At 43.8% G+C, this 285,024-nt stretch overlaps 12 protein-coding genes across 24 annotated transcripts; 4 read left to right on the top strand and 8 right to left on the bottom strand.

Annotated features, from left to right (window-relative positions):
• Positions 1 to 17,699: 17,699 nt before the first annotated feature.
• On the bottom strand, positions 17,700 to 38,823 carry HNRNPR (heterogeneous nuclear ribonucleoprotein R). Of its 4 annotated transcripts, none has more exons than XM_082231647.1 (11): positions 38,698 to 38,818; positions 31,138 to 31,303; positions 29,053 to 29,171; positions 28,463 to 28,570; positions 26,785 to 26,898; positions 25,416 to 25,592; positions 23,724 to 23,859; positions 22,062 to 22,267; positions 21,108 to 21,257; positions 19,147 to 19,268; positions 17,700 to 18,981 (listed from the first exon to the last, which is right to left on the bottom strand). In XM_082231647.1, the coding sequence occupies exons 2-11, from the start codon at positions 31,292 to 31,294 to the stop codon at positions 18,372 to 18,374; spliced, it is 1,899 nt and encodes a 632-aa protein (XP_082087773.1). In that variant the 5' UTR covers positions 31,295 to 31,303; positions 38,698 to 38,818; the 3' UTR covers positions 17,700 to 18,371. The 4 variants fall into 4 exon arrangements, with proteins under 4 accessions (XP_082087773.1, XP_082087774.1, XP_082087775.1 ...); XM_082231648.1 differs by having other exon boundaries at positions 31,138 to 31,306; positions 38,698 to 38,798; XM_082231649.1 differs by lacking the exon at positions 38,698 to 38,818 and adding an exon at positions 31,886 to 32,028.
• A 2,750-nt stretch (positions 38,824 to 41,573) lies between these two features.
• Positions 41,574 to 47,158, bottom strand: ATP5IF1 (ATP synthase inhibitory factor subunit 1). The gene is made up of 4 exons (XM_082233172.1): positions 47,067 to 47,158; positions 44,069 to 44,228; positions 43,819 to 43,931; positions 41,574 to 41,827 (listed from the first exon to the last, which is right to left on the bottom strand). The coding sequence occupies exons 1-4, from the start codon at positions 47,141 to 47,143 to the stop codon at positions 41,686 to 41,688; spliced, it is 492 nt and encodes a 163-aa protein (XP_082089298.1). The 5' UTR covers positions 47,144 to 47,158; the 3' UTR covers positions 41,574 to 41,685.
• Positions 47,159 to 47,361: 203 nt separating this feature from the next.
• Positions 47,362 to 60,470, top strand: DNAJC8 (DnaJ heat shock protein family (Hsp40) member C8). Its single transcript, XM_082233171.1, has 9 exons — positions 47,362 to 47,509; positions 49,557 to 49,658; positions 51,405 to 51,461; positions 52,955 to 53,021; positions 53,249 to 53,343; positions 54,929 to 55,000; positions 56,390 to 56,481; positions 58,586 to 58,661; positions 59,690 to 60,470. Exons 1-9 carry the CDS (start codon positions 47,441 to 47,443, stop codon positions 59,810 to 59,812), a joined length of 753 nt encoding a protein of 250 aa, XP_082089297.1. The 5' UTR covers positions 47,362 to 47,440; the 3' UTR covers positions 59,813 to 60,470.
• A 6,611-nt stretch (positions 60,471 to 67,081) lies between these two features.
• Positions 67,082 to 82,572, top strand: PTAFR (platelet activating factor receptor). Of its 2 annotated transcripts, none has more exons than XM_082231890.1 (3): positions 67,082 to 67,403; positions 71,464 to 71,629; positions 79,419 to 82,572. In XM_082231890.1, the coding sequence occupies exon 3, from the start codon at positions 79,468 to 79,470 to the stop codon at positions 80,527 to 80,529; it is 1,062 nt and encodes a 353-aa protein (XP_082088016.1). In that variant the 5' UTR covers positions 67,082 to 67,403; positions 71,464 to 71,629; positions 79,419 to 79,467; the 3' UTR covers positions 80,530 to 82,572. The 2 variants fall into 2 exon arrangements, with proteins under 2 accessions (XP_082088016.1, XP_082088017.1); XM_082231891.1 differs by lacking the exon at positions 67,082 to 67,403 and adding an exon at positions 70,910 to 71,331.
• A 3,845-nt stretch (positions 82,573 to 86,417) lies between these two features.
• On the top strand, positions 86,418 to 135,947 carry EYA3 (EYA transcriptional coactivator and phosphatase 3). 4 transcript variants are annotated; one of them, XM_082231673.1, is made up of 18 exons: positions 86,418 to 86,575; positions 104,508 to 104,602; positions 107,792 to 107,835; positions 109,775 to 109,854; positions 112,086 to 112,152; positions 113,683 to 113,825; positions 117,658 to 117,795; positions 121,774 to 121,859; positions 122,048 to 122,231; positions 123,742 to 123,881; positions 125,705 to 125,788; positions 126,874 to 126,963; positions 127,271 to 127,329; positions 128,269 to 128,426; positions 130,415 to 130,529; positions 131,514 to 131,635; positions 132,682 to 132,782; positions 133,644 to 135,947. In XM_082231673.1, the coding sequence occupies exons 2-18, from the start codon at positions 104,570 to 104,572 to the stop codon at positions 133,722 to 133,724; spliced, it is 1,725 nt and encodes a 574-aa protein (XP_082087799.1). In that variant the 5' UTR covers positions 86,418 to 86,575; positions 104,508 to 104,569; the 3' UTR covers positions 133,725 to 135,947. The 4 variants fall into 4 exon arrangements, with proteins under 4 accessions (XP_082087799.1, XP_082087802.1, XP_082087801.1 ...); XM_082231675.1 differs by lacking the exon at positions 86,418 to 86,575 and adding an exon at positions 86,776 to 87,067; XM_082231674.1 differs by lacking the exon at positions 86,418 to 86,575 and adding an exon at positions 90,016 to 90,033.
• Positions 135,948 to 140,601: 4,654 nt separating this feature from the next.
• On the bottom strand, positions 140,602 to 147,854 carry XKR8 (XK related 8). The gene is made up of 3 exons (XM_082231793.1): positions 146,660 to 147,854; positions 145,499 to 145,689; positions 140,602 to 143,540 (listed from the first exon to the last, which is right to left on the bottom strand). The coding sequence occupies exons 1-3, from the start codon at positions 146,980 to 146,982 to the stop codon at positions 142,768 to 142,770; spliced, it is 1,287 nt and encodes a 428-aa protein (XP_082087919.1). The 5' UTR covers positions 146,983 to 147,854; the 3' UTR covers positions 140,602 to 142,767.
• A 2,406-nt stretch (positions 147,855 to 150,260) lies between these two features.
• On the bottom strand, positions 150,261 to 166,750 carry SMPDL3B (sphingomyelin phosphodiesterase acid like 3B). Of its 3 annotated transcripts, none has more exons than XM_082231734.1 (9): positions 166,429 to 166,750; positions 163,346 to 163,566; positions 161,731 to 161,947; positions 160,896 to 160,993; positions 159,217 to 159,360; positions 157,630 to 157,802; positions 155,343 to 155,523; positions 153,071 to 153,204; positions 150,261 to 151,872 (listed from the first exon to the last, which is right to left on the bottom strand). In XM_082231734.1, exons 2-9 carry the CDS (start codon positions 163,479 to 163,481, stop codon positions 151,501 to 151,503), a joined length of 1,455 nt encoding a protein of 484 aa, XP_082087860.1. In that variant the 5' UTR covers positions 163,482 to 163,566; positions 166,429 to 166,750; the 3' UTR covers positions 150,261 to 151,500. The 3 variants fall into 3 exon arrangements, with proteins under 3 accessions (XP_082087860.1, XP_082087859.1, XP_082087861.1); XM_082231733.1 differs by lacking the exon at positions 166,429 to 166,750 and adding an exon at positions 164,104 to 164,890 and having other exon boundaries at positions 163,346 to 163,957; XM_082231735.1 differs by lacking the exon at positions 166,429 to 166,750 and adding an exon at positions 164,104 to 164,886 and having other exon boundaries at positions 161,731 to 161,944; positions 163,346 to 163,957.
• A 133-nt stretch (positions 166,751 to 166,883) lies between these two features.
• Positions 166,884 to 175,039, top strand: RPA2 (replication protein A2). Its single transcript, XM_082232036.1, has 9 exons — positions 166,884 to 167,038; positions 169,155 to 169,246; positions 170,517 to 170,618; positions 170,943 to 171,056; positions 171,635 to 171,709; positions 172,504 to 172,617; positions 172,908 to 173,021; positions 174,199 to 174,293; positions 174,394 to 175,039. Exons 1-9 carry the CDS (start codon positions 167,020 to 167,022, stop codon positions 174,476 to 174,478), a joined length of 810 nt encoding a protein of 269 aa, XP_082088162.1. The 5' UTR covers positions 166,884 to 167,019; the 3' UTR covers positions 174,479 to 175,039.
• A 219-nt stretch (positions 175,040 to 175,258) lies between these two features.
• On the bottom strand, positions 175,259 to 198,928 carry THEMIS2 (thymocyte selection associated family member 2). The gene is made up of 6 exons (XM_082231657.1): positions 198,772 to 198,928; positions 191,346 to 191,486; positions 187,826 to 188,056; positions 182,378 to 183,408; positions 179,176 to 179,347; positions 175,259 to 176,635 (listed from the first exon to the last, which is right to left on the bottom strand). The coding sequence occupies exons 1-6, from the start codon at positions 198,863 to 198,865 to the stop codon at positions 176,538 to 176,540; spliced, it is 1,767 nt and encodes a 588-aa protein (XP_082087783.1). The 5' UTR covers positions 198,866 to 198,928; the 3' UTR covers positions 175,259 to 176,537.
• A 6,633-nt stretch (positions 198,929 to 205,561) lies between these two features.
• PPP1R8 (protein phosphatase 1 regulatory subunit 8) lies at positions 205,562 to 218,191 on the bottom strand. 3 transcript variants are annotated; one of them, XR_014221814.1, is made up of 8 exons: positions 218,053 to 218,191; positions 213,738 to 213,798; positions 212,400 to 212,553; positions 210,196 to 210,416; positions 209,568 to 209,712; positions 209,304 to 209,368; positions 207,425 to 208,060; positions 205,562 to 207,379 (listed from the first exon to the last, which is right to left on the bottom strand). XR_014221814.1 is itself a non-coding variant. In XM_082231881.1 (7 exons), the coding sequence occupies exons 1-7, from the start codon at positions 218,139 to 218,141 to the stop codon at positions 207,707 to 207,709; spliced, it is 1,089 nt and encodes a 362-aa protein (XP_082088007.1). In that variant the 5' UTR covers positions 218,142 to 218,191; the 3' UTR covers positions 205,562 to 207,706. The 3 variants fall into 3 exon arrangements, 2 of the variants coding, with proteins under 2 accessions (XP_082088007.1, XP_082088008.1); XM_082231881.1 differs by having other exon boundaries at positions 205,562 to 208,060; XM_082231882.1 differs by lacking the exon at positions 218,053 to 218,191 and adding an exon at positions 215,958 to 218,021 and having other exon boundaries at positions 205,562 to 208,060.
• A 1,330-nt stretch (positions 218,192 to 219,521) lies between these two features.
• STX12 (syntaxin 12) lies at positions 219,522 to 238,118 on the bottom strand. Its single transcript, XM_082232002.1, has 9 exons — positions 237,855 to 238,118; positions 233,435 to 233,504; positions 232,625 to 232,724; positions 230,723 to 230,860; positions 229,529 to 229,572; positions 228,411 to 228,516; positions 227,095 to 227,167; positions 221,993 to 222,075; positions 219,522 to 220,552 (listed from the first exon to the last, which is right to left on the bottom strand). The coding sequence occupies exons 1-9, from the start codon at positions 237,961 to 237,963 to the stop codon at positions 220,460 to 220,462; spliced, it is 816 nt and encodes a 271-aa protein (XP_082088128.1). The 5' UTR covers positions 237,964 to 238,118; the 3' UTR covers positions 219,522 to 220,459.
• Positions 238,119 to 270,427: 32,309 nt separating this feature from the next.
• On the bottom strand, positions 270,428 to 276,263 carry CITED4 (Cbp/p300 interacting transactivator with Glu/Asp rich carboxy-terminal domain 4). 2 transcript variants are annotated; one of them, XM_082232115.1, is made up of 2 exons: positions 276,005 to 276,263; positions 270,428 to 272,523 (listed from the first exon to the last, which is right to left on the bottom strand). In XM_082232115.1, exon 2 carries the CDS (start codon positions 272,508 to 272,510, stop codon positions 271,830 to 271,832), a length of 681 nt encoding a protein of 226 aa, XP_082088241.1. In that variant the 5' UTR covers positions 272,511 to 272,523; positions 276,005 to 276,263; the 3' UTR covers positions 270,428 to 271,829. The 2 variants fall into 2 exon arrangements, with proteins under 2 accessions (XP_082088241.1, XP_082088240.1); XM_082232114.1 differs by having other exon boundaries at positions 275,942 to 276,261.
• Between the last annotated feature and the right edge of the window lie 8,761 nt (positions 276,264 to 285,024).

The following is a 285,024-nucleotide window of genomic DNA, read 5'->3' on the forward strand; positions in this document are numbered from 1 at the left end:
ACTAAATGATCCTTAGGGTCCCTTCCAACTCTACAATTCCACGATGGAGACTCTATGATGAAGTACACCTTTGCCTTTACCCCATTCCCTTTCTGAGCAGCTATTATTTAGGGAACAGTTTGACAAGTAGCACGTAGAAGCTTAACAGCCATGTTAGCTGCCATCTTTTAAGTACAAAGGACAACTTTATCAACAATGGTAGAATGCTCATCTTTAAACAGCCAATGGCTTTTCCGCAACAAATGCTCCAATCCATGAACTGCAGGAATGCAGCTGAATGGCTGAAAAGGTAGCAAATCAATGATGTGAATCGATGTTACGAAAAGCCAAACTTACCTTCAGGAGACTAAGCGGCATTTAACTAGAACTGTGGCGCCATCTAGTGGGCCAAAGGGATTCTGCAGCCGAATTGCTTAGCAAATTCCCACCCCCTTTTAACTAATTCAGCTGGCCCAGCCGATTCCCTTTGCACTTTAAACCAGCTTCGGTTTTCTCTCTTCTGTTACTACGTTTGACGCACTCCCGCATATATCTTGTTATCTGTTTGTGTTTAAAGTTGGGTAGCTGGTTACAGCACAGTAAAGCAGGAAGTCCAGTCTGCCATCAATTGTACCAAGGAAACATTTCCCAACAATATAAACAGAAATGTGCTGTACAACCAGAGAGACCAATAATAAGCTGATTACGACATCCTTCATATGCACCCTAAGTGTGTACATGCAGGCCTTACTGTTGAAGCAGCGTCAACATAACCTTCCCTGGCCTGTATGTGGAACTAAGAAAAGCCCCCAGCCACTCTCTGCTCCAAGTATGGAGGAGAAATAGGGACAGTTTGAATTTTCCACTCATTGTGACTTCCTATTATTCACCCGTTGACTAAAAACTACAGCAGTTGCCACTTTTGGCAACCTGCACAAAGCGTACAAGAAGACTGCAGCTGCAATGTTCAATTGTTGTTTGTTGTGTTTGTTTATTCCATACTTTTTATCCTTTATTTATGAATAATCAGAAATTTAAAACAAAAACAACCTGCAGCAGAGTTCCAGGACAACCTGCAGCAAATTCTAAGTCCTTATTCTCTACTGCACTTTTTGTCGCTCCACATCTCAGGGAAATACAAGTTTGGAACTTAAAAGGAGACCAACAGGTAATTTTGCTGTGCGCTTGGTGTAAATTGTGTTAACTGAAAATTTGTTTCACTTACCCATAGCCTTGTGAACAAGTTAGTATTCAATCCTCTACCAAAAGTGTTGTTGAAGGTATTTCTTCCAAACAAGCTCTCCTTTAAAAAACAAACAAACCTCTTCCTCTCCAGTATTTTATACCATTAACCAGCCTTTAAACACACTGTTTAAACACACTCTATTGCCCTACTCTTACAATAACCAAATCCATTCCCATTTAGCACTTCCACTTTAAATGAAAACAAATCAATTCATTCCCCTCTGAGGTTTTTAGTGTTTGGTTATAGGTTTATAAAAATGCCAGCCATGTAAGAAACAGTATTTCAATAACCTTTCTTTGAAGGGGACTCCAATTTAAAAAAAGAATCACCAGCATTGCAAAAAGAAAAAAGAAAAAGAAAAATCTTTAACAGAAGATTGGAAATAATGCATCCTGTTTCTCTGCAGTGCAGTGCCGACAAATATACCTCAGAGGAAAAGCAAATTTAATTCCAATCTACCTTGAGCAAAATGGTACTGTTTTCATTTACCTTATTGGAAATTAAACTGTTTGGATAAGGGCTGCCACTCAAGTAGACATTAAACTGAATGAGCTACCATTTCCATATACCTCTCCCTGTATGTGGAAAGAGACAGAAAGCTGACCCACTCAAGTTTCTTGTGACACAAGTGTGTAATTTATTATGCTTATTCATTCAAAGCTCTTGAAGTACTCTCTATGAAAATGAAAAAGGAAAGGGGAATCAAACTAGCTGCACACCTAATGCAGTATCTTGTGGACAAGCGGTTATGATAAAACACATGCAAAGCAATTGATGTATTAATTAAACCAATGTGCATCAACTTGTTAAAAAAACACTGTTTAAATAGACACTTTAAGCACACACGGCTGCTTTGCATCACTTTTGAGCCTCAGCTTTTATACAGAGCCTTAAGAAGCCTTTGTCCACTTTTGGGATACCAAGTTGAGTCAATGATGAAACTAAACCCAAAATGTTAAGACCCACATCCTGAGCATCTGCCTGAAGCACTTTTATTTTCCTTTGTGTGTGTGGGGGGGGGGGGCTTCCGATGGCATTAACAACATAGCACCCCTTGCCTCCTCTCCTACACATCAGAGCATATCTCTGAGCAGATGTCCTTGCATCTACCAGCCAGCCCCAAAAATGCAAGCAGAATTTTCTATCCTCCCCTTGGTTAATAAGGGAATACCAACAACAGAAAGTGTGACATGCATTTCACTTCTATCCCGTTCTTCCTCCAAGGGCTGAGTGTTTTATGTGCACCTTTTCCCAGTCTCCCATACCAAACTTAATGATCTCCAGCGACAGAACTGCATCATGTATCTTTGTAAAGTTCTCTGAGCAGGAACAAGCAGACTCTCGGAAAAGACCACAACACACTCACTTCGGAAAAGTGTTTATTTAAGGAAAACAAGCCATTTACATAAAGTTAGGCAGGCAAATGAAACACAGCATAGAGATTTCTTTCCCCCAGTTACTTCTTACTTCTTTGCTGGAGATACTATACCCATCTTGCAGTAACTCCACAACCCAATTGGAAGATGTCGTATCTTTCAAGGCAATCTGTCCTATGTAAATTTGTTTTTTGCACCACCCATCCTTGTATTAAAATACCCTGTATTCTTCAAAAATATATAACAAGATGCCTGCTTTCACCTCTTAAGCAAGTGAGCCTAACGGCCTATGTTTAAAAGGGTGGTTAATACTCAGCAATGCCCAATTTTGAAGTGATTCAGAAATGGATACTTTTATTCCAACCAATTCTTATTTTCACAGAAGCCTTACTCAGGCATTGCTACCAACATGATTACCATTGCAGTAGGAAGAGCAGGCCTTCATTCACCCAGCCGCCCACCTCTTAGGTGTAACACCTCCCTCCACAGCACAGGATTGGGGGAAAGGGGGAGCAGGGTAAACCGGGAGCACCAACCCACCTACTTGGTCCATGTACGGTAACTGGGAGACTAAGAACACCTGAACTGGGCTAATGATGTACAACCTTCTCCAACTGTTCTAGGATGCACACCTCATTTTTCTCATGTGCGCCTTCAGAAAAATAGCATAGAATTTGTCTTTTGGGAGATTGAGGGTGGGTAGAAATTCATTATTACAATGCTGCCTATGAAACATGAGCAAGTCAGGGAGAGAATCCTAGCCTAAGCTACACAGAGGCCCCCAATATTCACATCCAGGGACTCCCAGGATCACATCCATGATGCTAGGCACCACTCAGTTGTGGGTTAATGATGTGATGCGTAAATTGCATTTGTACAATGTGTGCATGTGAGCAGAGGCAGCCGCTCCTCCTCCTTGCTCTTGTCATTACTCACTTGGGGGAGCTGGCAGTGGGCCCCTGCCAAGCCTTGGCCAATACCCTATAATGCCTAACCTTGACATCAGATGTGTACTCAACAGCCAAGAATCAGGGTTCTCCCAGTTATGCATTTTGCGTTGGTTCTTTGGGGTCCTGCCAACACTTACTTCGCCTATTTGGGATGGGTGGTCTTCCACCCACCGAGAAGTCAACCCAGTAGCTAACTCACCCCTTTTGTCTTCCCAGGTCTGGGTGGTGTCATCGTTCCAGAATCACAGGAATCATAGCAGCATAGTGTCCCCAAAGGGACCTTTCTGTCTTCCTCATTTGACACTTCTGAAATTTCAGGGTTTCACAGCATAAGCAAGACATTTTCATTATAGCTGCAATTATACAAACAAACCTGATCTGTGGTCTTTATTCAACTATACATGCCACTTTAAGGATAGTTAACTACTTTTGTTACTTTAATTCTACTAGTTATTTGCTGATTAAATTCTAGCTGTTTTCCAGACAGGCTAGGAAAGTTGAAAACAGAACGTTCATAATTTGTGTCCACATAAGAAATGGTGGCAATGGTGGAGGAATCCCGAAAGAAAAGAATATTAAAACCAGCTTCATAGTGGGCCAACTTCAGTGTATAAAATATGGGATTTTCCAAGTAATATCTTTAATGCCTCGCCATTTAAAAAATATTAGTAGTACTTTAAACAACAATTTTGCAATGGAATGTTGCACTTTCTTTTCACATTAGTATGGCGTCAGTGAACTTAATTCCAAAGATCCTTCAGATGCTCAGGAAAACCTGAAATGTCTAACAAGGTTTGTTTTCCATATAGCCTCTACTTAAAGTAAGTATGAAGTGCTATATAACACAATTACTGTTTTTTGTTTTGTTTTTAGAGGGGGGGGGCTCTCTCTAAGCCATACAAGCTGCCTGTGTTTCACGCATGTCTGATCAGACAACATATAAAGCTATAAATGCTTGTTCTCTAGTATCTATCATGCCTATCTGATTACAAAAGATCATAGAAACTAATTTTAGAAATGTGATGGTCTTGCTTTTCCCTATACAGTGGTAGCTCTAGTTACAAACTTTAATCGTTCCGGAGGTCCGTTCTTAAACTGAAACTGTTCTGGTACATGATTTCCATTCTCATCCTGGGGCAAAGTTCTCAACTCGAGGTAACTCTTCCAGGTTAGCGGAGCTTGTAACCTGAAGCGTTTGTAACCTGAGGCGTTTGTAACTCGAGGTACCACTGTAATGGAGCCAGTTGATTAGAGATTAGTTGCTACGGATATCACAAGCAAGTCTCTCAGGTGAGGTTTAAAAAAGTTAGTTGGAAGAGGTTAAGTGGGTATGCCATGTAGGGGAATAGGAACCAATAGCAGACAATGCAGTCTCTGGCTTCTTTAAAGATAAATAAATCACAACCTTCAACTAGTTAAGCTTCCGTGTTAGGTTTGCTCTTACTTTACTGATGAACTCTTTGGCCATTGTTCAGCACTGGACCATAAAGGTAAATGAAACAAGACACAGTAAGCTATGCTGTGGATTAAAAAACTGGGTCAATCACTAAAATTTAAGGAAGCACTTGAATCCCAATTTGACAAAGCAGTTATACGAAAGGCACCTGGCACGTCTGGGAAAATGTCCATAGGCAAAAAGAAAATGTAACCATTTAAAGTAGAACTCTTTTGATCAAGCTGTGCCTATTATTGTCTTTAAATCTGCAGCAAATGTTTATAATTTAGATGGACTAGAAACAGACTCCAGGATATTCATCTTTCTTCTGGTACAACTATTCCCCCCCCCCCAAATATTGGATGCTTTGTACAGTTTCATCTTGCTCCAGTTTAAGTGGACAGCCAGCCAGCATACGGCAGAATGCTCAATAATAGTTATTTATATGACCTGCTACCAGTTGTTTTGGGTTTTTTTGCTCAGTACAAGAACAGTCTGTAATAAGCATGGAATAGGCTCACTAGTCATGTTGTAAGCTGCCTTGAGAATCTTCTGAATTATAAAGGCATGCGTATGTTTTTAAATAAGCAAAAGCAGCTCTTCTGATTGGCTCTAAAGCACATGGGTTGTGATGCCACCAAATCCATCCATTTCAGAACCCATTCAAAAGCATATATATGTGCCAAGTCCTGGGGCCCTGGGTGCCCAAGCACCCACAAAATTCCCCATGAAGGGGCCGGGTACCCTCAAATTTTGGTGCCAGGGCCATGCACACTGCATGGTACCCACGGCCCCAGGGCCAGGTTGACACTCCTGCAAGCGTATCTCTGGTTGCCTTTTGTTCTTTGGTTTTACATACCTTTCTGCCACACTGAAAGCTGGTTAGCTGACTCCTGATTTTCTGCCTTAGGGAGTCAGTTTCAGCCCTTGAGCAAGTGAGAGAAGTCTGTTGGCTCCAACAGAGCAGCCTCTGGTAAAGTCTCCGAGTTCTTCCTTCCTTTATAAGCAACTAACATCTCATGGTAGCAAGTTACGAAATTATGCAGTATGTGAAAGAATGCCTTCTTTTGTCAGTCCTGAGGCTACTGCCAATCAACTTCATTGAATGAGCCTCGAGTTCTTATATTGAAAACTTATCTCATAATTGTATAGCTTCTTATTGTACCTGTCATTCCCCCCCCCCAACCAAAAAAATCTGTAAATGAAGTTTGCCTTTTCTCATAGCGAAAGTGATCAGAACCCTTAGGCTGCAATTCTGTACCAATTTATCTGTGAGCAATCCCCGTTGAACTAGCGTGACTTACTCCCAAGTCGCCTACTCTTACCTCTGCCTGTTTTGCAAGATTAAATGTGTACGCCTGGGCTTTCTATTCCAAGTATAGCCTCACCACATATTTACACAGCAACATCATACTTGTCATGTTATTTCCAACCCCCTTCCAAACACAAGGATGGTTCTGAGCGAGTTCTCCATCACAACCTCAAGATCTCCCTTCTTGATAGTCACAGCCACTTTCATTTATATTCAGAGCTACTGAGGATTTTTAAAATCGAATATGCAACACTTTGCACTTACCTGCGGTTTGGTTGCCCATACAACCACTGGAAGAGAGAGCTATTTACAGCATGTATGGGAAACCTGTGGCCTTCCAGATGTTGTTGGACTACAACTCCCATCATCCTTGACCATTGGCTACACTGGCTGGGGCTGATGGGCATTTCAGCAATATCTGGAGGGCCACATGTTCCTTACCCCTGCTTTAAAGGTTGCTTGAGTTGAAATACTTCCAGGGAGAAGGGCATGAACCTCTTTTAAAGGAACGATTCATTCATGCTAAGTGAAAGCTTGCTACTGAATGTGGGAATCTGAAGTAGTTTGAGCCAGTGACCACAGCACTAGTTCAGGATCAGCCATTGAGGTGCCCTCCAGATGTTGTTGGGACTCCCATCTTGCATCAGCCCCAGTCAACATAGCCAGTTGGCACAGAGTTGAAAGCCACATCTGCAGGGCCCTGCATTGGGTACCTGTTATATTCTGATTGTTTATTTCTCCTTATCCTGGTGCTATTCTCATGTGCTTATTCTTCCAGGATTGAGATGCTCATTGTAATTTTTTATTTAGAACTTAAGCTGCTTGCTGAATTTTGTGTTCTTAATACTTAACGACGAATATATAAATTTCATTAATAATGTAAGCTGCCTGTGCCATCTTCATATGTGGGCTTCAGCTGTTTTTGTGGAGAGTACAAAAATAGGGATTTTGCATTCACCCCTTCTCTCCCCCTTTCCAGTAATACAGATGGCAGAATAAGTATATTATTATTAAGGGAGGGAGAACAGCTCTTACCTTAGAGGCTCAGGAGGACAGACATTCTAGGACGCTGGTTTAGATTAAATGGAAGGGAAATCTGAGAGGGTACTTACTTTTGCATTGGGGGGGGGATCTTAGTTGCACCTTTAAATCAATGACAAGACCTGGAATTAAATGCAGATGCACCAGCATTTGCTAGTATGTTGAGGTCTTTGTCCTTAATTTTTTTTAATAATCTAAGTCCTGAACACAGGGCACCTCACGTGCAAAAAATATTACTAGCCCATTTTTTATTTTCCACAACACTGTAACTACTAATAAGAGCTAAGAGTGGATTACTTTGGCCAGACTCCAATAAGCAGTAAAGCCAGTGGCCTAAGCTGAAAAGGTTCCAATTTTCCTCAAACAGCAGCTTTCCATGCCTTGTGGCAAACTGCTTTTGAAACTTACTGAAGAAAGATATTAAAAAATCCCACCAGAATACTGCAAGCACACTGCATGAGCCAAACTCTTTAAATTGCAGTCAGAGTTTTAACGGTACTAACAGAATAGCCCTGCTGTAAAATGTAGCTCTTCCAGATGTCAAATATTTGGGGGAAATATACCTAATGGAGAAACAGGAAGCAATAATGATTATTTATTTCAACCATTAACCATAAAATGCTCATAAATTCCAGGCTGATGCTTGAACATATGAAGAGCACATGAAGTCACCTTCTACAATGTTAAGACCACTGCGCTAGCTAGCTCAGCAGTTTACAGGGAACCTTTGGCTCTCAGCTGTTGGTGGACTACAACTCCCATCATCCCGGACTCCTGGCTATGTTGGCTGGGCTGATGGGAGATGTAATCCCAAGAGCATCTGGGCAGAGAGGGCAAACTTTTCCCACTACTGACTGGCTGAGTCACAGGTGTGTGCATGCGTGAGTGCACTTTTCAGTCTCACAGATCCTTCTGGCTAGGGATAAGAACACGAGAACAGCCTGCTGGATCAAGCCACTGGCACAACTAGTCCAGTGTCCTGTTCTCATAGCGGCCAACCAGATGTCTGTGGGAAGCCCACAAGGAGGACCTGATCACAAGAACACTCTCCCCTCCTGCGGTTTCCAGCAACTACTCCTGTGACCTCCAGATAAAAGGGATTAGAGAACTTCTTCGTGGAAAACAAGTGCTCTACCACAAAGACACCGGGACTTTGTGGCACAAATTGGGAATTTTTTTCCAGCCAGCATCATGACTTAAGATTAGTTCTGCTAGCTACTGAACGACAAGAAAGTGGATTTCACTTAGCAGTAGGTTCACCAGAGGCAAGTCATTGAGAATACTTGTCAATCTAGCATATATTTAGCAAAAAGTATTGATTCATTTGGTGTCTGAATAACTGGCTCTTTTCTTCTTTTTAACTGGATTGTAATTTGGTAATGTGGATTTATTGTATTGAAAATTAATGAAAACTATTATACAAACAAAAAGTATTCCATTGGTATTTCAAAACATTAGAATCCAAAAGGCCTCAGTGTAGTTCTTGACAGCTGGGCAAAGTGTATGATGTGCATTCATTAAATGCTTTTGCATCCTGGAAAAAAAGCTATCTCTATCTAGAACAGTGTTTCCCAACCGGTGTTCCGCGGCACACTACTGTGCCGTGAGACACTGGCTGGTGTGCCGTGGGAGGGAGGCGGGCGGTGAGAGGCGGCGGCGGCGAGGATCCGCGTCGAGCCGGGGGCGGCTCCGCGGTGGTGGTGCCGAGCGGCGGGGCAGCGCGTGCAAAAGGGAGGAGCGCGAGACAGCGGACGAGGAGGAGGCCGGCATGTCCGGGCAGCAGCAGCAACAGCAGCAGCAGCAGCAACTCCCGGCGACGGCTCCTCAAGCCCCGCCGCCGCCCCCTCCTCCGCCCGCTATCGCCGCCACCACCACAACAGCCGCCGCCGCCTCAGTTGCCGCCGTCCCTCAGTCCCTCGCTCTGCTGCCTCCTCCCACCCCCAAAGCTTGGAGGTTCCCCGGCAAGGGGGAGGGAAAAAACTTTCACTTTTGTGCGTCCCTCCCGGCGTGACGCTGCGCGCTGACGTCACGGGGCTGTGCCGCGGTGGTGTGCCGCGAGATTTTTTTCCTTAAACAGGTGTGCCGTTGCCCAAAAAAGTTTGGGAAACACTGATCTAGAACACATGACCCTGGGGCAGTGGGAGTATAACCCCTTGTTGTTCCAGGAGGCTTTCTGCACATCAACCGGGGAATAGACAGTACTGGGCTAAATGGACCAAAGGACTGACTGTGCAAAGTAACTTCATACTCTCTTACTTTGAATACCAGCCTTGTGTTATGAAAAGACTGCAAGGAAGAGAAGTTTGCCATCTAGCCAGAACTAGGCTAACATTCCCAAAAGGATTCCTTCAAACAAAGTCCAGCCAAAGTTAAATCTGCCTGGGTTCTGTTGACAGAATATTTGTCCCCAGAGCTCATCCACTTGTCTCACCACTTCCCTCCAGGAATACTCATTCTTTAGAACTGATTTGATGTTTGCTCCGATTTAGTACTAGAGAGCCGGCTTCCCTTGGGAAAGTGGTGGGACAAACAGAAAACCGCTTGGACTCGTGGTTTCTAGGCACGGGGAGCATGCAAAAGTGTGGATAAGCCCTCAGTTTAAAAGGTTCGGTCCAAGGAAAATGGTACATTTATATGTACAGCAATTCTCCCCATTTAAACCCATGTTCCAATTCAGTACGAAGCTTTTATGGTGGCTTTTTATTTAATTTTTTACCTTTTGATTTCCAGTACACACACGCCTTTGCTCTGTGATCTCTTCCTCTTGAAAACTGACAGCACCTTTGACCAGCTGGACACCAGGAGTTACGATGTTCTCTGCAAGTTCTTCAGCAGCTGAAACTTGTTCTACAAACACATCTCAATTGACAAAAACTAGTTGTTACTAGAAAGCGTTCCATGTAATGTAGCTATACCAGTGGAATTCAACATGTGATGGACGGATCAGCTCCCGCAAGGTTAGATTTAACAAGGAGGAAGTGACTTGTCACTGGATATTAAAAAATAAAATGTGATGGCAATAATCTAAACAACCCTATAAAATTAGCAAGGTTTTGTCAAGAAAATTGGCTCAAATAATTCTACTAAAAGTTGACATGCTGTGCAATTAGGAATACAAGCCAACCAGAGCTTTTGCATATTTTTATGGAAGCAGGGCCTTTTCCAAAAAGATCTGCTGCAGTCCACTGCAAAGGTGTTCCTCTTCTCTCAGCTAACCAAACCTCCACTCTGCTCCTGTATTCAGGACACTACTTCCTAACACAGCTCATGCCCCTTTAAATGCAGTTACCCACATCAGAATCTTTATGAAGATCTTACTCCCCTCCCCTGCCCCTTTTATTTCATTCATATTTCGCTGTTTTATTAACTGTTTAGAAATGAGGAGCTATCTATATGCAATTTATACATAAATACACACAACATTTACCAGAACACACATTTTCAGCCACTTATTTCCACTGAAAGAGTTTATGATTTCAGTTAAAACCTTTTTTCCCCCTTGTTAAAGCTTAAGGAGAAATGTTACAAAATACCATTCAACGGTTTCTTACCCCACCTGATTAAATGGACTATATATAAAGAAAGACAGAGAGAGAGAGAGGGAGGAATTGTAGTATGTGGTGGAGATCTTTCTGGCAGCTCCTCATGATCTACTGTTTGTTATGCTTGGTTATAAGATTAGTACTGGAATATCATCATTAAAACAGAATGCTTTAATTACTGCAAAAATACTGGTGTCAAGCAAACAATGTACGGAACCCACCTGCTCTGAAGCACTGGTTAGCTAAGATATTGTAAAACTACAGAAGTGGCAAAGATAAGTAGTTACATTTGAGAGAAAGTGAGGGGGGGATAAGAAGACTGAAGCATTCCAAAGAGCAAAGTCACCCTGCAATTTTAGGAGAAATTTGGATAATACTTGTATAGAACTTTTGGATTTGACTGATAGGCATCCCCCCACTTACAAGTGATTTTCTCACGCACAACCACGTACATGCACAGCACCAGGAAATAATTCATTAATTCAATTCATACCTGGAAATGGCGGGAGTGATAAGAGTCCTCGTGGTTTGCAAGGAGACCCACTCTGAAGCCCAAAGAGGATGTCAGTGAAGGCGGAGGAAGACCCAAAGAGACCGGAGGTGCAGCAGGGCTTTGTTTAGGCTGCTCAGCCTCCCCACCTAGCAGCTGACACATGAGGTAGCGCAGCAGCCCTATTACCGCACGTCCTCCAGCCTCCTGCCGGCCCCGGAGCTTCTATTCTAGTTGTAGATATTTTTGGATACAGTATTTTGGGATGGATTGAAGAGAGAGTGGCAGACAGGGAGTTTAGAGGGCACTCCCCACTTTACGTAATTTCACTTATGCACGCAGGGGGCCTGGAACATAACCCCCGTGTAAGTCACCTGTACTTGCATATTTGTTTCCATGAAAAACAACAACTTTTGTTCAGGATGAGAGCTAGTCTTAGTCCAGACCTCTCCAATGAGATCCCCTTCAGTCAGCTGGGTTCAAATTCCCACCAACCTAAGCCAGCATGGCAAACAGCCACAGGTGATGGGAGTTGTAGTCCAAGAATAAATGGAGAGTGCCACTTTGGTAAATCCTGCCTTGGTCTAAAGTCTGTGGGAACTCTTAGAATCATAGAATTGTAGAGCTGGAAGGGACCACGACGATCATCTAGTCTAACCCTCTGCAATGCAGAAATCTCAACTAAATAATATATGCAGGTGGCCATCCAACCTCTGCTTAAAAACCTCCAAGGAAGGAGAGTCCACCACCTCTCATTGGAATATATGCCACTGTTGAATGAGAATTTGTAGTAGTTCTGAAGGGCCCTTGAAGAATCCCAGGAAGAATGTGGTACAAGACATTTAAGGAGAGAGAAACTTGGTTCGGCTATATCCTAAGCAATTTTCTTAGCAGAAAAACTGGATCCTTTCTGTCCAAGTTAGAAGTTCTTTGCCGATGACTAGAAAGAAGGTATTTCGTTTATGCACACTCCTCTAAAATTTAGTACAGCTGGAGGAACCCAGGAACTCCAGTATTAAGCAGAAATCTAGGTAAAATAACTTTACATTGAGAAATCGCAAACATGTAGTAGAAATTAGGCAACCTAGGAAGGCAAGGATGAAATAGGCTCAAGCTGGTAGGGAGAGAAAAAGTTAACTGTGCCAAAACAAAGGAACGCAAAGAAAATTTATTGGCATGTTTAGATAATTCATTTAAGGTTTGTGAAGTAAGCTAAAATGAAGTAGTCAAGAGAATATGTGATTGTTAAACACTCTACAGCAAAGCTTCAGTTTATCTGAATTCAAAAACAGCTTGTTAATGTGGAGGTTGCTTCTCTTTTTAAGCCGACCTGTGTCATGTTCAAAACACAGCTCCTTGAAAGCATGAGTATATGAACTCCGGTATAAAACTACTCTCTTTGCATCCAACCCTCTGGGAAACATCCTGTTCCCCATTCCTGGTTGCTAGAAATCTGGCCATTTCCGCCCCAAACTGGATTAGCATTCTAGATTTAACTGTGGCAGCCTTCCCTCATTTAGCATCCTCCATATGTTTTGGGACTACAACTCCCATCATCCCCACAAAGCACAACCATAACTATAGTCCAAAACAACTGGAGGGTACCAGATTGGGGAAGGCTGAACTACAGCAATGCTGTAAGGGTCAAGTTTCTACTAAAGTCTGGTGATGAAACCACAATTCTTCTTAGGGAACCGAGAGATCGTTCTTCTTAACCAAAAACTTGGCTCCAAAAGGTTTGTCACGCTTGTTACCTTGAAATCAGATTATATTTTCATCAAACCAATCAAAAGAGCTAGTTGAGAGTTTCCAGGGACTTGTGTGTACCCAGATATTATTTATTTATTTTTAAGAGCACACTACCATGCCATATCACAAACTGCTTTTGAAATTTCCCCATTTTTCAAAAAAAGAAAGAAAGATGGTTTGCCAGTTTCATTCCCAAACAGGAAATTATGGGAGGTACTGCCTACTCAAAATTAATAAAATGTTAAAATGAAATGTGTCAAAAACCTTGAACATGTTTCCATCAGATAAGCAAAGTATCATGTGCAGAGACTTTATTTTGCACTCTTTAGCAGCAGAAAGAACAGCCACCCAGAAAGGCCCATCAAATTCTAGTACAGTCATGTGGTTTAAACATCTCTGGAGTCACTTAAATGAGGAGAACTCATTTCGTAAGAACCAAATATAAGACTGCTGGGTTTGTTAAAAGTGTTTTTATTGGACTGATACGTCTGGGTTCTGGAAGTTAATTTTCTCATTTAATTTTTAATGTAACTATACAAGTAACAAAATGGAGGGGGGAAATGCGCCCTTTTTTTTTTTGAGGGGGGGACATTTGCCACGTAGCACAATGGACTACAATTCAAGAAACAAAGCTCCAAACCTCCTTTGTTCAAGTAACTCTATGCTTTGGCTCCAAAGAACTGTGAGCAGAAGGAAAATACCCAATAGTGCTTGCAGGAGTTCATGCACTGTTACAGCAGGTAGGTCCAATAGCAGTTCTGAAATTAATGGCCCTAACTTAGTAATGTTCATTAATTTCAATGGGCCTACTCTAAGCAAGACTTGCACTGGATACATCCTAATGTATCTGGAAATTGTTTCACTTTCCTCACCAAACTGCTCTAGTGTGAGATGCAGAACTGTCCCGACACAAGCAGAAGGCACTTTTGGGTCTATGACTCTTATGAACTGCTTTTCTAACCATGTTTTTTACACCTTCAACAATCTTCTTCCCATATAATTCAAACCTATGAACTCCAGAAAACCTACAGGGTCTCGTTCATACTCACCTCCCACAGACAGTCAACTCCTCTACTAGAATGAAGGGCTTTTTTGAACAAGAAACCCAAAACAATTAATAGTTTAGTAAGAGAGAGAGAAGGCAAATAGCACAATCCTCCCGCCACCCAGAAGAAAGCCAGCCGTTTCATGTTATTTCGAGAAAAATGAGAAAGGAAATTCTCTTACCGATAACTCCAATGGTTACTGTCCCCTGCGAACCCCACCTAGCAAGTCGACATCGTGACATGTCAGGTCAGGGCAGCCTCAACCACGCTTCCCTGATAGTCAGGTAATAAAAGGAAGGAGTTAAAATAGAAGTTACGTTTGCAGATTTCTGGATAACATCAGAAAATGTAATGCAATACATTCCGAACTGTCATTCAGAGCTTCTGGTAACCGCCTTACAAGGTGTTAAAAATATATTTCTCCAGAAGAAAATTAAACAGAAACAAAAATAGTTTTTTAGCAGTTTCTAACCAATACCCAGATACTTATCATGATATAACTTCATTGTGTAATGAAGATCAGAGGCATTAATTGCCTATTTCTACTGAGGGTTTTCCCCCCCTATTCCAACAGCTGCAAAAGTTAAACATGTGCACCTTGGTGAGCAAGTTTGTACTTTGTAGGATTTTGTTATCAAATTCATCAAGCAAAGCAGTTTTTATTTTAGCCCTAAGTTAACAGAAGCTCCCATTTTCAGAGAAATGGGAAATACAGTCCAGAGTTCTCATCTTATAAAGCCCACAGATCTTTAGTGGCTTCAAGCTTTGATTTTTAACCACAGAAAATCTATTTGTGCCCACTTTCAGTATTTCACGAAATACTCGTTCACACAAATATTTCAATCTAAACCAAAGGATTTATGTGCAAGATTTGAAAAATCTGGCTCGTATATGAGGAGTTGCAAGAACCCAATTCATGCTTTGGCCAGGCAAAAAAAGCCCTACTGAAGTTCCAAGATTTGCTTGCATAAGGACTCCAAGAATCCCCTTGGACTCCTTTTATCAAAATATTTTCATACATTTCTTTGCTTTGCTCATAATAGCCTTATTACAAGCATGTTATTTAATGTTCAAAATGCAAATGAGGTTCAAATAATGGCATACAAATGCAGACAAGGTGAAAATATAATCAGGCTTTGATAAATGATGGTCATTCATATAGCCGATTATTAAGCTTAATACCTCCAATACGTTTGGATTTTAACAGAAAAAAATGCTTTAAAACAGTTAAAACAATTGAAGATTGCTATCTTCAGCTAGAAAAAACAAACCTTACTGAATGAACTGTAAACCTAGAACAATTACTATACCTCTAGAAGTTTTAGACATTTTCCTTCATAAATGGGAATGGTTCTGTTAAGTGGGTAACTCTGAAGTATAATCTGGCTTGCAATGCAATGCTAGATCTATGTAATTAGGAATTTGTAGAAATCTTTTGATATAGGTTTCCGAAGTACCAAAACTCTGGCATCATTTTTTTTTCAAAGTCACCTTTGTATCAATAGAGACATTGAAGCAACTGCTATAAATGAGTGATCAAATATTGAATTCCATTTCATGATTCCGTCCCCACCTTGAAGAACAAAGGATTGATATTCTTCTGTGACAGGGTTTTTGTCCCTCTGAATTGCTTTGCTGAATAAAAGGTCAAGGCACAGATGAAGCAAAATATATTTTGGAGTGCGTTTTTTATATTTAATTTTTTTTTGTGAAGCAAAGTTTCTTAAAGCCATGAATGTCTAATTAGATTGTGTTCTGTATTTAATTTGAAACACAATTGTCCTCTTCATAGTGTATACATACCACTAAGATATCTGGACAATACTGCTGTCTTTAAAGATGGAATTTAAAACAGAAGTTTGCGGACAGGCAGGACTGCTAATTTTGTATGCAGAATTTGCTACTTGAAAGAACTTCCAGAATTTAGTTGCATTTTGGATATAAGAATTTTACAGACTTGACGTTTGGGCAAGATTAACAAACACATCACAAGATTCCTCATTATGCACAAGCACATGTGTGTGTTACATTTCCAAATCTTTCTAGATTCTGACAGACATTTTCACATCAATACAAAACTGCTTTTTACCTCTCTTGGCAGTCCTTGTGTATGCTCCATCATAAAGGATAACTTTAAAGCCCTTTAGGACATGGGCAAGTGTTTTAAATTGGAACAAATTTGGTTTCACCAAATACTGTTAAGCTGTGGAGTTGATTGTCAAGCACTTGGATGAGTGTGTGTGTGTGTATGATTTAGGTATTAGAAAGCCAGCCATTTCTACTAGACCTAAAAGCCAGATAAGCTTCACAAGACAAATCCTGCAGCTTTACTCAGACAAAACAAAGACATATTATATGACCAAGAGCTACAGGATTTTTTCATTTATCAGAACCATGGTCAGTTACTGTTACCATAGTACCCCAAATATCTGGCTGGACTGAAAAGCCATTTTTACAAGGTTTTCCTTCCTCAATGAGTCAAGAGCTACAAACCCACGAAAATTATCTTCCTGACTCACAGCATACAAAATTGTAGGAAGAATGAACACTGTTCGCACAACAATGTAATTCTGTCAAACAGATAATACTAATGGAGGTTCAGACAAGCAGCTTGTTCTCTCCCAATGACTTGTTATTTTTCACTATGTTCTAATCAAAGGCAAACTCATAAATTAGGGGCTAATTATTTATTATGGATGTTCAAGTTGGCCAATCTGATCTGTAAATTTAAGACCTATGAATTTATTTCCTATAATGCAAATGTACTTCACTGCAGTTTAGCAGAGTGCAAAAGATGCAAACAGGTAAAACATCATAAATTGAGTCTCAAATGAATATTAAAAATATGGCAAAAATAGAGCTTGTACAAAACGTTCTTTAGACTCTGAAGATATCTCAAATCAATGGGAATTTGAGCTTTAAATCATTCATTCAGAAGGGTGTAAAATCTAATATTATAATCAAATTAGCAATTCTATTATCTAGAGCATAAAATATTTATTTACATTTTCACTGTACTTCGTAAGAATTTACAACCATTCTCATATCTTTGTTCAAAGCAAACAAAAACAACATTAAAATTGAGCACATAATTGTCTGTTTTTATGTTTGCACACTATCAAATTGAGTTGAAGTCATTAGATGTTATCCATATTAGTAGCATAAAAACAGGATAAGTTTATTGACTGCCTTCCTACATGAAACTTCTCATATATCCAGACAGTGGGACTTAAAATCATATGACTAAAAACAATTTGCACAAGTTTACAAATGTACTTGAAGCTGTTAAGAAAGCAACCAATTGAAAGTTAAATGAAACTAGATTAGATTAACAATTATGAAATTTCAATTTGATGCTATGATTAGACCTAGCTCTGACTCATATGCCACAAGTGCCAGATGTTGGAAATTGCAAGAAATTTGCATGAATTTGATCACTCACATAGGCAGTTTTTTTATATCTAAAAAAAGATGTTTCTTGCAAGAATTACCAATAAAATGTTTTAGGACACAATTGAATTTGAAATAGGTAATGTTTTGAATAGATTTTTGAGTTTTATTGAAATCTTACATGAACAAGAAGAAATTGGAAATACAATCACATCAAGGAACAAATTGCCACGGATTTGACGTTTAGGCCAAACAAATTTTGTAGGGCAGATTTTCAAAAAGGTGTGAAGTTATAACAATTTAAAAACACAGTTAACCTACTTCTAGGAATGCAAAACATACAGTCATGTTATTTTCAATACAAGAAAACTTAATTTTGTTTTAATTTCTTAAAACTACGGAGACAAAGTACTAGCTTTACTTTATGTACAGCATATGCCTATGTAGTCTATCCCAAATCCAAAAAAGAAAAAGGAAAAAATGAAACTGTCCAAAAACAGAAGGTCTGCAAAATCATGATTTAACAGTGTCGCCCATCCTGCTGATAAACTGCTAAAATGAAGCCTAAAACGATAAAAAGCACTGTCTCCCAAAACTGTGTTTGGGAATTCTGCAAGCTCAGTAATGTCCAAGTGCATTTATGAGAAAAGAAAATAATAATAAAAGACTTGAGTATATACACAAGAGAGTGATTCTTCAGCCCAATACAAATGGCAGCCAATCACTACTGAAGGATGAAACATTAATTTTTGGAAGGATGTAGAGCTATAGCCAAATTCTATCTTTCCAATATTCCCACGCCCTCCTTATTTGTCTTACTTCCACTGTTGCCCATACGTATCCTGATAAAATTCCTGGTTGTCATTATTGTAACCATAGTTACCGGCATAGTCACCACCTTGCTGAAGCGGCTGCTGAGCGATGGGTTGGGAGCCCCAGTTCTGCTGGTTGTTGGTCTGGCGGCGCTTGGAATCCGGTTGGTTGTACCCATCAGCCTTTCTCTTGCCTCCCACGTTGCCCCCACGGTTGCCCCTGGCTCCACGAGCACCACGTCCTCTCTGCTGCTGGGCAGGACCCCCTCTCCCACCCCTGGCTCCTCTTGGTGGTCCCATTGGTGCCCCCCTCTGGGAATAGCCAGCTCTACCTCTTGGTGGTGGTGCTCCCCGCCCCCTAGGTGGTGGAGGTGCGCCTCGCCCACCCCTTCCTCCTCCTCTTCCTCTTATAGCATAGCCATCATCATAGCCGTAGTAAGGATCTTCATAGCCACCACGGTAGTCATGATAGTCATAGCCATAGTAATCATCATAATAATCTTCATAGCCATAGTAATCTGGGGGATAGCCATAGCCGCCTCTCCCTCCACGCCCTCGGCCTCTAATTGGAGGTGGCATACGAGGTGGAGGATAGTAATAATAATCTTCGTACCTAGTGAGCAGGAAAAAAGCATTAGCATTAGTTCATGCTGCTTTCTCAATTTAAAAGTTCAAGCGGAGTTCAGCATGCCAGATTAAAGTAGATTTTTATTATGTTGCTATCAGACAAAAACTCCCGTCTTTGAGCTACGGTACAGTTAATGAAGTTAACACTCACGCAGTACTTCTGGAGGCTTGTCTGGCAGCCTGGCGTTCTTTCCTTTTCTTATCTGGAGGCTTAGCTAATACTATTTCAATTTCTTCCCCCTCTATCTCTTTTCCATTCATTTCGTTCATGGCCTGTTTGGAAGGGGAAAGAAGTTTAAATTCCATTCTACAGAGAAGAATCCTTCAGGATTTCCCACCTTTCCACTCTTCTAAGTCCTGATATTCTCACGTCCACAGTAATTTCATTTCAACACTATGCATATTTATATACTGAATGTTTTAGGAGGTGAATTGCTTTAAATTTGCCTGAGACAAGCACAGAACACCTGTGTGCCTACTCTGGTGTAGGAGAGACTTCTGTAACAATGAAGAGCTACTATTAGCTCTTTGTTTTAAAGCAGGGCATTGGACTGAAGGCTGATCACCCTTTCTGGAAGGAAGACAAGACAGTCTCCATTAGTGCTTCACAGTGAGAAACACTTTTTCTTGCTTGAGCTGCTTTTAAAGATGGAGAAGACTGGAAAGCAAATACAGTGGTACCTTGGTTCTCAAACACCTTGGTACTCAAACAACTTGGAACCCAAACACTGCAAACTCGGAAGTAAGTGTTCTGGTTTGCGAACTTATTTCAGAAGTCAAACATGCTCTGTTTTGAGTGCCACACTTCTGTTCTGAGTGTTACGCTGAGGTCTGTCAGTTTTTGCTCTTTATTTTGCATTTTTGTTTTTGTAGCTCTTTGATTTTGTGACTGTGTGGAACCCAGTTCAGCTACTGATTGGTTGGTTGGTTGATTGATTGATTGTTTGTGTGACTGCAGTAAATTCTTTATTGCTTTCATTTTATGGATCAATGGTCTCATTAGATAGTAAAAATCATGTTAATTTGATGTTTTACGGGTTGTTTTTAAAAGTCTGGAACAGATTAATCCATTTTGCAATACTTTCTATGGGAAAGCATGCCTTGGTTTTAGAACAGACTTCCTGAATGGATTAAGTCTGAGAACCAAGGTACCACTGTAGGTAAAGCGGAAGGAAAAGTTGGGGGTCTTTGGGGGGGGGAGATTATTTTCCCCTAGAACTTTGTTAATACAGTGGTACCTCGGGTTAAGTACTTAATTTGTTCCAGAGGTCCGTTCTTAACCTGAAACTGTTCTTAACCTAAAGCACCACTTTAGCTAATGGGGCCTCCTGCTGCCGCCGCACCGCCAGAGCACGATTTCTGTTCTCATCCTGAAACAAAGTTCCTAAGCCGAGGTAATATTTCTGGGTTAGCGGAGTCTGTAACCTGAAGCGTATGTAACTTGAAGTGTATGTAACCCGAGGTACCACTGTACAAGGCAGCATATGCTATTTAACATATGCAATGTGAATAATGCACTGGTAAACCCTTTCCAACGTACTGGGGGTGAGGGAGAGCAAGAAGATTTAAATGGAAAGTACCAGACTAGATGAACCAGTTACAATATTCAGCATTTATAGAGCATTTTTAGGGGGTTCAAAGCATATACATTGGATTGCATCCAATTCCATGCTTGCATGCGTTCCTGCCATAGAGTCTGCAGTATGCCCTGGAGGTTAGGAAAGAGGCTCAAGAAAGGCATGAGATGTGGGGCACAGGCTGTAGCGGGAGGGAGAAGTCAGGTAGAGGCTGACTGCAAAAGCTGACTGCAGCTACCATCTTGCTGAATAATGTAGGTCTGTATGCATCACCACGACATCAGATGAAGAGTTTTCCTTTGCCCGTGCAGTTTGAAATCAAGCTGCACAGGGAAAGGAACAGCAAATGCCAGTTTTGGCTGGGAGCTTTGTTTTCATCTACAGTGCACTTAACGTTATATATGACCTCATGTGTCGGGCTGGTGGGCGTGGCTTGGGGGAAACAACCCGACAGGCCGAAATAGGATTCTTGCCAGGCATAATCAGGGACTGTTCCCCACCCACTGGCCTAGATAATGAAATTGTGCATACCTACCTTGACCGCTGCCCCCCTATCTTCAAAATGAACAAAAGCATAGTCTTTTAATTTCTTCACTCTTTCCAGCTTTCCAAACTCTGAAAAGGATTTCTCCAGTATTTCTTCCGTCACTGTAGTGGCCAGGTTTCTCACAAATAAAACTTTCACCTGTTAAAAAAAGGGGTGGGATTTTGACATCAGCTTCAGAACTCCAGTAACTCTTACAATACATGCTTGCTCAGATGCAAGAGTGCACTAAATAACCATCCAGGAAAAGATGGCTTTATCTCTGTATCACAAGAGGCATTAATTTTATCACTAAAACTGAAACAGCAACTAAAAACACGGACCACTGACAGCATGTTTCAGTGTTGGCTTCTGGAGAAATGATTAGGCCTCCATCAACTTTTACTTTCAAGATTTCATTTAAGAGATACAGGCACACTTCCATGTTGCTTATTTTTTGTAACAGATTCCCAGGGAACAGATGGCATTGACCAGCATCAGTACATTAACCCTACTGCCAGGTTGAGGAAAAGCATGGATGTACCTGGAATTGTATACTTCAGTAATTCTTACTCCCCAGGGAGGGGAAAAGGCTAAGTATCATCGCAGACATGGCCACCCTACTGTAATGGCAAACTACTTTTGGCTCAAAGGGCTGCATGTTCATTCTTGGCCAAACCCTCTGGGGTGTCCAGGTCAGTGGTGGGTGTGGTCCCCCACACCTCAGTTGCTGCATGCCAATCAGCTTGGGGGGGTGTTATTGGCCCCTCTGGACTCATCAAATGATTGATCCGACGACAGGGGAGAAGGCAATTTGTGTCCCCATCAGGGTGCTGGGGTCACCCAAGCATAGTGTCTTCTTTTAATTCGTTTCCCCCCCCCCCAAATTTGTGAGATCTTGGGGGATGGGATCTGTGTCCCAATCTGGGGTTAGTCACTTCAGCAGTACAGCCTTTGCTCTATTACCTTTGCCATGACTTCTGGATCTGGTTCCTCTACAGGGTCAGCCCATTCCACAGTAACGACGTTTCCCCAGACTTTTACTTTCCCACTCATCAGCCGACGCCGAGCTTGAGCGGCTGACTTGTGATCCTCGTATTCCAGGAAGCAGAATCCCCGATTCTTCTTTTTATCATCAGGTTGGTGATACAAGATTACATCCACTAAACCCTCTGTAAGAACAAGACACCCGGATGTAACACAGAAGCCTATTTCTAGCTTGAAATGCGAACTGGAATGCAGAAGCTTCAGCATCAGCAGATCAAGTCTTCAGCACACTCAAATGATGCAGTACCAGAATACACACACAAATAAAGTTCTCCCTTCTCTAGGCCCTGGCTCCATCAAACTTACTTCTAGCACGAGGAGATGGTAGAAATAATGTTTCTTTGCCCAGCACTCAAAATCTGATCCAGGGCTGCCATTCCTCTTCTTTTATCTGGCCTCCCAGGTTGCGAGGTCTGCATCATAAAGGGGACACCACCTACCAAATCTAACACCACCTGGGTGGAGGGAGATTCCTCCAATGAAATGGCAGCGCTCCAAATGGTCAGGGCCGACTTACCCATAGGCGCTAGGGGTGTGGGGCAGCCGGGCTCTCAGGGGCGCCCGGCTGAGAGTCTGGGGAAGAGCCCGCCCATCGGTCAGAGTGCCACAGCTGGCTCTTCTGCTGCAGCGGCTCTGAACCACAAGTTTGGGGGGCGACCAAGCCAGGGAGACGCTGAGGTGGCCGGCTGGCTCCGCCCTCCTGCACGCCTGGGACTGGGCAACCTGGGGGGTGGGAGTGCCAGGCAGATCTTTGAATCCCGGCATCGCATATGCTTAAGACAGCCCTGCAAATGGTACTGACATTCTCATTTTGCTGCCACTGGGAGACTCATTTTTACCATAGATGACCTCAACATGCATCCAAGGGATCACCAGTTCTGACTGGATTTGAACTTGGCTGTTCAATATCGTACCACCCCACTCCTTGCACACTCTCACCCCTCTTCTGATACTTGGAAGCTTCCCCACCTCATCAAAACCACTTCTGGGCCATTACAGGGAGGCAAAGAAGCACCTGGTACAGCACATCACTTCCTCTAAGTGGGAAAGCATTGGTACCCAAATGTATAGATTCTCCCCATGCCACCTTTTCCCTTCCCAGTTATTTTAAGCCAATGGAAGAGGAAAGGAGGGGGGAAGCAAACTTGTTTTAAATAAGTACCAGTGGTCCTAGGGTTAAGAGAGAGAGAATCAAGACCAGCCTGCAACCCTCTCAAAGAGCTCAATTTTCATTAGACTTCAAACACCCTGAAATTCCCAAGTCCAAATGAGTGCCTGCGACTCCTACAAAATGTCTGCTGGAAGTTCAAGTAAAATGCAAATTAACTGCACAGCCACTTCAAGCTGGATACCATTCAGGCCCTATGAAAAGGAACTGGGTGGTGTTTCATAGGTTAATATTGTTTGATGTGTGCATTTTAAGTGGTGCCTTAGAAGGGTTTATATTCTGAAAGATAGAGGATATAACTGTACTAAATAAATTCAGAGTCTTAACAGGCATGTTTATTATCAACACTAGTCTGCTTGTTTTGTGAGTGAAATGTTAATGCCTTACAACACGTCATATGCTCAACTCCTTACCTGTAACTTTGCTGAACTCTTCTAGTATGTTTTCCTTGGTCTTGTTTTTTGGAATTGATCCAACAAACAGCCTGTTGTTTGCCACAGAGATGCATACGCCAAGGTGTTTACCAGGACGGATTTCATAGTTGTCACACTGAAAAGAACGTTAAGCTGAACACTCATCTTAAAGTTCCAATTTAATGGTGCACAGATCAACAAACTCTCCACCTGCTCCAATGGGGAAGATCTCAAAATAAAATGCTATCTTCTACAAAAAAGCTTCATACCTGCATCCCACTTGAGAAAGATTTAAGGTTTCCCAAGAATAGGCGTTTGCCAGCTCAAAATACACTGTCTAAGGAGACTTCTCAGGTTTAGAAGCTCACATGCACAAATCTCCTGTTTCATCCCAGTACCTGGTACTCAGGGGTACACTGATTCTGAACATGGAGGTTAGATTCTTAGCTATCATTGTCATTGTTGTTCATAAATGTCTCTATTAAAGAACTGTGTACATTAGTACAATTCACTGTAATGTAGCTCTGAAGGCTATCTTCAAAAGGAAGATGCTCCATTCCTAAGCGCATCATCTACTGTTACTTCACTATCAATAAAACATCCTTTTTCAGATCAAGCAGCCTGGACTCAGGAAATTTTTATGACAGTGAACACCCCATAACTTATATAAAGTCATCACTATTATACTTCCACTTTATTTTCAATCCATTTCCCAAGTGTGAATTTTCCTTTTATCGCTGCTGGTACACACTAACATTTTCAGTAAGCTTTCTCCTTAAGGAGGGTTTTTTTAGGCTGTTACCAACAATTTACAATCCATTAGTGTATCAGCGAAGTTAGTATTCCCATTTACCCACTCAGTACATCACTCAAGATGCTCTTGCATAGCATTTCAGCTTCTGCTCTGTTTGAAGAGAGCTTTTTATGAAACAATCCAATTGGTACTTACTTGAGAGTAGGTCCTACTGAGAGTAAGTCCTACTGAACTCAAAGGAACTTACTTCTGAGTAGACTAGTTTAGGATTGTGTTAGTGCCCGATTGGTAAAATCCTAATTTGCTATTATCTGCACACTTAGCTAACTCACCAATTAACTGTGCCTCCAGTTCATTTATGAAAGATAAATACCATCAATTACAGATCAATTACAGATCCTTGGGGACCCTTCTCTGTACTTGGAAAACTTCTCTGTACTCAGAAAACTATCAGTTAATTTTCCCTTGCCCCTTTTTAGCCAGTTTTATCCATCATTTTGTCCCTTTTCTATCAAACTTTAGGAGCTTCAGTGAGGAACCAACCATCCTTACCTACAACTGCAAATAATTCAAAAAATGTTAACCAAGCCTTTGCAGATGCCTTGCTATTTCATGTTTTCAACTAAAATTTACCTGGGCTGAAAAACAGCTATCAAGGAGGTCTCAATAATAACTCTGTGTCCAAGGTCCAAAAGGAGAACTCAAGTCAATTTTCCTTATTAACATCAAATGGCATGGTTAAATTGAGAAGTGCCTTAAGTAGCAGCAATTAATGACTAGTTGTTTATAACTAGCTAACTGCTAATTTATAGCTCATTACTGAGTGATCTAGACTACTATGGTAGCCCACTTGCAAAGAAAGTATCTATGAGTTACAGGATCTGACCACAGCAAAGTCATTCCATCCTCCAACATATATAGCATGGCATAACACTTACCAATTTAACTGCTTCTTGTGCTGCATCTTTACTACAGAAAGTGATGAAAGCGTAGCCTCTGTTCTGGCCAGAGAGGGGATCCATCATGAGCCGCAGGTCCCAAATTGGGCCTGCCTTCTCGAATAGTGGTACCAATTCATCTTCATACAAATCCCTAGGAATTTTACCAACAAAAACCTGACGAGGAAAAAAATATATTTTGTTAGAAAATGACATTTTTTTAAAAAATTCTTAATTCATTTAATAAAAACAATTAAGGTGATATTTCAAAATGGTTGATCTTTTCAAACACTCTGAACAGAGAAGCTCTCGCTCTAAGCACATGGGCCTAGCACCTAGAGCTACTTTAGGAATACCCTTTCTTTAATCACTGCACACAGTACAAATACTGGCTCAGTTCAGATGTAACAGGGAACAATGGTTTCCCACTACACAACCTTGGGCTTATGCACTTCCCCTCCTTCCCACCCAAAAGGACAGCAAAAGCTTCTGTTTTCAATTTTAAACTAGCCGCAGTTCCCTGTGATGGCGAATTTGTGGAACTCTGGTCATTTAACCCAGCGGTGGGAACCATTTTCAGCCAGAGGGTCACATTCCTTTCTGAGCAACCTTTTCAAGTGGGTGAGGCCAGGAGCCAATAGGGGCAGTCCAACTGATGGGACTCTTACCTTCACAATAGACTACATTCCAGTCAGGTAAAAGTCAGAGGTTTCTACACACACATTTCTCCATTCCCATCCAGGGAAACAAGAGGAATTATCATAGTTCAAGGACTCATTCCAGCTAGGCAAAAACACTTGGGAGGGCATGGAACACGGTCAGGGAGAGGTGTGGCCTGAGGAGAGTCCTATGGGCTGGAAAAAGAGAGGCAAATGACCGCATTTGTTCCCCACCTGCTTTGTGAACAAATCAGGATTTGAAACCTAATTTGATCCTGACTTGCTGTCACTAACCCTAGTTTAAACAAACCACAGTTCCAGGTTGGGCTGTCACGGGGCACCAAGGCTAGTTTAAAAATGAAAGCAGAAGTTTCAATCTCCTATTTGCAGGGGGGTGCGATGAAGAGTATGTGAGCTCATCGCTTACCGTAGCTCAAAGCTGCAGTGAGTAAACCACTGTTTTCTATTACACCTGGAGGGCCACAAGTTAGCCAAATGAACAACAGCTCTGAATATTACTGCAGTTAAAAGACAGGCTTTCAAAGTGTTTCCTGTCAAAATTTGGTTGGAAAACTCAGCTTAACAATTATTTTCATTATAGCTAAAACTAAATAATTAGTTTTTAAGTCTTATTAGATGAAATAGGCAACCATTGTAAGGACAATCTTTATGTATCTGCAATTTATGTGCAGCAGTATGTACATGCAAACCTCTGTGCCGATGCCAGGCTGGGATCCTGAGTAGACCGTATCTGGAGGGGGGCCACCATACTTCCGCTGGCCTGTAGTCACGTCCAAAGTATAACCAGTCCTCTCTAGCAAAGCCTGAATAAAGAATGAAGAATTAGAAGTAGATGTTTTCATCGCACAAGTGGCATTCAACAACACATTCTTTACCAAGACAAATTCTTTACCAAGACACATTCTTTACCAAGACAGAAAAACAAACCAGAAAGAGCCCCATCCACAGAACCTCTTGCATATTTTATCTATCTATGTATGTATCTATCCTATACACCACCCTATACCCCGAGGTCTCAGGGCAGTTCACAACAAGACCACAACATATAAAATCAAACCAAAAGCAGTAACCCAATAACCCCCCACAAAAAGGCCACATTCTAAAAGGGTGTTGGATGTCAATAAGATCAACCAAAGAAGAGTCTGGATTTGATATCCTTGCTTTATCACTACCTGAAGGAGTCTCAAAGTGGCTAACAATCTTCTTTCCCTTCTTCCCCAACAACAAACACTCTGTGAGGTGAGTGAGGCTGAGAGACTTCAGAGAAGTGTGACTAGCCCAAGGTCACCCAACAACTGCATGTGGAGGAGCAGGGAAGTGAACCCGGTTCACCAGATTACAAGTCTACTGCTCTTAACCACCACACCATGCTGGCTCTCAGGCCTGGTTAAAAAGGAACATTTTTGCCTGACACCTAAAGGTGTATAATGAAGGCGCCAGGCGATCTTCCCTGGGGAGAGCATTCCATAGACGGGGAACCACTGCAGAGAAGAACCATTCTTGTGTCGCCACGCGAACAACTCGGTGCTGCACCCAGCTAAATGAAGTGCTCTTCCTCTTGCTGCTTATTGGGACCACAGACTAGGCGTTGTATCCAACTAAGTACTACTCAGAGTAGGCTTACTGAAATTAATGACTAGGGCTGGGTAATACCTGCTTGCCATCGTCGTAATACACCGACAGCTAAACATTGTGATATGGTGGTATATTACGATGTTGGAAAGAAGGTGGGGAGGAGGAAGGCAGTTGCCGGACACAGAGACAATTAGTGTCACTGTGCACAGTTTCTGCCTCTTCCAAAACCGCAGCCACCTCTTCCAGTGCATGGTGCATGGAGGAAGGAACCCAACCATGCAAGGAACAGGGCGAAGTCGCCTCCTCCTCCAGCTCCCACCCATTCTAAGGCAACTGAGGAAGGCTCACAAATGCTCCGTCCGTGCGCCTGCATCAGCCGCTGCCGCCTTTGCATGGACGGGTGGGGGAGGGCTGCCTCTTTCTCCCAGGAGAAAGAGGTAGCTTGCACATGCTAAAGTGATTGAGGAAAGAAGCGGCCATCGAGTCCCTGTCAGGGAAAAGGGCGGGGTATAAATTAATAAATATATAATAATTATAATAATGGAGGCACGTTTCTCTCCTATATATAGATAGGGCTCTTTTGCTATTACGCATTTGCAACACTCGTGATTTTAACTATTTATTTCATGTCATACAAACCCTCCCCCCTCAATACAATTCTTTCCTCCAGTACAAGTCATTAAAGCAACACCAGAACAATGCAATTAATTACTTAAATACAGAAATATCTACATAGAAGTTCAGAAGAACCTTTATCTGTTCCCCTGTACAGTCAGCATATGTATACATTACCTTAATCTTTGCTTCATCTGGCCCCTTTGTTGATTCTTGTACTTTGCTTCCTTGTTTCTCTCTCTGTCTGTAAGTCTTCATAACTCCACATAAAAATGCACTTTTGTTCTGCAGATACAATTTATGACATCATTCAAGAGGAAGGCATAAAAAGAAACCTGAAGCCATTGAACCTTGCATAACACTCAACTGCTGCAACTTTTGACAGAACTAAGTAGAGTGCTTCAAAAAAAATCACTTTGTACAATTTATTTAACACAAACAACCACTCCATTGAACACCACATCAGGCCAAGGACTCTGAATATGAGTCTTTTTACACGCATGCAACTCTAGACTTTAACAGTGCAGCCCTATACATGTCTACTCAGCAGTAAGCCCCACAGAGTTGAATGGGATTTCCTTCCACTAAGGAAACATAGGATTCCAGCCTAAATGCAGTGTTTGAGGGGTAAGGTTGTCAAAAAGACACAGTGCAGAAGAGTTCAGAAAAAAGTATGACAACCTTTGTTGGTGCTTGTTATAGTCATGTTAGAAAGAATGCTACATTTGTGAACCTATTTCTTCACACCACAGGAGCTCTTACCTTACCTGTACATGCGACAGGTCACTTTCCTTAAACTGCTGTAATACAGAGAGGGCTCCTTCTTCGTTAAATTCTCTAAGAGCATCTATTGCTCTCTCATCAAGATCAACATAAGCTACCAATCCTAAAAAATTAAAAATAGAAAAAAGTTACAGATTCCCATTTAATTATACAGAGACAATTTCATTCAAAAACACTATTTTATTTTGCTAAATTTGAAGTAATTTGAGCTCAGTACATCAAGGTAACTACGGCAAACTAAAAAGTTATATCCAGAAACAGGAACTGTGTGGATATTCTGCTGCACAAAGCAACACTACATATCAGGGTTTGAAACAATGACCTCTGGCTCACATTCCCTTTTAGGATATTTCTTTAAGATGGAGCCATTACAAACGATGCATAAACACTACATAATCTAACAACAGTTGTGCTACAGCAGCTATTTGAGCAACCTATAAAACCAACTTCTCCCCTTCAAAAAAAACTAAAGTGAAAAATTATCCCCATTTCTATAAAAAGGAGATTATAATGAATGTTTTTTACTACAGATAAATACCGTTTTGCCACAACTTTCCAGCCAGTGACATTATTTCAAGCCCTGTTATGTACATCAAGTACACTAATATTAAGCTTACAGGTGCAGACCCACATACAGTAGGACCAGTTCTGAAGCATAAAGTACTTTCGTTTACATTAAAGTTAATATAAGTTTATGAAAAATGTAGAAAATTTCTAATTCCATCAGTATTAAATGGTAAGGTGCTGAGATATTTGTACCAACTTCCAATAACTATCCAGAGTGTTTTGAATACTTCGGGATTTTAAAGAGCACTGAAAACATCTTTCTTCTCTAGCACACAGAATAGCAGTGCACAAAGACTGCATTTCAGAATTGATCCTGCATATTGGAAGGCATATTTTGTACTGGGACAAAACTCAGCAGAGGTTTTAAAAGTAATGAAGTTCAGCCCCAAGTTTAATTATAAAATTAGTTGTAGCGAACACTACTAACGGACACCAGTGGGGCAAGTTTAACCATGAAGATACTTGTACAAATATTGTTGAATACTAGGTAGTAAAAAGTTTTAACATTAATGCACTTTCAAGTTTAGATAAATGTCAAACTCCTCATGACACAACCTCAGTTGCAACACATTCTAAAATCCTGTACATGCATTTCTCAGACACCTAGACTCAAGCCACTAAGTGTACATCATCATATAGCACCGCCTTAGAGAAGTGTCTCTCTAAGGAAATAAAAGCTATCTGGCAGGCACTCATTGGGATTGTCATTCAAGACAGATCAGCCACATGAGTCAAAATATCAACATAAAGAAGACAGATATGGTATTGTTTTGAACTGCCTTAAACTTGCATAACTTTTGGAGTATTTTAGGGGGGAAAGATAAAGCAGATCTTGCCACTGAAATATTTGAGATAAGGGCATGAAGCAGTTCCATTTATATTTCTAAATATATTCACAACACGCATACTAAAGAGGAAGAGGAAGTTTCTATTTCACACCCCAAAAAATATGTGTTTCCTAAGCAGAACATGTGTTCTCTCTCTCTCTTTAGAATACACAATAAGCCACTTGCTCCATGCAAGATAAACGTAATTCAAATAATAATTATTAATCTGAACACATCAGTGTAATTACTGATATGGACTGAAATATTCACTAGGAGCTGGACAAACATGAAATTCACTTACAGACTGGAATTCAAACGTAGCCCTAAGTCAAGCAAGCAAGCTATTTCCCTCAATAAGCCAAGCACCTATTGAAATATTAAGTGTTTAACACAGTAACTATAAATTGGTGATTATTTTATAGAGGAAACTTACAATTCAGTAAGCTGGAATGTCCACTTTTACTTGTGTCTATGAAACAGTTAAGTGCCCTGATGACCTAAGATACTGTCAACATGTCAAACCCAATTTGACCTCAAAGAAGTGAAAGCAGCTGTACATTCAAAGCTACACAGTACAAAACACAAGTAAATTTTTTCAACTTTAAAACCTAAAAATTTGAAAATCGTTTGCCTTCACTTTCATAACCAATCAGAAACAAGAAATGCATATTATACCTGTCTGAAATATTTCATCAAGTCTCTCTGCCACCTTCTGTGGGAGGCCTGCCTCTATCAGTGTCTTGTAGTGTTCTGTGTGAGTTACACTGGAAGTATCCATTGGTTCTTCCTCTTCTTTTAACTGTACCGCATTACCATTCACCTGATTAGCCATTTTATTATGCTGCTGGAAAAAATTCAGGAGCTATATTACATAAAGCCAGAAATAACTAATTTGTAGGACAATGCATTTATCTAAACTAATTTGTAAACATGCTGCAAGTGACTTGAATTAAACCTATTATTTAAAGCCTTTAGAATGCAGCTCACCTACATTAAATAAGTACAGTTCTAAATACTGTGGAACATGTACATGGAATAGCGCACAATTTTAAGCACTTCATGTACATCAGATCTAATTTTGATTTTGGCATTAATTTCTGTGATCTTAGTGGTGGGGAGTATACTGAAATGCATGAACATCTGCCATTATTACCCTGGTCTCAAAAAGATTTTAAGTCAATGTGCTTAATACAGAGGCCTACAGGGCAGCTTAATATGCAAATGTCAATACTTGCTTTCCATCTTTCCCATAGTTTTCTGGCTTATTTCCATACCTTCCTTCAAATCCTGTTACATAAGAGAAGCCATGCTGCTTTAATGTACACTAGTTGCCAGAACACTTTTTAAAAAAAATAAAAAACAACATGCCACATTAGGTTTTGCACAAGTGGAACAATCGATAAACGAATTGCATGTCACATACCAGCAAGATGAACTTGTATTAAATTCTGCATATCATAGCACAGCATGTTATTCCAGATATTAGAGTTTAAATGAAAGGTTTAAACGAAAGGCAGCACCTTCAATTTTCCATATCAGTGAGAAAGACTTGATGCGAAAGTCAATAAGAAGACTGCAGAGATATGAATAAAAAAAAAGTAGCACTATCTTCTCAAACAAATACTGAGGTATTTTGCCAACTTATTTTATGTGTCTGATTACAAACTGGTGCTTAATATCCAGGCATGACAGCACAGGTGATATAAACAACTACTTAAAGAAGAGGGCTGGTTGACAGTGCCATATTAGCAGAGAGGCAAAGCAATCTTGATTTCACCAGAAAACTCAGTAAGACATATGAAACAAATATTTTTTAAAAAACGTTTTAAGTGCAGAACACTAAAACTAGTCCTTCAAATACTAGATACAACTTTAAGATAATCATCCAATTAAAAGCATGCAATACAATTAATGTATCAAAAGCAAGACAAAAGAAGATGTCCCACTCCAGAAAAGTTTTGCCATCAAAACATTTTAGTTCAAGGTCAATGAGTACTTTAATGGGCTATGACCATACTGCAGCTTGTGCAGAATAACTGGTACACTATTCCATTTTTGTAGCAGATGCCACCACACTCCTTTCTACTACAGACTGTACAAAATCCCTGAAATTATTGCTACTTCATGTTTCTGAGCACATGTCCTACTTTTAAGACCAAAAGAACAAAATGCTTTCAAGCTGAACAAAACTGTTTTGGTGATCCACAAAACCGGGGCCTCTAGTTTATTGAGGTTGCTTCTTAATACCTCTGCACTTACACGAAAAGCAGCAGTGGTGCATTAAGAGACAAAACCCCACAAAGAATTAAGACCAGTTGCTTCTTAGCAAATACTGCACCCTGAACACGGGATTATGATGCTACAAGTTTTTCCCCAAAGAATTTCTCAGTGGTTAGTCTGGTTATATTAAACCTCATTTTTCCCCCTTCCACACTACATTTTATGGGTTCCAGTTCTGCTTTGTCACCTGTTACTTCCTTTGCGGGGAACACAACAACCAAAAAAAGTAGGTCCGCCACACACAAAGCCATTTTTCTAGTGCAAATTGTATCCAAGCAAAGGCTAGTGGGACAAATGTAACCCACTTTGGGAGATTCATTGTTTCTAGATACCTCATCTGCACTATACAGTGAACTCTTAGGTTACGTACCTCTCTGGATATGTAATCTTCGGGTTGCAAAAGCGGCAAACCTGGAAGTATTTTTCTGGGTTTCGCCACTCGCGCATACGCGGAAGCACTCTATCATGCTGTGCCCATGCGCAGAAGCAGTGCCTCTGGTTACGGATTTTTTGGGGTGTGCACAGACCCCCGGAACAAATTAAATCTGTATCCAGAGGGTCCACTATATATTTAAAACATCATCAGACCACTAAAAACAGCATCTTCACCCTAAGACTCCTAGTTTATTAAGGGTGCTGAGAGTATTTAGGAGACCCCCTGGTACTATCACTGAGCTCCAAACTCCAGTCATCCTCTCGACTTTAAATAGAAAGTGCAGATGGGACCCTTCGCCTGATCACAGGAACTTGGGCTTGATTATCTCCAACAATGAAATGCCAACACTACCAAAGCAAAGACAACTTGAGGGATATGGGGATATGTAGCACCCAAACAAAAAATAACACCACCTTTACTTCTTATTCTAAATACTATTGTTTCAAAGCATTCTCCTCCAAGAGAATGTTCATATAGCTGACATTTATAAAGATTCTCAATGCACTTCAGTGCATCTCTTAAGGGCTTGAAAAAGAATACAGAAGAAACAAGCATGTCTATCAATGTTTTAGTGATAAAAAGATGATTGGTTGATTAAGATATTTACAGATAAGTTTAGTTACCCTACGTACATAGAATTCCTAGAAAATACTTCAAGGCCATTCTAATTTCTCTTCAGAGGTGGTAGCACAATGAAAAAGAAACTTGGCCCTTGTGGGTAGAGCTTCGCCTTTCTGCAGACAGTTGTGGATTCCACAAGGAATCAGAGTCTAGAGTGTTTATGGGGAGGTTCATATTTTATAGAACTTAGTTATTAGCATTATTAGAAATATGCTAATACAGCTTTATGAGCAAAGCAGTAACCTTGATGAAGCTAAACAAGTCTGGGTTGGCTCAGTGGATAGATGAGGGACTCCATGGGAATCCTATGTATGCTGACTTTTAAGTGTCACAAGAGAAGGAAGGTAAGTGTATTAAATAAACTATTAAAAAACAACAATATATCAATCCCAAGGAAATGACACCTTCACCACAGTTCAGTTTGTTACACAAATTACTTAAATATTCATGTATGAAAATTATATACAGTATAAGCAGAATGTCAGAACAAGCAATACTCAAGATTTGTCTCAATATTTTACTGTTCTATTCTGCATGCAGCTGTGAAAGAACTGCATACAAGCTTTGACATGAAGTAAGCTTTTGGGGCCAGGGAAATCCTTTCTGGAGGAAATGTGATTGTACCCCCTCCCCCGGCCATGCTGATAACATTCAGGCACCAAACTGAAAACATTTATGTCTAGGCTTTTGGAATACAGTTGGTATGGAGCCTAAATCTATACTGCACAGTACTGTTTATTTTTCACTACATGGCATTATAGTTCTTCATATAAATAGCTGATGGTTTAAATTGCTTTATCGTGTTTGTTTTTTATAGTTGCTGTTAAGACACTCTGACCTTCTGTAGAAAGATGGGAAGAACAAAAAATAAACTAACAGTCACTGTGCAATCGAAACCCATCAACAAATTCACATGATCCAGTACTACTATTGTTTTTGAGTTTTACCTTCACAACTCACTATAATGGACTCATTTGCACTGAATTTACAAATGCAGATAAAAAACATTCAATAACACAGTTTATGATCCAATACAATTAGTTAAGAATTTTCCTCACACATTTATCAAGCTTCTGTTCTGCCTTTCCATAAAGATGTTCAAGAGGATTCTCTTTTCTTCTGAATATACCAAACTATGACAAACTTAAAAACTAAACAAACTCGTTACACAAATAATTACAGAAACTGGGTATTTACCAGGCTATTCTTCTCAGCCTTCTGCTCTAATATTACTACTACCACCACCAAGCACAGGTTGCGGCAAATACAGCAATGCATATAACTAAAAGCCTGATGCTATGCTCAGAGGTCCACAGATTCACTCATCGCGGTTACCATGGCAACCACCCCTCTTCCCTAGACTCTGACTTCACATTGCGCTTTCGAGTCACTAAACTTCCAAAGCAAGATAAAGAGACTTACCCTACCTCCCGCTGCCCCAAGTCTGGAACTCAGGCTAAAGGCACTCAGAATGCCTCTAAGGCACAGTGTGAAATCAAGGGTGAGACCCTCCCACCTATTAACCTTATTCCAAGCTCAGTCTCTTACACTGCATGACACTCACTGTGTAGTGTCAGAGATGGAGCACACACATATAGACACTCTGTGCAGAGGGGTAGGGGGTGGGGCCAGGGTTGGAGGTGACCATAAATAATGGCTGGCTACCAAAGCCCCACATTTGCGGGCTCCTTCCCAAACACCACTTTTTTGCTTTCACCTGTGCAAAATAACCTGCATCTTATGCTCCAGTCATCACTCCATGCAAGAGCAGGGACAGGGGTGGCACTGTGGCCTAAATCACTGAGTCCAGGCTTGGTTGTAAAGTGGGGTGAGGTCCTGCTGCTTTGTCCCAGCTCCTGCCAACCTGGCAGCTCAAAAGCATATCAGTGTGAGTAGGTACTGCTGTGGCAGAAAGGCAAACGGCGTTTCCATGCACTCTTGCACTTGTCATGGTGTTCTGTGCACGGTGCACCAGAAGCAGTTTTGTCATTCTGGCCACATGACCTGTAAAAGCTGTCTGCGGACAAACACCAGCTCCCTTGGCCTGAAAGCAGAGGTGAGTGCCACACCTCATAGTGAAATTTGACTGGACAACCATCCAGGGGTACTTTACCCTTTTACCATGCAAGATTCCTTTGCACTAGTACTTGGCTGATATTCTGTCAATGCACCTGTGGCTTTTGTAATGCCCCTGTGAGATATATTTGCTACCCTATTCTATGTTCTAGCAACCTGCTCCAGTATGTTAGACCAAATATTTGTGGAATGACAGCAGGACAGGGCAGCTGTATGAGATATACTAAAGAATCTTGTTTTGACCATGAATGTTGTAAGTTCTTATGTGCAGAATGGAGTATATGCGCTGCTTATCCTATGGGCCCCTGCACTTGGATATTAGTCTTATGCATTTAGTTATCATTCATGTTTCAAAAGTATAGCCTTGAACTAGTGCCAGTTAGGGTCCCAATTCCAGCATCCTATGCAGGAGGGCCAACTAATTTTATGCCTCCTATACACACTGTTATGCACTTGGAACTGCTGCAAAGCTTTATAGTTCTATGTGTTGAACTGGGCTGCCCAAGTTCACTGCACTAATGTAGGAACAGGGCTTACAGACACACTAATGCAGGGCATATCCCAAAACAATCCTAAGTTTGTTTACACTCAAGTCCCACTGTATTCACCATAGGTTGCTTCCTTAATTGAGACCCTAATCAGCTCAGTTGCTTCCTGACATGACTATGACTCAAGAAATAAACTTATTCTAAGATTATAGAATAACTTTTTACACTAGAGTAATGTGAGGTTTATTCTATTTTAGTGTTTCTATTTTTATACCAAGCAAAAATCTTAATACAGTAAGTTTGATCAAAAGTTAAAATCAATTAAAATAGGCACACAACCAACAGACAACATTGTTCTTACACTGGAATTTTATATCCTACTTCAAGAGAAGGCAAATAAGCAAAATAGATTTATTGTTACCTGAGTAGCCCACTACACTCTACTGAAATTTGAGAAATGAGAGACATGTATAGTGCAATCCTATAAAGAAGCAAGTCCCATTGAGTTTAATGGGGCTTATTCCCAGGAAAGTGAGTCAGTACAGAGTTGCAGGATTGTAGCCACAGATAATGATCTATAATAGAAGCTAAATTATAACTTAAACCACTGCAGTACTACTGACACCCTTATACAACTTCTGAAAGAGGATATAGGTATGACAAAATGCTATGACAAAAATATAACGGACTACTGTTTAGCAAACTACATTAAAATTATTTGTGTATATTTTTTTGTAACTGAAAAGTTATTCAGCAAGTTTCCCCACTCCATAGCAAGTTACTATGTTTTTACAAGCTAACAACACAGCCCAGCTGCAATCTTTGTATGTGGAGTTTTTAAATCCCTTCTAACTCACATCAAGATTTCAGTGAGAGCTTCAGAAATAACCTGAACTTAAAAATGAAAGCCACAGCTCTCAAATGATTCTATATGTCACAATAAACTCTACACTGTCTCTGCATATGTAAAATAGGTATATATGCCTACAATTACAAGTCACCTGGCAGAGTAAACCAAGTATTATCACACACACTCAGGATGGACCATATACCTAATATACCTAAACAGAACATTGAAGTAATTCCTGAAAATAGCACATGCTGCATAAAGAACTTAGCTAGCCTACAGGTCCCATGGATCAGTTACAAATACAGTAACTTCACAAGTGTAGTACTGTTACAGTTAAAACATTCCACCCCATTTCCTCTACCATCAAAGTTAAACAAGTATCAGCAGCTGTCAACAGCTCCTATGGTATTCTCACCAACCAGAATTCCCAATTAATCACTGTCTATCACAAGGAACAAAGAACCCTTACCACAACCAAATCTGATTCTGACAGTGCCACGAAAAAGCACTGCGATTAAGTTTCAAATCAAATGGTACTTGGGGGCGGGGCAGGGATATGCTCCATTTGCCAAAATAAAAAATGGGGATGAATCCAGGCTCCCCCTAGGAAAAGGAACATTTGGCAGATGGGTTTTTTTGTTTTGTTTTGTTTTTTAAGGGCAGTAACTCAAGGCACATTTGCTCGGAAGCGAAAACCGTGCTGTGTTCCCGCAGGCCAGCGATGCACAGGAATGCAGCCCTGCAGCTCGATCCCCGAGTTACAGCTTCGCCCGCAACTTTAAAAAGCCCTGCCGGCTTCCAATGGGACTCATTCCCCGATTTCAAGGTGCCTAAGGCTTATCCGAGAGAAATATTATGCCCGCCGGCCTCAACTCTCCAAGCAAACACCCCTTAGGGACCACAACATTCAAGGCGGCAATTCGCAAACCGGAGGAGGAGAGGCAGGAATAATACTACTACTAATAATTTCCATTTCTACAGGAATGGAAACCCCCTACAAACACGCCACGCGCTCAAAAAGGCAACCCGAAAGGAATCGCCGCATTGGTTTTAATTCCAACTCTATGATTCTATGATTCTATGATTCCTTCCTCCCCATCCCAGGTCATGCTAGCGGGGTTAGGCCTCCTTCCTTTCCCATTCTCCCTCTCCCGGAATGCGGCGGATCAGGGCCCTCCGCACTCAGCTGAGGAGGCCCCTCTAGAAGGGGGGGGTCGCACGCAGCCGGGCCTACCTTCCCCGCCCCCACGTCGACGGCGCGGGGCCTGCACCGCCCAGACGCATCCCGCCAGGCGCGCCGCGGCCACAAAAGGCGCCTCGGAGAGCGCAGGCCTGGGCATCTCTCTCTCTCCTCCTCCCCCCCCCCCGCGCGCGCCGCCGCCAACTACGAGAGCGCGCGCTCCTCTGTCCCACCCCGCCAACATCCCTTCTTTCCCCCCGGTTACCGGTTCCTCGGCCAGGCGGGCCTTGGCGGGCAGACTCACCGGAGCGGGACCTGCGCGGCGCGGCTTGGAGGCAGCGGCTGCAAATGGCGCGCGCTCCTCCTCTTCCCTCCCCTCATGGACGGCGGGAGCGACCCCGGCAACGCGAGGGGTTTCCCGGAACTGTTTCCAGGGACTGCTCCCCGGCGTCCAATCCGGGGGAGGCGTTTCGGAGAGGCAGGACGGAGACTCTATCGGCGCCAGGAGGCGGGAGCAGACAGAGGGCCCCCGCGGCCAATCAGAGCCCGAGGAGAGCCCAGGCCAATCCGCACGGCTGGGAAAGCCATGGCGCGCCGGTAGGGTTAGGCGGGGGAGGGGGTGGGGAGAGAGGGAAGGAATCCAGCGCTTAAAAAAAGAGCGGACGGTTCCCGCTTTTTGTAGTTCTTTTGTAGACAAAGGAGGCTCGCTGGTCGCCTCGCACTTTCAGCCTTGCGAAGGCCTCTCTGTTGAAGTATCTGGCGGTACTTCAGCCTGGACGTCTTAGAAGGCTCCCTCTTGAAAAACACCCAAAATAAATCCATTCACAAGTAAAAACCAAAAACAAAGCTAGTTTCGCAAGAGGTTTAGTACAGATTCTCTCTTCCTGACACGCTCCTCTTCTAGATTTAGGGATTTATCCTTATCATTTTATGGCGGCGCAGGTGTATTTCTGCAGCAGAGGCACCTTTTCGGACCTTTTCGGTTGTAGCCTCTATATCACGTCCTTTCTTCCCAAAGACGTCTGTGTACTAGGACCCTTTCTTAATTCCCTTTAATAAATGGATTGAAACCTTTCTATTCGAAAGAAAAGAATAAGATAGGGCATTAGCGTTTTATATTACGGTGGCTTTTTTCCTTTAATTTTAAATATATATATATTGCAGTGCGTTATTTTGTTGATTTTGTGTTGGACTGGATTTAGGTTTCAACCCCCTATTTAACTCAGTGGAATTTATTTCTGTGTAGATATGTATAGCGCTGCACAATATGTTGACAGTATGTTTGTGGATTTTCAATTTTCTATACTATATGATATGATACACTATATTATATATTATGTATAACATAAATTATAAACAATTGTGGGCTGCTTGGTCCTTATACTGCTTATTTAATTTTAATGTATTAGAAGTTATTTTGAGTTTTAAACATTTAAACACTTGTAAAGACTAGAGGCATGTGCTTTATTTGTGTTTAACCTGTTGACTGTATATTTCTTGATCCATTTTTATTTAATTTTGAATTGTAATGACCTTAGGCTATTAAGTTATAATTTGTGATGTAACATATCCAGTTACATTTTGTGGTTGTCATCTTCCTCCAGTGCCATTTTTAATGAAAGGAATATAAATGTTTCAGTTAATTAGTGAAACCACAGCTGAACTACATGTCACAACGGATGCAACTTTAGCTGTGTACACATAATACATTTAAAGCATGATCTCCCACAAAACCAAATTCTGTAGTTTACCTCCTCACAGAACTACAATTCCCAGTACCCTTAACAAACTACAGTTCCCAGGATTCACGGACTGGACCACACTTTGAATGTCTTTTAAATGCATGGTGTACATGCAGCCTAAGAGGTGTTTATCATTTCAGTAAGAAGGAAACAAAATGGGAAATAACCCACGATGAATCCAGTTGGAAGGTGCTTGGTTGTCATTTCAAAGCCTATTTTGTGTCAGTAATGGTGACAAAGTTATTCTTAGTGGCCCACTTGTGTTTAGAAATACAGGAAGCTGCCTTGTACTGAATCAGACCATCGATTCATTAAGCTGAGCATCATCTGCAGTGCATTGACTAGACTTTCAGAAAGTATTTTTCCCAGCTCCATCTGGAATTGCCAAAGTTTGGACTTGGAAACTTTGAATGCAAAGCATGCCCTCTTTCAACAAACCCTTCTCTTCTTTGCACTGTGTAAGGCTATATTACATCCTGTCTGAAATGTGGTTGGTAGGCATACTTGCCATGCTGATATAATTCTGTAGGGTTTGTTTGCATCTGTTCAGACTTGGATGTTACTGATAAATCAGAAACAGTAGCGGAAGTGTCCCGATCTTTCATTCTCTTTGATTTCATTGAATTTATTCCAGTTGTTTATTCACACTCAATTTAGCAATTTGGTGTTGCCTGTGCTTGTTCCATGCCCATCGTGGCTACTGATCACTGGTGGGCAGTCACTAACATATCAAGCAGCGGACACTACACTTTGAAGCCCCAACTATTAGGACTATAATGAGCAGCACCTCCATGCTGCTCTTTGATCCTACAAAAACTAGAGGTTCTGAGGCAAAACCTCTTCTTTTTTAAGGGAGCCTATATCAGACATCTAGCAGGGTTCTAAGGCAACTGTCCAAGGATACCAGGTTCTGATGCTGGTCCTGCTTTACTGGGCAAAATGCTTCTGTTGGGAATAATCATTTGGGCTTGATGAGAAATACTGGATTCTGATATAAAAGTGGTTTCTCTTAGCTATAATTTCACTAGTGTTCACAGTCCACATTCATTCTATGGCACTAATTGTGTTGCTGGATGTCAGCTCACACCATTCTGGCCACACAGGCTGGAAGTAAAGGGAGTTTCAAGTCCAACAGCATTTGGAGAGGTACATGTTTCCCACTCCTGATGTAGTAGCAAGTGACCAGTTATTACTACTACCCGACTAATGCAAAGGGAGTGTTATATTTGCCAACAGTTACAAGAAAAAGGTGCACAAAACAGTAAGAAAAATGGTTTGGTAATGCAATCATTACATCCCAAATTGCTCCTCAATGTGAGACTTTGCTAGCAATCTTTAATGCAACCCCCTGCCATCTCACCCTGGGGGAGGGGGAAGATTCAGTAGACATAATTATGGCTAGATATGCTGCTAAGTAAGAAAAAAAACTGAGCAGGAAGAGAGTGAGTTGTTTATTTCACACTGTGATAAGAGCAAGACCTTGGATGTCGGCAGACACCATTTTTAAAGCAATGCCAGATACATCTTGCACCAATAAGGACGGAATTTACTTAATCATCATCAGTAAGCTTCTTGAGCTTGTACTTATGGCGCTCAATTTCCTTCTGCAGGCGCTCTATTTCTTTCTTCTGATGTTGTATTTCATCTTCATGATGTTTTTTCAATTCTGCCAATTGTTCTCTCTCTTTCTCCCTGCAATAGTATGATATGAATTAATAATGAAGATTACCACAGCTAATCATTCAAGTTTCAGCTAAAGACAATGCACAAAAGATAGGGCAATACAGTGTACCCCCATCTACATATGCAACCTTAGCAAGCCTATTAGATGTGTACAATTGTAGGTGCAGCCTCACCATTTCACACTTTCACCCATATTCAGCAGATACTTGTTGACATCTGTCTATCTTAAGAGAAAATGGATTGTGCTGCATTAGCAACACCAACGTGATTTCTCTGGGGCGGAAGCCTGAGCTGTGTGTATGGAGAACCTGGGCTGCCCAGACAACAAAACCTCCCTCTTGGTCTTGCTGATGTGCTCTAAACGTCTTGTGTGCCCTATCTGCCAGAGCCTGTCTACGCATGCAGGGGAAGTCCGTAACCCACTGAGGGTTTGAGACCCATTGGCTACCCTCACCTGGTTTAGCTGGACAGTTGAAGCTGTTTCCAGGACCGTAGGTGCTGTCGCATGCTGACAGTTTATAGGAGCCACAGATAATTGAGCGCAGGGTGGGGACCAAAGATGGACAACATACCCCAGAAGGAGCAGTGTGTCACCCACTAGAGGTACTACCCCTCCTCTAACACCCCATATACCCCAGTCAGCAGATACAGCAATATGATAAAAATAGTCCAGCTCATTCAGAGGGCACAAAACAAACCATAAGGTAGCCAGTAAAAGCAACTGCTATTTTCCAAGGTTTGCCACGGAGTTTGATTCCTGTAATATTTACTATTACTACATTAATATTCTGCCTTTCCTTCAAGGAGCTCAAGCCACTATGTATGGTTCTTTCCCATCACAATCTAACACCTTAGGTTGAGAAATTATAGTGTTGGGTCTTCCTAGTCCAATTCTCTAGTGTAACAAGTATACTGTACTGGCTTTTGGTTAACTAAAAGATACTATCTAAGATAGTACCTGTCATTAAGTATCTTCAATGGAGTAAACAGACTAAGCATTCCTTCCACATTTACTTCTAAACAAGTTCCACTGAGTTAAGTAGGCCTCTAAGGATGCTTGCAACTACTACAGCCACATGCCAAGCTACATATTACAATAAATTGTCTGTTATAAAAGCCCTGAAATGATGACTATTTTGTGAGGTCAAAAAAATTAGAATGGCTCAATCTTCCCCCTTCTGCTATTTTTCTACATCAAATCACATTTCCACCGCAGCCCATCTCCTTAAAGACTGGGGCAGGGGAAGAAGAGAAAGATGAACCACCATGATTTATGTTTCAATTTAACTCTAAGAAGAAAAGAACAAACACTAAAAGAAAAAAATAGTACAATAACCAAATTTGTTTATTGTGGTATAAGCTTTTATAATCTATATCCAACATCAGATGAGTGAAGTGCTATTCTTAATAGAGGGGCAGGTAGCTCATTCACACAAACAGAGCAAAAATGTGATCTAATGGGGCTAAATGTCCATACAATTCAGGGACTGGAGCCTATGGCATTTCTGTGCAGAGTTCAAAATGTACATAAAGCAAAGTCACTGTTTTGTGTGTGTGTAAAAAAAAAAAAAGCCCATTACTTTGCTTCCACCACCAAGTCACCAAAAGTAGGGGAGAAAGAAAGGGACAGTTATTTCCTTTAATAAATGTATGTCCTGCATTTTAAGTGGCAAAAACATGGTAAGAAAAAAAATCAACACAAAACACTCTGGTAAATAACACAATCGACTAAAATAATAATCCACGAACCTAAAATAATTCGCCAGTTTATTTTTGCACACAATGCCAAAGGAGAGAGAGAGAGAGAGGAGCTGAACAAATCCTACAAACGCCTCCTCTCCCAAAAACTATATCCAAAAATCCCAAAGTATAAGTTGCAGATCCGTTTTTTAGTAGCCACTACGTAGTTACGACCCAGAACTAGGCGTGACGCTTCCACCAGCACATTTAGGCAGCAGATAGGATGGCGGGGGTGGAGGGAGGAAAGAAGAAGAACGTACCTGAAGTAGCGCTCCTCCATGGCGGCTTCCCGCTTCCCAAAGGCCCCGCCAGCTTCACGGACGGAGCCGCCTCCGCCGCCGCCCTTCCCAGCACCTTTGCCCAGCTCGCCCAGCTGAGGGAGGGAAGAGGGGGAACAAGGGGAGCAAAGGAGGATCAGGCTCCAGGTGTGCTTCCCTCTTCCAACCGCGCCTGCCGAGGCCTTTCGCGGCCCCGAAGCCCTCCGCAGCCCACCTCACCCCAGCCCAGTACCTGGTCGGCGCCAGAGCTCCAGGCCCGCTGCTGCTGGGGCAACGCCAGGGCTCCTCGAAAACCGCACCTCAGTACGGAACCCACCGCAGCCATCTCAAGTCTGCCCTTGTCGAGGGGCGTGGAACCAGCCCCAGCAAAATCTGATGATGCGCCTTCCTGTCTGGGAACCGGAAATGAGGGGGGAAAGTAAAGCAAGGGCCAATCAGGGCGAAGGAGCGAGACAAAGCGGACCAATCGACGTTTCGCCCTGAAGGTCATGCGGAAGTGGAAAGGGAGGAAGGCGAAATCATAGAGCTATGAAAGGTAGAGGGGAAGAAAGGCGACAGACGCTCACATTCTGAACTTCCGGCATCATGGAAGGCTCGTGTGTGGGTTTTTTTGTGTCTTGGTGGTAAGCTATTCTGGGCCAGTTCGCCGAAGGAGGAATGTATTGATAGGAGAGACTCTTCAGGCTACAGTTCTGCGCACGTTTATTTGGAAGTAACACTCAGTAGGCATTCGTTCTGAATAGGGTTGCACATTGCTTTTTTTCTTAAAAAATGTTTAAGAAAATAGGGTTGCACATTGCTTTTTTTCTTAAAAAATGGGACACACTCATTTTCCTACTCATATTGAAATGCTGTCCCTCAATGAGGCCAAACTTAGATTCACAAAATGTTTAGGGGTATGCGTACCCCCAGAAAAAAGTACTAGGGCTACATAGACATAATGCCATCCCCAACACACGTGCCTTGAACTCAGTAATACTAGGCATCCTTGGTAATCACTAGTAGCCGAGTAAGATTGCCTTCCATAAATGCAGTTTTAGCAGCGTGTCCCTACATGACTGTGGAGGCCAATTCTGGATCCACACATCCTTCCACAGTGGGGACATAGGTTTCCAGGTGGGAATTGATCACAGTGAGGATTTGCCAGACGTCCTCTTTGCTCATTTCTCCCTTTCATCCAATATTTGTGCTTCAAAATCCATGATGCCTTGGGTAGGAGCTATTCTGCAATTGGAGTGCTCACAGGCCGGTGTTTCCCAATTTTCAGTGCTTATACTGCTTTTCTTTTGCCTTGAGAGTGGCTTTAAACCTCTTTTGTTGTCCACCAGTATTTTGCTTTCCATTCTTGAGCTAGGAATAGAGTAGGCCTCAATGGAATTTACTTATGAGTACAGTGGTACCTCGGGTTAAGAACTTAATTCATTCCGGAGGTCCGTTCTTAACCTGAAACCGTTCTTAATCTGAGGTACCACTTTAGCTAATGGGACCCCTCACTGCTGCCGCACGATCTCTGTTCTCATCCTGAAGCAAAATTCTTAACCTGATGCACTATTTCTGGGTTAGCGGAGTCTGTAACCTGAAGCATCTATAACCCAAGGTACCACTGCAGACATATAAAATGCAGGTTGCAAGCCAATTCATAAAAAGAGCTAGACTGCATTAGTCCATAGACCAAAGCAGAGTAAAAACAGAAACATAAAAGCCAATTAAATCTGTAGGTAGTACATCCTACATGACTAGAAGGCACAGATGACATTAACTGGTTTACACCTCTTTTCAAGCTGTTCAAATTGGAAACCATCACCACTTCTCATGGAAGCAAACTCCATCATTTAAAAACATACCGTGTGAAAAAGTACATCATTTTGTCTGTCCTGAATCTTCCACCATTCAACTTCATTGGATAGCCCCAGGTTCTAGGTTATGAAAGAGTGAGAAAAACGTCTATCTACTTTCTCCATGCCATACATAATTTTATAAACCTCTCTCATATACTCCCCTTACTTGTCTTTTTCCCAACTAAAAAATCCCAAATGTAACTTTTTTCTCATAAGGGAGTGGCTCTGTCCTACCAATCATTCTGGTTGCCTTTTCTTCGCTTTTTCCAACAGTGCAATATCCTTTTGGAGATACAATGACCAGAACTGTGCATAATATTTCATCTTATTTATAAGGCTTCACAAAAGCACCCACCTTTCCTAGTTTCTCTAACAGACACTCAACCCAAGCCATATTGCATATTGCATACTGCCTCTGCTCTGCACCCTTCTCAGGAACGTTTGCTTGGCTGAATGTATCATTGAACTACAATAATGCCTCTTGGTTTTTCTTAGCAAGAAATCCACTTTTTCACAGCAGCTGCATACTGCATTGACATTTTCATTTGAGCTATCCAAATGTCCCCAATATCTTTTCCAGATATTGGGGTTATCTTTTACCAGCCCATGTGTATGTGAAGTTAGAATGCTTGCACTCGTGTGCTCAATATTTTATTCTTACTTAAATTGAACCACAGTAGTACCATAAACTAAGTTGTCTTGCCAGGCTTATCTATGTCACTTCCCTTTAGTTTGGTGGGAGCAAATAGGCAAATTAAGCATTTGTGTTGTCTCCCCCCTTAGTCTACCCAAGAAACTCAGTGTGTGAAGAACTTTGAGCTGGTTTGCTCCAGCTCAGCCACATTGCTCTCACCAGCCATTCTTGTGTTCCTATACCAATAATTTAGAAACTTTCACTACTTTGTAACAAAAAAAAAAGGTTTTACAGTGGTACCTCGGGTTAAGTACTTAATTCGTTCCAGAGGCCCGTTCTTAACCTGAAACTGTTCTTAACCTGAGGTACCACTTTAGCTAATGGGACCCCTCACTGCTGCCGCACAATTTCTGTTCTCACCCTGAAGCAAAGTTCTTAACCCAAGGTACTATTTCTGGGTTAGCAGAGTCTGTAACCTGAAGTGTATGTAACCCGAGGTACCACTGTACTGCTTCTGACTGATGTATGGAAAACCACATGAACCAGACCTTCGAAGGGTTTGGTGGTAAGTAAAGCAATTTGTAACTTGTTTTTCCTGCGTGGGGGAAGAGGGACATTTTACAACTCACTTGGAAGGGCTAACAGCCTATATTTCCACAGCCTATATTGCCTATTTTGTGACTTTCTCTGCTGGAATTCTCTCACCCAGGAGTACTTACCCCAAACTTGGAGTGTGTGTGTGCACCATTAGCATTGACCTGATAAGGATTTGGATGGAACCCACCTCACAGGGCTGTTGTGAGGCAGGCGGAAGGAGAGAGGGAGAACTGACCATAAGCTCAAAAGGGCAGGCTAACAACGTCCCTTGTGGAGGGGGCGGGGGAAAGCTGCCATGTCGCTTAGCCCCGTTGTTTGCTACAGCATACCTGCTGCCGCTGGCAAGAGACCTGCAACATAAGACGCGCTGACAGCCGCTGCAACCGCGCACTGGCCCTTTAAGAGCCCCTCCCGTCCCCTCCGGGGCAAGGCGAGCAGCTGCCGGTCACGTGCCGGCGGCTTCAGCCGAGGAGGGAGGAGAAAGGGGGTCCGTATCACGTGGGAAGGTCGAGCGGAGGGTCACGTGGCGCGAGAGATGGCGACCCCGGCGGAGCGAGAGGCGGGCCGCGGCGCCGAGGAGGCGTTTCTCACTTTCTACACGGAGGTGCGGAGTCCCTGGGCCCCTTCCCCCCCCTTGCGCTTCGAGCCCCCCGCTTTCCCTCGCCCTCCTCGGGCCTTGGCGCTGGCTAGGCCGCGGGGGGGATCAACAAGGCGCTCCCTCCCCTCCTGGCCTCTTCCTTTGGGACCGGCCGAGGGCCTTTCCCGCTGTCGTTCCCCCCTCCCCCCGCTTCCTGGGGCGGAGGGGCCCATTTATCGGGTGTTACTCCGGGGTGCATGACTAGAGCATCGGCTGCTCCTCAGAGCCGCTCTTGAACCCCCCCCCTCCTCGACTGTCCTGGCTATGGCTGCCTGGGGTTGCCAATGTGGTGTTTTTGCGGGGGCCCGGGGAGGATCTTTGATGGTGAAGGAGGGGGCAGAGGGACCCATTCCTCATCTGGTGTGCATGCAGGGCCGGATTTAGGTTTGATGAGCTCCTGAGCTACTGGAGGTAATAGGGCCCTTTATATGTCCAGCTGTCCTTTGTCAACAACATATGGTCGCTGTTTTTTATGTTGAATATATGCTATATGGTAATTTATGGACCTAATAGGTATCTAAAGCCATTTGCACATGTTGCCATGAAACCAGTCCATGCAGAATGTAAAGGTAAAGGGACCCCTGACCATAAGGTCCAGTCGTGACCGAATCTGGGGTTGCGGCGCTCATCTCGCTTTATTGGCCGAGGGAGCTGGCGTACAGCTTCCGCGTCATGTGGCCAGGATGACTAAGCCGCTTCTGGTGAACCAGAGCAGCACACGGAAACGCCGTTTACCTTCCCACCAGAGCAGTACCTATTTATCTACTTGCACTTTGACGTGCTTTCGAACTGCTAGGTTGGCAGGAGATGCAGAATGTAGTCACCCTATATATAGAAATGAGCACCCAGTGATATATTAGGGAGCAGGCTAGCAGGCGGGGCCCATTACTTGCATCATAGGAGCCTACACAACACAAAAGACTGTTGCTGTATGTAGGTTTTATTTGTTTTTTATCATGTATTTTGGAAATGTACGTCCAGTTTTTTTCCTTTACAATTTTTGGGGTCCCCAAGAGAGTGGGGTCCTAAGCTGTATGGCTTGTTTAGCTTATACGTAAATCGGCGCTGTGTGCATGGCGTTGTTATTATTATTCATAATAAACAGTTGGAGGGCTGAAGGTTGGGGATGCCTGGTTTAATGTATCCATCCTGTGTAAAGTCTTCTAAGTGACTAACAGTTGTCGGTGCACACCTGGAGTAATTAATGCAGCTGCAGTTGTGTGCCCTCTGGAATTTGATACCTCACAGTCCGATCCACATGTTTGAGTACTGGCACTTACTTGGTGCAGGATTGTACCATATGATTGCAATGTGCAAATGCAGAAACTGGTATCAGGCACAGAAATCGTCATTCAGAGAATATCAGCCTTCATTATAATAAATGTCTATACCATGGTTCAGTTAGTCATTTGGCAGCACCTGATGCTGTAACATTGTAGAAGCCAAGCAGGTGTGGTAGACCTGGTTAACTCCTTTAATGGGAGACCTCTTGGAACCCCATGTAAGAGCAGGAGGAAATAATGATAATAATATATACACTGAAAAGAAAGCCTATACTATATCACTGAATTCACAAACCAGTATTCATCTCCTTTATTTTGAAACCTGTTGCACTACAAATATGGCTCTGGCATGCACTATATATTATTCACACATCTGCAAAATATTTTTTTACAGCAATGTAATTTGTTTTGAGGAAGGGACAGGGAAGACAGTTTGTACCAGTTTCCCCTGAAGTACCCCATACTGCCTCTCATGTTGCTGCAAAGGTCTCCTGACCCTCCAGGACAGCTCTTCAGGCGGCAGGGGCTTGCTGGAGGAGGAGGGATCAGTCAAAATTGCTTTCCACTCCTCCCAGCATGAGCAGCACCTCTCTGAGTGCATCTCTGAATCCAACCCATAATGATGCTTTGCTCTTGGGCTCTGAAGATAACCTTTATTTACAGGTGTTCCTTTCAACATATGTTTTAATAATGTACAGTTCTAATAATTGATGGCTGTTTAATTTCTGCAGGTGAAACAAATAGAAAAGCGGGACTCTGTTCTAACGTCAAAAAACCAGATTGAGAGGCTTACTAGACCTGGGTCATCCTATTTCAACCTGAATCCGTTTGAGGTAAGTCCAAGCACATTTTCATTAATACGATTTTTTTTTACAGCTGTTAATTTGTTTATTGTTTGATTGACAGTCATGCTCAGTTCATAGCTAGCACTTTCTTTAAGGCAGATGGAAACTGCAATGTCATGCTTGTCTCTTCAGTTTGCACCTGCAAAGGGTACCTGCAACAAAGTGTTGCAGTGTAGAGTGCTCTTGTTCAGATGTTTTATTTCTGATTTTCAGATATACACATTTCAATAGTTTTACAATCATTTTAACATTTCAAAACTCGACTTACTCCTCTTTCTGTCCTAAATTTGCAAATTTCTTTTAATATCTTCCCAGGTTTTTACATAATTATCTTTATGCAGATTTATATTATTTGCTGTTAACCATACACCTAGATACTTAACCTTTCTTTCAATCTTTAGATCTGACACATCTTGTAATTTATTTTAACTCTCATCATTCATATTTTTTACCATGAGTTTGGTTTTGTCTTTATTAATCTTAAGACTTGCTACATCTCCAGTTTTTTAAATCTCTTGTAATACTTTTGGGATTGACTCTATTGGTTCTACAGATATCACGTCATCTGCAAATGCTTTTAATTTAATACTGTCTCCCACTCTTATACCTTTTTTTTTTTTATTACAACTTATTCTTTGCGCCTGCCAGCCATCCTGTTTTCCAGGATACTCCATTCCATTCTCCGCTCTGCCCTGGCTTTCCACACACACACACACACACACACACACACACATCCATAGCCAGTGAACATTCAGTGGTCACTGGGCTGTTTGGGGACTTTTTCACCTAAGCCCCCTGGCCCAAGGTTTTATATTTTATATTTTTGCAAACATTGTTTTCTGAGCCTGTTGGTGTCTACTTCTTATACATGGATGATGTGGGCTACATCAGTGTTTCCCAACCGGTGTTCCGCGGCACACTAGTGTGCCGTGAGACACCGGCTGGTGTGCCATGGGAGGGAGGCGGGCGAGGCGGGCGGCGAGAGGCGGCGGCGAGGATCCGCGTCGAGCCGGGGGCGGCTCCGCGGTGGTGGTGCCGAGCGGCGGGGCAGCGCGCGCAAAAGGGAGGAGCGCGAGACAGCGGAGGAGGAGGAGGCCGGCATGTCCGGGCAGCAGCAGCAACAGCAGCAGCAGCAACTCCCGGCGACGGCTCCTCCTCCGCCCGCTATCGCCGCCACCACCACAACAGCCGCCGCCACCTCAGCTGCCGCCGTCCCTCAGTCCCTCGCTCTGCTGCCTCCTCCCACCCCGGCAAGGGGAAGGGAAAAAACGTTCACTTTTGTGCGTCCCTCCCGGCGTGACGCTGCGCGCTGACGTCACGGGGCGGGGCTTTAATGGTGGTGTGCCGCGAGATTTTTTTCCGGTAAACAGGTGTGCCGTTGCCCAAAAACATTTGGGAAACACTGGGCTACATAACTGTCATCACCTGGAAAACGAGTTTATTTGTATATAGGATTTTCTGAGGCAGACCTCTTTCAAGGAAGCCACTTCTGTCACTTTCTCAGTCTGTGTACCAAAGAAGAAATGCTCATTTAGGCACACACAGGCCTAGATCCAGTTTCCGTAACCAAAGATGTAAGCTTGGGAAAGAGCATGAGTTTTGGCATGACATGTTATCACAGCCTTGTCTACTGGAATGTAACCCTTCTGCTGAAGAAAGTTTTACTTAGTTTCCGGATTGCAGAAAGGCTCAGAATGTAGCTGCTTTTGATGATGTTACTTTGGTCTCTTCCAGGTGTTGCAGTTGGACCCTGAAGTTACAGATGAGGAGATAAAGAAGAGATTCCGTCAGGTACATGCCTTTGTTGTTATTTTTGTAATACAAAGAAGCTTGGAGCAAATCATGTGAGGAGAGGGGAAAGTACTTCTCCTTCAAAGACAATTTAGCAGAAATAGGAGGGAAAGTGTTCTTCCCTAGTATTCGCAGAGAAACAACAATGGCTTTGAAGTTGGATATGAGCTTCCCCCAGAAAAACTTGGGGTTTGTTTTCCCAGAATGTATTCTTGGTGGCATAATTATACCCAAATTTGGTTTCATGTCCTACTGATTACTAGGCATCCTATATGTTCATATACACATGCCTAGAGAGAGTATTTGTTAGAGAACTAGTTATTTAATGGTTTATTTATTTTTACTACTACAGTGGTACCTTGGTTCTCAAATTTAATCCATTCCGGAAGTCCGTTCCAAAACCAAAGCGCTCCAAAACCAAGGCGTGCTTTCCCATAGAAAGAAATGCAAAATGGATTAATCTGTTCCAGACTTTTAATAACAACCCCTAAACCAGCAATTTAACATGAATTTTACTATCTAACGAGGCCATTGATCCATAAAATGAAAGCAATAAACTGTGTACTGCAGTCACACAATTAATCTATCAGTAGTTGAACTGGGTTCCACATAGTCACAAAAACAAAACAAAAAAGCCACAGAAACAAAAAATGCAAAATAAATAGCAAAAACAGACCGACCCCAGCGTAACACTCAAATCAGAAGCGTGACACTCAAAATGGAGCACGTTCAGCTTCTGAAAAAAGTTTGCAAACCGGAACACTTACTTCCAGGTTTGCAGTGTTTGGGTTTCAAGTTGTTTGAGTACCAAGGTGTTTGAGAACCAAGGTACCACTGTATTGGTTTGGGATGTGCCGTGTGTCATGGGTTGGGACTGTGCAAGTAACCCTGAGGCCCCATCCCCACCACCGTTCTAATTCCTTGAGCACTGGAAGTTCAGTTCTGACTTAGGTTGCATCAGAGACTACTCATTTTTGCAAGCTTTCTCTTCCAACTAAATAGTATGCAAGCTGTGTGTTGTTGTTTTGTTTTATTTGAAATTGAAGCTGAGACTCTCAAAATGCCAAATTTTGTACCAGGTAACAAGTCCTGGTCTTGCACTGTGAAATCACAGATGTGAGCACTTTGGTGTTGTTTTATTATTCATAGTTTGCATAAATTGCAGGGGAGCAAGATTTGAGGGCCCTCTAGAAAATTAGTTTGCCCTAACTGAATATCTGTGAAAAGATACACAGTATTAAGGTCCACAAATCTGTAGTTATTTGGGGTGGGTTTCTTCAGTTGATCTACTCAGCTGCTTTGCTGAGATTGGGGAGGCCTGGGAATCCAGATGAAGGGCTTATTCCCAAAAGAGGAGAATGAGTGGTGAATGTTTGATGCCATTTTATTAATAAACAAGGCACAGAAGCCAATGTAGAGCATTCTGTTATCGGTAACCCCATGATAACAGCACACCTTTTGATAAAAATACATTTTTACTCTGTCTTTTACAGTTATCCATATTGGTGCATCCTGACAAAAACCAAGATGATCCTGAAAGGGCACAGAAGGCATTTGAAGGTACCTCGCTGATTTTCCTGTGTTTCCAAAGCTCCAGATGCTAGCATTGCACCAAATGAATGCGGTTGGGTTTGATGCTAGAGCTTGGAAAGAGAGCTGCCTACTGCTGCTCCGTTGAATCTCTGGAAATAAACACGGCTTAGTGTTTTCTCAAGCTCTGATCGCATAAGCAGTGTAGACCATACAAGTTATGTTGAGTGTGCTGATAGAAATGTTTGGTTTGTCAGCTGTCGACAAAGCATACAAGTTGTTGCTGGACCAGGAACAAAAGAAGAGGGCCTTGGACGTGATACAGGCTGGAAAGGAATATGTAGAGCACATTGTAAGTACCGTGGGTGTGTGACAGCTAGCCTCTGATTTGAGGGAGGGGATTAAGCGACTGAGCTTGATGCCTAGGGAGGGGGTGCAATTTTATGTTTGCCGAAAGCTAAAGTGTTTCCTCATCATAGTTCAGGTTAGAACAGAGCTTTTCTGTATTTTATTCAACCATGATTTTGATTTTCTGCAAATATAACTAGAACTGAAATGTTAGAAATGGCAACAGGGAGGCATACCAAATGTAACTATTGGTGCTTGGAATTTGATGAATGTTAATTATTGTGCAGATGAAATCTAATTGATAATTTAAACTTATTTTGAAGCCGTCTTATTAAAATTCTGCTAGGAAAAAAATGTAACTTAAACATTTTTGCTGATGGGAGATAAGATTGATTTATTATGATACTTTCTGCCATATATCATCCTAGACACAAGCTTGAGTGGATTATGTTAAATTGTTTAAACATTTTCATGTGTTCAGTGCTTTAGTTTGGCTAGGCCATATCCCTTCATAGCTCTCTGCTCCCACATTGCTCACATTCTTGCTGTTGAATTAGATGGAATTCTTGCTGTGCCACTTTACCTTTGAGTATGTGATGGGTGGGGAGCTTAGAGAGGCATTAGAATGCTGCCTAATTTTCCATCCTTGTCTAAATTCCTCACTCCTATCCTTTGTCTCCAACCAACCCCAAAAGCAGAATATTGCAGAGCTAGAAAATGAGTTCTTTTAAAAGCAAATGGGAAACTGTTTGGGACTGAACTGAAATCCTGTATCATAATCAGGGTGAATCCAGGGGGGTGGGGGGGATGCATTTGGCCTGTGCCTGAATTTTAGATGCTTTTCATTTCTTTGGCGTTCGGAATTTTTTAAAATGTGCATCACACAGATGTGACACACTCTCAGCTTAGAGATGCATCTTTAAGCAAATAAGAGATGAGATGTAGTAAAAGACATGGTTTGTTTGTTAAATGATAAAGATTTTGCCACATTAAAGAACTGTAACTTATAGATATGAATAAAAAGATATCAGTTCTGATGGCACAAGATTAGACAGATCAGCATGTTCTCTTAAGATCAGGTGACTTATCAATCCAGCCAACCACCGGCTCTTTTCTATACCTCCTTTCCAATATATGTCATCATTTTAAATTTATTATTATGGCTAGGGGTCCCAAAAGCTGGAGGTGGCCTGGGACTCTATAGACTTCTGAGAGGGCCTGATCATAATGACATATGTGTGGGAAGTAGGAGAAAGTTACAGAGTGTCCAACGTCTGTTCAACTTGCAGTCGTTTTAGCTAGCCTCCTTTTAGCCAGGATAACTATAAACTTTTCTTTAAAAAAATAATCCTGTAGCATTATCACTGATCATGTCTCCTTGTACTTGCATTTTTATATTTTTAACTTGCATATCCAGGCAGTAAAAGGTAAACAGATTCGGAAATCTGTTTCCACTCTGGGCCCATGACATCAGTGCCTGTGCTGATTGATCTTGTGGCTGTTGGAATGAGCCGCAGAAGTGATAACAAGCCTGGTGCAGTTCAGACTCTGTAAGATTTCTGTGCTCCTTACCTGTGATACCTTTTTAGGCAAAAGAGAAAAAGAAACAGTTAAAGAAAGAAGGCAGGCCAACCAACATAGAAGAAGATGATCAAGAAGTAGTAAGTTGACCAGCAGGATATACTTGGTTGGCAGGGCTGGGTTCTCCCAGGCCTGGGGCGTACCTCGTTGCTTTATGATTTGGGAGCAATGCACATCTTGGAACATCTGAGGCTGGAGGCGTGTAAACCTCCTCAGTGTCTCTTAAGTGCCTTTTGGGTCCCCTCTTACATTTGTGGGCCCCCAGTAGGCTTGACAGGTGGTGGGATGCAACATCACTCTTATGAGTGCTGGACAGCCAGGCTGTTGCTATTTAAATTCCCCCACAGTGCTACTTGAAGGACATCTAAATGACAGCACTCCCAGACCTGGTGCCTGATATGTATGGCCTAGTTGCCATTACAGTGGTGCCTCGCAAGACGAAAAGAATCCGTTCCGCGACTCTCTTCGTCTAGCGGTTTTTTCGTCTTGCAAAGCAAGCCCATTGACAGCCTAGTGGATTAGCGCTACAGCGGTCTAGCGGCTTTCCGTGATCAGCTGTTAAGCGGGTTTTTCAGCGAAACAGCTGATAGGCGGCTTAGGAAAAGGGGGGGAGTGAAAAAAACCCGCGGGGACGCGCAAGATTTTTTCGTCTTGCGAAGCAACCCCATAGGGAAATTCGTTTTGCGAAGCGCCTCCAAAATGGAAAACCCTTTCGTCTAGCGGGTTTTCTGTCTTGCGAGGCGTTCGTCTTGCGGGGCACCACTGTATTCTCTTAATGTCAATATGCTTACCACCTGCTCACTCAGACCCAGCCACTTGGTGTGCTGGGGAGGGTTTGAAGATGGGGACACTGTCAGGTTGCTTGGGTACCACAACTGTCTCAGGCTGCTGATGCTGGGCCCGGTCTGTTTTACCGTGTTTTAAATATACTGTGACCTGCTTGGGAAACCTCGGCGAGCAGGTAATATGGAAGTATTCCCAATAGATATATATATATATTTGCGAAGTCCCTGCTCGCTCTCCCTTCCTTTTCATTATTTGGTCCTCATTTTACTGTTGTGTGCCGAGATTTACTGCTTTCCACTGCAGTTTTATGAGACAGCCTTAACCATGTCTACTCAGAGATTGCACCCTCTGTTACCTTTCCCAAACTCAAAAATAATTCCATTCTTAAGAACTTTACTACAGGGTGGTGTCTTGTATAAACATTTGAAAGATTATTCTGGAATGTTCTAGCAGCGTGGTGGGTTGGTAGAAGATGTAGTATTTCAAGTCCCGGCCTCTGAAGTGTCCAACTAGTGAGTGCTGCGGTGTCATTTTTTGGTGCATGCAGTCCTGCGGAGGGGGATGGGGGAAGGAGTTTTGATTAAAGCTTTTCATTGCATTTTTCCAGGCTCAGGGGTTATGAAATGAAAGGTTACATTGCAGCTGGGCCCTTGGTATGAGTGCTAAACCTGTGTTTCTTACAGTTCAAACAAGCGGTGTACAAACAGACAATGAAGCTCTTTGCAGAACTCGAAATTAAAAGGAAAGAAAGAGAAGCAAAAGAAATGCATGAAAGGTAAGAGAAGTAGTGGGGTATTGTGTTTGGTGTTGCTTTTCTTGAAGCCCATGTAGTTAGGAATCATGGAGCATGTAGGCAGCATATGAAATCTGAGTTGTTGGGGTTTTCCAAAAGTAGCCTCAGGGGAAGTGCTTAGTGGGAGGGAAATGCTATTTTATTAAGCATTTTTATAACGCTTAACCCCTGGGTGGGCAAACTAAGGCCCGGGGGCCGGGTCCCGCCCAATTACCTTCTAAATCCGGCCTGCGAATGATCTAGGAATCAGCGTGTTTTTTCATGAGTAGAATGTATCCTTTTATTCAAAATGCATCTCTGGGTTATTTGTGGGGCATAGAAATTCGTTCATTCCCTTCCCCCAAAAAATTTAGTCCAGCGCCCCACAAGGTCTGAGGGACAGTGGACCGGCCTCCTGCTGAAAAGGTTTGCTGATCCCTTGCTTAACCCAATGAGCAGCTTTACACATCCTCCCAGAGAGACAGCTATGTTAAATCTGTTGCAAGAAACATAACAAAGAAGCTTTTGACACCTTAAAAAGAACCCCAGTACATCTTGTTGTGTAATAAGCATGTGTGGTCTAGAACCTACTTCATCAGATGCATGAACTGTTACCCTGAGTTTACTTTTTTCTTGTGTGTGTATATAAATATATATCACACACATACACCTATCTTTGTGTTTGAAATTGAAAAAATGGCCAAGAAATACAACACAATTCTACAGAAAGCTTAAACGTATACAAGGCAGTCATGGTGACCATTTATGGACAGCTGTAAATAGGTGATAGCATAGCATGCTATAATGTGAGTGGTTTATAAATCTTCCAAGATAAAATATGCCAAAACTAGGATATTGTTTTGATTAGAATTCATTTTTCTACCTATTGCTGATGGTGACTGTGGTACCTTGTATAGATTTAACCTTTACTTGTAACCACCAACTTGTACCCTTGTCTTTTACAGGCATTTGTCCCACTATTAAAATAATTAATTCTATGTCTGTATACATGAGCCCATGCCACAATAAATCTCTTATTATTTAAGTTGCCACAAGATGTTTTGTTTAGCACATGATGTATGATACATTAAGGGATTGCTGTATTGTGGAGCAGGGATTTGAATTCACCCTAATACATGCCCCAAACCAGTGCTCTGCCCACTTATACCGCAGACTTAAGTTTTGTAGGAGAAAGAGTATTGCACTACATAAGTTATTCACAAGGTGATGAGGTGGGTTGCAGTGTGTCTCATGTACTGGAAAAAGTAATAATCTAGGATGACTAGGAGAAAATACATAATTTAGGTATATGAGGGAAAGAGCTCTTGCGTTGTAATATCGAGATTGGAGCTCCAGGTGGCAGTCTTTGTTTTACAAGGCTTGTAGGCTGAGAGATCCAGTTAATGTGCTTTCTGCCCTTTTCTTTGCTCTGAAGCCAGGTTTATTTTTGTTCTAAGTGCGTCTCCTCTGGGCGGATCCAAGTCCTGCATTTTATTTTGGGCCCCGGCACTCAGCACCCAAGGCCCTTTTCATTGCAGCAAGCGTTAAATATACCAGATTTCAACCCATTTTCAAAAGTGTCATCTTATAGCAGGAACAAGCTGTTCCAAAGGGCTTTATCCAAGACTGTGTGGGTGGCTTGCCATATAGAAGCCTAATGTAATATTTGCTAAATTCCTACCCTGTCCTCTGCCAAGGGTTTGTTATGGGTAATACGCTGTTTCCTTTTCAGAGGCACACACTTAAATTTAAAAGGTGGTGGTGAGGAGATACATGGATGGACATAGCATAGAGATGTGGACATATTGAGGAACCTGACTCTCTAGATGTTGTTGGGCTCTTGACTTCCACCAGCCCCAGCCAGCATGGCCAATGGCCAGGGATGATGGGAGTCATATACACAAATAGGATTCCTTTCCCAGATTTCTCCCATCTGTTCTGTCTCATGTATCCTTGTCGAGGGAAACATCCAGCTGATCTCCCTTAACTCATCCTGTCTCCTTGCTGACCAACGCTGATCCTTAATCTAGTCCTGGCCCCCGTTCCCCAGCACCATTTTACTCACAGGGAATGCAATGCTAATTTTTCTCCCTGGCTCTTATTCTAGGAAGCGGCAAAGAGAAGAAGAAATAGAGGCTCAAGAGAAAGCCAAGCGTGAGCGAGAGTGGCAGAAGAATTTTGAGGTAATTGTTATTTGCAGCTTTGGCTGTCCTATCAGCATTTTAGCTGTCTAATCTCAAAGCGCACTTATTCTCTAGTAAATCCTACTGAATTCAGTCAGACTTGTGAGCAAATGTGCTTAGGATTGTGCTGCAAGGCTTGTGTTGAAAGGGTTATTATACATATGTGTGTATGTATGTACAGTGGAACCTCGCAAGACGAAAAACGTGCAAGACGAAAGAGTTTTCCGTTTTTTGAGTCGTTCCGCAAGACGAATTTCCATATGGGCTTGCTTCGCAAGACGAAACGTCTTGCGAGTTTGTTTCCTTTTTCTTAAAGTCGCTAAGCCGTTAATAGCCGCTAAGCCGTTAATAGCCGCTAATAGCCGTGCTTCGCAAGACGAAAAAACCGCAAGACGAAGAGACTTGCGGAACGGATTAATTTCATCTTGCGAGGCACCACTGTATGTACGCATGCCTACCTACATATACTGCCCTTTTTACCAAAGTGCACAGCTTTGTTCTGGATACTCCCAGCATTCCCTGCAGATTCAGATATTAATTCTAGAAGCAAAGAAACACCCAGCAGGGTGCCTCAAAAACCGTATAGTTTAGTTTTTCTTTTGCATTTGAAGCTGTCATGTCTGGCAGTGGCCTTCCAAACTCTTAGCCTGATGTCCCTTTCCCATCCCTGGTAGCTGAAATCCTGTTAACTTGAGGTAGCATGTACTGAAACAAGAGCCTTTGACTCCAGAGCATGTGCTCTGCCACTGAACTGTGGTTCCTCCCCATACATTCCCCCCGCTCGTTGTATGGCTTTTCTCTTCTTCCCACAAGCCCTAGCTGTTGTTACTAAGACAGAATACTAAAAAAATCTCTTCCACCAACTCGCCCTTTTAGTGCTTTGAGGCCCTTTCCCTACTTCTGGCGACTTGCGCTCCTTGAAAGGCGTCTCAGGAAACGCTTCCCTTTAGATATAAACAGGAAAGGACACTCTGGCGTCATGGCACTTGCTTCTTGTTTACACTCTTACTCATCTTCCTTATACGTAGGAAAGTCGGGATGGACGTGTGGACAGCTGGAGAAATTTCCAGGCAAATACAAAAGGGAAGAAAGAGAAGAAAAACAGAACCTTCTTGAGGCCCCCCAAGGTGAAGATGGAGCAGCGTGAATGAGCCTGGCTTTTTCAGACTCCAGCGGACAATCCCATTACCGTCACGTTGAACCCTTTCTTGCTTTTCCAGTAGGATCTTTGTTTTCAGTATGATTGAATCTTGGTCAAAGTATTTACTGTCTCCTGCCCATTTGCCCTGAGGTTCATGATGTGATGTCCAGGGCCAAGCCTACTGCACTTAGAACACTTGGCTAACTTAGGAAGACCCCCACCATAACTGCTGTTGCATTTCCTCGTAGCCCCTGTAATTTAATGTTCTGTATTCCAAGGATGTTGCTGTTCAAATCGTCGTTAGGCCTAACCTGTGAGTGTCCAGCTAAGGCAGATGCTGGAGAATATGATGCCTGGTGATTCCCTTGTTCACCTAGGCCGGTTGTCGTGTTTCTGTCTGCATCAGTTTCCACTTGTCAATAGTGAAAATTGGAGCCTGCCATGGAGATGGATAGCTGGACTTTGCAAAAGTTCCCAACTCAGCTGCATGGAGCTGAACTTACGCCCCAGCTCTGACTTGCAGCTTGGCAACTCCTTTCTTCCAGGATTGCAGATGAGTTAACTGGCCAACTAGACTACCAGACCCCGCCCCTTGTAAATAAAAAGTCTTGCATTGAATATTCAGTTAGTGGCAATGTTCAGTATGTAAAATAAATTTTTACCCAAAACCTTTTGGTGTTGATGCTCAAGTCGCTCCTGAAATGTGAGATTTGCCTGCTCTAATAACGTTTAATCTCATTTAAGAAACTGCATTTGATTTGTTTAACTAGCATTGGTGGAAGGTTGCCTCTACTGCCCAATGTACCTAATGGCTTACCAAACTGCTCCCCTAACTAGGAGTACAACGTGCTGCACTAGCAGTGCCTGACAGTGCCTTTCAGATATAACACAGCCAAGTGCGGCCTCAACCCTGTTTTCTGAGGAAGTTTCACACACCAGACAGTTGGCTGCAGTTCCAGCTCCGCCCCAGAACAACAATCGCACGCTAGAGGACATCTATAAATAGTTGCAGCACAGAAGTAGATCTAGCACATTTGGGGTTGTGGCTCAGCTGCTCACAAGCATACTAGAGTGCAGCTGTCCTGAGTGCATCCATTCAGCAAGCTTTTGTGATTTCTTAAGAAATAAATTCTAAGATTGTAGCATGCAAAGCACTTCTTGTTATTGGGCTGTTAGTGAGGGGTTTTAGTCATCAGGTAATACCCAACTACATGCTGTCAGCCATGCATATCAGTCTTCATGGTTGTATAGTCAAGCACTTTCATCAGAAATCTTTCCTCTTACTTCATGCCTGAGTGCAGGCATGAGTTTTGAACATGAATGTTGCTACAGGAAGTCCTCAGTGGGAACACCCTAAGGCATTTTAGGCCAGACTATACAAGTGGGGCACATTTCCAAAGAAGGTATCCCGCAGGGTGCAGCTTTAGCAAGCCTCCAAGATCTAACATCACCTTCAGCTGACACTTCTATACTGATTCTGGGATCCAGTCTTTCATATAAGCCAAACTGGGCCCTGCAGCTGTTTTTTGGGACTACAACTCCCATCATCCCTAGCTAACAGGACCAGTGGTCAGGGATGATGGGAATTGTAGTCCCAAAACATCTGGAGGGTCAAGTTTGGCCATGCCTGATAAGCAAACATGTGAAGAAGCAGAGGTACACTTACAGTACGTGCCATCCCCCCTCCAGGGAGTCGGTCATCTGTACACAGCTTAGGTTCCTCTAGTTTAGCTCCCCCTATGAGGAAATTAAGAAAATTGGAGCTTTTTAGTTCAGAGAAGAGGAGACATGGAACCATATAAATTGATGTGTGGCATGGAGAAAGTGGATAAAGAAAAGATTTTCTCCCTTTCTCATGACAGTAGAACTCGGGAAGAACAAATGAAGCTGAATGTTGGGAGATTAAGGACAGACAAAAGAAAGTTTGCCTTCACACAGCACGTGCTTGCAACTCTTGCTTTCCTTTGGACCACAACCTATCAGGGACGATAGGACTTAGCTCAGAAACTTCTGCTTTAAAACTCATTATCCAGCTTCCTTGCTTTGTCCAGACAAAGAACGAAAGCAGACTTATATCCGTTTAGGTTTGCTGAAGTGTTGTGTGTGAGATGGGGGAGGGGGATTCTGTAACCCTTCCCCCCCCCAATCCACAGTGCTGCTTTGATGCTACGTTAATGACATCTCATTGAGTTGTATGAGCAGCAACATTCTGACAAATCCCAGCTTTAAAAAGCAGCACACTCTTAGGCGCCGGCTTGCTACGAATGTCTTGGGAAACTCCCTAGAGCTTGAGTAACTCTGGTGATTTCAGAGCACGTGTGAGAACTCTTGTTGCAACACCGCAAAAGCGGCCACCCTTCCCTCTCCTGCTGAACTTCTGCAATCCACACATTAGCACAAATGCCTGGAGAAGAAGCGTCCATGTGAAACTAAGAAGGGCAGTTCCTCAACTCACATTTAAAGCACATGACTTTCCTCCAAAGGATGCTGGGAAATGGAGTTTCCTACTCAGAGAACTACAATTTCCAGAACTGTTCACAAACTACAGTTCCTGTAATTCATTGGGGGAAGCCATGTGCTTCAAGTTTATGGTATGAATCTGCCTGAAGCCTTAAGCACAAAAAGGCTTGAACAAGTACAATCTGCCTCATCGTAATTGAGTAAGGGGGGGGGCAGATCTCAATATTGCATTTTGCTTTTATTTCTGTGCTGCTCTTGTTCCAAGGAGTTCATAGTGGAGTGTTGCTGGCTTTACATCTGGGGGGCCCTCCACCCAAGTGGTTGGGCTCTCTATGTCCAGTGGCCTTCTCTGTTTCAGTCTCCATCACTGTCCAGGAGAACGGCAAGGCAAGTGAAGGCTGCTGCCCATACTCCCTAGTTGCTTACTAGGGTGGCAATATTAACCCCGCCATGTGGGGCTCCTTTGTAGATGACCACAGCGCCTGGAGACGAGACAGTCCGGGTGTGTATGCACAGCAGTGACCAGAGAAGGAATGATCACCAGGAGGAGGAGAAGAAACACCATAGTACATCTGCATCAGCACAACCAGATGTCTTCATCTGCCCTAGCTGCAACAAAACATGTCTCTCCCATATCGGTCTTGATGTTGGACTGGACAGAGGAGGAATGGTGGATACCGCCTCCCTCTCCTCCTCCCAGAGAAGAGGAAGATGGTACTATAGATTTACAACAGTGGCTTGAGGAAGGTCACGGCTCAGGGGTAGATGACGAGCAAAGTTGGGAAGTAATGGGAAAGGAAGGGGGAGGAAGCAGAGCTGGCTGACATGTTATCACTAGGAAGCATTCCAGCCCCCCCTTCTCCCAGAACCCGGCAAGCATTGAAAGTTGGATGGCAAAGGGCTCGTAGTCAAATGGCCCCAAACGGCCACCGTAAGGTTGAGGAGAGTAGTGGGGTGGAGTTTACTTGGAGCAATGCCATTACTCCAAGAGGCGGCATTTCTCAGCCTCTCTCTGTGAATATTGAATAAAAGACCTTGGTAAGAGCTTCCCTTGTCTTTCTATTCCTGGCTGCCTACCGGGGGGGGGGGGTGAGGGTGGATCGGATTCCCTGACGCCTGACATCTACAGCCACAACCGGCTCTGTAACTCTCCAAAGGTTTGACTTTACCCCCAAAGGCACATTCTTCCATTGTCTCCCAAGACAGACGAATGCCAATCAGCCAAATCACATCTCTTTTTTGCTTAAATTTGCAATTCCAAGCTGCAATAATGTTTAAGCTGTGTGAGAGATTTTGGTCCAATGTGTATAAAAACAAGCAGTGAACGTTATCAATGCCAAAAAAATGAACGAGTGTCTAAATTTGAAGGCCCCTTTGAGCTTGAAGCCCCAGGCCAAATGGCCTTCCTGCCCTCCCCTTGTCCCATCCTACCCTGATAGTCCCTGTTTGGGGCTCTGCAGACCTGCAGCAAGATATTTGCTAGACCAAGGGTGAGGTCTAGCCTGTGGCCCTCTGGATATTTTTTGATGATTACTGCCATTATTCCTGAGCATTGGTCATGCAGATGTTCTTGGATGCCAACTCCCATCAGCCCAAAGTCAATGGTCAGGAATGATGGACACTGGAGTCCAGAATCATCCGGGGGGGGGGCTGCAGGTTCTCTATCTCCATCTCAAATAATCACAAAATGGTGCTTGTATTCCCTGGATTGTGAAGCTGTCAGATTGAGTTTACTGTTTAATATGCATAAACACAAGGGATAGTTCCTGCAAACAGAGGCATGGGGAATGTGCACAGCTCTTTTGGTTGAAAAACAATAAAAAAAAATGCCAAAAAGTGAGGGGAATGCATTAGATCTCCGTACAGAACCATCAAAACAGAATTCTATCCCAGCACATTAAACTGATTTATCTCTCCAAATACTGACATTTCAAGAAGGCCTACCAACTGTTAGCATCAATAGCGAATGTTGCAGACCATTTGCACGCATTATCCAGCATTGCTTGGAAAATGTACAAATTGACCAGAAAGTGTGGAAATCCTCCTGTTTATGTTGTCACTTTACAAGCATTTTTCACATTAACCAGAAGGGTGTGGACCACCAGCAATGTTTATGAAAATCCATCATTTAATTTAGATTAACCCCTGATTCATCAAACTGTGGTAACAGGCGTTGAGTGTAAGGTATAAGAGCAAGTGTGGCGATCACACAGGGTCCCCGGACGTTTGATGGTCTATTGATCCCTGTGCCACCACTGTGATTGCTTCTCCGCTGCCACCAACCCGTTTCTCTCGGGTACACATGGAGTCCAGACAGTTGTTAACATTAAACCAAATAAGTTTATTTTATAAGCATTAACAAGTTTATGGTTTCAGATAATTTTTCTTGTCAGTTTCTTAATCTTAGTTTCTTTACCGGCCTATACCTCCTAATAACTTCTAACTGATTATCCCAACTGTCTATCTGACTCCTCTTAACAGATTCCCTCACTCTCTCACATCAAACTATCCCAACTCACAGACTTATCCTCCCTCTCTCTTCTCTAACACCCGACTGACTCCTTAACAACACTAACTCTCACTCTAACTCTAACTCCTCCCCTTAGGTTCCCACTTGCCAATCACTTCACACTCATTTAACCCTTTCCTTATGACCCAGCATGATGTCACCTAGGAGGGCAAACGCCACAGCAAGGCTAGAATGTTAGACCGGGTCTGAGGAGACTTGATGTCATGGGCTCCTGGGACAAACTCTCCATACTTGAGGAATGAGGCTATAAGTGCCAAGAAAGATGAAGAATGGAAGAGGGATTCGATCTCAACGCAGACCCCAGGTGACCCCATTTACTGCAGCGCCCCTGAACCTGAGGGACTGTTGGACGTCATTCTGTCACTATTTCCCCAACCTAAGATCACATTACCATCACCTTCAGATTTCAAGGACTTCATCAAAGAAACTGCAGTTGAGCCTTGATCCACTCACTGCTCCTTACGTCAACACTCTCTCAAGAGGATTGCACTGAGAGCTGATCTCTGCTGGCCCCCAGAACAGCAATATGTACCCACCACAGGAAGTGGAAGCCAAGAGCGCTGGATTGCCATTGATAGACTTCTACTTGGCACAAACTCTTCCAGGGATCAAAAAAATGCCACATTTAAAGAGGAAAAGGCACAGGACAGTGGTGGGATAGGGGAGACCACCATGGGGATGCCTCTATATTAACGGTAAACAGGCCAATGCAAATCCACATTATGCTCTGTTGTGGGCCAGCAGCCCCAAGGGAAGAATGTCTTCAGAAGCTGGTGGAATGTCAATACAGAGGGGACCTCCCATATTTCAGCAAGGAGTGCAGTCCGTAACTCCAAGATGGCACTAGATCCAGACCAGCCAACACTGCAGAGACGGGCAGGCAAGGTAAGTTTGCAAGGAGGAACAAGCCCAATAGAGGACAGTTTGATCAAGATCCGCTCAAGCTAGAGCCAGACCTGGTGGCCTTGAGAAGACTGGAGCCAATGTACGTAACTAGTCTCTATTGAATTTTCATGCCTGGAATTGCTATGCCTGTCCTCTGCACATCACATCAGCGGTGATGGTTGCGTGCAGGAGGACCATGGGCTTAAGTGTCAGGATGACACACAGAGTACCTTTGGTGGTGTCACTTTTATTGCTATTGCACAGTTATTCTTCTGCAGAGAAGGAAGCTGTTTGCTGTGATAAGCATCCTGGGTGTATTCCAGGATTAGGCAACTGCATGTTGACTTACCCTTTCATGCTATGTCCAGTGGATCACTTCCAGAGCCTTTTCAATATATACTTGTAACATTCTCTGAGGGGACGGCTTGCTTGTAACACAGAATTGGAACACAACTTTGCAAATCAGTACTGGGCTCAGGGCCAGCCCTACCATTAGGCAGAGTGTTATGAATCATCGGCCTCCTCAGGGAGTTGATGTGGGTGTCATGACAGGGCAGAAAGTTTTTGTGGGTTGTTGGTTTTTTTGTATTTTTGATAGTGTTTAATTTGAGCACTCTGTATGATTCTTTGTGAGGAGTTCCCTCCTTTAAAAATGAGATATGGCAGCAGAACCCCAGTGCTGGCTTTACTGAATTTGCTTCTGAAGTAAAACCAGGACCAGAAGCACAAAGTCCTAATTGAATTTCTGCTAGTAGCAGGATGTAATAATGATCATCACCATGTTTTGGAAGGACTTCAAGGGAGCAATCCCAACATCTTGGTACAAGAGAGCGTGGCAGATAAAGTAGCTCTCATGGGGAAATTAACACAGAAACTGAAATTAGCAAAAGGAATAAAACACAAGGATGCTTTTGATGGAGAATGTCGGAACCTTATTATGTACACAAACATTCCGGAAAGTGAAAGACCAATCTCAAAGCTGTATGCCGACTTGTGGATAGCGTAGCAAATAATAACCTGTGCTTTGTTTGTTTTACCTTCTGTCATAAAGCAATATGCTACAGTTGTAAGGGAAATTCTAACATCACATGGGGGTCCCCAAAGCTGAAGCTGGCGTGTGGTTTTTTTCTGATGAAGAGTCCTTGTTCAAACTGTGTTGTATGGGACTGTAGGTCCTGAGTTCCTGGAAAATAACAATGAAAGTGATTTTTAAAAAATGGGATGCAGAATTTGTTAGATAGGTTGCTCTCTCAGGCACAAGGTGATACCAGAATAAAATTAGAAGCAGAGACCTGCTGAAGCATGCCATGAGGCTGTGACTCACACACCAGAGAGTCCACTCCCTCTGCGGCGTCTTTGTGTTTTTTTGGCTTCCTGCTATTACTACTAGTAAATGAGTTGGGCAACACATCCAACATGATGGGATTTCCCAGGGCTTAATCCATAAACACGCAGAGAGAGAGTGTGTGCGTTTCGGTGCTTCCGGCACCCTACTCTTTCTACATAGGGAAAGCTTCCCTTTGATTTTCAACCAGTGATTATTCCCTTCCCGAATAAGTAAAAAGCCACGCAGAGCACCTCTGACAGGAAGAAAGCCTAGTAAAAGCCTCCCAAGCCCTACCAAGGAAGACGTTCCCTCAGCTGTGGGAGAATGTGGAGCAGGATCTGAGAAGCAGCCTGAGGAGAAGGTCCAGGATCTGGGCTGATCTATATCCTGTGGAAAGGGGTAAGACCTCTGCTTGGTTTTGAGGTGGCGCTAAATAGGGATGGGTGAATCCGGCAGTTCCACTTTCTCTCAGCTTCTCTTTTTTCAAGCCTTAAGTTCAATCTCCACATTTCCGCATTTATTTTTTTAAAGTCCTCATGAAAATTCATCGGCACTTTGTGTCAATTTATCCTAATATGCACACATTCGCATGTAGTTTTGCCTAATAGACACATTTTTGAAGAACAGTGTTCCCTGATGGAATACATTTGTATGAATTTGAAAGATCCGAAGGTAGGAAGTGGGCTCAGAGTGTTATGGAGCCCTAAAATCTGTAACCCCCTTGAGTGGAGCATCTTCCTGGGTGGTTAAGTGTAACTTTAGGCAATTTATGGTTTCCACTGGCTCCTCCTGAGCCTCAGATTTGTGAGGGCTAGTAGTGGAGGCCTCCTTCCCTGACAAGGGTCTCTTTTCTTACTCTCTTTATCAGTTGCTGGCATGACAGAGATTCAGATAGTTAATGATGCAAAGAGAGCAAAGAGGATTTTTCTAATTATTATTATTCCCTCACTCTAAAAACCCCAATTCAGAGTTATCAAATGTTTTGGGAGGAGGATGCTGGAACAGACAAGGCATTTTGTACTTCAGGCTTTTATTGAGCTTACTCTTTTAAGTTCTGGTACAGACCCCTGGCCTTTGCATAAGATGTGCTGAGCAGAGAAAAGCCAGGATGTACATATTGTTGAACATAACAAGGAACTATTTATGTCACATATGAAGAACTGCCTCATCAGAAGGGATGGAAGGCTGTCAATTTTGGTTCTCTCGGTTTCTCATGCTTCCATTCTTAAATTCAGTTCTCTACATTCCTGCTGCACTTTGCTTTTTTGAAAAAAAAAATCCTCATGAAAATTCACCAGCATTTTCGTGAGAAATTCTCCTAAGAAATACATTTTTGTATGCTGCTTTGACTAATATACACACAACTTTTGCAAACGACATTTCCCAACTCAATGCATTTTTGTCTATTATTTTCACTAATTTGTTAAATTTTATGTGCACTTTTCCTGAACATATGCATTTTTGGCAAACTTTGATTGGGATAGGTTTCGAAGAAGGGCTATGTTTCTGTTCTCATATGGTAGAGCATTTGCTTTGCATGCGAAAGGTTCCTGATTCAATTTCAGGCATCTCCAACTAGGGCTGGGAAACACTCCTTACTGGAAACCTTGGATAGCCAGTCAAAGTAGTCTATATATAGCTCAATGGACCAATTGGTCTGACTCAATACAAGGTGGCTTCCAATGTTTCTTGATTATGATTACTACTCTCCAAGAGACACTTATTTCCACATGTAATTGTGTGTGTGTGTTTGTGCATTTCAAATAGAACATGAGTAGCAGTGGCAGCTCCATGTTTTGGAGGGCCCTCAGGCAAGAAACCCTCCATGGGTCCTGTTGCGATTAACTGGGTCAGTTACCTATTGAACCCCTTTTGCATGCGGAATGAGCAACATGAGGTTCATGGCGAGTGAACCTTAAAGAGTAGACTTCACTTGTTGCAATCACAGTCATGCACAGTGATGTTTGTAGAGTAAGAAAAATATCCAAGTAGTTCATTGTAGGATGAACATAACTTGGATAGAAATGTTTCCCGAGCTATCCTAACTCAGAAGGTTAGAGGTACAGGGATAATCTGGGAATCTGGGGGTCCCTATATATCGTGTTGAGGGGAGGGGAGGTGATTTCACTCACTTCCCGTACACCCACTCCCTTGTGTTTATTTACAAGAAGTCAAGTTACAGGGAACCAGGCAGAGGGCCTTCTCAGTAGTTGCACCTACCGTGTGGAACGCCCTCCCATATGATGTCAAGGAAATAAACAGCTATCTGACTTTTAGAAGACATCTGAAGGCAGCCCAGTTTAGGGAAGTTTTAATGTTTGATCATGTTTTTAATATTCTGTTGGGAGCCATCCAGAGTGGCTGGGGAAACCCAGCCAGATGGGCAGAGTATTATCATCATCATCATCATCATCATCATCATCCAATTATCATCCCTGGTCTCTTCATGCCTGTTTAACCCTTTGTTTTACACCCCATTGGCAATGCTCTGATTTATATCATACAACTTTTTCTTGTGCGGAGAGAAGGTATGATGCAATTAGTTGATGCCAGACTGTGTGGGGTGAACAGGTTTGTTGAGATCAGAAGGAAATTGCAGAAACAAGGTCTCCTGATGATTCAGAGCCCTATTCAGCAGTGGTGCTAAGATTTTGATCTGTTTTCATATCTGGCCGCCCTGAAGTTTCAAGCACATCTAGACTCGGTCATAAGTCAAATTATGGTCATTCTCATCCTCACAAGCTCCAGAGTTCTTTGGCCTAGTAGCTCTCACAGCACATAACATTGTACTTTCATGCAAGATAGGACAGAATTCTGTCTGTTGGGTGGCATGGGGAATGATGATGATGATGATATGAATATGTTACTTATACCCACCACCCATCTGACTAGGTTTCACCAGCCACTTTGGGCAACTTCCAACAGAATATAAAAAATATAATGAAACACCAGACATTAAAATTTTCCCTATACAGGGCTGCCTTCAGATGTCTTCTAAAAGTTGTCTAGTTATTTATCTCCTTAACAACTGCTGCAAGGGCGTTCAACAGGGTGGGCACCACTGCCAAGAAGCCCCTCTGCCTGGTTCCCTGTAACTTCTCTTCTCGCAATGAGGGAACTGCCAGAAGGCCCTCGGAGCTGGACTTCAGTGTAAGCTGAATGATGGGGGTGGAGACGCTCCTTGAGGTATACAGGGGCAAGGCTGTTTAGGGCATTGAAAGGCTTGTTGCTGTTGTATTGATCATCAGCCAATGGGGTAGTAGGCAAGGGTACCATCTTGTGAATAAAATATTGGGGGGCCCAGGTAAGCCCCGCCCTGCATATGTAGCATATGCACACCAGTTGAATTGCAATGCTCATTAACTTTGGGGGGGGGCTGGCCCCTTCGTTGTTGGACTACAACTCCCAGTAACCCTAGCCAGCATGACCAATCAGCAGGGATGATGGGAGTTGTGGTCTAATATAACATCAAGAAACCCACGCGTTGTCTATTCTTGAACAGGGATGGGAAACAAATTTGATTCCATTTGCATTTAAAGGTGAACACTTTCTGAAACAATACATAGGCCGAAACAGAGCCAGACTTCTAAATTCAAACTTCTTCTTCGAATTTGGCAATGAATTTATCCAGTCAAGTAACGTGTACAAAAATGCATACGCTACGGTAAAGTGTGCATAAAAATGCATATATTAGTGAAAGTAACATTCAGAAGAGCATTATACTAAATAAAATTTCTCTGCAGAAATGTGCACTTATACAAAAATGTGTATATTTGGGGAAATTTGCAATTAAATGCTGATGAGGACTTTAAAGGCGGGAAACCACAAACTGGTGTTGAAATGTGAAGAAATGATCTTGAGATTAAAAAAAAATGAAACTGAAAAATGTTACTGATATCCTGTGTACAGAGAGGTATGATCCAGTGCAGGAGATATGTGCCCTGCTTCTGACCCTCTCCAATATCTGTCAGAAAGCCTTGTGAGCATTGCATCATGTTTTACTAGTTCCATTTGAATCCTACCCTCTGAAGTGGCTGAGATTGTTGTGAGAAAAGCGTGTCGTTGCAGGCGAAAACGTGCCACTCCAAGGGCAGCTGGGGTGGGGAGAGAGGTTGTCTGCCTGCTGCAAACTGACATTTAACTTGCAAAGACCAGATGAAGGCATCCGTGCAGCTTTGGGGCAATGGCTTTCTGTGCTTGCTGGAAGGAAGTCATTAAACGTTGTCATTAGATTTATGACTAATGATAGCGAGAAGCTCTTTCCCTGGAGCTTTGGTAGCAGACAGACCGTGGCTCGGTCACAAGAGCCTTTCAGAAGCAAATTTAGGTTAGCAATGGCTTGTCGTGGCTCTCCCGCCCTCTTGCACTTAATTGTCTTCCTCTTAGCCTTACTCAACATTGCATTTCCTTGGTGGCAGTGATGACACCCCTTGTTTCTTCACTCCCAATGACTACGCAGGTGCCTCTTGCAGGGTCCTTCTGGTTTGTGGAAGTTGGCAGCGTGGCAAAGAGCCTCAAGCTTCAGACGGGCAGAGGGTTCGTTCGCAAGCACTCAATACTCGCCTATTGATGAACTCCCTCTATCAACTTGGATTCAGTGGAGAATATCCTTCCTCTAGACTCTGGTAAGTGGAGACTGCTCTTACAGATGCAATTCTTAGGGCATTTGCTGGGAATATCTTCTGATTTTGCAGCACTTTCCCAAAATGCTCAGGGGAGCTTGGTTGCACTCACAACACTGCATTTCCATTGAACAATAAGTACAATTATTGTTGTGATTGTGATTATATTTTGGTTTCTTTCCTACCCTTCACCACTAGGTCTCAGACCTTGTTTCTGCACTTAATATTAAAATTGGTTCAGAAGAAATAATGGTGATGATATTTAATAGTGTTAAAGTAATTATTATTATTTTTCAGGGCAGGCTTCCATTGGACTTTTTTATTTGTCTCTTAAACTGTGTCAAGGATTAACCATTCCAAACATATAAAATTCAAATCATGTTGTTGTTTAGTTGTTTAGTTGTGTCCGACTCTTCATGACCCCATGGACCTCCACTATGACCTGTCCATCTTGGGTGGCTCTGCATGACATAGCTCATAGCTTCCCTGAGTTATTCAAGCCCCTTCGCCATGGCAAGGCAGTGATCCATGAAGGGGATTCAAATCCTACACATAGTAAATACTACAAGGTTGATGTATGCTAAAGCCCATAAACCATACAAATCAGATATAACGAGGGGAAATGGTGAGCGATAAAATTTTATTACATTAGCAACTATGTTAAAGAACAGAGGAAACTATCAATAACAACTTGGCGAATGGCGTTTACTAACCAGTTACATAAAAAAGGGAACTGAGAATATCCAGAGGCTGAATGGACTACTTTCTATTACAATGGGTAAAAGAGGTTTATAAGTGTAATATCATAATGCTTGAGGTGTAAATATAAGATTATTTTCACTAAATGGTGTGTGTGTCTGTGTGCATGCTTAATAATGTTGTGTATTTTGATATGGTCCATTACAAATGCAAAAATTCTCTTTTTTTGGTATGCTTCTTCTGGTAGAAGTAAAAGATTTTGAATTTAATAATAATAATAATAATAATAATAATAATAATAATAATAATAATAATAGCAGTGATGATGATGATGATGCACTCAGGGGGTCCCTCCCTGATTGTTCCCCTTCTCTTTGCCACTGTCCCTGCGATCCTAAGATCGCCCTCTTCCTCTGGGCCCAATGTGAATAACCGTCCATAGAGAACAGGTGGGGTGAGCTGAGGTTGTTCCTGTCACTGCTCACTCAGTCCAAGAGAGGGCAGAGGACCGGCCATGTCTCAGGGACAGAGCATCTGTTTGCATGCAGAAGGTCCTAGGTTCAATCCCTGGCATCGCCAGGTAGGGCTGTGCATGCCCCCTGCCTGAAACCCTGGACAGCCACTGTCGATCAGTGTAGACAATACTAAGCTAAGTGGACCAAGTGTCTGACTTAGTTTAAGGCAGCTCCCTATAAGACATCAGGGGTCAGCAGTGAGTATGATGAGGCATGAACTTCTCCAGGTAACTAGCACACAGGCAACACTATGCAGTGGTACCTCAGGTTAAGAACTTAATTCGTTCTGGAGGTCCGTTCTTAACCTGAAACTGTTCTTAACCTGAAGCACCACTTTAGCTAATGGGGCCTCCTGCTGCCGCCGCACCGCTGCTGCGTGATTTCTGTTCTCATCCTGAAGCAAAGTTCTTAACCCGAGGTATTGTTTTGGGGTTAGTGGAGTCTGTAACCTGAAGCGTCTGTAGCCCGAAGTACCACTGTACAGCAGCAGCGCCATTATATGTGGTGGGCAGCTCTGAGCTGTCCACCGTTGTAACTGCAGTGGTATCTTGGGTTACATACGCTTCAGGTTACATACGCTTCAGGTTACAGACTCCGCTAACCCAGAAATAGTGCTTGAGGTTAAGAACTTTGCTTCAGGATAAGAACAGAAATCGTGCTCCGGTGGTGCGGCGGCAGCAGGAGGCCCCATTAGCTAGTGGTGCTTCAGGTTAAGAACAGTTTCAGGTTAAGAATGAACCTCCGGAACGAATTAAGTACTTAACCCAAGGTACCACTGTACTCACAATGCACTGACAAGACAGCTGTTTGGAGTACTGTGGGTACTTTTAAATGCCGGCTTCTCAGCCACCTACCATTGCTGTTAAGTAATACCAGACCTGGTCTGGCAGGAGGGCAGGGAGAGGGCTAACCCCCCCCCAATAGCATTATCAAGGTGGGCCCTGACTGAGTTCTGCTGCCCGAAAATGCTGGCTACTTATGCTACGTCTATGAGCTGGAGGCTGCATGCACACAACGTATTTGAAACACATGACTCCCCCTTGCCCAAGAATCCTGAGAACTGTAGTTTGTAAAGGGTGTTGGGAATTGTAGTTCTGTGAGGGACAAAGGAGAGCTCCCAGGATTCTTGGGCAAGGGGAAGTTATGCTGTTTAAATGTTTGGTGTGTCCGCAGATAGGGTGTTTAAACTTCCTTTCAATGTATTGCATTGGATAGACTTCGCTTATAAGGAAGCACCCTCAGAATTCAGGGATGTGCAAATCTATCAGTTTTGCTTTCTATCCGTCCCGTCCCCCCCCCAATTCTTAAGTTTGGTTCTCCACATATCCTTGTGAATTAAAAAAAAAAACTTCCCATGAGAACTCACCAGCCTTCTACGGTATATTTCTCCCAATAAACACATATTTGTATGTGCATTTGTATACAACACTTCACTAGAGAACTGAATTGCAAAGTGTGAATTTCAACAGAAGGTTGTGTTTTGGTTCTCATATTGTTTCGGAAAATGCATATTAGGGAGGTTCACCTTTAAATGTGAACTGCTACACTTGGGTGCAGTGTTGAAGGAAGTATGCTGTACAAGAAATGGAATGGGTGTGTGGGTGTCATGGATGGAAGGATCTGCCAATTTCAGTTCACTCATTTTCTCATTTTTCCAGTCTTAAATTCCGTTCTCTACATTTTGCAGCTATTCGTGATTTTTTTTAAAAAAATCAGCATTTTTGTGAGAGTTTCTCCTAATAAACAGTTTATATGCAGTTTTGCTTTCTGTACAGAGTTTTGCAAGACGTTTCCACTAATAGATGCACTTTTGCAAACACTGTTTGGTTGGAGAACTGAACTGCAAAATTCTGCTAAGTGTGCATTTTGAAGAATAGCTGTGTTTCGGTTGTTATATTGTTTTGAAAAGTGTGGACTTGATAAGATTAGGCTTTAAATGCATACCAAATTGAACTCTCCCGCTCCTGTCCCTAGTCAGTGCCACTTTGCTCTTTGCCTCAGACAGCAAAATTTCTTGGTCTGCCTTGCTCAGGCCTAAGGTTCCTCATCCCTGCTCTAAAGGACAAGAGACACTCAAAGTGTAAAGAGGCTTCCAGAGTTAATCATGGCACAAAGTTAATGGGCAGATGACCTTATCTGGAAAAAGTGGTAAAAAATGACTGTGGGAGGAGGAAGCTCAGAGTTCTAAGAAAGAAAAGGTGTTTGTGGTTCTACTTCCTCTTTCCAAGCAACAGAACTGAAGAAACAGGAGCTTACCAACAAAAAACAACAACCCCAAAACACACATTTAAAATATTTCATGCCAGGGCCAAATAAGGGCACAAACTTCTCTATTTTCCACTTCGTTACTTATTACTCTAATTCCCCACCCTTCCTCCAAGGAGAACAGGGAAGTGTTTGTGGGTGTCTCCCCCCCCCTCCTTTTGTCTTTAAAATTCTAACACCGATCTTGCAAAGTAGATTAACGAGAGAGAGAGAGAGAGAGAGAGAGAGACAGAGACAGAGACATTCTCCGAATCTACCAATGAGATCTTCGTAATAGCTGAATAAGGATTTCGGCCCATGTAACTCCCATCCTAATCTGGCACTGTAACCCAGGCTTCTGAATAAAGTTAATAGCCTGCATTTTTCGCTTTTTTTACTACTGGGAGCTGGCAAAAAATGGGAGGGTGAGTCCAGTCCAGAGGCAGATTTAGGGCAGTGCAACCGGTCCCAATCGCAATGGGTGCTGAGTGCAGGGGGTGCCACAGGGCGTTGCAACTATGAGCTGGTGAATTGAGCAGATGGAAGGTGAGGGGCAGGAGGGTGAACTGAATTTTGGCCTTGCACAGGAGGCCATTGAAATCTGAAAGACCAATATCTGCCCCTGTTCAGTCCTCCCTGCAGCAACCTGTTTCATTTTGGCGTTGAGCACAGACGGCAGACAGAGCACTCTGCCCATCCTTTCCCAGCCTTCCCACCTGTGTAGAATTCCAATAATTCACCTGCTTGCATTTCCTTCTCACCTGTGGGTATCAAGCTAGTGCTTAAATACAAAGCTGTTCTTACTACTACAATACACTCTCTCGCACCTTTCTTTGTTTAAGGCTGTGTCCACACAAGGGTTTTCATGTGTGTGTTTGTGTACCTTCAGTTTTATGCCTCTGAAGTCTCTCTCAATGTTTCCCATCCATACTAGTGGGTGGTGCTTGCTGGGAAATATTTGGGATGTTGTCTCCTCCCCTCAGTTAACAGTTCCCCACCCTCCCTAAGTTCCTCAAGTCTGAGATCTGTTCTGGGCATGCACCCAGGTATTTGTGCAGGACCCTCAGGGAAGGATAACCTCAAATGGGACATGCGCCATGACTTCCATAAGAGGTCAAAACAGAGGCAGCAATGTATGTCTGCTCAGCTGTAAATTACTTTTTATTCCATAAATGCAGCTTCACTTTATCAGCTTGCACCTCAGGCCTAGATTCTTCCAGGCACCAAGTCCTTCAGCCAGACCTCTGCTTCTCAGGGCTACTTCAGCGTCGTGCTTTCTTCAGAGCATCAAACTCTCCTTTCTCCAATATTGTCTCCTCAAGAGTAAGTCCCAAACCACAGGGACAGTCAATTCCACCCAGAGCTGCCTCAGGATTCCACAGGAGGCTCTTCCCCAAAGTGAACAGGGGTCTTCTGTATCAATTCTCTAGGCAGCGCTTAAATCCAGGCCTCACAGAATAGCTCAATTGGTTAGACCATGGTGCTCGCAACACCAAGGTTGCAGGTTTCAACCCAGTAAGGTACAGCTGCACTTTCCTTCATTGCAGGGGGTTGATCCTTAAGGTCCAAACTCTATGATTGTATGAGATTCTATGAGATCTATGCCTCCCCAGGATGCAGGGGGACTAGATAAACATGGGTTGTTGGTCTCACCCCTTTGGCCACATCCCATGATGCTTAGGAGAACAGCCTGAAGAAGAGCTCCAATGGGAGAACCACCTAATTTATGTGGAGGTATCTAATTTCGGCATTCAGCTAGACCAGCCTGTTCCCTGTGTCTCCATTAGGCTTCCTCCTCTTCTCCCCTCCCTCTCATGCTTTTTACATCCTCCCTGTCTCCCCTTCCTTGCTTCTGCCTAAGGTACCACAGCTAAGCTCCTTCTCTGAAATTAGGTAGCAGGTGGAATGTGCCCTGCCCTTCTTCTCACACAGGAGGTGTGATCAGGCAATGTCCAAATGTGGTCTCCTCAGGAGTCAATGCCTGGTTGATGCCTGCTGGCCATGCATGCAGGTATTTGTTTAGCTGTGACTACACATTATTTTTTAAAAAAAAAAAACGTACATTTTCCCATATATGAGATTCACACAAAAGAGCAGTCAAAGATAAGTAAATAAATACGAGTCACTGCAAACCAAGCAAGCATTTGGAGCTGATTGTATCAAAGGCCGCCACTTTTTGTCTTCCGTTCTTCCTTTCTGACATCCTGTAGCTGCATGAGTAAATGTTATTTTTATTTTCAATGCAGATATTTTGGCAAACAGTAGTTTTCCACAAGAGCTCTGCTAAAAGAATAAAAATAAAGTTCCGCAACAACTAGTAGGAAAGGACAGGCTACATCCTTTCCTTTGGGCTGATGGAAGGAAAATGGAAGCCGATGTTTTATGACAACAGAATTGCCACCACACATGTAAAAATATCTGTCTACACAGCATGCTTCACTTCAGTATGTCCACAGCTGGGTAACATTCAAGTTTATATCAGATTTTTGTTCCCGGTCTGATTATCCACAGATTGGGGAAATCTAAATTTAACAGGGGGGTGAGAAGGACATTAGGTGGACAACACACAAAAATATAGACACAAGCAGTTTCAAATCCACATTAAACTCCAGTGTGGATAAGTTGCTTGTGATGACTGTACTCAAATCATTTTCACCCCTTGGCAAAATGAGTTTTGCAGGCTTTCTTACTATACAAAAAAACGCACACAACTAAATCTGTTTGAACAGAAACAGTAGTATGGGGAAAGAGGTATGTAGACCATAAGAGGGTCTGGAAATCAAGCCTTACAGGGAGTGGTTGAAGGAGTTGGGTATGTTTAGCTTTGAAAAGAGGAACCTGAGAGGAGATATGATGACTATCTTCAAATATTTCAAGAGCTGTCACACGGAAGATGGAGAAAGCTTGTTTTCTCCTGCTCTGGAAAGTAGGACTCGAACCGATGGCTTCAAGTTATAAGAAAGGAGATTCCGACTGAACATATGGAAAAACTTTCTGACAGTAAGAGCTGTTTGCCAGTGGGACAGACTCCCTCGGGAGGCTGTGGGCTCTCCTTCCTTGGAGGTTTTTATGCACAGGTTGAATGGCCATCTGTCATGGATGCTTTAGCTGGGATTCCTACATTGCAGGGGGTTGGACTTGATGACCCTTGGAGTCCCTTCCAACTCTATGATTCTATCTTCTGAAAAATGAATGTGGGTTTTTTCCAGCCTGAGACTCAATTTACACCCTGTGAAAGGCACAATCCTAAAATGTTAAAACCCAGTTAATTGATGAGTTGGCAGTGGTATCTCTTTTACAATTACTATTTACTTTTATTATATTATATATTTACAGTTTTATGCTGTAATAATATAATAATAAATTATTGTTCCTAAGTAAGCATGCATAGGACTGCAGCATTGTTGTTGTTGTTTAGTCATTTAGTCGTGTCCAACTCTTCGTGACCCCATGGACCAGAGCATGCCAGGCACTCCTGTCTTCCACTGCCTCCCGCAGTTTGGTCAGACTCATGTTTGTAGCTTCGCGAACACTGCCCAACCATCTCGTCCTCTGTCATCCCCTTCTCCTTGTGCCCTCCATCTTTCCCAACATCAGGGTCTTTTCCAGGGAGTCTTCTCTTCTCATGAGGTAGCCAAAGTATTGGAGCCTCAGCTTCCGCCGGCAGCATTAGGCCTCATAAAAATAGCTGTTTTCAAATCCATTTATTTTTTTAAAAAATAACAGCATAGGCATCTTGTTGTTTTATCCAAGAAAACACGAACAAATTAAGCAGGGGATTTTTATTTTTTTTTAACCACACCACATTGGCAAATCACACAATTCTTTCTGTGGTTAATGTGACCCGTGGGCACTTCTCAATCTCACGGGGAAAGATCCTCTTCTGCAGATGTCTCTTTTCTACAGAGCTTTCACTTCCTCTTAGGTAGCAGTAAGAGGTTTAACATAGTCACACAGCTTTACAAAGTGTCAATCAAGCTGTGTAGTCTGAAAAAGTCAAATGATTCTTCTGTTCGGAAACAGGTATGGTGCCATTCTGGATTTTTGCAGGGTCTAGTCTAGGGCCCCCCAAACTCCAGGTCCTTTCATTTGGGCCCCAGATCTCCTATCCCTCCCCCACTTTTCAAAAACCCTTTTTAAAGCTAGGGATGTTAAAGTCCATCAAAAATGGAAATGGGAACTGAAATGCCAGTTTGCTTATTCATCCCATCTCAGGACAGCGGGGGTTAACCACCTCTCTGTCAGAGATTGAACTTCTGCATACAAAGCATTGTGTTTCATTGCTGAATGTTGCCTCCCTCTTGCATTATTCATTTCCTTCTCTCTCTTTTCAGGATAAGAAAAACAGAGCTTCATTAAAAGAATAACGTGATTGCTGCAGCCATGTCCCGAAAGGGTGAAAGTAACAACTTCTCATCGCTTCCCGTCGCGAAGGAAGATTGCCACGTGGATTCCGAGTTCAGATATACCCTGTTCACTGTCTACTATAGCATCATTTTCATTCTGGGCTTCATAGCCAACAGCTACGTCCTGTGGCTTTTCACACGGGTTTATGCTACGAAGAAACTAAACGAAATAAAGATATTCATGGTCAGCTTGACGACAGCCGACCTGCTCTTCCTGATCACGTTGCCAATGTGGATCGTGTATTACCACTACAGAGGAGACTGGATCATGCCCAGCTTTTTGTGTAACTTGGCTGGTTACTTATTCTTTGTGAACACCTACTGCTCAGTTGCCTTCCTCGGGGTCATAACGTACAATCGGTATCAAGCAGTCACAAAGCCCATTTCAGCAGCTCAGTCTACCACACGAAGAAGGGGCATCTATGTCACAATAGCTATCTGGGTCCTGATCGCGGGCCCTTCTTCATACTTCCTGTTTGGCAGCGGCACTACCCAAGAGGGGCATGTGACACGCTGTTTTGAGCGCTACGACCCAGAAAGCAGTAACATCCCTGTCCTTGCCTCCCACATCGTCATTTGCATTTGTTTCTTTATCACCTTCCTGATTGTCGTGGTATGCAATGCCTCCATTATCCGGACCCTGCTCTCCCAAAAACCTCAAGCTCGGAAGAGCGCCCACATCAGGCAAAGGGCGCTCTATTTGGTGTGCACTGTCATGATTGTGTTTGTGGTCTGTTTCGTGCCTCACCACATTGTGGACCTTCCCTGGACCTTGATGGTTCTGGGCAAATGGGATATAAGCTGTAGGAGCAAAAGGTGGTGGGATCACATCCACCAGGTCACCCTGTTCCTCCTGGGGGCCAACTGCGTTCTGGATCCTGTCATTTACTGCTTCCTCACCAAAAAGTTCAGGAAACACCTTTCTGAGAACTTGAAAAACATAAAGGACAGTCGAAAGTGTTCCAGGCAAACAACAGAGACCACCGTGGAAGGGATGGTGGCGATGGAAGAGGGCTTCCATGCCTCCATCAAACCTTAAAAGTCTTCTTTTCTGCTTATGCAGCAGCAAATTCAGGCTGGTGACTGACACAGACTCTGCATTTCATCAAGAGCCTGGCAGATGCACACAGCTTTCCAGCTCTTCCCTAGATGCAATGGCAGGAACTGAAATGCACTTAGGAGGGCTAGAACACTGTGACTCAGGAAGAACGCGGACTATCTAAGTTGTCCTTTGTTGTAACAAAAGGGAAATGCTTGGAATCACTTATGGTGTCTTTTAAAAAGATGGACATTACATTCGTTTTCTGGTTCAGATGCGGATTGTGGTGACATTTAGTTCCATAATTTCATCCTGAAGCTAGCTCAGAACTCTCCGGAGAGGGTTGGGCATCAGGGATGGGCATCCTTGAGCACCTGCTGAGATTTGTCTCTCATCTCAAAGCCCACTGCCAACCCTTAGAGCCTCCTGGCTCTCTACTTATTCCCCCAGAGTGACTGAGCTATCTCAGCTGTGATAGGAACAAGGAAAAGGAACAACAGTGTTGGCTCAGCAGAGCTTCCTCCTTTGAGTAGCCATTCAGATTGGGCCTACAGCAGTGAAAAGCTGGACAATAAGGGCAAATGGGGCACAACCCCACAAGTCTGAGCCTACTCCCACCTGCCTGCTTTCTTTTTTACACTTGGCCAGGGGATGGCTCTGGCTCCTACTGCTGGTTTCCCTGACTTTCACCCAGTGGGCACCAGCCACCCTGACCCAGAGAAAGAGGATAATTGACTGGCAATGGTGACAGTGGCATGGAGAAGGTGGGCCTGTCAGGGAGGAGGCTCCACTGAAGGCATCTAACCTAAAATATGCACACTTCCCCCAATCACTCTTGAATTAATACTGTTTGGGCTTCAAAAGCAACAGGGACTATTTTAACACTCAGTGGCCATAGAACAGGGGTGGGGAACCAATAGCACTCCAGACTTTGATAGATTACATCTTCCATCGTCCCATAGCTGTCAACGTTTCCCTTTTTTTAAGGGAAATCACCTTATCCCAAATAGGATTCCTCACAAGAAAAGGGAAAAGTTGACAGCTATGTATCGTCCCTGATCACTAGTCATGCTGACTGGTAGCTGAGCCCAGCAACAACTGGAGGGCCATGTTCTCCATCTCTACCATAGGCTGTCATCCAGAAATCATCATAATCTGAGAGCAGAGATTTTGCATAAATGTACCTGCAGGTCTCAGGTGTGCATTCAATGTACACATGGTAGAAATTTCAGGAACTGAGGGGAGAAAAGGAATGGGTTCAGGAATGGACCATAGCTCAGGGGTTGAGAACATGCTTTTGCGATAATCAGGTCGTTGACTGATTAATGTTCTCTGGCCTTCTAAATGTTTTTGTGGCGAGGGGGGTGTTATTGGTTTGTTTTTGTTTTATTGTGTTATTTTGTGTTCTCATTTTGTATTTTTATGCTGTGAACCGCCCTGTGATTTTTGGATGAAGGATGGTATACAAATTTAATAAGTAATAAAAAAATAATGCTGCTTCTCATTCAGAAGGTCCAAGGTTAAATTCATGGCATCTCTAGCTGAAAAGTTAAGATAGCAGGTGTTGGCTAATATACAGATTGGGTAAAAGACTGCTTAACGTGTATTTAAAATATTTCCACATTACTGATTTTGTGATGTGAGGAGGGTAGGAGAAAGCCCTAGATCAGGCATAGGCAAACTTGACCCTCCAGATGTTTTGAAACTACAATTCCCATCATCCCTGACCACTGGTCCTGTTAGCTAGGGATCATGGGAGTTGTAGGCCAAAAACATCTGGAGGGCTGAGTTTGCCAATGCAAACTCTAGATCATAGGGGGCTGGTCCCTACCCAAATAGATTATCCATTTTTCTGCTTGGCAAACCATAGCACCAATGAAACGGCACTCAGAAGTAAAAGTGAGAAGCCACTGTAAACACCATGCTTATTCACTGCATATACAGAAACTATGCTAACACCATACTATCATGGAAAGCCTGAAAAGTTGTATACCTGTTGCTTGTCTGTAGTTTCATTAATAAAAACGACAGCTCTAACCATTATAGCTGTTCAGCACTGCTACTTTCAGCCCAGTGGGCATGTCTGTAGATTTTTTTGGTGTAGGATCATATTGAGGATCACACTAGTACAGATGTCTGGAAAAGAATAGCAGATTCTAGGCTGGGGACTTTTACCCATGGGCTGAGAACACCAGAGAGGGGCAGGAAAACATGAACAGGATGGGAGACAGAAGACCACCAAGTGGAATGTCTGGGATGTGGAAGAGCTACACTGCAGCTTCTGGGTCCACTAGAGCATGAATCCTCACACTTCCTCCTGCTGTCAAATCCAGGGAGATTTGAGCACTGAAACTCAAACCCAAGCTTCCTCAATAGAACAGGAAGGCTGAATGACATTGTAGGGCAGGGATGGGGAACTTGTGGTCCTTGAGATGTTGTTAAGATTTCAATGCCAATTGATCCCAGCCAGTAAGGCTAATGGTCTGAGATTACAGGAAGCCAAAATTTGGAGGGACATAGGTTGTTGACCTCTGTTCTAGGGAACTCTATGGTCAGGAGACCTGGTTAATTCAATCCCTTAAAGGAGAGACCCTCTGTGAATATAAAATTATCCAATGATGTTGGGGTGGGGCCCACCAATGTATGATGAAAGGAGAGAAAGTGGAGAGCCAAATGCATACCATCTAACATTTCACAGATGGAAATACAGACATGATTGCCATACTCACAGCGCCACATAAAGGTTACCACTGCAGTGTCCCTACGTTACACACTGGTGCTCTATGCTGCTTGCTGAATCTGTCTATTATGCAGTAGCTTTGTCCCAATGGATTTAAAAGCCAATAATGTGATTATTCTTAAAGTTAACAGTATACTATTGTCCTCCAATGTATCGTCAACAATTCGAAACACAGCCCAGCAGCTTCAATGGGTGAAATCAACCCTCAGGAGGGAAGTGGAACCTGAGTAGCAACTCACATTAACATGTTAACATATTTACTCATCTTTTATATATATATATTCTTTGAGTGCTTTCAGAAGTAAAGTGTCATTAAATCAACCATAAATCAACCAATAGGTTTATTTGAAGCAGGCAGAGGGGAATGGAAGGATAGGAAGATAAGAACCAGAAGGGGGCAGCACAGGCGAGAAAATCAAATACCAGGAAGCTAAAAAAGCAACAGATGTTTTTGTTGCACAGGCAAAGGGCCAAGTACTTTCTTAACAAAGAGCCAAATATAGCAGGTCAGGTGGTGCAAGATGAGACAGTTCTTGCCGGGAGTGTCTGAGGAAACGGTGGTTGCTACTTCGGCCACACGCAACCAGGACTTAACATCCTCATCTAACCCTTTGCTGTTCAACAAGACCATTGCAGGAGGTGACCTCTGATCTTGGTTTCAGCAATCTACCGGATAGAAATGTTCTCCACCCCAAGAGCTGTGGGGAAAGTATATGTCCATATCATAATAGAAAGGGGTTTCGGCTTTTGCTCTCAAACTTTTTATTTGGGAAAGGGTTTTTTTTGTATAAACTTTCTGTATTATTACAGAACAAGCCTTACCATCCTGATACTTAATCAGAGCACATCAGTAGCCTCACAGTAATAAAATCAAACCCATCTAGATGTTAGATGTATACTCATTCCTTTAAAACAGAACTACAGTTCTGAGCATGCTTACTCGCAAGTCAGTTCCACTGAAACTAGTGGGACGTGCTGCCATGTAAATGTAGATTGAATTGGGCTGTAATCCTAATTACTAGGAAGCCTAGGGCTTGCTGATCAGAAGGTCGGCAGTTCGAATCCCCGCAATGGGGTGAGCTCCCGTTGTTCGGTCCCACCTCCTGCCAACCTAGCAGTTTGAAAGCACATCAAAGTACAAGTAGATAAATAGGTACTGCTCCAGCGGGAAGGTAAACGGCGTTTCCGTGCACTGCTCTGATTCGCCAGAAGCGACTTAGTCATGCTGGCCACATGGCGCCATATACCAGCCTCCTCAGCCAGTAAAGCGAGATGAGTGCCACAACCCAAATGGGATCAATAGGACCTTACAGCTGTTAAATTCTTTTCTGGGTGTCTAACAATCCTTGTGTGGTTTTCTGTGCAAAAATGGGAGGATGCCTTTTAAAATACATTATTTCTTCTAAAGTAGCTTGGCAACTGAAGAATTATCAAGACACTCTGTTGGTTCACTACCCTTTTACATTACATTCATAGCATTATAAAGTTAATTGAACGTCCTAGTATTATAAAGTTCAAATAATGGTGACAGCCATTCAGCAAAGAAACGGAAGGTTTTCGTACAGTGTGAAGACTACAAATAAGTGGTTAGATTCTACAGCCAAATGTCGTACCTAGGCTTACAGAGACGCTACAGTGATGTGTTATAAATGTTGAAAATGTTAAGCGCAAGAGAAATTGGAAAAGACTAATAAGATTCTGTGGAAAGGCTTTATTGTATTAAAATAAATAAACTAAGTTTACCCCCCAAAAAGCATTTGAATCTTCAGTTTTAAAAAAATGAACATTGAGTATGGGTTGTTTTTACACAAGCATGGATTCTACAAAAAAAGCCTGAAAATACATTACATGAGGCCACATGTAAGGGAACAATGGGCAAATCTCCATCCTGGCAATTACAGGAAGAGAGGCAATCTGGCAACTCCACACACATCATTCTAAGATCCTGTGAGGAAAAGCTGGAAACTGGGAAAGCCAAAACCCCTCAGATGTAATTGCCCTCACTTAAGTTTTTCTTTGCCCAGACTGGCATACTTTTAATAATGGGTAAGGGAGATTAGCAGACTTGGATGTTCTGCACAAGACACCATTTCAGAGCCTAGCTTGTTGTGAGGATAAAAGGCAGCTCTGAGCTTCACAGAGGAAGGGATTATACAAGTAGAAAGTTACAAAAACTCAACACTTTCTAAGCTGAACCCTTGCGATAGGCAATGGGTCCAAATACTTCGTTTTAGGAGTGTGCTAGCATAGGGCACCCCATTGCCCAATCCTTGGAACAGCTGCTCCAATTAAGGCAGGGGTTGCTGTGGCCCTGCAGTTGTTGGGGCTGTAACTCCTATCACCCTTGACAAAAGATTATGCTGTCTCAGTTGGAATCCAGTCGGTTCTGGATTGCCACAGGTCCTTCATCTCTGGTTTAAAATCCAACCTGCCAAGGGTTTCAGGATGGCTTGTGTAGGCTGACTAATAATAAAAATAAAAGTTCTTATATACTGCCCTAGGTCCTAAAGCAAACCAGGGCAGTGCACAACGTAATAAAAATTGCATGCATGCATTTATGTTTAGTACAATCGGCTGCGTGCACACAAACTATCTAAAGCGCACGACTTCCCACAAGGAATCCTGGGAGCTGCAGTTCACACTCGAGAGTTCTACCTCCCACCACTCTTGAACTACAGTTCCCAGGATTCCCTTGAGAGAAACCGCGTACTCTAACCGCACGGCGTGTAGGCAGCCGTTGCGGCGGGCGACACCTAGGGGCGGAGACGAGTAACGCCGCCACATCTGCAGGCGGACGGCCGTTGCTTCCCCGCCGCCCTTTGCTAACCTTTGGCGAAGGTCGGGTCCGCAAAAAAAAAAAAAAAAAAAAGCGGCGCATGCGCTGTAATTGACCGGCCTCCAGCGGGGAGCGAAGGCAGGCGAGGCTAAGCGGGCCGTTGCTTGACAGTCACGCAGCCCAAGCCTCATTGCTCCTCTCTTCCCCCGCCCACGGCTACCAACGGTCACTTTGAAAGACAGAAACGAAGCGCCATGTGGGGGTGGGGGGGGGTGGGGAGAGAGAAAGGCTCGCCTCAGAGAAGACCATAGTAAAGATTCGGCCAACCAAATCCCCGCTTTCCCTTCTCGTCACTTCCGGCACAGAACTTCCGCTTCCGGGTGTGAAGCCTAGCCGAGGTTTGCCGAAGCGGGTCTCGGTTCCTTCCTTCCCTCCCTTCCTTCTTTCTTCCTTTCTTCCCTGAGAGTCCGGTCCGTCGCCGCTGCCATGTCGCCCAGTGCTGAGGTCGGCCGCGCAAACGACTCGTCACGGTGAGAGGGGAAAGAGCTCTTACTCCGCCTCCTTTCCTCCGCCCTCCCCCCCACCTCACCCGCTCCTCTTTCCTCTCGCGCGATCGGCTTGCGGTCGGTGGGCGTGGCCCGGGCAGCTGTTGGCGTGGCTCCTCCCCCCTCGCTCGCCGGTTACCTTGTCAGTCAGCGCAAGGAGGGAGGGAGGGAAGGAGAGCGGTGGGAGGGAGAGTTGCTCGCTCCCAGGAACGGCGTGGCGGACCTGTGGAACTCACTGCCACATCATGCGTGTGATGGCTTTAAAACATGGGCAGAGAAGCTGTGGCCCTGCAGATGGTGTCGCGCTACAGCTCCTCAGCAGCCGTGAGCGTTGGGCGGGCTGGCTGGGGCTGGCGGGAATTGGAGGCTGATGAGGGCCGCAGGTTTCTCACTCCTGCAGCTAAAAGCATACTTCGAATGTCACACGGTTGATAGGGGTTTTTTGGAGGTCAGACGAGAGTCACAAAGGTGAAGAAGGTGTGTGGTCCTCATAGGGGGAGGACATAAACGGCATTGCTTTGCATTGTAATTTTTGGTGGCTTAAATTGAGCCACCATGTTCAGAGGCAGTGTATCTGAATACCATGTGACTGTGGCGATGCACCCAGGTGGAGGAAGGGCTATTATTTTCAGGTCCTGCTTGTGCAAACCACCACCACCACCCCCGGCCATATCTGGTTGGCCAGTCTGGATTCTAGGCTAGATAAGAATTTTGGACTGATCTTGAAGTACCTCTTATATAGGGGTAGTTGGGTCCCTGAGGAAAATCTCATGTTTAAAATAAGATATGAGTCTAATACAGTGGTAAAGGTAAAGGTACCCCTGCCCGTACGGGCCAGTCTTGACAGACTCTAGGGTTGTGCGCTTATCTCACTCTAGAGGCCGGGGGCCAGCGCTGTCCGCAGACACTTCTGGGTCACGTGGCCAGCGTGACAAAGCTGCTCTGGCGAGCCAGCGCAGCACACACGGAAACGGCGTTTACCTTCCCGCTATAAAGCGGTACCTATTTATCTACTTGCACTTAAGGGTGCTTTCAAACTGCTAGGTGGGCAGGAGCTGGGACCGAACGGTGGGAGCTCAACGCGCCGCGGGGATTCGAACCGCCGACCATGCGATTGGCAAGTCCTAGGCACTGAGGTTTTACCCACAGCGCCACCCGCATCCCTAATACAGTGGTACCTCACGTTAAGTACTTAATTCATTCCGGAGGTCCGTTCTTAACCTGAAACTGTTCTTAATCTGAAGCTCCACTTTAGCTAATGGGGCCTCCTGCTGCTGCTGCTGCCGCACCACCAGAGCACGATTTCTGTTCTCATCCTGAAGAAAGTTCTTAAGCTGAAGTACTATTTCTGGGTTAGCAGAGTCTGTAACCTGAAGCGTATGTAACCCAAAGTACCACTGTAATATAGGACTCATAACAAGTAAAATGTCAGCTCAGCTGTCATGCCGATGTAGTTGCTGGGCCCTTTCTCTGGTGGTCTGTGGTTTTATTTGTTTACTGCTGATTTGAAAGGGGAGGAGGGTGGTTGGAAGTAGTAAGTGAAGCTGAAAAATGTGAATGGAATCAAAACAGGAATGGTCCATGCTTCTGTATTTGAGATAGGGAAACCTGTGGCCATTTAAATGTGCATGTGTTGCTCGCAGTTGATGGAGTTGTGCATCTGTTTTGCTATTTATGTACCCCAAGTTAATTTCAACTCCCAAGTGTGTGTTCTTTGATTGCCCTTGTGTGGACTCTGGGAATCACAATTTATTGAAAAGATTCATGAACCGCGCACAAATGGGCAGTGGTACAACAGTTGTGGCAAAATGCTGTACGGTACTGGTATTTCACCACATGACGATCTTTTAAATCAACTATACTGGATCCAGAACTGCAATGGGAGTAATACCAGTAATAACACTTCAAAAACAACTGTCATATCAAAACATTATTAAGACATCCCCAGGAAGGGATACAAAATGGGATGATACATGTGGCTGAACCAACTTCCTATTGCTATTGGAAGAAGAAGGTACATAGGTCAGACCTGAACCAGAAAAATGGAAAAAATAATTAATTTTAAACCCTAATGGCTACAAAAGGTATTGGAGCTCCATCATGGACTTGCTCTGCCAGCAGAGGCATTCTAACAGTTGTGACATACCACTGTCACTTTAGTATTTTTTTATTTTATTCATTCAATTGCAAAAATGTTACAGGAACAGGCAATGTAATCTTCAAACATTGTAATCTTCAAACATTAACCTGTAAGACTGTTCTGAGATCTGAAGTACGTGCTTGTAATATAGAAGCATAATGGGAGTGGGGAATGTGGTTTGATGCCTATTCCTGGATTTCAAAGTTATTTGCAGAAGATAAAATAAAAGGCATCTTTCTTTTAAATTAGATTGTTGAGAGGAATAAAAGTGGAGTGAAGAGATAAAGATTGGGGGTACAAGCATACATCGTTTATTGCTCTTCACATATATTGCTCCTTATGAGACTGAGTGCAATTGCAAGCAGCCCAGCCACATGGGAGAAGGAAGCCCCTTGCTGCCCCTCTTTTGGCCATGGGAGTGGAACTGGCTAGGGTTTCCCCCTCCAACTCCTGCACCCAGAGGGTGTCTGATTTAATAGACTGCAGTATAGTGTAATAATAATAATAATAAATTTTTATTTGTATCCCACCCTCCCTGGCCAAAGCTGGGCTCAGAGCGGCTAACAACAAGTAAAAATAGCACAGTCTACATAAAATCACACAGTCAATTAATTAAAATATATTCTTAAATCAATTCAGAATCAAATTAATGCCAACCATTGAGTTAGAGTTCCATGAGGATTATAGAAGGAGAGAAGGGGTCAGACTGTGCCTTGGCCAAAGGCCTGGCGGAACAGCTCCATCTTGCAGGCCCTGTGGAAAGATGTCAAGTCCCGCAGGGCCCTAGTCTCTTGTGACACAGCGTTCCACCAGATCAGGGCCATGGCCAAAAAAGCCCTGGCTCTGGTCGAGGCCAGCATAACCTCCCTGTGGCCCAGGATCTCCAATATGTTTTTATTTGAAGACCATAAGGTCCTCTGTGGGACATACCAGGAGAGACGGTCCCATAGGTAAAATATAACTTTTATATGCATGGGGGAACCAAAAAAGTAGTGACTTTACTGCAAAAATTTGCTTTACTGTAAGGGTCTAGAACTGAACCAACAATATATTCTCTGAGGTATACTTGTAGTTTTTGTGGGAAAGAGCAGCTCAGTTCTGGGATTGAAAACAAATTCCTGTCCTGAGCATGTAACCAGAGGTACCCTGTTTCTTAATTCTAGGAATATTTGTCCCCTCGGCTATATTTTTACACCTGGTTTCAGTTGGAGGATCTTGAGGTTCTAATAAAAACAACAGCAAAAAGAAAATAGATCCTGCAGCAGCAGACAGAAAGACCCAGAAGCTAACTATGAAGACTCAGGTAAAATAACTGAGTAATGGAGGTGGTGGCCATTTGTGTACATGATCTTGCATGCTATATAGACAAACCTGGATTCCTTTGAAATCTGGGTTAGCTAGGAGATTGTAAGGTACACCTGACAATGCCTATGGTGTAGTGGAGCATTCACACAAATGGTCACAATGTTAAACACAACCACCCCATCATAGAATTGTGGAGTTAGAAGGGACCCCAGGGGTCATCTAGTCCAACCCCCTGCAATGTAGGAATCTCAGCTAAAGCATCCATGACAGATGGTTGTCCAACCTCTGCTTCAAAACCTCCAAGGAAGGAGAATCCACCACCTCCCAAGGGTCCATTCCACTGTCAAAACAGCTCTTCCTGTCAGAAAGTTATTCCTGATGTTTAGTCAGGATCGTTCCCTTCCTCAAGCAACTTGGCAGAGTGGCAGGGCCTTGTTTCTGAAGCCAGTCCAAACTTCAGAGAATATATGAAGAGCAATTGCTAAGAGGGTTCTTTGCCCCAGTTCCAAGTTTGGGAGTAGGACAAGAGCTTGCCAGGGGTGGGGGAGCATGGGGCCAAATGAGGCTCTAGGGTTCTCTCCAGGCCACAGTAAAATAGGCTTTAACTCACTGTTAAACATTGAGACATACTGATAGACAATCATGAGATTATGAGCGTATACTTGCCTTGTACTCAGATCTTAGTTTATATCAGTTTTTTAAAAGAGACAATATGATTTTAAAAGAAAACTTAATTAGATTTCAGTAAAATTCTGATTTTCTTGATTTTTTCAAAATAATTTTTATCTGCATTGTTTTGAGCCTGTTACTATGGTAACATGGTTGCTAAAGCATAAAGCATTAGACCTGGTTGCTTACTGCCAAATGGCACGGCTGCTTCTTGCTTTCAACAGCGTTCTTGTCAGAGGAATAGGCTAATGCAAAGCACTAAACATGTTTGGGAAAACAAATATAAAAGATCTTGCTTAGAGATCTATACAGGCAGGATGTGCAGAATCTTGCGGCCTTCAGTGGTCAACATTTGAAACTGTTATCTTTAATTGTCTACTTACACATCTATGAAAACGAATAAAAATTACTTACAAAAAAACCCCAACAACATATCGAAGCCCTGCACACATTTGGAACATTTTGCTCTTGCTGGTAATTGAAGCAAGCATTAGCTAACTAAATTAAGACTGATAGCAGCCTTAGTTAAATAAATACAACTCTTGTTTAGTGCTTTGATTTTGTCAGCCAACTGCTAGCAACACAGAAAGGTTAATGCTGCAGTCCTCAGTGCACTTGCTGAACGAGACTTTCTTCTGAGTAAACATGCTTAGGATTACATCACCAATAGCTCAATCCTGTGCATGTCTACATGGAAGTAAGTCCTGCTGTGTTCAGTACAGCATCCTCCTTTGTCAGATTGCAGCCAATGTGTTTCTTTAAAGCTGACTGTTTTTCTTTTAATTATCCTGTACTGTAGTTGCAGGTGTTCAGAAGAGATTTTGACAGATTATTCATAGATACTAGTTGATCAATCAGTTCATCTGTCAATGGGTAAAAACAGTATTTCTGAAGCCAGGGACATTCTTCCTGTGTTTTTAGATTATGCACATATATACCATAGTAAGCATCATCCTTAGTCATTTATCTTTCATTGGCAATAAGAATGCTTCATTTAAGATGCTGCAGTTTTTAAGGACTTGTACTAAGAAATTGTGTATATCTGCTGCCCGATAAATGGGAGTTCCTTTATAGTCAGTGTAAAAGTTTTAAAATTGATTTATCTGGCTAAGTAATAGACTAAATGTTGTAGCTATAATTTTGACACAAGGAGTAGGGCAAAGTCTTGGTCTCATTTTTTGTTGTGTGTGTACAAACCTTGACATCTGTTTTTGGTGGGGCTTTTTAAATTGTGAATCAGTTTGGCAGCCTGGAATGTTACAGTGGCAATTCTTGGTTTGTTGGTATGCTCAGATTTAAAACAGCAACAATAATTATCTTAAGATAAATCTAAATTGATCACACACTTTCACTCTGTTGTTCCCCAGGAACCTGTTCTGAGTTTCTGAACTTGGAGGTAACATATTGATTTCTTGACTAAGAGCCATTGATGGCCTGCTATTCCAAGAATTCTTTCAGTTCTCTTTTAAAGCCCTCTATAACAGGCATGTCCAACGATCCAATATAAAAACTGGCAGTGATCTACCACCCAGGGATGGGTGGGCGCACGCGGCTGGCTGCTTGTCCTGAAGGGACAGGAATGGGAGCAGGGTGGGCGGGCGGTTGCTGGCTGCTTCCCCAGAGGGGGCAGGGATGGGTAGGCAGGTGGGCGCTGGCTGCTTCCCCCAAGACGGCAGGGATTGGTGCAGGGTGGGCGGGCGATGCCGATCCTGCCTTCTCCCCCTGCCTCCCTCCACCCCTGCGCAGGCGATGCTGTTGCTGGTCCTGATCCCGCCTTCCCTCATCAGAAACCCGGCTCCTTCATGCCCCAAAGCCGTTGTCTTTATGGCTATTGAGGAGCGTGCTGTGTTCCGGCTGCCTTGGGCCGGCGATCGACCCAGATCAACCTTGTGATCAACTGATCGATCAGGATCAACGGTTTGGACATAGAGGCTCTATCTATAAGAACGTAATAAATCACAAAACGCTGATTTTTTAATTGGAGGTTTTGGGGTGCCCAATCATTTGCATGGCATCTGAATTCCCAGTTATGTCTGTGCCCTCTGCTGCTAGATTATGCATGAAAAACAATGCATTCTGCTTCAGAATTTGGATTTCTGACTCCATCAGATCATGATTATTTATTTAATATGTATACCGCCCTATAACTGTAGATCTCAGTGTGGTTCACAGCATAAAAGTACACCATAAAAGAACCACAAAACACATAATAAAAACAAAAAAGAGATAACCCAATAATCTCTCCTTCCACAACACATTTTAAAAGGGCATTAGCTGTCAATCAGCCAAAGGCCTGGTTAAAGAGGAATGTTTTCACCTTGTGCCTAAAAGTGTATAATGAAGGCACCAGTCAAATCTCTCTGGGAAGAGCATTCTGCAAGTGGAGAACATTCCTTCCTTTGCAGAAAAGGCCCATTCTTGTGTTGCCACCCTTTGAACCTCTCGTGGAGTAAGATATGTTGAATAATAGCTAGATTAGTGGTAGTAATTTTAACAATTTATTGCTTAATAATTTTTTAAAAAAATGTTGTGGTTCCTTCATTCTGGCATCACAATATTTTTTAAAACAGCAACATAGACAGTCAGCTCTGTAATGCAAGCTCATCTTAAATAAATTATAGCACTTTGAAGTTGTGCTTATGGTCAGAATGCCAGAATTATTTTAATTTTTTTTTAAAAAAAATTCATATTGAGTATTGTTACAAAATAAAATAAAGTACACTGTGCTTTAAAGGGTATTAGATTTGTTCCAAACATGAAGGTTTTTTCGGAAAAGCAACAGGCAGTGCTGTTGAAAATTTATTTGTGACGCCTCCAGGAAAATTAGGTCATATGATGTAATTATAAGACCAGAAAAAAATAAATCTCAAGCTTCATTGTTAAGCATGCTAACAGGATTTATTTCTGAGTGAACATGGTTAAGATCAGGCTACAAGTTGTTTAACAGATATTACTCTTTGTTACTTTAGTAATTGATTGTATTTATTATCTAAGGTGGTTGCATAAGAGTGAGAAAGCAACTTCAGAAATCCCTGCTATTCCCCAGAGGTGTGTCCACACCAGCCAATTTTTCGGTGATCTGTTCTCATTTAATCCGTTTTTTCTGCAGACTGAACCAAATGCTGTATTCTGTCTGTGTTTGAATTAATGAAAAGCCATTGTTTCAAGACACTGAATGGAAGCAAATAACCTCTCTATATATGTGCTTTGTTTTTGAATTTATAAAACATGAAAACGTATACCACATAATATTGGAGTCAGCCTGCGTGCTGTCTTTTGCAGTAGAAATGCCACTGTGGAGAAGCATTTCAGAGTTTTGTCTCATTTTGTAGTTCTATTCCCACCTCCTCAACCTGTGTTGGAGTTCTGTTTAGGTTTTCTTTTTTAAAACAGTCTTGACTTTCCCCCGCCTTCCTCTTCGGCAGTCTTCACAAAATGATATACTGTATATTCTCTTCTCATTGTTTTGTTGTTTTCTGCGTTTTGTACGTGGATGTTACCTGGAACATCTTTTTCTTTTCATTGTCTCCCCTTTAACATTTTTTTGCACACTCCCATTACTGTACTGTTGCACTTCTGGGGGTGTTCAAGTATCAGCACCGTTACAATCTCTGTGGGCAAATCTCACAGAGATGTGAAGGAACAAGGAGTATGGCCTCTTCTTGGGTTGCTTCAGAGTTGTAGAATGAGTACTAATTAATTTTTTCTATGATTTTGATTAGCTTTCTTTTATACATGTATTTTTAATTGGTTTGTTAACTATTGCATGAATGTATTTATTGAAAGACAAGCTAGGAGTATTAGAAAGAAGGAAATAAATACTAAATGGGAAAACAAAACATTATAATAGTGAAGGTCTCCTGGGTTAGCTGTGCTTCAAAACGGGGGCAATTAAGAGATACATGAATTTTCATTGGCTGTATTTTAAATAGTTTTATATTCTCACCATCTCCCAATTTATGCAGTGCTTCTCATACGGTTTTTTGAAGTGCTTTTCATTCATTTATTATTTGAATGACTCTTCTCCCACTTTTCAATGCCAAAGTGTACTTGAGGCCGCTCCCAATAAAAAGACACCTGCAAATCAATTTTTAAAACCCAGTTAAAAAGCAATAAAATGATGCAGGTCTGTAAAAATCAATACAAATCAATAAAATGCAAAATGTTAAAATACAAATCATGAATAAACAGTTAAAATCCGGCTGTTAAAACATCAAAGAAGGCTAATAAAGAGAATGCTTACTTGAATTTTGTTATTTCTCATCTATCCAGCCAAAGGGTTCAGGGATGATAATGATGCTATTAAAAAATAGTCACTTACCTAAATGCCAGTGGCATTCATATAGCGCCCCACTCCTAATCAATCTCATTTTTCATTGCAGAATCCAGCTGCTTCTCCATCATGGTGTTTCCCAGATTGGCATTGTTCAGTAATACATGTCAGAAAGACGAGGGATGAGTGATTGGGGTGGGGTTTCAGTGGAAGCAGGATAAGCCATATACTAAATATACTACAGCTGTGGTGGCTGGGACCTTAAATGGCTCTTTGGGGAGGAGAAAACAGAAGTTGATGCAGAATTCCTGAGTGCCTAATTCATGGACATGATGGAGTGGCTATCCAGGACAGCTGACTCAGAAGTGAGTCTGCAAAGACCACCTGGCATGTGAAGGTTGTGCTAAGACAAGCTGCTTTTCTGCAGTTGAGGAGAAGAGAGTCCCTGCCCGGGGAAGGGGAAGGAAGATTCCCTGAACATGCTCTGTAAATTTGGCTGGACTCTGAAGTTAAGAGGAGGGCACTAGGAATCAAAGATATGTTTTAGTACTGACATATGCTTACTTTTTGGAATGTAAGTAAATTTACCTGTTGCAGTGATGCAGTATCCCAAGGAGTGGAGACAGGTACAAGTCCCTAACACATTGTCCTAAACCAAAATAGACATACTGCCATTCTGTTTTAGCTTTATTTGAGAATGGTGCTATACTTTTTGCCCCAGTGTGTCAGTTTTCTACACATTTGAGAAAGAGGCTTGTTTCCTGAATGCAAGGATTTTTTTATTTTAAATGGGGCAATCATCTTAAGTGGCGTAGACCGGGGACGACTCTACCATGTGGTTTTTCAAAGGTTGGCTCCAGTTCATTCCATGGGTGCAAGAGACCACCTTGGTTGCAAGTCCTGGGGAACATGCTTCCTGGCTTGCATGTCTTTTCCACCTGGCCTAGGAAGGCAGGGCAGGGGTTCTGTTGCTGTTACTGTTGCCTTAATTGTTTTAAACTGCTTTTTAACTTCTGTGTTTTTTAATTGGGGGGTTTTGTTGTTTTTTAAAATTAAGGGACCTAAGATGTGCCTGGGAAGAGAGGAGCTGGGGAGAGCAGGGATGACTCCAATTGATGTGGAGGTATTGTGTGCAGGTGGGGCGCACGGCATGCGGACAGTTAGCAACTGTTCTGTGTGCCAGCCTTCTTCCAACCTGAGGAGTTGTGGTTGTTCTTTCAGCCCGCCCTCAGATGTGCTTGGATGGTTGTTTCCAGAGGGTGATGCTTGGAGGAGTGCTCTTTAGCCTTGTGGAGCCTTCAATCTGGGGTTCGATTTTATCCCCTATGCTGTTTTAACATCTACATGAAGCTACTGAGTGGGGTTATCCAGAGTTTTGGAGTATGTTGTAAGAAATGTGCTGGTGACACACAGTTCTACTTCTCCTTTACATCGGCAGGTGTGGCTGTGGATGTGCTGGACCATTGTTTTGCCCTGGTAATGGACTGGATGAGAGCCAACAAACTGAATCTCAATCCAGACACTGTTAGTGGGTGCTTCCCTAGAATGGTTGGATGGGAGGTGGCCTGCTCTTGATGGCGTTACACTCCCTCTGAAGGAGTGGATATATAGTTTGGGGGTACTGCTAGATCCTTTGCTATCACTTGAGTTCCTTATATCAGCTTTAGTTGGTGGTTCAGCCACACCCCTTATTTGGACAGGGATAGCCTAACTTCCGTCATCTATGCTCTGGTATACATAGGGAATAACTGTCTGAAGATGGTTCAAAAACTTCAGCTGGTGCAGAATTTGGTGGCCAGGTTGCTAACCAGGGCAAAGTGATTTGAGCATATTACACTGATCCTGGCCCAACTGCACTGGCTGCTAATTAGTTTTGTGTTCTCATTTTTTATTTTTTGTTGTGAACCGCCCTGTGATCTTCAGATGAAGGGCGGTACACAAAATTTATTAACAATAAATAAATGCAAACATAAATACATAAATTCACCAAAATATTCAGGGTTATATGTAAAAGAGGTTTTTGTGTAAACCAATTTTATGTAAATCACTTCTGATGATTAAGGTTCTGATGATTGAGTGGTATATAAATCCTGTTCAATAAATAGTAAAGGGAAGATTAGAATGGTGGTGGTTTTCTTTTCTTTGTTTTCCTTGCAAACCATGTTTTTTGCTGCTGCAGATGGAATGGAACAGTGAATTTCTTACTGGTGATTGTTTTGGTTAGCCCTAGTTTTTACCTCACTCCCCCCCCCCCCACTTTTTATGTTATGCTTTTGTCATTTCCAGTCTTACAAGTAGACTCTTTTCTTTAAAAGGCATCAGTTTTGTTTCTTAGTCAGTGAGAGGGTGTTTTTTAACATCTTAAACTTTACTATAGTACACCGCAGGAGCTGGATTGTTTTTGAAATCTCTTTCTCATACCAGCCAGTTGCTTGAGCAGACTGCAGCCATGAATGCATACCATCTGACATTTCACAAACAAAACTGGGGGTGCCCTTATCTATTCATAATGCCTCAATTCTGACACAGAGGATTATTCCCAAGTACATACTCTGCTTAAATATTACTCATTGTGGATGGCTCCTTCTTGATTGCTGTATTAATTTACCTTGCAATAACTGCATGCTAAGAGCATTAAAAAAAGAAGTTTCCCCAAAACCTACTGACATCTCCCTCTTATGCATTGGTGGCACCACTTTGACAATACAGTGGTACCTCGGGTTAAGAACTTAATTCGTTCTGGAGGTCCATTCTTAACCTGAAACTGTTCTTAACCTGAGGTACCACTTTAGCTAATGGGGCCTCCCGCTACCACCGCCACGCAATTTCTGTTCTCATCCTGAAGCAAAGTTCTTAACCCGAGGTACTGTTTCTGGGTTAGCGGAGTCTGTAACCTGAAGCGTCTGTAACCCGAGGTACCACTGTATAAGGATCCATGCTTGGAGAATTTGCTGTTAGTATACTTAGGAACACAGGAAATTTCCTTATATTGAGTCTTACCATTGGTCTATCTAGATTAGTATTGCCTACTGCACGGACTGGCAGTGGCTTTCCAACATTTTAAATAAGGAAAAATCTCTCTCAGCCCTACATGCAATGCCAAGGATTTAATATGGCATGCAAGGCAGATGGTCTAGAACTGAGTTGTGGCTCTTCCCCTCTACTTTCCACTGGTTAAACTCTGCCTCTCTAGATGCTGTTGTGTTCCAACTTCTGTCAGCCCCAGCAGCATAGCCAATGGTCAGGGATGATGGGAGTCGAAGTGCAGGAATATCTGAATAGCCATAGACTCCTGCTTTACAGGATATGAAAGGCTGTCTGGAAAAAGAAGTCTAAACACTCAGCAATTTGCACGTACATCCGTGCACCTGAAATTGTACTAAATAGTGTACAATGGTACTAAATTGTGGTCACACTAAACAAGTAAAAAACATCTTTATTGGTCAGAAACTAGGGGAAGGGAAACCACAACAACTCCCATTATAAGAAGACTGGGGAAGACGTATATGGCACAGAACGTTAATTTTTAAAACAATGTATACTGTAATAGGAAATTTTGGAAAGGATCTCTTAAGGCAAAAACCCAATGCTCTTTGAATTGTAGTATATATTTATTAGGTATTGGAACCAAAAAACATTATCAGAGTCTTGGAAGTAAACGAAACAAACAGCGTGGAAACAGAACCAGTGTGATTTACATTCAAAAACATAGATAAATGTTATATATTTTATTATCTAGTTTGTTAATGTTTTTGTCTTTTTCATTTCTTTAAAAGGAATATTATCCCATCCTAGATTATAGTGCTAAGCACACTCGTATGACAGTCAGTTCTATTACAGATGGCGGGATCTGCTCGATGTCATTTCTAAAAGAAACCGTTGAAGCCTAAGGGAAGAAGAGACAGATACCCAAAGTAGTCACTGTCCTTGATATATTGAGAAGACATGTGTGTTTTTGATTATTTTCAAAAGCAAAAGGCAAACCTCATTCCTTTTTTTAAAAAAGAACTTTGTACCATAAAGGCTTTTAATATAATTGATAGACTGTTCATTCTTCAAATTAATTTAAAATACCCACATCTCTTTTCCTTAATAAATGGACCTTGGATTATGACAAATAGTTATATCATATTCACTTAACTGATTTTAGCACAGATTGACACAGAATGTGAGGTTGGTCTCATCTTTGAATGTTTATTAATGGCAATAAGAAGCGTAAGTGTTGAGTCATGGCATCTTTCTATAGAAGCACAAAAAATTGCATCTTTTGTTTGATAACCACCTTTTGAGTCAATGAGTCTCAAGACAGAGTTAAAGGAAATGAAGCGAAATGCAGTCGATAATGCGTTTGTAATTTGTTGCGTTCTTTCTGTACAGCTTCTGGGGAAGCTCGTTCAACCAGAGCTTGGTTAATGAAGCTTGCTTTTTTGCTTTGCACAGTTTCACATGCATCTGCTTGTAGTTGCTGTGCGGGTTTAGCATTTAAGTAATTTGAAGATCTAAGAAAACAATTGGCATGGGCATTAAACGTTGCTAAGCAATAGGAAATGACACTTTGTAGCAAGGGAAATTTATACAACGTTGTTGGGTTTGGAAAACGGTGGCACATGCTTCATTAAAGCTGCCATTTAAAGAGAGAAAGTTGTTGAAAAGTGGCAAATCTGGAGAACGAGGCATTTGGATTCTTTGATTTTTCTGGGTTTCTGTGGGATGGAACCGACCACGCCACAAAGCTGTGGTATCAAAATTACTATTTTGATCAAAGGGAGATCATTGTTCTTATTCGCCGTTCTCGGTTTAAAACTCTTTTCTCTTGACAGATAAATCTAGTGGGGTGAGGGCTGTGGGGGCTGTACAAGAAAACAAAAAATAACCCAAATACTGCATCAGGGAAATGGGATTTCTGTCTGCTGCATAGAATATGCAAATGAACTAAATGTGTGTAGTTTGTATGTTTTTATCTGTTTATAGTCCTGGTGATGTTTAAGAAGCTATGCAAGAGACTGAACTCCACCCCCTGGCCATCGGAAATCCTGTTAACCAACCCCCCCCCCCATACTTTGTATTGCCTAGATCAGCTTCCCCAACCTAGTGAGCTCCAGATATTGGGCACTACAACTTCTGTCTGTTCCAGCCAGCATGACCAGTTAGCAGAGATGGTGGGAATTGTAGTCCAAAACATTGGAGAGAGCCAGTTTGGAGAATGCTGGCCTAGACACTTCAGACCCATTATTTCAGCTATAAAGTTTCATTTGATGCACTCTAATCTACGAAAGCTTATGACATAATAAATGTGTTAGATGCCGCAATACTTTTTGCTGTTTTTGCTGTGTCAGATAAGGTGGCTACCCCTCTGGAAGTTGCAGTCATAAATTCTAGAAATGTGGCACTTTCTGCAAATGCAAAGCTGAGATTCTTGGGCTACGATGAATTCTGTAGCCAGAACCAAATCCCCTGCTACAATATTAGAATACACACACCTGTGGAGAACTGCCCTTAATAATTTCATCATAGTTTGTTTGGATTTATAAGGTATAAAAACTCCTCTGCCGAAGTGCCTACTTGCACATAAAACATACGTTCAGAAAGACACATTTAGCCTTGTTATAGGCAGGAGCGCAGTTAAAACATGCAGTGTGGATTTGAGTGCAAATGATGCTGGTATTTAATATTTCTCAGATTACAGGCATTTACCTTGTAGTTTGTATAAAATGATTTGTGTTTTACGGATGAAACTGTAGAGTTCGGTAGAGTAAAAATATTGAAAGCAATATTTCTAATCACTTAGTTTTGCATCATCTAGATTTGTTTTCAGAGCATTTCTATTATAATACAGAAAACAACACATATGAATAAATAACATTTTGGAATTTACGGTTTCAGTATATGGCATACCTAATTCTAAGTAAATTTGTGTGTGGTCGAGATCTTTTCTTCATAGATTGAATTAGTTTCCTCATCACATAAGCAAAGCTGCAATCATACACAGCTCCCTAGTGGTAAGTAGACTGATACAGCTAAGTCTGCTTTAGGAAATTTAGAAAGATTAAAGGCCAAAGTTGCAAAAATGTTTTCCATATAATATATATGCAGACGTTTTGTAAAATAAATGCATGAAATTCTCCACGGAAGAGTTAACCTTTGAAAGCCAATTGTTGATAAACTATCTTACAAATGCTAATGCACACTGGACATTGTTGTTGATAAACAATCTTACAAATCCTAGTGCAGGCGCATATTGGCGATAAACCATCTTACAAATCCTCGTGCAGCCGCAGAAAGACAGAGTGAGAGCAGAGAGCAAAAAGGTAGTAACATTATGTTTAGCAGAATCATTTGCTGTTAAATTTTAACCTTTCCATGGAGAGCTTCAGTACCAAATGCAGTTTTTAGTTGCTGTTGGGTTTTATGTTATCTTCTGACCGTTTATTTTAAGAAATTGTTGTTAGCCATCTGCCGGAGCCCTTCTCTCTGTGCCTTCCCATCAAGCATATAGCCATTTGACTGAGGACCTTTTCTGTGGTGGCACCACAACTATTATTAGTCTTCTAGTAATGGAAATTGGTTGAATTTTTTCTCTCCTTCTGAGTTAAATGTAATTGTGGTTGGTATTGGTTTTATTCGTTTGTATTGGCTTTGGAATTTACTGTTGACTATATCCTTATGTGATCTTGTTGTCATGAATTTGTTGTATGACATCTAGAGAATTGGTGTGAGACACAGCACCATAACAAATATACACATGGGGGGGGGGAATTATGGATAAACTGTGGAATGCCCCAGGGAGGTTTTCTGCGTGATCATCATTTTCCCCCCAGGCAAAAATATTTTTATTCTTCAAGGAATTTTATGCATTTTAGATCTGCTTATGACAAAGTGATTTGCTGGCTTATCTTAATGTTTTTGTGACTCTTTATTGTCATTTTCTTTGTTTTTAGATTATGTAGGATATTTTTCCTTTTTTGAAGAAGAGCAGTATAGTAATATTTTGCATAAATATTATATAAAACTATATAAAACTATATTGAACTAGTCCAGAAATTTTGATTCATCTTTACATTGTTTCTGTTTATCATTTGTGGCTCGAGAGGATACTTTTTCCTGTCCGTTTTATACTGAAGTATATGCAACCTGTGCATTTTTTAAGACAAATATTATTTTATGCTGCCTTTCAGGCCAAAATCCTATCAAGAGAGTCTTTAATAATTATAGAACTATGAAAACCATATAATATAAGTTCAGGTAGGTAGCTGTGTTGGTCTGACGCAATCAAAATAAATTAAAAAATTAAAAAATGGTCCAGTAGCTCCTTAGAGACCAACTAAGTTTGTTCTGGGTATAAGCTTTCGTGTGCATGCATACCCAGAACAAACTTAGTTGGTCTCTAAGGTGCTACTGCACCATTTTTTAATTTATTTCATATAACAAATTTGAAAACCACAAAACTACAAATGCCATGTTTATTATTATTTTTTCATAAAGCTAACAGCAGTGCCTAATGTTGTTTAAAACACATTTCAGTCTGTGGTTATAATCTGGAAAGGGAGCCCTCCTGATTTTCGATATGTATGTGCTGTTTTGACGTTGCACGGAGACATGGGCGTCAGGTATTGGGCTGCCCCAAAGTCTGGTATGTCCTTTGAAGAAGGATTTACTTAGGGAGCAATCCTATGCACAAGAAGCTGATGTAAAGCCAGCCGTTGTAAATTAAGTCGGCGTAAAGTTACGCCAGATCCAAACCCTGTTCAACAATGGGGCTGCTGCTGCTCTGCCTAAGAGAAAACGAGCCTTTAAAATAGTGTTTCTCTCCAGGTCATATAAATGAGCTGAATGAGTTTAGGATCCAGCCTATGCCCTCCCTCTCTGGTCCCACTCCTGGAATGCCCCTTTGGGGATTTAGACTTGGCTCAGCCAACTGAACCCCAACTGAGCTGGCATGAGCAAGTTACACCAGGGTATCTTAGGCTAAGCCAGGGTTGGGGACTTCACGATGGCTGAGCCGGAGATCTGCTACATCCTAAACTGCTCATCTCAGTGGATCTTGCCATAGGATCACCCTCTTGGACTCCCAAAACTGTCCAGTGTGTTATTATAAAGGCCGTTTTGGGATTATATGATTATGTTCGTACAATATTTTTCACATCCCTTCAGAATGAAGTTACTACCTTGATTTTTTTTAATGCCTTTGGGAAGGGTTCAGCCCAAGGTTAGGGTAGGCTAGCTATCTCTTTTTTATTAATTTTTTATTAGGTAATCCTTTCAACATAATATCTTTCCAAGGAAGCATTTTGTATAGGGACTATTCGGATAAATCAGCACAAGGTGCTCTTCTTTCCATTTATTTTAATGTGTGAAATTTTCAACGAAAAATTAATTCTGAGTACATATTATAGGCCCGCCTGGATTATGCATACACTTGAGAAAGGCAGGTTAAAAATTATCATAAAAATAAATAAACGGGAAACAGAATCAAAGAGCCGCTGCAGAGGCAAAAAGGCTTTATCCTTAAATATTTTGTGGGACAAAAAGGTTTTAAAACACGCCCAAAGACTGCAAGAAAGGAGGCATGATGGATTTCCTCAAAGTTGTGTAGTCATGCCACCACCACTGAAAAGGCCCCGTTTTGAATGTTTGTTTGTTTACAAAAATTGCAAGATGTACTCTTTTGACTTTCAGCTGTTGGTGGCTTTCTAAATTGATAGATGTCTTTTCCTGTTATTGTTTGTGTTATTTGTGTTGTTATTCTTGGAAAATAATTAGAGCAACTAGGGAAAAAGTGGCAAATAAAACAAACAAACAAGAAATTAAGAAACTGGATCCATCTAGTCCTGATTTCTCATTTCCCAGTGTGGTTCACCTGATGCCTCCAGGAAACCCGCTGGCAAGGCATGAAGACAATACCAACTTGCCCCAAACTGATTCTCAGTGGTATATTTGTTAAGAGCCATTGATAGACTCTTGTCTAACCCCCTACTTTATGGCCATCTATACCAGTGGCATTTACCTGTTTGTGCAGCTGTGACTATAACTTTTGTCCTGGTTTTGCGTTGGTGAAATGTTCTTGCGCATGTGTGTGTGTGACGGTTATGTAAGTGCTCTACATTAAAGCAGGTTAGATTGTATCGTAGCGTTCACTAACAACATGGCCTGGACTTTTATCATTTTAATGTAACTCTGGTAATCCTGAAGTATTTCTGCAAGTGCCCCACACGTGGCTCTTCTGAAGTACTGGAAATGCTGTCTTTTGTGCAGGCTATGTTGCAAGGGAAATGTTGTGGAAATGTGCCACGTGCCGCGGTGTGCACACATACACAAGTCTCTGCTATCTTGCCCTATCTATTGTACCTTGGGGCTTAATGGTAAATCTTTGCTGTTTCCCCTACGTGAATGTGGTGTCTCTTTGTTTTGGGCAGGCCCACCTGTTTGTTTTGTTTTTAAAACTGTCACATTAGATATGAGTGTAGTCACTGATAGCCTAGATGATAAGCACTTCCAAAAGTACATAAAGCTATGGCCACCTTTTGTTCCAGACTTTGAAGACAGCAGAGGAAGACACACATTCTGCCCACTGGAGCATTTTGAAAAGACATCCATGGAAGAGGTACAAGATTTAGCGGAACAGCCTGTGAGTATATAAGAGAAACTGCAATAGCTATAGACAAACCTATTTGTGTTTCACGTGAATGAGTGAGTCTTCTGAAGTGCGATACATTGATTGTGTGTCCTATTTGGCTTGCAGGAATAGAAAACAAAAGAAGTAGAGAATTTTATATCTGAACCCAGTGGTTAATAGGCAGGATATTTGTAGAGTTCATTGATATGTATAGAGTTCATTGATAACATTTTAATGAATTTATTTTTGCCAGAAAAGAAATTTTAGAAGCAGTCATTTCAGCATTATTTTATAATCTCAGTTTTCTGTGATGCTGTGGGAAAACAAAGTTTTAAAATTCAACTGTATCTATCTTGAGTGCACATTTGCTGACGATTGGAAGCTGAAATTTGACTTGGGAACTTCTGGCATACAAATGCATGCAAAAAACGTTTGCCTCATAAATCTAAACAAGTATTCATCACAGTTATAGGTATAGCTTCTGTTCCATAAATATTGCTTTGGGGCAATTCTTCATTCAAAAATAGCTCTTTTTGCATTTGTACACAACTGAAATGCAAGAGGCAGCTACCTAAAGCATATTGTGAAACTGTGGGCTCAATGCAGTGAACAACAACAACAACAACAACAACACCACAGGAACTTCAGATAGCTTCCCAATCTGACCTTCATCCCATCACTTCTTTATACTGCCTCCTGAAGCTCCATAATTTGAAACACAGATAAGAGAATGGAGGTATAGAAATATTAAAGGATGAGATTTCTGTGGCGAACACTCATATGCCGATGTCAACATGTGGCAATATTAGCAAGAGCCATAGGAGAAATTTTAATTCTTATGAAGGTGTATCATGTCAGATCTCTAAGACAACGAGGTTCCATACAAGAGAGAGCTTTGTAAATTGAACTTGGGAACCTGAAGATTATTGTAGGGACTGATCACCAAATTGTCATGTTTCCTTACACCATTTAATGTATTGACATTCTTCACTTTTTGGCAAACTTCTCCAGCCACCACTGAATCTCCTGTTTGCCACAAAATGTATGTGTTCCCCCCTTAAAAATATTATTAGCTTTTCTACCACCACCTGAATAATAATAATAATAATAATAATAATAATAATAATAATAATAATAATATACTGCCCTTCATCCAAATATTGCAGGGTGATTCACAAGATAAACTTTTACTGAAAAAGTTCCAGCTTTCAGAATATTTGCAGTAGGGAGTTAGCAGATGATGGAAATTGTTGGGCTTTCAGTGGTTTCAAGACAAGAAACTGCCTTACACCAAGTCAGAACTTTGGTCCATATTGTCTACACCGATTGGCAGCAGTTTCAGGCAGGGGGCATGCCTGAAATCTCCTAATTGGAGATTGAACCTAAGACCTTCTGCATACAAGATCCTCTCCTACTGAGCTGTGGCCCTTGCCCAAGTGAAGTTCATTTGAGGAAGGAACTTTTAATACTAAAATCAGCTTCTCCAAGTGGCTAGCTCTGTTTTGGCTGAACAGTGGAAGAAAACAAAGTCTTCGCTTGCTCCTCTAGGCTGCGCTGTGTGCAACATTTATGTAAGTGCTCTACATTAAAGGTTAGATTGTATCCTCTTATTGACATAGTAACCCAGACTAGATAATTTAATGTCGCTTCCCAGTGTTTATTTCAGCACAGATGGCTATCGTTAAAACGTGCTAAGTGATCTTATTACAAGTGCTGTAGACGTGTGCCACATGCCAGGTTTGCAGGAAAATTAAAATTTCTTATCTGCGCTTGTTAGAGCTCAAGGCTTAATGGCAAAGCATTGGCAGATCTTTCCAGATGTGAGGCTGGTCTTTCATTTTCACTTCCCTAGAGAGAGGAGAAAGGTAGAAGCAGACGATACAGGCTCACTTTGGATGATTCCCCGGAGCATGGGCCCTAATGTGAAGTCTGAATTGGCAAGCTATAATTAATGGCATGGGGGGGGGACTGTTTTCAGATTGAGGGCCACATTCCCTTCTGGGGGCCACATGCCAGAGGCAAAAGCGGGTGGAGCAATGTAAATTTTACCTCAGACAATAGGCAAGTTTTAACACACCCTCACGCCTTTCTCTGTCCTTCATTGTGGCAAGCAAAAGGCCTGATCACAGTTTAAGACATATTCCAGGCAGGCAAAAACACTCAAGGAAGGTGTGAATCTACAAAATTCTAAGAAAACCAACAAGCGAAAAGGGCAGTAAGGGCACTAGAAGAGGGTAAAACTACCCATATATTTGTTAGGGTCCAGTGGCTCTGAACTTGGATGGGAGATCCCACTTTTAACATATTCCTCACCATATTTACAGAATAGGAAAAAACAATTTATGAAAACTAGATATTTTGGGTAATAGCTCTAGGGTACTTTGGCTGCTATCTTAATCGTGGTTCCCCGTAATGTCTGAGCCAAACCTTTGTGACTCGTATGCTATTTTTCATATTTAGGCAAACATAAATATATTGATTTACTACCAGCAGCATGCAGCCCTTTCTTTGTAGTATTATTGTTGTATTTATGACATGGCTAACCTGATACAGTGGTGCCTCGCAAGACGAAATTAATTCGTTCCGCAAGTCTCTTCGTCTTGCGAGTTTTTCGTTTTGCGATGCACGGTTTCCCATAGGAATGCATTGAAAATCAATTAATGCGTTCCTAGGGAAACCGCCTTCAGACCAGGTCCGGGGACAGTCTGTCCCCGGACCTCTTCTGAAGGCTGGGGGGGGGGGACAAGGGCTTTTCTTCCCACTCCCAGCATTTTAAAAAACCCCGGGACAGCGGAGGACTTCTCCGCTGTCTGGGCGATCTTAAAATGCTGGCGGGCGGCATTTTAAAATTGCCCCGGGACAGCGGAGGACTTCTCCGCTGTCCGGGGCGATTTAAAAGCCCCTGGGAAGGCAGGCAGGGGGGACAAAGACTTTTGCCCCCCGCCCGCCTTCAGAAGGTGTTCCTGCCCCGCCGCCCGGCTTCGGAGGAGGTCCGAGGACAGTGGGAAAGACGTGCTGCGCTTCCCCGCTGTCCCGGAGATTTCCCTATGGGCTTTCGTCTTGCGAAGCAAGCCCATAGGGAAATTCGTTTTGCGAAGCGCCTCCAAAACTGAAAACCCTTTCGTCTAGCGGGTTTTCCGTCTTGCGAGGCGTTCGTCTTGCGAGGTACCACTGTATCACTGAATATATTTCTCTTTGCAGATGAAAAAAGCCAAGATGCAGGAATCAGGCGAACAGCTGTTAAGGTGTGTAATTCTTGAATTTGTTTTTTTAACTGCACTTGTCAGATTTCTGTGGGGTTTTTGTATATTTTGCTTAAAAGAGAGAGCTATTACTCTGTTTATATTTGTACTTCGCTTTAGTATCTGTTGGACATTACAAATCTTACTTGACTAATCTTTACAACAACCCTGTGAAGTAGGTCACTGTTATTAACATTTCACAGATGGTGATTAGGAACTTTAAAAAAGAGCCATTTGTTTTCAAGGCTTTCATGAAGTAGGGATTGGAGCCAAATTCAGAGAGGGGGAAAGTTCCATTGAGTATAGTGCCCCAGTACAAGAAAAAGCCTAGTTGGTTATTATGAGAATGTGAATCTCTGAGCCTCAGGCTAGTGCACCCCACCCCCTTTCCTCTTTGCACGAAAGAGGAAGAGATTGCAAGGAAGTGCAGTTTTCTATTTTATTTGAGTATGGGAGGCTGGTTTGTAAAAATCAGAATATTGCACCATGGTTTGATCCTAGTTTGCACAAACCACAGTTTCCCATATTCTGAAATGGAAAGCTGTGGTTTGTTTCAAACTGTAGGAAGTTTTCAGGCTCTTCCCACACAGGGGGAGGGAAGAGGGAGCCATGAACACTTTAGGCTTGCAATTGCTCCTTCTCATAACAATAAACAATGTTTTTCAGATAGCTTCTGTGTAACTGTTTGTAGGATGCCACTGCATGCTATATCCCACATGCTTTTTGTGTGTAATGTTGCATTCTAGAGAATTATTGAAAGCATTACTTTACTTGCATCTAGGAATCTCCCAAATTCCATATTATACTTAGTGCAAATAACACTTCTAACAACACACAAGAACATAGAAAGTAGTCTTCTACCAAGGCAGAACATTGGTTCATCTAGCTTAGTATTGTTTACATTGCCTGGCAATGGCACCCCAGCACTTCAGGCATCAAAGCCAGGAGTTTCTGCATGCCAAGCAGTTGCTCTATTACTATGACCCTTCCCATCTCTAACTTGGAGTTTTTATAGTCATTTCAGGAATTTTAGCTAAGGGAAAACTTAATATGTGTACCCTCCCACTAGGAAAACATACTTGCTACAATTAAGCTTCATACACAATTTTCAGCTGTAGGCAAATGATTACTAGATCCCAGTTAAAGCACATGTTTTCATAGAATCATTGAGATAGAAGGGATCCCAAGGGTCATCTAGTCTAACCCATGCAATGCAGGAATCTCAGCTAAAGCATCCATGACAGATGGCCATCCAACCTCTGCTTAAAAACCTCCAAGGAAGGAGAGCCCACAACCTACCAAATATTCTAAAAATGTTTGTTTAGGAATAAAACCATTGCTGTACATTGTGCTAATAAAAAATTATCACCACCATGGTGATGTCTAAAGCACCTCATGTCTACTAAGCACTGTGCACAGATTAAAAACAAGATCTAAAAGGCACAACACAAAATGGATGGGTGGAAGGTTGCTGTGGGGACAGGAGAGGAAGAAGTTCCATTGCACACACACAACCACAGCATTAAACATAGCTCTCTGTCTTGAACTGGGATAAGGAATACAGTATTTAACTTCACAACGGTTTCACTTGTGAAAACTGGGAATGGAATGAAGAACATGGAGAGGGACTTTCCTGCCCCCCAGAACATGCACCCTCAAGTCTTCCTAGATGGTATGAGATCCTCCTGCATGGTGTGGGATGGGCCATGTGGGACCATCAGAGGAGAAGTGTTACCCAAAATTGGGTGGAGGCACCTTGTGCAAGTGGAGCTCCATTTGTGCAGGGCACCACACTCAGTTTGCAATGATTCCTCCCTTCTGGTTTGTCTTCTTAACTGTGCTTAGAGAGCAAGCTATAGTTTGACCTGATGTTGAAATTGAGCCAGTGCTTCTGTGCTGCAGAGATAAGCAACAGCTTCTGCTTCTGTATTGATCCTTTCAGGCAAGTGAACAGCACAGACGATAGTGATCAGAAACCTGAATCCTCAAGCCTTGGTTCAAACCTGTCCATGTCCAATGAAAGTAAGTGGCTTCTTTATTTTTATAGTTGAGTAGAAGAACTGGGTAAGTTTGTGTGCCTGAATTGTACATATAAGTCCTTAGAATTCCCAGGTTTCTGAGGAGAATCTACACACACACACACACACCCCAGAAAAATGCAAGGCTTCCTGAATCAACGAGCCATTAAGCTATTCCTTTGAACTTTCCTGTCAGTGAAACCAAATGGGGAAGAAAATGTACTACCTCTCTCTGTCATAGAAACATAGGGTGCTGCCTTATATTGAGTCAGATCATTTGGCTCAATATTGTCTATGCTGACAATATACTGAATATTGTCTAGGTTCCTCCAAGATTTCAGGGATTGAACCTGGGACCTTCTGCAGGCAGAGCAGATGCTCTACCACTGAGCTACAGCCTTTTCCCTTTTCTCTGTTCTGTAACCACAAAGGAACCAGATGGAGATGGTATTAGCCCCATTGCCTCGTGCACTTGAGGGTGTAAAAGCATCTGGCTGAAGGTCCCCTAGGACTGTCAAAGGCTAAATTCAGGTATGACACTAATCATGGTTTATAAAGCCAAGGTTTGGCATAACGTTGGCACCCGCACCTTCTTTACAAACCATTGTTCGTGAGGGGCTGCTGAGCAAGGATATCAAGGGGCTGCTGCAACAGGAGAGAACTTATGATGCTAATAATGAAAATGAAAGCCGTGAGCCACTAACACTATTTTTTAAGAAGGGCTGTCCACCACAGTATTCTCACAAATCTCTCTGCTCCTTTAATTTGGCTGGGTCATTCTGGTGACAGTCAATCCATTGTCAGGTGAAGCATACCAAAACTGCCTTTTGCTCTCTCCTGCTGGTTCAGCCGTAGCTGGCATTTGGTCCTAACCTGGGTATCTAACCAAGAGAGTACTGCTCATAGCTTAAAGGCAATGGTGGGAAGGGCTGTAGCTGAGTGGTAGAGCACACGTTTTCAGGTTCAGTCCCTGGTTTCTCCAGGTTAGGGCCGAGAAAGAACCCTGCCTGAAACACTGCAGAGCTACAGTCAGTCAGTGGTGATAATATTGAGCTTGGTGGGCTTTAGTCTGACTTTAGAACAAGGCAGCTTCCTATGGGACACAGCTAATTATAGTAAACCTATCCAAACTTAGGTAACCTATAGGGAAGGATCTTGTCCTGGGCACACCACGCCCATAGCAAGTATAGTTGCAAACTGGTAGCTTGGGAAGAAGGTGCTGAGTTTCAGATACTATCGTTGAAGTGCTATGCGATCACACTAGCCAGATTGTTCTCTCCCTAACATAGGAAAAGAGCCATAGGACTCTAAGAGTACACACCAAGAATTCTGGGAACTGTAGATTGTAGTGCTGAGAATTGCAGCTCTGTGCTGGATAAACCACAGTTCCCAGGATTCTTGGGGGGTGGGGGAGATATGCTTTAAATGTGTGGTGTATACTCAGCCCAAAGAAGACAAAGGGTGTATGGTAGCATATTGAAGACTTCTAATTATACAAAGCAATTATATAAGTAATTTCTAGGACTTACCCCCACTGCCTGCTGACTTGCCTGCTTATAGATAAGCACTGTGTAATATAGGAGGAGGGCATTCTCAGAGGAATATACAGTTACTTCTGTAAGCGCAGCATGCAGAACACGTGGAACTAACCATACAGCTGTCCTTGAATACCCTCCTCTGGCATAAAGCTTGGGAAAAGTAGCTCATTTTAGTGAGCTGCTACACACATTCTCACAGCTAGAATTAGCTCTTGCTGTGATTCCTTCTTTTCTATGTAATGCTTCTCTGGCTTAATAATTCTCCCATGTTCGCCTAGTTCAGAGAATCCTTTAAACCAGGAGTGGAGAGCCTTTGGCCACGTATCTGTTGCTCGACTACAAGCCCCATCATCTCTGACCATTAGCCATGCTGACTGGGTCTGAGGGGAGTTGAGTCCAACAGCATCTGGTGGACCCAGATGCCTTCTAAGCCATGCCTTGGATGATTGGGAATGAGTCACAGCAAGGCTCAAAGTCTAGCACTGCTCCCCTTGTCTCCTTATTCCCTCATGAGAGAGGAGGCTGAAAACTCCCACTTCCTAACTCCCACTTCCATGTATTATTTACACTGGAATGCATATGTCTTCTAAATACAACGGTGAACATTACAACTTTGTGATGCTTGCGCTGATATGTTCAAAATTATTATTCTCTTAAATAATTTACATGTACTTATCAACCTCTATATATTTTCCAGTTATGCCATGCACTGATTACATCTCAAGGTCATCAAATGAATATACCTCACAGATGTATTCTGCAAAGTAAGTTGAATAGTTTGGCTCAACTGATGGTTTGTTTCTCCATAGTGTTCAATAGGGTTCCCCTTTCACAACAGATACTACTACCTCAGTCGATGAAGGGATGTGGGCCCAGTTTTTGTCTTAAGACACTTTACATTGACAACACAGCGTTCGCTCTCAGAGCTGTAGCAACTTTGCCCATAGTTAAAGAATACTTTAAATGGCAGGAGAGACCATGTCCTTGCAATGAAAAGGATTGTGTGCTCACATGGGGAATGGGGAGCAATCAGCCATGGGCATGACTTCTTGAAGGCCTGCCTTGCCTTTCCCCCCCCCTCCTTGGAAGAGTTGACCTTAAAAAACGCACACCATACAGTCCTTCTTCCCCTGTCAGAAATACCTGTTAAATTGTGAGGGCAAATGCATTGCACCTAGAAATATATTTTCCTCCATTGCCTGTTGTGTACACCTTCTGTGCGACAGAGGTGCATGTAGCAATCTGGAGACCACATGCTCCTGTCTTTTAGAGGGTATATACACCCCAGAAGCCTGAACGTGAGCAATGAGAGACCATGAATCTCATAAGACCCCCATGTCCAAGACGTCAGTCGCGATCGACTCAGGGACTGTAGACTGATTTTCGTTGATTGCAGGCTGAGAAAGGAAAGCCTTTCTCTGCAGCTGGACGCAGCAGCAGCAGCTGCTGCTGCTGCCAGTCTCATGTAAGCCTGATCTCCTCCTCCTCCAGCTGAGCCTCCTTCCAAAGCTGGTTTGCCTTCCTTCCTTGCTGCCCCCTCTGCATTGCCTTCGAGCTTGACAAACTGCAGGAGGTGAGGCGGGGAATGAAAAGCTCCTTGCCTGCTCGCCTGCTAGTTCAAAAGCAAAGAAATAAATAAGAAAGGAGCCCCCCCTCCACAAACAGTGAGGGAGGCAAAGAACAAAACACATGGGGGAAAGCCCCCTTAGCGCTCCATGAGTTTGAGCAAGGGAAGGGCTTTAACACGCAACAGTAGGGGAAAGAGAGGTGGAGTGAGTGAGTGAGTGAGGATGCGCTGTGTGTGCGCGTGCGCGTGCGTGCGTGAGAGAGAGAGAAGTCCTGTGCGCTCTGACTGTGAAATAAAGATCTGTTTGTTTGTTTAATGACTTCGGAGGGTGGTAGATCACTGCCAGTTTTTGATATTGAATTACATATCACAACCTCCTCAATGTTGCACGTGCCTGTCATAAGAGATGAGCGTTGTCTCCTGAGTTCCCTGGCTGTGACGAGGTTGCTTTGAAGCGAGGAGCGGATTCCTCTCTCTCCCCAAAGGAGCAAGTGTGCAGCCTGTGGCAGCCTTGTGCTATTGGGAGGAAGCCAGGAAGGGGAGGCAATTCCATGTACCCCAGGCAGACTCTCTCTTTCTGCTGTAATACTACCTATAGGGAGCATATGTTGAGGGACGGGTTGAGCTTGGGAGTGGGAAACCTCTTCACTCCCTTCCTTACCCAACCCTGTTGTCTAGTTACTTATCAACATTCCTTAATGGCAATATTTTTCTTTTCCTTAACCAGGCCATATGCACATATTCTTTCTGTACCTGTATCCGAAACGATGGCCTCTTATTCTGGTCAGACTCAGTACCAAGCACTGCAGCAGTCGCAGACATACGCTGTTTATCCTCAGACAACCCAAGCCTATGGACTACCTCCTTTTGGTAAGCCAGAGCTCTTACAGTAAAAGGTGTTTTGTGAAACTGTGTATGTAAATTGCTATTTTCCTTCATAAGAACCTAAGAAGAGCCCTGCTGTGGATCAGACCCATCTAGTCCAGCCTTCTCCTTCTCACAATGTCCAACGAGATACCAGGGGAAACCGACAAGCAGCTCTTCTTACATATATAACGCAAGAAGCCACATACGTTTCTGGAATGAGACACATGAGTCTTACATAAGAAACTGTACTTGCTTCATTGCCTGAATTATTGAATGTGAAAGCATCATGCATTTTCTAAAGCTATTTGGCATTCTTAATTTTGGGTGTGGGTGTGTTAACCCTAGCGTACTAACTCTTTATCATAATGGTTTACCAAGCTTTTCACAGAGAGTTTTTTAGTAATTTGATGGCAATTTTTAAAATTTCTTAGTTGAAATTCACCTAGGCACTATCTGTCCTGTTACTGTTGTGATAGTACCACCCAACCTGCTGTCCAGCAGCCTTCTTTACCAAACTGATGTAGGAGGTCTTTGGCGTGGTTTTGGAGAACCCTGGGAATATTATCCTGGGTGACTTCAACATCCCTACTGAAGCTGCTCTCAGTGGTCTGACTCAGACTTCATGACCTCAATGTCAACCACGGAGCTGTCTCAAGATGTCTTCGACCTGGTACATAGTGAAGGGTACACCCTCAGTTTGGGTTTTGCCCTTGGTGGCAGGTTTGGTGGCCTGGAAATAAGTTGGGTGGGCAGTTCTGTGACACTTTTTGATGAAGTTTGGGCTAATGGTACCAGGTTCCCCCCACAGGAGTGGAGAACCAATTAAGATGGTCCAACCCCAGATACTTGATGGATTCTGATGGAGTTCTTGATACTCCTTTCTCAATGCTGGTGATCCTTCCACTTTGCAGTGGAATGGCAAGATGTGGAAGGGCATTGATATAATTGCTCCTGAGTGCAGTCTCTGGTACTACAGAATGTGTTTGGCCTCCTGGTATACTGGAGAGCTGCTTGTTAAGAAACAAGCCAGATGACATCTGGAGTGTGGGTTGTGGTGAAAGCAGCAAAGATGCAACAGCGTACTTTGCTGCCTTCATCTTATCCTCAAGTAAGCATTCAGTGGAACTCTTCAAGGTGGTCCATTGGCTGTTGATATTTCTAACTTTAGGCAGAGCCCAGAGCCCTTGGGAAACCCACTGTGATGAGCACTTTGAGGTCAAAGTCATGCACCTCCATAGTTAGTTTGATGCCATGGTTGTCACAGCTCCAAGTCAGGTTTCTAATGTTCCATCAAGCCTTGTTTTGCGGGATCATTTTCGGTTTTTGCAGCCCAGTGACATGCAAGTTTATGCCCAGCCACATTCTCCCTCAAACCTTCATGGCTGATTAAAGCTAGCCAGTGTGAAAGGGCATAACTGGATGGGTCCAGGGTGTGGTGAATTGATATTTGCATAAAGAGGTGGTGCCCGCCGCCTTGAAGGAGGAAGCGGCGCAGCCTCTCTTGAAAAAAAACAACCGATTATTTAACAACTCCTACCGCTTAGTCTCAAATACCCTCTTTTGGGGCACAGTACTCAAGAAAGTAAGGAAGATATGGCTTATCAACCTAGGAAGGGAGCCCATCTAGGAGAAGGAAAACTTTGATTCTAAACCTCTGCTGCCTTGCGGGATATATTCAAGAGAAGAAAAGGCCAAGGAGTAAACCCTGTGCAAATCCAGAGTAGAGTCCCTAAGGCAGCTGGATGTCTCCTTGTATGCCTTCTTCCGGCAACTCCTGCAGCCAAGCTGCTTTCCTTGGGACCACCTCAGTGAGGCCAAGACAGGGTCTTGTCGTCTGGACAGCCCAGGACCTCCATACACACTGCTCAGGCTTGCAACCTGGGGAGGTCACTTTGGTGGTAACACAGCAGTTTGACCTCACCCTCAGAGGCACACTCTGAGACAGAAAGACATGGCAATAGAATTCAGGCATTCTTGGAGGTTATTGTCAGGGAACTGCCATCGGAGGGACAGGTGGTGGAAGGGCTCACGGAGGTTGGGAGAGACCCAGCAGCTGAAGCAGGAACCAGCAGGGGGAGAGGTGGGTCTCTGAGGGAAAGCGAGCTCAGGGAAACGTCCAGCAAGAACAGTGGGGAGGTTTCTGGACCTCCCATAGGGAGACCCACTCCTCGCCGGAAACTGTCACGCCGCGAGTCCAGAAGACGTGTTTCCGTTAAGGAGCTTTTATGTTGGAAGCGATTCCGAAAGCAACCACTGTCGGAATCTGCCAGTGACTAGAGGAGCCATGTCTGAGGGGCTCCGTCACAGACAGAGGTTTGTGGACTTGAACAAACTCTGAGGGACTACGATTTTACGCACAAGCAGCTCATCATCCCTTCACAGTTATGAATTATGTAAACCCCTTCCAGTGTGGGTTCAGATCTGGCTTTAGGAGTGAAAAAGGATGAGAAGGGTCCCTGCTCTTTCTGCCCAATCTCTCATCAGCTTTTGGGTATTGGGGCACTGTTCTGCAGTTCTAACCTTATTTCCAGAAGTCAGTATTGCATGAGTGTTTCTTGGGCCCCTGGCCCTTGAGCTATGGGATGTTGCGGGGCATTATGGCATTTCCGGTGCTATTTTAAATATCTATTAAAATGTTGGGAGCGATTATTAGGAGTGAGGTGTCATCAGTATGCTGATGGTAGCCAACTCTATTTCTCTGTAACATCAGGAGTGGTTATGAAAGCCATGGACCAGTGTCTGGATGCAGTGTTGGGCTTGATCAGGACTAATAAGCTCAGCTTGAATCCTGGCAGGGTGGAAGCTCTGTGAGGGAGCAGTTCCTGGGTCCAGGAAGTTAGTCAGTTGTTTGCCCCGGATGAGGTTGCACTCTCCTTCAAGGGCAGGTACATAGTCTGGGGGTACTTTTAGATCAAGCTCTGTCACTGGAGGTGCAGGTGTCTCTGGTAGTTAGGAGTGCCTTTTACCAGCTTCGTAAATTAGGCCTTAGAAATTCTCGCAGATTCCCTGGGATGTTGGTCATTGTTATCTGGCTTATTGTCACATGTGATCATGGCCAGGATCCAGGATCTCTCCAGAGAAAGATCTTTCCCATTAACTGCTACTTGATCTGTTTAATGCCAGGGATTATACCTGGGATCTTCTCTCTGAAGAGTTACCTCGAATCTGGGTCATTTTAAACGTAGTTGACAATAGATAAAAGATTACAGATGAGCACAGTAGCAGAGAGTCGGGTCTAGCTGCTCTTATACATGACAAGAGGATAGTTTGAGCAAAATAAATACTTTTTTTTCAAATTGATTTCATCAAGTGTGTGTGCTGTTCTCTTGTGCTTATCTCTCATGTATATTCTTGGTAATTGATCTTAAATGCATCATGCAGTAATTATCATTGAATGTGTCAGTGAAATATTCCTGTGGATAGTGTGCCACGGAAACAGTTCAGAACGGAAACAAATGCTGGTAACATTATCCTCCACACAACCAGCTCCCTGTAGTGCTGTGCAGGAATCGAAAGGGTGACAATCAGCTCCTTAGCATCAGTCTAGTAAGAGTTTCATTAGAAACGCCAGCACACACACCCCCCCGCAAAGGCTTGGAAATTAACCTTACCACACCTCTTTTCCCTCTTTTAATTTTGGCTAGCTTTTCTCCCCGTCTTCTTCCTCTTTGCTGTTTTCTCTAGGCTTGTGCCTCAAAAAATGCACATTAACCACCTTCCATATTTAGGTGATGGGTTTTGTCACTTGTACTCTGAGGCAAAAAGGATCTCGGTGGGAAGCCTGGCTTGACCACCATCAATTTTGTTTGTAACTGGTGCAATTTATCTGATTCAGGTGCACTGTGGCCAGGTATGAAACCTGAGAGTGGTTTAATTCAGACTCCATCTCCAAGTCAGCACAGTGTTCTTACCTGCACTACAGGGTTAACCACAAGCCAATCCAGCCCAGCACATTATTCTTATCCTATTCAAGGTAAAGGTCAGCATGGTTTTTTATCTACGTACCTCTTCCCTGTAACCCGGTCTAGAAACCGCGAAGAGGCCAGCACGTTTTTGTCTTTGTTTTGTGCATGCTTCTCTGTGCTTTGTGAGTCATGGTTCCCTCCCTCCCACCCACCTTGCCGTTAGCCTTCCTTTTTCACTGATTTGCCGAGATCCGCTGTCTGTAACAGGAGAATTTTACTGTGTCGTGCTTCTGAAACGCTCACAGAGGCAGGAGGGTGACTGTTCGGGAAAGGGAGGAATGGGTTACAGAAATCAAATGCATGCCACTGTTCAGCATGTCTGTGTTCGTTTCCCAATATCACTGGGCTTAAGCTATCAGAATGCATAGGGGCCTAGTTGTTAAGAGCTAGCAACTATTACTTTCTTTATTTTAAAGGTTTGTACCCCACCTGTTGATCAAATGGTCTCTGTGGCAGATTGCAACAATTAAGAAAGGAAATAGCTCTTCAACAGCTCTTGTTCTCCTAGCTAGTGACAGAGATCAATGTGTCCTTTCTCCCCACACTGCTGCAGTCCTGGTCACCTGGCAGCTAGAGTACTTTCTGACAGGGAAGAATCTCCTACAAGCTGCTTATTTTTCGGCCAATGGCTGCATGTACACTCCAGTTCCCTCCTTCATGGCCTGATTTGCAGTAACCATAGTATCTTGTTGCCTCTGAATTAAACAGACTGTAGCTACTGCTGCAAACCATGGTTTACCTCTCAACTAGAACTGGAAACTCTGTTCCAACCATGGTTTGCAGGCCATCTGTTTTATGTTGGCATTTAGCTTATCCAGTTTGGATGTAACAACAAATTCTGGAGGGAGGAAGAAGAAGAAGAAGAGAGAGTATCTGGGCCCAAAGCCCATTCATGCTGTATCTGGCTGGCTCAAGTTAAGTCACTTGCTGCCTTCCTCAGATTGTGATGGGAATATATGGTTAACGCTCATTTCACTTACAGATGATTAGCTCCCCATATTGTTAGAGCTGCTATACGCAACTGTTTGAACTGTTACACATGCAGCAAGTGACCTGTTTCCATCCATATTTGCATGTGATGGTTTATGCTCCACCCCAATACTGACCTTGTTCGCATGTCACAGTATTCCGTATTACCATGAACTCATCAATTTGGGTTTGCTTTCCTCCTCCCTGAAAACGTTTGGGGGAAACAAACAATGATCCCTGGCTTAGTATTATGTTCAGACTGGGAATCATGGTTTGTTGCACTCCAAACAGTTCAATTAGAATATAAATTGGCCACCTCCTTCCTCTTCAGCTGGAAGAGGGCTGCTGGTCTCAAGCTACTAAAGCGAAGAGCCAATGAACAGGTTCAATTACATCTCTATTCTTTTAAGAATAGGGTATTTCCCACACACACAGTGTGGGTGCCTGATCCAGATCAGCACCCTAGCATGGAGTGGGAGAGGAATTTATTTTTTTAACTCTTTGCCTTTATATAGTCCTGATCTGGATTTGGAGGGGTGGGGGTGGGAGGAGCAGGTCCCACACCTGCAGTTTGTATAAGAAAAAGTGCTCCCATTTTAGTAAATGGGAGTTTTTCTTTCCACTGCAAATAGCAGGCACAGGGCTCCCCCATAACCGTTTGGACAGGGCCCCTCACACTGGCCATTTGTGTGCAAAAAGCCTGCATTTAAACTAATGTAAAATGTAGTTTGACCCTAACCAGATTTTATATAAATGAACAGAATCATACTGCCTGTCTACATTTGATTTTGAAGTAACGCTTAGTTTTGTAGCACATTCAAGTAAGTATAATAACCTCTGTTTTGTATCGAAATCATCTAGTATTCACCCAGCTGGCCTTGTGTGAATCCTCACATTTCACAGGGTTTTTGTTGGGTTCATTAATAAAACCCCAGCAGTGAAGAGTGTGATCTTAATGTTCTGGTTACCAGTATGCAGCTGCCTCCAAAACAAGAAACCAAACCTCGACTCTGGCACATTGTGTGTACTATGGGTGCATGAATTTCAAAAACTCACTTTTGGTATCACTGAGCAGACCTTGGAAGAAATGCAGACCTAACCGCTTGCCCATAAGATGGAAATGCAGGCTGCTGGGATAGATTTGGTGTTTTTCATCCAGATCTTATGTCCTAGTGACGCATAGCGGGCTTATTGATCAAAAACAAGCTGTGAACAATGTCACATAAGCAAGATAAGGAGAGCCGCAGCCAAGCAGCTGGTAGATCTGGACTGAAAACAACAGCATGCTGTCACCCCTAAGTGCACCTTTCTTTTTCTTTTCTTTTTGTCAGTTGCATTAAGAATTGTAAGCTGCACTACAGCACCACTGGAAAAAACTAGCTTTGAGAGCTTTCTGCTTATCACACAAACAGTCTACTGTAAAACAAGAGGCACACAAGCTGGAAGGAGCTCCCAGAAGGATTTCAGATGCTAATGTAGCTGATTTCCTAGAATTAAGTAACTTTCTATTGCCTTTGATGAAGTAGGTCATTCACTCTGGGGGATTAAATTGTTTGCTTCAACTCCATTAAGAGCATCTCTATATGGCTGCTGCTCAGCTGTGGCATGTGACAGAGCCCCCTCTCACATTCAGCTCATGGCCAGTTTGTTTAATATGGAAATTCTCCTGCAAAGGGACAATTATTCAGCCCAGCACCCAGGCTTAAATACGGCATAGAGTGAGGCATGCTTAAACCCCTTGATTTCAGCCGGCTTCACCATACCTAATGATATGTTGGCCTTAGTTTTTAAGAGGATCAACAAATTTTTATTTATTTATTTATTTATTTATTTCTAGCCAGGAAGCTGCTCTATGGCAGTGTTTCCCAACCACTGTTCCGCGGCACACTAGTGTGCCGCGAGATGTTGCCTGGTGTGCCGCGGGAAAAATAAAAAAATTTGAAAGATATATATTTTTTTAAAGTCAAATTTTCGATTGGGGCGCCGTCACTAGATGACCCCTGGGGTTCCCTCCCTCCCTCCCGCTCTGCGCCTCCCTCCTCCTCCTCCTCCTCCGGGGAGGCCCTTCCTCGCCCACCCGTCCCTCCATCCCTGCACCCGGCCTCTCCCCCTCCGTCCCCGGCACGGGGGCTGCCGGGATCCGTAGTCCCCTCGCCCTTGGGAGGTGATTATGTAATTTGCTAGCAATTCATGTCCCTCCCGGCGTGACGCTGCGCGCTGACGTCACGGGGCTGTAATGGTGGTGTGCCTCGAGATTTTTTTCATGAAACAAGTGTGCCTTTGCCCAAGAAAGGTTGGGAAACACTGCTCTATGGTACTTCTTTCCACTCCCCGCCCCTTTCCTTTTTTCTTTTCCAGCTGACACAACATTCTGTGACTATTGAGTATTCTCAGTCCTCCTTGGGCTGTTTCTGGTTTTGCTTCTTTTTATAAAGACTTGTGTTTCTGTAAACCTCTGAGTTCCCTGGAGCACACTGATATCACTTGCATGTTCTTCAGTAGCCTTATTTTGGCTCCAATCCTATTGGCAATCACCATAGTTCTCTATAGTGATGAAGATGATGATTGATTAGCTTGGATCCAGACGGTGTTATTCACACTTGGGACCACTTGAAACCAATATGTTGGTTAATTTTTCACACTGGTTTTCCTGAAAGGTAAATGCAGATAACTTAGTTAGTAATATTGTGCAGTTGAAGTTATAGTTTCCCGACTTTTATGTATGGAAGGAACAATCTTTTTCATGTAGATTTTTTAAAAAAATTAAAAAACTACTACTATCTGGCAGAATCTAAAAGCATTGCTTCCAGAACTGAGGACACTTGCATCCTGTTTAGGAAAAAGATGTCTGTGGGGCAGCATTGTTGCTCAGTCTTTGCAAACTCCACCTTTGATTAAGGAAAGCACAGTTGATGCTAAGAATGCCAGCGCTGCAGTTTCCCTGCTCCAATGCCCTTTGGCTTTGCTGCTTGCACTTCTAACAGATTGACACATAGCCATCTGTTTGATTTTTACAGCTTCAAGTACCAACGCCAACTCAGTTTCCACCACCTCACCTGCTGTCAATATTTCAGCATCAGCAGTAGCCAGCATCTCTCAACAGGTATGGTTTCCTCCCATAGAAACAAGCCTGCATCAAACTTAATTTTACTCCATGCTTTTTGTTTTTGAATGGTAGAAAGCCAGACTGTAGGCTTGAATGCTAAGAGTGCAATAGTAAGCCATGTTTACTTGGAATAAGACTTACTTTGTTTTGTTGTCCCTTTTGTTGTCCCTCTTATTTTTGAATAGGAGTATCCTACGTATACAATTCTTGGCCAAAGTCAATACCAGCCATATTACTCAAGTTCAAGCTTTGGAGTTGTAGCACCAGCAGACAGCAGCACAGAGAGTCCCACCTTAGCAACAACCACGTATCCTTCTGAAAAACCAAATGCCATGGTGCCTACTCAGACGGCGCAGAGACATTCCTCTGGTAATATGATGGGGAAAGGATACCGATGTCAGAATGCCCCTATATGTTCATGCTGCTTGTATGGAAATGCTTGTGGGTGTACATATTGGGGTGAAGGGGTGGGGGACTCACCTATACAATAAGCTGTGTCTTACAGCACCTTGGTCTGGTTAATGCACTTTGTTTTTATCCCTGGGAAATTATTTTTTGTTATTCTACTGATTGCCTTCTGCCCCAACCCTCAGTCCCAAAAGGTCTCAACTTCCACTTTATTTTTTAATTATTTGCAGATCACACCTTTTCCCCAAGGTATACAAGGTGGCATAAATGTTCTTCATACAATTATAGAATTGTAGAGGTGGAAAGGACCCCAAGGGTCATCTAGTCCAACCCCCTGCAGTGCATCTAGTCCATGGAAAGCCAAGCATCCATGGAAAGCACATAAGCAGAGCATAAGGGCAAATCATTATTCTGCTTGCGGAACCCAGGAGCCGGTAATTCAAAGGCATGCAGCCTCTGATTCTTGGGGTAGCATATAGACACCATGACTTATAGGCATTGGTCACCTCCTCCTCCACAAATTCATCTTGTCCCCTTTAAAGCCATCCAAGTGAGTGGCCGTCTGCACATCTTCCATCAAGTAGCCAATGAATTGCCATCCAGATGTGCCAGAGACACACAGAATTGCTCCCTAATTAAGGGGGACCCAGAGTATGAATTAAGTCTTATGCTAAAGGCCTACACAGATTGAAACCCAGATACTTGAAGGAATACCTATCTCACCTCAACCTGCCTGAACACTTAGGCCACCTTCAAAGTGTTGGAAAACGCCCTGGGGTGCCCCTGCAGCCCCCGAACTCTGAGCTTCCTCCGGTATGCGCAGCTCTGGAAAATGCATTTCCCTTCATACACCAGTGCACTTCAGCAACATATATTAAATGATACATGCACACTAATCTTCTAGCATAACACAGCAAGAAGCGTGAGACATCGTAGAGCTAATCTACATATTTATTTACACACTATGTACAGACAAAGGATTCATGGCGTCTTCTCTCTCCAGCTCCGAAAGAAGAACAGACAGAAGTAAAAGCAAAAGTACAGTACATAGTACATACAGTGGAAGAGATAAGACTGTCTTCCATTCCCACACTCTTCCCAGACAGGCATGTGATTTACACCAATCTCTTCTGCAGCATCGGAGGCGTGAAATACTAATACAAAGACCATCTTCTATCTGGTTTCTCCACCATTTGAAATGTGGCGGGTGGGGAGAGATTCACATTTGGGATACTGGTCTGGTGCCTACTGTGATTTTTTAAAACTCATTTATGTTTCGTATCACCTGTAAATGTTTCTCACTCCCAGGTGTGTTATACTGCTGCCTCCTTTGTTGTTTTGGGTGCCATGTTTATTACTCTGCATTTTGTTCTATTCTTTGTGTTATACCAGCTGCTGTAGAAATGCAACGTATTGAGGGTTGGTATATTGAGGCATAAAATAACGAATCTGTGCTGTCCCTTTTTTCCAGGAGACCCATCTACAAGTCCATCGTTGCTGAGAGCGACAGCTAGTAAAGATGTCGAGGACCAGTCCAGGAAAAGCGTGACTGGGAAAAACAGGGGGAAGAGGAAAGCAGACGCTTCTTCACCACAGGACAACGAGCTTGAAGTTAGTCTCCAGCTATTATCAGACATCTCTCTCTCGCTCTCTCCCTCCCCTCTCTCCAAAGCTTTAACACTGTGTTTCGTATTGTAGATCAGATCAAACTTCTGTGTTTCTAGTCCATAGACCATTGCAAAGCAAAGTTTAACAATATAAAAGTAAGACAGGATAGGTTAGTTGGACAAAACTAAACTGCAACATAAACAAACTTAGAATGCTGAAATTCCTTGGCAAATCACACCTTGCCCCTTTAAAAAGAAGTGATTCTTACTCTAACAAATACTGAAATGGCTAAAATGAAATAAAATAGAAGTTGTACAAATGTAAATGGAAGTATGTAAAACTGAATTACTGCCAATACAAAATGTGTGGTTTTATCTTGTCTGCTTAGTTAGTAACTTATAGACTCATCCCACTTCAAAATGGTAGCAGGGAAGTGGGAGTCAACAGACACTCAAGGAATAGTTCGGAGAAAAGGCTTTTATTTCTACCATCCATGAACTGGTAGAAGGAGCAAGTGTGATAAGTCACAAAAAGCATGCACGAGTTCACAATCATGTGCACAAGCATATATACCCCTTTCCAGTTCCCTCCTCCTTTCTCCTCCTTCCAGAGTCCTGCCCCATGAGTTCCTCTGAGCATAAACAGAAAGCTGTCTTGGGACTATAGGACTCTTGGCGCCCTTCCCAGGAAAGGGGGGGGGGGAGTTTCAGAGTGTTCAGATATGTTTCAATCTCTTGTTCTGGCATGGTTCCCGGACAGAAAGCAAGTTGCAATGTGGTTCTTTAGCAAGGCCGGAAGGCATGAGAAAGGCCTGAGAAACAATGGACTGTTCTCTACCTTTATTACAGCAGAGCGGAATGTTTCTGATGCTTAGCTGCTGAGAAAATGATTTTGAAAAGCTTTGAGAAGCTTTGAGCCTGCTTTGATGGGGGGTGACTTCGGGCCTAGATGAGGTCACCTGTCCTCCCCTTCCTTCACTAGAAGGACTTGGAAGTCATCTGTGGTGATGAAAGGAACCTCCCAGTAAATGTACCCTGCTGACCAAGCACAGGCAGAGGGCAGGCATCTACTTTTTAGCCAATTGAAAAGTGGCATTCTGCCTGCCAATCAGAGGAGCTGATGTTGCCCACACATTACCTTCTGGAACTGAAAAGAGCTTTGTAACTTGGTCACACCCCAGCTCACAGTGGTTTACTATGGTAGGCCTCAGCCTCTGATTTCAAGCCCCAGACTCTTTGACAGTGTCTCTTAATAAACATATTTCTACATTCATGATGCAGTGTCATCAATTATCATTCCTGCACAGAAGACGCAAAACCCTCCTAGGGACATAAGAAAAGCCCTGCTGATTCGGATCAAAGGCCTGTCTAGTTCCGAATACTGTTTTCTCAAAAGACAACCATTTGCCCCCAAGCAGGACGTGAGCACGATAGCCCTCTCCAACAAGTCTTCCCCAGCTACTGGTATTCAGAGCCATGCTATCTCCGAAACTGGATGTAATACATAGCCATCACAACTAGTAGCCTTATTCTTCCTGACTTTGTCCAATCCCATTTTAAAGGTGTCCAAGGTGGTAGCAAATATTTTACCTTGTGGCAAGTAAGTCCATAGTGTATGTGTTGTGTGAAGGACTTCCTTTTGACTCTGCTGAATCTCCTATTGTAGAGCCTCTTTGGGTGATCATCCCTTGGCTACATTTAATATTTTTTCAAAAGCAGACTTAATCTATGGTGTCCTCTTTAAGCTTCCAAAATGGAGGTGGGGGAACTTTCTAGGCAGTTGAACAAAAGCAAGCTGACCTCTGCTGTTTGTCCTTTCTTCTTCAGCGAGTGTTCCTATGGGACTTGGATGAGACCATCATAATATTTCATTCTCTTCTAACAGGATCATATGCCCAGAAATACGGGAAGGTAACTAGTGTTTTTGCTTTTACTGCAAAACTTCTGAATTGTTTGATCTTTGCTCTGAGCTAATAAATACTAATTGCAAATCTAGTAAGTGTGCACTCTAGTAGCAGTGAATCAGGGATAGTGCTCAGAAGGAAATATGAGAAACTTTTTATCTGGCCCTGTTACAGAGATGGGATGTCCTTAGATCCACACTCTCATTCTCTCTCCTTTTTGGTTTGCTTCAGACCTAGCCTTACTCCTAGGTAAGCCTATGGCCGCAGTCCCATAGACCTAGGAGTAAGTCCCATTGAACTTGCTGGGATTTACTTCTGACATGCATAGGACTTCACTGTAGGGTATCTTTCATTGCGTGACAGCTCTACATAAAAGGTGTGACTGGAAAGTTCGTGAATGGTCACAGAAATCAGACAGTGAAAAATATTCGAACATACATGCCTTACAGGCCTTCAAAGTAGGCCCCCTCTGATGCAATGCACCGTTGACAATGTTTGTAGAACTGTTGGAAACTTCTGGAGAAGTCCTCTTTTCGTACTGCTTTCAGTTCCCTTGTCACAGCAGCTTGGATGTGTGAAATGTTGGAAAATCTGCACCATTTCAGTGCAGATTTCAGTTTTGGGAAAAGAAAGAAATCCGGTGGGGCCAGATCGAGAGAATATTGAGGGTGGGACAACTCAGTAACCTCAGTAACGATTTCATGCTGAATATGCAGTTCTTCTGCCATCATTTGGATCAATAACTCACGAACTCCGTTGACATTTGCCTCTGTTCTGCTAGTTGATGGTCTGCGAGACTGAGGGTCATCTTCAATGGCTTGCCACCCTTCATGAAAACACTTAAACCACTCATACACTGTCTTTTGAGTTATAGCTTCATCTCTGTACACAATAGTGAACATTTTGTGGATTTCCGATGCCGATTGTATGTTCAAATATTTCTCGCTTTCCAATTTCTGTGACCATTCACCGAGCTTTCCGGTCACACCTTGTAGAATGAGCTTCATGTTCTAAAATAACTCATTTTACTTCAATGCAGTTTAATACTGGCCTCTTCCTCTTTTCCATTCTATTTTCCATTCTAACTTCTAGGATCCAACTCTAGTGATTAGCTCTGGTTTGACCATGGAAGAAATGATTTTTGAAGTCGCCGACACACACTTATTTTTCAATGACTTAGAGGTATGTGTTCTCTTCCAAACTCCAGTTTTAATGCATGAACTTTCCAAAGGTTACTGGACTAGACTTCCTATCATGCCCTGCTGCTAGCTATTCTGGCTAAGGCCGCTTGGAGTTGAAGGTCTAGCAGCATTAGGAGCGTGGCAAGTTCCCTACTCACAGGGCAGACCATAATTGGGCTGGATGGACACATAGTCTGTCTTAGAATCACAGAATTGTAGAGTTGGAAGGGAACCCAAGGGCCATCTAGTCCAACCCCTTGCAACTTGGTGTAAGGGAGCTTCCTAAACTTAATTTTCTCTTATTGCAGGAGTGTGACCAAGTTCATGTAGAAGACGTTGCATCAGATGACAATGGGCAAGATTTAAGGTGATACATTTGTATTGGTTGCTTCCAAGGTCTAAAATGTGGCAACAGAAAGGACCCCTTACAGTGTTTTTAGGGGACTTTGAAACAGGTGACATTTTGTTCACCCTACCTAGGAAGTAGTCATAATGACTTCCTGTTCCCCCTTCCTCCTCCTCCTTCACCTGCAACCTGAGATTTTTTTTTAAACTGGAGGCACCAAGTATTAGAACTGGAACTGCATGCATAACACCTGCCCTACCACTGAGCTGCTGTCTCTCCTTTATAGACCTCTCGAATAGGGACATTTCTGAAAGCAGCTCAAGAAACAATACTTGCTAACAGAGATTCCAGGGTAACTTGTCCATGAAGAACCCCATATTTCCCCCAGCTGTCGGGGCTTAAGATTCAAGAGGAAACTGAGCCCAAGATACAGTGGTACCTTGGGTTACAGACGCTTCAGGTTACAGACTCCCCTAACCCAGAAATAGTACCTCGGGTTAAGAACTTTGCTTCAGGATGAGAACAGAAATTACGCACTGGTGGCGCAGTGGGAGCGGGAAGCCCCATTAGCTAAAGTGTTGCTTTAGGTTAAGAACAGTTTCAGGTTAAGAACGGACCTCCAGAATGAATTAAGTTCTTAACGAGAGGTACCACTGTATTTATTTTTATTTCATTTTATTTATTAAATTTGTATACCGCCCTATGCCTGTAGACCTCAGGGCGGACCTGCCCTGATCCGGTGATAATGATAAGGTGATCAGACCCTCAGTACACAAAGTCTAAAATAGGACTGGTATTCAGGTTTCTGAGCAGCAGATCAGCAGGGAATGGAGCTGAGGATTTTCATGTGCAGGGAGATCTGCTGTGGGTTATGCAACAGGACTTGAATCATCCATCTAACAATGATCCAGGTTGAAGTTGCCAATAGGTGTAATACAAATACAACATTTTCTGTCTCAGCAACTACAATTTTTCCACGGATGGCTTCAGTGGCTCAGGAAACAACGCCAATCATGGTTCAGCGGGAGTCCAGGGTGGAGTGGATTGGATGAGGAAGCTGGCTTTCCGCTATCGGAAGGTGCGCGAGGTCTATGACAAATACAAAAGCAACGTTGTAGGTGAGTGTGAGCAGCATCCATGTTCTTGCTGCAAGCTGAGGGTATAGGCACTAGGCTGCAGGGGTAGAGTTCTTCTGACTTTATTAAGCTCTTCCATGTTGGAGAGGTGGGGCCGCAATCAGCCAACCAACCCTGAAAATTGACTGGCACTTGTATTCCACCACTCCAGGGCTTCTGTTTTTTTGTTTTTTGTTTTAATGCAATTCATTAATTTTATAATAACAAAAAAATCATAAACAAAATTTCAAACCACAATTTTTAGCTCATCTGTATGTACAAACCATAATATCACCATACTTCACCATAATATCTGCTCCCCCTCTTGGTTCCATTGTTTTGTGCTTATTCATGCATGTCCATAAAGCCTTATATTCTTAACAATCCAATTTTAAAACCTTATTCATCTTATTGCAAGTGACTTTTAAAAGTTCAACTAATGTAGAAATCTATACACAAAGCTTAAAAAAATATGCATTAAACATTTCCCTTTTTTAAAAAATCAAAGTTCTCTTCCTAAACATTAGGAAGAACTTCCTGACAGTAAGAGCTGTTTGACAGTGGAATTTGCTGCCAAGGAGTGTGGTGGAGTCTCCTTCTTTGGAGGTCTTTAAGCAGACGCTTGACAACCATATGTCAGGAGTGCTCTGATGGTGTTTCCTGCTTGGCAGGGGGTTGGACTCGATGGCCCTTGTGGTCTCTTCCAACTCTATGATTCTATGATTCTTTCTTTCTTGGGTTTCAAATTATCCAATTTGTCCTGCATAGTTCACTGTTATTTTACCAGTCTTCTTTATCCTTCTTTGGGGGTGGGCTGATACTGGCCTGGCATCCATTCTCGAATACAGGGGCAAAGTCTTTTGCTCCATAAGCCTATCAAGTCCTGTACATCTCAACGTTATAGCTTCAGGTTTTTTTTAAACAAAAATCATTTTCAAAATTCTCTTCAAGTCTTTATATGTCATTTCCCAGGCCTTTTAAATGATTTTACATTGGCACCACATATAGTAGCCTCTCATAGCTTTTGCAGGCCTTCTGTTTTTGATTAACCACAGTTTAGTATGTCATCCAAACACTAAACTCTGAATGATTAATTTTATCTATGGTTTGCTAAACTGATCTGGCCCTTAAAAATATGGTTTGAAGGAGGCTTCTTTCAACAAACAATAGTTAAAATTAGCCTCAGTTTGTTAAGTTTGTACAACATAGGACACTGTGATTAAAACATCAGGGAAAGATTCTATATTTCTTGTAGCCATGCACATGAGGGCCCGAGGCTTGCAGCAGCTCATCCTCATAATGCTAAACTGTGGCTTAACATTTTGTCCAGACTGGATAAACTGGATTGTCTTAACAGTTTGATATCTGAATTGTCTAGATTGAAAGACATATGGAAGGCAAAAGAGATAGCTAATCCATGTCTGTGAAATCCTCTGTTTTATAAAATAAGTACCTATTCCCACATTGGTGAAGAGGGTTTTTCTTAAAACAGATTACTCAGAGATCTTTCACCTTTTTACAATAGGTTATTTATCACTGAATTTTAGCATAAATGTATCTGAGAGCACAATTCAAAAATGAGTTCCATTAATGGAGAGCAAGATTGTTTTTGTGCAATGTGGAATGTTTTATATGTAACCATTTGCAAACCATCTGGAGCGCAGAAAAGCAACCTATAAATTCCAAAATGAATAAATGTTGGGGTTGAAAATGTTTCACTTGGCATTTTCATAATGTTATTTCTGTATTGAAACAATTCCAAATGAAGTGAATCCAGAAATCACAAAGTTGGGCCCTTGCGCTGATTGCACCAATAACATAGGGTTGTATCCAATGTGAGTCATCCTCAGATCTATTTAAATTAATGGCTAACTTAGGTCCATTAATTTCAGTGGGTCTTCTCTGAGCAGAACTTAGTTTGGATACAACCAATTACGTGATATATTTATGTTCCTGCTTTCTGACAAATATAATTTGTGTGCATTCTGCAGCCCTTCTCAGCCCAGAAAAGAAGGAGGCTTTGCAGAGATTAAGGGAAGACATAGAAATGTTAACAGATTCCTGGTTGGGAACAGCGTTAAAGTCCCTGCTGCTCATCCAGTCAAGGTATGAGAATTGGATTGGCTCTGCCGCCCCCACCCAGCAAGCTGCTTCCCATTACATGTTTAATAATGTTTAATAATGCAATCTGCTGATACCTCTTGCCAGTTGCCCTGTCATCAGAAGCAAAGGAGGGCAATTTCAGTTGTGTGCCCTGCTTATATAGGTCCCTTCCCAAGGAGGCTCAGCCGCTGTCTTCTTTTGTTACCCTTCAAGTGCCCAATAAAGCCTGTGTGTTGTACAGCCAGGCACTATTTAGATATGCTGGTTGATTCAGATTGAACTCTGCATTCTGTTCTTCTGCTGTAGTTTGATTGTGTTCACTTTTTTATTGAATTTTTATGTGGCACTACCCTGAGATCGAGTGAAACTGGTATATCAAAATTTAAAAGAAATACACCACACACATATTTAGATTTAGCTAGATAGAGAGACGCACATATAGATATACCCAGTGCTTTTTTCTGGAAAAATAGGAGTCGGTACTCACCTATGAAGTTGTTAGATTCAGTACCACACTTTTTAACAACAACAAAAGAGGTACTGCATACCCCTAAGTACCCCCTGAAAAAAGCACTGGATATACCCATCTAGATATTAAACATGATTATATCTCTTGCCTTTTTATGTGCTTAATTTAATTGTTTCAAATGGATCTGTAGTGCATTATCAGGCAAACTCTTTGCAATTAATTTGCTGCTTCACAATATCACCGTTGGAATAACTGGAAGCCAAGACCACCCTTAACACTGAACCATTGCAAATGTCAGCCCCAGAGATCAAGGGTCGCTTGAAATATGGATGAGAGGTACAAAGAATAACAAATACTGTAATGCATAAAAGGGGAGGATCCAGTCTTGAGTTTCATGTCATTTCTTGTTCCTTCCATTAGTGCTTGCAAATACAAGGCTGGCAGCAGCATCCCACCTTTTTTTTGACCTTGTATAAGCAAGCTCCTCTCCCTGACCCATTTCTCTTGCCACCTTCTAGAAAGAATTGTGTGAATGTTCTGATAACGACTACTCAGCTGGTGCCGGCTCTGGCCAAAGTTCTGCTGTATGGATTAGGTGACGTGTTCCCAATTGAAAATATTTATAGCGCAACAAAAATAGGTAGGTGGTGACATCAAATTCCAGCTCTCTTTGGCAGTTGTCTTGGGTGGTGGTAGGGAGTCGGCCCTTTTGTACAACCTCCCCTGGAAAGAGGGGGAGACTTCAGTGCGTAAAGCAACCCCATAGCACCTGTTCCACTTTCTGCACGACTCCTTAAAAGACCTTTGTTGGCTCAAAGCCATTTGGAGCAAAGCTTTGCTCTCAGATACAGTCTTACCTTGGGTTGAAGTTGCTTCCGGTTGAGCGTTTCCGGGTTGTGCTCCACGGCAACCTGGAAGTAATGGAACGTGTTACTTCTGGGTTTTGCCACTTGCGCATGCGCAGACGGTCAAAATGACGTCATGCACAGAAGCAGCAAATCGCAACCCCCGCAGGTGCAGACACGGGTTTCGTTCACTTCAGGATGCGAACGGGGCTCCAGAACGGATCCTGTTTGTATCCAGAGGTACCACTGTACTGTTGCAGTCTCTATAGTGGGTGGGTAAACTGGGCTTTAGCATTCCTATCAGCTTTATTTATTTATTTATTTATTTATTTCTGTTTGTTTCTTAAACAAGTTCTCTAAGTGTCTTACAATGTTGCAAAGGTCAGTAGTAGTAGTAGTAGTAGTAGTAGTAGTAGTAGTAGTAGTAGTTTTGGCATTTTTATCCTGCCCTTCCACCAAACGGGGCTTCCAGAATGGCTTACAAAAATCAGTGAGAAGACAGCCCCTGCCCCAGTTCACTAAGAGACACAATGCAAAAAGAAAAAAGAACTGGGAGGGAATAGGAAAAAAGCAAGCTCAGGCATTCTAAATTACAGAAATCTTGTAGTGAACAGCAGGAATGGAAACAATTTGGAGAAGAGCCAAAGGTTGCTGAGCCTTTCAGCAAAGCTGTTGGAGAGGCCCTGCAGGCAAGGATCAGGGTTCGAGGGAAGAGCTAGCCCTGCCATGGTGCTGGGGCCCCGACAGCTGCCCACGGGTACCACATACTGACGCCAACCCCACTGGGGCCTGTACCTTTCCTTTGACCATAAGCAACAGTGTGTTTGTAATCTCTTGACAGGTAAAGAGAGCTGTTTTGAAAGGATTATCTCTCGGTTTGGGAAGAAGGTGACATATGTGGTGATTGGAGATGGGCGTGATGAAGAGATGGCAGCCAAACAGGTGACTGTTGACTACGTTTGTCTTGCAGCACCCTTCCTGAGAAGAGCGGGCTCCCTTTTTGCACCCCAATAATAATCCATTGCCTCCCTTCCTCCTGCAGGCACTGCCAAATGGCCGGCGCCTGTTTGCCTTAGAGACAACACAGCCATAGCATCCTTGGGCGTCCTTTGCCCCCCCTTTTTTGCGTATATTTCATTTCTCAGTGTGTTGGAGCTTGCCTGGGGTGTCTGTGGATGTCCCAGCATATCCAAATGGAGATCTTCAGAAGGCAGGAGGCAGATAACAACAACAACAATTAATAATAATATTTTTATTTATTTATACACTGGCCATCTGGCTGGGTTTCCCCAGCCACTCTGGGCGGCTCCCAACAGAATATTAAAAACAGGATAAAACATCAAACATTAAAAACTTCCCTAAACAGGACTGCCAGTCAGATAGTTGTTTATCTCTTTGACATCTGATAGGAGGGCTTTCCACAGGGCAGGTGCCACTACTGAAAAGGCCCTCTGCCTGGTTCCCTGCAACCTCACTTCTCGCAGTGAGGGAACCGCCAGAAGGCCCTTGGAGCTGGACCTCAGTGTCAAAGGGGATTTTGAACCTGCTCCCAGGGAAAGCCTCACCCTCACTAGGTAGGGTGGCCTAGCTGTACTTTAGCAACTGCTGTCAACTGCGTGCTTCTGCTTCTGAAAATAGCAACATTGGCTGGTTGCCTGTGAACCTTTCCTGACTCTTTTTTCATTTCCTCGTGGGTGAGGCCTGCGTTCACTCATCTCCTGCAGAGCACTGACTTCCATTCCCACTGCACAAGTTGCTTATGTGCTTGTTTCTTAACACCTCTCCACCTCTTTTGTTTTGCAGCACAACATGCCCTTCTGGAGAATCACAAATCACGCCGATCTGGTGTCGCTCCACCAGGCCCTCGAACTGGACTTTCTGTGAGGAGCTGAGCAGCAGGCAGTCCGGCACAGCTCCCGACAGCCCCATCTTGGCAAGAGCAGACTTGGGGACTTCCTTTTTCATCCAGACAAAGCAATGTAGCTAACGGAAGTGTACAGTAGGAGGCGCCACAGCGTCGTTTTTCCCAGGAGAGCCACCCAAGCCTTTCACTGCTGTCTGCGTTTGGGCAAAGGAAATTTGAGGAGGAGACCCAAAACAGAGCATCCTGGCTAGGAATCTCCAGCAGTACAGACCTAACCCACTGTGCAACCTTTGATGGTATAATATTATGCATTTTCTTAAAAAAAAGGGAAAGAAAAAAAAGCAGTGGGTTGTGGTTTTTGTTTTTTGTTTTTTTGTAGAGTACTTTGTCACCTCCAGGCCTCTCTCTCTCGAGCTTTCAGAACATAAAGAGAAGTGAACTGATTGTTTATTTTTTTTACAGAAAAGGGTCCAGAAACATTTCCCTTCCTGCAAAGCCAGAAAGGGCTGTAGATTTTCATGGAAACGCCACAAAACAATTCTGTGTGTTGACAGGGTGGTGGAAGTTCTTCCAGTGTCTGCTGGGGTACTGATTATAAGGCAGCCATCCGCTCAGTGCCTGACGCCAAGAAGGGGTGGTTGGGGCCAGTACTTCTGAAGAATCTGTCTCTCTGTCTCTCCACTCCCAAGCAGCAGCATGACATTTAGGTGCAGGTGAGGTCAGATTACCTGAGTGACAGAAAAGGGAAAAACACCATTTCTTCTTTTTGACAGCTGACTTGCATAAGTAGAAGCAGGATTTCTTAAGAGGCAGCACAGTGTGAAATGATAGGAGCTTCCCAGCCAGCAGAGAAAATCCAGCTAGGAAAACACCTCCTTTGCAAATACTTTAGTGTGATCTGCCAAATTTGCACGCAATATTCCAGCTTGGCAGGAACTGTAGCCTCCTCATTTTGCATCAAACGTGCTGCCTCTTTGTAATTTTTTTGTGGTGCGGGGAGTTGGGCAGAATGGAGTGTCTGGCAACTTGCAGGTCTGTGAATCTTCTCTTTAATTCAGAATAGGAGATAGTTACCATAGTGTCAGGGTCAAGCACTGGCTTAGTGAAAGGGAAGTAGGGACACCTGTACTCACTTGCAGAGCAGAAAATTCAAAATGCTAATGTCTATAGGGGTGGAAACCCCCGAAAGTTTCAAGGGGGAACCTCCCAACAATTTATTTCATTATTTTTATTTCAACTATATGCCACTTAATATTCAGAATTCCAAAATGGGTTGCTGAAGCTAGGGACCCTGCCAAGCTCATTGCTTCTGGCTTTGACAGGTGCAGATGCATTTATTTTTTAGTCCCAGTCAAAGACTCTCATGTCCCAAGAAAAGTCCCCATTGCATTTGGTACCATGCAGTACCTACTGCTGATCACCCACCCGACAGTGCTTTATCTGCATACTCCTTAAGTAGTAAGGCAGGAACTGTAGGGACTCATAGTTCCATTCACACCAGCAGGTGGAGAATAAGTTCTTCTTGCTAGGTAGGCAGCATTCTGTTTTCTTTCCCTGCGGGAACATAGTGTATACTAGATGGGTAGATTCTGCACCACAGAGAAAGCCGTACAGGGTGCCAGAAAGCTGCTGTTTCCTGATGTTTATTGCAAGCTCACAGAAGGCAACATAACAGTATTTGGGATGAAAATGCATCCCACTCCCTCAGAAAGGAAGCTCACTTCTAAAAGAGACCCTGTTTTTGTAATTCCAGCTTTCTGTGAATTTTTAACTCCTTTGCGAAGGCCAGAAAGGTCACTAGCTGAGCAGCCACTCCTGAGACATCTCCTACTGTATCGGCGTGGGCTGTGCTTGACTTTGGAATCAACTCTGTGCCTTAACTTCCATTGCAACTCTTGGATATGTCAGCAACTGTAGAGGAATACCTTGCCCGGCCCCCATTTAAATTAACCTAGTTTTTTGTGTTTTTTTAAGTGTTTGCAGAAAGCGTAGCGGGCAGGGATTTGTTAAGCCACCAGGAAACTGACCGTTGTTGCCCTGAGTTTTGTTTTACTTGGCGAAACTGTTTCGAACGCCTTCAAGATTTCAGAAGACCTTTAGCTGACGTGTGTGAAGCTTTGTTTTTGCATCAGATACCAATATTTATATAGTGTCCTCTCTGATGTTTCCTAACCCACTCAGGGGATGGTACATTTTCTGTGTTAACGTTAATAAACATTGTCCTGGCTCTTGTTATCATTGAACTCACTGGCTGCGTTTCTCTGGGGTCTTCATACAGTATTTGGAAACTGGCTCCTCGCCCCTTCCTACTCTTTCCCACTGTTTAGCATTCAAGCACCAGCCAGGTCCCTTCTAATGCAATCGTGGGCTCTCCGCATCCTTTACGTCCCTGCAGTGAGCTTGGGAGTCTTGCGATCTCAGCTCCACCTCTGCCTGTGTTTCCATTGCAGTCTGAATCCCACCAGGCACCAGAGGCAGCTGCATGTAGATTAGAAATGCTGATTCACCCTCGGAGTCTTGCAGGTATCCAGAAGTGGCATCAGCTGTGCTTATGGTTATGATTAGAAGGCATTAACGGCTGTAGGTTTCCTCAAGCATCATGTTCTGTGTAATGGGAACTGTCCTTGTGAACTGGAAAAATAAAGTCTTTATTTTCTGTATAAAAAAAACGTTGTTCTATTCCTGCTTTCTGAAAACTCGATCCAAGCTCACTCTCGGTGCAAGGAAAGTTGGTGTGTGTGGATTCATATGTATTGAGACTTTATACTTCACATGCAAGCTGCAAGCCTTGTTAATTATAAGCCACACCGTTTATATAGGCAGACGCCCAAGAGATTTTTTTTGTGCCCTTCCAAAATTTTGTCGTTCCCTTTTTAGAAAAAACAACAATACTCCCCTATGCTGCCTGCCCCCCCCCATTTCCCCAAACTGGTTTAATGGTTCCCCCCACTGTGATGCCATGATCCTCCAAGGCCCACCAAACATTTTCCACTTGAAGGCTTAAAAACATTTTTATTGACTCTGATGTCCCCTGCCCCAATATTTTCTTCCTATTTTTAAATTTTGGTTAATGACAGCCCCCAATAGGTAATTCTATGATGCCAAAGGATTGTTTGTGGGTCCCCAAAATTTTCCTCTTAATTTTTTTTTTTACTGACCGTTACCCTGCTGTGATTCCGTAATAAGCTTTTTGTGTCACCTAACCCTCAACAACCTTTATTTTTAAAAGGCTAAGTTGGCCATGCCCTAGTTTTTACTTTAACATGCCCCCAGTCGTCGTCCCCCAGCTTATCCCTGGATCAATGTGGCCCTTAGCTCAAATGTTTGTGGCCTGTACTGCCTGCAATTTGCTCAAAACAGTATACATGATGCCACTTTGGGCGGCTCCCAATCAAATGTTAAAAATAGTACAGCATTAAATATTAAAAACTTCCCTAAACAGGTAACGTGTGGCCCTCCATATATTGCCAGACTACAGCTCCTATCATCCCTATTGACCATCCTGGCTGGGGCTGATGAGAGTTGGAGTCCAATAACAGCATATGGAGGGCCACCAGTTCCTCACATCTCCTTGGTGAGACATGGCTCCTGTTACATGTATATGCTCTGGGTAGTTTTAATGCAAGGGGCAGCCCAAGGAAAGCATGGCAGACAGCCAGAGCCTTTGGGTCAGAGCTCTTATCTGCTGTGATGCAGAGACCTGCGAGCCCAGAGAAACAGCTGCCACCAGTATGATGTGGAGGAGGCTGATAATCACTTTCCTTCCCGAAATACGAAGCACAGCCAGACATGTGGGGCTCATGATCAAAAGATAAGGAACTCCCAATGTGTCACTCCATAGCCTCATAGCAAAGCTGGCATTGCATTTTTTTAGCAATTAGTCACGCCAAGCCAACATGTCTCCCCGCCTCTAAAATACCTAGATCAGTGGTTTGAAAATCCTTTGAAGGAGAGCTGAAATGAGCACAGGTGACCCGGCTTCAGAGGGAAAGGACTGTTCTCAGAAATGCCATGTGGATGCCATGTGCTGCACCCACTAAGCCACATATATTATTTCAACATTGACACTTTTCAGGGAGGAGCTTGGGAGTACTGTCTATCTCTGCATCACCCTGCCCTTTTCCTGAGATTGTTGGAGATTCTTCATCAGATGCCCTCACTGAACTAAGGTGCTGCAACTCTATAATTGCCTGTCAAGAGTGGCACATCCTGGGCCTACATTCCTCTTGGCACACGAATTTCTTAGTTTCCCAGGCGTTAAAAAAACTTTCAGCCTCTCCCAGATTATGAGCACTGCTGCTATTGAAATTTGGGGCTTCAAAGTTTGCAAAAGCGGCCCCATCTTTCAGGTCAAATTCATGACGTTAGTCACATGCTTATTCTGGATGTTTCGTTTTAAAGCAGAAGCAAACAAATTTCTTTTGGGGGGGAGGACAGGAAAAACAGCTGGGAGGGAAGGAGAGAGTTTCAGCAGATTTGTTCAAGGTCCCAGTTCAGCTCAGGAATCTGTTCCAGACTTGGGCCCTGTAACTGCTTTTGCTCCAAAATAAAAGTAGCCACGTTAAGCACGCTTGCTGAAACACATGGCTAATAGCAACTGGAGTTTAGCCCTTAAGTGTGCCAACCTATATGAGCTAGGCTTTCAACTGGTTGATTGGCTTTTGTGTTAACTATTCATTTAAGGGCCCCTGCTGTTCCACTCAGTGGTGTTCAGGACGCCAGCAGTTATGCAAATTCAGTTAAACAGAATACAAAGCCTTATCTTGCATGACCCAATTGTGGGATACCATTTGCTGGCTGAATTGAAACAAATGGGCATTTGTCTATTTTCAAATGACTCATCTAAGGATTATTTACTATCAGAGCAGATGAGGACCTCAAGAACTCATCTGCCTGAGTACTGGGAGAAAAGGGCAAGTTCATTCTTCTTAGGCATAATAAAGTTTCCTTGGTGTGTGTTCTTTGCAGCCAACAGCATCACCTACTGTTGATTTGCACGTTCCATATTATATCACACTGCGGTTGGTTTGAAAAGCTGGTGAGAGGAAGGTAGAAGTCCTATTAAAAGGCTTCTTCCTCTTTTTGGAGACTACTTTGTTGTTAAGGAAACATGTGCAACAAGGCATGATGTCCATAAAGTTCTCCACTGTATATGGGCAGTGTGAAGCAAACTGTCAGAAGTTTCCATTCTCTTTAGTATTTTAGATCTGCGGCAGCTTCACGGCAGAAGTGACAGAATGCTATTGGACTCATGTCTGGCTGGTGGCCTTCCCTTCATGGAGACAGTGGATAGAGAGTTTTTCTCCCTCTTGTGACACTAGAATTCATGGACATCCAAAGGTTGGAAGATCCGAGAGATAAAAGTACAGGGCAGCCTCAGCAAGGCCTCATCTGATGTTCTTATGATAGGAAGACCCCATGCTCCAGTATTCTGAGAGAAAATATTCTCTGCTCATTCCCTCCACATTCTGTGCAGACTAACGGTGAAGTCATTCTGCAAATATGGAGCCTTAACATAGCCAAAAGAGCACTACCCACAAGAAAATGGTACCAGCAGATTTGTTGTTAGGGGAGCAGGGATTCAACCTTAAGTTGGTTCCATGCTCATCAATATAGCCAATTTAATGCATGCTATACGTGACTGAAAGCTGAGAGAATGAATGGGTAGTGGGAAATGCTTTAGTGGGGCTCTCGTTTAAAAAACAACTGTCATCCCTGTGTGGTGGAAAACGTTTTGCTGTATTTATCCCTAGATAGCCTAAGCTGTATGGGCAGTAAAATGAAGCATGAATACAATGTTGGGTGTTGTAAAAGAGCTGTGATGTCTGTGAAGAAGCTGCAGAGGAATTTGCTGACACGAATAGAGGAATCTATGGCCTTGTTCTTCCTCAAGCCTGCCCCTGTGAAGTTACTTTTGCTCTTCTGATAAGGTTGTTGCCTAGATACTTGACTGCAACTCTGCGTATGTGGCTTCATTTCTGTGCATGTGTAAAGCTAAGGCAAGCAAATGCCTCTCTAGAAGCCTGTGTGATTTATAGGCCTGTGGACTCCTGATGTTTTGCCCAAGTAAATCTCGTGTCAAACATTTCACAACTGGTGTAGCTAATTGAAGAAAATCCACAGAAACTCCAGCGGGTACAGAATGCTGCGGCGAGGCTCCTCACGGGGTCTCTGCCATGGGAGCATATTCACTCAGTGCTTTTCCAGCTGCACTGGCTCCCGGTGGAGTACAGGGTCAGATTTAAGGTGCTGCTTTTGACCTTTAAAGCCCTTCACGGCTTAGGACCCTCGTACCTACGGGACCGCCTCTCCCGGTATGTCCCACGGAGAGCCTCAAGGTCCATAAATAGCAACACCCTAGTGGTCCCGGGCCCTAAGGAAGTTAGATTAGCTTCAACCAGAGCCAGGGCCTTTTCAACTCTGGCTCCGGCCTGGTGGAACGCTCTGCCTCATGAGACCAGGGCCCTGCAGGATCTGATTTCTTTCTGCAGGGCCTGTAAGACAGAGTTGTTCCGCCTGGCCTTTGGTTTGGAGCCAATTTGATTCTCTCCCCCTCTTTCTTTTTTCTTTTTCCTTTTTCCTCCTGTGATGAGGCTGCATTTTAATATTTTATTGTTACAATATTTTAATGTTGTATTTTAATCTTGTTTTGAAATTGTATTCATTCAATTTGTTTTATTATTGCTTGTTAGCCGCCCTGAGCCCGGCCTTGGCTGGGGAGGGCAGGGTATAAATAAAAATTATTATTATTATTATTATTAAACCTAGCAGCTACCTAAGGAACAGAGGAAGACGGAAGCCTACTCAAACTGTGGTTCGTGGAAGCACTTCAAAATCCTGGCAAATTAGCATGCTTTGGGATTGTGCTCCTCTCACATAACTGCTGATAAAACAAGATTTGAACAAGAACTGAATTGCTTTATTCTTCTAAACAACTTCAACAATGTCAATAAGTTAACACTAGCTTTAAACTGAAGGCCCAACTCAGCAGCTCTGCTCATGCGTTACTCATGTGTTGGGCACACCCTCAGATTAACCCCCCACCCACCCACTCCCAACACATGGATGTCTTCAAACCAACCCACTAAACAGGTGCAGGTGCTCATGCATAAGGGTTCCTTTGCCAATCAATCAACTATGTTGATTGCAAGGACATGGGAGTAGGGGGCTACCCCGGGGGTGTTATGTTGAGGGTGGTGCCACAACACAGCCCTGCTCCAGCTTCAACATGTGGGTGCCTTTTATACCCAAATAACTCGGGAATATGGCTGAAGTTATGCAGGAAAGGCACATCCAATTTTTAATGAAAAACAGTTGCAGGAGGCTGTGAGTCAGGGGAAGGAATGCGAGAGGGAGCTTCAGTGCCACAATACCCATATCCTTTCCCCTATGAGTGAAAAAGCAGGTTGGGATAAAGTTTGAGAAGAAAAACGGCTGAGGAGGAAAGGATCTTTCTCTCTTTTTCACTATCCCTTCCCCCATCTCTCCACTCAAACCTGCAGCCTCCCAAAGCTGCTTTTCGCTTGAAGAAGAAAAAACAGGAGACAGTTAATGCGCCAGCTGAATAAAAATCTGCTTGCACTTGAGCCCTAGATCAGTTTTTTTAAAAATAACAATAATCAGGCTCAACAATTTGAACACTTGAAACACATTGCTGTAACAATACTGGAAGCATTTTATCTTCAACTATATCAGGTGAGTGGGGAGGGAGAACAATTCCACCTGGAAATGTAGGGCACATATTTGTGGCTCCTATAAAGAAAAACCTGGGACTGGTGTGCCAAGAAACTCAGTTTGTAGGGCTGTTCATGGAACCGGCTCTTTGAGAATAGGCCATTTGGCGACATGAAGCCAGCAGCAAGTAGAAGCTTCATTGAAGCTAAAGGCTTAAGTCACTGAATGGGACAAGAACATCAGAACCAAAGAGAGGAACCAGCAAGGGAAGGAAGGGAAGACTCCAAAAGTGCATTAGACACTAATTAACTATGACCTAACAAGGTTCACGTTCTAGGATCCTGAGTCAGTTGCCCAACAAGGGATGGCTAAGATGGTATTGCATAGATAGCACCTGACTCAATCAAGGGACAGCTAAAGCAATGAAGCTTACAATATTATTTGAGCTGTCTCCTGAAGAGAGGAAGTAAAGCCTATTGGCTACAGAGAGGAGGTCAGCGCCACAGTCTTCCCCTGTAGTTTCCTCTCCTTTAATGCTACAATGAAGAATGCACCAGGTATGCAGGTTGAGGGATGCCTTGCACACATACAACTCTTCCAAGCCAATATGGGGTGTCACAGGAGATTAACAAACAGGATGGGGTGTCTTTTTCTAAGGGTGCGCCAAGGGCTGTAGCAACCATAACCTGTATGTGAAATGGAACATCTGCAAGGATGGATAACCTGTAGCAGTCATGTTGTTGGTGGACTCCAACTCCCATCAGCCCCAGCCAGCATGGCCAAGGATGCTGAGAGCTGTAATCTGGAAACATCTGGTGGGCCACAGGTTACCCACCTCTGGCCAAGAAGCATGGAAACCACGTTCCTGACTTCACCTTCTAGGCTTAGCCCATGCTGGTGATCCTGGAGGCAGCTTTAACGTGTATCTGTGCCCCCACTCCAGGTGATGCATGAGTTGCAATGGGGCCAACAACACTCCTGTGAAGGTCAGCATGTGATGACATGAACTCCTTAGAGCGGGGATAGCCAACGTAGTGCCCTTGAGATGGTGCTGGCTACCACTCCCATCACTCCTTCCACTGGCCATGTTTGCTGGGATGAATAACATCTGGAGCGCAACATGTTGTGTACCCCAGCCATAAGAGGGACACCATATGGGAAAAATAAATGATGGTGATGGGATTGACCATCTCCCCCAACCCCCCTGCCCTGTCTGATGTCCCTGCGAAGCTAGAAAAAAACTCTTACATTACAAAAAATAATGTTCAAAGGCAGGCCTGGGATCATCTTGACAGGTACAGACCAAAATATGGGTACACACACCCCAGAACTCCTCTCCCCTCTCTAGTCATAAGGCTTGGCCACATGGGACACAGCATATAGCTGGGCTTACAAACAGCTGTCCCCAAGAGTCCCATTTCCTTGATGCTGTGCAACCTTGGAAGTGCCAGCAAAGAAGCTTTGAGCAAGTCCATATGCCCGACGGTTGACATATCCTCGTATAGCCTCTTGGTCACCATGTCCTTGTACAACCAGCTGCCGGAAAGCTGGCATGCCTTTGCCAGCTAGATCTCCATTGTCCATTTCATCACCAGTGACCGGGACTGCAGCCTGCAAAGTAGGGTGCAAACATTTGTAGTAGACGCTTCTCAAAAGGATCCCGGCTACGTAGCAGGGCAGGGCTGTGTAGAGTGCGTGCGCCGCAAGGTGGGAGTCGTAGTTCAAGGGAACGGTGTTCCAGAGCCATGAGACAGCAAGGATGGCGCTGTCAACCAAGAGGAACGTGTAGTAGATTGCAGAGCGGTAGCATGTCTTCCCCTCGGCCACATTGAACCAGCAGAAGTAGAGAATGACGGCCACCACAGCCCGATAAGGCCACTCCAAGGCGGTGCGTTCCATGAAGTCTGTACCTTGCAACGTAACCCAGAGAAACATGGCAGACCAGACCGCCAGGAAATGGAGGGAAACGTAGCTTGGAAAGACCACCGCGAAGAGCGCCAGGCACAGGATGCGAGGGCACACCAACAGGAAGTTCCACAGGAAGTAGATGGTGGAGGACCGGCGGCCCAGCTTGTGCTTCTCCCGCAGGAAGCTGCGCAGGGTTTGGTGATAGTCCAAGAGGGCCCAGGCGATACACAGGAAAGAGGTGCAAATCCCAAGCACTGAAATGAGAGGAGGAAGAGACCAATCAAATCCACACTACACAAAGACAGGCACTGGTGCTACTAGGAAGAACATGCGGCCTGCTGACATTCTCAAGTTGCGTGTAAACATAATAAGAATCCAGTCCTTAAGACTGAAAGGATGCATTTGAAACCGAGATGCCAGGGTGGGTGACAAAGTGTACAGAGGGCACTGATAGAACCACAGAATTGTAGAGTTGGGAGGGGACCTGTGGGTTATCTAGCCCACCCCCTGCAATGCAGGAATCTCAACAAAAGCATCCACAACAGACGGCCACTTCCATAACCTCCTGTGGTCTTGGGGCAGGTTTTTAGTGCCCTGAACCAAACTATGTGATGTTGGGTCGGTAACTGTCTCTCAGTCCGGCCCATCTTGCAGGGTGGTTGTGAGGATTTAAAAAAAATTAAGCAGAAAGAGAATAGAATATGCTGCCTTTATCTGATAAGAAGAAAGACAGTGTGAATTAGCAGAAGCAGCCAAAAATAATGGCCAACAAATGTATGTTTATGGCCTTTAAAATGGTGTATTAGTGAGGTGTTGTTGTTATGTTATGCATTTTGTGTTTTTTTGTCGAGTGCCAGCTCGACATCCGAAGAAATCAGTCTCACACCAAGATTGGTTGAAGAAATCTGGCTGCCCTAGAGCTACTGCAGCACAGCCTTTATTGTGTGAAGTCAGAAAGATACAAAATACAAGCAAAGCAACTTGTTCTCAGCCAGCAGATAAGGGCCATCGCACTAGACCACGCAAGCGATCAGGGTATGTTACGTTGACCAATCATTTGGGATAGCACGAGCTATTCACGCGCTGTTCATGCTCCAAGGATGCTTTTAGCTATGAAATCACCCTGCAATAATAAGAACTTTGCTCATGCTCTCATGTACAAGCAATCATTTTCCCACATTTTTTCCTCTGTAAACCACGCTCTGATCTTCCCATGAAGGGTGGCATATAAATTTAATAAATAATAATAATTTTGCTATTAGTGCATGTGATGTATACGAGTCACCTGGGGTGGTCCTATTTTCTCTGTACCTTTTAAACTGGTCTGTTGCCCTCAGGTGTGAAGTATGCTTCAGCTACCCACCCACTCAGCTTCTCCACAAGGAATGGGAGATGCCACCTTGTCCTTTGCCTCAGCAAAATGCCTTGGGTTGCGCCCAGCAGGGTGGGTTGGGGTGTTAAAGCAGGGTGGGTGGGGGTGGTGGGTGACCTCATTGGAATGTTTTTGTTTATTTGTTTATCCTTAAATAAATAAATTGTTAGGTTTAATACCTGCCTTTCACCATAAGATCTCAGGGCAGGCCATAATGACATAAAATGTGACAGTAGAAACATTTTAAAAACAAATCAGAATCACGATTACAGTGGGTCCTAAAATATACATCTTGAGTGTCAAAAGCTGCATAATTAAGGTGCCAAACACACCTCTGGGGGAAGGGAATGCCAGGACTCAGGGGCCACCACAAAGAATGCCCTCTCTTGCCACCAAGCCACCACAAACTCTGGAGGATGGAGGAACTACCAAGAGGGCACTCACTCTCTGCTGATTTTAACATCTGAGAGGGAAGAAGGCCATCTTTCAGATATTTGGGGGCTGAGTAATTTAGAGCTTTAAACACTAGTCTGTTGCCCTCAGTTCGTTGTTTCCCTTCATCTCGTTTGTATTCTGTACATGAAATGGGAGAGAGGCCCTTCTTCTTCTTCGCCTCAGGTAGCAAAATGTCTTGGGCCTGCCCTGTTCTTAGCCATGGTTCGAGACAGGCACCTGGTTGGTCAATGCAAGAATGGGATGCTGGACCAGCGGGAACTTAATAGGCTTTTCTTGTCTTCTTACTGGATTTAAACTGAAACGATCTACACAAACCACACAAGGAGACTTTGGGAACCAAACAAACCAGTCCTTTATCCTGCACCCTTCTGGACGGACACTCACCCTGAAATATCTCTGCTTTCTTCGTGCATAGGATAATGTAGAGCCCCAGGACGAGCTGAGGGGCGCTTTCCAGGAAGGTCTCAAAGAGGCGCAAGAAGCTGATGTCATGCGACAGGAAAACAGCATAAGCAATATCTTTGTCTGCTTTCGTCCGGCACACGCGGAAGCCCACCTTCAGAACATAGAAGCACCTGTGAAAAGGGAAGGTGACACAAAATTCATAGGGTGGGTCATGAAGGAGAGCCAATGTGGGGGTGGCGGGTGAACTGCGGAGATCCAGCTCAAATCCTCACGAGGCCCAAACCATACAGTAAAGTGACCTGGGGATAGTTTCCCTTTCTCTCTGCCTCACCTAACTCATAAGGTTGTTGTGAGGCTAAAAAACAGGAAAGATCTTCGTGAGAAGGGCGGGTCATAAAAATGCAATAAATGTTGTTGCATGCCACCCCAATCTCCGAGTGATGAGAGATTCAAGCAGTGAGTGGTGAGAGATTCAAGACACTTACCTACGGTTCAGTTTCCTTGGAATGACACCACCCACACGAAAGAAAGAGCTGTCAGCAGACTCAAGGGAACCCCGAGGTTTCCAAAAGTACAAAAACCCCACAACATTTTGCATAGGTGAAAACAACCCTCAGGGTTTTTGACCTGAGGCAATCCAGTCACATGAGTGGCATATAACAACAACAACAACAACAACAACAACAACTTATTATTATCCAAATAAGTTACCATAAATAAGGATGATCACACTCAGTGAGCATGGAATGCTGATTGACTGTTGGGGGAAACTGGAAACTGGGCAGAGAAGGGAAGGGAAGCTGATTGTCTGGAACATAGAACAGGGCATGCCACACTGCAGAATTTTGTTACAGGCCTCACCTGCCGATATTTTACTTGTCTGATTAACAGATACTATAATCACCCTACATTCTAGGAGGTAAGATCAATCCTCCTTGCGTAGCCCAGTCTCCAAACTTATGTTTGTATAGAATCACAGATTATTTTGTTGGGTTCCATAAACTAAAAACAGACCTAAATGAGGGGCGGGGGGCTTGGCTCCTAGGAAAAGAGGACTCCCACATCCTATCACAGAACTTCACGGTACTTGCTCCCCGAGTACCTTACAGCAAGGGACACAGCATCCCTGATTGTCCTTACCTGTACAGGTAGCCCAGCTGTAGGATGTGTAACACAAGGAGGGTCCGCCGTGCGGGCAGCGCTTCCATCAAGTCTGGGGGGTCACTCCAGTACCAGGCGCAGCTGAAGAACTGCGTTGCCAGCGACGACAAGGCCAACAGCCCCAGCACCAGCCCACCCCAGTTGTAGTCCCCGGCCTTCAAGTAGCTGGCGGCCACCCACGCGTCAGCGCCCAGGTCCACCAGAAATGCAGCCGTGCCCATCAAGGCAAAGGCTAGGTCCCAATAACGGTACCGAGGCGGCCAAGGTGCGTTGCAGCTGGGACCACAGCCAGACCATGCCATGCTTTGGGGGCCAACAGGTCCAAAGTGGGTCTGCGGTCCCTAGTGCCAACTCCAAAGGGGGCGGTCTGCAACCTCGCTGCTGCTAGTCACTTAGAAAAGGGACAAAGGTCCCCCACCTCAATTGCATCAAAATTTTTCCTAAAATCAAGTGAGAGCAACTTAACTAAGGCTTGCCCTAATGTCTCCTTCTTTCACGTGGGTGGTCTCCCTCCCAGTCGTCTTTTGGGGGAGGTATAGGGTCCAGGAAAGGGGTCTTTCCAGGGACAACAACCCCCCCCTTTAAAAAAAATCCCCTACAACTTCCAAGAAACCCCTCCTTCCTGGACTCTTCGAGGGCGTCTCTCTGAGCCGCTATGTCCGGCTTGCTCCGCCTCCTCCGACGGCTTCCCCGCGGCTAGCTGACCCTACATGCTCCCCAGTTCTCCTCCTCCGCAGTCCTGGATCGCGCAGGATCCTTCCTTCCTCGACGACGGAAGAGGATTCGCTCCGGGTAGGTCGCCGGCCGATCGCCATGGCACCGTCAGCCCGCCTTTCTCCTCCTCCTCCTCCTCCTTTTTTCGTCTCTTCCCGCGCTCCAGGCCTACCAGAAACTTTTGCAGACGGAGCGGGCTGCTGCCTCCACCTCCTACCGGCTTCCAAGCCCTCCTAGGGCCGGGCCGAGCCGAGCCTCTTTGGGCGGAGAGGCGGCATAGCAAGCGGGACGGAGCACGCCCATCACCCGCCCAGCAAGAGGGCAGGCCTTCTTCTCTCTCCAGGGCCCCACTCGCCGTCTAGTCTGGAACAGACGTGGTTGTTTTGCTGGTTCTTGTGCAACTGGGCTCGGGGAAATCACACACCAGGCTAAAAAAGGATAAGTCATGGCTCCGTTAGCTGAGATTCCGTTATGTGAAGCATTCATGCCCATATCTTCATTTTTATTGCATTTTATTTTTTAGAGGTTGTAGAAAGATTATTGCAACAACCTCTAAAAAATAAAATGCAATAAAAATCAAGTTGGTTGTACTTGGAACGAAACGTCAATGGTTCCCCCCCCCCTTATTTTTTTAAGTGTATATTTTGATTTAACGGAGGGTAGTGTACGTGGAAACTCAAAGAATCGTAGAGTTGGAAGGGACCACACATTTGAAACCTGGGTCTCTGGGGTCCTAATCCCAAAAGTTTAATTGCTACACCGCTCTGTAGGAAAAGCCCTTAGTCTTGTCTGGTTTGGAAATGGCTGAAGGCAAAAGCCTATGTGGTAAGATGTCGCAATACATACCCTTTGACATGGACTTTAAACATGCAGTCTCTGTGACAAGAAAAAAACAAGGTTTGGGTTTTTTAATGTACAAGTGGGACCTGCAACAAAATATTGCAGTGTATTCTCACCTTGCAGGAGTGTTTCACTCTCTTGCTCGCTCACTCGCTCTCTCTCTAATTTTATTTAATTTATGCCCCATCCATGTGGTTCCAGGCCTATTTGCCAGCAAGCCATGTCCTCCAACATAGTACATTCCATCCGTCCCTTCTGACACAACATTCCATGGTTACTGAGAATACTCCATCCTCATTTTACTCTTAAGTTTGCTTCTTTTTTAAAAAATGTCCTTCTATTAACCTCAGAATTCACCCAAGCATTTGGGTACCTCCCTCTTGTTCCTTCATGGTTCCGTTTTGGTTCCATTTCTGTTTGCACTTACATTTGTTATTAAAGAAAGTAATGCATCAATTTTTTCAAAAAATATTCTGTGGCACTTTCCCCTTTACATTGTAGGCCACACCCTTCTATCACATGTTTATATTCACCCTCAAAAAGTAGGCAGCACATGGATAAATTAAAAGCAGAGAGTAACACCAAAAAGGTATTCATCCTGTATTCAAACTGTTCCAATCACTCTTGATACATTCCCCAGAAACAAGGCCACCGCTTGTTCTTGTTTGTATTTGTTTTCTTAGTTTCAATTACCAGACAAATATTAATTTTCATATATATTACAGACATTGCTAAAAAGAATAATTTAGCTTTTGGAGATGTGCATTTTAGTTTCTTACACTCTCTTGTTCCTTGTGTTCTCGACTACTCCCGGGTTAGTTACATACACACCATTAGAACATAATAAGAGTTTTTGGCTCACGCCAAAGGCCCATCTAGTCCAGCAAACTGGTCTTAACAGTCGCCAATTCAAAGCGCATTCCTTCCAAGAATCATGAGAACCATAGTTCACTATAATCCCCAGCACCCTTAGCAGACTACAATTCCCAGAATTCTTTGGGGGAAGTTGTGTGCTTTAAATTTTCTTTAAATGTATGGTGCATAGCTGTCAAGTGTCCCTTATTTGAAGGGACAGTCCCTTATTCCAGCGCCATGTCCCGCTGCTGTCCCTTATTGATGGATGGCCCTTAAATGTCCCTTAAATGATGTCCCTTAAATTTCAAAAGAAGCAGCTCCTCTCCCTCCCTCCCTGCCGGCCAGAGAGGAGGGAGGCTCCAACTGTGTTGCTTGGCTGTGTTGCTCACCCAATAAGAAGTCTAAGAACGACTGGGGGGTGGAGCTTGCATGCCTTGTGTGTGGCTAGTTAATGCAAGCTGAGGGGTTTTTTGAATGCTGGACGCCATTTTGTTGCACTGCAAACTTTGCAGTGCAAAGGCAGGCCGGGGAGCCATCTTAAGTTGAGGCTGCATAGGCCTTGTGGTGCATGTGATTCAGATTCTATTCAGTTGAACCTCTGGTTACAAAGTTGGTTGGACAGTGTTCTCGAAGCTACCCAGCATGTGTTTGACCAGACTACAGGAGGACAGGAAGACTAGAGTGCCTGGAACAGGTGAGGCTGCAGGTCCCTTATTTTCAAGGCTGCTGGTCCCTTATTTTCAAATCTGTAAGTTGATAGCTATGGTATGGTGCAAATACAGCCTTAAAGCCTGGAGGTTTCTCCTCTTGGTGTTCTGCTGATTGCCAGCGCTTCAAAGCACCACAAAAACAGGTCACCTGGAATCATGACACCAGGTGATTTATGGGCAGCTCCACCCATATGCCAAACCTGGCCTGGGCAGGGAAAGATAAGAATCCGGCCCACCAGGCAGATGCAGTTCCCCACCCCTGTTGCATAGGCAGTGGTGCAATTAGGTTATTTTAGACTTTGGACTTAATGGCGTTATGGGCCTGCTAGGAGAGGATATCTTGTTATCCAGGAAAAACAAATAAATAGGGAGCAGATGAATAGTTGTGCACAGCAGAATTTCAAGGCCAGAGGAATTAAAAGTATTCAGAAACTTCAAATGATAGTTCAGGACAGAGCAGCTCAAATTTTCTTAGGAGCTTTAGGACATATATTTGGTTATCATCTTGGGCTTAATGCACATAGCTTCCCAAATCCTGGGAACCATAGTATACTCCCCACAGGGTAAACAGGTGTCCCACATAAGTTTTTAAGAATGTAAGAACCCTGCTAATCCAGCAGATTTGGCCAGCTAAATGCCTGTGGGAAGCCTGAGTGCAACAGCAACTCTTCTCACTTGTGTTTTCCAGCAGCTGGCATTCAGAGGTGTATTGCGCCAAACTGTGGAGGTAGAACATAGCCATTCTGGCTAGCAGATACTGATGGCCTTATCACCCACGAGTTCATCTAATCTTTCTTAAGTCATCCACATTAGTGGCCATCACTACATCTTCTGGGAGCGAATCCCACAGTTTAACTATGTGTTGTGTGAAGAAGTTATTTCTGTTCTCTTCCAACACTCAGCATCACTGGATGTTCCCCCCCTCCCCCCCCCACTATGCATAGTTTTATACACCTCTTGTCATGTCACCTCTTAATTTCTCTTCTCTCTAAACCAAAAAGCCCCAAATGCTGTAACTGTTCATCATAGGAGTTGTTCCATTCCAGTGATCATTTCACTTCCTCTTTTCTGAACTTTCCCCAGGCAGCATTCCAAGCGGCAGTCGCACCACAAGACTTGCATGACAACAGTATAATATTGGCAATTTTATTTCCTAATGACCCCGTGCGTGGAATTCACTCCCCCACCCCCAGCTGCCGCACATTGGGTCAACAACGTCTTCATTGAGCTATCCGCTATGACCCAAGCACTCGTTCCTGGACATTCAGTGCTATTTCAGAGCACAAAAGCATACATGGGAAATTAGACATTTTTGCCCCACTGTGCATCATTTTACACTTGGTTTACATTGAATTCCATTTGCCATTTCACTGCCCATTCCCCCGGTTGGAGAAATCCTTTGGAAACTCCTTGTGAGAGCTTTGTTTCTTATTCTGCTAAAATGATCTTGCCTGATGCTGGAATGATGTTGTCATAATCCTGTGCTCAGACGGTCCAATAGCCCATGGAAGGAGGTGAGCTACAATAGTCAGCCATTTGTATGCATACTTTCAATCTTAGGTTTGCCAAAACAAATAAAACCCAAACCCTGAGAAGGGTGATCTCCTTAGGATGCTGAGGCCTGTGGCAGTGGTCGCATCCTGTGCTTTTTCTGTGTAGAAGCCGGGTGCCCATGCTCATATCATGGTTCATTCAAGGTTCTCAAAGGCCTAGAGTAACAAGCCCCATCACGCAGCAGAAGAGAAGAAGACCCAACTCTGGGACTGAAGGCACTGCTGCGTCACTTCTGGCTTGAATACACTGGTGGTATTTTGCAAAATCGACCTCCCTGATGGCACAGATGTGGTCGGTCTGGCAGGCGTCATCACAGTCTGAAAGGTCATATTGAACTGAATTATACCGGTAGTATTTCTGTAGGTAGCTTTGGTCTTTTTCAAGCTTCTCCACCAGCAGCTGCATGGAGTGGGCGGAACCATCTGGGATCTGGAAAGCTTCTGTCAGGCTGTACTCCTTCTCCCATTTAGGGGCCCCCATGTTAGCATGCGTGAGGTTTAAATAATAAGTTACCATATCCTGAAATGGAAGAGAAGACATTGGGTCAAAGGTGGGTATTTGGTTAAACTTATTTTGACCGACTAAATGATGAACTCTTTAAAACACAAGAACGTACACAATCAGCACGCATCGTTTTAGAAAAGGTATTCCCTGCCCCAGACTCATGGAAACTTTTGGAAGGGCTTACTGGACTAGGGGCTAACGTTAGCCTTGCAAAAAAAAAATCAATCACCACAAAAAAACACCCTTATGTTATCAGTATTTATCCTAAGCTGCTTTGTTTGTTCTTTGTGCTAAAAGAAAAGAAGAAACTGGCTGCCATTATTGTTTTTACAGTGGTACCTCAGGTTACAAACGCTTCAGGTTACAGACTCTGCTAACCCAGAAACAGTACCTCGGGTTAAGAACTTTACCTCAGGATGAGAACAGAAATCACGCAGTGGCAGCAGGAGGCCCCATTAGCTAAAGTGGTACCTCAGGTTAAGAACAGTTTCAGGTTAAGAACAGACCTCTGGAACAAATTAAGTTCTTAACCAGAGGTAAAGGTAAAGGGACCCCTGACCATTAGGTCCAGTCATGACCAACTCTAGGGTTGTGGCACTCATCTCACTTTATTGGCCGAGGGAGCTTCCAGGTCATGTGGCCAGCATGACTAAGCTGCTTCTGGTGAACCAGAGCAGCGCACGGAAATATCATTTACCTTCCCGCCAGAGCGGTACCTATTGATCTACTTGCACTTTGACATGCTTTCGAATTGCTGGGTTGGCAGGAGCAGCTGTACAATAAAATACAATAAAAAAATCTCCCTGTCTCTATCTCACTCAACAAACATATACATGCCAACGACCTTTTTCTAAGATGGTGTCTGCTGCAACATGCAGGTGCATTAAAAACCCCCACAAGTAATTAAAAATAATGGCTGAAGTATTTTAGTGCAAGAAACAAGGTAATAAAAAGCCCACATTAGCAGGACTGTGCCAGCTGCTGCTGTCTTCATGGCATCTACTGCCTTGCTGGCACTATGTAGTGCAATCCAGGGCAAAAGATAGTCACAGCCAATCTCTGCAGAAGGCTGATCCACTTCTCTGGTCTTTACTGGGCAGGATTAATAACTCTGCCAGAATGCTCTCCCTCCATGGCCTCATTGTCAGGTCCCCCTTGACATGAGCACTTGCTTTACTAGAGACAAATGCAAGCAAATGACGGTGCTCCCTACCTTCACCAGCAGGGTGTCACGGTCATATGTGAAGACCCGAATGCCAGGATTGTTGGCCCCATTGTGCACGCCTGGTAAGGTTGTCTTCCATGGTGTTACTCCTGGAGCTAAAAACATGATGCTGGTGGGTGAACCTGGAAGAAAAGGCAATATTAAACTTATATTAGACTGCTTCCCAACAACTGGGTATTTGGGGTGGAACAGGCATGTTCTGGTCACTCTTTTAATGAGGTATCGGCAGGATATAGTGATCGAAACATCCTCCTCCCATGTATTCCCTGCTCAGAGCTCCAACTTCATTTTATTTTATTACACAATGGAAGAACTGCAACCATTTCTTCCGAGTGTAGACAACCCCATTGTACAGCTGTTTCAGCCTATAGGTAAAGGGGACCCCTGACCATTAGGTCCAGTCGTGGCCGACTCTTGGGTTGCGGCGCTCATCTCGCTTTATTGGCCGAGGGAGCCGGCGTTTGTCCGCAGACAGCTTCTGGGTCATGTGGCCAGCATGACTAAGCCGCTTCTGGCAAACCAGAGCAGCGCATGGAAACGCCGTTTACCTTCCCGCTGGAGCGATACCTATTTATCTACTTGCACTTTGATGTGCTTTCAAACTGCTAGGTGGGCAGGAGCAGGGACCGAGCAATGGGAGCTCACTCTGTCGCAGGGATTCGAACCGCCGACCTTCTAATCGGCAAGTCCTAGGCTCTGTGGTTTAACCCACAGCGCCACCTGCGTCCCTTTTCAGCGTCCCATTTCAGCCTATACAGGTGGTTAATTGCCTGTATTTTGGTACCTCGGGTTACAGACGCTTCAGGTTACAGACTAACCCAGAAATAATACCTCGGGTTAAGAACTCTGCTTCAGGATGAGAACAGCGGGAGGCCCCATTAGCTAAAGTGGTATCTCAGGTTAAGAACAGTCTCAGCTTAAGAACAGACCTCCAGAACGAATTAAGTTCTTTACCCGAGGTACCACTAGATAGTGCTGTAGGCATTTCCTTCTTTATGGTCCACAACTCCTCTTTCCAAAACAACTCTATCACCTTAACCATTGCATACTCAAGTAATACTGCCTTATATTCATTCTGCCCTCCCTGCCACGTGGGGCAATCATACTTGAGACTGCAGCAAGGCAAAGTATTTAACCCTTTTCATGGGCCCTCTCCAGCATTTGGGGCTGGAGTGCCCAGTTCGTTACAGATTTTTTTTGTTTGTTTTTTGTTTACAGACATCTGGAAGCAAAGTCGCTATTTCAATTCCAGCTTAAAACACAATAGCAATGTCCACGGAATGGCATTAAATTATTATTATCATTTGTACTTTTAAACTGTCGGTTTTAATTATATTTTGAATTTTTAAAAACTTGCTTTTAACTTTTGCTGTTACTCATTATTTTGATGTATATGTTATCATTCTTTTGTAAACCGCTTCGAGGTTTCATTTGCAGTTAAGCGGTATGCAAATAAAATAAATGAAAAAAGCAGCCTTTCACCAAACCATGCTGGACCTTTGATGCCAACCCATCCTGGTTCTATTGAAAAGCAGTGTAAAAACAACCTGACAGCCTACAGTGGATTTCTGAACTTGTAGGCATAGGAAGCTGCTGTATAGAGAGTCAGACCATTGGTCTATCTAGCTCAGTATTGCCGACACCGGCTGGTAGTGGCCCACCAAGGTTTCATATAGGAGTCTCTCAAAGTCCTATATGGAGCATAGCTGTCAACTTACAGATTTGAAAATAAGGGACCAGCAGCCTCGAAAATAAGGGATCAGCAGCCAAAATAAGGGATTTTAGTTAACCAGCAGCCAAACGAAGTCTCAAAAGGTGGTTCCCACAGCACAGCAACCCGGCAAAGGGGATGCAGCAAGGAAAACCACCGTCACTTCTCCGCTGGGAAGCGCTGAGCAAAGGCGAGTCCCCAGGCAACGTGGCCGATTTGATCAGCACAAAGCATGCAAGCTCCACCCCCCAGTCGTCCTTAGACTCCTTATTGGGTGAGCAACACAGCCAAGCAACACAGTTGGAGCTTCCCTCCTCCCTGGCCGGCAGGGAGGGAGGGAGAGGAGCTGCTTCCTTTGAAACCCGGGAAATTTAAGGGACATCATCAATAAGGGACAGCAGCGGGACATGGCGCTGGGATAAGGGACTTTCCCGCCAAATAAGGGACGGTTGACAGCTATGATATGGAGGTGCTGAGGATTGAACATGGGACCCTCTGCAGGCAAGCCAGATGTTCTACCACTGAGCTATGGCATCAGGGGGAATGTACCTGTGTTACTGTAAAACATCCTAAAGCTATCAGTGTGATGATGCCCAAAGAACTGTGCCACGATCACTTCATGATGCTTCTGAATTATTTCGGTATATCTCTGGTTAAAGTGTTCTCGGAACCAAGGCTTGCCCTGTTTCTTCTCAAAGAAGCCAGGAGGGACATGCCCAATAATATAGACCTGTAAAGAGAAGGAGGAAAACATGCTAAGGTCCAAGTGGACAGTACGACCTGCTTGGCAATACGTTCCTGTACAGCCCAAACGCCCACCAGGTTGTTGTTGTTGTTTAGTCGTGTCCAACTCTTCATGACCCCATGGACCAGAGCACGCCAGGCACTCCTGTCTTCCACTGCCTCCCGCAGCTTGGTCAAACTCATGCTGGTAGCTTCGAGAACACTGTCCAACCATCTCATCCTCTGCCGCACCCTTCTCCTTGTGCCCTCTATCTTTCCCAACATCAGGGTCTTTTCCAGGGAGTCTTCTCTTCTCATGAGGTGGCCAAAGTATTGGAGTCTCAGCTTCAGGATCTGTCCTTCCAGTTGAGCACTCAGGGCTGATTTCCTTCAGAATGGATAGGTTTGATCTTCTTGCAGCCCATGGGACTCTCAAGAGTCTCCTCCAGCACCAGAACTCAAAAGCATCAATTCTTCAGCGATCAGCCTTCTTTATGGTCCAGCTCTCACTTCCGTACATCACTAGCTCACCAGGTAGCCATAGGTTAATAAATAAGCTCCCAGCCTCAGTGCCTCATATGTGCAATGGGAATTATAGTGATCCCCCGCATTTCTTTTCAAATGCTGAAAACTAGAGCTGACATTTTAATCATATGGGTTTATTGATTATATGAGCATACGTTTGCATAATGGTAAAAGCCATATTTCTGATGCAAGAAGCAGGCTTTCTTTGCTTTTAGGGTAACAGGCTTAACCATAGAAGCTTTCCTTCCTCTGTAGGAGAGGAGTTAGAATGTCTCTTTTAAGATGCTGCCTGCTAACTACAGTGTTAATAAACATTACAATAAAAAATACATATTTTTCAAGATATACAAACACACACATATATACACACACTACATAGTAGAAATCTCTACTATGAAAGCGATGACAAACCTAGACAGCATCTTAAAAAGCAGAGACATCACCTTGCCAACAAAGGTCTGTATAATAAAAGCTATGGTTTTCCCAGTAGTGATGTATGGAAGTGAGAGCTGGACCATAAAGAAGGCTGATCGCCAAAGTATGGATGCTTTTGAATTATGGTGCTGGAGGAGACTCTTGAGAGTCCCATGGACTGCAAGAAGATCAAACCTATCCATTCTGAAGGAAATCAGCCCTGAGTGCTCACTGGAAGGACAGATCCTGAAGCTGAGGCTCCAATACTTTGGCCGCCTCATGAGAAGAGAAGACTCCCTGGAAAAGACCCCGATGTTGGGAAAGATGGAGGGCACAAGGAGAAGGAGACGACAGAGGACGAGATGGTTGGACAGTGTTCTCGAAGCTACCAGCATGAGTTTGACCAAACTGCGGGAGGCAGTGGAAGACAGGAGTGCCTGGCGTGCTCTGGTCCATGGGGTCACGAAGAGTTGGATACGACTAAATGACTAAACAATAACAGTAGAAATCTCAAAGCAGTTTATCTAAAATACACTTGACATCCTTGGGGAGCTATCAGCACTCCAAACAAGACCTACTGCTAACACCTACCTTGGTCCTCTGTTATAAAAATGGCTGCCTGAGCTGCCTGAGCACAAGAAGCTCTACTGATTGGCTGGGCTACCTACCATATTCATCTCTCACAATGCCCTGCAGTAGCACCACTCCAAGGCATTGTGGGAAATAACAATGAGACAAAATGCAACCTCCTGGTCTTGCCTGTAGCATTGCTTCAAGTGTGGGCACCTGCCCTTGCCAGATAAGCCTGAGAAGGCCCACAGACAGACATGTGGGCCCACTAAGAGGTCACTTTGCTCACAGACCCCTGAAACCTGGAGCCAGCCTCGCTATGGAGGACACATGCCACAGTCCTAAGTATCTGGGATGGAAATTTATATTTCACGCAGATTTTACCAAATATATGTCACAGTCCAGTACAATGGTGCCTGCTTCATTTCACCTAATACTTTCCCTTGACCCCAATCCATAATACTTGATATCATGCAACCTCGCCCCCCCCCATTCCAATTGATACTGTTTTTGTGACCAATCTGTAGTAAGACCTTCACCAGTCATGCAGCTTTCAACTAGGTAAGCTTATTAATCCATAAACAATAAGGCAGGTTTAAGGAACCTTTTCTCCTGCTTCTGCTGCCTTGGTCAACATGTCTTCCAGCCAAAGGAACTGGCCTCCTGGATCTTCTAGGCTGCTGGTTTGATTATTATTGTCATAGTACAAGTTTGTGTTGAGGACAATCATTCGCCTTGCTGGGCCAAGACCAGATAACATCTGACTGTAGAAAGCACCTGCAAAACAACCAGTAACACAGTTCCATCTAGTTTTGTTGTGTTCCCCGTGCCATCTCATTTGCACTATACATTTAAAGCAGTACCAGATCACTTTAATCAGCATTGGCTTTCCCTAAAGAAGGTTTCAACTCTCTTAGTTAATGCCTTCTTACTTTTTGCTGAATAGCCAGCAAACTATCTTTTGAAGAATGGACAGATTAGCACATGTCTATGACAAGTGAGCAGAATTTCTAACACCTTGCCTTACTGAACTGTCAAATAGATACTAACCAACTGGATCAATCACAAAACAGAGATGGAAGCTATACGGAACCGAAGATAAGCTACCCTCTAGATCAGGCATAGCCAAACTCGGCCCTCCAGATGTTTTTGAGACTACAATTCCCATCATCCCTGACCACTGGTCCTGTTACCTAGGAATGATGGGCGTTGTAGTCCCAAAACATCTGGAGGGCTGAGTTTGCCTATGCCTGTTCTAGATCAGTGTTTCCCAAACTTGGGTCTCCAACTGTTTTTGGACTACAATTCCCATCATCCCTGACCTAGCTAGGGATGATGGGAGTTGTAGTCCAAAAACAGCTGGAGGCCCAAGTTTGAGAAACACTGATCTAGATTTTCAGGGATAGAGAACCTGTGGTGCTCCGGATGCTATTGGACTCCATGTCCAATTAACCCCAGTAAACATGGACAATGCTCAAGGATGAAGGGAGTTGTATTCCAACCTAGAACAGGTCTGTTCCCACCAGGACAAAAAAATGATGGAATTAAAACTGTGACAGCTCAATGCCAGAGCACGGGCTTTTGCATGCAGAAGGTGCCGGGTTCAGTCATACACATAGGAGGCTGCCTTATTTGAAATCAGTCTATTGGCACATCTGGCTCAGTATTTCTATAGAGACTGGCAATGGCAATCTGGGATTTCAGAGATGGAGTTTTCCCCATGAGGCCTACCTGGAGACGCTAGAAATTGAACTTGTGGGCCTCCTGTGTGCAAAGCAGGTCTGCTCTACCATGGAGCTACAACACTTCTCTGACATCTTCAGTTAAAAGGATCAGGTAGCAGGTGAAGATAAATATCATGCCAAATCATTTGCAATCAGAGTAGACCGGAGTTTCCCAAACTTGGGTCGCCAGCTGCTTTGGACAGCTCCCATCATCCCTTGCTAGCAGGAGCAGTGGTCAGGGATGGTGGGAACTGCAATCCAAAAACAGCTGGAGACCCAAGGAAGCCCTGGAGTGGACCATACTGAGCTAGACAGGCAATAATCTGGCCTGATACAAAGCAGCTTCTGACATCTCCCTGCTTGTGATCTTTTAGTTTTCTTCTCACCTGCATTTCCTTTTGGCCTACTGGATCCCTCTTCAGTTTCCCATGACCCTCATCAGTTCCTCAACTGGATCTAGCACGCACCTGCCCTGAATGTTTGCAGAGAGCTGTTGCTGAGCCAGAAGCGCCACAGGTCTGCAGTTACATCGTAGATCCTGTTCTCCTTAGCTGGAAATTGATTTTTGGGGTGGAAGTCATGGTTGCCCATTGCAGGATAGACCTGAGTTTCTGGAAGGAATACAAGAAAACAACAGTGCAGTGGGTTTAGAGGCAGAGGCAGAGGAACAGGAGAGTTTGTGCCTCCAAACAGGCTCGAGGTGACTGCAGAACAAACAACTCAATGCTGGCACTATCTGGAACCTGCTTTGTTGTCGCTTACAACAATTAACATTACAACATTGTCCTAAAATCATAATGTCAGGCAGAATGCAACAGAGGCAAACACTATATCTACTTGATTCAGCTGGCAAATGGCAGCTTGTGTGAGGGCTGCCAAACCAGCATATCAAGCCATGGTTTGAAGCTGGCTTACAAATCACAGTTTGGGCCAACCGTGGTTTGCAGATCTGTTTTGAATTCATGGTTAAGGGCCATTAAGAGCACCATGGACACTGGACTGCATTTATGAACTTCTGAAGCAGGGCGCTGAGCAGATGGAAGAAGAAAGCAGGCAAGCAGCTCTCAGTCTGCAGGCTCAGACCACGACATGGGTTCATATGGGTTCATAACAATGGTTAGCACAAACCATGGTTTAGCATGACGATTCAACTGAGCCACAGTTATGCTACAGGGAGTGAGGAAAGAGTACAGCAAGAAAGGCTTACTAAATCCTGCTTGTCACTCCAATGTGGGAAGAAATTAATGGGAACAAGCTGGGATCTAAATATCGTTATGTAAAACGGGTGGGTAAGGAGGAGCCCTAGGGCTGCAGGTGATCCTTGACTTACTCTGGTGCAAGTGATAAGATGAAAAATGGGAGGGGAAGGAAGTGTCAGAAAGAGAAAGAAGAGGGTGGCTTGACTCACTTTTGGCTCTGCCAACCTACAACAGATTACCTACAAGGGAATTGCAGGCCACTACAGAAAAAATGCAGGTGGGATGCAGGTGGCGCTGTGGGTTAAACCACAGAGCCTAGGACTTGCCAATCAGAAGGTCGGCGGTTCGAATCCCTGCGACTGGGTGAGCTCCTGTTGCTCGGTCCCAGCTCCTGCCAACCTAGCAGTTCGAAAGCACATCAAAGTGCAAGTAGATAAATAGGTACCGCTCCGGTGGGAAGGTAAACGGCGTTTCCGTGTGCTGCTCTGGTTCGGCAGAAGCAGCTTAGTCATGCTGGCCACTTGACCCGGAAGCTGTACGCCGGCTCCCTCGGCCAATAAAGCGAGATGAGCGCCGCAGCCCCAGAGTCAGTCACGACTGGACCTAATGGTCAGGGGTCCCTTTACCTTTACAGAAAAAATGCCCCCCCCCCCCGTAAAATAACTACCTGGATCATAGAATCATTTGGTGTTGAATTTATTGATTTTACTAATACAGAATATACACAACCCTACCTACACTTATGGGGTCAGCCCTGCCTGTTCTTGACACTCTTCAAGGAACTACATTCCACAGTTTGGCTCCGTTGTTGAAACACGTAGGAGACTGAAGACATTCGCCCGCCTTAAATCTTCCTTCCTGCAATTCAAAACCCATTGCTTCTGTTTCTGGATTATTATTATTTTGGCACAGCCTTCTTACTGCTCAATTGTTCTGGCATGCCCTACCTGGAAATACATGTTTAATCAGGTTGGTTAGGTTTTCAATTATCTCCAGCACAGTATCTTCACCCAGTTTCTCATCAGCTACATGAGGTGTGTCGTCTCTGGAAAACAGCACAAAGGCTATTTGGTTTGAGGACAGAGATACTGGGAAAAGTCAAGTCCCTGGATAGATGTTGAGGAGTTAACAAATTAAGAACATAAGAGGAACCAAAAGGCCCATCTGGTCCAACATTATTTTTGTAATTTATTTTGTATATTCTGTTGCCAAACAGATGCCTACAGGAAACCCATAAGCAGGTGATGAGGGCAATAACCCCCTTCCACTCATAGGCCCCAGCAACTGGTATTACCTGTAGGTAATATGTAGTCATCATAACTAGTAGGCCACATTCACACCATGCATTTAAAGCACAATGACACTACTTTAAACAGTCATGGATTCTTCCAAAGAATTCTGGGACCTGTAGTTTGTTAAGGGTGGACAAAGTTGTTAGGAGACCCCTAGTTCCCTCACAGAGCTACAATTCCCAGAGCGGCTTAACAGTCAATCGCTCTTCACAGGGAACTCTGACCATTGTAGCTCTGTGAGAGGAATATGGGCCTCCCACCCTTAACAAACTACAGTTCCCAGGATTTGTGTGTGTGGAAGCCATGCCTGTTTAAAGTGGGAGTTAAAGTGGTGGGAGTTGCAATTCAGCAACATCTGAAAGGGCAAAGGATCTCCACACCTGGCTTATACAAAGGTTGGCCAAACTGAGTGGGCAATGAAGTGGCAAAGAAGAAAGTCACATTTGTTTTGTTTACGGCAAAAAACAACAACGCACAAATGCTTCCTTACCCAGTCCAGAGAATGAAGTCTGGGTTCGGGAGGACCTGCTTCATAGCATAAACAGAAGAGTTGACAAGAATCCATGGAGCATCACACAAGTAATTTCCCCAAGCCCCTGGATTGGCCACCGGTTGTGCGCCAGCGGACGGGCACACCTTCAAGGGGTCTGGGCTCACTTTGTATTGTGGGTCCAGATGAAGGTCTGTGATGTGCCAAAAATAACCTGCTAAGGACAAATGGGTTTTTTAAAAAAGGAATCTAAGAGCCCTGCAAGATCACGTCAGGGGCCCCTCTAGTCCAGCATCTTGTTCTCATGGGGCCACCGAGTACCTGGGGACCTGAGAGCAACAGCCGAACCCTTGCACCATGGTTTCCAGAAACTGGTATTCAGGAGCCTACTGCCTCCAACAGTGGAGGCAGAATATTGTCATCAGGATTAGTAGCGAGCCATTGGACTCAGCTACACTCGTCAATTATATCGTTATAACCGCGTTATAAACATGTGGCACCAGATGGCACTGTAGAGCAGCTATCCATTGCCAATAGGATTTTGCATTGAGAGCTTGAATAGCGTTTTTTAATCAGCGTAGATCCAGCCATTGATCGCCTCATGAAATGGTTCCGCTTTTGCTTTAGGAAGTGCTTAGTGAAATCCAGAGCAGGAGTATGCACTCCTGGGCCATATAGAGCCCACAGCCAGATTTCATCCAGCCCACTAGATCCTTCCCCTCCCCACCAGCCGTTCTGGGGAGGGGGAGGAGCTTTCGTGCTGTGCAAGGTGCACAGTTGTAGCTCCTTCCTCTGCAAGAAGATCTGCTAAAAGAAGACCAAAGTACAGGCTGAGCTCCCTGACAGAGGGCAAACTATTATTATTTATCAATTCATATATCTTGCCATGATAGGCTTCTAAATGTTTTTAAAAGCCCCATTACACATGCATTAAAACATAAACATCCATAATTAAAATACGCAATAAACCAATCCCTTAATAAAACAACACAGCAATTTTTTAAAAAACTAGCTGCTACACCAGGTGTGCGGGACCTGTCGCCTTTCTGGATCTGTTAGGGATCCAGTGCCCATCAACTTTGGCCACAATAAATTATCTGCATTTTAATGCAATTTTCTCTTAATCTACACAACTTTTTTCATATACAGATTTCTGCAAGCAATTTCCCCCAAATTAATACATTTTTGTAAGCTTTTTTCACTAATGTATGCATTTGAATACACACATTCCCCTAATAGATGCATTTTTATGCAGTATACACAATCGGGTTGAAGAACTGCATTTTAAAATTGTGTGAATTTCAAAAGATAATTGTGTATCAGTTCACTTGTGGGTTTGAGGTAGTAGGAATTGGGCAATTTCTCATTAAAATGCAAACAAAACTAAATTCCACCCCCCCCCCATCCCTACATAAAACATGGGTGTGAGAGGCGCAACCTTATCTTTGTCCTCAAGCAGCAAAACCTCATAGGCTGGCTCTGTGCAACCAGGAGTTAGTGCCATGGCTGTCCAGCCTAACTGTGAAACAAGCAACCTACCTTCTTCCTTTAACCCCCCACGGCTGAGTTGTTTCCTCTCAAACTACCAACTTGTGCAGCCAAAAGGGTAAGTTACCTGAGGCAGCGGTTGCGGCTCTGCAGTGCATCAAGAACAACAGGACTCCCAAAAGACCCATCTTCCGCTGCCAGCGATCCCTGGCTGAAGTTCCACGCCTGTAGTCGCAGCTCTGGGGAAAGTTAGCCGGTTCCATTTCAGGCTTGCCTCTATCAGATCTCTGACTCACAGGTGCCTTTTGCTGCTGCAGCAACTCTGCTCTGATTCAGAACTGTATCTTCCTGTTTAGCAGAGGGTTTGCAATACTTTTTTTAAAAAAAGGTGTGTGAGACTTGCAGGCTTTTACACCAAAGGTGTATGCTAGGACGCTGAAGGAGGCAGCTAGCTAGCTGGAAGCCGGTCCTGCTGTCATCTTACAAAGGAACTCTCCAAAAGCGCTCAAGCTGCGTTGCTTTGGAATCTCCTACTCTGGGGCTTCAGTCGCTGAAATACATTGCTGACCCAGCAGGGCAGATTTGGCTCGCTTCTAATTTCTTGGCACAAAGGCCAGCTTGGAATGGCAGAGAGTGGAAGTTCAAGCTTTGTGGCCCTTCCTCTCTACGTCAAGAATATGCAAATTCAGGTGAACTTTACTGGCAGGGAGGAGCCTGGGCTGCTGTTATTGTACCTGACCTCAGTGGTGTAGCGTGGGTTGTCAGCACCCGGGACAAGGCAAGTAATTTGCGCCCCCTAACCCATGGATTTGCGCCCCCTAACCCTAACCCCCAGATGTTGCGCCCGGCCCCCCCTGCACCCCCCACGCTAGGCCACTGCCCGACCTATTTAATGCTTGCTTTTTATTGGGTGCACTCTTCCCACCTTGGATCACACCTATGCTTCCAGGTGTCATAAGAAAGCTGCAGAAATAGTGCAGGATAGTGCGCACCCCGGAAATGATCTCTTTCAGCTTCTGCCTTCTGGAAGAAGGTACAGGGTTATAAAGACTAGGACTATCCGCCTGAGAAACAGTTTCTATCCAATTGTGATTTTGGTTTTAAACACAGTGTAAGCCTTAAGGTAGTCTCTATGGGAGTATATTGTATTTAATTATAGGGTATCAGAGTTTTTAGGGGGTTAACCAGGCTGGGATAGCAGGCTTGTTAGTTTTTGAATGTCTGATGTAGATTTTTTTCAATTTCATTGTTCTGTATGGGACAATGACAAGAAAGATTATTGTATCGTATCGTATTCCTTACATGATTGTTATGAAGACAACAATAAAAAGAAACAGGGTAATTAACAGAATTTGACAAGTTTTTAAGGAGTCTATTGAAGCAGCTCCTGTACATTGGAACTCCCTGCCTCTTGATATTAGGCGGGCATCATTACGGTATTCTTCTAGACACCTGCTGAAAACTTTTCTTTTGGCAGACCCAGACAGATGAGTTGGATGCATCTGTTCCTAAATTTGTATTAGATGTTTTATTGTGTTGTATTTAGATGTTTTAATATGCTTTTAATAGCTTTTACAAGTTTTAAAGAGCTTGCAGGTGTTAAAAAAAATTGCGTTTATTTCGTGTGTGTGTGTGTGTGTGTGTGTGTGTGTGTAAGTGTAATTACAGAACTGTTTTCTGTCCTGGGCTCCTTTTGGGAAGCAGGGTGGGAAATAAATTTAATAAATAAAAATATATAATATCCAAAAAAGCAGCGTGGGAGACATTTCATTCTCTCAGGACACTCTGTAAGTGGTCTTAAAGTGGCGATTCTGGAACAAAGGAATTCCTAAAGGAGGCTGCAAAGTGAAGCTACTGAATCAGGAGGCTCGATGGATGTGCGGACTGAACCTCACCAAGAAACTTGCACAGGTACAGACTGATATCTTCTTTCTTACTAAATGCAAGAACCTGGACATTAAATCTGACATCAAGAATCACAAAACAGAGAAACCAGTAGGAGAACACTTCAATCTCCCAGGACATTCTATACAAGATCTCAAAGTAGCTGTTTTACTACAAAGGAATTTCAGAAAAAGACTGGAAAGAGAAGCTGCTGAATTGCAACTCATTACCAAACTTAAAACCATGGAGAGACCTGGTCTGAACAGAGACATTGGATTCTTATCTCATTATACATGACTAAGACATTTTTCACCTTCTCACCCCTTGCCTTTTCCTGTAAGACCTAATGCAGTCGTTAAGAGTCGTCAACAGGCTCATCTCAGCTATCTGCCAATCTCTCATTCCCACCACCCTTCTGAGTAATACCCCTCCCCACCTTCACACTATATAGAAGGATCTGGCAACTTCTGTTTCAGTGTATCTGAAGAAGTGTGCATGCACACGAAAGCTCATACCAAGAACTAACTTAGTTGGTCTTTAAGGTGCTACTGGAAGGATTTTTTTTTATTTTGGCCTAGACAAAGGAGTTTCAGCACTTCATAGGTGTTACTTAGTTTGTCAACATCAGGAGGACCTCTAAGTAAGCCATTAACTATGTAATGATGACTATCTGAGCCAGTGTGGTGTAGTGGTTAAGAGCGGTAGTCACGTAATCTGGGAAACCGGGTTCGTGTCTCCACTCCTCCACATGCAGCTGCTGGGTGACCTTGGGCCAGTCACACTTCTCTGAAGTCTCTCAGCCCCACTAACCTCACAGAGTGTTTGTTGTGGGGGACGAAGGGAAAGGAGAATGTTAGCCGCTTTGAGACTCCTGAAGGGGAGTGAAAGGCGGGATATCAAATCCAAACTCTTCTTCTTCTTCTTCTTTCCTGAATTTTATTTCCCTCAGAACTCGCTGAGTTGTATTGCTAAGTCCTACTCACGAGTAGATCTATTGAAATGAACGGGCTTAAGCTAGCCATGTTGATTGATTTCAGTGGGTCGGCACTGAATAGGACAAACCCTGGAGACAGAGAGCCTACTGATTACAATTCCACCTCATGCATCTGATGAGGTGGACTGTAGTAGCCCACAAAAGCCCATGCCATAATAGATTTTGTTAATTTTTAAAGTGCCACAAGACTCTATACAATGATTTCATAACCCCACTTGCTTGCCAGACGTTAACCGTAGTATCTAGGTGTGCAATGCAATGGAAACCTATAATAGCTGAATCCTGGCTTGTTCGAATGGAGAAGCAGAAGTGCTCCAAGGAACTCTACTCACATGCATTCCTTGAGTCATGAAGCCTCGAATCAATTATGCCGGACCAGTCCAAATGCAGTCGCAGGGTGGAGTGCAGTTGTGCAAATGCAACTTTCTAACTCCCACCCACCCTTACATTGAAATTTGTGGTGAGTAATTAATAAGCAATGGTCTACTCTGAAGGCATATGATGCACCTGCCTTCCTGAAACGCTGTAGGCTTTGCATATTGCTTTAGCGTGCGCATAAGAGGCAGCCACCGATTTGGACAGCTTTAGCCCGCCGCCATCGAAAGCCCGACCAGCCAGCCTTGGCGTTCGCACGAGTACCTAGAGCGTCGCGCTTCTCTGCAAGACCCTTTCCTCTATACTCCCGGGGCTTCGCGCGCGGCGCGTCAACAGGACCCGCCCCCCCACGAGTACCTCCCCTTTGCCTTTCCCCGATTGGCCCGCTCGGGTGGGCTGGCCTATCCTGAGCGCTCGTTTGGCGCGCTCGGGATGGGGCGGCGCGAGAGAGGAAGAGCCTGGTGAGGAAGAAGGAGAAGAGCTCGTGGCGCCGCTTTCCCACAACGGTCCCTCTCTCGGCGCGCGCTGCTCCTCCTCCTTTTCGCGGCATGTGGCTCGGCGGTGCCGGTGAGCGGCTGCGCGCGGTGCCCGTGCTGGTGGGGACCCGCCGTTCCGTGAAGGTGGCTGGCCAGGGAACGCCGCGGAGCCTCTTCCCCGGGGTGGGGGGTGGGGGTTTCGGGCTCCCCCTCCTCCCTCGGGCCCCGCTTCTCCAAGCCCAGAGTTTGGGAGTCAGTCCAAGTCTCCTCGACGTGCCTCGCCTCAGGCCTGCAAAACCCCGGCGAGGGAGGGGGGGTCACGGGAGCAGGCAGGATTTACGTGGGGGGAGGGGCAGAACCTCATTGAGTTACCGTATTTTTTAAAAAAAAAATGATTTAGGGCCTGTCCTCCCCCCTTGGTTACGTCCATAGAGGGGGGGCAGTTTGGGGGCGGCACCCCTGAGCCACGGCTGGCTACCATGGGTAAACTAGGCAGCGTCCCCACATTTTAGAAAGCCTCTTCCCTCCCCCCACAAGCAAAAACCAACCATTTGTGCAACAGCTTCGCGCCTCCTTTATGCAACCAGCCAGCCTACGTCTTCTTTGTATTTAACATTGCATTGCATTCATTTCATTATTAATATTAATTGCATTATTAATCCTATAAGGAAAAAGCTGTTAAACGTTGAGCAATACAGATAACTAGTGATACTGAGTCACAAGGTTGCTGGAGGAACTAAGACTCTTTTATTGGGGAAGTCATTTAACAAAATAGGAAGAGTGGAAAGGTACACAGATATTGGCACAGAAGCACGTGCGTTGGGGTAAGAGATTCAACACAGCTCGACCGAGTTGCCAAGGGGCTGCTTAAAGCAACCAGAAGTAGCTTTCGTTCCATTCTGAGTTCATTTGGCTATGCAGGGCTGCCCTAACCACTAGGCGGGGTTGCTAGGTTCACGCCCAGAGAAAGCACCAATGCGTGTCCTGCATTACAGAGCAGTGGTGGGGGCTGTACTGTTGGAGAAGCTGGCCACTGACACTGCTGCAGCAGCATGCTTAGTGCTGGTATGGTAGGGCCAAAGGGGCCTTTTCGTTTCTGGTGGCGGCAGCTGGGTGGCTACGCCTGCAAGGAAGGGAGATGGCTTTGGGGGAAGGCTTTGCTGTGCAGAAGGTCCCACATTCAGCTTCCAAGGTAGGGCTGGGAGAGGTCCTCTGCCTTGAAACCCGGGATAGCTGCTGCTACCAGTCAGTGTGGACTGTACTGAGTTAGGTGGCTTAATGCCATGACTCTGGATGAGGACTCTTCCTCGGTTGCCTTCTTCCATACACTTCTGAGGCTTCCGTTCCTGCACCTGATGGCTTGGCTTTGCCAGGCAAAGTTGGGGGAGGTGGGGAAGATAATAAACCACCCAGTCACCACCCCATGTCACAGTAGGATTCTCATCATCACTTGAATGAAATTGTATGGACTCTCCTTCCTTAGAGGTTTTTAAGCAGAGGTTGGATGGCCATCTGTCATGGATGCTTTAGCTAAGATTCCAGCATTGCGGAGGCTTGGACTAGATGAGCCTTGGGTCCCTTCCAGCTCTATGATTTTATTGAATTTTAATGAATTGGCGAGGTGGAGGTAAAAGGTGTATCAAAGTGGGAAGAGGGCAGCTCTGTGTGTAAAATACCTGGGTGTGGAAGAGAATGTTCCGGGTGATCCTCAAAGACAGAGGTGTGGGTTAAAATGACTGGTGGGCTGTGCCTTCAACTCTTTCCCTTCTGCTCAGGTGTTTTGTCACCTGCCTCTGGCCATGCAGCTTAGCTTAACTTTGCATATGAACCAGTGCTGCTTTGTTTATGAGTAATAAGCCAAGAACAAACCTTAGCTTCCACTTACGGTTTGTGGAAAGAAAACTGGGTGCTGGTTCACATGTAATGTGAAGCCAAGTTTTGCGAGTAAGCTGTGGTTTATTTCTGACCATGGCTTATTGCTATCAGTGAACCAGGACAGTGTGATGGGCTTCTTTGGGGTTTCTTGGCAGCTGCAACTAAAGGCTTCTAGGATCCTTGTGTCTTATCAACTCTCTCTAAAGTGTTCTGTAACTTCTTTCATAGATTTTGCTCCATTCACTTGGATGACTTTTGCTCTTTTTAAGTTCAGTGACCTAACAGTGTGAAAATAGCTTTGCAACTTATTTTTATTCTGATCTCATTCCCAGGTGGCTATGACAGTAGTTATGGTGGTAGTGGATATACACAATCACCTGGAGGGTTTGCATCACCTTCAGCAACCCAAGGCGAAAGAAAATCGGTACGTAACTTGCCTGTAACAAGTGAGGACTGTTACACTTCTGAATTTTTATTATTATTATTTGCTTCCCTTCTGAAAGAGTTGTCGTATTGGTTTCATAGAATGAAATGCACTTTGTTACAGAAATAATGTTTGGATCACAACTGTTCCCCTCATCTGAGGACAGAGCTGAATTTGCTGCTGCTAGGCTAACCTATTGCCCTTGGGTGTAGTGGTGCAGACATTGTTCCATCACCACTGTTGAAGTAAGAGTCAATTGCTAGTCTGATTGGTGTCTATATTTGGAATGGGCTAGGGCACTATCTTGTTCTTTGCCTCGGGCAGCAAAATGTATTGTGTGGGCCAGTTGTGCTGCACTGGTCCTCATGACTCATTAGCATGTTCATTTTATGTGCAGCTTTTAATAGTTGGCTTCTTGGTGTATAACAGTTATAATAGCACCACAAAAATCCCATTCTCTCAAAGCTAGAAATTGAAATTTTAACATTTAAACTTGATAATGGCAGTCTTAATTTATGTGGAAAGAGGTAAACTGTGATTTCTATTGGTGGCAGTTTATCTGTGGATCATATTTTAGGAATTTTTTACAGGCTTTGTAGTTTGTTATGCATTCATTTTAATTGTTTGCAGTGATCCATAGCAGTACAATGATAATTAATTAGAACACTTTTACTACTCTTGCTTATTTTTATAAAAGTTTCTCATTTCTTCCTCTAAGCATTCTTGCTGTTCTGTGTATATACAGTGGTGCCCCGCAAGACGAAATTAATTCGTTCCGCAAGTTTTGTCGTCTAGCGAATTTTTCGTCTTGCGAATCACGAAATCCCATAGGAATGCATTGAAAATCAATTAATGCGTTCCTATGGTCAAAAAAAGTCCAAACAAAGCCAAATTTGGTACAACAACAGTTTATTAACTGCTCTTTAAAGTCACACATACTGTAAAGAGCAGTTCAAAAATTGAAGGGAAAATAAATTAACTTTATAAACAAAACATGTCTTTGTTTTTAGACAAAGGAAACAAAGTCGCGAGACATTTTCGTCTTGCGAAACAAGCCCATAGGGAAATTCGTCTTGCGAGGCAAATCGAAAACGGAAAAACCTTTCGTCTAGCGAGTTTTTTGTCTTGCGAGGCATTCGTCTTGCGAGGTACCACTGTATATATATTTTCAAGCTGCAACAAAACTTGTTAATTGAACTCTGCAATATATATTTTTCTTTTCAAAGAGCAAGTTCCTGAAGATGAAAATTTTAAAATATTGTCTTTGCAGAGGTCAAGATCACAAAATATTGTTCCATGTACAGTGTCCCAGTTACTTTCTGCTGAACAGGTAGATGATGCTTTCAGGGTCCGAGATGTTGAGCTTTCACAGGTAAGCTGGCCAGCCATACTGCTGTATATTGTTCTGGGATTAAGGAAATCTGTCATGTGCCACCTGGATTGTTTTACTAAAGTACTCCTCAGAATTTCCCTACCTGCTTCCTTAAATCGAGCATTCTTCTCAATCATGAGACATCTCTGCTGGTTGTGGCAAACTATTATTCATTTGGGGTGGATAGATTTGTGGGCATTAGTTAATAATATATAGAATGTTACATTATTTAACTAAATGCCCTTGAGGTAGTTTCTAAGCTTGTGATACAACTTGAAGCTAGAGGTTGTGTCAGTAAGAAATGTCATCTGTTTCTCTGTGCAGGTCATTGTTGTTGGCATAATCAGGCAAGCAGAAAAAGCACCAACAAACATTCTCTACAAAGTGGACGACATGACCGCAGCCCCGATGGATGTCAGGCAGTGGGTCGATGCAGATGTAAATATCAGTTTGTCTAAACTAAGAGAGCCAGCATAATGTTATAGTTAGAGTTCCCGACTAGAACTGGGGAGACTTGGTGGTAGGAGACTTGCCTGGCATCTTACCTTTCCCTCCTTTTCCTGTGCAGCAGAAGTAGAATACATAATTTAAAATAGGTAAATAGTTCAAATTTGCTTGATTGAATTCTTAATGCAAGTTGCATAGAATTTAACTTCATTTGGTGCAGAATTTTTTTAATTTGGCCTAGTGTCTGTCCAGTCCCTGCCCATGATTGTGCCACAGGTTTGTGATCAGGCAATGATGCATTCTTGCTTGTACCCATTGCAGCAGAAAAACTTGTAGGGAAGCAGTCATAAAAACAAGAGGAGCCCTTCTGATTGGACTATGCAAACTACTGTCATCTCTCTAACTGTGCCATAATTATGGAAAAGTGAGAAATTGTGTTTTGAATGGTTTACCCATATTGTTATATGCATTCTATATGATGGTTGTTAAAACACTTTTCTCAAGTTTGATTACCAAATTGCTGGTAAAGGCCAAGAAACCACTATCCTATTCTCAATTTTATTATACAGGAGGCAGGTAGTGAGAATGTTGTGGTGCCTCCTGGAACATATGTGAAAGTTCTAGGCCATCTGCGATCTTTCCAGGTAAGAAGACAAGATTATCCATTACTAATATTACTCTTCCCTCCCACACACCAAAAGGACTAAGCCTTGCTATACAGAGTCCTGTTCATTTTTTGTGTGACTATTAATTACTCAAGTAGGAAGGATCTGTGCTCCTGTGAAATCAGTCCTTGATACTTAATTTGAAATGTGTTCCTCCTCTGTTGGGAATTGGATTGTATTTAGTTTATTAGTATATACTCTCTAGCTTCACTGAGATGGAAAACGTGCTTCCAAGCCTAATATACCCCTCCCCATTTTATTCACCACTATATAAAATATAGTGTCAGAACAAGTGGATTTGGCATATGTGAAAACAATATTCCCTCTAGAGAGAGAATATGATTTGTCAACTTCTGGTGTACCAAATTCATTATAATTCTTTGAAAATGTTGATTAGGAGTGGTTCATTTACCAGTGTATTCTTGGATGCAGAAGACTCTTTAAGATGTGGGGCTAGTCCTCCACAAACGCTGAAAATTTGAGCTTTGGCTTTAAAAGGGAGAGTGAAAGTTTCTTAAGATCATGAACATAATTAGGAAAATGCACTCAACCATTGTTTTAAGATGCCACTAAAATTAGCAGGGAGCACATTTACATTTTTTAAAAAAGTTTGTTTCCCCCTATCACTAATGTAAAAAATTTAGAAGCTAACATTTTATCTGTAAGTTGCCTTGAGTCCCTGCCAGGAAAAAGGCAGGGTATAAATAAATATATAATAGTAATACCTGGGCAATAGCTGTTCAATGAGATGTCATTTGTTTCCTTTATCACAGAACAAGAAGAGCCTGGTTGCATTCAAGATCCTGCCGCTTGAAGATATGAACGAATTTACCACGCACCTGCTTGAAGTCGTAAATGCCCATATGATCCTCAGAAAAGGCAATATGGTACATGTAGAAACGAGGCGCACACTAACCTTTTCATGGAGGGCAAACAACTTTGAAACATTTGATTGAGCAGCACAGAAAGTGTTAGCAAGCAGGAGGTTTGCACTAGCACAGCCAGAGGGGCCTTGGGTCTTTTTCAGTGGCACAGACAACCTCCCAACAACCCTATCTTTTAGAATCTTGTAGTTGCCTTTCAAATGTTTTTCCCCAGTTCTAAAACTTCTAATTTCACACCTGTAGTATTATATAATAACCAAAGTTGGTGGTTGTTCCTTTTCCATGTATCTTAGCCCATGTCAATGAAGATGCCGCAACCAGTTGGCTTGATGGGGATGGGCAACACGTCAAGCTATGGAGGAAATGGCGCCTTGCCAGTGAGTGGGCTCACAGCACACCAAACTCAGGTATGCATAAGGATGACAGGACAATTCTGGGCAGTGTGTCAGATTTCTTGTATCTCGATCTTCCAGTGACTGCTTTGTCCGAGGTCTTGGGATCTGGGTCACTTTTGTTGCCTTTTCTAATGAGAATAGAAACTCCTGGCTTCGAACTCATTGCTTTCAGCCCCTATATCTACAGAGGCAGCAGTCTGACTGTCTCTTCTGAGTTTCTGTCATGCACACAATTTATTGTACTTTGGGAATTTGCCATACAGTCTAGTCATAAATGCAGTGGGTGATAACCAATTCTAGTCATGCTAAGACTAGCCCTTTCAGTGGGTCTACTCATGAGTAAGACTAACATTAGATATCGAGCAACATAAAACACTAAAGCAGCCTTCTAGGAGTGACAGTTGGCTGTTTAGAAAGTGGGGAACTTACCTGATTGGCAAAAACAAAGCCCTAAGAATGAACTGAATTGCAACAGAGGAGATTCACATAAGCTAGGGCCTTGCTGCTTCTTTTTCATGTAAACATTGCTTAAGGTAGAGTAAAAACACTTCTTGCTGTGTTCTTCCCCTGAGATCAAGTACAGAAAGCTGCATATGAATTATTAATTCTGTCAAAATGCCCCAATTACTTTTGCAAAAATATTGTTAAAAATACATATTATTTCCAACACTTATTTTTGATCGTTTCTATTTTGTCTTTTTGTTAATAATCAAGGTAGCTAAATAAAAAATGAATATGATCAGCTAAAATGTTATAATTTGATGTGACAGTGACAAACACACAGTAATAGTATGAAATACCAAACCATCCATCATAGTATAAAAAGAATAATTTCAGAATAAAATCCTGTTTGGATCATAGCTTGCTAAAGACCTTCCTGAACAGGAAGGCCTTGAATTGTTCTCTAAAAATGTGCAAGTAGTCTTTGTCAGTAGTAGTTTAACCTCTTTATTATCAGTTAAAGTTAGTATATTATTCCACTGCTGAAAGTTGATTTGCTTTTGCTACACCTCTGTTTAGAATTTCAGCAGTTATGTTCATCATGACAACAGGAGGAATAACATTCTTTCTTAAAATTGTGATGTGCATTGAACGTATTTCTTAAAGCAGATCGAATATTAGTCTTGGAAGTCTATACTGCACTGCTATTTGTGTTTGGGTAACACTGTTTTATTTCTTTCTGTTCAAGATTCTGAATTTGATTAAAAGCTCCACATCTGCTGAAGGGATAAGTCTTCAGGATCTGCAGTCCCAGTTGCGTAGTATTAATCTGCCAACACTGAAGTACGTATATATAGGCAGCCTAGGCTTTTGAAAGGAGAACTTACCCAGTGTTTATCTCAATTTTCCAATTGGATCTTTTATTTCTTGTTCTCTTTTCCAGGAAAGCTGTTGAATTTCTTAGCAGCGAGGGACATATCTATTCCACTATTGATGATGAACACTTTAAATCTACAGATGCTGATTAATGCTTTGTTTAGATATAATACCTTGGTCTAGTAAACTGTTAGACCAAGATCATCATATCTGAACTGAGCTGAAGTGTCCTTTGAATTTGACTGTTATGGAATAAGTGGTTTCTGCCCAGATCAACCATCAGATGATAATGCAGAAGTGACAACAAGCTATACATTTATAGAAGGTATTATCTTTATCTGTTGATGGTGAACATACTATTCTGGATAGACATAAGTAGTGCACAAATTTATAGTAGTATTAAGGATACACAAGCAAGTGTATGTATTTCAGAAGAGAAAAATGGGCTTGATGGGAAGAACATACAAACTTATAAGTCTTTGATCGTGTTATACTTTGGGCAATTTTGGAAGTGATCACTCCACCCAGCTGTGACCCTTGACTGGTTTGCCATGGTTTGGAAATGGCATGTCAGATTTCTCTATAGGTAGAAGAAAAATGCTTAGTTATATTTTTTTTAATTCTGAACACGTCTGTTCCCCACTGCACTTTGAATGCCAAGTAGCCTTTTTTCAAGAAATATTTCCTATCTCAATAAAGCTATTTTTATTTTGCATCAGTGTTTCTTTGTCTTTTGTTGAGAATAGTTGATCATGCAATTACTATATATAGCTAACGCAAGGGTGGGGGAACTTCTCGGTCTAGGGGACTCTGGAATCTAGCGTGGCATATATATTTTACTGCAGTACTGATAAGACCTAAAAGCTAGGCTTTTTTTAGCGTGGCATAAAAAGTAGTTCAGTGACATTAAAAAAGAAAGTCAGTCAAGCCTCAAAATTTAACCACCACTTGCATTTTAGTTACGCTAAAATAGACCGTTGTCAATACACAATGCAAATGCAACTGTGCAGTTTTGAAATAGGCAAAAGTCTTATGTTGAAACCCTTAACATATTTGTGTTCCCAGTACACTGGTAAAAAACAGCTGCATTTGAATTGCAGACCCATATCATTTTATGCTTTAGCACTTTTTTTTTAATGGTAGCTCTTAGGCCCCAGAAATATGTCATCTGCAAGGGAGTCTGGCAGCCCAGATAGGAGGGACCCCTTATAGTTTCTATGCACTGCATTGTGTTTGGCATGGTTGCTTTTTGCCTAAGGTTACCACATTTTTTTCCGATGAATCTGGGGACTCTTTCCAACTTTTATGGATTTTGTATGGGGACTGATTGGTAAATCTGGGGACTGTCCCCGGGAAATGGGGACATCTGGTAACCTTATTCTAGCCTAACTTCAGGTCCTCATTTTACTGTAAGGGTGGGGACAGGCGACAGTACTCTTAAAAACCCTCTTTGTTGCCAAAGCTAAGTCTCCTGAAACAAGGAGGTTGCAGTTTCTTCCCCCTGGGTGGTCTTTGGTAATGTTGATTCCTTGCAGTGCTGGTGACTTATTTTGGAACCAGGCTTCCTTTAGGTAAAGCATAAGGACACGTGAGGCTCTGAAGACCACATTTCATACGTTTTGCTTTCTTCAGAATGGAGAAAGTGGTCATGGTCTGCCAGTTTGGGGCTTGGAAGTTATAATTACAGTCGCACACAGTCTCTCCTGGCACTGGGCTCAAAAGCAAGGCTGCTGCTGGGCAAAAATAATGGGAAAAGAATGAGCAGCTTGTTATGCTGGCCTAGGGATGGACAAATCTGTTTCTGGTGTAATTTCACAAGTGTTCTTTCGCAAGTCCATTCTTAACCCATTTCTACATCAACCTCTGAACACGAATGCACACGAAAGCTCATACTAATAACAAACTTAGTTGGTCTCTAAGGTGCTACTGGAAGGATTTTTTTTATTTTGTTTCGACTGGCAGACCAACACGGCTACCTACCTGTAACTAGAACCTCTGAACATGGTTATCTGAATATGTATTTGAGCTCAGGGTCCATAAATTCAGTGAAGTGTGCAGTATGACATTCTGATTGGTGTATTAGTCCAGGAAGTGTAAAGTTGATCTGTTTGCTTAAAAATACAGAATTCCCCTCATTCCTGAACTGGCTCTGACCATGGAAGTGGGGAACAAAAGACGTAGCCTAGCACTGTGGCTTTGTAGACAGGTATCTCAGTGTTTAATAGCAGCTCTTTGCAGTTTGGAAGTCATTTCATAAACCTCCTTAACTTCTTCATAGTCATGATCCGAATCATCACTGAAAGCTGTGCCTGAAAAATAATTCATGTAAAATATTTATTATATCCCACTGTGGTACTTTCGCATTCTGAAAGGTAGCATAAAATAATAATAATAATAATACACACTTCAAATCAAGCAACAATTTACTGAAGGCAGCAAAAGAAAATGTAAAAAAGTCATTGCAGGGCAATTTATTCTATATCCTCAAGTGTTCTGCATTAACTGCACATTGACCTGCTGTGTAGGATTGTTTGATGAGTCAGGTGAGATTTTCACAAAGGAGGCACCACTGTAGAAATGGCTGTGTCTTGCCTAGTCTAGCTAGTTGGCAATTCAGACAGGAAATATAACACAGGACCTTGGATCATGATTTAAAGAGCATAGCTGTCAACCTTCCCTTTTTTGCGGGAAATTCCCTTATTTCAGTGCCATTTCCCGCTGCTATCCCAGATTGTTAGATATCCCGTAGACTCCCCGGGACAGGTGAGGCTGCTGATCCCTTATTTTCAAATCTGAATGTTGACAGTGATGTTTAAAGAGGCATATAAGGATCACTTGCCATATGAGCCTAAAAAAATGAGTTTGACACCTGTACACCCAGCATGAACTCAGGCCTTCAGATTCCTGCAGCAGGAACTTCACTCACTATTCCCCACAAGCAGCCCTGGTCAGCATAAATAGGTAAATTATTTTATAACACTGAGGCAGGTGAAGAAGGATAATGTTGCCTCAGCAAGAATGTGAAGCCAGGTCTCTCTCAGGCTATGTCCAGTACTCTACCATCGATACAGTGGTGCCTCGCAAGACGAAATTAATTCGTTCCACAAGTTTTTTTCTTCTTGCGAGTTTTTTGTCTTGCGAAGCACGGTTTCCCATAGGAATGCATTGAAAATCAATCAATGCGTTCCTATGGAGACCGTCCGGGGACAGAGGGGACCCGTTTTAAAGCAAGGGAAGGGGCAGCGGGGAGAATCGCTTCTCCCCGTTGCCGCCCCTTGGTTCAAAAGGGGTCCGGGGAGAGAGGGGAAGGCGCGCGCGCACCTTCCCCTCTGTCCCCGGAGATTGCGGGGCTGGCAACGGGGAGAAGCAATCTTCTCCCCGCCGCCCCTTGCTTCAAAAGAGGTCCGGGGTGCGGGGGCAAGCTTCGTTTTGCGAAGCAAGCCCATAGGGAAATTCGTCTTGCGAAGCAACTCGAAAACGAAAAAACCTTTCGTCTTGCGAGTTTTTCGTCTCGTGAGGCGTTCGTCTTGCGGGGCACCACTGTACACTGAAGGGAGTCATGCAATTAATACGAATCATTTTTATCTACAGTGGTGCCCCGCAAGACGAATGCCTCGCAAGACGGAAAACCCGCTAGACGAAAGGGTTTTCCGTTTTGGAGGTGCTTCGCAAAATGAATTTCCTATGGGCTTGCTTCGCAAGACGAAAATGTCTTGCGAGTTCCTGCCGGTTTTTTTTCCTTTCCCCCCTTTTTCCCAAGCCGCTAAGCTGCTTAACAGCTGATCCGCTAAGCCGCTTAACAGCTGATCCGCTAAACCGCTTATCAGCTGATCCGCTAAGCCGTTAATGGGCTTGCTTCGCAAGACGAAAAAACCGCAAGACGAAGAGACTCGCGGAACGGATTCTTTTCGTCTTGCGAGGCACCACTGTACTTATTCTGTTGTCCTAGTGTTGATATCCAGGGACTTGCAGGTGAAGACCTCTACTGTTGATTCCATTAATTTCTAAGATTCCTTGCTGCTAAACTACATTATAATTTAAAACTCCATTCTAATCTCTGATGCACAAGGTTTCCCCTTATTGAATACAGGTGCAATTGGAACAGTTTACTTGTTAAGGTGTGTCCATCCTTTTCATAATTTCTTGGGAGTAATCTGATTTCATAGGTTCAATTTCTAAACCATTTGCATTTCTAATTGATTCAGTCTTGCAATGATATTTATCATTAAAAGTACTAGCATTCAGCCTCTTCTTGGACTTTTATCCTCATTTTCTCAACATCTGTGCTAGTCTGGCAAACTGCACCCCTGTGCTCCCAATCCATCTATTCTGACTAGGGTCTTTCACGTCATCTGCTATGTGATCTTTTAACTGCAGCTAACCGAGATTTACAAGAGCATATGCTCTTTTGAGTTATGGTCCCTTTCCCACTTAGCCTGTTTGCTCCCCTTTCCAGAGAATACTGAGCTAATGATTTGGGAGATCTAGGGAGAATTTGATTGGTTTGATATGTTCAGTGCCTTCACTGTAATTCAGAGCTGGGGAACCTCAGGCCCAGGGGCCAAATGCAGCCCTCTAAGCCTTACTGTCTGGCTCTGGGCAATCTACCCAGGCCAGAGCCCTCTCTAGGCTAGCTTCATACGCCCTTGAGTGTTTTTGCTTGGCTGGAGTGTACCCTTGAACTGATAAATGACTTGCTTTCCTGGATGGAAGACAATGAGGAATGTGTGTAGAAGCTAGCTTACTCAACAAAGTATTCATTGCTCCACCCACTTTTTCCTTTGGCCCTTGGGCTGAACAAGGTTCCTCACCCCTGCTGTAGTTGTTCACAAGCAAAAAGTCATTATACCTGTGGTTTGTTTCTCGGGTTTAGAACACTCCTGGAACCTTTGACGTTCACATTCCATGGTGTACTCATTAAGATTGTTCAGGACACTCCCACTTGCGCCTGTTTGCTTAGGTCCAGAGAAGGGAAGTTTTGCAGGCTCTCTAGATGTGCTGCTTGACTTGCCAGAAGGTAACTGTTACAGGAAAACAGAACAAGTATTTCCCCCCCTGAAGGCAATTTATATCTTAAGATGCTAAGACCAGTTTAACAAACCTACTCAAAACCCAGCCCTTAACTTCTGTCTTTAAGAAGGAAACTTAATTATTGCTTCAGAAGCCAGTGGGATAAGCTAAGTAAAGGTAAAGGGACCCCTGAACATTAGGTCCAGTCGTGGCCGACTCTGGGGTTGCGGCGCTCATCTCGCTTTATTGGCTGAGGGAGCTGGCGTACAGCTTCCGGGTCATGTGGCCAGCATGACTAAGCCGCTTCTGGCGAACCAGAGCAGCACACGGAAACACCGTTTACCTTCCCGCCGGAGAGGTACCTATTTATCTACTTGCACTTTGACATGCTTTTGAATTGCTAGGTTGGCAGGAGCAGGAAACAAGCAATGGGAGCTCACCCCGTTGCAGGGATTCAAATCACCAACCTTCTGATCGGCAAGTCCTAGGTTCTGTGGTTTAACCCACAGCGCCACCCACGCCCCTGTGGGATAAGCTACTGCATAGTAAATAAGCAGAGGCTAGCAGGCTAAGAAGAATCTTTTAGCAGTGTGTTAATAGTTGAGGGCAGAGCTGGATTTTGTGGAAAGTGCCCTCCTAGAGTGCTAAAGTGGGAAGTGGGTGTCTGGCTCAGGAAGCAAGGCGGTGGGGTTGAGGTAGGGCTCCTGTGTAGTTACTTAATTTTACACTTAACTGAATGGTCTTATCAGGGGTGGATTCTTAAGATAGTAATGTGTATTACAGTCATACCTCATGTTACGTTTGCTTCAGGTTGCGCGTTTTCAGGTTGCGTCCCACAGTGACCCGGAAGTACCAGAAAGGGTTACTTCCAGGTTTCGCCACTTGCGCATGCGCAGACGCACAAAATGATGTCACGCGCATTTGCTGAAACGTCGAGTCGTGACCTGCGCATGCTCAGACGTGGGTTGCGTTCTTTTCAGGTTGCGAACGGGCCTCCAGAACGGATCCCGTTCGCAACCAGAGGTACCACTGTACTTCCTGGACTTCAAATGGCCTTACAGGGGTTGAAGTTATTACTTTGCATAACTGTTGTTGGACCATTCCTGTTTATTGTGTTGAGCCATCTACCCTGCCATCCTCTGTACTGTCAGAAAGTCAGAACGAACTTTCTGAGCATAAACACTGTTAGACAGTGGAACGGTTTCCCAAAAGAGGTTGTGGACTCTACTTCCTTGGAAGTTTTTAAGCAGAGGTTGGGTGAACATTGTCATGAATGCTTTAGTTGAGATTCCTGCATTGTGGGGGGTTGGACTAGATTATCCCCTTTGTCCCATCCAACTCTATGGTTCTATGATTGTATGATTCCATTATTCTAAGTCTTAACCAGATGGTGCTCTTGCTTGCCACCTTCTGTCTACTCAGCTATCCCCTCAACAGCTGAGATAAATAACACAAACATTTCATCTTATTTTGTCAAGTTGGCAACTCTGATCTGCATGGCCAATGTTGTACTAACATTCCTTTTCTTTCTTTTTTAATTCACTGGAAAAATGATAAAAGGTACCCCTGCCCATACGGGCCAGTCGTGTCCGACTCTAGGGTTGCGTGCTCATCTCGCTCTAGAGGCCGTGAGCCGGCACCGTCCGAAGACACTTCCGGATCACGTGGCCAGCGTGACGAAGCTGCAGCTGGCGAGCCAGCACCAGCGCAGCACACGGAAACGCCGTTTACCTTCCCACTATAAAGTGGTCCCTATTTATCTACTTGCACTTAAGGGTGCTTTCGAACTGCTAGGTGGGCAGGAGCTGGGACCGAACGACGGGAGCTCACCCCGCCGCGGGGATTCGAACCGCCGACCATACGATCGGCAAGTCCTAGGCACTGAGGTTTTACCCACAGCGCCACCCGCATCCATGATATCCATGCCCACTTAACAAATCAGTGGGTGGCAGGGGGCGAGCACAATTGTGATTAGATCCATGCATGCAAAGTTAGCACCTTGTGTAAGGAATTAATCATTCATTCAACTCATGCATCCAAGTTATGAAATGGGCCACCTATACCATTTTTTAAAAGCTATTCAGAAGTTGAACAAATGGAAGAGGGGAATCAAAAGGCACAACTTGTTGGGAGACATAACTAGGTTTGGAGATGGTTCTGCCCTTACATCAGTATTATTTTGTCTGCTCCTAGGGACAGCACACAATTTGGCTTTCCCAATCTTTCAATATGATGAAACTGGTTCTGAACGAGTGAGGGTTATCTTTATTCATTTTTAGATTATGTGTACCTGTGTCGTAGCAGACACAATTTTAGAAGAAGCATTCCCAAATGAAAGAATGCCTCTTCTGAGATACCTGCAATCTATAAACTTTTAATGCCACAAAATACAAATAAGTATTCATTGTTTAAAAACTTGCTGGCTTATTAAGCAGTGGCAACAAGCTGTGCTATCATAATGATTAAGTAAATGATAATTTTAGGTTATATTTTAGTGGCCAAGTTTTAATTTATATATTTTTTAACTTGCTTTATCTGTATTGTCCCTGCTATACCTAATTGCAAATTCAAATGTATCCCTATCGTGTTTTATGACTTCCTTGATACTGTGGGCTGGAACTGGTCTGTGACCGAAATAATAAATTCAATCAGTGGCACCTCTTTCATTAGTCAGTTTTTTGGAAATGCATTACAGTGGTACCTTGGTTTACGAACTTAATCCATTCCGGAAGTCCGTTCTTAAACCAAAGCGTTCTTAAACCAAGGTGTGCTTTCTCATAGCAGCAGGGGACTCAATTTACAAATGGAACACACTCAACAGGAAGCAAAACATGTTCTTATTCCAAGGTAAAGTTCACAAACCAAAACACCCACTTCCGGGTTTGCAGTGTTCTTCATCCAAGTTGTTCATAAACTAAGCTGTTCTTAAGCCAAGGTACCACTATAGTTGACTAAACGGTTCCAGTTCTAGTATTTAATGCTTTGCACGAACACATCCTGCCCCTGCTGTATTTCTCTAATTCTCCCACATTCCTTATTACCTTAGATGTTTCTGCTGCATTCTTCTCTCCTCCTTTGGCCTTTCTGAGGTCCGTGTTGCAGCTGGAGTCCTTTCGCTTTGGAGGTCTCGGAGGGGCTGATGCATTGCTGGGCAGTAACTTTAGCAAACGATAATAAAAGGCCTCTGTCAACTCTTCCACCGCCGGACTGCAAGTGGGAGGGGTGGCCTTTGCCGGCCCTCCAGTGAAGAAGAGAGACATGTCCAACCACTGTGGAGGAATGTCAAAGGTGAGAGCTGGCTCCTTAGCCAGGCTGATGGTGAGAAATTGCAAGTCGATCCTGGTCTCCAGGGTCAGGACAGAGGAGCAGCCTAGAGGATCAGAGGCACAGTCAGTGCTAAGCACTTTGACCTCACAGGGCAGCTGCAGGTGCTCCACTGCCTCAGAGATGGTATATTTCCGGCTGTCACGGACATCCTCTACAAAGCCAGCTTCCAAGAACAGGGGCACATGGATTTGCTCTCTGTCCTCATCTCCATTGTCCCTGCAGCAAACAAGCATGTCCATGGCTGAAGGCTTCTTGGCTCTCGTGACCCACAGCACCTCTAGCCGGTCTCCTACACTGAACAAAGGAAATTCCCCTTCGCTGCTCTCACAGTCCTTGGTGACAACGACCTGCAGCTTCTTGGCTGTGGCTAAACTGAGGGCCAGCTCCGAAGTGCAGCTAAATCTGCGTGGGCATCGGCGAAAGCGGCCTTCGTAGCTGCTGGAGAGGAGGAAGTAGCAGGTCCGGGTCTTGCCTTTGCGAGAAGAGGCCAGGACCCTCCATGCTGAGGACTTGCTGTGGATGTGAATCTGGCAGCCCTTCTGTAGGTGGGAGAACCGGTCGCTCTGGAAGACCGGCAGGCTCTCTGGGGCCTCAAGGATTTCTGCCTCCGCTGGCAGGGCTTCCTCCATTGCCAGAACCTCGCTGAGCATCAGCGGCTTAATAAAGTGGATGTGCCGCGACTCCTTGGTGACGTCGACCACCTCTACATCCAGAGTAGAGTTGATTTGCACAACGTCATTTCGAACTGGAGAAATAAGCACCACATGGTCATTAAGAGCCCTGGCAAAGATTCCCACAAACAGGAACTTGACCATCAGTTGAGACATCCTGTGGAAGCTGTCTTTGGAAGTTGGGTGGGAGGCTTAAGGGAGAGAGGACTTAACATATATATATGTGTGTGTGTGAACACCTGGGCGTTTCCACCTGTTGCCGCCATTATCATCTAGACTCCACAGCCAGCCAGTCTTGAGCTCGAACCATTAATGCGGAGGTAGGAAACCTGTCTCCCTCCTGCGGGACTTCAACTGCCATCAGTTGGAGGGCCACAGTTTTCCCATCAACTGCTTTAATTCCGCCTGGCCTTTGGCTTGGAGTCAATTTTATTCCCTCCCCCTCGTTTCTTTTTTCCTTTCTCCTCCTGTGATGAGGCTGCATTTCAATGTTTTAATGTTGTATTTTAATCTTGTTTTTAAGTTGTATTCATTCAACTTGTTTTTATTATTGGTTGTTAGCCGCCCTGAGCCCGGCCTTGGCTGGGGAGGGTGGGGTATAAATAATAATAATAATAAATTGTTGTTGTTGTTGTTGTTGTTGTTGTTGTTGTTGTTGTTGTAAATGATGTTTCATGCTGTCCTCCTTTGCCCAGTTTACTGTTATGCAGTGGTGCCCCGCAAGACGAATGCCTCGCAAGATGGAAAACTCGCTAGACGAAAGAGTTTTCCGTTTTGGAGGTGCTTCGCAAAACGAAATTTCCTATGGGCTTGCTTCGCAAGATGACAATGTCTTGCGAGTTCCTGCTGGTTTTTTCCCCTTCCCCCCCTTTTTCTAAGCCGCTAAGCCACTTATCAGCTGATCCGATCAGCAGATAAGCCGCTAAAAGCCGCTAATAGCGCTAATAGCGCTAATCCACCAATCCGTCAATGGGCTTGCTTCGCAAGACGAAAAAACCGCTAGACGAAGAGAATCACAGAACGGATTCTTTTTGTCTTGCGAGGCACCACTGTATTGAGTTCCTTGTTTCGCTGCTTTCTCCCCTGGCATTTATTGTCTTACCTGTGCCTCTTGTGTGTTTCAATAGTATATTAATTTTTTTTAAAGTGTGTTACTAATGTAAGGTTTTAGTCAGTTGTGAAGGGCAAAAGAAAACACAGAGAGGTAATATGTAAGTGAAGGATTGGGGGCAGGGAAGGGGAAAGAGAGGCACCAGTCTGGTGCCTTCGAGGAAAAAATCAAATCCTTTTCTGGCAAGGGTGGCTTAGCTGTGCCGCAAGAAAGAAGCAAATGGCAAGAAATCAGTCCCACAATCCGGCTGCAGTGTTAACTCAGGACTGGAGAACCTGTGCAACTGGTCAGATGTTGCCGGACCACAACTCCCATCATCTTTGACCCTTGGCCATGCTGGCTGGGGCTGATAGGAGTTGTATTCCAGCAAGATCTGGAGGGCCACAGTTTACCAACCCTGTTTTGATTTCATACTGCAGCAGCTTTCCTCCTGTACCAAATAGCAGTTTCAGGGGCAGGAGGAGCTTGGTATGGGCAAAAGCCCTTCCCTTGCACCACACAGGCTTCTATTTTAAAAGGATGAGGCATGAAAACTGGGCAGTATTCTGCCATGTGCCATGAGCACAACAATTGCTGCTAGTGTAGTGGGACTTCCCCTCTCTTCTCCCAAATATGTTCCAGTGTGTTGGGGAACCCCCAGAACAGATTTAGGTGGTATAGAAGGGGTTTCAGCTGCACAGGCAAATAATCCTTACGCTGATCAATCATCCACAACCTTTAAAAAATTAAGCATTTCTGCAGCTTGAAACTACTTCGGGTAGTTGAAATACCCTATGAATTTAATGTAACAAATAATTTAAAGTATTTTTTGTAGATCTGCAAACATTGGGGTTCTCCAAGCACACTGATAACACCTCCCTTGTGCATTGTATATTGGCTGTATAGCCAATGACACAGTTTGAATATTGAAAAGAGAAGGAATGATATTGCTAGTGCTTTGCATTTTATTTACTACTGCCATTCAATTCAAAAGCCCAGCATAAGGACAATAAATTTAAATCACACAACTGTCAATAAATATAATAAAACAGTACAGTGGTACCTTGGTTCTCAAACGCCTTGGTATTCAAACAACTTGGAACCCAAACCACTGCAAACCTGGAAGTAAGTGTTTTGGTTTGCAAACATTTTTCGGAAGCTGAACGTGCTCCATTTTGAGTGTTATGCTTCCAATATGAGTGCCACACTTCCGTTTTGAATATTGCACTGAGGTCTGTCTGTTTCTGCTATTTATTTTGCATTTTTTGTCTCTGTGGCTCTTTTCGTTTTGTTTTTGTGACTGTGTGGAACCCAGTTCAGCTACTGATTGATTGTGTGACTGCAGTACAGAGTTTATTGCTTTCATTTTATAGATCAGTGGTCTCATTACATAGTAAAATTCATGTTAAATTGCTGTTTTAGGGGTTGTTTTTAAAAGTCTGGAATGGATTCATCCATTTTGCATTACTTTCTATGGGAAAGCGCGCCTTGGTTTTGGAACGCTTTGGTTTTGGAATGGACTTCCGGAACGGATTATGTTTGAGAACCAAGATACCACTGTACCATGAAACAGGCAGTAGATGCATATACTACAATCACAGTGGCAAAAACATATTGGCCATCAAACGCAGTTCCCAAAAGCCTCCCAGAAGAGCTGTGCTACAACCAGCTGGTGGAATGTATATGGTGATGGGTCCAGGGTGGTTTCCTTGGGGAGGGTATTCCAAAGCATCAGTGCCATGACTAAGAAGGGGCCTGCTTTTTGTACCCACCTGCCTCACAGCAGTCAGAAGGGTAAGGACCTTAGATCACCAAAGAGCATCTGCTTTGCATGCAGAATGTCTCTCGACTTCAGTCCCTGGCATCTCCTGCCTGAAATCCTGGAGAGCTGCTACCAGTCAGTGTAGACAGTACTGAGCTAGATGAATCAATGGCCTGATTCGGGATAAGGGAACTTCCTGTGACATAGACTCATAGAAGCGTAGACTCATTATCAGCGGCATTCCAGAGTCTACAGGGGAATCCCATCACCTGCTGCTATGGCTGTACTCGGATGGATCTGCAAATGGTATAAATATGGAAACCATCTCTGTATCTCTCGGTCTTTGTAGAACTCGCCACATGCACCAAAATTCGTCAGCATTGGTGGCAAGAACGGCAAATCTGCCTCTTGATTTCTCTTTCTAATTTCGGTAGTGTTAAGGTCAGCTTTCCCTATTCCCACATCAACTTTTGATTTCTTTTTAAAGAGTCCTCATGGAAATTTATCAGCATTGTAGTGCGATTTTCTCCTAATATACACATTTGTATTCACTTTTGCCTAATATATGCATTTTTGCTAAACAGTTTTCCCCAAAATAATGCATTTTTATGTGCTTTTCACTCGTCTACAAGTTTTTCTGCAAACTTTGCCCTAGTACCGTATTTTTCGCTCTATAAGACGCACCAGACCACAAGACGCACCTAGTTTTTGGAGGAGGAAAATAAGAAAAAAAATATTCTGAATCTCAGAAGCCAGAACAGTAAGAGAGGGATCACTGCGCAGTGAAAGCAGCAATCCCTCTTGCTGTTCTGGCTTCTGGGATAGCTGCGCAGCCTGCATTCACTCCATAAGACGCACACACATTCCCCCTTACTTTTTAGGAGGGAAAAAGTGAGACTTATAGAGCAAAAAATACAGAATATAAATTTTTGTATACATTTACTTGGCTAGAGAGCTGCACTGCAAAATTTGGAGTTTTGTGAAATTTGAAGAATGGTTGTGCTTCAGTTCGCCTATTTCTTCAGAGAGTGCCAGTTAGATAGGTTTGCCTTTCAGAGTGGAACTGAATTGAATTTCACACAGCTACCATTTTTGTAACCCCTAAACAGCATGGGCTTTCCCATCGCCTGATATCAGATTCTTTAAGCAGGGATGTTATGTACCGAGTTGAACAGGATCCAAACTGAAGCAGTCTGATTGGTCCTAGAACAATGCAGCAGTATGATTGGTTGGCAGGAACCACCCAATCATGCTCCAGATATAAGTGAATCCACAACCTGATTGGCTTACAGTAGAATTCCAGAATTAGCCAATCATGTGCAGCCCATTGTGTAAATAATGTATATAAAGCAGATACTTTGAGGGGACTTTCATTCATTCCTCCTCACCACTATGAGCTGAATAAAGAGCATGAAATCACTTTGTGACTCTGAGTATATATCAAGGGAGATATCAGGGTCTGAACCTGGAACTTCCCGTGTGCAAAGAAGATGCTCTATCAGGAAGGTATGTTCCCCGAGCAGACATTTTGGCAGATGTGTACACATGTACCTTGCCTTGCAAAGGCAAACCAAATCACACTCTTCCCTCCACCACGCCTTCCCAGCCTAGAGGAAGCCGCAGCTCAGTCTATACTTACAATGCATTATCGCTTTCACTTTATACGTTGGGTAGAGCTGGACCTCACTCTTGCCAATTTCCGGGCAGGTTAGCCTCTTCTGCCGCAAGACTGCTGACTGCAGGACCTCCTGGATCGTGTAGCGCTGTGGCTTTTGGCAATCCAAAAACTTGTCCTTGCGGAAGGGAGAGCCACGAGAGAAAGATTTCCTCTGTGCTCCACGTGGCAGTTCTGAACTGGGCTGAAAAAGACCTGGGTGGGGTATGCAAAATTAGAGTTGTTATTTTAAGTAGCTATATCCTGAGAGGGTCCACCTGCAAATTGCCAGGGTGGTGGTGGTGGAGAGGACACCGATTTGCATAGCAACTTCATGTGCTAATTTATATGCACAGATGCCAAATTATAAGTAATTCCTATCTGAAGGAGTGTCTCCACCCCAGTCGGTCTACCCGGACACTGAGGTCCAGCACTGAGGGCCTTCTGGCGGTTCCCTCACTGCGAGAAGCCAAGTTACAGGGAACCAGGCAGAGGGCCTTCTCGGTAGTGGCGCCCTCCCTGTGGAACACCCTCCCACCAGATGTCAAAAAGAACAACAACTACCAGACTTTTAGAAGACATCTGAAGGCAGCCCTGTTTAGGGAAGCTTTTAATGTTTGATGTATTATAGTATTTTAATATTTTTTTGGGAAGCTGCCCAGAGTGGCTGGGGAAGCCCAGCCAGATGGGCGGGGTATAAATAATAAATTTATTAATTATTATTATTATTATTATTGCTTTAATAGGAATACAGTACAATCTCACCATAGCAGGAAAGACCAGGTGGCTCAGGCGACTGCTCAGTCTGACTATGGGCAACTCCAAGTCTGCTGCTCTCTCTTCATAGGGCTCTTGATCTTTAAACTAGACTTGGACTGAACAGCCCTTCAAAGAGAGGAATGACCAGTGTGATGAGTTGTGGCCGCCTGCCTGACACCAGGTTACCTGGATGGGGCAGGGCAGTGGCGAGGTTGCAGGCAGAGCCAGTCAGGTGCTTCCGCTGATGGTCTGCACTGCCCTAACCTCACCATTGCCTTGCCACATTAGGTAATAGTAATAAATAAATAAATAAATAAATAAATAAATAATAATTCATTATTTATACCCCGCCCATCTGGATGGGTTTCCCCAGCCACTCTGGGCAGCTTCCAACAAAATGTTAAAATACAGTGGTCTGTTAAACATTAAAAGCTTCCCTAAACAGGGCTGCCTTCAGATGTCTTCTGAAGGTAAGCAGCAGCGATGGCAGTGTCAGGAGGAGAATCCTGCCCCACCTGTTCCTGGCACTGTTCCGTGTAAAGCAAAACATATGACAGCTCTATACGTGCCAACTTTCATTACAAGCTATTTCTAAAGCAATAAAATACAAGGCAAGAGCTGTGTACACGCCGGAGTGTTAATTCACATGGGCTTTTGTGCACCATCATCCACACACAAGCACTTTCGGTTGAACTCAAATCTCAGTGTTTCCCATTCTTGATGGTACTTGATGGGATGCATTTGCACACTGTGTTTTGGTCTCTTTCCCACAATTAGTACTGTACTTCTTCACCCTCCCTATTCCAGGAACCTAATGTCCATTGTGGCCATGCATGCAGGTAGACCCAGTGGCGTAGCGTGGGTTGTCAGCACCCGGGGCAAGGCAAGTAATTTGCGCCCCCTAACCCGTGGATTTGCGCCCCCTAACCCGTGGATTTGCCCTAACCCCAGATGTTGCGCCCGGTGCGGCTGGCCCCCCCTGCACCCCCCACGCTACGCCACTGGGTAGACCAATTTTTTAATAGGGTACAAGTTTTCTGACAAACCAGACTTGCATAAACTATTACTTCTTCTTTGTTGTGCCTGTTCCCACTAGTAGCCCACCCTCCCTAAGTTCTAGAAACCAGTCCCTTGTGGGCATGACTGCAGCTATTTGTTTACCTGTGAGTGAGAAACAATTATTTTTGGGGAACAGGTTTTCTGATATATCGAACCTGCACAAAACAGAGGGTTAAGAAAATAAAGTTGGAGGGGGTGGGTGGGTGTCAGGCCCTAGCAACAGCCCACTAAATAGTGCCTCTCACCAGTGGAAGTAGGGCGTGTCGGCACCCGTGTCCAAGTATAAACTCTGTGCAAGTACATCACATTAAATACTGAATACACAGGTCAACAGGAGGGACCCAGTGTACATTTAAAGTACATTGCTTCCTCCAGAGAATCGTGGGAATTGTAGTTACTCCTGGTCCCAGCACCCTCAACAGCTCCCAATATTATTTGCTTTAAATGTATGGTGTGTAGACACAGTCTGAGCCTGGTCTACCTAATAAAGTGATTGTGTGCCAGGCCCTGCCTTGTCTTCTAAACCCCTGGCAAATCCTGCTCTTGCAGATGACATATTCACTCCTGAGAGAAAAATCGCCAGGCTCTTCTGTTTCCTTGCCCTACAAGAGGGCTCATCTGATTCATCTTGTGAAGTTTGAAGAGAAGAGAGTTAATGGCGCCAGAAGTCCCGGTCCTTTGGCCTGGAGATGCCAGGGATGAAAACTGGGGCCTGAATGCAAAGCCCATGCTTTACTGCTGAACTACGGCCCAATGTATGGCAGAGTGCAACAGCTAGATCAGGGCAGATGGCTGAGAGCATGCAACACCTCTGCTAAGACATCTGCACTGGCCACCCATAATATTATTATTATTATTAATAATAATTCTTTTAAAAAATTTATATCCTGCCCATCTGGCTGGGATATAAACCCACTGAGGTCATCCAGAACAGTGATGGCAGCTGTTGCCCACATTATAGAGCCGCAGCTTGTCTTAATCAGAAGTCGGGAATTTGGTGTCACTAGTCTCATGTCCCTCTTCTCTGCCTCGATACTGTTTCTGCTTAGCCACTTCCTGGTGTCTGTTCTCTTAATATGTGCCTTCCTTCTGAGTCACTAAATTTCTATCCTTGCCTTAGTCTTCGAGGCGTCTCTTGAAAACTCATTTTTCCTGCTGACAGGACTATGCCCTTGTTTAAGATTTTCTTGAGTAGCCAGTCATTTTCACAAATTTTCATACTGCTTTTAATGCTTTTGAAAGGTGTTTTTGTATTGCTGTACACAGCCTCAGTATTCTACAAGAGGGTGGGTTTATAAATGCTGTTATAACTAACTAAACAAAATGCAATTTCAGCCAAACCATGCCTACCTGCCCAAAGCACCTGACATTATTTATGATGTCATATATGTTATGTAAGGTGAGACAGGAAGCAGAAGTGGCTCACCAGTTGTGTGTTCCACACGGAAGTCCACTGTAAAAGTAAACATAAAAAATCCACACCCCAGTCACGCAGGAAGGTGCTAGACCCACATTGGAGATATTTGCATCTCAGTGTGCAGGAGGCGATCTGTGAAAATTCCACTGTGGGTACTACTAAAAAGGGCAAAGGACACTTTTTTGTATTGTAAACTGCCTTGAGAGCATGGGAACCTTCAGCTGAAGGACCGAGTACAAATTTAATTGAACAAGCAAACAATGCACATACCTTTAAAATCCAGCGGCAGCTCATATATGTGCCCATTCTCAACGTTCTTGCAGGAGATGTTCTGCAGCTGAACATCAATAATTTTCATCAGATCTCCTGTTGATAAGCAGCATTCATTGCCAGAGACTTCATAAACAGATCCTGGAGAAAGTGGAGGTCTTAGTTAGTATACAGGAAGGCAAACTGCTAGCAGGGTGGTTAAAAAGACAATATGGTAAAAACATTAGTCATCATCAAATATCCTTTATTAGGCATAGCAAGCCACATATTATCAAACAGACACCGTATACAAATTGTGCAAAATACGAGCTCAGTGTAACAAGGTTTGTCCCAGTCAGATCTTTTTTTTATTATAAATATTTATTAAGTTTTCACAAATTTTAAAACCACATACAATACACACAATACAAAAATATACATACAATGACAAACAAACACATATAATTTCAACTCCCTTTTTCCCCCTTAAACTTACTTCATCGACTTCCCCATACCTCCCCTTTCTGCATTTCAATTCCCAAAATTATTTCAGCAAATCCTTCCTCTTAATTTTCTCTGATTTTTTCCTTTCCTTTTCTTTTACTTAATCTTTAACAGCTGTAATCCCTTACTTTATATAACCACAACATTTTAACATTCATTAATTTTACAATATTTCTTAAGATAAATTTTAAATTTCTTCCAATCTTCTTCCGCCGTCTCTTTCCCCTGGTCTCGGATTCTGTCAGTCATTTCAGCCAGTCCCATATAGTCTATCACCTTCATCTGCCATTCTTCCAGGGTGGGTAGATCTTGTGTCTTCCAATACTTTGCTATAAGTATTCTTGCTGCTGTTGTAGCATACATAAAGAATGTTCTGTCCTTCTTTGACACCAATTGGCCAACAATGCCCAAGAGAAAGGCCTCTGGTTTCTTAGGAAAAGTACATTTAAGTACCTTTTTCATTTCATTATATATCATTTCCCAGAATACCTTAATCTTCGGGCATGTCCACCAAAGGTGAAAGAAAGTACCTTCAGTTTCTTTACATTTCCAACATTTATTATCTGGCAAGTGATAGATCTTTGCAAGCTTGACTGGGGTCATGTACCACCTGTAAATCATTTTCATAATATTCTCTCTTAAGGCTGTCCCAGATCTTTAACTCCAGAGGAAATCAATTTGCATAACTAATACAATACAACACTACCACATTGCCGATCAATTAAGAACCACTAAATCTCTTTATAATGGTCTAGTCTTTCTACATGGACAGCACTCAAAAATTCAGCCACTATTAAAGTAATTTATAATAAATAAATAAATAAATAAATAATAAGAATAATAATGTTTTTAAAAATTACTTTAAAAACATTCTTCTTCTTATTATTATTATTAATTAATTAATTATAAAAGACAATATGGTCTATTGGGTAGAGTGTAGGAGCAGAGCTGTGGTCCTGTTAGTTCAAATCCAGGGAGGGACTTTGAAGAGCTGCTGTCTCTCAGTTTTAGGAGCCCCCCCTCTTTTCTCTAATGTTGGGAATAGCAGTATTGTCCTACCTTTCAGGGATGCTGTAAAGATTTTTAAAAATAATGAAAAGCATTCTACAAATACTAAGTGTTATTATTATAAGATCAGATTATTATGATAATAGCCTTTCAATAAAGGACTCCTTTGAATTGAGGGCTGTCCTCTGTAAAGCAGGGCACACAGCCACTCTAGGCGGGAGACGCAATGCAACTTTTCCTTACAGGTTTGGGAGTGGGGGCGGGGGGGGGGGAACAAATCTGTTCAAATAGCATTCTTTGTTCCCAGCGGCGTAGCGTGGGTTGTCAGCACCCAGGGCAAGGCAAGTAATTTGCGCCCCCTAACCCGGGGCAAGGCAAGTAATTTGCGCCCCCTAACCTGGGGCAAGGCAAGTAATTTGCACCCCCTAACCCCTAACCTGCCGCCGCTGCCAGCTTCTTCTTGCTGCTGCCTGGTCTGGTCTGGTGTGGTTCTCTCCCACGCTCAGCGCTGCGCTGGGCGGCCGCTGCACTGTCCCTCCCCCAGACAGTCCCTCGCTCTCTCTCCGCACCGCACGCCTGGCACCCACCCCCTCCACAGTGGGCGGCGACCCAGCGGCTCGGATCGGATTCGCACAGCCAGCACTCCAGTGAGAGAGAGAGTGAGCGAGCCAGGTAGGGGCAGAGAGCTGCGAGTGCGAGCTCGCCCCCCCCAGATGTTGCGCCCGGTGCGGCCGGCCCCCCCTGCACCCCCCACGCTACGCCACTGTTTGTTCCTCTTTTTAATGCCCCTTTGGAAAAGAGGTAGCCTACATCTGCTTAATCAAGTGCATGCAGAATCCAAATGAGGGAAGGGAAGGCACAGGTGTGTGTCTGACTCAGAGCCAGCCTCAAGATTCAAGACTGGATAAAGGTAAAATGCCACACAGGTGGGCAATGCCTCAGGTCAGTGCTCCCTTGCCCTAACAGACCAGAATCAAGTGACTAAAACCAGCACAACACCTTCCCACTCTTTCTCAGATCTCTTTTTCCCCATTCTTCCTTGCCCGCCCCATCTAACCCTATTTTGCTCAATATCCTATTTCCCAGCCACCAATCACGGGCCCCATCGCTTTGAAGCAGACTTCCCTAGCTCGGTACTATGGAAAAGATCCCTGAAAGCATGAGACCATGGGTAGGCAAAGTAAGGCCCGGGGGCCAGATCCAGCCCAATTGCCTTCTCAATCCGGCCCGCGGACGGTCCAGGAATCAGCATGTTTTTACATGAGTAGAATGTGTCCTTTTATTTAAAATGCATCATTTGTGGGGCATAGGAATTCGTTCATCCCCCCCCCCAATATAGTCCAGCCCCCACAAGGTCTGAGGGAAAGTGGACCGGCCCCTGCTGGAAAAGTTTGCTGACCCCTGATAAGACCAATCAAATCTGAGTCATTTGCAGATGTTAAATCTTAATTCACACCTCTCTCTCTCTCTCTCTCTCTCTCTTTATTTATTTCATAAAATTTGTACACTGCTTGTTTGTTTGTTTTTAAAAAATAACCCTCTAAGTTATTTATGATGCCGTTAGCCTTTCCAATTTGCATGTTCCTAATTTGTATACATGCCATCCTCAAGTTGGTATTCTCTATTCTGAGCATTCGTCAATGCACACAACTCTATGCCACTTTCTGCTGTAGGGGAGAGAAAGGGGAAGCCCACCAGGCCTGAAATAAACCAGCCCCCTGCTGTTCCCATGCCCATACAAGCTACTCCGAAGGGTTCTGCTTAGCTTTGCCCTCCTTTAACCCAAGGCTCTGCAATCTGTCACAAGAACTTCCTGATTTCACATACCCAATCTATTTTGTCTTCCCGGTAACATCACCAGTTCCCACTTTTCAACTTCTCTGACGCAATATGTGTAGTTTGCCCTTCCGCTTTATAGCTTCCCTCATTATCTTCCATGCTCAGGCCAAAGAAAAAGAAAGCCCAATGCAATTAGGGACGGGGGAGAAATAATATGAAATGCATACTACCAAATTTGCAGTGTCTGAAACAATACACAAACTGAAACAGCCCTTTTTCGAAATTCATACCTCACAGAATATTGCAATGCAGTTCTTCAGCTGTGTAATGTTTGCAAAAATGCATACGGGTTGTTGTTAGAATCTGTCTTGAAATACAATGGAGTGTTGCCTCCAGGGGCAAAGTCAAATCAGTGGAGAATCGCAGCGCCTGCTGTGGCTGCAGAGACCAGTAATTGTTTTGTTGCATTAGCAGAACCAAAGTGAACTCTGCAAGGCACACACCTGGGCAGTGTATATGGAGGTCCTGGGCTGCCTCAACAACATGACCCCTCCCCCTCAGCCTTGCTGATGTGGCACCAACCTGGCTGCAGGAGTTGCTGGAAGGAGGCGGACAGACGCCATCCAGCCATCTTGGGGACTCCATTTTGGATTTGAGTAGGTTTTACTCCTTAGGCTTTTCTTTTCCAGAAGAGGTCCCACAAGGCAGCATATGGGTGAAGTGTGCATATTTATGACGATTACACCAAAAAAATGCATTATATAAGGAGAAATTGCTTTGCAAAAATGTGCATACAGTGGTACCTCAGGTTAAGAACTTAACTCCTTCTGGAGATCCGTTCTTAAACTGAAACTGTTCTTAACCGGAGGTACCACTTTAGCTAATGGGGCCTCCCGCTGCCGCTGCGCTGCTGCTGCACAATTTCTGTTCTCATCCTGAAGCAAAGTTCTTAACCTGAAGCACTATTTCTGGGTTAGCAGAGTCTGTAACCTGAAGCGTATGTAACCTGAAGTGTATGTAACCCGAGGTACCACTGTATTGGACAAAGTGACATACTATTGTGTATAATAGGAGAAATTCAGACTAAAATGCTGATGAATTTTCATAAGGACTTAAATAACTGAAATCTCAAACCAATTTGGATCTTTGAAGGACTGAACTTAAAAATGGAGAGAGAGAGAGAGAGAGAGAAATGAGGGAAACCAAAATTGACAGATTTATCCACCCATACAAATAAAACAGGATTCAATACAGGAGACAGCACAGGAGCCCTGGCTGGATCAATGTGTGAGAAAATGAAGTGAGAAAGCAAAGCCCTGCTCTCAATGTCTCCACACGTGAATACCACTTTAGACCAGGGATAGTCAAAGAAGTGCCCTCCAGAGAGATTGTTGGACTGCAGCTCCCATCATCCACAACCAGCATGGCCAGTGGTCTGGGATGATGGGAGTTGTAGTCCAGCAACATCAGGAAGGCAATCATGGGCCATCTCATGGGCAATCTCTGCTTTAGCCCTATCCACATTCAGCGCAAAGGTCTGGAGGATCAGATAAAGGCTCTGATAAAAAAGCGGCAAGTTAAACAAGTCAGCAGGAAACAATAAAGAGGAACCCTGAGCAGCAGTTTCAAATAGCATGCATGCCACAAACGCACACCATTTAAAAATAAAATCGAGTCTAAGATACACTTAGAATCCCCACGCACTCTAGACTCACACATATTTGCTGAAAACAGGTTTCTTTCTTCAAACTTTTATTTTTCTTACTTTCTCCAAAACACTGATGTAATTGCACACGTGATTGTTGTGACACAGAAACTTCCATTTTTCAAAATTGTGTTAATTATAAAGGTGTCTTAACAACATTGGTCATAATAGCAAAATAGCAAAATAGTATTCTGTCAAAACAGTATCTTAACACCATCTTAGCCATCTCTTAATGTTTTATTTCACTTTCCAAATTTACTCCAATAAAACTTTGAGGCTAAGATGATTATCATTACATATGTCTTTTAAAAAGGTTGCTCATTCTCCTCTTCCCAAATTGTGGCATCAGAATGCAATGTTCAGGCAGAAGCTCATTGGATGCTTTTGGTATCTTAACACCATTTTTCTACCTAGTATACATATATAGCCTGAAATGTGGAGGAGAAAGACTTTGTGCTGGCCATCGGGCAATGGGTTTTTCCACCTGCCTTGCCCCATCAACCAACCCTAGGAGCATTATCTGCAGATGTCTTTTCACAAACTGAATAGAGTGGAAGATTATTAGTCATGGGGGTGGGGAGTGTGGGGGTGTGAATTCAACAAAACTTAAGCTTATTTTTTATCTGCTATTTTGTTAATGTTAATATTGTTTTATATACAGTGGTACCTCAGGTTAAGTACAGTGGTACCTCAGGTTAAGTACTTAATTCGTTCCGGAGGTCCGTACTTAACCTGAAACTGTTCTTAACCTGAAGCACCACTTTAGCTAATGGGGCCTCCTACTGCCGCCGCGCAGTTTCTGTTCTCATCCTGAAGCAAAGTTCTTAACCCGAGGTACTATTTCTGTAACCTGAAGTGTATGTAACCTGAAGTGTCTGTCAACCTGAAGTGTATGTCACCTGAAGCGTATGTAACCCGAGGTACCAATGTATTATGAATGCTGTAGTGCATTGTGAATGCTGTAGTTGTGTTGTTTAGCTTATTTTTTTAGTTGTTTTGTTAATAGTGTTTTATAGACGGTAAGTGTTTTACTGATGATTTGTTAATTGTTTTATATGATTTGTGTTGTATTTGTGATGTTCTATTATGTTATTCATTGTTTGTAAGCCACTTTGCAATTTATGTGAATGAAAAGCGGCATAGAAATAAAACAAAATAAATTGAATCAAGTCAAGTCATGCCACTTCAAGATCCAGCTTCTTAACCAGCCTGACTCATTGCTGCCCCAAGGCCACCCTCCTCTCCAGCCTCCACTTCCGCCACCGATTCTGAACTCCTCTCTGTCACAGACTCTTCCTGTTCACTAAACCTTGTTACCTCTTCAGCTTCCGACACCCCTCCTCCCAGCCTGCTCCCTCTTCTCCCTCTGGCCACTCATGGTCATCCCACCGCCAATCCCTGGGCTCTGAGCCTTCTTCCCTTGGGGGCTCCCCACAGCTGCTGCCTCCCACCACCTCCTCTGCATCCAGCCAGCCCATGGCAAGTGGTCCGTGGAAGGAAAAGGCTTGGGGACCACTGTTCTATAGTGCTAGCAATGGAGCTCTATTAATTAACCTTGACCTTCCGTCCTCCCAAGTAAATTTGTTGCATAAATGCTGCACCATGGCTCCTGATCACATCCAGGAACAGTCTTGCTCAAGTCACTTAGGAAGGTAAGAAGAGCCCTCAGAAGACAGGAAAAAAGGTTGACCTAGTCCACCATTCTGTTCTTCACAATGGCCAACCAAATGCCTCTGGCAATCCTACAAACAGGCCTACATGAAAGCAACAGCCCTCTCCCATTTTCGCTTGCCAGCAACAAACATTTCAAGATATACTTTCCCTGAACATGGCAGTCCCCTTTTGCTGCTGTTGGCTAACAGCCACTGATTGACATATACCCTCAATTTGTTGCTAAGAACGGGGGGGGGGGGACGGGACATGCCAATGTCTTCTTCAAGGAACTTGGATCAATCAGAACTGAGGTTTCCATTTCCCATAGCGGACAAGCAGATACCAAAAGCTGGGTGGGAGATCAGCGACGTCTCCTGTTCCCACTTCCCCACTTAGACACAGTTGTGGAAGGAGTCCTCACGCACAACTCTTTCACAGTGAGCAACACAGTCCTTGCTTCCCCAAACCCTGAACACTGGCCATCTCATCGCAATGGCTACGCAAATCAATCCTGGCATATCGTAACAGCTTTGGGCAGGTCTGGGCAGAGGGGAAGCAGCCAGGGACACTTGCACTGGAACCTGGAGGGCTAAGTTGGGAGGGGGGCACCAGGGGCTTGCTGGCCTTATGCTGTCCTGCCAAGAACAAGACTGGCTTTGGGTTAAGATTGCAGCTCAAGCTTTGTCTGAATTACAACCAGCATGCTCAAAAAGCTCCATTACTTGTCTTCACCTCCCGCCTCCCAACTTTAGGATGAATCTGCTGGCAGCAAAGAGAGAAGCAGTCAGTGATGCTCACCTTGGAAGTAGACTCCAGAGCAGATCTTCACCACTCTAGGCAAGGAGCAAAGATCCAGATCGCAGATGTACTGGTGGAAGGAAACAGAATCCATAACTCCTGTTGCAGGCAGTGCTGCTGCAGTGTGTGGGAGAATTTTCTGCTCTGCATGACAGCTGTGCTGCGTCTGTGGATGTTCAGCTGTGATTTTCACTTCCTCTTTCAAGGGTTGTCTTAAAGGGGTAGCCTTCGCCAGACTGGGTTTAATGCTTGGCACTTAACAAGAAGTGCAACGCAGACAAGAGGTAGTGGCTTATTGTGGTGACAGTGCACCACATAAATGGGCTGTGTCACCTGAGCTTATCCTACTGGTGGCCAAACTGCCATTTAAAGTACCGTAGTCAAGTTTGACAGGAAATCATAATGCAGTCCCTGGGTGATTTGAGACATGTTCACAGCCTACAGTTAAAGCACTCTTATATCACGTTAACAGTCATGAGGAATCCTGGGAACTGTTGTTCGTTAAGCGTGCTGGAAATGGTAGATCTGTGAGGTTAGCACCTTTTGCAAAGTTCCCAGGATTATTTTTTTTTTGGGGGGGGGGGGAAACCATGACTGTAGAAGTGTGCTTTAAATGTATGGCACCCACCAAAACCGCCCCGTTGGAAGTGGCAGAAGAGTGCTTTTGCACCTTTTTGAAGCAGGCCTGCAGGAAATGTACAGTTTCGCACAAGGAAGTTCTCAGGTTCAGGGAGGGATCATGATGTAGTGGTAGAGAACATGCCTGCTTTGGATGTAGAAAGTTCAACGTTCAGTCCCTGGTATCTCCAGTTAAAAGAATCAGGTAGCAGCTGATGGGGAAGACTTTTTCTGCCTGACCTTGGAAAACCACAGAGGAGCAGGGATAGGGGAGAAATTCGATTCAGTTCACTTTTAAAGGCAGGTCTATGAAACTCATGTCTTACAAAAACAACCAGAGAACTGAAACACAACCAGCCACCTTTCAGAATCCACACCCATCCAAATTTTGCAACGCAGTTCTTCCAACCAACCAATGTTTACAAACAGGCATATTATTAGGGGACAGTATGTAGACAAATGAATATACTGTGGTGGAGAGTAACACACAAGAATGCAATCTATTAGGAGGAGAAATTGCTTGCAAAACTGTGTACATTAATCAAAGCAGCATGCAAAAATGTGTTCATCAGGATAAATCTGCACTAACGTGCTGGAGAATTTACATGAAGTTTTTTTTTTTTAATTGCTGCAGAAATGTGGAGAACTGAATTTAACATTCATAAAAATGAGAAATTAAGAGAACTGAAATTGACAGATCATTCCACCCCACTAGAGGAGACAGTCTTCATCCGGGTGGCCCAATGCCTTGACCTGATATAAGGGAATTTCCTATGTTCACATTGGCTGCAAACCAACTTTTGCACATCTAGCAAGGGTTTTATGCTGATATACAGCTACTAGGGGCTGCTTCCCCCTCCACATGACCAACCATCTCCCTTTACAGGTCATTCCCCCTCACCCCAAGCCTTCTCATAGAATCATAGAGTTGGAATAGACCACAAGGGCCATCGAGTCCAACCCCCTGCCAAGCAGGAAACACCATCAGAGCACTCCTGACATATGGTTGTCTAGCCTCTACTTAAAGACCTCCAAAGGAGGAGACTCCACCACACTCCTTGGCAGCAAATTCCACTGTCGAACAGCTCTTACTGTCAGGAAGTTCTTCCTAATGTTTAGGTGGAATCTTCTTTCTTGTAGTTTGGATCCATTGCTCCGTGTCCGCTTCTCTGGAGCAGCAGAAAACAACCTTTCTCCCTCCTCTATGTGACATCCTTTTATATATCTGAACATGGCTATCATATCACCCCTTAACCTCCTCTTCTCCAGGCTAAACATGCCCAGCTCCCTTAGCCGTTCCTCATAAGGCATCGTTTCCAGGCCTTTGACCATTTTGGTTGCCCTCCTCTGGACACGTTCCAGTTTGTCAGTGTCCTTCTTGAACTGTGGTGCCCAGAACTGGACACAGAACTCCAGGTGAGGTCTGACCAGAGCAGAATACAGTGGCACTATTACTTCCCTTGATCTAGATGCTATACTCCTATTGATGCAGCCCAGAATTGCATTGGCTTTTTTAGCTGCCGCGTCACACTGTTGGCTCATGTCAAGTCATGTTGGCTCGCCCCTCCACAATGCTTCTCCCCCTTACACTAGGGTGGGGGGAGATATGCTTTATATGTACAGTGGTACCTCGCAAGACGAATGCCTTGCAAGACAAAAAACTCGCTAGACGAAAGGTTTTTCCGTTTTCGATTTGCCTCGCAAGACGAATTCCCCTATGGGCTTGCTTCGCAAGACGAAAACGTCTCGCGACTTTGTTAAACCGTTAAAACCGTGCTTCGCAAGACAAAAAATTCGCTAGACGACAAAACTTGCGGAACGAATTAATTTCGTCTTGCGAGGCACCACTGTATGGTGCATATGCAACCTAAGTCATGTTTAGAAATGCACTCAAGGCACCTTTTCAAACAACAAATACTCCCTGGAGGATGAAGTGATATGAAGGTTCAGAACAATGGATACTTAACCTGAAGGAAATATTAATCAGTTGGAATCTTTAACTTTAAAATCAAAACGTATGCACACATATACAGCAACACTGATACAATATGCAGTCAAGCAAGTAGCATCTCATAGATACACTCCCATGGAAGTTGGATAAAGAAACAATAAACAGAGTGGTTTTTTAATGGAAAAAAAATGAGTGGATTTAAAAACCCCCACTGATGTGCAATTTTTAAAGTTTCAGCTTCAGTTTCTCTTTCAAAGAATAGCCTGGTTGAAAATGAAAGCTAAATTTGAAGCAAATGCATAGTTTGTTAGAATTTCTCTATGAGCCTCTTAAGAAGCGATGAAGCTTCCGCTTTCATTCTTTTATTCATTTATTTTTTAAAGAGAACTTTGTGGAAAATGCTATTCCGACAATACCTTGCCCCCCAACATCAATGATCTGCTGAAAATCCTTCAGAATCCTAGCAACACAACATTTAGGGAACCTGCTGAGGAAATGTTTGTTTAAGAAGGCATTCCCTGAAGTGTGGCCTAGTCGTTTATTATTTTATTAATTGTACATCTATAGAAATGGTTTTATTGTTTTTAGAGTTTGTATGAATGGTTTCAATTGTTTTTTTGGAACTTTTCCAGGGGTATATTATCTCGTTTTTATCTTGCTGGACACAGCTTTGATGGCTTCTGACTGTGAGTCAGTTTCTAAATTTCTAAGTAACCAGATGAATACATTACATACGGGAAGCCTGTTCTTCTCCAGAGTCCGGTCACTGATGACTATTGACATCTATTTCCTGGAAGTCTCACTTTACACATGTACGCCTTTCAGATCTTCTTTTTGAAACTCTTGTTTTCCCCTCCTCCCAGCACACCTATTTTTATACATCACAAGGCAGAATCACACACATTCATGACCAACCTTTGTAAACTCAATAATGGCTTTAAAATAAAAAAAGTGAGTCTGTTTTGGTCACCCTTGTTACAAGGGTGTTACAAGATAGAGTTTCAGTGGTATGATCCATGGTACTTGGGGCTATCATTTTGCTGTGGTCTAGGGCTTGCCGATCAGAGCCTAGGGCTTGCCGATCAGAAGGTTGGTGGTTCGAATCCCTGCAAAGGGGTGAGTTCCCGTTGATCGGTCCCTGCTCCTGCCAACCTAGCAGTTCGAAAGCACGTCAAAGTGCAAGTAGATAAATAGGTACTGCTCTGGCGGGAAGGTAAACGGCATTTCTGTGCACTGCTCTGGTTTGCCAGAAGTGGCTTAGTCATGCTGGCCACATGACTCGGAAGCTGTACGCTGGCTCCCTTGGCCAGTAAAGCGAGATGAGCACCACAACCCCAGAGTATTCCGCGACTGGACCTAATGGTCAGGGGTCCCTTTACCTAAAGCAGTGATATAGGGTAGGTTGCTGGCGTCCACAGGGTGGGGGCTAGTATTGCCCCCCCAGTGGACTGGGCAGCCCACATGGAGGGTGAACAGAGCAGTGGCCTAACACATTTATTTGCAACCACCAAAGGGGTTAATTAGGAAGCTTAATGCACTTATTCACAACACCAGCCCAATGTGCTTTAGGCAACGGCCAGAGTTCTAAAGACCCCGCAAAACCTAGAATACAGTGGTACCTCGGGTTACAGATGCTTCAGGTTACAGACTCCGCTAAGCCAGAAATAGTACCTCGGGTTAAGAACTTTACCTCAGGGTGAGAACAGAAATTGTGCGGCGGCGTTGCGGCAGCAGCAGCGGGAGGCCCCATTAGCTAAACTGTTACCTCAGGTTAAGAACAGTTTCAGGTTAAGTACGGACCCTCCAGAACGAATAAAATTCTTAACCTGAGGTACCACTGTAATAGAATTGTGGAGTTGGAAGGGACCCCAAGGATAGTCTTAGTTCAATCCTCTGCAATTCAGGGAATTCTTAACATACCGGAGCCTGCTTGGCTTTACAGTGGTGCCTCGCAAGACGAAATTAATCCGTTCCGCGAGTCTCTTCGTCTTGCGGTTTTTTCGTCTTGCGAAGCACGGCTATTAACGGCTTAGCGGCTTTAAGAAAAAGGAAACAAACTCACAAGAACTCACAAGACGTTTCGTCTTGCAAAGCAAGCCCATAGGGAAATTCGTCTTGCGGAACGACTCAAAAAACGGAAAACTCTTTCGTCTTGTGCGTTTTTCGTCTTGCGAGGCATTCGTCTTGCAAGGTACCACTGTACAAATGTGCTAGCAGTTTTCTTTCTTTTCACTCTTTCAGTGTACTATAGTGGCTAGAGTGTTGGACACGCCCCCCAACTTGGCTATGAAGCTCCTTGCCATCTCTCAGCCTAACCTATTTCACAAGGTTGTGAGGATAAAATGGGGAGAAGAACCATGTTCATCATCTTGAGCTCTTTGGAGAAGATGTGGTAAAAAAAATTATTATTATTATTATTATTATTATTATTATTATTATTATTATTATCTTGGAAGTCCCAATTAATACAGGAGCATGCATATACAGTGTCGGATGTAAGATTAGGGTTTCTTTCTGAAATGCTATAGTTTGCATACAAAGTGTGTGTTCGTTTTTTCCTTTAATTTCCTGCAAGATTCTCAATTTACCAATCTGGAGGTAGTACCTTTCAGTTCCTGAGAAAAGATCAGGAATCATTTCTTTTGCAGGGGTAGGGGGTAGAAATCTATTAAAAACTTGCACAACAAAATATAGTACAAAAATAAATAGCCCTCAGCCACCCTTTAAATCAGGTTTAGCCACAATCACAACCCCCCTCCCAAAAAAACCCCACCCCAATTTGTTTTCAGCATCACCCTGTGCATCAAGTTCAGTGGTGCTTACTCCCAGGTAAACAGGATAAGATTGCAAGCCCATTTGGCTTTATAATAAAATATGCAACCTGACTATGCACCTTTATTTTCAGAGAGGGAAAACTCTACATTTGAGTAAGGCTTCTGAGGGGATGCAAGAAGGACCAGGGGCTGGAAAAAGTCAAAAGATGGGTGGTTTTCCTACCTTTATCCATAGGGGCTGAAGCTCTGGCTCTCTCCTTCAGCAGGGTGCGATGGAGCCGCAACACCTGAGCCCCACTTCTTTACTTGGGAAACAAAATGTACTAGATTTGCCCCCTGCACCATCAACAGAATTAGGACAGGCTGAAATTCTACAGATGAAGAGTTCCCACCATTGCACCTCCATAGTGGGAAAGGCTGCACACACCTGTTTAATTTCACCCTGCCACCCGGCTTTGAATGCACCAACATCCTGCAGTTTCCTGCACTTTGGTGGTCATATCGTCCTCCAAGGCATGTAGAGTGGCCTTGGTGCAACCATGGTGGCCAAAAACGCAGCAAACCAGAAGAGTCAAGTTTCTTTAAGGAATGAGTGGGAATTAAAGCAGCCTAGAGGACCACTCTCGTAAAAGAAAAAACAGGGTTTCCTGGTTCTCCTTTCCATTGAAGCTACACGCCCCCAGCAGGAACCTGGGCCATCTGATACATCAGCCACGCAAGCCCAACAATACGGAAGTTCACCATGCTAATTGGAATTTGCCAGAATGAACATGCTCTGCTTGTGCGGAAAGAGCTATACAGGTTTTCAGTATGTTTCTGGTTGCACTTCAGAGTGCTGGGTTTGATCCATGAAGTGTTTAAACAGCCTGCGTCCACTGTATTCTTAGATTGTATTCTATGAACCTGCCTGTTTACTTAGATCAGGGGAAGGGAAACTGTTGTCCTCCAGATGTGTCTGGACTCCCAACTCCCATCATCCCTGACCACTGGTTATGCTGGCTGGACCTGATGGGAACCCAAAATCTGGGTGGCCACAGGTTGCTTGCTTCCAATTTTGATCCTGGCTGGTGGACCTGATCTGGGTACCCCTCTCCCTCCAAGGTCAGATGGATGGCAACATGAGAAAGGACTTCTTCTGCAAGCACATGTTTGGAACACTATGCTTTGGGCCAATGCTTCTGTCATTTAGGTGCCATTTTATATTCCTAGGCTTTTTAAAAATGTCTTTATTGGACTCTTGCTTATTGCTGTTTTTATTATTTTCTTTTAGCTTGTTCATGGATTGATGTTCTTCCTGGTTTTTTAAAAACATGATAAGCTGCTTTAGAAAATACTGTAAGATGGTTTGGGAAAAGAAATATTTAAAACAAATAGACCAGAAATGGCAAAGGATCATTTCCTGGGCAGACTGCGCTGTTAAGATTTGGGACACACATTGAACTCTCAATTTGGCAAAACAGTCATTTAATTTACAGTGTAGTAAAGGTTACAGGTAAAAAGCTCAACAGAGTGTGAAAAGGCCTATTACACAAATGTACAAACTTCTGTACAGAGCCCCACACCTTTCACTCATCCTCCCCCATGCTCAATGTTGGCCAGAACTGGCTTCCAAGAAATTAAAATTTTGAAATTAAAAGTCTGCACCATCCCACGGAGGTGAGGGGCCAAGACCAGCAATCAGTAAAATCCCAAGGGACACATCTTGCAAAACGAGTTACTTAAAAAAAATAATCATTTAAAATCCAGCAAGGGAAACCTTAACTGCTTTAAACTGGTCACATATCCTGAAGAGCTGCCTTCCATACTAGAAGACTGCTTAATAGCCTGGTAAAAATTAACTAAAAATATCCCAAAGATGAGAGGTTGCAAGTGAAGCTACAGAAGATTTGGAGTATGGAGTCCTACAGCTCACGAGCCATTTCATCACAACCTAGATTATGTTGTTATATAACTACACAATATAGACACAACTTCATCTTCACAAAAGGGTCCTATGTACACCGTCAGATGACACAAAAGCAGATTGTGTAGAAGTGAACTGACTTCAAGACATTCCACTCAGACTCCCCCCATTGATAGAATACAATGTCTCATTTTTTAAAGCAGCAGCAGATATCCTGAATTATTTGGCCCCAAATTCTCTGTCCCGCTCAATACTTTAGGTGGTAAATGGAACCTTGGATAGTTGTAATGTTTCTGCAATAACAGACACAACCTAGCTGTATTACTCACTTTTTAAAATCCCACTTGGTTCATTTGGAGGACTTAAGAATGTGGTTAACTCCCCACCCCCCTGGGGAAAAACCAAACCAACCAGGATGTGCCTGACTTTGGCTGAGCTCTGACCACTGTTCTGCCATGTTGTACTACAGGGAACAGTAAATCACTGGAGATACTAACCATCTAAGTACACAGAACCAAGAAGAGACCCATCAAGCAGTGTGATTAAGAGCCTGCCCAGTGCCAAGAGCCTGGCTAATAAGACTCTCAAAGACAATACAACTCTGCTTCCATAGTTACTTTAGTGTGTACAATATACACATCTCAATCAAGTCTTTTGATTCCAAACATCTGGAACTAGAGCCTTAGAGCTACTTTTGGTTCAACGAAAAACTGAAGTCAATAGGTCAAACTGCACAATGGTGGAGCTGAGATCCGGAAACTATTTTAGCTCACGCAATATCCCCATTTGACAGAACTGCAGTCATTATGCACTTAAGAAACTGGCTAACCTTTCATGGGCTTTGGGATTAGTTCGGGGGGGGGGGGAGAACTGTGTGACAAATTCTGCTTGTGTATAGGAAACCAACCCACACGGAGTATTATGCAAGTACACTGCTTTTTCTCTGGAAGGGCCACTGTTAAAAGTACCTTAAGAGCTCTCATTTGATATTCTTTTCCTTCTTGGTGCATTCAATCTAGAATGCTAAGCAGCAAATAATCTGCTTGATTTTCATTTCTTACCATTTCCCTGTGCTTCCAGCCTTCAAGATGATACTCACTTACAAGGCAAGCACAACGGGCTGTACGTAGACTAAAAGCACTTCATGATCCGCATGTTTAAAAGCAAGCTATGGTTATCTGACTTACATGAGTACTACTTATACCCGAACCAGGTGCTTCTTTAGAAAACTGATCAGGTCCACATACACTTCTGAGGATGAATGTTTACTTGAGACCAGCTGGTTAAGCTTAACTCTGTAAGACAGAGTTGTTAATTTTGACTCTGTGTTACCTGACAGTGCCCCTTAAATTCATGAATAACCTTAGGATAAAAATAACCACGGTGCCCCTTAAATTCATGAATAACCTTAGGATAAAAATAACCATGGTTGAAGAAAAGAAGAAAAGGCTGTTAGGCAGTGTGGTTTCGCAGACAGTGGGGGGGGGGGGAGAGAACGCTTCTCTTTTCTAGATGCCTGCAGAGTTCTTCCAGAGGTTGGTTTTGTAGGGGAGCTTACCCCTGTAACCTGGCTATGACACACAGTTAGGACCCCGATTCTGAAAGCTGTGGGTGCTGCACTTGGAACAGTTTTTTGTCCACTCTGGCTGGTTGTGCTCCTGTCTCCCAGGACAGATCAAGCTCTGCTCTTCAGATCAAGAGAGAAGGGGTAGGCTTCTTGCCCGGCCAAGCTTCTTTTGCATACTTCTTCTTCTTGGGCTCATTCACAACTTCGGGATTAAAGACAGCAGGGTTTGGAGCTGGGTTCATGGTGACCGTTGAGGGTGCAACCGGAGTCAAGTCCACATCCGGGGCAAGATTAGGATAGGGCATTGGCAGGCCTCCAATGAGCGCAGTGCCGTGAATGCTATGGGCCTGGGCGCCTGTCTCATTGTGAGTGGGAGGCAAGCCGCCGTACAATCCTCCGCTATAGGGAAAGTTCTGCATGCGCCGCGTGGCAGACTCATCCGCGCTCAGGGAACCGGAGTTGTCCATCCGCTTTTTCTGCAGTAGAAAGGACAACTATTTACTTTTTGAAACAACCTCCCAATACAAACCACTGCAGAGGAATCTGTGCTTCCCTCTTTCCAAATATCCATGGGTATATATTAAATCTTCATAATTTATATGGTGTATGAAGAATTAGTGTTTGAATCGGCTTGGTTTTCATGTTCGATGTGGCCCTCGGGTGGATGCAATGAGTTGCTTAATGCAACTACTTTGTAGCATCAAGCCCTTTCCTGTCAGTTCCATCATCACATTCATTAAGTACTTGCTGGAATGAACCTGGCAAGGAGTAATACCCTCAGGGAATTAGTTGCTTAGTCACAACACAGTAAGAGGTTCCAAGGATGTTATCTGTTTTATCTGGTTTAACCTAACAACTCTCCTTCCTAACTGAACATAATGTCACTTGGCATGGACAAAAAGCAGAGAACAGTGGGAAACATATTATAGCCACCTAGGAAGCTGCACAGAATACAACTGCATTATAGAGCAGCAGGAAGTGGTATTAACAACATATTATTTTTTTGACAATCCATATCTTTCCTGAGTTCAAGAATTCCAAGGCACAGGCCTAAGTAAGGCTGTCACTTGCAACTGTGACTGCCTTGAGGTGGCTGCCTTTGGTGTTTTCTTTTTAAGTACAGTGGTACCTCGGGTTACATACGGGTCAGGTTACAGACTCTGCTAACCCAGAAATAGTACCTCAGGTTAAGAACTTTGCTTCAGGATGAGAACAGAAATTGCGCAGCGGCGGCGCAGCAGCAGCAGCAGCAGCAGCAGCAGCAGCAGCAGGAGGCCCCATTAGCTAAAGTTGTGCTTCAGGTTAAGAACAGTTTCAGGTTAAGAACAGACCTCCGGAACGAATTAAGTACTTAACCCGAGGTACCACTGTAATGGAAACAACTCATTGATCGAGGAAGGAGCACAGCATGAGCTTGCCAGAAGCTTTTTGTTGCATTAAAAAAATTGACTACTTATAACTTAACCATGTCTTTCTAAATAAAAAATAAATTAAAAAGGTTAAACTGCAATCCACAGTACAAAGCAAAGGTAAAATGTCATTAGGACGCAGCTGCAAGTCTCATTTACATGTCTAACCTATAAACGTATTTCTACTGGTCTAGCAATAAAAAGAACCAAACATCTGGATCTAATATTATCCTGGCTACAACTATCCCTATCTAAGATAGCAGTTTTCACAGGCTATGTTAACAGGCTGTTTTCTGATTTAGAAGCATACCTTCACTGGGACAACTGCAGTCTGTACCATGTTTCTGAAGCGTCCAACAGAAGGGTCCACATCCTCTGTATGGGTAAATCAGATTGAAATACCGTGGTTAGTTTTAAAATGGATTTTGAAGAATGTATTCAGTACCGAAGGGGGTTTAATGCCAGCTTTCTCAAAGTGAAAGGTTATTACCAGCAAAACCTCTATTCATTAATGCTCACGGAAAAGATAGCAATATGCAGCGAGGCCTACATAGAACACATCCACAGTGCTCACCTGGATTGATGATTTCGTCGTCATCACTGAATGTTACTCTGGAATTCTTTCGTTTTCTTTTTGGTCTCTGGATATCCAAATTTCCTTCTTCTATAGTTAACGTGGAGATCCTCTTGTTATGGGCTGTGTTGAATTCTGTCAGGTTCTAAAAAACCAAAGATGAGACTGTCAACGAAGAATAAAGATTAAACTTCCCATCTCCTGCCCCCATGAACACTTAGGATTGGACAGGCTTCAAGGTGCCCAGAATAATATAGGAGCAAGCCAACAGCAAGTCACCTGCTTTAGCCGGGGGAGAATGGGAATTTGGTCTAGTGGTCTGAAATAGCACAAGACTCACGGTTGTGGGTTGGAGCCCCACTTTGTGCAAAATATTCCTGCCTTGCAAGGGGTTGGACTAGATGACATTCACAGACCCTCCAGCTCTACAATTCTATGAAAAGGTTTGGCCATACTTGCCAGACCATGGGGGGCTGCAAAAGTAGGTATGTCACACACAAGCACAGACTAACATTTGCAAGGTCAGAAGACTTTTGTTCTGGTGCTGTTGCTTATGCCATGCTTCCAGCCAAGGAACCCCGTCTCCCTCCACAAGGGAAAATGGGTGTCATGCTGCGGGTGAACTCACATCTAATTCTGTCTCCTCTTCTGGAAGTCCAAGCAAACCCTTGAGCTCGTCGTCCTCATTGGTCATCTTCTCGTCTCCTTTTACTGCAGAGGGCAATGTCTGAGGTTTTTCCCTCAGAGTATAGGCCCTTGTGGAGGCACCAAAGGAAACTGTAGAGTCAATGGGAATCTGCTGTGGTTTATGAGGCTCCAAACGAATATGACCCAAAAACGTGCCATGTGCTGGGAATATTGGAATAATAAAAAAAAAAGAAACTGTCCATTAGCTGTCAGTTTATTCAAAGCTAGATGTGGGGCCCTACTGAAAGTATATGAAATTATTTCACTGTGTTCTTCCAGGAAAACCTGAATTAGTTGATTAAATGAAACATTTGCAACCCAATTCTCCAAGGCTTTTGAAACAGCTTCCAAGAGACAAGCAGCACTAAACAGCCAGTGTTCTGCAATTTTGCTTGCTATGGCAAACGATCCATTGGCCTCTGGTATGAGTCAGAAGGAACTTGGGTGGTTAGAGTAATTCTTCAGATTGAAGAGGTTAGTTTTGTTTGTTTGTTTGTTTGTTTTCATACATTTCTGTTCTACCTTTCTTCTGTTACAGAACAGTGGTGTATTGGCTTTGCGTTTCCCCCCTTACAATCAAGAGGTATATACATATGAAATAAAGTACATAGGTGTTCCCTGGTGGTCACCCATCCAGACACTGATCAGACTAAATCTGCTTAGTTCAGTAAAGTGGCAGGCTCATGTGCCTTCAGACCACAGCTGAGCTATGCTTCCAGGAAGAGCTGCAGTTCTAGGGCTGGCTGTGTTGGCACATGTCATGGCAGCATCAGCAGCACTTTCCTGCCTGCCCAGTGCTCTCCAAATTCGGAGTTAGGAAAGGGGCTGGAGATTGTTCCTGAAGTTGTTCTTGGTTTCCACAACTATGGGGTTGGCCCCAACCACTCCAGGTCCAAACTTAAGAGCTGGGGGGGGGGAGTGAATGTCCTTGACAAACATGTAAGCTCGTAATTGGGGGAGGATTCCGGCACCCTCAAATTTTGGCTTTGGGACGAAGGCCAGCCAAAATCTGTGAACCCTTAGAACAGCAATGAACACAAGTCAATAAAACACAATACAAATTGACAGTGGTGACAAAAGACCACGGTGTCCCTTTCTGAGTGTGAGCTGAGTGCAGCAACTTATCTGAAAAAGCCACAAGAACAGATCAGGGATGAAGCTCACTAGGGTGGCCATTGTAAAGCCTTGGAGCAATCGCAGTGAAGGCCCTGTAATAATAGTAATAATAATAATAATAATAATAATAATAATAATAATAATATAGCTAGGGGGAAGAAAGATGACTTGAGAATGTTGCTCAGAGAAGTACTGTTTCAAGAGCACTTTCTCCAATTCCCACCACCCACTGCCATGGGAGTCTTAAAGCTATAGTGGAAACCACCAGGGCATCCTTTTTGGAAACGACACTATCAGGGTTCGAAATTAGCAGGGCACCAGGTGCATTTTGCACCTAATGGTACTCCATTTGCGAGCACCTCAAAAAACCCAGGTGCCATTTTTCGCACCTGGCTGGCACTCAAGGATTACTGAAATGTAAGTGCTTTGAAGCCTCGAAGTATATATTAAGGATAGACAATATGTTAAGGAGTTTAACGATAAAGAGTAGAGTGTTTTGAAAACTGAAGTATGGTACCAATATTTTTATTGTAAACACCAATGTTTATGTTAATAAATAATAATGTTAATAATGTTATAATAATGTTATAAAGTTATAATATTGTTAATAAATAAACATTTATTTATAAATAAAAAAATTATAAATTTATAATAATTTAGAAATAGACATTTATTAACAACTTCTGCTAAAAATGTGATTTTAACAACGTGTCACTTATGTGATGTGCGTATTAGTTTATGCTTTTCAAAATAATAAATAAAAAGTGTTGCAACCCCCCCCCCCCGCCCCCAGTGGGGACCAGGCATTCTGTTTTGGTGCCCACAACCCAGGTCCCAGAACCCATTTGGCTCCTAGCTTTTCTATCCCAGTTTCTAACACTGGCCACCATGGTTCCTATAATGAAGCCTTTTTCTACTTCAGGTAAATGTAAGGATAAACAAATCCGGATCTCTTGAAAATTCACCCCAAGCATTCCTTCTGCGCCACCCACCCCTGTATATTACTTGGTTAAATATCAATCAACTTACTGCTGTTGAGGTCTATAAGAAAAACCCTCTTCAGATGTTTGTGGTAGACTAAGGCAGCATGGACCCGAGAGCATGACTGGTGATCAATGGTGAAGTCGCACAGGTCAGGGTTTCTCCCAAAGAGATAGTATTTCTTTTCATCAATGATCAGTTTCTATGATAAGACATCAGACAGACAGCAACATAAGGTCACTAGAAGAAGACATTTCCATCATAACTGCTGCTGCTACAGAAGACTATGAGCTATCAGCAACAGAGGCTTATCCATTTTTATCAGTGCTGCTAGACCAGGCATCCCCAAACTCGGCCCTCCAGCTGTTTTGGGACTACAATTCCCATCATCCCTGACCACTGGTCCTGTTAGCTAGGGATGATGGGAGTTGTAGTCCCAAAACAGCTGGAGAGCCGAGTTTGGTGGTGCCTGTGCTAGGCCTTTCACACAGTAGCCAGGGGAGTGGCTATATTCAGTTACAAATTAAAAATTATGTTCCATGCAGGAATTATGTTTCTGATTCAATGCTATTGGTAAAGATACAAACAGCTTTTACAAGTTCAGCTTCACTGCTGTTGAAGCCGCAAGATGGGTAAAAACTCATTTGTGCCTCTGAGTTATAACCCAGTGTGATTCTCCACACACTGAGCTTGATTACTTCATGGCTTGTTTTGATGTTGCACTTTTTAGACCTAGCCAATCACTAGTTATACCTCTGAACTCGAAACGAGAACAAAGGTAAAGATGGCTTGGTTAGTATCAAGTGCTTAAGAAACCTGTGTGAATTGAACAACATGTGTACGTTGCAACTGACAATTTACAGTGTGCTGCTTTCAGCTTTGTGGGGCTCGAAAGGTATTCCATCCTAGGGGATGCTTACAGCTCAAACAGACAGGTGCTTAGTTTGGAGGTAAATATCTCATGTTAATAAGCAGAGATATGGGCAATTCTTGTGTCAACACAGTCCATTCCTTCCTTGGCATGCTACAATAGAATTTGGACCTAGGAGCCCTTCAGCACATCACTTCGTCATACTTGTCTGTAAAATGGAAATATCTGGGATTCAGTTACTGTGAAAACTAACACAAACCCCTCAGAACAGCAAAAATAGGTTTGCCCTTCTAGTTCTGAACTGTCACCTGTTAAAAGGTGATGCGAGAAAGAAGCACTGGGTACCAACACCTGCTTCTAAGGTACTTTGGGATACTTGGATGCATAGGGAAAAAGGGAAAAGGATGCAGGAGATTTTATTGCTGTGATTGATGCTTGTGATTGTTTCTATAGCTACCCAGTACTAGAAGTGTATTCCTAGTCCAGGATAATTTGTTCTGCATCTATTTTCATACCTCAATAAGTTTGTCTCCTTTGACTACATCCAGGTGCAACCCGGGTGGAGGCTTTCCTGCCCTAGGAAACAAAAACAGAAATATGTTTTGTTTTGGAATAAAGTCACATTTAGAACCCCTACAGTTACCCATTGATCTGAAGTCGCCATAAAAACAAAATCCAACTCTCATGCTTTTTTTTTCTTAAGCAATATGTTAACCATAAATGCTGCAACACATTGAAATTAGATAGATGGAAAACCTGGACTTTAACACAGGAAATTGGTGCAAAAAGTATGAGCTTAAGTGAAATTAATAGTCAGCACCTTTAGGACACTGCCATGTACATGGGTCTTCAGACAATGTATAGTATGGCACTACCATAAGACGAGATGCTTGGTCACTAGCTTACATGGCTCTAAAGTGGAATAGATTGGGCCAGGCCTACTCATGACTACTGGCAACAATAGTGAGCAGAATCTGCATTAAGAGAAGAGCCATAGCTCAGTGGCAGAGCACACACATTGCATGCAAAAGGGCCCAGATTCAATTCCCACCATCTCCAGGTAGGGCTGGAAAAACTCCTATCTGAAAGCATGGAGAGCTACTGCCAGTGAAAGTAAACCAGGGATGGGGAACCAGTGCCCTCTAGGCATTGTTGAACCTAAATTCTCATAATTCTGGATCACTGGCCATGGCAGGTGGGGCTGATGGGTATCCATCCATATCTGGTGGTTCTCTATCCCTGAGGTGGGTGGAGCACTGGTCTCAGTGTAAGGCAGCTTGCTTTGATATTGCATACTAGCTGGTCTTTTGCCTGATCCAGCCGGGCTTTGCGCATACCTTCAGTGGAGGAAGACCTACTGGCACACCCCTTTTGATAAGAACTCCTCTACAGTAATGGATATCTCATTTAAGCAATTTAGTATGGAGGAAAACAAAAACTGTGTTTGCAAACACTTAAGGTTTTCTGTGTTATTCAGAAGTCATTATACCTCATTTAGAGGGGCTTATTTGTAATAGTGGCTAAGAGAATGAGCTACAAATTGTGAGTTCCCCATTCAAATCTGCTACGAAGTCACTAGGTGTTTCCACCTCAGTGTCTCACACCATCTACAACATGGAGCTTGTTTGTAATAGTGCAGGCATAGGCAAACTCAGCCCTCCAGATGTTTTGAGACTACAATTCCCATCATCCCTGACCACTGGTCCTGTTAGCTAGGGATGATGGGAGATGTAGTTCCAAAACATCTGGAGGGTTGAGTTTGCCTATTCCTGTAATAGTGGCTAAGAGAGTGAGCTACAAATTGGGAGTTCCCCATTCAAATCTGCTACGAAGTTGCTAGGTGTCTCACACCATCTATAACATGGGGATAATAATACTCACTTTACAACAGAAGTGAGGAATTGGGTTTGGCCAGTGGGCCGAATTCTTATTTCTTCCAAACCTTGCCAGCAAACTTTGGCAGGTGGGCGCAGCTGCTCACCTGCCAAAGTTCAAAGGAGCTCACTTTGACCATCTTTACAGTGGAGCCCCTTTGAAGTCCATTTGTGGGCATCATATGAATTCAAATGGCACCTGCACTTGGACAAAGTGGGGCTCACGGATCAAGGAGCTCCATTTGTAAAGCAACAACTGGGAGCTCACATCAAGTTCTCAACTGTTTGTTTGTAGCCACATCTTTACCTGTCTCACACTTGACATCACACACATTGGGGCTGGTGGATGTAGTTGGGGGGAAACGGCTTTGTTAGGCATAGTTAGTTCCATGAGCTGGAGGTTCCTTGCCCCTTGCTTTATAGGGTATTTGTAAGGATAACAAGATAATGTATATGAAGTGTTTTGAACACTCAAAAGCGATACAAGGTCTTATTAATTTATTTTTTTCAGAGTTCATTACTTAGGTTTTCTCCATTAGAAAGATGAAGCTCACTCAGTGCATGTCACAATGTCTTAGGAACACCAGGGGTTGTCTTATACCGAGTCAAACTATTGGTCCATTTAGCTCAGTATTGTTAACACTGGCTGGCAGAGGTTCTCCATCTTCAGGCAGGGGGTTCTCCCAGTGTATTTGGAGATGCCAGAGATTGCACCTGGGACATTCTGCATGCAAAGCATTTCTTGCCCAATCTGTGCCAAATATGTACTAGAACTCACTGCTAAATAGTTAATTGCTGGAGAACAATACCCAGGGGCATTGTTCCTCTGTGTGGCAGATAGAAGCAACCATATGAACTTACCTGAGCCCCAAGGTTAGCATCAGAGGCCTTCCTGTCATTAGTTAAAATTCAGATTGGTGGGTAGAGAAAGGTCCTTCTTGGTGGTGGTGACATGACTGTGCAGCTCTCTTCCTAGGGAAATCCTACAAGCCCACTCCCTTCCCATTTTTAGATGGCCTTTTATAATTTGTTTTTATTGTCAGGCTTTTTAGGGCTGGTTGGTTTTTTGTTGATTAGATTTTTATACTGCTGTTTTTGCTGTGTGAAACTGTAATTTTTATTTATTTATATTTCCTGCTTTGTGAGCTGCTTTGTAAAAATAGTTTTTAAAGACTGAAGAAAAAGCATCTAACAACAAGGGTGGGAAAATATTACAATATCCTTCCACAGAAAAAGATAAATTGGAACTTGATTATATGAAAAATATGTCATCTATCTTCCACTCACTATAATTCTTCCTTCTGTCATTAAGAAAAGAGTGACACAGTGGATAGCTCCAGCTATAATTAGCACAGAAGGTAAAACTTTGCTAAGTCACAACCCAGAGAGATCTTCTGATGATTTAGCAGCCCCGTCATCATAAAGGAAGATGTGTTCATTAGACTCTCAAAGGATATTAATTATATAATTCATTGTTTAACCAAAAACTGAAACATTACATCTGTACCAAAAGATAAACCTTTGTGGGAAGTTACCAAAATCCTTTCACTGTGAACATATATGACATACTTCCAGTCCTGTCATCAAAACCTGTCCTTCCAAGACCAGTTTTGGCAAAGTAGGTTTCAGACCACATTACACTACACCTTCTGCTTTGGAGGAAGGAAGAAACTTAATCTCTAAGTCACTTTGCATGTATGTATGTATTAGGATGAAAAGGGCATATTCTTTAACTCAAATGCATTCCAATGTGTTATACTACAAAAACTCATCCTTTCCTTTCAGTCCTTCAGCATAATTTCAGACAGCTGGGGCAAGCACTATGACCAGAGTGACCACTGCTTTTTGTCATAAAATTTCTTACTCAAATTCCCAGAAAACACAGGTGCAGTTACCTACGAAACTCCTAGAATTGGCATAGAAGAAAATTGTTTCTGTATGAAGAAGAAACTGCACGACACACACACTTAGTAGGCTCAACACCCACTGAAGCAGAATACCGAACAAGCAAAATGAACGATCCATTTCCAGCAGGGAGTAATCCCCCAAAGACACATTTTCTTTTGCTTCTCCAACCCACAATACTAACACTTTTTTAAAAAAAGTTTTCTGAATTTTAGACATACTTGCATGACCCAGTTCTCAAATAAAACAAAGATTTTTCCTAGACACCTAGGTGCAATCAGCATGTAAACACCTCAACAAAGACAGAATTCACAGTGCTGGCCAGTACCTGACAGCGAAAAACACACATAGGCAATACTTGAGAATATATCCCTTAGATGCAGGTCACTGCATCTTTCAACACAACTCCAGAGAGCCCCACGTTTCACGTTTTGCTTAATCGCCCCAGCCATAAACATGACCTGCTACTCAGACCTTAACAAACCGTCATTCCTCTTTGCAATAAGGTTGTCTCTCCTCCAAAGCATCGCAGCTACGGGATCAAAATGTGCCTCTGCGCAGGGGCATCCAGCCACAAATGCTTAAGGTGCAGATCAAACATGACTAGAAGCACTCACTCCCATATTTCCGAGTTTAGCAGTACTGAATGAAATTGTTTTACTAGACAGGCACGCTCGGTGATAAAACGGGTCGTTTCCCCCCTTGCCTTCCAGGCGCAGAAATACCCTCCCTTCACTAAGAGACAGGCACTCTGCTCATGTTCAGAGACGCCCTTTAACTCCACACAGCAGTGTAAGAAATACGTTCTCTGTCCATGCTCAGAAGCACCCTCCGTGGGTTTTTAAAAATTGATTTTTTAAAATATATATAGGTGCATAACATTCCAGGGCGCGTAGCACTTTCCCGGTCCTTCCCCCGCTTGCAGGGGCTGCTGCACCCAGGCCCACTCCCCGCTTCATGATGCCGCTCCCGTCTCCCCGGGGGAAATATAGGCCCTTCTGCACGGCGGGACCCTTTCCCGCTCTCCAGCGCCACAGGCCCCCGCCCTCACCAGGTCGGGCAGTCAAAAAGTGGGAGGATCCCGCCGCCGCCACTGCCGCCGCCGCCGCCACCACCGGCAGAGTTCGCGTTCGCCGCCATCTTGTGACTGCCCCCATTCAGCTGGGCGCGGGGCACGCCGGGAAGCTGGAAGACCCGGCGGGCGGGAGGCGATCCCGGGATGCACCGCGGCGAGGTGTGTGTGTGGAGGAGGGAGCTGCGCGGGTCCTGTCTGGTCTGGTGTAGAGAAGCTCGAGCGCGGCGTTGCGTAGCGACGTCAAGGCGGCGGTACGAAAAGCGCGGGAACCTGGCGGTGCGCTTAGGCTTAAGCTCCGATGTCTGTCAGTCGCGTGGGGATGCCGCGGCGGCAGCGGCCATGTTGACGGCAGAAGTCCAAACGGCCCAATGCGGAGCGCTGGGCTTCGTCTCATTTCCCCACTCGGCCCGCTCCTTAACTGCAGTCTGCAGGCTTCACTCTCATTATCCTCCCCTTCACTTATTTTTGATGTGTAATTCATTTCTTACTGTATTACAAATGGTATAAGCACATTACACATAAAAGGGGAAGAAGCGTCGTGATGCACGTTATCAGTCATTGTATTAAATTATCTAACTTTTTGTAACACTGGCATCTCCTGAGCAAGATTTTGATAAAACTATTAGCTCTAATCCATTGGTTCCCAATTGCTGATGACCCTGTGCATATTATCCACTTTCACTTTTTTCTTTTTTTAAAAAAAAACCCTCACAGAATGGGGCATACACTATATTTATCAGGAACAGCATTTCAGAAGTTCCTATCACTTGTTTTAAAAACTAATTTATTATGATGCAAACTTCCAGACACAAATTCATGTCAGAAGCATTAACTATAAAATTTATTAAATTATATTATGAGCTTCCTCCCAAAGGAGTTAAATATAGCAAAAACTAGCAACATAATAAATTATCAGAATGTCAAAGACTTTACCCAAAGACAGTTGTTTTCTCCAGGCATTGAAAGTGATTTGATCCTTGCATTTAGGTCTGAGCTGAAGAAAATACACAATGTCAAAACACTTTTAAAAAATGTTTATTGACAGTTAAATGGATGGAATGATGGAGCAATAGTGCAAAGAAAGATGTGCAACTGAGGGCATCAATCTTCTCCAGCGCCAACTTTCACAGTTTAGTAATTTCAATAAGTAAAATGTGAAAAAGAATAAATAGTGAGTGTGTCAGTAAAAAGATTTACAATTCTACCCAAGAAATTGCTACAAGTCTATAAACAAGTCAACTTTTCAGCCTTTTTTTACATCAGTTATCCTGCAGGATATTCCTGCAGAATTCCTGCAGAATAGACCTAAGAGCTCTACCCAGCAATTCAGAGCAGACAAAAGGCTCCTAGCCTGCAAAGGTGAAAATCTTCTCTTGCAAAGACAGATTTGCCATAGTTGCTCACAAAATGTATAACTATTTTTCTATGCCACCTCCATTTTTTACCCATTACAGGCTCTGTGCTGTATTTTTTACGTGCTGCAAATGTGTAATATATGGGCTTAGAGGTACAAGTTGGGAAGACAAGAGTAAAGCAGCCCACCATCAAATACAGCTTCATTAGGCAACAATACATTTGGACACACTCCTAAATGATTCACTGTCACCACAAAAATGGATCAAGGAGAAAACCTGTTACTGAATACTAGGTACAAATACCTCTAGCTCAGAAAAGTAATCACGGAGTACATTCTCGGTTCCAAATGCAAGTGACCAAAACATTTTTCATGGTATACCATTAAAAAAGATGGGAGATGTTTAAAGTTCTCTTGAGAAGTTTAAAACAAAGGCTACTGTGTAGCCTGAACTTTTAATCACAAGACTACCATGCTGCAATGAAGAGCAACTTCTGGAAGTTTCAGAAGTGGTATACAAGGCAGCAGAGGAACTGAAAAAGAGTTGCAGCTCACCACACACTCTTAAAGCAAATCTCTGGATCACAGCAACAAATTCATTGGAGAGTTGCTTAGTTAGTGAGATTCTGGCGTTCTCAGAAGTTATTCCTATGCAAGTCGCTTATAAAAGCAGTATGTATTTTTAATAAGTTAAATTTGTAGTGTATGTTGTCAATTAACAGGTTACCGATCACACTCTCCAACACTTTATATTCAGGACAGCAATAGTATAGTAAACAACCCCCCCCCCCCACAAGTTTGATTACATAAAATAATTTTACATTAACTGATAAATACTGTCTTCATGGTTCACTAAATCCAATAACTAGTTATCTTCATGTTAGTTTCTATATATTATAATTACTAGAGGAAAACCAGTTTGTGTTTCATCTCCTCTCAATCAATTCATTCCACAGGGTTTGTCTACTTGTTTTCCCTTTGGGGAGGAAAACAACAACTCTGCAATTCATTCAGTTCCACGTAAGGGTTTCATTTTGATGCCTGCCAAATAATGAGTCCCAGGATTAGAACAGCCACAGACAGACCAAGAATCAGGATACAGATCTTCTTACGAGATTTCTTCTGTTAAACGAAAACAAATAGGGAAAAATCCATTTACACTGGGAAGATGATAAGAAAACAACATTCAGCTCATTACAATAGGAAGGTGGGATGTGTTTGAACGCAATACTTAACCAAAGAGAAAAGGAACAAGATATCAATAAGAAGAGGACAACAACAGAAATTGTCAAAAGAGTGCTTAAACAATCAAGGCTGAATATTTAACATGTATTTAAAAAGAAGCAATAGAAGGTACAAATTTATTGCCAGTGGGTGTTGACTGAGGGAAGCAACCAGGTAGATTTGTGCACAAAGTGGGGCTTTCCCCCTTCTCCTTTTCATTAAGGCTCCATACTGCACTGAAAGCTTTGTAATTCCCCAGTTTAAAAAACACCAGCGGGTTTCAGCATATGATAAATAAAATGCTGCTGTTCAGAAAAATGATGAAAATGCCTGTTCATGCATATGTTGCTCTGTGCACATTTCTGAATTGCTAGCAATATAATAATCATGACTGTCAGATAAAAAATGCTTTATTGATAGGTGTGGGGATATTGGCTTATTTTGCTTCTGTATTTTTAACATAGGGAAATTTTCTGAAATGAGGTAAGTGGCTACCAGAGTCTTTTCAGTGTTGGTGCTTCAGTTATGAAGTGCTTGCTAGACATCACTCTTTCATAACTCCAGTGCCAAGGAAAGATATCATTTTCTTAAGCCTTTTAAACTCAGTGTCTCATAGCGGGCTTCCCCCCTTGTTTTATTCTACTTGATATTTACAGTTTAGTTGTTTTTATAGTTATTTCTGCCATTTTAATTACTGAATATTATTGTAAACCACACACAGAATTTTATTAAAGGGCGGTACATAAATACCTGTAATAAATGTCATTGGCCCATGTATCATATGCACTTTTCATGTAGCTTTAACATTAATATTTTAAGATGGTGCCACACAGTCCGGGAGATAGAAATAGAATGTGTTAGAAATTCAAAAGAAGAAAGTACACAGTCAAGTGGGTAGGATGTTGTTGTACATAAGGTCCTGGGTTCAACAATGGCCTATTCTAGATTTCCACCACTCTGTTACAAGTCCTCATATATAGACTTGAGTTGTGCTTACTGCCTCTAGATTGTGCAAAGGGTAAATTCACTGGGAAGAATCTCTACATTAAAAGCTATGCATTTTTCCATCAGTTCGAATTTCAAGGTGTCACAAGGAATTGAAAAAGAGAAGTATGCAGATACCATTTTATTTTTGTTTTAGAAGAACCATGGGTGGTATCCAATATTAAAGCCAGCTCACTGAAATTAATGGGCAAGACTAACTTAGATCCTCTGAACAGAACTTAGCTGGAATCCAATCCGTCGGTTTCAAGAAGCTTTGCTTTCTCTTTTCTGAAGAAACTTAGCAAGACTGATTCCGCTCCCACCTCCCTTCCTTTTAAAGGAAGACAATGTTACCTGATAATAAGCGGCTCTTTGTAACTGGTCATTGGCACTTTCCACGTGGACTTCTGCATTTTCTACATTTGCTTCTATACTATCTATAGGGAAGAAGAGCACACACAGATGTACAATTCTCTTACAACAGCCTGTATATATAACAACAACAACAACAGCCTGTATATCAATGATTGGGAATCTTGTTCTGTCGAGGGCTCCATTCCTGCAGGAGTAACCTATGGAGCGCTGGTGGGTGGGGCCAGAGTTAAATTCTGAATTTTATGAAATACAATTAACTAACTAACTAACTAACTAACTTGGATGGGGTCACTTGCTTCTCTTCCCATCACCCTTCCTGCTTGCCTGGTGGGCTGGCAGGGCAGGGAATGGTCACCTTTGCCAGAGGTCTGAGGCAATGCTGGCAGAGAACTCCTCACCCGACCCTTCCATTTGCTCCATCTGTTTTCATTTTTTTTGCACCATTTTGAACTTCCCCGCCTTTCTACTCTCCCTCCACCCACATGAAATAATATCAAGGAACACAGCTTTCCCACCCCATAACATTGCTATAATTAGGGTTTCCATATGTCCAGAATTTCCCAGACATACTGCAGTCAGAAGCAGTGTCCAGGTGGAAATTGGGGAAATTTCGGGAAAATATGGATGTATGGCAACCCCAACAACTTTTGTGTCCAGGTTTTCACTTTTTGTAATAAAGCTTGTTTAGTCAGTATATATATATAATGATTTTATTGCATTAGCCATGCGGCCATAGCATAATATACATAGAAATAACAACATAAAATGGGGGTGGGGAGATAAAAGTGTATGCCGTTCTGGGCGAATACTTTGAGAAAATGGGGATAACAAAGGTAACGGGAGATTTAAAACATTGAGTGACAGAGAATACAAAAAACAGGTTTGATTGTGCGGCGTATCGACTACATCTGTGGTATTGAGGAAGGAGTTGGTGCCGCTTTCCTCTTCATCACACTAAGCAGGAAATTAGCTGTCATCTCGGTAATCCAACGGTCAGAATCCTGCAGAAGAAGGGACACTATCCAAGGCTGGATTGGGAGATGAAGCTTGTTCACGAGAGGAGTTAGGAACCGAGATCTTTCATCTGTCCAGTTGGGACAGAAGAGCATTACATGTTCCATAGTCTCCAGAACCGTGTCATTGCAGGAGCATGTTCTATTTGCGCTGGGAACTCTGGAGTAACGACCCGACAGAACTGCTGTAGGAAAACAGTTGAGACGGGCACAGGTAAAGGCCCTTCGTTTAGCCTCCGAAGGAATTGTAAAGCAGTATAGAGGGATCCCTTCAGGGGGTGGAATAGCTAGGGCTAAGCCTGAACACGGCCCTCTTGCATGGGAAGCTGTGTTAGAGAAGTCAAGTTGCTGCAGCTTCTTTTTGATTAGAGGTAGGGCTGCCGGGCTTATACACTCTAAATTAAAAACAGTTTTGCGGTTCAAATTGAGAAGAGAGCGGAATTTGAGATTAATTGTAGTTTTCCAAGGAGAATTATGAATATCTCTTAGGATCAGATTGGAGAAACCACCTCTAATTCGAGCATCTGATGGTAGTAGGTGGGAGCTGTAGGAAATGGCTCGACTCCATGCTCGTTTTACAATTGAGGGCTGGGCGAACTCAAGACGTAAGGCTGCACCTGAGACACATCTTGGGACGCCGGAAAGAGATCTCAGAAACATGTGAAGTGGGCGATCCAAGTTACCTGATATTGCTGTAGTCCATACTTTGCAGCCATATAATAGTTTAGGGACAACTTTGGCATTAAACATTTGAATTGCTGCTGGAAGGTGTTTGCCGCCCTTCTGGTGATAAAATCGGACAATGGCATTAGAGGTTGTAGTTGCAGCAAGAGAGGCAGATTGTAGATGGGTGGTCCAGGAGAGATTATAAGTAAATATTAAGCCTAGATATTTAAAGGCTTTTACCTTTTCTAAGTAGCCACCTGTGATCTTAAGCGGCTCCAGCTTGAGTTTGCGGGAACGAGTGAAGTGGAGAACTTTCAATTTTTTATAATCAATATTAAGAGCTTCCGCCTTACAATAGGCGATAAATGCATTAACTGCATTTGCTAGGTCCGCAGCTGTTCTGGATAAGATGACGGCATCATCCGCATAGAAAAGGGAAGCAACGGGGTGGCCTGCTAAGTGAGGAGGGTACTTAGTTGCTAGCTTCAAAGGGGAAAGGGCGTCATGAAGATAAAGATTAAACAGTAAAGGGGCCAAGAGACAACCTTGTCGGACGCCCCTGGCCGTTGGGAATGGGGTGGTAAGGTAGCCGTTGGGACCAATTCGAACGCGAGCTGTGGTGTTTGAATAAAGGGAAATAATTAGGGAAAGGAGGTGTGGATCAATTCCCAAATGGGCAAGTTTGGACCATAATCTCTGTCTAGGAATGGAATCAAAGGCGGCCTCCAGGTCCATGAAAGCGGCAAACAGGTGGCCTTGCCTTGGTGCAGTGTATTTACTGGCAAGGTGATAAAGAGTTAGACAGTGGTCCATGGTTGATGCTGACTTCCGGAAGCCAATCTGTTCTGGCGGTAGAATGTTTCTCTCATGGACCCATGAAAGAAGTTCTTCCAGTAAGACAGCGGCAAATATTTTCCCCGGAATAGATAGTAAGCTGATGGGGCGATAGTTCCTAGGGATGTTTGGCTGGCCGCCTTTGAAAATCGGGACTATTGTAGCTTCTCTCCAGGAGTCGGGGATGTCTAAGGCGGAGGAGATAGCGGTGAATACAGAAGTCAGCTGTTCACTCCACCAAAGAGGATCAGTCAGGAAAAGGTCCAACCGGACCATGTCTGGGCCGGGGGCCTTATTCCTACGCATGGACATTATGATGTTGAAGATGCGGGTTGAGGTAAAATTTACTGAGGAGGTGGAGCTAGGAGAACGGGAACAGAGCTCCGACGGGGATTGAAGGTGATCTGTAAGATTATTTGGAGAAGCGAAACTGGCCGAATAATAAGCGATCCATTCGTCAGCGGAAATCAGGATAGCTGAATTGGGTGGTGCCGAAGGCCTAACTAAGCGCCAAAAGGAGTGGGAGTCATGCCTCTCTACAGCTGAACGAAGAGTGGACCAAGCCTCAAGGATGTGTTGCTGTTTCTTGCAATGAATCATGTTTCTGTATGTCCTTTTAGTAACTAGAAGCTCTGCACGGGTTTGGGGGTCGTTGGAAAATTTGATGATTCTGACCATTTTCCTAATTCGCCTTCTTAGGACTTTACATTCCTTGTCAAACCAGGGTGATTCGGAGAAGAAGCGTTGGTGGGTAGGCGAGGTAATGGTTATGTAAGTTGTTGAAAAAGCATCAATTAATTTCCGGTATTGGTCAGCGGGCGGAATTGAGTCAGAAAGAACTGTAGGCATATCAAGTGATTTTTGTATGTCCAGGGCAAGAGAGGAGCTGAGGCTTGTCCATTTCTTTGTTTTATATACAGGGTAGCTTTGTACGGTGGAACTATAGTTCGAGGGGACTGAGAATGGCTCTATTAGGCTTAACATTAAAGTCAATGGAAGGTGGTCACCACCAAAATATTCAGCCACTTCCATTTTTGTAGAAATTGAGAATAGCTTCGGCGTCAATAGAATGTAGTTGACAACACTGGTCCCCCGGGAAGAGATGCACGTTAACTGCTGCGAGGACAAGGGAGTAACGTTGCCATTTGCGATGCAAAGATCATTTTCGATGGCCAATTGGGCCATCAGCCTCCCCGACGCATTTGTTATGGGATCAAGAGAGCATCTATTTCCCCAGGGGTGCTGCAGGGGATTGTCCAGAAGTGCTGCGGAAGATAATATAGCATCGTCGTTGGGACCTATTCTTGCATTAAAGTCACCTAAGAGGATTTGAGGAAGTCCTGGGTTAGTTGTTTGAAGGTCATGAAGCCAAGACGAAAGTTCAGACCACCTTTCATTACGGTCGGAATCATTAATTGCTGGAGGCAGATATACTGTAGTTATCAACCATGGGCTTTTGGTCTTTGGAAGGTGGATCTTTATAGTGAGAAAGTAAGGGGAAGATTTAAGTTCCTCGCAGATAGTGAGGGATAAGCTGGTTGAGATAAGACAGGCGAGGCCAACTTGAGGGCGACCCCTGTTAGCTAGTTTGCGAGCACAGGAGCTAAAGGAACAATAATATGGGAGAGTGATACTTTGTTGGGACCAGGTCTCTTGGAGGCACACAATGTCAAAAGAAGAGATAAAGTTTATTGCCTCAGGATCCATTTGCTTTGTCGCCCAGCCGTTAACATTCCAGGAGACAATTTTAAGGCTCTGGGGTGAGTTAGATGCGCCTTTCAGGGAAAGAACTACTTTTGCTTGGTTTGTAGGTAAGGATTGAGCCTGTTTGTTTCTAATGGTGTCGAATTTCCGCGGAGATAGGGAGCCGGCTGGTGTTTGCCTCTGGTCTGATCTTTGTCAATTATTTCCCAAGGAACTTTTAGGGATTACTCTTTTATGAGCCGGCCCATTGTTTTCCGGGCATGGCAAACTGGCCAAATGTTCTATAGCTTCGGCTGGTAAGTGTTGAATACTGACATTAGTGGTCACCGGGCCTTTGAAGTATGTTAGTCAGTATATAAAATTGTTTTATCATAAAAATCACAGGTGCTGTGAGCCCTGATATACTGTGTCTCATAATCCACTGACAAACTACTACCAGCTCATTTTCAAAAGGTATAGCGTGAACAAGTACTTAAGGCCCCACCTTCTGAAGTGGTAAAAATGCCTCTATTTTGCCCAATTAAAAAAAAAGTTTAACATGAGAATGCTCCTGTGCAAGTATCTAATGTGTCCACACATTTTCTTACACTTACAGCATTATCAAATCAACTCAAAAGAAGCCAAATCAGTTTCTGCTACTGGCCCTCTCAGCTACAGCTTATATACAATAGTTCAAGTCAAATGATATATTTAGAGCACACTGCCTGGCACAAAGAACACTCAATTTGTTTCAAAGATCTCCAATATGAATTCTCAGCTAGTAACACACCATAGGCTGAACATATAACCATAAGCATCCATAAAAAGTTGCACAATCAGCAATTTGGAGGGAAACTGTCATAGCAAACACAGGTATCATCTTACCAATCATGTCTCCCTGATCATGGATCATCATAGCCAAATCTTTAAATATCTGGTTCACATCCAGGATATCTGCCTGAAGGGAAGAAGGTCATGAAGAGTTACTCTCTCCAAACTGCATGTTTACAGAACCCATTTGAAAAAGTAACACAAATGGACATCCACTCTACTATGGTTTAGATCTAAACAACAACACCCACATGATGAGGCTTTCCTGCCCACTTTTCTGCTATAATAGTTTGATCCCCTGAAAAGTGACTCCTGGGAAACTGTCTTAGTATTATTTACAAGCCTTTGAGATGACATAGTTAATAGGGTGGTATAAAAACGCCAAAAATAAAAATTACATTTTTATTTTTGGATCCAAGTCCTCACATCCCTTTGAAATGAAACATTTACAACCACATTTTCCAGAATTTATGAAGAAGTCTCTGTCTTCAAAACTTGGATGAGTTTCTACAACTTATCCCCCGTTCAACACCAAAGAAACAACATTGGTTCCATCTGCCTGGTTCCTATATTCCAAAGTGCGGCTTCTTGCCCACCTGACCTGCTTATACCTCCTTCAAGCAGATCTCCTTCCTTTTCCTAGTAGCTCCTACATTTGTTTCCAGCCTGGGATAGCCACATCCTTCACTCCTCCCTTTCAGCAACTTCAAGAGAGTCACAGCCTATGTTTTCTGAACACTTACCCCAATCTTTGACTGTGTATATGTTAGGGCTGTGTGATAAATTTGTGATAAGTATTTCAACAAGGCAATACTGGGAAGCTGTCAAGTCTCAACCTTTTTTTCACTGGTATACAGCTGAACCGATACTTTACAGATACTTTGCCCCAACTGTCAGGACTTCAAAGTGCAGTACAGGGTTGTTTGAAAAGCAGTGTGGGACTGCTTGCAAAGGGGCTTTCAAACCCCACCCAATTGCTCTTTAAACCTGTAGCTTTCAGAGGTTCAAAAAGCAGCATGGAATTCTTCTTCTTTGGTTGTATTCACCCATTACCAGCAGGGGTACTGGAGCATACAGTTAATGCAGAATCAAACACCACCACCCCGCATATCCGATGATTGGCATGTGGGCATGGTTTCTCCCAAAAATGGCCTCATGAGCCAAATTTTACCCCCTGGCAGGTCAAGATTCCTGTTGGTCAGAGGTTCCCCATTGCTGAGTTACAGAGTATCCCAGTATACAATTAAAGAAAATACAGAGGGAACCAGTGTGGTTCAGAAGAACCTCAAAGTCTTCTCGCTTAGACCTATTTAAATACAACAAAGCAATTTTTAAAACTTTGCATCTGGTTCAAGTCCTAATCCACTTACCTCCAACTGCCTAATGGCAGTTTCTCTCTCCTTAATTAGTTCAAGATCTTGTTCTGTTATTGCTACGTCTTCCTCTTGAGACTGCATCTGATTCCACTCTTCATTGCTGCAGGGAGAATGCTACATTACAGTCTGCTATTCCAACTATTACTGAATACTCACTTGGATTTTCACCTAAATGCCTGATTTGTATTAAAGGAGGGAGAGTGCTCTCCAAATAATGAATCACTTACCTATTTCACAATTTATTGCAAAAATATTTGTCTGTTTTATCCTGTTTCTCCAATGAGAATTCCTATGCTCAGATCATGAGTCTACTACTCCAGAAAAATCTGAAGCTGTTTTTATAGGTATTTTATAGGTATTGATGCATTTTTGTTACCTAGGTTTCAAAAGCTTGCAGACATCATCCTAAAGTGAATTAAAACACATAAACTGGCAACCGTATGCATGCTAATAGTTCATTGGGACTGAAAGTACCAAGAAAATAATCTGAAATGTCCTATGACATAGAGTTTTTTTGCAACTCTGCCCCCAACAGTCAAATGTAAAAATAATGTTGGTAAAAGTCAGGATCTGTATTTATACTTAAGTGCAACAGGTCTGACTGAGATGTTACAGCTCAGTCATAGTTTGACAATCAGAGCTTTGTCCAAGACTGGCATGCTCCCTCCTTACCCTCCCAAATTACCTCTCTCTCTTCCTGGTTTGCGTTAACAATTACTTGCTCAAACCAGATGCCGTGAACAAGTGCCCACAAACCAGTTTGCTTCTAAGCCAGAATTCAAGCCATGGTTCAAACTCAATTTCCAAAGTCTGGATACAGACCATGGTTCAGGTCTTGGCAGTCATTGATGCAAACTGAGAAGTAAGTGAGGGAATCAGAGAGCATATCAAGGGAGCACACTGGTCTGACATCTGACATGGGCCATTTTTGTTCTGATTCAAGAGTAAGAAGCTTATGTACTATTGGAACACATTGTTAATTCACCAATGCCTGGTTGTTGTTTTTTCCTGTTCCCCACCCATTTTTCCCCAAGTCAAGAGATATGATTAAGAGATATGATTGCATTTGAAGAGATAAAAATGATTTGTCACCTTAAAGAAGGAAACATTACCTGTCAAATGAGACCAACTGTTCTTCCCTGGACCTGTCATCTCCCTGGAAAAAAACAATTTAGTTCTCATCAGTCAACAAGGTAGGTTTGTACTAAGTAGGCTGGAGGATGTGATGAAACACTGAAGCATTATAATGCCTGATCACTATCAGTATTGTCTTCATGTCCTGCTGATTTCAATGGGCATGACAAAAAACGATAGATTAAAAGGCTTTGTGATAGTCAAGAGAAGATAACTTATTTTTAACTAAAAGATTTTAAGGTTGCCTTTCAAACTAAGCTTCCAAGGTAGCTAATAAACCAGTACAGGAAGATGGGTGTTTTTTGTTTCTAAAAAACACCAATAACTTGAACAAAGCAAAACTAAATAGGAAGGGATAATAATCTCATCAGTCAAGCCCTCTGTTGCATGGCATGATCACTCACTAGAATTAATCCTCTTAATCCTGTGTGTGCCACAAGTGTGTGCAAGGGAAACATATGCAATCCAGGGTCACTACTCATATGACTAGGAGTATTGCTTCCTGTCCTTAAATATGGGAATTAGTCAGACTCCTATCTACTCAACCAACTTGGCCAATGCTGACCTCAATGCTGAAGGAGGGACAAACTCCCCAATGCAGGGGAGAAACCATTTTAATGCAGTGTTTTGGAAGAGTTTTAGTGGGAGCAGGAACCTTACTCAACATTAAAAAAATACAGATAGGAGAATTCGCCTAATTACTGTGGTCCAAGAGGTGGCTTTGACTCATAGTCCCAGGAAGTAACTGTCTCTCAGCAAAGCACTTACCCTGGTAGGCTTTCCAGATCAATACAACGCATCAGAAGTCTGTTCTTGGTAGGATGACCTACCAAGGTATGATGCCCTTGGCTGATTAAACAATCTCTGACCTTTAAAATTTGTTTGTGGCAGGGGGTGTTGTTGTTGTTATATGTATTGCCTCCAAGTGGGAATCAAGGTGTATTCTGAACACACTTCAACTATATTTTGGTACTGTGTTTGCTGAAAGAGTAATCTCAACCTCACAGAATAGGCAGAGTATAGGATCTGTTATGAACCCTAGCTAAAACCAGGGTCAAGAACTGTCATGTTTACAGGATACAATGCAAAACATTTAAATGCTTAAAAAGAAACATTTGAACGGAGCCTGTAACAGCCTTTTTCTTTAGGAGAGGCTTGGCTGACAAACTTACAGAAAGACGAGAACCAGCTCTTGCCCGGGCAACAGTCTCCTTTTCTTTTTCAGACACTCTTCTTTGCACTGCTTGAAAGTTATTTAAGGCTGCAGAAAAGTCATTCATTAAACGTTCCTTCTGAAGTTTCTGCTGGCGCTAGAAAACACAAATTATGTCCATGGCTTATTGTGTAGAACAGCAAAAAGGAGCATCCAATAACAAGGAGAATGTATATGCCTTATTTCTACCTTTTATGGATTCTGTTTGTAACAGTAATCCAACAGGATTTCCAAGGGTTATTTCCAAGGTGGAAATAACACCTTGTTCCACAGATCAAAGTACAGCTTCACAAACTGTGAGGGAGGAGACACACAAACCACAGCATTTCCAGTACATGTTTCTGGGTCTATGCTGTAGTTTATAGGCATCTGACAACAGAAATGCAACTGAGCAAAGTGGACTAAGGCTGCAATCCTAACCTCTGGCTATGCTTGATCAGCCCGATTGCTCATACCAGTTCAATAGCTCTGGTCTAACATTTGGGCAGATGGGTGCACTGAGGTGCTCCTCACCAGTAGAACTCCCTTGCTGATGTTGGAGCTTCTCCCCTAGACAAAGCTGGTGAAGCCCAGCAGGGCTGGGCGGAAGGAGACCTCTGCTCCATCCAAACCCCCTCCAGCACAGCACATCAAGGGCTTGGATTCCTTTGCCCAGCCTCCATTCCATCTTCTTTTGAAGTTAGTGGGATACATATTTATTTAACTTTTTTTGCAGCTCCATAGACAACTTGTCTTTTGTTTGCTGGTGCAGCAGTGAGCAAAAAGGCAAACTACTTAAGAAGGTTCTACAGAAGCTGTAGGCAGGAATGGGGCAGGGAAGTGAAAGAGGAGTTTCAGCTGACTATCATCGCAGTGCTACTTGGGCAATAATCTCTCTTATTGTTTATTGGCATTACACACTGAAATAAAAGCCCCTCACTTTCAGCTGTGCTACCATTTGATATGACATGGGGAAGTTCACCAATAGGTCATAGTTAAGGAGAAGTGATCCCCCCCCCCATTTAACCTCTTTCTCCCTTCCTCCGTGGTTTGCAAAGCAAAATAATACAGAAGTGGATAAAGCCTTGTTACACACAAGCAGAGGTACACAGGCAATACACAGGCAGTCTTAAAAGCTGGCCTCATAACTTTAGTATTAGTATTAGCCCATGTGCTGAATCTTCCTATTATCATTTCAAACACTTCTCTGCACTGTGTCTTGCCCAAAGCTAGTCACCTCATCTGCTTGTCAGGTGTTGAGGAGAGCAGCAGATCTTGCTTGTTATTAGACACCCACAGCATCTCATATCTGCTGTAGGCAAATACCAGTCTGCATTTATGGTTCGCTATATGAACATTAGCAGCCTGGGAAGGGAAAAGAACTGGCCTAGATAACATTCAGCTTTAGACTAGCATTTAGAGTCCTAAAACTGAGTGTTTACATCCATTTCATGCACTAGCAGATACTGAAAGATTCCCTTGCCTTCAACCATCTGTTGTTTCCTCACTCACTACAGCAGATGGAAATGAGGGATTAACCCTCTTCCCCAGAATACTAATTACATTCCAATGGAAAAACCACCATGTGCCAGTAAATTGCAGATATAAAGAGTTCAGCCTTTAAATTAGGGATGGGAAACCTGTGGGCTCCCCATGTTGGTGCATTACAATCTCCATCATTCCTGACTGTTGCCTATGCTGGTGGCTGTGGTCCACAGGTTAACCACCCCTGCTCTAAATGGACCTCACTCACCTTTTCACAGTATCCTACACATCCCATCAAAACAATGATGTTGGTATTCCATTAAAAACATCACTAATATCGCCATTTTCAGAAATAAGCTTTCCTTCCAACCTATCGCAGCACAGAAGACTCAGATACCTGTTCCGATGCAGATAAGGGGAGTGGCAGGGAGCCCAGCTCCTTCAGGTATTCATTGGTCTCTTTGGCAAGCCGGTTTGCTGTGTTCTGCAACTGCTGTCTATGAAAAAAGAATGCATTTTTCAGCTTTGATTTCTAGACTCTTCAAAATGGAAGCTTGAGCACATAAACAGGAACTATGCTACCCACAAATCTAATTTTTCATTCACTCGGTTATGCAGCAATTTAGGACAGCCACATGATTCTTGTTGGGTGCCTCCCAATACTAAATTTCATTTCCCCCAGAAGTGAATAGACATTCCTTCCGTATAAGCATTTCTAGGCTCTTTGGAATTAACAAGTTGTACAGCAGTTTGTTACTGTGTCCAATGGCCTACAGATGCAGCCGCATGAGATGGGGAAGTCTTGATGTAGAATGGGCAGTTTTTTAGACTGCAGGTGGAGAATCACATTCATGAATGTTCTCCTACATTAGCCATGCTGGCAGAAGCTGATGGGACTAAAAGTCCAACAGAATCTGTAGATTCCCCATCCCTGCCCTATATGAACTTACCCAAAGTAGTGTACTAGCACAACAAGCAGCAGTCTGGGCTAAAACCCCTCTCCTTAAAATACTATAGCTATTTTATTTTGTGGGATACACAAACAGGAGAGTATTAAAAAATGCTATGCCTCCCCTTGCAGACTGAAGTGGCATCATCTCTTCAACCAACCACATTCTACTGCCCATGCAGGATATTCAAAATTTATCCAAGTATTTGGGTTTGCCATTGTAATGTGCACTTTAAGAACTGCTCTGGTCATACGTACAGGTTTTCCTGCAGTTTGCTGGAGTCCTGCTTAGTTCCCAGCTGACTCATCAAGTTCTTTATCTGAGAAGCTGTGGAAGCAAAGTTGATTGTGCGTTATCATTGTGCATAAAAGTTCTCCTCTAAGGAGGTATTGCCAGGGGGGGGGGGGGAACATTGCTCAAATCATAGCCTGATCCTAACTATAATTACTTGAGAATAGGTTGCATCCATTTCAGTGGTGCGTTTAGCCTAAAGCTTCAGAAGGAATTTAAAGGGGATTTCACTATTTTCAGAAGGAGACATTCTTTGGGGCAACACAAAGTTGTCTTTCAATGAATTAATAAAAAAAATATTGTTATGACTGTAGAGAGTACTGGAAGAAAACTTCAATCGATTAAAAAACTACTTCTGAAATCACTACATCTTTCGGCAATAAGTGACAAAGTACAAAGCAGTAATAAAACAAGTAAGTGACAGTGCAAAGGTTAAATCTAAAATACAAAGGGAGGGAGGTTGGGGAGAAGACGACAGACTTGGGAGCCCTATTGTAGCCTTCACTGACCTAGTGCTCTCTAGATACCTTGGGGTACTACTCATATCAGCCCCAACCAGCACAGCCAACAACCATGTTCAGCCAACATGGCCAATCGGGGTTGTAGACCCAAATAACTAGAGAGCATCAGATTAATAAACCATACCCCACTGAATTCAATGGGACTGACTTCTTGTAAATTTCCATAGGAATGGGCAGGAAGTCTTTCTTTGGAACTTAATATTAATATATATTTCAGTGACTTCCTTCCTTTTTTCTTGTACAAATTAGCAACTTTTTGAAAGATGAATTGAGATGAGGTAGAGACAGGTCCAAAGACAGAGACAGGAAGAGAACTATTCTGCATTCACATTTCAAAACTGTTCAGTCCCAGGTTGATGCTTATTTTGGCCTTATGTCAGTAAACCACAGAACAGATAATTAAATCAGACATAATAAACACCTTCTGAGAGTTATAAGCAAAACAGTATATATAGTCCTAACACTCATGGCTTGCTTGTGCTAGGTTGCGAACATGATGAGATCAAGCTAGTCTGTAACAATGCTTAAATAAAGCCCGAAAATATCAAAAATCTTGCAATTGTGAATTACTTGTGCAGAATCACAGAACAGTTGTCTTGAATATTAGTCTGGCAGAGCATGCACATTTGACTGTTTCAGCATAACACTAAATCCTGGTTTAGTGTTAGGTGGACAAATCTCTATGAACCCAAGAAAGTGTCATACTCGCATGCTGCTGCTCCCCATCTTGTGGCTACATGGGATGGGAAGCATGCAAGCCAAACACTTTGTGCTCACAGAGGTTCATCAAACCACAGTTTAGCATTATGTGCAAACTGGGCCACAGCTTCCTAATCAATTAGCTTCAGAGTGTGGCTGCAGTTCAGCTACAAGTCTGCTCAGAAGATGCGGATTATCTAGGCCAATTTCAGTCCAGCTTCAAGTCCAGGTATAACACCTAAAGTGCACTGGACACCTAGGTGGCAGAAGGGCAGGAGGACGACAACCCCGCTGGTTCTCTTACTCTCAGCAGCTTTTGAAACCATCAACTACAGTAAACTCCTTGAGTGATTCGGTGAGTGGGAAGTAGACGAACACCATGTTACGGTGGGTCTGCTCCTAGTACTAGGACTGTTTCCTGGGAACAGCACCAGGCAATTGTTGCTCAATGCCGTTGAAGTTGACCTGTGGTTTCCTACAGGGTTCAGTTTTGTCCCCCTTGCTGTTTGACCCCAAATGGAGCCACCCAGTGTTCGAAACTCCCATTGTTCCAGGCACATTTTGCACCAGGGAATTTCATTAGTGTGAGTAGTTTCTTAGCTCTGGGCGCAATACTGCGCCTAAGATTTCAGATTAAAAATGCAGAGTGGAAGGAAAGGAGGAGCTTTTTCTGCCTCACGCTGAACACCTTAACCTGATCTTATATAGTTTTGTTGTGATATATTGCTTGGTTTTTGTGTGCCTTGGTAATAGCTGCTTTGGGCATTTTTTGATAGAAAGATGAGAAACATATGTAACAAATTATTTACTAAAATATTTATACACCATTATTTATATTAAAAAATCAGAGTGGTTTACAATATTGAAAAAAATAAAATGGGATGCCTCTGGGGAAAGGGCACTTGTCTTTTTTCTAGCATACTTCTCATGCTCCCAGTCATGAACTACAGAGGCAAAATGTAACCTCTTAACCTCTGGAGGTTGTTTTTTTATTTTTATATATATATATATATATATATATATATATATATATATATATATATATATATATTTGCTTTCGTATACACACACACCAATATCAAAGCAGACACAAATGTTACTAAAGGTAGCTAATTCTTGAAACTAACTGCTTATGCAAATTGTCTACTCCCCCCAGCCCTTATTTAGCTCCACAGCATCTGAGATTAGGACTAGTGGAAAGGCTGCAGTGCAGTAGAGTAGGAGCTGCAAGATTATTTTTTCCCAGCCACAAAAGTAGTACAGTGGACGCTCGGGTTGAGAATGTGATCCGTGCGGGATGCACATTCGCAACCCGCAGTGTTTGCAACCCGCATCTGCGCACACGCAGGTTGTGATTTGCGCTTCTGCGCATGCGCAAAGCATGATTTAGCGCTTCTGTGCATGCGCGACTGCCGAAACCCAGAAGTAATCTGTTCCAGTACTTCCAGGTTTCGGCAGTCCGCAACCCGAAAAAACGCAACCTGAAGTGGCTGTAACCCAAGGTATGACTGTAGCTTGTGTTCCTCTCTACATTTCCACTTCAGATATTAATTTATACATAAAAATTGGAAAGTCTTTCAAAGCTCAAGAAGTCTGTCCTTTCTTCCTTCTGTAGCATTTGTAAATGGGAGCAGGAGAATGGGATCAGACAGGTAACTATGTATATTTTCTAGGCACTGTTGTCAGATTTAAGACTGGGTGAGTTCTAGGCATAAATAAAAGTCAAAGAAACGACATGGCAAATAGGTCTCTTAGGGCCCATCCTCTTACAATCTATACTTGAACAGTTTATATTCTGATGTGATTTTAACCCAGAGTTTTGGCATTCATTCTCCCTGTTTTCCACTATATGCTGGTTCAAGCAACCCCACCTCTGAAGAAGTTGCTTCACACTAAAAAAAAAAAAAGAGAGAACCAAAGATGCCCCAAGCTGACAGGGGCACTTTTAAAAGGAAGCATATGTCCCTTTTGGATTTTTGAAGGACAGGGAAACTTCAGATTTAGGAAGTAGGAAGTTTGGGACAGCAGCTCTCTCTGGTGATGATTGTATAGATGAGGGGGAATTAAATGGTACATATTCCATATTAAGATGAGGTTGGATGGGCCCTGACTAACTAGACTCAAGACAATTTCAGAGACTGTTCTTGCCTTCCTCAAAAGCACTTTTGTGTAGCTGGAAACAATATATAGAGACTGTTACGCAGTGATCACATGCAAGTGTATTTTGCTACATGTACACATAGGGAAACCAGAAGAGATGTCAATGGTTTGGCAGAATTAAGACACACAATGAAATACATAACCACAGGGCCATTAAATTCTATATGCAGGTCACACCTCTTGACTACAATGAAATGATTGCCTTTTAGTCAACAAAGAACACGTGAAACGGCCTCAGTGATATTTATAATTGTTAGGAAGCTATTAGGTGAAGCATGGGCAAGGTAGCAATGAGCAGAGATTGACTCATCCATTTGCAATAATTCTCCCACTCGTATGAATATGAATAATGAGACTGCCTGTGGCTTTAACTTCTTCTTTTTTTATAAATACAGATCTTGCTTCCTCTTGTTTATGTTGGTCTATTTTACTGTATTTTTTGAAAGCAATACTTTATGATGCAGACCAAACCAAATAAATAAAAGAACCCTTAGGACAGAAACACGAAGGAAAGGGGTGTGTGGGGTGTAGATAAGGGGGGCGGCGGACCTATTGGGGGAAAAGTGGGCCTTTAAAAAAAGAGAGAAAGCCATGGGGGTGAGTGATTGTAATGGCTTTCTATCGGTTTTAAATATTGTCTTTAATAGACCATCGGGGTAGAGAGCGGGCAGTCCCTGCGGATTAAAGTTCGCTAAAAGGGGGCCCTTGGAACTGCCTGCCACTGCAGCTAAAGGAATCAAGTTTACAGAAGGTCGAAAAATTGCCCTAGGGAGCTGTGATCCGCCTTGAACGTATTGTAAACGGAAAGGCGGGATCTTAAAAGAAAGGAAAAAAAAAAAGACGAATCTGAGGAGGATAAGGTGGCGTTGGGAGGTGGAATCCATGACAGGGGGGCGGTAACAGAGATTGTTTAGGCGGTCGGGGGACAGAATTCGGGAGGCCTGAGGGACAAGACTTAAGACACAGCGGGTCGTGTGGGGAAGGGGAGGAAGCGGTTTTCACTCACTGCATTGTGCCAGGCGCTGTACATTGGTGCTGCAGGTCTGGATAATGGCGCTGAAGTCCCGGGGCGGAAGCCCCCCGGGCCTGTACGTCTCTAACGGGCCGTACGACATGGCCGAGCCTGAAACCCGGACAGAAAACGAAAGAAGGAAAAACACACGATAAACAACACGGGATCTGTGTCAGGGTCAGCCGAATCTGACTAGCGCCGCTTCCGCCGCCTTCACGAAGACGCACGCGCAAAGGGCAAGGCCCTGCCTTCTTTCCCCCTGCTCCGCGCAGGCGCGGGAAAGAAATGCGCGCACCCGCCCCGCAAGTGACAGCCTGCGACGCGACCTGCCCTCGGCTTCCCCTTTCCTAGGTGGGTTCTGCGCGTGCGTCGCGTTCCCCTCCTCGCCCCGCCCAGCAAAACGCGCGCGGCCTGAAAAAAAATGGAGGCTGGGCGTCATGGCAACGGGATGCGGCTCGGAGATGTCGCTGCTTTGGGGCAGGCCGCAAACGCGGACGACGCCTTTGTAGTGAATGTACTGTACGTCCAAGGGCGGATATAGGGGGCCCCATGGAGCTGGTTCCGCACCCGTTAATATGCAGAAATACACATTGCCCCTTTAGCGCCCCGCTCGTGCATTATTTTTCTGGTACCCCCACAGATTATGCGGGCGGCCCTTGGCTTCAGCTGCGCCTTGCTAGGCATTTTGTGATAAGGCTCCTCTCCAGGTCAAAAGCACGATTATCCGTATGATATAAAAGATGCCTGCTTCTTGGGAGAAAGGCGATGACAAAACCTAGACAGCATCTTAAAAAGCAGAGACATCACCTTGCCAACAAATGTCCGTATAGTTAGAGCTATGGTTTTCCCTTTAGTGATGTATGGAAGTGAGAGCTGAACCATAAAGAAGGCTGATTGCCGAAGAATTGATGCTTTTGAATTATGGTGCTGGAGGAGACTCTTGAGAGTCCCATGGACTGCAAGAAGATCACACCTATCCATTCTTAAGGAAATCAGCCCTGAGTGCTCACTGGAAGGACAGATCGTGAAGCTGAAGCTCCAGTACTTTGGCCGCCTCATGAGAAGAGAAGACTCCCTGGAAAAGACCCTGATGTTGGGAAAGATTGAGGGCACAAGGAGGAGGGGACGACAGAGGACGAGATGGTTGGGCAGTGTTCTCGAAGATACAAACATGAGTCTGACCAAACTGCGGGAGGCAGTGAAAGACAGGAGGGCCTGGCATGCTCTGGTCCATGGGGTCATGAAGAGTCGGACATGACTAAACAACTAAACAACAACAAACAACAACATAGATAGATAGATAGATAGATAGATAGATTCTTTATTGTCATTACACTAGTGCAACATTGCACAAGTGCAACGAAATTGGATGCCAACCCTTAAAAACAACAAAAGCAAAACAACAGCAACAACCAAACAAACCACCTTCCAACCACACCCACACCCACACCCATCAAACTCCCAGGTCTCACTATCGAGTTACAGCATTCAAAAAGGCCACAGCTCTTGGATAGAAACTGTTTTTCAGTCTATTTTCCTGGGGGTAACTGTCGGTGTATGCAGTGAGCCTTGCTTCCAGATCAACGTGCTCCGGATTGCATCTCTGGCACGAAATTCTGTGCATGCTCCTTGAGAGGCAATTTCCACTGTGCTCAGAGGAATTTGCTCCCAGGTGAATGTACATAGGATTGCATCGGCTCAAGAATCCTCTGCAAATTTACTGAGAAACAAGATTGTTTATTCTAAGTACTGACATGCGTTAGCAGTGAGTTCAGCAAGGCTTCCTCGGAAGTAGGCTTGGGCAAGATAGCAGCCTATCTAGCACATTTCATTATAAGTTTCATTAATTGGAAATCCCACTATATTCAGGATGGTGCGCATTGGATTGCTGCCTTGGGTGTAATATTGAACTATTAGTTTTTGCTGCAGAAACAATAGTCCATAGTACCTTTAATAGTTTGACTGTGAGCTAGTGTCAAATCATAGTTTTTGTGAGCTAGTGTCAAGTCATATTCATGAAGTGGCAGATACAGTATATGCTTGCATGGGGAGTTGTAAAACAGAGCCAAAAAGGTAATAAAATGTGAGAGGTGTAGTCATTACTCATGCAAATTGGAAGGCACAGAAGTCATCGTTTCCATTTGGCTCCACCTGTTCATAATTTATGTATTTATATATCTGCCAACTGAATGCATCTGATGTGGTGGACTCTGGTCCATGAAAGCTTATGCCACAATAAATCTGTTGAGTCTTTAAGATGCCCCCCAATTCACTGTTAACTGGTTGTATCTGTTGTATTGCAAGGCTTAATTTATAGCAGCACTTAGCCCTAGAATCTCTTCTTAGGGATCAGCTCTATGATACGTGATATAATAATAAAAAAATGAGCGTATAGAGATGGGAAACCTGTTGGATTCCAAATCCCATCAGCCACAGCCAGCATGGGCAACCGTCAGGGAAAATGAGAATTGTACTCCAGCAGCATCTGGATTGCCACAGTAACTTCACTGGCCCGACAGCACTGGCTGTCAGTTAGTTTCTGGGCCCAATTTAAAGTGCTGGTTTTGACCTATAAAGCCTTAAACAGCTCAGGACCGTAATAAGTCAAGGACCGCCTCTCCGCATATGAACCAACCCGGACCCTGCAAGCCTCATCTGTACCTCCTCCATGAGAGGTCCAGAGGGTGGCAACATGAGAACATCCTTTTCTGCAGTGGCTGCCCCTTTGTGGAATCCTTTCCGTAGCACCTTTGTTACATATCTTTCGGCATCAAGCAAAAATACTCTTTTTCTCCCAGGCCTTTGGCCAATTAAGCAATCTGGCCTTTTAAATGGGTGTATGTTTGTTACTGGGACGCGGGTGGCGCTGTGTGTTAAACCACTGAGCATAGGGCTTGCCGATCAGAAGGTCGGCGGTTCGAATCCCCGCTTGGTTCCTGCTCCTGCCAACCTAACAGTTTGAAAGCACGTCAAAGTCAAGTAGATAAATAGGTACCGCTCTGGCGGGAAGGTAAATGGCGTTTCCGTGTGCTGCTCTGGTTCGCCAGAAGCAGCTTAGTCATGCTGGCCACCTGACCTGGAAGCTGTATGCCGGCTCCTTCGGCCAACAGAGGGAGATGAGCGCCGCAACCCCAGTCGGTCACGACTGGACCTCATGGTCAGGGGTCCCTTTACCTTTACCTTTATGTTTGTTACTATGTTATGTATTTTTGTGTTTTTTATGTTATAACTGATCCTTGGATGAAGGGCGGTATAGAAATTTAATACATAGTAAAGTAATAATTCAATAGAGTACTTTTCTTTCATCAGCCTGGGATTCTCAAGCACTGGCAGACCCGATTTATAAACACACAATGAAGTTGTTTTCAAACAATCACATCTCATCTTAATTAGCCAAGAGGATCTGCTTGATTCTGAGCTGGTCTCAGTGCTGTCATGTGGTGGCATCAGCAGCCCATTTGGTCCAAATTGGGCTTAGTCATTCTGCTACCCCCCGCCCCTGCGAAGATGCAGCCATGTCTGTGTCACTCTCCAGTGTGCGGGGTGGGTTGCTGAAATATACTCAGAGTCGAGAACATTTCATGCTCTTTATTCAGCTCATAGTAGTGAGGAATGGAAGTTCCCCCAAAATGTCTGCTTTATATATATTATTTACACAGTGGGCGCCACATGATTGGCTAATTCCGGGATTCTCCTGTAGGCCAATCAGGTTGCAACTTCACTTCCACCTGGAGTTGGATTGGGTGGCTCCTGTGGACCAATCATACTACTGCATTCTGGATCCTATTGTTCTAGGACCAGTCAGACTGCTGCATTCTGAATCCTATTGTTCTAGGACCAATCAGACAGCAGCAATTTGGATCATATTCAACTCAGTACATAACAGTTGGGTAGGATTGCATCCTAACTGTGCAAGCCTTATTTTGAACTGTTTGTATGATTCCTTTTAATTAATTTTATCCACTCTATGCTTTTTTGTAATTTTTATGTGTACCGCTTATAAACACTGGTGACTAAGCATTATATAAACAGCTTAAATTAATAAACTGGGTCCAGCTTTAAAAGCCTGAATGTTTTTGAGGGCCAGGCAGCACGGGTTTGCACACATCACTCGAAATCACAGCAAGATATGAAAATGACATTGAAGCTGTTTGATTGAAGGACACATCCAGTCTTCTGAAAGGGCTTCATTTCAGCATTGTATATTATTGATGAAATTCAACTTCCTTTCCTTTTCCTGAAGCCTAATGACTTGACAAAAAAAGGATCTTTTTGTTGCCTTCTGCTTTGCATACTGAGGGATTTGATGAGGTGACAATCAGAAAGCCCCCTGTGAGACTAGCCTGCTTTATTGTGCAAATTTTCCAGCCTTGATAATTTTCTGCATTGTTGTCTGACTTGGAAGATGGAGCCTTGTCTCTGGATGCCTCTGTAGTCCTTGTGAGTTCACAGTGAGGGATGCTGTGCTGTGACTGCATCTCCTGAGGCAAATTTCATCTTCTAAAAGTAGATACAAGGAGCTCAGTTTAGATCAGGGCCACAGCATAATGGGGAGAGGGGATTGATTGAATTCATATCCTTCCCAGCCAAGAGGACAGGCACAGTACAGGTGCCTGTATATATATTTTCTCTCCACAGATAACAGCAGCTTTGATATATGTGTGTGTGCTTTGGATCTGGGTCACGGCATGGGAGAAAGTATTAGATTTCTTTCCTCTCATCATGGAACATCTAGTTTGACACTCAGAAACATAACTCACATACGTTCTGCGTATGTTAATTCAAAATAGCATTATCTGCTATTGTTAGCTGTTCTAATTAATGGGCCACACTTGTCAGATTGCAGATAATCTTCGCCAATAGGTCTTTCCATAGTAACATCCCTTTTAACGAGGACTAAAAGTGCAACCCTATTATTATTATTATTATTATTATTATTATTATTATTATTATTTCTATTCTACCCTTCCTTCCAAAGGAGTCCAGGGTGGCAAACATCAAAATGTTAAAATAATGCAATTTAAAGAACATTACAAACATTTGAAAGTTATCACGTGCTCCACTGTTACTAATGTTAAGGTATCTTTTAGCCATCAAATGCCTCAGTAGACATTTTAGAACATTTTAAAATTTATCCTGAAATTTCCTTGGGGTAGGGGAGCACCTGCTTTGCATTTTAAAATTCTCAGGTTCAATCCGCAGCATATCCATTTAGGGCTAGGAGAGACCCCAGTCTGAAATGCTAGAAGAGATCTGAAGCCAGTTCATTATAGACAATATTTATCTAGATGAACCAATGGTCTGGCTCAGTATAAGGCAGCTTGCTATATACCTAATAATGAGTGAGACAGATGCACCTATACGTTTCTACTCAGAATTCAGTCCCTGTTAAGTTTAACAAGGCAGACTCCCAGGTTACCTAGAACAAATTTTGCAGAAGAAACTCTGTTTTGAGCAATTTGCTATGCATCAATAAGGCTGCCTGGATAGGGGTATTTTTAGGTGGTCACCCAGGTCCTATGGGCTTAGCTATCCTGCCCCCTTCTTTCCCTTTTGAAACACTGAGCACACTGCAAAATGCTGTGCTGAGACCCCAGACTCCTACCCCAGCTCTATACACAGCATACATTTAAAGCACATTACTTCCTCCAAAGAATTCTAGCAACTGTAGTTTATACCTCACTTAGCAACTACAGTTGCAAGGATTCTTTGTCATGTACAGTACTTAAAACCATAGCTGTCAACTTTTCCCTTTTCTTGCGAGGAATCCTATTCGGAATAAGGGAATTTCCCTTTTAAAAAGGGAAAGGTTAAAACATATGCTGTGTGCACAGCTTATTTTATTGACCCCACAGGCACTCTGTACATTTGTGCAAGTTTGTGGCAGGCCTGAGTGCTTTGAGCACCTGGTGACACTCCTGTGCATGCTGCAGTTGATTTAAATTTAATTTTTTAACAAATAAACTTGGGAAGGTGGGAGGTTCCAGTTGTGTTTGTTTGGGTCCATTTGCTGAGGATCACCATGTTAACAAAGCACAATGGCTTTAGGGCAATTCCCTTCAACTCTTTGTCAGATCCCAGAAGGAAAATAATTGCTAGCCTTGATAACAGAGAGGACAACAATCGAAACAGGTCACACAGGATAAGTATTAACCTTTGGACACAATATAGTCAATACACTAAAAGTTGGGGTGGGGTGTACGGAAAAACCTTTGAAATATTCTTTGGCTGACTTGGCTTTTATGATAAGTAAAATATGGATACCTAGAAAGAAAGTTTTGGGAGAGCTGTTCTCAGATCATATGCAGGAAGTCTAGTTGGCACAAACCCTCTGGAAAAGGGGTCTCTGCTCTTTCAGTGCCTGTGGACACATTTGCAAGCCAGAGAAACTGAAGTGATGGCTGCACACATACCACAACCTGTTTTATTGGCTACAGAGGAATGCTTCTTACAAGCCTAATTTCAGCAGGGGGATGGGCACATTCTGCGAGTGCCAGGGAAGACTCCTCCCTGTAGGAGCAAGCTGGTGACCCATGATCTGGAATTGCTGCCAGAGAATTGCATTTTGGAAGAAAACAGCCAGCAGGGGGCAGCAGCATCCCGTGAAAGCTTTTCAGTGGGGCACATACGACTTGATAAGCGGAGCTCAGAACTGTTAAGTGTTATGATGAAATGGCAAGCTTCCTTCCTTTGTTTATTTGCTTTTGCTGGCTAAGTTTCAGAATAGTAGGAGCTGGTTCTCAGGGCATGTGTCAGTGACACATTTGCTCTTGAAAGCCACTACCCTCCCCACCACAAGAGAGACCTTCAAAGCAAGCAGGGCTTGTTGTTATCCTACAAAGCTTTTAATAACTCAGATGCCAAAGACCACTGCCTCCTTTATGCCCCATTGCGGTGTTCAGTCTCAGCCTGAAATATCTCCTGCTTAGGATCCATCTTGTCTGTGTGCAGACTCCATACAGGGAAGACACTTTTTAAATATATAAATAGACTGTGTAACCTTTAACAGTTACACAGTTATAACTTGCTATATGAAGCTTTTCCCAGCAGGGACTGGAAAAAGCTTCACCTGTTGATTTCAGCCTACCCTTTAGCTGTTAAAAATACATGGTCTCTGTCCATAAAACAATGTGACAACCCTAGAGAGATGTGGCCTCTTGATAGCTGTCTCACCTGTAGAACTTGCTTCTCCTAGCTAGATGCTTACTAAAGTCTGCAATTGCTGTTGAGCTCTCTGAGTGGGCTGGCTTTGGAAAAATGAGGATGAACATCAGCTTAAGTTGTGCACTAGTATTTTAACCACATCTTATATATCTGGGCTCTCCGGGTGGGTTAGAAAAGTAACGAGATCAGGGCTGCCTCCTGAATAAAGACATCTTAGTCAATTCATCCTGTGAATTGGATCAAGAAATCCTATAGTCTAGTAACATCTGTGTGAGGGGATATGCTGCCACCCTCAGCTAATTAAATTTGCAAATTAAAAAAATTCTGCAATACTTCATTTGTCTTTTAAGTGCTACACATGTGTGCTGTAGCAGTTATCATCTCCAGTGTGTGGCAAGAGGGTGCCTGCCACCTGTATTTTTTATGAGTATTAAAAATGATAGGCATGTTTTTTTTAAAAAAAATTGCCACCAAATTAGGGATACCTTTGAAGCCTTAAAAAAAAGATCTCTGATTGCTTGCTTTAAACGTTGCTGCGCTAAAATTAGTATATAACACCAGCAATGTTAGAGAAGCAGCATATTTCTATTTATTTGTTGGCATTATTTTGGCATTCAGGTGTCTCAAAGTGACACATTAAAAATAGAATTAGCAAAGACATTAAAATCAGATATAAAAACAACAGTAAACGAAAGCTAAAATACTCATCTGAAAATATACTTAAAAGGAACAAGTCCTATCTGCCCCACTTGAAAGATGAGCAGAACTAAGACCACTGACCTATCTTAACTACCCTCCCAATTAAAAACCCAAAGCGTAGGTAAATAAGTACATTTTTCTCTGGCACCTAAAGACAAACAACAATAGTGCCAGGCATGCTTCCGTGTGGAGAGCATTCCAGAAGTGGCAGTCATTAAAAAGGTCCATTCTTGTGGCGCCACCTTCCATTCTTCCCACAGAGAGGGCACATGAAGAAGGGCCTCAGATGACAAATGTAGTGTCCAGATTAGTTCATGTGGAAGAGGCAGTCCTCAAAATACAGGGGGTCCTGAGCTGCAGAAGATTTATAGCTCAAAACCAGTACTTTGTATTAAGCCCAGAAACTAAGCATACCTTAATAATATTGAGAAGTGGCACTCACCCACTTCTGAAACTTCTTTCTTTTCTTTTCTTCCTTCTTTCCTTCCTTCCTTCCTTCCTTCCTTCCCCTCTCCCTCGTTGCTCTTTTCTGAGAGCCTAGTTGTTACAATGACCAGGACCTGGGAGACCCGTGTTCAAATTCCCACTCAGCTTTGAAGCTCACAGGATGGCCTTGGGCCAGTTACTATCTCTCAGCCTAACTTACCTCACAGGGCTGCTGCAAAACTAAAATACAGGGTAAATGGTGGGGGGCAGGCACACACGACAACCATTGAGGAAAAGTGGGACATAAATATAATAAATTTAAAAAATCTATTTCCAGAGGAGTAGCTGTGTTAGTCTGTTGCTGCAAGAGCAAAGAATCATGTGATACCTTAAAGACACATTTAGGCCCCCTCCAGATGTTTCTTTATTTCATTCATACAAATTTGTGCTCTTGATGGCGTTGGGGTGGTAATACATGCTTTCAAAGCTGCTTGTGGCTGCAACATTTGGGGGGCAGGAATACTGCTTTGTTTTCAAACAGTGCTTGTCCTGTTGCTTCCTGAGGAAACCCTGTAACTTTTCATACTGCAAATGTTCTGGAGTTTGTTTGTTTTTTGTTCCACTTGTTGCATTATAGCTCAGGAGTGCCCCTCTAGACCACAGTGATGCCATAACATTGGTATTATTATTATTATTATTATTATTATTATTATTATTATTATATAATTTATTTATACTCGGCCCATCTGGCTGGGTTTCCCCAGCATAGCTGTCAACCTTCCCTTTTTTTGCGGGAAATTCCCTTATTCCAGCACCATTTCCCGCTGCTTCCCGCTGCTATCCCGGATTGTTAGATATCCTGTAGACTGTCCCCAGGACAGGTGAGGCTGCTGGTCCCTTATTTTCGAGGCTGCTGATCCCTTATTTTCAAATCTGAAAGTTGACAGCTATGTTCCCCAGCCACTCAGGGAAGCATTGCAGAACAACTAATAAAGCAGAATGATGTATAGATAGTCCAGTACTGTATAGTATAAATCTACCACTAATTCACTATCTTTGAGTCAATGATATACAGTGGTGCCCCGCAAGACGAATGCCTCGCAAGACGAAAAACTCGCTAGACGAAAGAGTTTTCCGTTTTGGAGGTGCTTCGCAAAACGAATTTCCTATGGGCTTGCTTTGCAAGACGACAATGTTTTGCGAGTTCCTGCTGGTTTTCTTCCCCTCCCCCCCTTTTTCTAAGCCACTAAGCCACTTATCAGCTGATCCGATCAGCAGATAAGCTGCTAAAAGCCGCTAATAGTGCTAATCCGCTAATCCGTCAATGGGCTTGCTTCGCAAGACGAAAAAACCGCTAGACGAAGAGAATCACAGAATGGATTCTTTTCGTCTTGCGAGGCACCACTGTATTTTTGTAAATTGCTTTTAGGTTGCTTCTTTTTGTAAACAACTGGGGGGGGGGGTTATGATCAAGCAGTATATAAATTCTATGAAATAAAATAGAGATAAATGTTGCAGAATGCATCTGTAAAAACAAAACCAGCCTGGAGGGGCTCTTAATATGAGTTTCTGGGCACCAGAGTCCACTTCATCAGATGCATGGAATGTTATTATCAGCTGGCCGTAGGGTGGCAGTAAGGTCAGAAAGAAACCAAACGCAGAATATGCAGATTGTGATAATTGCATTGAAGCTTAAATGTAAAAAAATAAAAAAAATCAGTGACCATTCAGAAGCTGTGCTAACGATAACATCCTGGCATTTGTAAGCTATTTTTGCTATTGCTGAATAAATGGCACCACTTGTTCCTCATACCTGGTTTATATTCAACTGTTGTGATCCACACATCTGTGACTATGAACTTTGACAAGTGCTAGTGCCAAAACAAATGTTTGAAGAACTGCTGAGAGCACGACATGTGTGAGTATTTAACCTCTGGGGAAGATTGCGTCTGATTTGCACATCTCAGTCCCCTGTGCCTCTACTCAGATGTAAGTCCTGTTGAGTTCAGTGGAGCTTTCTCCCACATAAGTGATCACAGAATTGCAGACACAGTGTTGGGGTTTATAACCAGCTACTCAAAGAAAGCTATTTTCCATCTTTTAGGCTGCAAATGACTAAGATAAGCGTACATGCATCAGACAAGCCAATACTTTTTTTTCCCTTGGGAGAGGATGGAGTAGCATAGGGACTTTCATGGCCTTACCTACAAGGGTAGCTTATAAAACCAGTCCAGAATGGGAATGGAAATAATGGAAGAAAATTACAAACAGGGGAGTAGGGAGATAAGTTCACCCCATCTCCCATTCTGGTAAGTGCAAGGTAGCAGAACATTGAAAGTGGTGGATGATCACACTTAGGATTGCACCATAGTTGTATTTTCCAAGGATTGCGTCCAATGCTAGTCCTCTTCACAGCATCAGACCCATTGAAATAAATGAACATGACTAAGTTTGGTCCGTTAATTCCAACTGTACCACTCTGAGTGAAGCTTGGATTCTCAAATGTCTAAACAAACGTTGATACCTTTTTGAAGCAAGAACCGGTTCGCAACATTTGGGAAGCATGAAAGGTGGTGGATTAGAAAGCTCCCTTAGGTAGACTCATCAAGAAGGTGCAGATCAGATCAGTCAGCACCACAGTTTGCAGAGGTAAAATTCCTCAAGCATCTCTGGGTTGAACTAAGAATCATTGCTTCCCTTCAGTACTTGAATTAAAGTGGGAAGGGGGTCTGCTTTTGTGATGGCCCCTGTGCTGTCAGAAGGCTTTTGAGAGAGGGAGGCATGGTGTGACTAAAATCTACCTATCTTTGAACAATTTCTATAACAATTGGTCATTATTAGAACTACTGTTTAAGAATTGCTGTCCAAGTTTGCCTCCCCTGGCTTCCATCTCCAATCCTTTTTCCTTTTGTGTCCTGTCTTTTTAGATTGTCAGCCCCTGAGCAGAGGCTGGGGGGTGGGAAAGACTTCTGCGATCAGAGCTTCATCTCCTCTCCACCCTGAGACCAAACTTAGGTAAAGGTAAAGGTACCCTTGACCATTAGGTCCAGTCGCGGACAACTCTGGGGTTGCACGCTCATCTCGCTCTATAGGCCAAGGGAGCCGGCGTTTGTCCGCAGACAGCTTCCGGGTCATGTGGCCAGCATGACTAAGCTGCTTCTGGCAAAACCAGAGCAACTCACGGAAATGCCATTTACCTTCCCACCGGAGTGGTACCTATTTATCTACTTGTACTTTGACGTGCTTTCAAACTGCTAGTTGGGCAGGAGCTGGGACTGAGCAATGGGAGCTCACCCCGTCGTGGGGATTCGAACCCTGACCTTCTGATCGGCAAGCCCTAGGCTCTGTGGTTTAGACCACAGCGCCACCAGTGTCCCCAGAGACCAACCTTAACCCACCTGCAAATCACATGCCATCAGGTGATTGAGAGGTGGATGGCCTTCCCCATCTGTCAAAGTTGGCCTGCAAGGCGGGGCGAAAGAGATAGTGAAAAAAGCAGGATTGAACTCCCCATCCATCAGCTGATAAGTGGGGAATTCAACACTGCTTTTCGCAGAGACCAGCTGCACTAGCATTTCTACCTGACATCTCATATATGACAGCAGGTATGGGGCTGGAGGGCGTGGTTTTTGGAGGGAACAGCCTGGTGTGACAAATGCAGAGGGCTGGTGGGCCAAATTTGACCCACGGGTCAGATGTTTCCCACCTCTGCTTTAACTGATCGGTGTAAGCTGTTCAGGGAGCCTTTTGTCCTGACTAGGGTATTAGAAATGCTCTTAAGAAATTGGGGGAGTCAGAAGTTGTGAAATTCAGTAAGGGCTTCTCTACCTTTCCTTCCATAATTTGAGCACTGCTTCCCTGCAAGAAACAAGGCATCCCCTTCAGCAGTGTGTGTGTGTGTGTGTGTGTGTGTGTGTGTGTGTAAAGGACAGACTGGCATCTGAAATGGGTGAAGCCAGGTGGGTATGAATGAAGTCCAGTCATTGTCAAAGTGCACCAGATGCAAGGCTTTCAAACCGAAAGGATAAGGCGGCCCATTTTCAGCTCAAAAAGCTGTTGATTCACACTGTGTTCTTCAGACAGCCAAGCGGAAAGTGCCTTTTCCTGAACCTGGTTATTTATATACAAGAACTTGCTGGTGCTCATGCTAGGGGCCAGCGGTCTTGCTTGCAAAGTTATTCTCTCTCCCCGCTTTCTATTCACTCAAGGATGTTTCAGATCTGGGCGGAAGAAAATGGAGCTTGATTATGATCTACTGCAGGCATTCAACAGAACAAAGGCATTCATGTCCTTGTTTGGGAGTTTAATAAAGCCCAATGAATATCTAATTAAGTTTCAAATATCTCTGCCTTGCAGTCAGCATGGTTTCCAAAAACACAAACATTTGTGCAGGATTTGTGTGTGTGCATGTTTTTTTCTCTCTCTGTTGTGATGACTGATTGCCTCTTAGCTATTCCCCCCCTTAAAAGGGTACTGAAACGTATCAATGCTGAATTTCAAAAAAATGGGGATGGGAAAGCTGGGACCAATTGGATGTTGTGTTCTCTGCCTGTTGGCTGCACTGGCTGCCTGGGGCTGATTGGAGCTGAAATCCAACAACATTTGGAGGACCTTCGCTCAGGTCCTGCTTGCAGGTTTCCTGCAATGGGTTGGCCACTGTGAGAACAGGATTCTGGAGAGCAGGCTTTTCTTATGTTATTATGTCACTGCTTCCCTATCCCTCTTCTTGCAGGGAGTCCACAGCAGCCACACCCTCTGACCCCCAGCTATGTGAGCACTTTGATCATTTGCTTTTTCATCACATTTATACCCCTCCTTTCCTCCACAGAGCTCAAGTTGGCAGCTGTGGAGATTCACTACAGCTGTACCTCTTAATTCTTTAATTTGTAAATTTAATTCGTTCTGGAGGTCCGTTCTTAACCTGAAACTGTTCTTAACCTGAGGTACCACTTTAGCTAATGGGGCCTCCTGCCCCAGCCGCACGATTTCTGTTCTCATCCTGAAGCAAAGTTCTTAACCCGAGGTACTATTTCTGGGTTAGCAGAGTCTGTAACCTGAAGCGTCTGTAACCCGAGGTACCACTGTACTTTTAACCTCACGACAACCCTGTGAGGGAGGTGCGACCGAGATGTAGCGACTGGCCCAAGGTCACCCAGCTCCTTGGCTGGGTGAGGAGTTATACCTGTATCTCCCCTGTCTTCATATATAACCATTTACACTATTTCTGATTACTTTGATTGTTCACAATACATGCTCATGGCACTTTGCAAGGAACAGTTCCGATAAGTCACTATCTCCCAAGGGACTCGCACCCTGAGTGCTGGCAATTACATATGTTCCATTCGCGGAGTTGGCGGAAATGACTGGCAGAGTTCGGGACCTGGGAGAAGAGACGGTGGAAGAGGATTGGAAACGATTCAAAGACTATTTACAAAAACATTATAAACTGTATGAATGCTAGGAGAATGCACGATTGAAAGAAACATGGCAGCAGTAATTTAATTGTAAGACCATATGAGAATAAGTGATGTTTTATGAAATGATGAAATTTGAAGTAATATTATGTTCAAGCCAAGCAGTTTAATTTATGATATAACTATTTAAAAGTTGGAACATAATATCTGAGATTTATATAATAAGAATGGAGGTAAGATAACAAATTGCTGCATATGATCACATGACTGAGAACGCAGGGAAGGGAGATGTGAGGAAGTCCAAAGACTATGAAAGTATGATCTGTGAAAAACTTTTATTTTATCTGTATTTTCTTTTTATTATTCTTTCTTTATTCTATAATCTTACTTTATTTCTTTGTTTGTAATGTGGTGATGAGATTATGTATGTTTGGTGTATTTAAAAATGGTAATAAATATATATTTTTTTAAAAAATACATATGTTCCATTTGGCCCTATTTACTAGGGCTGGTCCGCATTTTGCGGACATTACTGCCCCTGTTTTTGTGATGGTCATCTAATCTAGCCTGCAACCTAGTGCACTGACAGATGTCTATCCAGTCTCTGCTTAGTAAATGCTGCCAGGGAAGGACAACCTACCTCCAGTGACAGCAGGCTGGTAAAAATGTTGTTGGTGTGAGTTCCTAGAAATGCCATTCTCCTGCGTCCAGCTCTCACCCTGGCATCTCAGTCTGTTTAATCTCCCCCCTCCCTTTCACTTTATCTTCTCTCTCCCTCACATGCATGTAAATGCACATAGGTGAACACTTGCACACAGCTTGCCGTTCTGCCCGATTCCAAGACAGCCTTTTGAACTGTTGATAGCAGATTGTCAGACAGGGCTTGCGTAACCTGTTGTGCTCCGGATGTTCTTGGACTCCAAATCCCATCAGCTCTAGTCAGCATAGCCAATGGTCAGAGTTTCCTATCCTTGCTGTAGGACAAACCCAGGGGTCAGCAGACTTTTTCAGCAGGGGGCTGGTCCACTGTCCCTCAGACCTTGTGGGAGGCTGGACTATATTTTGAAGGGGGGAAAAGAACAAATTCCTATGTCCCACAAAGAACCCAGAGATGCATTTTAAATAAAAGGACACGTTCTACTCATGTAAAAGCACGCTGATTCCCAGACCGTCCACGGGCTGGATTGAGAAGGCGAATGGGTTGGATCTGTCCCCCGGGCTTTAGTTTGCCTACCCATGGACAAACCTGCCCCCTCTCCAGCACATATTTAACCAAAGGACTGCATACTTTATTGGCTTTTAAAATAGCACAGGACCTGCTGTTGCAGAGTAAATGATCACAGCACAAAAGCAGATGTGTAAATGGCCCTGGAGAGGCTTGGGCAAGTAGCCCTTGGTGTGGGTGTTGAGGGTGTTAAAAGCTTGTTTCTATCTTTAGCTGTGAAATGTTGGAAGGGATGTCGTTGTTTGGTGAGAAGGGGAAAGTTCTCTGCACTCGGAGGCGTTTTCCCTTTATGCCTGTGTTTTCAGGCTAAACCCCAGCACTGAAAACAGGGTCTAGGGTTGAGCCCTGTTTTGCCCAGGCTCAGAATGAAGCTCATTCCTTGGAATCCGACAATTTGGTTGGAAGAGGCAGGGGTTGGTGGTTACCATCTGTTATTGTATTGTGACATTTGAAGCCGTCTGTTTAACGGTCTGCGGCATTAGTCTTCAGCTGCATTTGATGTTGCAACTAATATGTGCAATAAGGTGGGGGGGGGAGGTCAGGGTGGTGGTGGAGAGAGTCTATTGACTGTGACACAACAGTGAGCTTTTATTTCCACCTCACTCCCCTGTGTGTTGCAGATCTGTGATCTCTCTCCTACTTTCCCTGTCTGTTATGCCCATTGTTGACTGCAAGCCTTCTGGGAAGGTGTTGTGGCACTTTGTCACACTCTCCTGCACAATGCCTAGCAAGAAGAAGAAGAGGAGTTTGGATTTGATATCCTGCTTTATCACTACCCTAAGGAGTCTCAAAGCGGCTAACAATCTCCTTTTCCCTTCCTCCCCCACAACAAACACTCTGTGAGGTGAGTGGGGCTGAGAGACTTCAGAGAAGTATGACTAGCCCAAGGTCACCCAGCAGCTGCATGTGGAGGAGCAGGGAATCGAACCTGGTTCACCAGATTACGAGTCCACCGCTCTTAACCACTACACCACACTGGCTCTCAAGCAAGTTGTTAGCACTAAAGGAATATAGCAGAACAGGTGAGCACCAAGGTAGCACTCTTGGGCACAACCTGAGGGTGTGGTGCTCCCACAGCATCTGCTCAAAAATCCAATTTATTTTGGCCCACAAGTCAACAAAGGTCAGCACAGTCTTGGGTGCAAGATCTGTATCACTGGAGGGCTGCAAAGTGCATTCACAACAATATATCGTGCCTTGAAATGGTCTGGTGTTCCATCTGAGCTTATAGATGAGTGCCTGAGGGCTTCTTCAAACACCTTTTCAAAATTGATCGCAAACTCCGGAATGGAGATGCTAAGGTTGTAAATTAATTCTCATTAAAATACACTGCCTGACTCTTTTTCAAAGATTATAGGGCTCTTCCCTCAACACACACACACCAGATGCATATTCTCTGCCTATCCTCCACATTTAGATGGAGCGAACTTCTGCAGCTGCCACCACTGTGGATTTGACGCATTTGTAATGCGCATCTGATTTGCATCTTATCTCTGTTGTCTGCTCTGAGAAGATATGGGAGCTGGCATGCCTGCAATACAGTGATGTGTGGCTGTGCTGAAAACTGCTACCTTGAAGAGGTCACCTTGCCACACTGCAAAAACCAAGGTGACAAGGATCTTGTGAATCAAGATCTTCTGTAGTTTGCTGAACTTTGAAGTGTTTTAATTGTTTTTGCATACTGTGCATTGCCTAGAGGTTTATCGCCAGGAGTGACCTATAAAGATAATAAGTAAGTAAGTAAGTAAGTAAGTAAGTAAGTAAGTAAGTAAATAAATAAATAAATGTCAGCTTCTCTTCCTTTATCCATCTTGTCTGGTACAAGAAATGTCCGACAATGATGATGATGTACCGTATTTTTCGCCCTATAGGACACACTTTTCCCCCTCCAAAAATGAAGGGGAAATCTGTGTGCGTCCTATGGGGCGAATGCAGGCTTTCGCTGAAGCTTGGAGAGCGAGAGGGGTCGGTGCGCACTGACCCCTCTCGCTCTCCAGGCTTCAGGAAGCTATCAGCAAGCCTGGGGAGCCCACGGGAGTTCCCACAGGGCTCCCTAGGCTGCGGATAGCAGCCTGCTGCCCGGAGCGCGGGGCGCGCTGAAGCCACGCTGAAGCTGCGGCTGGGGGGGGGGGAAATATTTTTTTTCTTTATTCCCCCCCCCCAAAAAAAAACTAGGTGCGTCCTATGGGCCGGTGTGTCCTATAGGGCGAAAAATACGGTAATTCATTATCCTGGCCTTTTCACAGTTGCACCAGTTCAGCATTAGTGGTCTCCTTTGATGAAGAACGAAAGAGAAGCATGTATGATTGCTACTATGCCAAGGCACAGGAACCGGTATTTGAGATTGGCACCCATGAATCTGGGTGGGAAAAGGCACTGCTGCTCCCCACTTGTATTCGCTGTTTCCAGTTCATACTGTGGTCCCTGTGAGATAACCAGCTTCATATAACTAATGTGCTTAAGTCTAAGTAATGCATGAAGTGGTTAATACCATAGAGTAAGCTGTCCTACCAGGCTTAGCTATGCCCCCCTGCACCTTGGGAGGAACTAGATAACCAAGCATTTGTTCTCCTCCAGTCTACCCTGAGAAGCTCCCTGTCAACAGGTTTGAGTTGTTTGCTCCTGCTCAGACTGCATGGCTATCACCAGCCACCAATAATTTAGGAACTTTGATCACTTTGTAACATCTAAGTTTTACTGCCAACACAACTTTTTTTTACTGATGTATCGAAAAACACATGAACCAGACCTTTGAAGAGTTTGTAAGTGAACCAATTTCAACTTACCAAAAGTGTGCTTTTTTTTTCTATGCTCCGCGAATTGGGAAATGTTGGAAAGAGAACTTTTAAAGTACTATTATTGTCTTAATACATTGTCAGCGAAGCTCAGATGCCGACAGGAGAAGAAGGAGTAGGCATAGGGAGAGAACAGTTAGCAGCAGAAAGCAGAGAGGAGGGGGAGAACAGCTGTAATCTTAGCTCTGACCAAAGGGACAGACAGATGTGTGAGAACTACGATAGTGGGCAAGATGTTGGAATGCAGGAAACACCCTCTGCCAAATCTCGTAGGATTTCAAAAGTGGCAGAGATGCGTGAAAGATACCGGAAGAGAAGGTGGGGGCTTCTGTTCTGGGGAAGGGGGAGGAGCTCAGCCCGGGCAACTCCATCTTCTGGGGAGGATGATGAGTAGAGGGGCTCCGTCTTAGTTTGTTGTTTTAGCGATAAATCTGAAATAATTAACAGCCAGAGTCTCGCGTTTGTGGGAGAGACCAAGCCGTAACATCATCATCATCATCATCATTATCATCATCATTTATTTATTTATACCCGCCCATCTGGCTGGGCTTCCCCAGCCACTCTGGGCGGCTTCCAACAAAATATTAAAATACAGTAATGCATCAAACATTAAAAGCTTCCTTAAACAGAGCTGCCTTCAGATGTCTTCTAAAAGTCTGGTAGTCTCTTTGACATCTGGTGGGAGGGCGTTCCACAGGGCGGGCGCCACTACTGAGAAGGCCCTCTGCCTGGTTCCCTGTAACTTGGCTTCTCTCAGTGAGGGAACCGCCAGAAGGCCCTCGGCGCTGGACCTCAGTGTCCGGGCAGAACAATGGGGGTGGAGACGCTCCTTCAGGTATACTGGACCGAGGCTGTTTAGGGCTTTAAAGGTCAGACCAACACTTTGAATTGTGCTCGGAAACGTACTGGGAGCCAATGTACATATATGATTATCAATAACATACTATATTCTGTATAAACTCATTCCAATTGCACAGGTTGTTTTGGACCTGGAAGAGGGAGAAATGGGGACGGAATGGGGCAGGGCAGGCTTAAGCATGCTCTACTAATGTGTGCTTTAACCCAGAACGCAACCCCTGCAGAAATGGGGAGTTGCCTGGTACTAAATTAGATGTGGCAATGGTCTGGCTTAGTATAAGAGCAGCTTCCTATTTTCCTATGTTCCTATGCTGAACAGCTTTTAAAGAATAGAGAAATTCATAGACTCATAGAGTTGGAAGGGACCCTGAGAGTCATCTACTGTAGTCCAAAACCCTGCAATGCAGGAATGCTTTGGATTTCCTGGAGGATGAGCCTATAGTGGCTACAAGTCATGAGGGTTATCTATCAGAGTCTAGTATCAGAGGCAGTATGACAGAGGCAGGTGCAAGAAGCTGGGGCTCATTAATAGGAGTGCTGTTTTGCTCATGCCCTGGTTAGCCTGCATGAGAATGCAAGGCTATATGGGTCCCTGGCCTGAACGAACAGATATTCTTGACTATATTGCAAATCTTGCCTGCGCAATGTGCTACCACAGGGAAGATGACAAAAGACCTTTGGATTTTGTCATCCAAGCCAAACAGTCAAGTCAAACAAACACACCCACCCACCCACCCACCCATGCAGCAGATCCACAAAGCTGCATTCATCTTTCGGAACAGAAAACAGACCAATGCCTTTTACACAAAGGATACTCAATGCAGAGTTGAGTTGCCGCATTCATACAGTAAAAAACGCTGGAGTACCAAAGCGCAACTCTGTGAAGAAGCCCATCCTGGCCCTTTGAGGACCAGGGCCAAGGTCAAATTTATTTTTTTTGCTGCACCTTGAGTGAAGTGCAAAAGCGCTACTGATTTCAGCTGCTTACACTAATCCTCTCCTTCCTGGGTCACTTCCAGGCTCTACTTTGCATCCTCCTTAGTGTTTTTGCCTGGCTAGAAATGTGTCCTTGCCTGGGTGGAGGACCGAGAGGTGTGTGTCACTGTGTGAAGAAACTACCCTGCTGTACCTGCACACAGGGCTGTCTTAAGCATATGCGGCGCTGGGGTGCAAAGATCCACCCAGCACCCCTAGGTTACCCAGAGTTGTTGACCATTTTTTAGGGGGGGACACCCCAAAGTTGTTGTCCTTTTGACCTTTTTTAGGGATAGAACCCCCAAAGTTGTTGACTTTTTTTAAAAGTAAATAGTTATTTACCTTTAGAATAGTTATTTACCTTTAGGGACTCACAGTGCCAACCAATGGGGGTGCCAGCGCCCCCCACACAGGGGCTTATGAAGGTGGGTGTGGGTTCCATGCTGGGGGGGGCACAGCTGCCCACTGCCTCCCCCCCTCAGCTCGGTCCCGGACTCTCGGCCTGGCGCCCTTGAGAGCCTGGCGCCCAGGTGCCATGCACCCGGCTAAGACGGCCCTGAATGCACATATATTGTCCTGTCTACCACTGCCTCTTTCCCTGCCACCAATCACATGTGGCTCTCGGAATGTTGCCCAGAAGAGAATATGGCCCTCAGGCTGGAAAAGTTCCCCCACCCCTGACTGACAAGGATCCCTTCCACTGAGTACGTAAAGACTCCTGGTAGGGTCAGCAAGCCCTCCTGCCCCCAGCCACTCAGAGAGCTCAGCAGCCCAATGCCCTTTCAGGCTGCACAATTGACCCTTGTGCTGTGGAAACTCTGCTGTCCACCCACCTCCAGGTTTAACCCCTCTCACTCCCCACTGGCTTCTGAGTAGCATGTGCCCTCAGAGTCCCTTCCCACCCAAGGTCTCTCCCTTTGGATGATGAAGCATGGCATGGAGAAATTAGGCAGAGGAAAAGTTTTCTCCCTCTCCCCTAACACTGGATATCTGATGAAGGTGAATGTTGGGAGATTCAGGACAGAAAATAAAAGAAAGTACTTTTTAATACAGAGCATAGCAGACTTTCTTTCTTTTTTAAAAAAAGATATTTATTGAGAAATTTTTTTGAATATAAGAAAAAATAAAAATAAACATACAAAATAATAAGCAGTTAAAAACACACATTAATTTTCAATAACATAACTTCCATACCCTTATTTCCTCCGACCTCCTCATACTTCCCTTCTTTGTATTCCATTTCAGTTTGTTAGTTAGTCTAATCCTTACCATTAGACTTTTACCCATTTATAATCCTTTTTTCATATCTCCTAAAGCATTACAGCTGGAAACCGCTTAGTTTCTATCCAACATCTTTCTAACATTCATTAATTTTACAATATTTCTTTAAGTAGTCTTTAAATTTCTTCCAGTCTTCTTTCACCAACTCTTCTCCCTGGTCTCGGATTCTGCCAGTCATCTCAGCCAATTCCATAAAGCCAATCACCTTCATCTGCCATTCTTCCAGGGTGGGTAGATCTTGTGTCTTCCAATACTTAGCGATGAGTATTCTTGCTGCTGTTGTAGCACAGAGCATAGCAGACTTTCCAAGTGTCCCTATTTTCCAGGGATGTCCCTGATTTAGAGACACCGTTGCGGTTTCTGGATTTGTTCCCACTTTTCCTTAGGATGTCCCAGTTTTCATTGGAGAAATGTTGGAGGGTATGAAGTTATCCAACCCCTGAACCATCTGAAGGCAAACTTGTATAGGGAAGGTTTTTTTTTTAAAAAAATAAAAATGTCCAATGTTTTATTATGTTTTTATAAGCTGCCCAGAGTGGCTGCGGCAACCCAGTAAGATGTGTGGGGTACAAATAGTAAAATTATCATTATGGAATGGGACGTCCCTATTTTCATCGGAGGGTATGGCATAGTTAAAACGATGGACCTTGCTCCCATAGGAGGCAGTGATGGCCACCATCTTGGATGCTTCAAAATAGATGGAAGTGAGGTCTCTTGAAGGCTGCTAGCTGCAGTGTCTACGCTCTGCCCTCCACAGTTGGAAGTAGCAGTGCTTCTGAATATCACTTGCAGGAAACTGCAAGAGGGGAGAGTGCTCTTCTGCACGAATCCAGATCACAAGTTTCCCACAGTGATCTGCTGGGCCACCGTGAAAGCAGGACACTGATCCCGCAAGCTCTTCCTATGCTCTTATGGATACAGACGCTCTGTTTTGGCCTCGATTTAACGGCTTGCAACTTCGCTTGGATTTTGCAACAGAGACAGGAAATGAAGAGCCGTCTGTTTTTTCTTGCTGGCCTGCCTGTGAGGCAACCCAACAGAGAACCATTCACAACATTTCTGTGTTTTGAAACCCATCTTCCTCCGTTTTGCAGTAGTGGCATCAAAACAAAACCAAGCCAACTTTGTGGGATGAAGAAGATGGTGTGTGGGGTTCGAGTAGTCCAATTATGCACAGCTATCCCATCCTCTTCCATAGGTACTTTATGGGGCAAATGTCCTATGTGTAGCCTTCCCTGACCTGTTGTGGGCTCCAGCATTTGGGGTCAAAAGCAAGTGATTTAAAACAACTGTTTTTGAGACATTTCATTCCGAATCTGCTAGACAGATGACAGGTGGGTGTCCTGCCCCCCACAACATAAATCCTGGCTACACCTATGGCAGAGAAAGTAGCCTACCATAACAAAGGTATAACACTCATGCATTGTTCCTCCTATTTTTGCCTGCGGCCCTACCTGCCACCAGGATCCTGCTCTCAGAAGGTTCTCCAGAAGAAGCTTAATATCTGATGAAAAGGGAATGAAATAGGTCCCCGTCCCTGCCCTAGGGCATTGTGGGGAATAAAGATGATGGCTCCCAGCACTTTTTAAAGCAACCACCCAAGAATGCTGCCTGTTCCCCTTACAGAGATTGCAGGACATTCAAGTAGGCGACCATACCACTTCCATTCTGTAAGCCGCTCAGCACGCAGCTGTATCGACATATGTTCGTTGATTTTGTTATACGTTAATTAAATTTGTATAGTCACCCGTCAGTAAATATTCCCTGGATGGCTTCCATAAAAAGGAAGGGAAGGAGGGGAAAGAAAATATTGACAATATAAGATACAATAATTAAAATTAACAATAAACAATAAAACACAACTGTATGAGAGTGTGTAAACCTTTGTTGCAGCAAGGGCAGTGCTATACACAGTTTACAACTTGGGTTAGGGGAACAACAAACGAAGTTTCCTACAAACAACAGAGTTTCCTACAAAGTTTAAAAGCCTTGGTCTTTGCTTCAAATTGAAACCACTGCAGAGTCATCAGATGAACCTCTCTGAGGAGTCTTTTATGCAGCTGGGGTGCCACTACCAAAAAGGCTCTCTCCTTGGGAGGCCCCTGTCTCACTTCACTTGGCAGTGGCAGCAGAGGATGTGGTTTGACCGACAAGCACCTGAGGGCACGGTGCCTAGCAGTGCGTACCTTTAACTCGAGTCATCTCCCTCCCCTTTCATGTCATCCTGAACAACAACATAGCATAGCTACATAGGAAGGAGCTGAGCTTTAATATGGCGCTTGAACTAATTGCCTCTGAAAAACACTGCTTGCACTCTGCTGCCCCATTCTTACTCTGGCACATTACTCGACTGCAGTGGTAGTGTTACGATATGGATGCAATGTGGCAGCGAGCTGCAGCTAGCTGGAAAGCAAAACATGATGGGAATGTTGGGACTGTACCGTGGGAACAGAGGGACAGTCTATTCACAGTGCTGAGCACCGGATTTAGCTCAGAGTGTAATTTGACCTGTACAGGAAGTACAGGAGGTGGAGTTTGTCTCTCTGCTGTTGGAGTTTGAAGCGAGCAGACGCGTTTCTCTGTAATGCTGCAAAGACAGAAATAAAGGCATGTAAATACATTTCTGTCTATCTCTTTCCCCTGCCTGGGGGCAGGGAAGAGTAGTGTGTTCTTCTCACGCTTGAGGAGGATCGCCAATCGTGACCTAGCCTGGATCCTGCTCGGGAATGCAGACAGGGAGGTCAACAGGAGATCAAGCCGGGTGCCTGGAGAGTGGCCAGTTTCTCCTGAGAGGCAAGATTTCCTAACAGGTAGATGGTGCCCATTGGAACTGGAAGGGCAGAAACCAAGGAGTCCAACTGCCAGGGAAGCCAGAGCCAATTGCAGGCAGAGGCAACAAATTTTAATTTAGACCCCATCCTCCTCCCTGCTGTGTTCTACAAAGGCAAGGCTGAGTCTATGGAGGGGGAAGGTGGCAGCCAGGACAAACCCTATGGACTGGTTCTAAGGCAGGCAGGTGGGTAAAAGCTGACTGAAGGCAGGCCATGGCTTTTGGGACAATGGCCCCTTGGCCCTACGGAACAACTTCAATTGCTCAAAAGTACTGTGAAAACCGCAGATCTACTTTCCAGCTAAAGCTGTCAGGATTCTGTTCCAAAGGACCAAGGAAATCTGAAATCTGGGTCACCTATTAAAAATGCAAATGACTCCAAAGTGCATATATCTTATTACTTTGCCTAATACTTTCATCATAGGGAGGGGTAAGGAGCTCAGGAGGAGTACCCCCTGGTCTCTGGAAGTCCTCTTTCTGGTTCTGAAACCTCACCAGGTGTTACTCACACATTTCCAAGCAGAAGGGGCTAGGAGCTTGCTTTTTAAAAGCAAACAAATTAAAAACAGCATTCTTGGCATGCTAAGTTTCGTGCCCGTTGCTGAAGCCCGTGCTTACACAAAAACTACAAAGCAACAATAACAATAGCTTCGTTGTGTATTTGAGCGCTGCCTAGGGTTGTGCTTTTGTCATAAGAATTCTAAGGTATCAAATATAGAATAATGGAGATGAGGGCCGCTTAACCTACAGACAGTTCTTTTTGGCCATGCAGTTCCTATTATCACCCTGTGTTTCCTAGTTTAGGGATGATTTCAGGGCTTGCCACTTTGCAGCTTGTTAAACCCCAGTTTGAGAGAACCTAATGCACTTTGATGGCTCTAGCCTGAAACATAGCTGACAATCAGTGTAGCTCTTTTAGTGACTATCTGAACAAATTGCCCAGCTCCATTGTTAATTCAGAACCTTGCCACCCTATTCAGGAACCAGCTGTATCCCTGCTGATTCCCCGTTTAATTTGTATAGTAATCGGTTCTTGTTTTATTACGGATGTTAAGCACTTTCATTGACGTGTTGATTTGCACTTTCTGTTTTATTTATGTGCTGTATTGTCTGTAAACCGCTTTGAGTGGGAAAGAAGAAAGTGGGAAAGAAGAAGAAGAGGAGGAGGAGGAGGAGTTTGGACTTGATATCCTGCCTTTCACTCCCCAAAGCGGCTAACATTCTTCTTTCCCTTCCTTCCCCACAACAAACACCCTGTGAGGTGAGTGGGGCTGAGAGTCTTCAGAGAAGTGTGACTAGCCCAAGGTCACCCAGCAGCTGCATGTGGAGGAGCAGGGAAGCGAACCCAGTTCACCAGATTATGAGTCCACTGCTCTTGACCACTACACCACACTGCCAGAGTGCTGGACTAGGATGTGGGAGACCCTTGTTCAAATCCCCACTCAGCCAGGAAGCTTGTTAGTGACTTTGGGCCAGACACCTCCCTTGCAGGGTTGTTGTGAAGTGAAAATAGGGCGGGGAAAACTATGGGTGCCACTTTCAGCTCCTTGGAGAAAATGGGATATAAATGTGAATAGTTTAATTTATCATTATTATGAATATTACGGCCATACTCTCAGTCTCCTTTCTCTGCATCCCTGTCCTGTCAGAAGATTATGTACGGATCTGAGTTGAATGACAATTTCCTATTTCCTAAAGTGTAGCTATGATGGTCTGTTGCAGCAAAATTAACAAAAAGCCTTGTAGCATCTTAAGGACTTGAAGGGCTTTGTGTGCTGAGGCAGCATATTGAAGCTCTAACAACAAAACAAAAGGCAGCATGCCCCAAGATGGCAGCATAGTCTTAAAACAACAACACCCAATGTCTAATGCTAATTATGCAACTCACGAGACTTTTAAAAAAAAAAATGTTTAGTGGTATGACAAGCAAGTTAATTCCTGGCAGCCCAATTATTCTGTTTACTCCAGGCACTGTGTGTCAATATGCACATGCATCTAGGTGTGTGCATGCATGTGCACACATGTGACACACATGAGCCTTGGAGCAAAAGGAAGAAAGCAAAATAAAACAGGGCACAAAAACAGGCTGGCAGTGTGCACAGGCTGTATGCAGTGTAAAAATAATATAAAATTGTGCAATCTTGCAGAGCGGACAGAACCCCAGCCCTCTTGATTTATTTTTCAATAGGGTAGAAGCTCTTTTTCTGTCCCTGTGGATTGGCATTAAGAGTTCTCTGGAGATGTTCAGTTTTGCTGGCTCTTGGAGATCAGGGAAGAAATTGGGATAGCATGACTTAAGAACCCTGTAAGAGGCAAAAGGTCCATGTTGCTCAGTTTCATGTTTCGCTCAAGTACCAGCGAGAGGCTTCCAGGAAGCAATATATAGCCCTCTCCTGTTGTTCTCAGAATAAATACACTGGGTCATACCTGCCTCCCCCAATGTCATATCCAGAGCCATAGCCACATTTTTTGCCTGGGGTGAAGCCTCCAGAGGGGCGCCATTGAGGCTCCCAGCCTGTGTGTGCACACAAATGTGTATGGGGTGTGCCAAACTGAGTCTTTGACCAAGGTGAAATAAAGCCTAATTTCGCCCCTGCTGTCAGTCTTGGCCAACATTGTCTGCTCTGACTGCCCCCATCATTTGCCGCCTGGTCCTTTGAACTGGAGATGCTAGGCAGGGACTGAACCTGGGACCTTTTGCATGTGCCGTATTGTGATCCGCCACTCAAACGCACAAGCTGGACTGCTGAAATCCTGCCCTATTCTGATTTGCTTCAGTTCTCGAATCTCCCCATTGAACGTGGGTTTCACACATAGCTGTTAACCGTCCCTTATTTGGCAGGAAACTCCCTTATCCCAGCGCCGTGTCTTGCTGCTGTGCCTTACCTTATTGATGATGTCCCTTAATTTCCCCGGGTTTCATGCTTGCCCGGCTTGGGAGGGAAGCAGCGGGTCCTCTGCCACGAGAGAGAGCATGCCCACGAGCTGCCGCGTCTCCGTCTCTCCCTTTCCCCCCTCAGGGGCGCATTGTGAGGAATTGGGTAAGCAAAATCCCTTATTTTGGCTGCTGATCCCTTATTTTCGAGGCTGCTGGTCCCTTATTTTCAAATCTGTAAGTTGACAGCTATGGTTTCACACCTTCGTAGAAGCCTCTTCTTGGACCCTGATAGTCTGTTGCAGGGCTAGCCTAGATAGTACCAGCATAGCTGGATATTACCAGCATAGCAGAGATCCAGACAAGAGGAGGAATTAATCTACCTATTTCCTCAGCATATGATGAGCTGTTGCGGTTAAACTGTTAAGCTGCTGTTGCTGTTAAACTATGTTAAACTGGGGGGCAGGGGATGCGTTTCATCTCTGCAGACATTTGGGAGGGATGTCAGTGGAAGAAGTGGGATACAAGTTGCGTACTTACCATACATTGATATCATGATTTTTAAAATTATTATTATTATTATTATTATTATTATTGCTTTTTTTCTAAAAAAATGTTCAGGTGTACTCTCATTTTCCTACTCATATTGAAATACTGCCCCTCAGTGAGGCCAAACTTAGATTCACAAAATGTTTAGGGGTATGTGTCTCCTGCGTCCCCCCAGAAAAAGCACTGATTGTTGTTGTTGATGATAATAATAATAATAATAATAATAATAATATACCGCCCTATACCCAGGGGTCTCAGGGTGGTTCACATAATAAAATCAAGATATAAAACCACAAAATACATAATAAAAATTAAAACAAGTTATAGCATAAGGCTTCTCCCCAATAATCCTGAGAACCGTACTTTCCCCTTCACAAAGCTATAGTTCCCAGCACCCTTAAGTAGCTATAGTTGCCCAGATTCTTTGGGGAAGTCATGTGCTTTAAATGTGTGCTGTGCGCCCAGTCGCAGAGATCATGGCAACAAGCTGAGAGCAAGCTGTTAAGAGCTGGAGAGAAGCTCCAGTTCACATACCTGGCAATAACTAGAGCAAGCCAAACGCTGTTTGGAGAAGTAGTCTCTTCATGTGAGAGGAGCAGAGAATAATCCCATCAATGAACAATTGTTCCAGGCCAAGAAGTGCATGAAGTGGCCCTTTGTCATGAGCGTTTCCTGTTGTTGCGCAGCAGGCTGGGGTTTGTGTATGTTGACCGCTAGTCAGCCGCTGAGAGAAGGTGACCGGACTCAGAACGATCCATGATGCAATTGAAAGCAGGCGGCAGCTCGGGAGTCATAACATTTGTTCACAGATCTGCCAGGGGTGTTAATAAGCCAGGATTCAGCGCTGGCATCTGTTCTGTGATGTTATGGCTTCTTAAAACATGCCAAGACACAACACTGGAAACTGCCTTCTAGCAAGTCAAGTCATCATCATCTGAATACAGAAGAGCCTTGTGGAATCAGGCCAATGGCTCATCTAGTCTCCCAATGGGTCTCCAGGTGCTTATGAGAAGCCCCCCAAGCAGGACCCATGAGCAAAAGCACTCTCCCTTCCTGTGGCTTCTAGTTCCTAGCATTTGGAAGCATACAGACTCCAACCATGGAGGCAGAGCACAGCCATCATAGCTAGTAGCCATGGATAGCCCTATCGAATCCTCTTTTAAAGGCAACCCACTTGGCGGCCATTGCTGCCTCCTGTGGAAGCCAATTCCATAGTCTATAACTATGTGCTGTGTGACTACTTTGTAAAATCTGCCCTGAACGTTTCCACGTTCAGCTTCATCGGAAATCCACGAGTTCTAAAGTTACAAAGAGGTGCTCACCATGAATGCCTCCCTCAATCTCTTGGAATGGTGCCCACCTGAGAGGTGGCAGAACTGGGTTTTATTTTTTTGTTTAAAGAAGCAGTTTTGCATGCAACCACTGCAGCAAGAATTCTTATTGCTAAACATTGGAAGACTCAAGATTTGCCCACACTGGAAGAGTGGCAAACGCAATTGATGGACTACATGGAATTGGCCGAGATGACTGTCAGGATCCGAGATCTGGGAGAAGAAGCAATGGAGGAGGACTGGAAAAAATTCAAGGACTATTTGCAAAAATTTTATAAGTTATATGAACTATAGGAGTTTGTACGATCCGGAAGGTTAGCCCCAGCAACGAGAGTGGAATATATATGAAATTAGATAATAATAATGAAAAAACCAATGTTTAAAGGTTTAAAAAAGGATAATATATGAATTTATCGAGTAATTTGGATAATAAGTAATTTAAACTTAAAATGTATTTGAAGGTACAAAAGAAACACACGAAATAAGGTTATAATTTGCTGTCAAATTTATTGTTGAGAATGCACTGTGCGGGAGACGTGGGGAAGTCCGCTGGTGGATTGAAAAAAGATTTGGAAATGGTCTGTTCTTTTTTTCTTTCTTCTTTTTTCTTGTTATTTTCTTCTGAGCTGTTTATTTCTATCTGGAAAAATGCAATAAAAAATATTATAATAAAAAAAAAATAGAGAAGCAGTTTTGCAAGCCATGTGAAACACCTCTCTCTCTCCCTGAAATCTTGAGGTGGGCTAGATAGAGAAACGGTCTCATCTGACAGAGGGAAGATGCCATATATCAAAGTAAAATATGACAAAAGTTGGAAGTTACAGTGGTACCTCGGGTTAAGTACTTAATTCGTTCCAGAGGTCCGTTCTTAACATGAAACTGTTCTTAACCTGAAGCACCACTTTAGCTAATGGGGCCTCCTGCTACCACCGCAGCACGATTTCTGTTCTCATCCTGAAGCAAAGTTCTTAACCTGAGGTACTATTTCTGGCTTTGCGGAGTCTGTAACCTGAAACGTATGTAACCCGAGGTACCACTGTATTTCCTCTCCCCCCTCACACACACACAAACAAAAACAGTGTCTCCTCTGCAACAATTGTACATTTCCTGAAAATGTGAATATATCCCTTGTGGTGTTTGTTTTCCAATTCCTCTTTCAGGTGTTGTTTATCTGTAGGTATTAAGAGGTCCAACTGCTCATTACCAAAGAGACCCTTGCTACTTCTTCTTGACAGCCCATTTTGCACTTTTCGCTGTGCCCTGTACACAGGGCCACGTAATACTTTACATCTAGGAACCAAGAATTATTTCTTTGTTGCCTCCTATCCAAACCCTGAGTCGTCCCAGAGCTGCTTACTTTCAAGAATTTTGCATCACATTCCTGCAGACCATCCTTCCCCTATTAGGTGCCCTCCAGAAGTTTGGGGCAGCATCAGGTTGGAGAAAGTTGCTTCAGTCATAGCCTGAGACCAAGCTGTTGTTTTACAGCTCCAGTGTAAGCATGTAATAGGGTAACTAGAATCATAGAGTTGGAATAGACCACAAGGGCCATCGAGTCCAACCCCCTGCCAAGCAGGAAACACCATCAGAGCACTCCTGACATATGGTTGTCAAGCCTCTGCTTAAAGACCTCCAAAGGAGGAGACTCCACCACACTCCTTGGCAGCAAATTCCACTGTCGAACAGCTCTTACTGTCAGGAAGTTCTTCCTAATGTTTAGGTGGAATCTTCTTTCTTGTAGTTTGGATCCATTGCTGCGTGTCCGCTTCTCTGGAGCAGCAGAAAACAACCTTTCTCCCTCCTCTATGTGACATCCTTTTATATATTTGAACATGGCTATCATATCACCCCTTAACCGCCTCTTCTCCAGGCTAAACATGCTGTACCAGAACAATAATTATTGACTGCATTTATATGTGATCAGGCAGAATGCCTTCTTGGTAGTGGCACCCTCCCTGTGGAACGCCCTCCCATGAGATGTCAAGGAGATAAAGAACCACACAACTTTTAGAACACATCTGAAAGCAGCCTTGTATCGCGAAGTTTTTAATATTTGACATTTTATTAAGCTTTTATGTGTGTTGGAAGCCGCCCAGAGTGGCTGGGACAACCCAGGAGATGGGCTGGTTACAAATAATAATAATAGAAATAATTTTATTATTACCCCACTTTTTCCTCTAAGGAGCTCAAGGTGGCGTACATCCTTTTCACCCCCCCCTCATTTAATCCCCACAATAACCTTATGAGGTAGTTTAGGCTGGGAGGCGATGACTGACCCGAAGCGGGAATTTGAACACTGGTCTCCCAGGTCCTAACCTGACACTCTAACCACTACGTAAAGGTAAAGGTACCCCTGACCGCTAGGTCCAGTCCCGGACGACTCTGGGGTTGTGGCGCTCATTTCGCTTTATTGGCCGAGGGAGCCGGCATACAGCTTCTGGGTTGTGTGGCCACCATGACTAAGCCGCTTCTGGCGAACCAGAGCAGCGCACGGGAACGCTACATAACACTGGCCAATATCAGGAGCCAATAGCTTTTTGTACTGGAACTTCCAGGAAAACTGTTTTACCTCCTGCTTGACTGCAGACCTATCCACTTTTAAAGCAACACAAACTTGTATTGTTTAATCACAGGTACACTGCGTAAAATCAGCAGTTTTGAACTATACATTAGAAGTTGTGTTCATTTTCATATGTTGCTTCATCTTTTTAACACAGCTGTTTTTATTTTAATAAATGCTAGGCGTTTTAACATCTACTTTCATTGGATATTTTATGCAACCACTTGGAGGTTTTCATCAATAAATTAAATACATTTCACACATATAGCTGTGCTGGCCCACAGGAGAGGGAAGTGGATCCAAAATCTTGAGTTTTTGTGAGGTTAATGTGGAGAGGGGCAGAAAGCCACCTTAAGCATCTCAGAGGGAAGGAGGGATATAAATGGAATTAAAACTATGCTCCTAGGAAAATACTTCATCAGAGGTCACCACTAGACTTTGCATAAGAGACGCATGGGGTGTCCAGTTTTTGAGAAGTTGCAATAAGATCGAATTTTACAAGCATGGCAAAATGGCAGCACAGACAGGGGTACAGACAGGTCAGGAGAAATTTTTAATTTGCTGTTTAATGTGAAGGACCTAAAATCTACCCTGTTTCGCTCTGCCCTGAATTCTACATCTCTGCCCCATCTGCTTCTGTGGAAGCTCTTCACCGCAAAGTATTAAGGCAGCCAGTTAACAAGGGCTTTGTAATCCAGGGCATACAGACACACAGGAATCAGCAAAACTGCCAAGGTAAGCTAGTCAACTCACTAAACCATTATCACAGGAAGAAACTAAAATGCTAAATTTAATCAACAATTACCATAAGTGGGTTTTGGGGGGGCAGGTGGTACAACAGTAGGAATAAAGAACCGGCGCTGGATTGAGTTACTAATTGTGTACATTTGCAAACCAGGCAGGAAAGCAGTTAACTGCTAGTTTATCTCCGTTTCCCTTTTACTCGAGGCACACCAACAAAACCTAAATTTAGTCTGGCCGCAAACGCCAAAATGTTGTTGACTCATCTTATTCAGATCAGAGAGACTACCCTGCCAGTTCTATATAGAAGACACACATTTGAAGCTGACAGCGGGAGGTATAAAGGTAATTTCAAAAGGCATCTTTAATATAACCCCCCCCCCCCGCAACTCATGTGAAGTCATTGAATGTACTGGAAGCTGCCTTATACAAAGCCAGGGCACTAGTCCGCTGAGCCCAGCATTGTGTACATGGACTGGCAGCAGCTCTCCAGGCCACCAGGCAGAGGTTCTTCCCAGCACCTGCTCCTTGGAGATCCTTCTTTAATGGGATCTGCCGTAACTGAACCTAGGATTTTCTGTGTGCAAGTGAGGTGCTGAGCACACAGTCCCTCCTCTTGTTTCCAGACAAGCGAGAAACTCTCGCTTATGCACATGTGCTGGCTGTCAGTTTCATAGAGAAAACGGGACTGCTTATGTGTCCAAGAGAGACATAAGCTCACCCAAGTCACTTTTTAGAAAAAAAGACAGGAAACCCAGAGACTTTCAACCACTTCCAGGACCCACGCTGCATTTTCTAAACAGGGAGATTTAAAAAGCAAGAGGCACGACCCAAACAAAACAGGTTCAATGTTGAGGTTTTAGCTTTTATTTTGGAAAAAAAAAATCACCTGTACATTCTCACTTCATCGATCAACAATGATGTGCTACCGTGTGCTTGCGACAAGAGGGGACAGTGGAAGCTCCAGAGGCCTGCCAACCTGAGCAGCAAACTTTCCAAAAGCCTTTGGAAACGAGACCGAGAAAGGAAACAAGCCGCTCAGCCGCAAACTTATTTTCCTCTTTTCCGAGAAACACAATTAAGAACTAAGAATTTACATTTGAGCCCCAGCAGGGAGGGAGAGAGATAGATAGGGTGCTGGTTTTTCTTTTTTTCAGCCTTGCTCTCAGTTACTGATAGCAGAACAAAAACCCCATGGAAGTGTTGGAGGGGCATGCATTCCCCAGCCTTTACAGTTAGCCCTTCCCAATAATCTCAGAAGGCAAATAAATCCGAGCCCTTCCAAATAAATACGGACTAGAAACACACAAGTGATAAATAAGATTTTTTTTTTAAAAAAAGAATCAGTAATATACACAATTACAAGGATTTTATTTGGTTTCAGAGGCAGAGAAAGAAGAGCTCCGATGGCATCTTAAAAGCCCGTGTTTGTAGTAGCCGGAAAAGGAAGTCAAAGGATCTTATAACCGATTGGTTAATCCCACTCTCCCCTGCACCGAACCCCAAAATGTCATCCGCTGAAGTTTCGCTTTAAAAACAAAACAAAAACCCGATGGAAGTAAAAAAGAACACAGAACAGTACACAACCTGAGGGCAATGATCTCTTCAAGTCAAGGAGAGAGACTGGTTGCTAATTCCACAGTACTGAGGAGCAATAAAGAGATTGAGGCTTACAAAGAAGAGCAAGCCATTTATTTATTTTTACCTCCTGCCCACTCTTTCAGTGAAAGAATGGCTTAAAAATAAAAACCAGACACTGAATGTAGAGGGGCTTGCTAGACTTTCTTGACAAAGCCAACAGCAGAGTGGATTCTCAGCAACTTGCCCCCCCTTGTAGTCCAAACTCAAGGCAGTAGTTGTTTTTTGCAGGGTGGGGGGAGAGAGAAGGCCATGCAGGTGGAAAAAAGGCCATTTTGTTTTTCTTGAAATTCTGTAGCTGCCATAGGCACAACCCGAGGACACGACTCCATCTCTGCGCCGTCTCGTCTGCAAAAAACAACAACACAGACACCTTTCCGATTCCTCCCCCCTCCCCTACACAAGAGGAGCACGACAGTGCAAAGCAAAAAAGAGGGCCGGGGGGGGGAGCCTCCAAATGATTGTCCATTGTTATTTCCAGGAGGTGGGGGCAAGGGCGACCTGGGAAAGCCTGTAGATCTGTGCAGGGGGAAGATCACGAAGTAGGGGTGTGTGGTGGTGGAAATCAAGCCACAAAGAGAAGCGCCAGCTCCCACAGCAGAGCCACCTCAACAGCTGATGGCGCTGGTCTGCTGTTTGCTGACAAAGTCCGAGATGAAGTCAAACTCGTTCTGTCCCAGAAAGAGTTCGGGCAGCTCCTGAACCCGGTCCAAGCCGAGCTCCATGACCAGAGACGTCAAGACCTCTTCGTCGATGGGATCCGTGTCCATAACGTTCAAGGTCAGGGCCGGAGAGGGCAGGTGCTGCATCCCCAGGTGCTGCCCGGGTCCCATCCTGTATTGCGGCACCCCTGCCCCGATGGGCCCGTTGCTCATGCCCATGAGGGGGTGGCCCTGGTATTGCGTGTTCAGTTTCTGCAAGTGCATGCTAGCCATGAGCTGCTGAGTGCCCACCGGTCCCAAGTATTGTTGCTGTTGCTGCTGCTGTTGTTGCTGCTGCTGGTGTTGTTGTTGTTGCTGCTGCTGCTGCTGCTGCTGGCTCGGATTGCTGAACATCATGGCGCCTGGGACCTGGTGGTGCCCCATCTGTCCATTGATGCTGGGCCTCTGCCTCATACCTCCGTCCAGGGCAGGGCCTCCGTACTGCATCATCTGGTGGTTGGCGGGGAGCGTCCTTAGCACGTGCTGCTGCTGCTGTTGCGGAGGGCCTTGCATGCCGTTCATGCCTATCCGGTAGCCCTGCATCCCGTTCACCCCGTGGCTCATCGACATCATCATGTGGTCAGCCATCGCAAGCTGGGCACTGGAAGACAAAAAGAGGAGGGTCATGTACAAGGCAGCACAGGGTCCCGTCCCCCCAAAAAAACCATGCAGTGTTTGAAATTAGCCAGGCGCATTTTGCACCCTGGCGATCAACCGCTTGCGACCAAGTGAAGATGCTTGGAGCCAGGACAGCGCCTGATATCTCCGACACTTGGAAAGGTGCATGCCTGGGGATCATTGGACCACACGCTAACACCACATCCTGTAGGATTCTCTCAGTTGTTATCTTTTAAACCTGCCCAACCAGAATGAATTTCAGGAACCCCAAACGCTTTTTCTGTGCAGCCTGAGCAGCAGCAGCAGTCGCCATTAAGAAAAAGAGGTTGGAATAGGCTGATATATACGTGGACTGTCCCTGGATCAAGTGGCTTTTCTTCTTCAAGCTCTCCAAATTATTAACTACCGTATTTTTTGCACCATAACACTCACTTTTCCCCTCCTATAAAGTAAGGGGAAATGTCTGTGCGTATTATGGAGGGAATGCCTACGGGTGGCATGCCTACGGGTTTTCCTCCTCTAAAAACTACGTGCGTGTTATGGTCGGGTGCGTGTTATAGAGCGAAAAATACGGTAGCTCAAGGTTGTCCTCTGAACTAGCCAGATGTTCAACTGAGAATCAATCGCAGCCAGTCCATCATTTGAAAATTAAGACTTTAGAGCCGCCTCCCCAAAAATGGCGACTAGACATTCTGTTTTGGCGACTGTAACTGTGGTTTAAGGGGCCATTTGGCGCCTAGTTTATATACCCGAGTTTCTAACACTGCTGCCACGACATATGCAAGCCTGCTCCTGGGATAGCAACACATGAGTCTAGAGCGGGGTGGTCAAGGCCTTTTTTGGCAGCCCCCAGCCTTGGTGCCTCCTTCCCAAAGCTGGTAAGCAAGGAAGTGGGCTTGGGGAAGACAGTGTGAGGCTCTGAGTCCCAGAGTATTCCCGTCTCCACATTTGGGAAGGAGGTGGGACCCTGCCAGAGCCTCGCACCTTCTTCCCAAAGCCCGGCACCTCACTTACTTGGCTTTGGGAAGGCAGCATGGGGAGGGGGTGGTCGTCAATTTTTTGCCTCGCTTCCCCTGCCTGAGCGAAGTACTCTTGCAGCCACTTGGAGTGAAAAGTTGGGCTGCCCCATTCTAGAGGGTACAGGGCTCCCAAGTGCCCCCTTCCCCTGCTCCAGAAGGTATATTTTGCATGCATCTTTTCAACAAGGCATTTCATAGTGACACACACACACACACGGCTTCTGCACCATTCATCCTCTCAACCACCCTGCAAGGTAGGTTAGGCCAAGAACTCAGCGGAGAAGCAAACCTGGTCTGCGAGTTAACAGGTGCACATTGTTTCCCTAAAACAGTGTTTCCTAAACTTGGGTCGCTCGCTGTTTCCCCCCGAACTACAATTCCCATTATCCATGATCACTGGTCTTACTATCTCGGGATGATGGGAGTTGTAGTCCAAAAACAGATGGAGACTCAAGTTTGGGAAACACTGTTCTAAAGCCAGGGTGGAAAATGTGTGTCCCTCCCTGTATTCCTGCCCCCAAATTCTCATCAGCCTCCGTCAGAATGGCCCAATGGCTGGGGCGATGGGAGCATTAAGTGTGGCAGCATCCGGCTGGACCCAGGTTGTGTCCATCATGGCTAGGGCAATGGCCTAGAGCCAACGCACTGAAGGAAACTGTGCTTTGTGTGTGTGCGCCTGCACATATAGAATTACAACCTCTCTCTTATCTACAGTGGCAGATGGCAGGGACTCCCCCTTCCCTAACAGGTCATGTGGTAGAGAGGCTTTGGGGGTGGAGGAAAAGTTTGTAGTGGGAGGCAACTAGAGTATCCACTAAGGCAGCACTGTCCAACAGCCACGGTCAGCTGAGAAGGGGACACACATCCAAGGACACAAGAGACCACAAAGCCCTTCCTGGGCCAGGACAAATGCAACAGCCCATTTGTCACAACAGCCAACCAAATGCCTCCAAAAGGCTGTTTAACATAACCCTCTCCTTGTTGCTGCTGTTCCCAAGGAACTGGCAATTCCGAGATACATTGCCTCTGAACATGGAGGTTCCATATGGGCCGGAGTGGGGAACTGCAACATGTTGTTGTAGCGTACGGTCGCCACCCAACAAATAGTCCCGTCCTGGCCACCACAGTCACCCAGGAGCAAAGGTTATGTAGTTCTGCCTAGGCCTCCCAGGGGGAGGAAAAGAAAAAGAAAGGTGGGGGGGGGCTCTTCTTCCCATGGCTTTTCCCCGCAAGGCTATCTAGTGCTTGAGGGACAAGGTTTGGGCTGTCACCCTAAATCCTTTTGTATGTATCATGGTTCTTGAAAGTGCAATAATGAGTGCTTAAGCTCACAGCATACATCCCTTCCCCTTTCAATCCATAACTCTTAGGCTGGGTTTTTAAAATTCTGTTCTCCAGGTATGGAGAAACAAGTACCTTTATCTCTCTCCACCCGATGCCCCCCCTTACTTCCCATCTGACATGCACTCAGCCAACAGGATCTGATTATCAGGATGCACTGCCCTATCCTAACAGACTGGCCAGGCATGCACTCATCTAATCCCTTTTTAAAAACAGATCTAAGCTGGTGGCCCTCCTAACCCAAGCCGAGGCCCCATGGCGCCCCCTAGAGGAGCGACAGGGTAACGACAATGCTGCCCCCTAGCGCACGGGAGGATGAAGATCCGCCTAAGGACGCAGGAGGCTCAGTAGGCAATGAAATCAAGGTTGGTTACCCTCGCCACCCTCCCCAAGTCACCGATTTGTCATTCCTGCCCAACCCCGGGACACCTTAAGCAGCTTGCAAATACGAAAGCAGGCCGCTGGCAGCGAGCAGAGCATTTATGCAATGAGTTTTACATTCCGGATAAACGCAGGCGACCTTGTGCATGGAAATAAAAAGTCTGTTGCAACGTCCCCGACGCCGTCGGATCGCAGAATCCGGCCGCGGCGCTGGTAATGCGCCTCGCAGAATGCAAGCAGCAGCGCGCCCGTTCCCTAACCCTCTTCCCATGGCCAGCCCCCCTCCCCGCTTCCCTCTCTTTTTCTCTCCTCCTCCCCCTCCCCTTTGCCGGCTCCAGGCAGCTCCCGCCCCGGCACATTCCGCCAGCACAAAGATCAGCACTTTGAACACAGAAGTTTAACCCTTGCCTGCCTGCTCCCGAGCAACAGACAATGCCGCCGAAGGAGCGCTCCGCGCAGATGAGGGCTCGGGCTGGTGCTGGGCTGGAAAGGAGAAGGGAAAAGCCCGTTTTCATGGCCACCTCGGCGAACGGCAGGCAATGCAAAATAAATAAAAATAATAGTTTTCAGATCGTGGCCGTCTCCGCGGAGCCTCTCGACGCCCAATGTCACCCTCTTTTCCCCGCCGTGGTTTCCTCGACTCCCTCCTCGGCTACATACCCCAAAGGCGGCGATCCGAAGGGAAGGCTGCAAACTCGCAAATGGCCCGGCTGAGAAAGTCACCTCGGCAGAAGGAGGAAAGCGGCGGCGGCGGCTCCTCTTTCTTCCCTTCCTTACACGCGGCTGCTATTCCCACGAGCGAGCTGGGAATAGCTGCGCTTCCAAAGGCACCCCCAGCCCGGCCGCATCAATTCCAAGCGGCGGGTCCCCCCTCCGGCGGCGGCGGCGGCTGCTGCTGCTGCTCCTCCGCCTCCTCTTTCTCCGGCTCCCAGCCGAACCCTCGCAGGCGCCGCTGTGTGTATTTGCAAGTAGGTTAAACTTCAGCGTTTTTTAATATATATACATACACACACAGAGAGAGGGAGAAGCCGGAGGGGGGCGGAGCCAAAGTCCCCGCCCCTGCGCCTCTGATTGGTCCAGCTCTCCCAAATAGCTCTTCTCCCCCCCCCCCCCAGCCTGGATGCTTTTTCCAAAGCGGCGAAGAGGGGGCCGAGGTGAAGAATCGCAGGGTCCCGCCTACCTGTTTTTGTTTCATCTCCGAAGAAGGAGGGATTGCAACACAATGGCGGGAGTTTGCAGCATATGCAAAGGCAGGAGGAGGAGGAGGAAAGGACGGGTGGGGGGAAGCGCTGCCTGCCTGCCTGCCTGCTTTCTTCCATCTGTCCATCTCTCCTCCTTCCCTCTCCAAACCGGCTCCAAACCTAGCAACCCTCTTTGCCGGTGCTCAAATTGCACACGATGCCGTGCGCGCACGTAACGTGTGTATGCATGCAAACAAACACGAGGACAGAGGGAGAGAGTGGAAAGCGGGGGGGGGGAGAGGAGAGGATCCTTGCAGCCTTTGCTCTCCCCTGGGAAGCGTGAGAGGGCGCAGAGGATGGCTGCCGGCTGCCGGGCCAAGATAATGCGAGGCGCATTGTTTATTATTAACTCCCGGGCCCCGGTGGGGAGCGCATTCCTCGCCCTGACCTGCCTTTTGTTATGCAAATACAGAGGGGATGTTAATCTGCTGCCACGCGGTTGGAAAGAGGTGGCCCTTGCGAATGGCTCAATTAACCACAGGGCGCTGGACGGGGAGGAGCGGGTGGCGCAATACTGCGCGTTCCCGCTGGTCGCGCGCGCGATGCCTTCCTCCTCCTCCTGCTTAATTTCCCAAGCGTTTTCCAAGAAAAGCGAGGGAACTTTTTTGTTTTTAAGGGCATCTGAGTGACTCGTTCCCTGAATTGCTGTTTGGGTTTTTTTTGTGTTTTTTTTGCGCACCCCACTTTGCTTTTCATTCTTACACTTCGCAACTCTCTTAACACCTGAAAGGATAACAAAGGAACTTCAAAGGGAGGCTGCAGTGAGAAGCTGCTGCGTGAGAACTTCTCAAGAAATTCAATTCCTTTCGTTTGGGCCTGAATACAGACAATGGTTTCCCACCTTAGATGCTGATTGACTCAGCATTTCTGAAGGTGTAAAGGGCCATTGCATATTTTGCATACAAACGCTAATTGAATTGTTCCAGCTTGCCCCCCCCCATTCCAATTGCCATATAACTTCTACCATTTCCTCCTTATATTGCTCTTGTTATGCCTATCATCAGGGCCTGCTTGTTAGAAGTGGGTCACGCCCCTACTGGTTCGTTTGATTGGACATAGTGGAAAGACACACCTACTCCTTATCTGTTCCATTGCTTGACCTTTTGGCTTCACTTTCCAAAGCCCGCCTCCAGTTTTGTGTCTCTTTGCTCAGGGCATATGTACCTGACACACTTAATCGACTACTTACTGAAGCAGCAAATGAGACTTTGGCCCACATGTTAGTGTGACAAAAACAGCCTAATTTCAGAATGGTTGCAGTATCAATTTGCTAGATCTCGAAGAGTAGGATTTTTCTCTCTTCCCTAGGGTTGGAATATCTGGAAGGGGTTTCCCTTTGGGGCAAAATCCAGGACAAAATTCACCTTTCAAAAACTAGGCTAAAACCAAGGATTCTTTTGGTATTACTGTACATTTGTTTGGTTGGAGTTTGTCTTCATTTGACCTTTTCATATTGCTAAGACAAAGCTAATCCTACGAATTGCATTACTAGAACATCTAGGACCAGGGTAAAACTGTTCAAAATTATTATTTTTGCTGCTGCTACTGCCAGAAGTGCAATGTTTACATTAACAATACTGAAGGGGACATTTACAATATTGAAATGTTGTTTTCTACACTATCTTCTTTGTTGCTTTTTTGCTGCTACTACTATTTTGCTACTACTACTGTTACGAAATTGTGCTTTACAAAATATTTCTATTGAGAAATATAGTGTAACTGAACCATTGCATTGTTGTAAGGGTCTTTAAACTGCTCCCAGACTTTGGAATTACCTTCCTAGAGAGGCTAGACTGGCTCCTGCCTTGCTGTCCTTCTGCTGGCAGGTGAAGACTATTTTATTCTGAAAAGCTTTTGGGAACTTTTTTTCTTTTTTTAAAAGGGAAGTGCTTTGAATAGTGCTTCGCTGTTTTTACTGTATGTATTTTAATAGATTTGCTTTTATAATCTTTATATAGTTTAATTACTGTTACCTTACAAGAAAGGAGATTCTGACTAAACACAAGAAATAACTTTCTGACTGTAAGAGCTGTTCGATAGTGGGATGGACTCTCTCCGAAGGTGGGGACTCTCCTTTATTGGGGGATTATAAGCAGCGGTTGGGTAGCCATCAGTCATGGATGCTTTAGCTCAGTGGTGTTCAAACTTTTTTCAAAGAGGGCCAGATTTGATGACGTGAAGGGCTGTGGGGGCCGACCAAAGTTGTTGACCTTTTTAGGAGTTGGAGTTGTTGAGCTTCTTTTAGGATTGAAGTTATTGAGGGTTTTTAAAGGATTTTACCCCAGGAAATAAACTGCCACAGGGGCTGGATTAAATCGACCGGCGGGCCGGATTATGCCCCCGAAACAGACTTTGGACATGCCTGCTTTAGCTGAAATCCCTGCATTGGTGACCCTCAGTGTCCCCCTCCCAACTCTACAGTTCTAAGATTCTATGATCCTGTATATGGTTTTCAGCTTTCTGTATGTTATCTGTGTTGTTTTAGTTTCTGTAAGCTGCCTTGAGTCCTGGTGTGAGAAAAAGGCTGGTTATAAATAAACACAATAATAATGATACTTTCTTGTGGAAAGGCTGCATACAAATAAACGCAATGATGATGGTATGATTGGGAAGCACTGAGAAGTATGCCTTTCCCATCCTTGTGCAAAAGACCTCCACTTTTAGACGTGAGGCCTCCGCTTTTGGGTAGCAGCGAAATGGAGCAGATGAGAATCTTCTGTTCCTCTTTCTCAGGTATACAAAAATAGCATGTGATGTGGACCTGCTGCCACTTCCTTGGAGTTAAGTGGCTTGGGAAAGCACACACCAAATATTGACTTCAATTCTGCTCTGTTTGGCCCAGGAACTTTGTTCTAGCAGTTGGGCTCTTCCTTCTGCTGTTTTGAGACCTGATGCTACACAGCACAGCATCCTTGAGCACCTACCGTAGCTCCAGCGCTGTGGCACGGCCCGCTGCTGATGTCTGATTGGTGTTGGCTGGGTGGCCGGCTCTACTTCCCACAATGCACCAGTGCTCTGGGGGCATTGTGGGAAATTAAAATGGCCGTCCACCACCCATTGTGGGGTTGGCAGTTATCATTTATGTTTCCCATAATGCCCCTGATGTGGCATGGCTTCAGGGCATTATGGGAAATTTAGATAGCCCCTTGCTGTCTGCCACTGATGAGAGTGCTGTCACTGCCAGGTGAACCCACTGATGTAGAAGAGGGCCCACTTTTCCGAAGGTCTACTTTAAACTTGGAGCCAGCCTGGACTATACTTCTCATTGGGTCTCTTTTACCTACTTCACAAGGTTCTTGTGAGGATAAAATGGAATGGGAACCATCTTGAGGTCCATAGTGATAGGCTCAGTGAAAAATACGTCAATAAATACACCATACATTTAAAACACATGGCTTAAGCCTCCAAATCCTGGGATTTGAAGTTTACCCCTCACAGAGCTACAGTTCCCAGGAGCCTTAACAAATTGGAGTTCTGGGGGGTTCTTGGGGGGGGAGCCACTTGATTTAAATGTGCTTTAAATGTATTGTATGGATGTAACCATAGGTGGTGCTTGAATTCCCCCAAAGAATCCTGGGAACTGTCGTTTGTTAAGGGTGCAGGGAATTGTAGCTTTGTGGGTGGCAAATCGCAGTTCCCAGGGCTTTTTGAGAGAAGCCATGTGCTTTCTTTCAGTGTATGATGTGAATGCAGCCAATAACTGATGGATAAAAGTGGTATCTGGTACCTGGAAAAACAAACCACACATCTCCACCTTTAGTTGACAGAACAGAGGGATTGGACCCGCCCTTCAAAACAAAATGGTTAAAACAAAATTGATAGGGGATCATGGGAGAATTTCATAGGGGCTGGTGAAAATGAGAAGTCCTGATTTGATCCCTGTTCATGTTGCATACAAATAACCCTGTGAGCAATGAGGGGTCTTATCCAACTCAGCCAAAAGTCGGTGGTTTATATCCAAAATACAAAAGGTTTCATTTTATTTACACCTCTTCTTTGCATTGTGGATTTATTTGTGGGGCAGAACAAGTTTGACTTCATCTCAGATTTTGGCACCAGGGCGGCTGGCAAAGGAAAGGGGATTTGCGCAATGCAATTAGAAATGAGACGCGGGCTCTGTTGTGATGAGGCAATGTGCAGAAGTGATGAAGGTTGGGAAAAATAATCCCAACTTCCCCTGTGGATGCAGAGATTGCTGGAGTCTTAATGGCTGCTACCACTCAGGGAATAGATTCTGGAGTCATTGTGGATTCACTCACTGGAAAACAAACAGCAGTGCAACGTAAACAGAAGGTTAGGAACGATTCATAGTTCAGGATGCTGTTGTCTGATGATTTCAGTGAATGAGGGCCCTTTCAGACGCAATGCTTCTCATATCTGGAAGCCTTCAGCCCAGGGATGGGAATTCTGTAGCTCTCCAGATATTCTCCAACTCCATCTCCCATTAGCCCCAGCCAGTATGGTCAACAGTCCAGGATGATGGGAGTTGTAGTCCAGCAACACCTTCGTTGCCACAGATCCCCCATCCCTGCTTTAGCCAGTTTATTGCATTACCTTGAATGTTGGACTTAGAGCAGGGAGACACGGGTTCAAGTCCCCACTTAGCCTAGAAGCGCCCTAGATAAACTTGGATCTGTCAGTATCGTTCAGCGTATCCTACTAATAATATGTAATCACACCTGATTGCTCATTCATGTGCAGATAAATGAGTTGAAGCACAGGGCTGGAAGATTCTTTCACTAACTAACTAACTAACTAACTAACTAACTAACTAACTAACTCAGAGGAGCTGAGTTCCAGATGGGGGTCTGCCTGATCACAATATGCCACAGCCATGTAGCCCACTGGGTAATAATAATAATAATAATAATAATAATAATAATAATAATTTATTTATTTATACCCCGCCCATCTGGCTGGGCTTCCCCAGCCACTCTGGGCGGCTTCCAAAAAAATATTAAAATACTGTAATACATCAAACATTAAAAGCTTCCCTAAACTGGACTGCCTTCAGATGCCTTCTAAAAGTCTGGTGGTTGTTGTTCTCTTTGACATCTGGTGGGAGGGTGCCACTACCGAGAAGGCCCTCTGCCCTGTAACTTGGCTTCTCGCAGTGAGGGAACTGCCAGATCTTGGGCCAGTTGCTTACTCTCAGCCTAACATACCTCCCAGGGTTGTTATGAGCATAAAAAGGTGTGTGTGGGGGGGGGAATGTACTTGGAATATAAATGTAATAATCAATTCATTAATCAGGCAGTGTCTGTTTCATTGTCCAATAGCTCTTACTGTTAGGATGTTTTGCTTAATGTTTAGCAGAAACCCGCTTCCCTGGAATTTCCTCCCATCAGTACTTTGCCTTCTGGAAAAACAGGGAACAAATCTCCTTCATCAGCCTTCTGTGTGTAGCAGGCATGCATGGGGGAAGGAACATACGGTAACTTAGTGGCAGAGCATCAGCCTTGCAAACGGAAGGTCTCAGTTTCAATCCTGGTATCTCCAGGTTGGGTCAGGAATTCACCTGCCTGAAACCCTGGAAAGCCCCATCTGCTCCACTCCCCATCACGGATCCCTTGAAAATTGCTGACAAGTCTTGGAGGACCACCGAATGGTTTTCTTGCCTCTTGTCGCAATTGTTCTGTCTGTGCTGTGTTTGATGCTACACGGTTTCTAAGAATATTTTTATTGTTTCTTCTGTTGCACATATAACACTACAACTGAATTTTAGGGAACATAAATTGTAATGCAATAAAACCTGCTATCTAGCCCAAATATTTCCTTATTGTGATTGAATAAAATGCATGCATACCACCCTTTAATCTCAGTACCCCAAAGGGCAAGAGATTTACTATTCCAAAAGGTGAACATTCCACAAAAGTGGCCCAGTATTTTCCTACAGGCAGCGAGGATGGGCAGCTACAGCCCCTGCCCTGACTTCACAATATTTCAGCTCTTGCCATTTTTCTTAAACAGTGTTGCTGCTCTCATGGTCAGGGATTTTTTTTTTACAAGGCATCCCTTCATGGCCTCAGCCCTCCATCATTCTTCTACCCTCTTATTTACCCCTCATTTCCTTGTGTTTACAGTGTGTGATATATTTCAACACTCCCTGTGGACCAGTTACAATGCTACTTTCCCCATGTTTCACCCACAGGGAACGTGGTTGCATGAGTAGAGTATGAGGTCACATTCCACCCCCAGGGGATATATATTTATAGATTAGTTTCTGGGCCATGTGGTTTCCTCCCCCCCTCTCCCCCCCAGCTCCAAAATCAGCAGGTTCTTGCTTCAGCCTCTCTTCTTCACTGCCAAGGCAAACTCTCTTACTTCTCTACATACCTAGTACTGTTTAACACAGGATCTTTTTCCTGAACGAGTACAAGGGGGGGGGGGGAGCCACACTCATGCACCCTTCTTACTTGTGAACATCACGCATGAGTCCATTCAGCCCTGTCTTTGTAGAAACTGATTTAATAACAAAACAAGAGTTGATACCTCCCCCTTCGCTAGCATTGCTGGGGATACGGGGTGGGACAAATGAAGATGGATTGGATAAAGTTTTGATTCTGTATTTATTGTTAGCTGCCGGGTGCCAATTGTTAAGAAGATGGAAATATTTACAGGGGACAAATAAGGATTTATGGTACAGTCAAAACGGCCCATAACTGTTGCTCAAAAATCAAGGTGTAGTAAGTCACACTTAGAAAAAAAGCTCACTGAAATCCATGGGAAATTACCATGATTAACTCAGTCAAATGATTTCGCCAGATCAACTGTTTTCTGTGGATAAGGGACGCGGGTGGAGCTGTGGGTTAAACCACAGAGCCTAGGACTTGCCGATCCGAAGGTCGGCGGTTCAAATCCCCGGGACGGGGTGAGCTCCCATTGCTCGGTCCCTGCTCCTGCCAACCTAGCAGTTCGAAAGCATGTCAAAGTGCAAGTAGATAAAAAGGTACCGCTCCGGCGGGAAGGTAAACTGCATTTCCATGTGCTGCTCTGGTTCGCCAGAAGCGGCTTAGTCATGCTGGAAGCTGTACGCCGGATCCCTCGGCCAGTAAAGCGAGATGAGTGCCGCAACCCCAGAGTCGGCCACGACTGGACCTAATGGTCAGGGGTCCCTTTACTTTTACTGTTTTCTGTAGGATTTTGCTGTGCCAGAAAGTTCCCCTGAAGAATTCATTGGCAGGATTGAACTCCTTGCCCATCAGCTGATGGGTGGCAGGTTCAATCCTCCATTTTGCAGGGTCTGGCTGCACCAGTGACTTCCCCACAGGGAACAAAGGCACTGCTGAACCCAACAGGATTGAACTCTTCAGCCAAATGCTGATGGACACAGAGTTTATTCCTGTTTTCTCGTTGATTGGATGTGCAACTCACATCTCTGTCTGCCCCTACACCTAATATCAGGTGTGGGGAAGGTGGCCATGCGGTTCCTTACCCCTGCTCTGCTCTACTCTTGGCCTGGATCCAATTTTATGTGCTATGACATGCTAGACTTTGGCGAATTTCCTTAAAAATAGCTCAAAAACAATAAGAAAAGCTCAACAACTTTGGTAAAAAATACCAAAACACCACCCAATTTTGAGGCAACTGATGAACACAGCTATGTTACCATATATTTATTTAAAATATTTGTAGGCTATGTTTAGGAGTATACCCTTTCAAGATGGTTTCCAATAAAAATCACTGATGTACACTATATTCACAAACAAAATGATAGCAAACTAGGATCTAATGAGACAGCTGCCCCAGGAATGCCTGGCCAAAAGTCCCTGAGAATGTGACCAATAGCAGCAGAATCCAAATAAAGAAATGCTTTTAGGAAAAAGCTAATGGAAACAGGAGAGTTTTCAGATCTTTCCCCCCCAAATGCAATAAGTAACAAAATAAAATAAAGATTGGGGATCCAGTACCGAGCAAGAGTTTGGACTAGGTGTCATCCAGAGTATGCTTCCAAGCAGGCAGCTGCCATTTCCCCATAGTCCATTAACAATTAACTTGTTTAAAACCATTCCGCTTAGAATGTAAACATGTCAGGTGATTTATACTTCGGTTTTTACTGTTTTGTGCATTGACTTCATGATTGCCCTGCAGTGTATTTTTGCGTGTTTACTCAGAGGTAAGACAACGCTGCGTTTACTGGGGCTTACTCCCTGGTAAGTATGCTTTGAATTGTAGGCTCCGTCATCCTAGTGTTTTTGTCTGTAGGCCTAAGTCAAGAGTCAGTTTGGGGGAACGGACTCCATAGTAGCAGCCCATGAATTATCAGCCACTAGAAAGTGGGGATGTCTTTCCACTTGGATGAGATCCTGCACAACTCTCAGGAGCTTGAGACTGCTGACCTTCAACACATTTGGGAGGATTCCTTCTGTTTACACAGGGCCTGTCCCAGCAGGAGGTTGGGTTGGGTGCTCAGGGGCTGTGCTCAGAAGGAGGGGTTTTGGCTTTTCAAACAGGCGATGACTAAGTCAATTAATTGTTTAATTATGTAATGATTGTTTGTAA

The sequence above is a fragment of the Podarcis vaucheri genome, assembly GCF_965113315.1.
Source record: "Podarcis vaucheri genome assembly, chromosome: 7".
NCBI lineage: Eukaryota > Metazoa > Chordata > Lepidosauria > Squamata > Lacertidae > Podarcis > Podarcis vaucheri.

What these genes read in the sequence shown, in the direction of transcription:
- CITED4 (XM_082232115.1), bottom strand. Translation starts at nt 272,510, where the DNA reads ATGGCTGACCACATGATGATGTCGATGAGCCACGGGGTGAACGGGATG.
- RPA2 (XM_082232036.1), top strand. An exon ending in CCCAAGGCGAAAGAAAATCG is followed by an intron (nt 169,247 to 170,516) that starts GTACGTAACTTG and finishes TTGTCTTTGCAG; the next exon opens with AGGTCAAGATCACAAAATAT. An exon ending in GCCATCTGCGATCTTTCCAG is followed by an intron (nt 171,710 to 172,503) that starts GTAAGAAGACAA and finishes CCTTTATCACAG; the next exon opens with AACAAGAAGAGCCTGGTTGC.
- PPP1R8 (XM_082231881.1), bottom strand. Translation starts at nt 218,141, where the DNA reads ATGGCGGCGAACGCGAACTCTGCCGGTGGTGGCGGCGGCGGCGGCAGT. An exon ending in TCTTATAGACCTCAACAGCA is followed by an intron (nt 210,417 to 212,399) that starts GTAAGTTGATTG and finishes CAATATTCCCAG; the next exon opens with CACATGGCACGTTTTTGGGT. An exon ending in CGACGAAATCATCAATCCAG is followed by an intron (nt 209,369 to 209,567) that starts GTGAGCACTGTG and finishes TTACCCATACAG; the next exon opens with AGGATGTGGACCCTTCTGTT.
- DNAJC8 (XM_082233171.1), top strand. Translation starts at nt 47,441, where the DNA reads ATGGCGACCCCGGCGGAGCGAGAGGCGGGCCGCGGCGCCGAGGAGGCG. An exon ending in GGCACAGAAGGCATTTGAAG is followed by an intron (nt 53,022 to 53,248) that starts GTACCTCGCTGA and finishes TTGGTTTGTCAG; the next exon opens with CTGTCGACAAAGCATACAAG. An exon ending in AGTGGCAGAAGAATTTTGAG is followed by an intron (nt 58,662 to 59,689) that starts GTAATTGTTATT and finishes CCTTATACGTAG; the next exon opens with GAAAGTCGGGATGGACGTGT.
- EYA3 (XM_082231673.1), top strand. Translation starts at nt 104,570, where the DNA reads ATGGAAGAGGTACAAGATTTAGCGGAACAGCCT. An exon ending in TCACAGATGTATTCTGCAAA is followed by an intron (nt 112,153 to 113,682) that starts GTAAGTTGAATA and finishes TTCCTTAACCAG; the next exon opens with GCCATATGCACATATTCTTT. An exon ending in CACAGGACAACGAGCTTGAA is followed by an intron (nt 123,882 to 125,704) that starts GTTAGTCTCCAG and finishes TTTCTTCTTCAG; the next exon opens with CGAGTGTTCCTATGGGACTT.
- ATP5IF1 (XM_082233172.1), bottom strand. Translation starts at nt 47,143, where the DNA reads ATGGTCAGTTCTCCCTCTCTCCTTCCGCCTGCCTCACAACAGCCCTGT. An exon ending in TCCATCCAAATCCTTATCAG is followed by an intron (nt 44,229 to 47,066) that starts GTCAATGCTAAT and finishes TCCGGTTCCCAG; the next exon opens with ACAGGAAGGCGCATCATCAG. An exon ending in GGAGCTCTGGCGCCGACCAG is followed by an intron (nt 43,932 to 44,068) that starts GTACTGGGCTGG and finishes TCCCTCCCTCAG; the next exon opens with CTGGGCGAGCTGGGCAAAGG.
- THEMIS2 (XM_082231657.1), bottom strand. Translation starts at nt 198,865, where the DNA reads ATGGATTCTGTTTCCTTCCACCAGTACATCTGCGATCTGGATCTTTGC. An exon ending in AGTGAAAGCGATAATGCATT is followed by an intron (nt 183,409 to 187,825) that starts GTAAGTATAGAC and finishes TTATTTCTCCAG; the next exon opens with TTCGAAATGACGTTGTGCAA. An exon ending in ACCCGAGAAACAAACCACAG is followed by an intron (nt 176,636 to 179,175) that starts GTATAATGACTT and finishes ATTATTTTTCAG; the next exon opens with GCACAGCTTTCAGTGATGAT.
- HNRNPR (XM_082231647.1), bottom strand. Translation starts at nt 31,294, where the DNA reads ATGGCTAATCAGGTGAATGGTAATGCGGTACAGTTAAAAGAAGAGGAA. An exon ending in GTGACCTGTCGCATGTACAG is followed by an intron (nt 28,571 to 29,052) that starts GTAAGGTAAGAG and finishes TTGTATCTGCAG; the next exon opens with AACAAAAGTGCATTTTTATG. An exon ending in AGCCTGGCATCGGCACAGAG is followed by an intron (nt 25,593 to 26,784) that starts GTTTGCATGTAC and finishes TTTCCTCGTCAG; the next exon opens with GTTTTTGTTGGTAAAATTCC.
- XKR8 (XM_082231793.1), bottom strand. Translation starts at nt 146,982, where the DNA reads ATGGCATGGTCTGGCTGTGGTCCCAGCTGCAACGCACCTTGGCCGCCT. An exon ending in CAGCTGGGCTACCTGTACAG is followed by an intron (nt 145,690 to 146,659) that starts GTAAGGACAATC and finishes CCCTTTTCACAG; the next exon opens with GTGCTTCTATGTTCTGAAGG. An exon ending in GAAAGCAGAGATATTTCAGG is followed by an intron (nt 143,541 to 145,498) that starts GTGAGTGTCCGT and finishes CTCTCATTTCAG; the next exon opens with TGCTTGGGATTTGCACCTCT.
- PTAFR (XM_082231890.1), top strand. Translation starts at nt 79,468, where the DNA reads ATGTCCCGAAAGGGTGAAAGTAACAACTTCTCATCGCTTCCCGTCGCG.
- STX12 (XM_082232002.1), bottom strand. Translation starts at nt 237,963, where the DNA reads ATGTCGTACGGCCCGTTAGAGACGTACAGGCCCGGGGGGCTTCCGCCC. An exon ending in ACAGCGCCTGGCACAATGCA is followed by an intron (nt 233,505 to 237,854) that starts GTGAGTGAAAAC and finishes TTGCTTCCACAG; the next exon opens with CTTCTCAGATAAAGAACTTG. An exon ending in TGATCAGGGAGACATGATTG is followed by an intron (nt 222,076 to 227,094) that starts GTAAGATGATAC and finishes TCTTCCCTATAG; the next exon opens with ATAGTATAGAAGCAAATGTA.
- SMPDL3B (XM_082231734.1), bottom strand. Translation starts at nt 163,481, where the DNA reads ATGGAACCGGCTAACTTTCCCCAGAGCTGCGACTACAGGCGTGGAACT. An exon ending in GACTTCATTCTCTGGACTGG is followed by an intron (nt 160,994 to 161,730) that starts GTAAGGAAGCAT and finishes GCTGTTTTCCAG; the next exon opens with AGACGACACACCTCATGTAG. An exon ending in CAGCAGAAGCAGGAGAAAAG is followed by an intron (nt 155,524 to 157,629) that starts GTTCCTTAAACC and finishes TTCTCTTTACAG; the next exon opens with GTCTATATTATTGGGCATGT.